General features: G+C 42.1%; 13 protein-coding genes, 4 long non-coding RNA genes, 1 other non-coding gene and 1 pseudogene across 29 annotated transcripts; 15 read left to right on the top strand and 4 right to left on the bottom strand.

Annotated features, from left to right (window-relative positions):
* Positions 1–1063: 1063 nt before the first annotated feature.
* Positions 1064–22238, top strand: LOC140271303 (deoxynucleoside triphosphate triphosphohydrolase SAMHD1-like). Its single transcript, XM_072366462.1, has 13 exons — positions 1064–1375; positions 1502–1568; positions 1739–1811; positions 2265–2425; positions 2667–2782; positions 3057–3127; positions 20060–20218; positions 20321–20421; positions 20580–20688; positions 20772–20863; positions 20991–21106; positions 21963–22081; positions 22179–22238. The coding sequence occupies exons 1-13, from the start codon at positions 1195–1197 to the stop codon at positions 22236–22238; spliced, it is 1425 nt and encodes a 474-aa protein (XP_072222563.1). The 5' UTR covers positions 1064–1194.
* On the top strand, positions 4124–11553 carry LOC140271191 (NUAK family SNF1-like kinase 1; annotated as a pseudogene).
* Positions 22239–23383: 1145 nt separating the features above from the next.
* On the top strand, positions 23384–25297 carry LOC140272267 (uncharacterized). Its single transcript, XR_011907904.1, has 2 exons — positions 23384–23533; positions 24507–25297. It is a non-coding gene; the product is annotated as an uncharacterized lncRNA (long non-coding RNA).
* A 2262-nt stretch (positions 25298–27559) lies between these two features.
* On the top strand, positions 27560–38272 carry LOC140272264 (deoxynucleoside triphosphate triphosphohydrolase SAMHD1-like). Of its 2 annotated transcripts, XM_072367659.1 has the most exons (7): positions 27560–27773; positions 27900–27966; positions 28137–28209; positions 28645–28805; positions 29053–29168; positions 29441–29511; positions 31398–31525. In XM_072367659.1, the coding sequence occupies exons 1-7, from the start codon at positions 27593–27595 to the stop codon at positions 31422–31424; spliced, it is 696 nt and encodes a 231-aa protein (XP_072223760.1). In that variant the 5' UTR covers positions 27560–27592; the 3' UTR covers positions 31425–31525. The 2 variants fall into 2 exon arrangements, with proteins under 2 accessions (XP_072223760.1, XP_072223759.1); XM_072367658.1 differs by lacking the exons at positions 27560–27773; positions 27900–27966; positions 28137–28209; positions 28645–28805; positions 29053–29168 and adding exons at positions 32716–32781; positions 34697–34816; positions 35387–35519; positions 35648–38272 and having other exon boundaries at positions 29446–29511; positions 31398–31549.
* A 5231-nt stretch (positions 38273–43503) lies between these two features.
* LOC140272265 (uncharacterized) lies at positions 43504–47612 on the top strand. 2 transcript variants are annotated; one of them, XR_011907901.1, is made up of 5 exons: positions 43507–43543; positions 43620–43650; positions 44228–44388; positions 44503–44618; positions 47560–47612. It is a non-coding gene; the product is annotated as an uncharacterized lncRNA (long non-coding RNA). The 2 variants fall into 2 exon arrangements; XR_011907902.1 differs by lacking the exon at positions 43620–43650 and having other exon boundaries at positions 43504–43543.
* Positions 47613–48329: 717 nt separating this feature from the next.
* LOC140271300 (deoxynucleoside triphosphate triphosphohydrolase SAMHD1-like) lies at positions 48330–50253 on the top strand. Its single transcript, XM_072366458.1, has 6 exons — positions 48330–48438; positions 48597–48705; positions 48789–48880; positions 49006–49121; positions 49978–50096; positions 50194–50253. Exons 2-6 carry the CDS (start codon positions 48649–48651, stop codon positions 50251–50253), a joined length of 444 nt encoding a protein of 147 aa, XP_072222559.1. The 5' UTR covers positions 48330–48438; positions 48597–48648.
* Positions 50254–51397: 1144 nt separating this feature from the next.
* Positions 51398–53311, top strand: LOC140272268 (uncharacterized). The gene is made up of 2 exons (XR_011907905.1): positions 51398–51547; positions 52521–53311. It is a non-coding gene; the product is annotated as an uncharacterized lncRNA (long non-coding RNA).
* Positions 53312–55516: 2205 nt separating this feature from the next.
* Positions 55517–64332, top strand: samhd1 (SAM domain and HD domain 1). Its single transcript, XM_072367657.1, has 16 exons — positions 55517–55789; positions 55916–55982; positions 56153–56225; positions 56687–56847; positions 57095–57210; positions 57483–57553; positions 58503–58655; positions 59088–59188; positions 59378–59486; positions 59808–59899; positions 60004–60119; positions 61134–61273; positions 61512–61607; positions 61770–61874; positions 62050–62187; positions 63707–64332. Exons 1-16 carry the CDS (start codon positions 55609–55611, stop codon positions 63851–63853), a joined length of 1866 nt encoding a protein of 621 aa, XP_072223758.1. The 5' UTR covers positions 55517–55608; the 3' UTR covers positions 63854–64332.
* Positions 64333–84717: 20385 nt separating this feature from the next.
* snai1b (snail family zinc finger 1b) lies at positions 84718–88990 on the bottom strand. Its single transcript, XM_072366875.1, has 3 exons — positions 86755–88990; positions 85903–86442; positions 84718–85576 (listed from the first exon to the last, which is right to left on the bottom strand). Exons 1-3 carry the CDS (start codon positions 86834–86836, stop codon positions 85395–85397), a joined length of 804 nt encoding a protein of 267 aa, XP_072222976.1. The 5' UTR covers positions 86837–88990; the 3' UTR covers positions 84718–85394.
* A 1356-nt stretch (positions 88991–90346) lies between these two features.
* On the bottom strand, positions 90347–96081 carry LOC140272266 (uncharacterized). The gene is made up of 4 exons (XR_011907903.1): positions 95780–96081; positions 95188–95641; positions 91921–92115; positions 90347–91662 (listed from the first exon to the last, which is right to left on the bottom strand). It is a non-coding gene; the product is annotated as an uncharacterized lncRNA (long non-coding RNA).
* trnaa-ugc (transfer RNA alanine (anticodon UGC)) lies at positions 95196–95267 on the bottom strand. Its single transcript has one exon. It is a non-coding gene; the product is annotated as a tRNA-Ala (tRNA).
* Positions 96082–101037: 4956 nt separating the features above from the next.
* Positions 101038–108475, top strand: LOC140272339 (tumor protein p53 inducible nuclear protein 2). 4 transcript variants are annotated; one of them, XM_072367743.1, is made up of 4 exons: positions 101038–101331; positions 104686–105044; positions 105760–106333; positions 106419–108475. In XM_072367743.1, the coding sequence occupies exons 2-4, from the start codon at positions 104921–104923 to the stop codon at positions 106684–106686; spliced, it is 966 nt and encodes a 321-aa protein (XP_072223844.1). In that variant the 5' UTR covers positions 101038–101331; positions 104686–104920; the 3' UTR covers positions 106687–108475. The 4 variants fall into 4 exon arrangements, with proteins under 4 accessions (XP_072223844.1, XP_072223845.1, XP_072223843.1 ...); XM_072367744.1 differs by having other exon boundaries at positions 101038–101335; positions 105763–106333; XM_072367742.1 differs by having other exon boundaries at positions 101038–101335.
* Positions 108476–111276: 2801 nt separating this feature from the next.
* Positions 111277–121259, top strand: LOC140271712 (glutathione hydrolase 7). 2 transcript variants are annotated; one of them, XM_072366998.1, is made up of 17 exons: positions 111277–111439; positions 111587–111783; positions 112131–112676; positions 112996–113222; positions 114560–114711; positions 114800–114917; positions 115004–115071; positions 115561–115634; positions 115773–115966; positions 116701–116788; positions 117148–117275; positions 117871–117959; positions 118074–118226; positions 118320–118434; positions 118539–118676; positions 118811–118910; positions 119452–121259. In XM_072366998.1, the coding sequence occupies exons 3-17, from the start codon at positions 112457–112459 to the stop codon at positions 119622–119624; spliced, it is 2037 nt and encodes a 678-aa protein (XP_072223099.1). In that variant the 5' UTR covers positions 111277–111439; positions 111587–111783; positions 112131–112456; the 3' UTR covers positions 119625–121259. The 2 variants fall into 2 exon arrangements, with proteins under 2 accessions (XP_072223099.1, XP_072223100.1); XM_072366999.1 differs by lacking the exon at positions 111587–111783.
* Positions 121260–122044: 785 nt separating this feature from the next.
* On the top strand, positions 122045–135639 carry ncoa6 (nuclear receptor coactivator 6). 3 transcript variants are annotated; one of them, XM_072366412.1, is made up of 18 exons: positions 122045–122134; positions 122470–122539; positions 122897–123243; positions 124750–124905; positions 125059–125181; positions 125331–125453; positions 125560–126405; positions 126542–126673; positions 128268–129594; positions 129701–129819; positions 129933–130384; positions 130480–130734; positions 130891–133900; positions 134085–134135; positions 134251–134281; positions 134750–134791; positions 135033–135166; positions 135255–135639. In XM_072366412.1, the coding sequence occupies exons 3-18, from the start codon at positions 122937–122939 to the stop codon at positions 135299–135301; spliced, it is 7155 nt and encodes a 2384-aa protein (XP_072222513.1). In that variant the 5' UTR covers positions 122045–122134; positions 122470–122539; positions 122897–122936; the 3' UTR covers positions 135302–135639. The 3 variants fall into 3 exon arrangements, with proteins under 3 accessions (XP_072222513.1, XP_072222512.1, XP_072222514.1); XM_072366411.1 differs by lacking the exon at positions 122470–122539 and having other exon boundaries at positions 122046–122134; XM_072366413.1 differs by lacking the exons at positions 122470–122539; positions 134750–134791 and having other exon boundaries at positions 122046–122134.
* Positions 135640–135875: 236 nt separating this feature from the next.
* Positions 135876–146426, top strand: top1b (DNA topoisomerase Ib). Its single transcript, XM_072366416.1, has 21 exons — positions 135876–136017; positions 136320–136344; positions 138064–138160; positions 138699–138813; positions 139158–139213; positions 139346–139453; positions 139534–139624; positions 139743–139828; positions 139952–140067; positions 140150–140271; positions 140367–140489; positions 140564–140751; positions 141612–141756; positions 141855–141998; positions 142170–142355; positions 142858–142926; positions 143022–143136; positions 143398–143525; positions 143635–143729; positions 143969–144118; positions 145289–146426. The coding sequence occupies exons 1-21, from the start codon at positions 135985–135987 to the stop codon at positions 145389–145391; spliced, it is 2295 nt and encodes a 764-aa protein (XP_072222517.1). The 5' UTR covers positions 135876–135984; the 3' UTR covers positions 145392–146426.
* Positions 146427–147377: 951 nt separating this feature from the next.
* Positions 147378–170714, top strand: plcg1 (phospholipase C, gamma 1). 2 transcript variants are annotated; one of them, XM_072366415.1, is made up of 33 exons: positions 147378–147669; positions 148735–149022; positions 154640–154792; positions 154911–155004; positions 155143–155190; positions 155684–155768; positions 155893–155976; positions 156330–156352; positions 156447–156516; positions 156598–156699; positions 159206–159324; positions 159876–159961; positions 160294–160414; positions 160621–160789; positions 160924–161046; positions 161269–161370; positions 161551–161738; positions 161891–162091; positions 162190–162309; positions 162482–162662; positions 162797–162874; positions 162971–163074; positions 163223–163316; positions 163505–163574; positions 164338–164495; positions 164835–164931; positions 165049–165273; positions 165366–165514; positions 165845–165959; positions 166762–166923; positions 167013–167101; positions 167638–167882; positions 167987–170714. In XM_072366415.1, the coding sequence occupies exons 2-33, from the start codon at positions 148806–148808 to the stop codon at positions 168027–168029; spliced, it is 3915 nt and encodes a 1304-aa protein (XP_072222516.1). In that variant the 5' UTR covers positions 147378–147669; positions 148735–148805; the 3' UTR covers positions 168030–170714. The 2 variants fall into 2 exon arrangements, with proteins under 2 accessions (XP_072222516.1, XP_072222515.1); XM_072366414.1 differs by having other exon boundaries at positions 163502–163574.
* A 410-nt stretch (positions 170715–171124) lies between these two features.
* On the bottom strand, positions 171125–183960 carry zhx3b (zinc fingers and homeoboxes 3b). 3 transcript variants are annotated; one of them, XM_072366460.1, is made up of 7 exons: positions 183704–183960; positions 176849–177752; positions 176631–176738; positions 174997–176535; positions 174078–174785; positions 172550–172829; positions 171125–172083 (listed from the first exon to the last, which is right to left on the bottom strand). In XM_072366460.1, exons 2-7 carry the CDS (start codon positions 177590–177592, stop codon positions 172073–172075), a joined length of 3390 nt encoding a protein of 1129 aa, XP_072222561.1. In that variant the 5' UTR covers positions 177593–177752; positions 183704–183960; the 3' UTR covers positions 171125–172072. The 3 variants fall into 3 exon arrangements, with proteins under 3 accessions (XP_072222561.1, XP_072222560.1, XP_072222562.1); XM_072366459.1 differs by lacking the exon at positions 183704–183960 and adding an exon at positions 183435–183694; XM_072366461.1 differs by lacking the exon at positions 183704–183960 and adding an exon at positions 180455–180567.
* A 3428-nt stretch (positions 183961–187388) lies between these two features.
* Positions 187389–191080, top strand: rab5if (RAB5 interacting factor). Its single transcript, XM_072367300.1, has 4 exons — positions 187389–187694; positions 188538–188641; positions 188756–188885; positions 189592–191080. Exons 1-4 carry the CDS (start codon positions 187587–187589, stop codon positions 189631–189633), a joined length of 384 nt encoding a protein of 127 aa, XP_072223401.1. The 5' UTR covers positions 187389–187586; the 3' UTR covers positions 189634–191080.
* Positions 191081–192309: 1229 nt separating this feature from the next.
* dhx35 (DEAH-box helicase 35) lies at positions 192310–199442 on the top strand. Its single transcript, XM_072367450.1, has 21 exons — positions 192310–192367; positions 192751–192878; positions 193013–193105; positions 193354–193431; positions 193570–193674; positions 193756–193817; positions 193907–193976; positions 194098–194157; positions 194624–194736; positions 194820–194916; positions 195030–195188; positions 195381–195591; positions 195665–195789; positions 196019–196073; positions 196233–196423; positions 196535–196612; positions 196832–196961; positions 197091–197172; positions 197290–197361; positions 197518–197629; positions 197838–199442. The coding sequence occupies exons 1-21, from the start codon at positions 192328–192330 to the stop codon at positions 197874–197876; spliced, it is 2100 nt and encodes a 699-aa protein (XP_072223551.1). The 5' UTR covers positions 192310–192327; the 3' UTR covers positions 197877–199442.
* The last annotated feature ends 17977 nt before the right edge of the window (positions 199443–217419 follow it).

Genomic DNA, 217419 nt, shown 5'->3' with positions numbered 1-217419 from the left:
GTCTCTCTCTGGTCACTAGTGACTAATTTAAAAAACAATTTGAAGATATTGAAAGAAATAAACATTTTTAAACTGCCGCCTTTACAGGATCTGCGATGACGGGTTATTCTATGTAATTGGGGGCGCTGTCAGAGCTTCAGTTTCTGCTGCATTCGAAGACAGCAGCGAAATTGGACTTTCTGATTACTAACCAGCATATATCAAGGAAACCAATCAGGTCGCAACGTCGATATATCTTGATATCCGGAAAATATCTTCATTTACTTTTGCACTTTATGTAAGCTTCACAAAAGGTAGACTACACAGTAAAGGCTAAATCTTTGTTTTTTAAATAATACTACATTGCCTTTAGCGTAAACTTTCATCTGTCATCCTCTGCGAACAGCGAACGACATCAACGTGTTGTTGTGTTGTTGACAGTAAATCAGTGAGATAAATCTGGAGAAAGACGTTTTTTTACAATCGTTGCATCGACAATGCAGATTTAATCTGAGAATGTTTTGAAAGTCTCATTTCCCAACTACAGCGAATGCAGCATCCATGCTCCACATTTTGCTCAACCCTCCGCGTGTCATTGAGAGATAACACGTTAAAATGTCAACAGGCAGACAAAATACCGGAAGTGTTCAATTTGAGAAAATAAATAGATGAATTCCTATATTTACATATATGTATGAGTGTTTTTGTGTGTTTGCGCGCGCGTATGTGTTTAGTAGAATAAACACGTGTTGTGTCTTCAGTTTTTGTGGAAAAAAAAGAAGAAAGAACTTAATCTGACCCCATTGACGATTATTCCCAACAGTAGAGTTATCATGAGCCATGATCTATTTTTGAGGTTTTAAAACTGTTTTCCAAATCTCGTGATATCTGATGCTATAGATCCCATAATCTAATCTAAAATTCATTAATATCTATAATATTCAGAGTGTAGTTTTCTATCAAAACCTCACCATCAACACGATATTGTGTGCTTTTATTTTGAAATACAAAACCGGAACATCTGTTTGTGTTCATGTCGGACTTGATGCGCCCGGTGCAAAGACAAAACCCGGGTGTTTTTCACCGCCTGAACACTTTCTGTGCGGGACTGTCTGATCAGCTGTTTCAGCCAACGTGGGGAACGCTGACGTTTTTTTTATAGTTTCTGGCTTTAATCCGCATATTAAACATTTACCGCCTGTTTGTCACGTCGCTATGTCGAATCGTAAGCGCCCAATACCGGACGAGTTTAGCTCCAGTGACCGCTTCAAAACGCCGGAAAAAGGGGTGTCGGTGGTCCGGCTGCCCGGTTCGGACTTCATGCAATGGGGAGTGGAAGAAACGTGCCGGTATCTGCGGAGTCAAGGTCTTGGACAATGGGAGGATGCATTTCGAGGTTTGTGTTCTGGTTTGACATCAGGGGTTGCATCTAAACCCCCCAGTTTTCAGCTCAGGGGGTTTACGTGTCTGTATGCTTGTTGTTACACTTTAGCTGACATCGGTTATCTTTTCTGTTGTGAAGCCCAGAACATCACAGGTGTTGGACTGCGATATCTCAAGGATGCAGAGCTGGAAAAGATTGGCATAAAGTAAGTGCGTCAGCGCGTCTTAAATACAGTGAAATGAGGAAGATGTGACACAGATCAGTTTCCCCAGCTGCCATAATAGTGGTTTCAAAGACCCAGTTGACTGCGCACTTTTGATATGTCTGACTTTGCCTCACAGCATCTTTTGTGTATCACCTCCTCCCCCATTTTAGGTGTCTCGGTGACCGCCTGCAGATCTTACACAGCCTGAGGAAGTTGTGGCAGATAGACACTGAGCCAAACAAGGTATGAACTTCCTCACAGCGGTTTTTTTTCAAGGCTATAGAGATAAGTATTTTTAAAAAAGAAATAAAGGGCCATAGATGAAGAGAACAGAATGGGTGTGACATGTTGAAAGACTAGTTCCCTCAAACCCATTAAAACCATGATTTTAATGGGCTGCTAGAGAAAGAAGAGGAGGTGTTACTTCCTCTTTACTGCTGCTGTTTGCTTTGCATTTAAATGCTGCTCATCTTTAAAATGGTTTCACAATATGACCCAAGGAAAAGATGTAGTTTCTATTTATATATATATATATATATATATATATATATATATATATACACATATGTGTGGGTTCTCTGCTGTTGTCCTGATGGTTTTGGCACTTCCCTCTGTTGATTGTGAGTGGTGACCTGAATCTCTTTTTGTTGTTATTTGCTTGTTGTCAAAGCCGTTTGTTGTTCTTCTTGCTGTCAGGTGTTCAACGATCCCATCCACGGACACGTAGAGTTACACCCGCTCCTCATCAAAATCATCGACACGCCTCAGTTCCAGAGACTTCGAAACCTCAAGCAGCTCGGAGGGACGTACTTTGTTTTTCCGGGAGCGTCCCACAACCGCTTTGAACACAGCATCGGGTACCCTATCAGTTAGATTCACTGTTTATTCTCCTGGGTTCATCTGTTTGCTGTCAGATACACTTAAGGCAGTAAAAGGGCTGTAAATTCAGAGCTCATGAGGACATTTCTTGATGTGAGAGGATAAAGAGACAGAGTGTGTTTTCTGTTTCTGAGCAGATCAGGCAATGTGAGGGTCCTCATCTCTGCACATTTTTATTTCTATCTTGTATGGAGTAAACGTTGTTTCTGCTGATTATAGGGTGGGCTACTTGGCCGGAGAACTTGTTCAAGCTCTGAATGAGAGGCAGCCAGAGCTCCTCATCTCTCGCAGAGACATCCTGTGTGTCCAGATCGCCGGGCTCTGTCACGACCTCGGTGAGTAATGTCTCGGAAACGCAGCTTTCCAGAGAGGCGGTCAGTGTTTTCAGTCCTTCACCCCAAGACATCAGACTGATGAGCGACGCAGTTTTACCAGTGATTTTTACACACGATGACACAGCAGCCGCTGGTTTTTTCCTTCATTAAAATTTGTGCTTTAAAGTGTTGGTTGGGGTCAGACATCAAGTCATGAAACACCAAAGTCACAAAAACGAAGCTGAGTCTCACACGTTAAGTTGTTTTTTTTTTTGTTTTTTTTTACCCTTTTCAGGACATGGACCATTTTCTCATATGTTTGATGGCAGGTTTATCCCAAAAGCACGTCCTGAAATTACCTGGAAGGTAAGACTTTCCTTTAGTTACTCAGCCACATGCAGCCTCTTCTGGTCTTCTGACTAATTTCCTGTTTGTGTCGTCGACATGTCCTGTTTTGTTGAGGTTGTGACTCTTCACAAAACTATTTGGTGACTAAGAGGACACAAAGAAACACTAGGTTTTAAAACTGGAATATACTAGCAGAGACATGAATATCATCTGAATTGCTAATGCAGGAAAGTTTGATTTGTTCGGCCGCAAATTGTGAAACTTATCACATGATCTCCAAAGAGCAGCACCTCCATTATTTCAGTGCATTTAGCTGCTGTTTTAGCAAGATATTTTCCACACAGTCTCTGTTTTTTAGAAAATAAGGGAACAAATGCAGATTGCTGGTTGAGGGATAAGGAGTAATCTCTGGAGACATTTTCTTTGAGAATTACCTGGAAAGTCTTGAGCTACATTTCAGTCGCGTGCTGTAGATACCGTGAAGCTGGAGTACCGGCTTACAGCAGCCCGAAGACTTGCTAAACCCGTAAATATGCTGGAAAGTTCTTCTTATCACAAAGCCTTTAATCACATATTCAGGCAAACTCTTGCCTGAACAGTTTTCCTTTCTTTCTGAATCTTCTTTATCAGAGTTTTTTTTAGTTGATGTTTTTTATTGGCCGTTTAAATTCCTGCCAGCCAGAGCTTCTGCACAAAGCAGTTAACGTCAATTGATTTGATAAGAAAACAGTTTAGGGGTTGAGGTGGTGATTGCACTGTTAAGGCCGATAAGGACAACTGATAAGAACTACTAAGCCAGCTCAGGCTTCTTGTAAGTTGTAACCTCAAGCCTGGAGTCTGCCAAACGTGAGAGATAAGGCACGAGACATTAGTCATGTTTAACCAGAGATGAGCTGTTTCTGTTTGAGTCAGGAGTAACTATGCTTTCATTTTAATTTATTTTCCAATAACTTTGTGCATCTTTCAGCATGAGACTACCTCGCTGGCTATGTTTGACTACCTGGTGGACGATAACGGCCTGATGATCTGGATAGAATCCACATCCAGCGAGAGATTGAGATCACCTCCTCACTCAGACACACCAACATCATACGCTTCCACGAGGGTAAGACACGCAATTTCACACAAGTTGGAAAAGTCAGCATGAATTAACCCACAGTGTCATTAACAGATGAATGTTTCAAAGAGAGTTGCGTAAAAAGATGCATGCTTAATTCATATTAAGTTATATTCCCTCAATGCACACACAACAGCATTTACTTTACAGAGGTCCGATAGTGCCCAAGAATGAGGGATAACAAATCCCATTTAAAGACCAAAACCAGCAGTGACTTAATCCAACTAAGTATTCTTTGTGCATCTAAAGTCCGATGTGGCCTCTTGCTCTGTGCTGTAAATCTGGTTATTTGTCCATGACAAATTAAAATGAACATCAATGACGCATCATTGCATGGGTGACCCTACAACGAACATGGGTTCCGTCATTTATTTTATGCCAACTCTGTTTTAACCAGCAAACTACTCATTAAAGTGATCAAGCCGCAGCAGCAAATGGTCCCCAGCAAGTGCTATTCTGATTTTATGGAAATTACAATATTTTCTGAATAAGTCAATGTTTTGGAACTGTTTTCTGTCTTTTAAGCAATAATCCTGAAAATATCTTGTTTAGGATCAGTGGTTGGCATTTGGCCATCCCAGTAGTGTAAGTCATGGATTGTGTGATAGTGTGTTTCTGTCTTGGGTAAAATAAGTAGTGATATTACCATCTAAATCAGTACAAGGCCCACATAGCCACACATTCAAAGAGTGTCAGTTACATCAATTTTGCAGGTGTGTCAAACAAAATAACTGTGTTTTATCTGATATCTGTGTAAAGATGGACTGTAAATGTGCCCTGTTGACAGTGTTCGAGAGCCGGGATAAGATTGTGATAGTGATGGAGTACGCTAGCAGAGGAGAGCTCTATGATTACATACAAGAGAGGAGACGACTGCCAGAGACAGAAGCCAGAAGCATCTTCAGACAAATCATCTCTGCCGTTCACTACTGCCACAAGGTTACCTGCACACACACTGTACTCTCTGCAAACATGCCACTGGAGTTCAGTCTAAATTAGGGCATGTAGGCACGTGCCGAACGTTCACTTGAGCATAAACAAATGCTGTGCTGCTAAATCCACTAAATCTTAATCGTTATACAGCTGAAAAACTTGACTTCAGTTTTCAGATCTTTCTGGGTTAAGAGTGCATTAAGCTTCGAGTGTTCTTGACAGTCACACACTGACATATTTAGCCTCCTTCTTCCAAATTAGTGTAAGCCTTGGCAAAGGGTCACCTTTGTTTTCTTTGTTTTTATTGTTGTTTTGTACATAAAATCAACCCCTGTGCCAGAAAGCAAGAATTATCAAGGAAATACATAAATCCTATTATTACACATTAGCTTTGAGGAGCTGTGCCTGACAGTCAGCTGATCTAGGTGTGACCCATAGGGTTTTGTTTGTTTTGATTCATCATGAATGCCACACTTTAGACTGGGATTATTACCCATCTCCTGCAGCTTTGTAGTGTGAAGGCAGGTGGATTTTGTGCTCCTACTGCCCTCGAATACGGTCCCAAAATAGACATAAATGTTCTGGCATGAATGAATTATTGAATGTGCCTCAGAGGTATGCAGGACACATGGTGAACTTTTCAAGGCTACGAGAGAAGAATGAAAATACTTTGATGTTGTCCAAATCAGGTTATAGCCAGGCCACACACAAAAAAAGAAAAAAATAAGAATTATAATATGATTTGCCACACATATTTAATTTTTCTATGTCTGTGGTGTGCAAGACGGTGTCTAAGTCATGGACCATTTCTTCCACAAAAGTGCCCTGAGGAGGATGTGATTAATAAAACAAGGAGGCTCTTTGAGACGTGCCACTCCACTTCCTGGGTGGCCACATTTATCTACTGGGGCTTTGTCTCCTCTTAAGAATTACTGCCCCCTCAGAGTCAGTGGAAAAACCTGATCCGGCAACAGACTTTTCTTCCCGTTGGATCTTAAGCTCTGTCTCTGCAGGCTCCACAGCTGTCTGCCTCTCATTGGCACACAAGTGCTTAATGCCATCAGGATCAGGATCAAATCATCGTCAGATGAAACTAACACAAAGTGTCTGAAAATGTTTTCTCGAGGTTCTCCAAACTCAGAACCTCATGGTTTGCATTTGATCTGTTGCAGAATGGTGTTGTGCATCGAGACCTCAAGCTGGAAAACATTCTTTAATTTCAATTTCTACCCGCAGTAATGATAATATTTCTCAAACTATGCACACTGAACCTGAACAAACAGTGCAAGGACAACTCAGGGGATATTTTAGCCCTGTCTGGATATTACTGTCCTTATATGGGAACTGTGCATGGTAAAAAGGGAATGCTGGGAATTCAGCAGGCCATCTTGGCACTAGTGCCATTCGGAGGGTTTTATATATATCTGTATATACATATGTCCGTCTGACAGATAAAGCAGAACACTATGTGCAGACCTCTCAGCAGCTTTTCAGTCATTGCCTACCCTAATCACCACAGGTTCTCCACAGCGTCTGCTGCAGGGAAATGCATGTGTCTGTTATTTTAGCACAATAGCTGCCTAATGGCATGTGTAAGAGGATAGGAACAGTGGGACATGTTATGTAAAATTTTGGGTCTTGGTCAAGTATTGAGTCATGCACTGTGGAGCAAAAGTATTTGCATTATGTTTGCATGACATAATTCAACCATTAATAGACCCATTTACCTTTCAGGCACACTGTTTTAGTTTTACTATATCATAGCCTACAGTGCACATGTTAAACTAGAGAAGCTCAAAGCTGCGTTGAAAAATATTGCATTTTACTTAATGTTTGTAGATGGGATATACATGCTTCAAGAAGCACAAACACGCAGCAGGATTAGGATGTATTCATACTGGACTCAGTTGCTGCCTTAGAATAAATAATAAACAGTAGCTGACTTCATCTTCTGTAAGTGAGGTCTCTGCCTTGTGTGCAATGGAAATTAAGCTGTCATAGCGATTATTTTTAACACCAGAGGCTCTGATAGTGGGCTGGTGTGCATGTTAACAATCTCTTGAGATAAAGAGGAGGCGCAGTATGTTTGTGCATGGCTCCTCGCAGCCTGAAGTGACTGATTGTTCTGTTACGTGAGCGTGAGCAGCCTCATGTTTTTGGCTCCACTTCTCTTTCCTCACTTACACTCACACTGGCAAGTGCTCAACAGACCTATTTTTGGCTTCTTTAAGAGAAATAGCTTTGAGTTGTTTTGCTTTAACCACATGACTTGAAGTCTGCAGAACATGCTCACTGAAAAGGAATCCAGATTTCATGGGGAAGAGAGTGAGTGAATTAATTCAATGAGAGACTCATTGTTACATGAACCATCATGTTATGAAGTTCAATCCTTCTGTGCTGGACACGAGTTGGACCCAGAACCCAGACTGAGGTCTGTCTACCCTAGTGTGACAGGCTGTTAAGTTATCTCAGACTTTTTTTTCACTGAACACAAGTATGTGAACTCACAGATACACATGCTGGAACTGTGTTTTTGTACAATCAGCTGTGACAGTGTCATGAACTTTTCAGCTGTTTTCTTTCAAATTTGGGTTGCAATTTGCTGCATTTTTTTCCATTTGTATGTCCATCGCTTTAATTTACTTTTTGTTTGCTCAACTGTATTGAATAGTGCTCATTTCGACTTAGCGACTCATTTGCTACAGAGCAAGCCCATGTTTTCCCAACATGTAGTTTGTGTGTATGGTAGTAGTGGGAAGGAATGCAAATAAATATAATGAAAATAAGTTATTTTGTATGCTTTTCCCCCACAGCTGGCTGACTTTGGCCTTTCGAATCATTTCCAGAGGGGCACTCTTCTGCAGACCTATTGTGGAAGTCCGCTCTATGCTGCCCCAGAGATAGTAAAGGGGCTGCCATACGAAGGGCCAGAGGTGAGTCAGCACTCAACAGTGAATTTTAGGTTGCTTTTCCCCTGTTTTTCAGTTTGAAAAAACAGCATTTTGTTTTTTACACACTGGCTAGTTTAATATGTTAATCAATGCTCACATCTAGTTTTTTCCTTGTCCAAAAAATGTACAATATGAAATATAAAAGTCCAACTGGCAATTGAATCCAAGGCCATCTTAATATAGGGATTCCTCAACACCATTGAACTCCACAACCAGTTTAAGAAAGAACTAATTTCCTTAGAACAAGCATTGTATGTAGAAAAATGCGACAGATTGTTGCCCGCTTTAAAGTAAATATCTGAGCACTTGAGATCACATTATAACTTATCTTTCTTTTTTTCTATTAATACTTGAGCAAACTGTGAAAATTATCATATAGATTTAGAATAAGTTGATGATGTAACTGCAACATATCTGGATAAAAAGGGCATTAAAAGACCCTGTAAAATTTCTACTTTTCAACAAGAAATCAACCCTAAAATCTCATTGTTTGGCACTCACAGTGATATAAAGGATGAATAGGGACCTGTGTGTGTGTGTGTGTGTGCATCCCAGGTCGACTGCTGGGCACTGGGGGTGCTGCTGTATGCGCTGGTGTACAGCAGCATGCCATTTGATGGGGCCAGTCACACCAAGCTCACAGAACAGATAACCCAAGGCCGCTATCGCAGGCCCAACCCCCCATCAGGTAAACTCTTACAATATCCAGGCCTCTATTAACGTGGTTAATAGTGTCAAACATCATTGCTTGGGCTGTTATCTACATTGTTTGCCAGTTCTGTTGCTTTAAATAACTGCTGTCCCGGTTTCCTCCAGACGCCTGCGCTCTCATTGACTGGTTGTTGACAGTGCGTGTGGAGGAAAGGGCCACAATAGAGGATGTGGCCAACCACTGGTGGGTGAACTGGGGTTATGAAGAGAGTGTGTGTGACTGCCCTTCTTCTCCTCACCAAGAATGCCCTTCCCCTCTGCTGGCTCGCTACATCGACTGGCAGAATCGTGTCGCGGCTGCTGGCAACATGTCTGTCGACCCAGGGTGCATGTCGTCTCCTCAGCTCACTTCTAACTCACTTTACTTCAGCTTTCCTCTGAGGAACAGCAGCGGAGCAGGAGGAGGAGAAGAAGGAAGGGTACGTGGAGGGATTTTGAGCCTCAGGAAGTCACGTAAAGAGAATACAATTCCCCAGACAGCACTCGGGGGTTGTGGTGTTTGTCCAACAGCTGCATCTTCCACTGCAGTTTCCTCCACTTCCAACACTGAAAGAAGGAAACCCAAAGGCATACTAAAACACCAGAGAAGTTTAGATTCTGTATTCCACAGCTCTCCTAAGGAGCACTCTTCCTCCATATTGTCTAACACCGTTCCCCAGCCTTATCGGACACAAACACTGGCTCACACACATGTCGATGCGTTTTCCACAGGCCTTGCAACTCCCTCTACATTCAGCCAGCCTTCATCCAAGATGCCTAAGAAGGGGATACTGAAGAACTTATATGTTGGGGAAACGGGTTATAACTCAACCAATGAAAGAAGAGACTCTGGATTGGGAGTTAAAGAGAGTGATGCATGTCAGTCAGACTCCAACAAGCATCACACATGTCTCCCAGCAGCACAAGATAGTCCCACCATGCACGCAGAAGCAGTAAGGAGACGGAAAGGTATCCTCAAACGTAACGGCAAGTTCTCTCGCAGTCTGGATCTTCCCGACAACCCCATTTCATCTCCCTCTTCAGCCCCTGCAATACTCCCTGAGGCTCTGCTGCAGCTCATGCAGGACAAGGGGGGCGCTGAGGGCCACCGCAGCCGCCCCTCCAGTGTGGTGAGCGAGGACAGCCTCTTCTCCTCTGATTCATTTGATCTGCTGGATCTCAGTGCTCAGCAGTCACGTCGCAGGATTTTCTCTCGCGGGATGCAGCACAGCAATTGCAACTCTGAGGAGAATTTGGATCAGCTAAGAACTGAGGCAGACGGGGTGCGCGAGGACAGCGAGGCACAGAAGAAAATGCTAGTTTGAGTGAAAGAAATGAGAGGAATAGCTGGGCTTAAGTCCTATTCCTTAGTTCACATTTCTGTGATAAAACACGGGCTGTTAATTTGTGAAGACTGAGCTCCACGGACTCTCCTGAGCATTGCACTGCAATAAACAGCATAATTTCTTCATGTGCTGCCTGCACTGACTGACAAATTAAAGTGTAGCCTGTGACGGCTTTACTGTATTCTGGACACAAGCCAATACAGAAGGTGACTCTTGACACTTAAACAGGACCCACTATCTGCCACTGTGATTGAATTTTCTGTTTAATGGACTCACTCACACAATAGATCTTCTTTGAGGATTTTCCTGTTTTCTGCTCTGGCAAGCCTTGAAAATCTGTGTCTCAGTGCTGTGATCAATGAAAGCATCATCTTGGAAATATGACTCTATGCATAGTGAGTGAGTGAAACACACGTATGTGTTTTCAACCACCTGCTTTTTTTGCAAATATAAAACAATAGGACTGTAACTAGAAAAGTTAAGAAAAAGGAAAACTCATTGTTGTCTGTGTGTTGATGACAGGAAGGTGCGATCGAAGCCTGCTTATTAAATGAAACCTGATCTACTGTGCATGAAGCATGTGAGAAAGCAATAAGAGAACCACTCTTTTAATGTTCAGTGTACACACAAAACAACTAGAAATATCACAGTTTCACCTTTTTTCCACCCTGTGGTTTGACTGATGCGGTTGTAATTACAGCATCTTGTTACACGCTTTTCTTCCTCTGAAGTTGAGAATAAACACCATTGATGGTTTACCTGGATAGTATTGTGCTGCTTGGTGGGAACGACTACTCTACTGTGGTGGAAATTCTGCCACTAAACCTTTGTAATACTTCATTTCTTATAAGCCTTATATGAACATCAATAAATGGGTTCAAGCACACTGAAATTTAGTTGCAAGTAGATACGGGGACACATTATGATAACATATCGTATTGCAGCTGTGTTTTCCTCTTATCTCTTTCAGCACCGTGTTCAAATGTTCATACATTGTGGATTCTCACAAGAGGGACTAAGTTGTTTTTTTAGCAGATTCATTGATAAGCACATCTGTGTACGACGACATTTAAAAGAGTTATAGAACTTTAATATGTTTTTATTTCAGCAAATGCTACATAGGGAGTGGAAGAGGCTGAAGTGTTACTTTATTTATTCCTCACAGTTTTGTACTGTGCGCAGTTTGCTCCTTTGCACCAACACTCACCGTGTGACGAGCAGTTCAATAGCTTTGCTTTTTACAGTGACACCACCTGTGCTGCTGTGGAAGTTTAAGGTGATGTTTGCAGTAGATGTTTCCTGTTTTAAATCCGTTGTTTTGATACTGTGAGAAAATGATTCTGTTTGTGTGTGTTCTGCTATTTCATTCTGTCCTGGGGGGCAGGGAATAAATTATGTGAATCTGAACGTTTCCAGTTGTTTCACTGGTGAGTGACCAGAGAAAGCAGCAAGAGAGGATTTCCTGTGAACCAGAATTGTATCAGATGCGTGAGCTTTTTGTTCCAAAAAGCGTGACACAAGACAGAGAACTGAGGGAACGTTTCAAATGAAAGACATCGAGCCATCTTATATTCCACATTCTGGCTCATTTTGCATAAAGACGAATTGACAAATCAACTGTGCAAAGTTTTCAAAAAAATCTATTCCTTAACATAATCCTCTTGTGTTGCAGGCCTGTCCATCATCACCGTGAGGTAAAAACCTTGTAACTCAGATGTACTAACCAAAGCCCCATACCTCATAAAATCCCCTCAAACCTGATTGGACTCAGTGGCAATCGGATCGGATTAATGGCTAAATTACAATAAAACTGAGTTATTCAGTTCATGTAGAAACGGATCGGGTTACTCGCGATCGGATTAAGACCCGGGATAACCCGATCCAAATGCCCACTGAACGTGCACATAGACGACAGTGGATCGGATCGAGCGTTCTGCGCAAGCTCGAGTTTTTTTCCTGCGATCGTCACCCGGAGGTCGAAGGAGACGATATTACTGTTGTTGTCGCCGCCGACAGAAAGAAACAAACAACGCGATGGAGAATGCGCCGTTGGGCATCACGTCTGTGCCATAACCAGCTCACCACAGATGTAGAGGGACGCAGCTTCATCTCGCTCTTCGTTCGCCATCTTTCTTGAATGCCTGAGTTTGTTGCTGTTGGTGGTGAAGACGTCAACAGGAAGTGGCTCTATTAGCGATAGTTGAAATGGGGACAGCGCCACCTATCGTACCGGGGTATGACATGCTTTGTGCCATTGATTCAATTCATTCACCGCCATATATCTAAGGATAATTACCCTCAGATAAGGAGCATAATCCAGTTAATCTCATCATGTAGACCCACTGAGTGTCTCACTTTGGGATGTACAGGTCCAAGTTTAAAAAAGAAAACTAACTTCCCCTTTAAAGAGGCCAGATGAACCAACAGTGCTTGTGAAATCATATCAATTTATCATTATTAACAGTTTACTCATATATTCCCTGCATTGACCGTTAGGTTTTCTTAACTAAAGGTTAAAAACGAACGGTTTTGACTCTAAACAAGTACTTTCCTTCAAAAGTCAGGGGTTGATAACTGAGGAGTGTCATCATGAACATAAAGTATTAAAGTAGTGTGTGGGACGCCTGTCAGCTCTATTGAGAGTTTCCCAGGGTAGCATTGGTTTAATAAGCGAGGACTTTAAAGATGTTGAAGTATTCCAAATATCTCCTGTAATGCAAACCCAGTGGAAAGAGTTAACGGTTAAGCCTTGCAGGCCAAGAGACTTTTCTTTGTGTTCCCTCACGTGTGGATAAAAGTACTGATGAGCGAACAAAGGAAGGCAGACTTAACTTGTAAAAGGGTGCTTACTGGGGCTCGGGCAGTTCAGGAACAGTGGCATTAGAGTAGTGAAATCCCTAATTGCACTCCTGCTGTGGCTACAAGTCCATGAATTAAGCGCATGCACAAGAAGTCTACAAGTGGTTAAACACAACAGAGCTTGAGTTGAAGCCATCTGTTGAAAGTCTGCGAAGGTTAAACAAAATGTGGATATATTTGCAAGAAATTGTACACATTTAAAAACACAACTAGCTTTACTTTGCAATCCTGTCATGCTGGATGCTGTGCACTGTTATGAGTTTAAAGTAAATTAGAATACAGTAATGGAAAGCAGGATGTATTTGTATGTAGATTTGTAAGTTTGTGTGTGTTGTAATTCAAGAAAAGTGTTACCTTTTCAGTATGAAAATGTCCAGGTCTAAAGATTCCACAACGTGGAGAAGAAATGACCATCGACTTTCAGCACAAGAGTGACATCAGAAGAAGAATCAAACTCACATAGTTTGGCAGAATATTGGATCAGTGACCTTATCTCAAGCAATGGTGAGAAATGGTGCCATCTTATGGCCATTTGATGTCATTGGCCAAGACCATGAACATGCACAGCATAAAAGTCGGTTTGCTGATTTTAAGATATGTAACAAACAAGATGAAGAACTTGTTCAATAAGATTGTTGAGCATGTGTTAGTTGGCACTGTTTGTGTTCATAAACGGACGAGGTGGGTCCAGTTTTTGTCCTACAAGTGTTTTAAAGAGCAGATTGTTGAATGCATGTATTAAAGGAGAACTCTGTTATTTTTAAACCTAGACCTTATTTCGGTCATGAAATACATTCATCTACTCACAGAGAACAGTTTGGTGAAAGTCAGCGTCCTTCGGAAGATATTTAGATAACTGGAGATCCATATAACGGAGTGAACGGGGCTTAGACGATGCAGCCTCTAAATAAGGCATTATCTGTCTTTATTTCACCAATACTTGAAGAATAATGAATGAATGAACGTGTACTATAGCACTGTCAGTTCATAGCTGCTGTGTAGTTGTTATTGGCGGCTATCGGGGGGCTTATAGAGGGCTTTCTACACACTCGTCTACTGGGATGACGTCATCGCCGCCCGCCGCTGCAGCACAGCTCATTAGATCGCGATATTTAGATCGCGAGTTATCTAAATATCTTCCGAAGGAGGCAGACTTTCACCAAACTGTTCTCGGTGAGTAGATGAACGTATTTCATGCCAGAAATAAGGTCTAGATTGTTATGTGTGGCCAGGTAATGGCACACCTGGAGTGTTTTGGTGTGCTGATCTCCCCGCCCTCTCCTTCCTCTTTGTAGTCCTCCACAGGCCAGTAGGCAATTGGTAATCAGGTCGAGGATAAAGAGGGAGAGGAGGAAGGCTGCGGTCTCTCACTCTGGGGGCAGCAGCCACATTGATGGTTTGCTTTCTTTTGATTTAATAGTCAACCCTTATTATTCATCTGTCTTAGATGGCAGAGTTTTTTTTTCTTATTTTAGTTTATGTTAGTTTGAGTTGGAGACTGCCGGTAGTCCTGTTAGTTTTTGTTTCAGGTTACATTTGGGGTTTTTTCAGTAAGTGGGGAAAGTGCAGGGTGCGACGGCCCACTGCGTGGCTGGCCCTGTGTTTCCCGTTTTGTTCCTTTTGTTCTCTTTTTGGTTCATAACTTTATGGGTTAACCATTAACTTTTTTTTCCCCTTTTCCTTTTCAGTGGCAACTTTTTAATAAATCTTGTCCTTTTTGCAAACCTTGTGTGGCATCCTAATATGTTACGGTCTCATTGAGCCTATGTATTATTTTAATTTTATGAGGCCGTAACAAGGTTTAAAAATACCGGAGTTCCTCTTTAACAACAAACAGAGCCACCCTGTTCACATTACCATAAATATCTTTTAATGAGCTTCCTGTAAAGCTGGTTGGACAGCCAAATGTCATCTGTACTGGAACCAAATCAGTCAGGACTTGTCACACTTGGATTTTACGTAGTTCTTCTACTATATTCCTTTTATTCCTCATAACTTTACAACTTACACTGTGTTAAATAATTACAAAGCAATTAGTTTTTATTCTACTTTTGAAACAGTTGTTTTTTAACATTTAGATGCTCTGGACTCATTGGTCCTCATGCAAGAATATTTTCAGTTCATGTCTGTTATCGTGCAATGTTGAACTCATAATGAAAAAAAGACTAGTTTTTCATCCATTTCTGTAGTATGAAGTACTTCAGATTAAGTCATTTCAGTACTCAGTTAATAGATAAGTGCTTTTTCTGCAACGGACATCAGAGACTGCAGTGGACCCTTCATTTTGGACAATGAAGTGTCTGCAGTTTAGGGTTTACTTATGAACTGACAAAGCAACTCTTAACTTCATCAAAAAATGTATCAAGGTCATCAAATGAATTAATAATGGGTAGGATTTATCAACGCCTTAAAAAAAGTGGATGTGGCTGTCAGAGAAGCAAAGCTGGAGCTTTGTTAAATGCTTTGCAGAGGCAGAAAGGAATGGAAATGTCATCAAACCATAACAACAAAGTTAGTTTCAGTCTTATACGTCTCTGAGCGCTCTGCCACTGTGATTATGAATAAATATACTTAAAATCTTATATAATCATATAAAATGATCTTCCTGGTTTGGTGTAATGTCTCCATGTATTAGGAAAGAGCTGTTATTAGTGACAGAGATCATCACTTATTACACTTTGCATTTATCAGTGTCTCACTGAGTCTGATTGTAATATCATACAGGTACAACCACCAGCTGTTTATCAGCTTGTCATCACTCTCCAAACAAATGAACAAGCTGGATTGCAGCCATTACGAAAAGACACCCAGAAACAACACACATCATGTGTGTGGATCACTTCCGTGATCCATAGCACAGGCAGAGGTGTTTGCATAAGCTGTGAATACAGGCGGACCTGAGCTTGACAAACAATAGACTCCTATTAAATAAAAGTCCTTCAACATGAAACAGGAAGTTGATGGACCGAGTAGTCTCCCTTCATTTTTGCAACATTGAAAATCAGTGGAGATCGTTAAATTAGCTCTTCAGCACTGAAAAATAAATCATCAGAATAAAGACAAATTCATTGATGCATGTTATTTGTTCTAATAGAAGTCATGATTATTTATTTTCTTTTTTTTTTTTTAAACATACTGTTAAGGTGTTTTGTTTGAACATTAATAGATCTACACTCCCTTTGTACATTACTTCAGTCGGACTATGTTAATGTCATCAAAGTAGGTGATGAGCAATAATAGAGACAAGGCTGACCAGTTCTAATAGGTGTGGCCACACTATAAAATGCTGGTGTTGTTCTGCACCAGTCTGACTTCATCACCTGCATTAGACAAGGTAATAATATTTGTCTGACAGTCCTGAATTATTAAACTAAAACATGTCAGATCAACATTTATTATTTCCATGTGAAACTTATTTACGTTTCGACAACTTCAACAGACTAAAGACAATACTGCAGCCGCTGCCAGAGAACAACAAGGATTGCAGAGTGAAGGAAACCTGTAAGTCCCTTAAATATAAAGGAGTTTAAGTATGGCAATATATATTCCATTAAAAAAAAAAAGTATATTTGAGGTTAGTCTTCTGATTTATTAGATTGCGTTTGTGATTTGAGTGAAGTAATTTTAAAAAAAGAAGAAAATCAATCATTTTGATTAATATTCTATGGAAAGCCATTACTTTTAACTTAAAATATTACTTTGAAAAAAGGAAAATTTGAAAAAAGAGAACTACTTTAGAAAACAAACTCTTCACATAACAGCTTTTAGTAATGATTATGTTTTACAGGCCCTAATGTGTCTTATTTCCTCTTTTCTTCAGAAACTGGTGCCGACCAAAAGAAGATGGCAACTGAGTGAGTGTTGTGGTTGAATTATGTTTCATTTGCCATTTGATTCATTTCTAAATTCTCTTTTCTGCTTTTTCTTTTTCTTTAGCACACCCAGAAATGACCGCAACCCAGGAAAGGTGATTTAACTTTGTATCTCTGTAGCTTTGAAAAGGGGAAATGAACTTTGTATATCTGTAGCTTTGAAAAGGGGAAAGTTAAAACAATCAACAGACAAACAGAAAGAAAGAAGCCAGGATCAGTTAATGCTACAAAATCACAAAACTGAACTGTTAATGCCTACTAATATTTATTGTACATGATTGCTTGACTACTTGAAAACAGAAATGGGATGCTAAAGGAAAAGAAAATTAACTGCAGCACTGAATAAGAAACGTAGCCCAAAGAGCCACAGGGAGCTGTGTTTACTAAACAATTACTGTCAAATGAATGAAGAAAGACCAGATTTTAGTCCTCACCCAGAGCCATTTATAGCTCTGCATTCCCTTGTACATTCATAGATTACTTCCTCATCACACATCATTACTAAAGTTTACTATCAGAGACTGGACCAGTCGCTTTCCTGGCTTCTTTCTGATAGCTTGAAGACGGGGTATGTCGGAATTCACGCAAATAATGATAAAACTGTCCAAGGGTCGAGTTGGTTTTGGTTGCTGACCAACTCCGATGAGGTGAACTTAAATTCACCAAAGATTGACAAAACGGTTGACAAACTGAACGCTGGCTCCTTTTGATGATCAAAAACATGTGAGGTGTCACAGTCTGCCCTATCAGTGTGTGTTATGTCACAGTTTGTTTAATCATGTTATGTTCTTGTCATATTTTTCCCCTGTCACGTTCAGTTCACTCAAGTCACCTGGTTAATTGTTCTCAGCTGCACCTCATGTCACTGATCACTCCCCTCACAGTATTTAGCTTCCTGGTTTACTTTCAGTCACTGCAGAATCCTCACTATATAAGTCTGGTTTCATGCCTCATAGCCTTGTTCATTGTATTCATAGCCATAGTCTTGTTATGTCATAGTTCTGTTTTATTCATAGTCTTGTAATCGACGTTAATCATAGTCTTGTCTTATTTCTTTCATAGCCTTGGTTTTGTTAACATGAAGTATTTTTGAATCCGTCTCGGCCGTGCTTTTTGTTCCTGCTGTGCTCCCTGTTTTTGTGTGGAATAAACCTTGTTTTTGTGAACGAAAGAGCTGCATCTGGGTCCTACCTTCCCAGCGATCGTGACAGAAGGATTCTGTCAGAAATGGACCCAGCAGTTCTGGCGCAGCTACAGCACCGACTCGCCGCCCTGCAGAAATGCTTTGCCGAGGGCGGCGACATGTTCGAGTGGTGGTCGCTGTCAGGCCAGGTCCTGCAGGTGTTCCGCTGGGGACGCGGTCCGGGGAACCCCGCACTCCAGGCGGTCTGGGAGGGAGTGAGAACAATCCACCATGAGGCTTTGGTGGAAGTGTTCGGCGCGGATTTGGACGAGGAGTCGTACGCTCTCCGCGAGATCCTCCTCTCCCCATTTGCCTCCCCCGCTCCGTCTCCCGACATCGCCGCTCCGGCCCAGCCCGCTGAGATGGCCGCTCCGGCTTCATCCACGCCTCTGCAATTTTCTTACAATATTCCGTCCATATCCTGTTCAAGAACCTATGCGATAACTCACTTTTCCTCGCGGTTTCCGGAGTTTGATTCGCGGAGGCGGGGCATGACGTAGCCTACGCTACACTTTCAGCCAATGGTATGCCTGAAACTGTTGTGACGTCTGCCTGGGCGTATTTTGTAAGGTGACCTGCAAGAAGAATTCGACTCCTGCATTCCGCCATCTCATAAATATTTGTTCAGAGGATTCTAAAACACCATAACTTGTAAAGATATAGCATAAACTTAGGATATAAAGACAGCAAAAACAACATAACAAGATGGTTATGGATCTCAAAATTCAGATGGACATCTGTAAAGTTATGACATATGAATAACGAACCAACAAATGTTATTTGTGTTAAACACAGAATACAATAAGAAACAGCTGGCGCATTGGTTAATAGTTGCATTATTTCATATAAATGTCACATATGCAAGTTTTCCAAAACAATATCCTCCGTATCGTTCTATGTGCGATCATGAAAAAGGTTTTAAAATGCAGCTTGTGATATCACTGAGAACATGAAAGAACGTGTACAAAGATATAAAGCATATTTAATACAGTTTCAAGATTCAGCTAAAAAGTGATTATGGGTGAGATACTTTTGAGAGGTCCATGTAGCGGCTGTCTCTCTGTCACCATTGTTTACTTTGAACCATATAGGGTCGGAAGGGTCCTGTTCTGGTTTTCCCCAATACTCTCCTGAGAGGGTCCGTTGTTTGTTCAGCTTAGTTAGTACTAAGCTATAAATGCATTTATCTAAATTTATGGCACAGGTCTGTGGAAAGAGGGGCTGAGAAAACTCCCCCAAAATGCTTTTGTGGGCAAAGATTGTTGTAAATTTCTCTTCTTTGATGTAGAAATCCCCCATCTGGTATTTCCACACTGACCATCCCCACAAAAGAATGTTGCAGTCATTTAAAATCTTATTAAATTCCACACTTGAGTTTGCTACATAAATGATGAATGACAATATTTTTATCTTCATTTATTTCAATCCCTTGCACATTTATAAATCCTCAAACAGAAATATTTCCCATTTCTCCATATTTAGGACATGGACCCTTTTCTCATCTATATGATACGATGTTTATCCCAGAAGCACTCCCAGAGGATAAATGGAAGGTAAGAGATAAAGTGCCACTCCAGCTATTATTAATCCCCTAAAAACTCATTTGTGTTCTTTCATAAAAGATGGCCTTAACATTGCTTTGCGTATGGCTCTGCACTTTCCTCCTCATTCACTGAATTTCACCAGTGAAATGTAGGAGTTTCATGCCTTATTTAGAGGCTGCATTGGCCTTGCCCCGTTCACTCCCATCATAATATATGAAGATATATAAGCGGCTCTCGATTGATCTAAATAGCGTCCAAACGACTCAGAGTGACACCAAAATGCTATCAATGAGTAAATTAACACGTATATATACAGCTAGAAATATGTCCAGGTTTAAAAAAACGGAACTTTACCTTTAAAGCAGCACTGAATGTCTGAATATCAGGATGCTGTCACAAGTTGTGACTATTCAAGTTCTCTTATAAATATACTGATGAACATGTGTATCCTGCAGCATGAGCATGCTTCTCTACGCATGTTTGATTACATGGTGGAAGCCAATGGTTTGAAGTCAGAGATGAAAACATACGGGTTCAAAGTGGAAGAAGACCTGGTCTTCATCAAGGAGCTGATTCTAGGAAAGCCTTTGAGCACTCTGGAAAATGATGCACCAGTTTCTACAAAAGATAAATCTGTAAGAGTATTCTGAAATCAATCACTTTGATTTTTGCTGCAGATGTCTAAAGTCTAATGCTCAATACTGTCATCTCCACAGTGGCCATACGAAGGTCGACAACAGGGCAAGTCCTTCCTCTATGAGATTGTGGCAAACAAGCTTAATGGGATCGATGTGGACAAATTTGACTACTTTGCCAGGTGGAGTTTGCTTAAAACTAAAACAGTTACTGATGTAGAGCGAGGAACTTCAACTGTGTGTATTACTTTCCCAGAACAAGTACAATATCACCCTTTGAAGACTTTTGAGTGAAGGTTTTATTTTTATTGATGCATTTGCTCCCTCTGTCTTTTCTCAGGGACTGTCACCACCTTGGCATCCAGAACAACTTTGACCACCTGCGGTACTTCATGTTTGTGAGGGTGTGTGAAGTGGATGGGCGGAAACACATCTGCTGCAGAGACAAGGTGTTGACCCCTGCTTTTTAAGCTAAAAAATAAGAGGTTTATCTGAGTGGGTGTTACTTAATCAAAGGCAACAATCTTCACAGGAGGTGGACAATCTGTACGACATGTTCCAAACCAGGAATCGTCTCCATAAAAGAGCCTACCAGCACAAAGTAAACATGAATATACAGATTATGTGAGTACCTAGTCTTCCCATGTTGGTACTATACGTACTATATATATATACTATATATATATATATATATATATTTATATATATATGTTCCTGAATGTTTTTTAAAAAGCTGTTGATTTCTATCCAGGATCAAGGATGCTTTCTTAAAAGCTGATCCATACATCAAGATCAGTGGATCAAAAGAGGAGATGTTCACTCTCTCAAAAGCCAAAAATGACATGGAGGCCTACACCAAGCTGACAGGTCAGTGGATGCCAAATTCAAAGACGAATTGAACCGAGAATTGATTATTTACAAGTTTTTGGTAAGTATCACAGCAGGTATAAGCAGCAGGAGATCAAGAGAGAGGCTTGACCTCTGGAACATAACGGAGCAAGCTGGACATTCAAAGGGGAATCAAATAGAGTGAGTTTAGACAGAGCCGGACAAGAGTTGAGCCATGAACTGGACAACTTGAATCAAAGCAGTACTTTTCTGATCCTTGGCCCTCTCAACCAAGTAGGTGATAAAGACCTTGTATCTGGCAGACCTTGTAAACAGATTGGTCATTGATATTCATTTGCACTGGTTTTGATACAGTTTTAATAGTGCAAACAGACCAAGGTTTCAACACTTCTGTGTCTGTGTAATGAAGAAACAGTAGTGTTGAAGTGTTTCTCTGTTTGCACTATTGAATTGCATTAGAATCATTGAGTTGAGCCCTGTTAGACTTTCAGCTTGCAAGACTTAACATGAATTTCGTGCTGAAACCCCAAAGAATTGCCCTGTTCTCGCTTGTTTCTCTCGTAAGTGAAGTTTCAGGCTAATAAGCTGTTGCTGAAACATTTGAACTTGTTTTGTCAGCTGGATGAGAATGTTAAAGTGTGTTCAAGCAGAACTACGCTTGTGCTTGGAAGCCATGTGCTTTCATGGGTTGGGCTGTGATATTTGTTCTCCAGTTGTTGTTTTTATACTTACACCTACCTGAACAAGTTACGAGTAAACTGTTCTGCAATATATTAATAGTTATTATACACTTATATTAATACCACTGAAGAAATGTTGACCTGTTCTTTTGTTTACTAACTTGTCTTTCATTGTATTTCTGTTTGCTTTGAAGATCAAGTGTTTGAAAAAATACTCCACCCAGACCTGCATCAAGATGAACTGATGCCAGCGAGCAATATTCTGAAGAGGATCATCTCTCGAGACTTGTACAAGTGTCTGGGTGAGGCCAAGGTGTGTCAAACATTCAAGATCAACTTTTTTAAATGGGGATACCAATTGCTTTTGCTACTTATTCTTTTAGTGTATGTGAAGACTTTGAAAGATTTAGAGACTGACACTCAAAGACATGACCCAGAAGTTCTTCTTCAATTCAGATCCTAAAACTTGACATACTGGACTTTTTGTGGCTTATTAAGAACGATGCACTATACTTAATTCTTTTAATTTTACAAGCCAATCCAATATCCCAATCCCACGTCCCAACATATGTTGTATTTGCACATTTGGACTGAATCACAAGCGCATACAATCAATGACCTAAAAACTGAGACACATGTTTGAGTTTCACCACACATGTAAAAGCAAATCATTAGAGTAATTATACATAATTGCCTAAGTCTAAGGCATTCAAATATAACTTAGGCATTTATGCTATTAAGCTAACAAAATGGAGCTTCACCACGAGGGAATGGCAGGAATGCCAAAATATCACATCTCAAAATTGGTTTCAAGGATTTCTTCGGTATGAAAATGAAGTGCAGAATGTAGGGTCGGGACTCAGTCCATATATTTAATTTGGTCATTACTGGGGAAAGTGGAAGTTGTTTAGTACAATCATTAAAGTTGTAAACATTTGAACTGAAGATAATGTCTTTTTTTAATGAATAAAACACAGAAGAAACAAGATCCACCAGGAGGGCAAAATGAAGAAGAAATACCAGAGGTAAGAATAAGAAGAGAGTGAAGATAATAAAACAAAAATAACAATAAAAGCAGTAAACTAACTGTTCCATCTTTTAGGAAACACTTAAAAGTTTGGCAATGGCCATTCCGGGTCAGACACAGCAAGACTTTGAAGTTTGTGTGAGTTTTCTTTCTTATTGGATGTACAACACTGATCTTAAAATCTTTAAATTCATAAAAGAAAATCCAGCAAAATGATGTGATTTAGTAAATTCTTTTCTCAACAATTCAACTTCCACGTGCTTGAATCTTGATCACTGCTTCTTTCTGCTATATTTAGCATGTGATGGGAAAGATGTTTGTTTACCAGAGGCATTATTCATTTGTAAATGTAAACACAGGTTTCTCTCCCACACTTCTCTTTTAGGTTGCCACTTTTGACTATGGGATGAAAGACAAGGATCCCATCAAAAGCGTCTATTTCTACACAAAGAGTGACCCTAAAATAGCAAAACCCATCAATGAGAACCGGGTGACAAATACAGAAAACAGTGTTTGCCGTTTGTCACTCGTGTGTTTTTCTTTGTGTAACAATCTTTGGCAAGATTACAGTTCACAGATTCATGTTGTCATCATTTTTGTCAGGTGTCAAGGCTCCTCCCAGAACGCTTTTCTGAGAAGATCATCAGGGTCTACTGGAAAAAGAGGGAAGATGACACTGAAGAGTGGAAAGAAGCTCAAACAACGTTTGAAGACTGGTGCAAAAATAATGACTTTGAGGTAATATTTGGGCTTAAGTTGTTAAATATAGTACAGAAGTTCTTTATACTCAGGCTGGAGCTTAGACGCAATTGAAATGCTTTAGTCAGTGCGGTTACATGCAAGCCATCAGATCGGATCAATGGCTAAATTACAATAATATTGAGTTATTCAGTTCATGTAGACACCTTAATCTGACAGGAAATCGAATCGGATCGGGTTACTTGCGATTGAATTAAGACCCAAGATAACTCGATCCAAATGCCCACTGAACGTGCACGGAGACGACAGTGGATCGGATCGAGCGTTCTGCGCATGCTCAAGATTTTTTCCCGCGATCGTCACGCGGAAGTCGAAGGAGACGATATTACTGTTGTTGTCGCCGCTGTAAGAAACAAAATAAACAATGAGATGGAGAATGCGCCGTTGGGCATCACGTTTGTGTCATAACCAGCTCATCACAGATGTAGAGGGACGCAGCTTCATCTTGCTCTTCCTTTGCCATCTTTCTGAATGCCTGAGTTTGTTGTTGTTGTTGGTTGTGGAGAAGACGTCAACCGGAAGTGGCTCTATTAGCGATAGTTGAAATGGTATCGTACCGGGGTATGACATGCTTTGTGCCAGTGATTCGATTCATTCACCGCCATATATCCGAGGATAATTACCTCATGTAAACCCACTGAGTGACTTAGAAGCAATATGGTAAGAAGAACAGACACAGAGCAGTTTCACATTTCATATCTGATTAAAAAAGAAAAATAAAACGAGGATCACTGATTCATCCACTTATTAACTTTCAGTCCTTGGTGGTATCTTCTAACAGAGGTTTTTTTTTTTGCAATCCAACAGTTCAAAAACACAAAATGATCAAAACGAAGCAAATGTTATCAGCTACAGTGGAGTCTTTTCCTGCTGAAAATAAAAATAATGCATACCTCTCATTGGACACATTTTGCTTCTACTCATGCATTTGTTTTTTCTGTCTTTATTTCAGCACAATGTGTAACACAAAGAAAATGGCTGAGGATTAAAAGGAAAGGAAACAATCAGCTGCTCTGTGGTGAAATCTAATGAAAAGCTTTAGCAGACTATAGTGACCAACACCATGAATGTCCAGAAAGAAATGACGTGATTGTGTAACAAATTAATTGTTTCATATTCAGAATGTGTTCTATGTACTCTGCATATGTATTTAGGGTTAACTCGGGTTATGCTTCCATGTTTCTTTCTCGAGAAGTAAATGAAACCTGCAAACTAAAAGACCGCTGACTGTGGAAGCTGTAAACCACAGTATAAGTCTGTCATTTACTGATATTATTAATCGTGTGTTTAGCTGTTATGAATATTGAGTGGATTTTTTTTTCTTATCATTATATCAATGCTAATTAAGTTAGTTAGTAAAGGAGGTTAGGTTTGTCCATCTGGTTACTGGTAGAATCATTTATTTTGGTGGTTTGGTTTAGAATATTCTGCATTTTATCACGTTGAATCAATATAAAATACATTCTTAATCATTTAGAATAGATCATTTATTGGTACTACAATTAAACTATAAATATATAAATTTTCATGTTGTCACAGTAAATAACTCAAACTTGCTTAAAGCTGGTTGTGGTAAAGACAGAGATGGTGTGTTGTGTTGATTGTGTGAACATTCATTATATTCTCGTACATAGTGGGTCTGTTAATGGGAGCCTAGCAAAGGTTAACAGGAGTGTGTTCCTGTTTAGATGGTTTGTAAACATATTATAAGGTGTCTATTTTAAATAAAGTTCTTATTCTCTCTATTTTGCATCTTTGTGGAGTTAAACTTTGCTTAAGGGTAAATTGTAATTCAGCATAAATACTGTTTTTATGAAATTATCTCAGATCATTCGCATGCCAATTTCAATATTACGCCCTTGTTGCTCTACTTTCTGTTTGATTTATTTATTTAGAATGAATTTTTTTCATTTTATCAATTCTAGGAAACAACGTAATAATTCCATCGTTCATATTAGGGAAAAGCGATAAAATAAATGTACTATCTTCTAAAGTTTAAATTCTTATCAGTCATGCAGCCCCTTCAGGTGCAGATGGTACTGCTGTCATTCATTCTGCAGCAGGACAGCTACACATAACATGCACAGAGGAGCCCTGGAGCAGATAGCCTGACCCTCACAGAGCCCTGAAGTAAACATCATATAATCAGTCTGGGGCAACATGAAAAAGCAGAAGCATAAATTAAAAACTGTGTATATTTCTCCAATATGAGCAGGGAAATACAGAAAGTGTGTGCAGGTGTAATTTGGAGAACAGCTGCATTTTTAGAGACAGAAAAACTCAAGTCATGTACAAAACATGCAGTTAACCATTTAGTACCTATGGACAGTCTTGGGATTATCATGAACATCACAAGGCAGATACATGACAACGTGGACCATCTGTTATATCTGGATTGTCAGTCTGTCAGGTGGTTCTTCCCCCATACCAGTGAGGATATACTGTGTGACTGCTATGTGATGATCCCCCATCACACAAAATCAGGTTTCATTCTACTTCAACTCACTTGTTAACTTAGCTTGTGAGTGTGCAAGCAGAACAGATAGAGCCAGAGAGTCATGGATGACCATCCACGTCCATCATCTCTGAATTTTGCTTGTAGTTTACTCCTTATCCAGACTTTTAAGTGCTTTCTTTATTTTAGTTCAACTACACAGTTTGACTTTGTTTACAGATGAATTATTCTATTTTTCCTTTTGCATTGACTCTAAATTTTCCCACACAGCTTGTTAAAAAATTCCGAAATTTTAATAAAAATAATCTCATTGCAGAACATTATCTTTCATCTTTTTTTCCTTTCTGTTTCAGCATATCATGTTATTTGCTGGTAGAGTGTCTGTGGTGGTCTCTCTCTGGTCACTAGTGACTAATTTAAAAAACAATTTGAAGATATTGAAAGAAATAAACATTTTTAAACTGCCGCCTTTACAGGATCTGCGATGACGGGTTATTCTATGTAATTGGGGGCGCTGTCAGAGCTTCAGTTTCTGCTGCATTCGAAGACAGCAGCGAAATTGGAGTTTCTGATTACTAACCAGCATATATCAAGGAAACCAATCAGGTCGCAACGTCGATATATCTTGATATCCGGAAAATATCTTCATTTACTTTTGCACTTTATGTAAGCTTCACAAAAGGTAGACTACACAGTAAAGGCTAAATATTTGTTTTTCAAATAATACTACATTGCCTTTAGCGTAAACTTTCATCTGTCATCCTCTGCGAACAGCGAACGACATCAACGTGTTGTTGTGTTGTTGACAGTAAATCAGTGAGATAAATCTGGAGAAAGACGTTTTTTTACAATCGTTGCATCGACAATGCAGATTTAATCTGAGAATGTTTTGAAAGTCTCATTTCCCAACTACAGCGAATGCAGCATTCATGCTCCACATTTTGCTCAACCCTCCGCGTGTCATTGAGAGTTACACGTTAAAATGTCAAGAGGCAGACAAAATACCGGAAGTGTTCAATTTGAGAAAATAAATAGATGAATTCCTATATTTACATATATGTGTGGGTGTTTTTGTGTGTTTGCGCGCGCGTATGTGTTTAGTAGAATAAACACGTGTTGTGTCTTCAGTTTTTGTGGAAAAAAAAGAAGAAAGAACTTAATCTGACCCCATTGACGATTATTCTCTACAGTAGAGTTATCATGAGCCATGATCTATTTTTGAGGTTTTAAAACTGTTTTCCAAATCTCGTGATATCTGATGCTATAGATCCCATAATCTAATCTAAAATTCATTAATATCTATAATATTCAGAGTGTAGTTTTCTATCAAAACCTCACCATCAACACGATATTTTGTGCTTTTATTTTGAAATACAAAACCGGAACATCTGTTTGTGTTCATGTCGGACTTGATGCGCCCGGTGCAAAGACAAAACCCGGGTGTTTTTCACCGCCTGAACACTTTCTGTGCGGGACTGTCTGATCAGCTGTTTCAGCCAACGTGGGGAACGCTGACGTTTTTTTTTATAGTTTCTGGCTTTAATCCGCTTATTAAACATTTGCCGCCTGTTTGTCACGTCGCTATGTCGAATCGTAAGCGCCCAATACCGGACGAGTTTAGCTCCAGTGACCGCTTCAAAACGCCGGAAAAAGGGGTGTCGGTGGTCCGGCTGCCCGGTTCGGACTTCATGCAATGGGGAGTGGAAGAAACGTGCCGGTATCTGCGGAGTCAAGGTCTTGGACAATGGGAGGATGCATTTCGAGGTTTGTGTTCTGGTTTGACATCAGGGGTTGCATCTAAACCCCCCAGTTTTCAGCTCAGGGGGTTTACCTGTCTGTATGCTTGTTGTTACACTTTAGCTGACATCGGTTATCTTTTCTGTTGTGAAGCCCAGAACATCACAGGTGTTGGACTGCGATATCTCAAGGATGCAGAGCTGGAAAAGATTGGCATAAAGTAAGTGCGTCAGCGCGTCTTAAATACAGTGAAATGAGGAAGATGTGACACAGATCAGTTTCCCCAGCTGCCATAATAGTGGTTTCAAAGACCCAGTTGACTGCGCACTTTTGATATGTCTGACTTTGCCTCACAGCATCTTTTGTTTATCACCTCCTCCCCCATTTTAGGTGTCTCGGTGACCGCCTGCAGATCTTACACAGCCTGAGGAAGTTGTGGCAGATAGACACTGAGCCAAACAAGGTATGAACTTCCTCACAGCGGTTTTTTTTCAAGGCTATAGAGATAAGTATTTTTAAAAAAGAAATAAAGGGCCATAGATGAAGAGAACAGAATGGGTGTGACATGTTGAAAGACTAGTTCCCTCAAACCCATTAAAACCATGATTTTAATGGGCTGCTAGAGAAAGAAGAGGAGGTGTTACTTCCTCTTTACTGCTGCTGTTTGCTTTGCATTTAAATGCTGCTCATCTTTAAAATGGTTTCACAATATGACCCAAGGAAAAGATGTAGTTTCTATTTATATATATATATATATATATACACATATGTGTGGGTTCTCTGCTGTTGTCCTGATGGTTTTGGCACTTCCCTCTGTTGATTGTGAGTGGTGACCTGAATCTCTTTTTGTTGTTATTTGCTTGTTGTCAAAGCCGTTTGTTGTTCTTCTTGCTGTCAGGTGTTCAACGATCCCATCCACGGACACGTAGAGTTACACCCGCTCCTCATCAAAATCATCGACACGCCTCAGTTCCAGAGACTTCGAAACCTCAAGCAGCTCGGAGGGACGTACTTTGTTTTTCCGGGAGCGTCCCACAACCGCTTTGAACACAGCATCGGGTACCCTATCAGTTAGATTCACTGTTTATTCTCCTGGGTTCATCTGTTTGCTGTCAGATACACTTAAGGCAGTAAAAGGGCTGTAAATTCAGAGCTCGTGAGGACATTTCTTGATGTGAGAGGATAAAGAGACAGAGTGTGTTTTCTGTTTCTGTTTCTGAGCAGATCAGGCAATGTGAGGGTCCTCATCTCTGCACATTTTTATTTCTATCTTGTATGGAGTAAACGTTGTTTCTGCTGATTATAGGGTGGGCTACTTGGCCGGAGAACTTGTTCAAGCTCTGAATGAGAGGCAGCCAGAGCTCCTCATCTCTCGCAGAGACATCCTGTGTGTCCAGATCGCCGGGCTCTGTCACGACCTCGGTGAGTAATGTCTCGGAAACGCAGCTTTCCAGAGAGGCGGTCAGTGTTTTCAGTCCTTCACCCCAAGACATCAGACTGATGAGCGACGCAGTTTTACCAGTGATTTTTACACACGATGACACAGCAGCCGCTGGTTTTTTCCTTCATTAAAATTTGTGCTTTAAAGTGTTGGTTGGGGTCAGACATCAAGTCATGAAACACCAAAGTCACAAAAACGAAGCTGAGTCTCACACGTTAAGTTGTTTTTTTTTTGTTTTTTTTACCCTTTTCAGGACATGGACCATTTTCTCATATGTTTGATGGCAGGTTTATCCCAAAAGCACGTCCTGAAATTACCTGGAAGGTAAGACTTTCCTTTAGTTACTCAGCCACATGCAGCCTCTTCTGGTCTTCTGACTAATTTCCTGTTTGTGTCGTCGACATGTCCTGTTTTGTTGAGGTTGTGACTCTTCACAAAACTATTTGGTGACTAAGAGGACACAAAGAAACACTAGGTTTTAAAACTGGAATATACTAGCAGAGACATGAATATCATCTGAATTGCTAATGCAGGAAAGTTTGATTTGTTCGGCCGCAAATTGTGAAACTTATCACATGATCTCCAAAGAGCAGCACCTCCATTATTTCAGTGCATTTAGCTGCTGTTTTAGCAAGATATTTTCCACACAGTCTCTGTTTTTTAGAAAATAAGGGAACAAATGCAGATTGCTGGTTGAGGGATAAGGAGTAATCTCTGGAGACATTTTCTTTGAGAATTACCTGGAAAGTCTTGAGCTACATTTCAGTCGCGTGCTGTAGATACCGTGAAGCTGGAGTACCGGCTTACAGCAGCCCGAAGACTTGCTAAACCCGTAAATATGCTGGAAAGTTCTTCTTATCACAAAGCCTTTAATCACATATTCAGGCAAACTCTTGCCTGAACAGTTTTCCTTTCTTTCTGAATCTTCTTTATCAGAGTTTTTTTTAGTTGATGTTTTTTATTGGCCGTTTAAATTCCTGCCAGCCAGAGCTTCTGCACAAAGCAGTTAACGTCAATTGATTTGATAAGAAAACAGTTTAGGGGTTGAAGTGGTGATTGCAGTGTTAAGGCCGATAAGGACAACTGATAAGAACTACTAAGCCAGCTCAGGCTTCTTGTAAGTTGTAACCTCAAGCCTGGAGTCTGCCAAACGTGAGAGATAAGGCACGAGACATTAGTCATGTTTAACCAGAGATGAGCTGTTTCTGTTTGAGTCAGGAGTAACTATGCTTTCATTTTAATTTATTTTCCAATAACTTTGTGCATCTTTCAGCATGAGACTGCCTCGCTGGCTATGTTTGACTACCTGGTGGACGATAACGGCCTGATGATCTGGATAGAATCCACATCCAGCGAGAGATTGAGATCACCTCCTCACTCAGACACACCAACATCATACGCTTCCACGATGGTAAGACACGCAATTTCACACAAGTTGGAAAAGTCAGCATGAATTAACCCACAGTGTCATTAACAGATGAATGTTTCAAAGAGAGTTGTGTAAAAAGATGCATGCTTAATTCATATTAAGTTATATTCCCTCAATGCACACACAACAGCATTTACTTTACAGAGGTCCGATAGTGCCCAAGAATGAGGGATAACAAATCCCATTTAAAGACCAAAACCAGCAGTGACTTAATCCAACTAAGTATTCTTTGTGCATCTAAAGTCCGATGTGGCCTCTTGCTCTGTGCTGTAAATCTGGTTATTTGTCCATGACAAATTAAAATGAACATCAATGACGCATCATTGCATGGGTGACCCTACAACGAACATGGGTTCCGTCATTTATTTTATGCCAACTCTGTTTTAACCAGCAAACTACTCATTAAAGTGATCAAGCCGCAGCAGCAAATGGTCCCCAGCAAGTGCTATTCTGATTTTATGGAAATTACAATATTTTCTAAATAAGTCAGTGTTTTGGAACTGTTTTCTGTCTTTTAAGCAATAATCCTGAAAATATCTTGTTTAGGATCAGTGGTTGGCATTTGGCCATCCCAGTAGTGTAAGTCATGGATTGTGTGATAGTGTGTTTCTGTCTTGGGTAAAATAAGTAGTGATATTACCATCTAAATCAGTACAAGGCCCACATAGCCACACATTCAAAGAGTGTCAGTTACATCAATTTTGCAGGTGTGTCAAACAAAATAACTGTGTTTTATCTGATATCTGTGTAAAGATGGACTGTAAATGTGCCCTGTTGACAGTGTTCGAGAGCCGGGATAAGATTGTGATAGTGATGGAGTACGCTAGCAGAGGAGAGCTCTATGATTACATACAAGAGAGGAGACGACTGCCAGAGACAGAAGCCAGAAGCATCTTCAGACAAATCATCTCTGCCGTTCACTACTGCCACAAGGTTACCTGCACACACACTGTACTCTCTGCAAACATGCCACTGGAGTTCAGTCTAAATTAGGGCATGTAGGCACGTGCCGAACGTTCACTTGAGCATAAACAAATGCTGTGCTGCTAAATCCACTAAATCTTAATCGTTATACAGCTGAAAAACTTGACTTCAGTTTTCAGATCTTTCTGGGTTAAGAGTGCATTAAGCTTCGAGTGTTCTTCACAGTCACACACTGACATATTTAGCCTCCTTCTTCCAAATTAGTGTAAGCCTTGGCAAAGGGTCACCTTTGTTTTCTTTGTTTTTATTGTTGTTTTGTACATAAAATCAACCCCTGTGCCAGAAAGCAAGAATTATCAAGGAAATACATAAATCCTATTATTACACATTAGCTTTGAGGAGCTGTGCCTTACAGTCAGCTGATCTAGGTGTGACCCATAGGGTTTTGTTTGTTTTGATTCTTCATGAATGCCACACATTAGACTGGGATTATTACCCATCTCCTGCAGCTTTGTAGTGTGAAGGCAGGTGGATTTTGTGCTCCTACTGCCCTCGAATACGGTCCCAAAATAGACATAAATGTTCTGGCATGAATGAATTATTGAATGTGCCTCAGAGGTATGCAGGACACATGGTGAACTTTTCAAGGCTACGAGAGAAGAATGAAAATACTTTGATGTTGTCCAAATCAGGTTATAGCCAGGCCACACACAAAAAAAGAAAAAAATAAGAATTATAATATGATTTGCCACACATATTTAATTTTTCTATGTCTGTGGTGTGCAAGACGGTGTCTAAGTCATGGACCATTTCTTCCACAAAAGTGCCCTGAGGAGGATGTGATTAATAAAACAAGGAGGCTCTTTGAGACGTGCCACTCCACTTCCTGGGTGGCCACATTTATCTACTGGGGCTTTGTCTCCTCTTAAGAATTACTGCCCCCTCAGAGTCAGTGGAAAAACCTGATCCGGCAACAGACTTTTCTTCCCGTTGGATCTTAAGCTCTGTCTCTGCAGGCTCCACAGCTGTCTGCCTCTCATTGGCACACAAGTGCTTAATGCCATCAGGATCAGGATCAAATCATCGTCAGATGAAACTAACACAAAGTGTCTGAAAATGTTTTCTCGAGGTTCTCCAAACTCAGAACCTCATGGTTTGCATTTGATCTGTTGCAGAATGGTGTTGTGCATCGAGACCTCAAGCTGGAAAACATTCTTTTAGACCAAGATTTGAATGTAAAGGTAAGACTGATGAGCCTCCATACGACACCAGCCATACTTATTTTTGCTAAATAAACCAGGGTTTCCTTTCAAAAACAAAATATTTATGTTTAATATTAATGATTTACTTATGTCCTCTGCCAGAAGCGTGCTGGCCTCCGTGCTTTTTTATTTTTATCAATAACAATTACATTCTGGAGATTTGAAAACATTTCGGGAAGCTTTTTGTTCCCATTGCTTCAGTGTTTGGTTTGCTAGAATAAAGCTCCACAGAGCAGTCCGTGGAATATTTTTACACCTCTAAGATAAACTGCAGAGTGCACATTCAGAACATACATTGGGGCAATTTCTACCCGCAGTAATGATAATATTTCTCAAACTATGCACACTGAACCTGAACAAACAGTGCAAGGACAACTCAGGGGATATTTTAGCCCTGTCTGGATATTACTGTCCTTATATGGGAACTGTGCATGGTAAAAAGGGAATGCTGGGAATTCAGCAGGCCATCTTGGCACTAGTGCCATTCGGAGGGTTTTATATATATCTGTATATACATATGTCCGTCTGACAGATAAAGCAGAACACTATGTGCAGACCTCTCAGCAGCTTTTCAGTCATTGCCTACCCTAATCACCACAGGTTCTCCACAGCGTCTGCTGCAGGGAAATGCATGTGTCTGTTATTTTAGCACAATAGCTGCCTAATGGCATGTGTAAGAGGATAGGAACAGTGGGACATGTTATGTAAAATTTTGGGTCTTGGTCAAGTATTGAGTCATGCACTGTGGAGCAAAAGTATTTGCATTATGTTTGCATGACATAATTCAACCATTAATAGACCCATTTACCTTTCAGGCACACTGTTTTAGTTTTACTATATCATAGCCTACAGTGCACATGTTAAACTAGAGAAGCTCAAAGCTGCGTTGAAAAATATTGCATTTTACTTAATGTTTGTAGATGGGATATACATGCTTCAAGAAGCACAAACACGCAGCAGGATTAGGATGTATTCATACTGGACTCAGTTGCTGCCTTAGAATAAATAATAAACAGTAGCTGACTTCATCTTCTGTAAGTGAGGTCTCTGCCTTGTGTGCAATGGAAATTAAGCTGTCATAGCGATTATTTTTAACACCAGAGGCTCTGATAGTGGGCTGGTGTGCATGTTAACAATCTCTTGAGATAAAGAGGAGGCGCAGTATGTTTGTGCATGGCTCCTCGCAGCCTGAAGTGACTGATTGTTCTGTTACGTGAGCGTGAGCAGCCTCATGTTTTTGGCTCCACTTCTCTTTCCTCACTTACACTCACACTGGCAAGTGCTCAACAGACCTATTTTTGGCTTCTTTAAGAGAAATAGCTTTGAGTTGTTTTGCTTTAACCACATGACTTGAAGTCTGCAGAACATGCTCACTGAAAAGGAATCCAGATTTCATGGGGAAGAGAGTGAGTGAATTAATTCAATGAGAGACTCATTGTTACATGAACCATCATGTTATGAAGTTCAATCCTTCTGTGCTGGACACGAGTTGGACCCAGAACCCAGGCTGAGGTCTGTCTACCCTAGTGTGACAGGCTGTTAAGTTATCTCAGACTTTTTTTTCACTGAACACAAGTATGTGAACTCACAGATACACATGCTGGAACTGTGTTTTTGTACAATCAGCTGTGACAGTGTCATGAACTTTTCAGCTGTTTTCTTTCAAATTTGGGTTGCAATTTGCTGCATTTTTTTCCATTTGTATGTCCATCGCTTTAATTTACTTTTTGTTTGCTCAACTGTATTGAATAGTGCTCATTTCGACTTAGCGACTCATTTGCTACAGAGCAAGCCCATGTTTTCCCAACATGTAGTTTGTGTGTATGGTAGTAGTGGGAAGGAATGCAAATAAATATAATGAAAATAAGTTATTTTGTATGCTTTTCCCCCACAGCTGGCTGACTTTGGCCTTTCGAATCATTTCCAGAGGGGCACTCTTCTGCAGACCTATTGTGGAAGTCCGCTCTATGCTGCCCCAGAGATAGTAAAGGGGCTGCCATACGAAGGGCCAGAGGTGAGTCAGCACTCGACAGTGAATTTTAGGTTGCTTTTCCCCTGTTTTTCAGTTTGAAAAAACAGCATTTTGTTTTTTACACACTGGCTAGTTTAATATGTTAATCAATGCTCACATCTAGTTTTTTCCTTGTCCAAAAAATGTACAATATGAAATATAAAAGTCCAACTGGCAATTGAATCCAAGGCCATCTTAATATAGGGATTCCTCAACATCCATTGAACTCCACAACCAGTTTAAGAAAGAACTAATTTCCTTAGAACAAGCATTGTATGTAGAAAAATGCGACAGATTGTTGCCCGCTTTAAAGTAAATATCTGAGCACTTGAGATCACATTATAACTTATCTTTCTTTTTTTCTATTAATACTTGAGCAAACTGTGAAAATTATCATATAGATTTAGAATGAGTTGATGATGTAACTGCAACATATCTGGATAAAAAGGGCATTAAAAGACCCTGTAAAATTTCTACTTTTCAACAAGAAATCAACCCTAAAATCTCATTGTTTGGCACTCACAGTGATATAAAGGATGAATAGGGACCTGTGTGTGTGTGTGTGCATCCCAGGTCGACTGCTGGGCACTGGGGGTGCTGCTGTATGCGCTGGTGTACAGCAGCATGCCATTTGATGGGGCCAGTCACACCAAGCTCACAGAACAGATAACCCAAGGCCGCTATCGCAGGCCCAACCCCCCCTCAGGTAAACTCTTACAATATCCAGGCCTCTATTAACGTGGTTAATAGTGTCAAACATCATTGCTTGGGCTGTTATCTACATTGTTTGCCAGTTCTGTTGCTTTAAATAACTGCTGTCCCGGTTTCCTCCAGACGCCTGCGCTCTCATTGACTGGTTGTTGACAGTGCGTGTGGAGGAAAGGGCCACAATAGAGGATGTGGCCAACCACTGGTGGGTGAACTGGGGTTATGAAGAGAGTGTGTGTGACTGCCCTTCTTCTCCTCACCAAGAATGCCCTTCCCCTCTGCTGGCTCGCTACATCGACTGGCAGAATCGTGTCGCGGCTGCTGGCAACATGTCTGTCGACCCAGGGTGCATGTCGTCTCCTCAGCTCACTTCTAACTCACTTTACTTCAGCTTTCCTCTGAGGAACAGCAGCGGAGCAGGAGGAGGAGAAGAAGGAAGGGTACGTGGAGGGATTTTGAGCCTCAGGAAGTCACGTAAAGAGAATACAATTCCCCAGACAGCACTCGGGGGTTGTGGTGTTTGTCCAACAGCTGCATCTTCCACTGCAGTTTCCTCCACTTCCAACACTGAAAGAAGGAAACCCAAAGGCATACTAAAACACCAGAGAAGTTTAGATTCTGTATTCCACAGCTCTCCTAAGGAGCACTCTTCCTCCATATTGTCTAACACCGTTCCCCAGCCTTATCGGACACAAACACTGGCTCACACACATGTCGATGCGTTTTCCACAGGCCTTGCAACTCCCTCTACATTCAGCCAGCCTTCATCCAAGATGCCTAAGAAGGGGATACTGAAGAACTTATATGTTGGGGAAACGGGTTATAACTCAACCAATGAAAGAAGAGACTCTGGATTGGGAGTTAAAGAGAGTGATGCATGTCAGTCAGACTCCAACAAGCATCACACATGTCTCCCAGCAGCACAAGATAGTCCCACCATGCACGCAGAAGCAGTAAGGAGACGGAAAGGTATCCTCAAACGTAACGGCAAGTTCTCTCGCAGTCTGGATCTTCCCGACAACCCCATTTCATCTCCCTCTTCAGCCCCTGCAATACTCCCTGAGGCTCTGCTGCAGCTCATGCAGGACAAGGGGGGCGCTGAGGGCCACCGCAGCCGCCCCTCCAGTGTGGTGAGCGAGGACAGCCTCTTCTCCTCTGATTCATTTGATCTGCTGGATCTCAGTGCTCAGCAGTCACGTCGCAGGATTTTCTCTCGCGGGATGCAGCACAGCAATTGCAACTCTGAGGAGAATTTGGATCAGCTAAGAACTGAGGCAGACGGGGTGCGCGAGGACAGCGAGGCACAGAAGAAAATGCTAGTTTGAGTGAAAGAAATGAGAGGAATAGCTGGGCTTAAGTCCTATTCCTTAGTTCACATTTCTGTGATAAAACACGGGCTGTTAATTTGTGAAGACTGAGCTCCACGGACTCTCCTGAGCATTGCACTGCAATAAACAGCATAATTTCTTCATGTGCTGCCTGCACTGACTGACAAATTAAAGTGTAGCCTGTGACGGCTTTACTGTATTCTGGACACAAGCCAATACAGAAGGTGACTCTTGACACTTAAACAGGACCCACTATCTGCCACTGTGACTGAATTCTCTGTTTAATGGACTCACTCACACAATAGATCTTCTTTGAGGATTTTCCTGTTTTCTGCTCTGGCAAGCCTTGAAAATCTGTGTCTCAGTGCTGTGATCAATGAAAGCATCATCTTGGAAATATGACTCTATGCATAGTGAGTGAGTGAAACACACGTATGTGTTTTCAACCACCTGCTTTTTTTGCAAATATAAAACAATAGAAGTGTAACTAGAAAAGTTAAGAAAAAGGAAAACTCATTGTTGTCTGTGTGTTGATGACAGGAAGGTGCGATCGAAGCCTGCTTATTAAATGAAACCTGATCTACTGTGCATGAAGCATGTGAGAAAGCAATAAGAGAACCACTCTTTTAATGTTCAGTGCACACACAAAACAACTAGAAATATCACAGTTTCACCTTTTTTCCACCCTGTGGTTTGACTGATGCGGTTGTAATTACAGCATCTTGTTACACGCTTTTCTTCCTCTGAAGTTGAGAATAAACACCATTGATGGTTTACCTGGATAGTATTGTGCTGCTTGGTGGGAACGACTACTCTACTGTGGTGGAAATTCTGCCACTAAACCTTTGTAATACTTCATTTCTTATAAGCCTTATATGAACATCAATAAATGGGTTCAAGCACACTGAAATTTAGTTGCAAGTAGATACGGGGACACATTATGATAACATATCGTATTGCAGCTGTGTTTTCCTCTTATCTCTTTCAGCACCGTGTTCAAATGTTCATACATTGTGGATTCTCACAAGAGGGACTAAGTTGTTTTTTTAGCAGATTCATTGATAAGCACATCTGTGTACGACGACATTTAAAAGAGTTATAAAACTTTAATGTTTTTATTTCAGCAAATGCTACATAGGGAGTGGAAGAGGCTGAAGTGTTATTTTATTTATTCCTCACAGTTTTGTACTGTGCGCAGTTTGCTCCTTTGCACCAACACTCACCGTGTGACGAGCAGTTCAATAGCTTTGCTTTTTACAGTGACACCACCTGTGCTGCTGTGGAAGTTTAAGGTGATGTTTGCAGTAGATGTTTCCTGTTTTAAATCCGTTGTTTTGATACTGTGAGAAAATGATTCTGTTTGTGTGTGTTCTGCTATTTCATTCTGTCCTGGGGGGCAGGGAATAAATTATGTGAATCTGAACGTTTCCAGTTGTTTCACTGGTGAGTGACCAGAGAAAGCAGCAAGAGAGGATTTCCTGTGAACCAGAATTGTATCAGATGCGTGAGATTTTTGTTCCAAAAAGCGTGACACAAGACAGAGAACTGAGGGAACGTTTCAAATGAAAGACATCGAGCCATCTGTTTGACTTATATTCCACATTCTGGCTCATTTTGCATAAAGACGAATTGACAAATCAACTGTGCAAAGTTTTCAAAAAAATCTATTCCTTAACATAATCCTCTTGTGTTGCAGGCCTGTCCATCATCACCGTGAGGTAAAAACCTTGTAACTCAGATGTACTAACCAAAGCCCCATACCTCATAAAATCCCCTCAAACCTGATTGGACTCAGTGGCAATCGGATCGGATTAATGGCTGAATTACAATAAAACTGAGTTATTCAGTTCATGTAGAAACGGATCGGGTTACTCGCGATCGGATTAAGACCCGGGATAACCCGATCCAAATGCCCACTGAACGTGCACATAGACGACAGTGGATCGGATCGAGCGTTCTGCGCAAGCTCGAGTTTTTTTCCTGCGATCGTCACCCGGAGGTCGAAGGAGACGATATTACTGTTGTTGTCGCCGCCGACAGAAAGAAACAAACAACGCGATGGAGAATGCGCCGTTGGGCATCACGTCTGTGCCATAACCAGCTCACCACAGATGTAGAGGGACGCAGCTTCATCTCGCTCTTCGTTCGCCATCTTTCTTGAATGCCTGAGTTTGTTGCTGTTGGTGGTGAAGACGTCAACAGGAAGTGGCTCTATTAGCGATAGTTGAAATGGGGACAGCGCCACCTATCGTACCGGGGTATGACATGCTTTGTGCCATTGATTCGATTCATTCACCGCCATATATCTAAGGATAATTACCCTCAGATAAGGAGCATAATCCAGTTAATCTCATCATGTAGACCCACTGAGTGTCTCACTTTGGGCCAGATGAACCAACAGTGCTTGTGAAATCATATCAATTTATCATTATTAACAGTTTACTCATATATTCCCTGCATTGACCGTTAGGTTTTCTTAACTAAAGGTTAAAAACGAACGGTTTTGACTCTAAACAAGTACTTTCCTTCAAAAGTCAGGGGTTGATAACTGAGGAGTGTCATCATGAACATAAAGTATTAAAGTAGTGTGTGGGACGCCTGTCAGCTCTATTGAGAGTTTCCCAGGGTAGCATTGGTTTAATAAGCGAGGACTTTAAAGATGTTGAAGTATTCCAAATATCTCCTGTAATGCAAACCCAGTGGAAAGAGTTAACGGTTAAGCCTTGCAGACCAAGAGACTTTTCTTTGTGTTCCCTCACGTGTGGATAAAAGTACTGATGAGCGAACAAAGGAAGGCAGACTTAACTTGTAAAAGGGTGCTTACTGGGGCTCGGGCAGTTCGGGAACAGTGGCATTAGAGTAGTGAAATCCCTAATTGCACTCCTGCTGTGGCTACAAGTCCATGAATTAAGCGCATGCACAAGAAGTCTACAAGTGGTTAAACACAACAGAGCTTGAGTTGAAGCCATCTGTTGAAAGTCTGCGAAGGTTAAACAAAATGTGGATATATTTGCAAGAAATTGTACACATTTAAAAACACAACTAGCTTTACTTTGCAATCCTGTCATGCTGGATGCTGTGCACTGTTATGAGTTTAAAGTAAATTAGAATACAGTAATGGAAAGCAGGATGTATTTGTATGTAGATTTGTAAGTTTGTGTGTGTTGTAATTCAAGAAAAGTGTTACCTTTTCAGTATGAAAATGTCCAGGTCTAAAGATTCCACAACGTGGAGAAGAAATGACCATCGACTTTCAGCACAAGAGTGACATCAGAAGAAGAATCAAACTCACATAGTTTGGCAGAATATTGGATCAGTGACCTTATCTCAAGCAATGGTGAGAAATGGTGCCATCTTATGGCCATTTGATGTCATTGGCCAAGACCATGAACATGCACAGCATAAAAGTCGGTTTGCTGATTTTAAGATTTGTAACAAACAAGATGAAGAACTTGTTCAATAAGATTGTTGAGCATGTGTTAGTTGGCACTGTTTGTGTTCATAAACGGACGAGGTGGGTCCAGTTTTTGTCCTACAAGTGTTTTAAAGAGCAGATTGTTGAATGCATGTATTAAAGGAGAACTCTGTTATTTTTAAACCTAGACCTTATTTCGGTCATGAAATACATTCATCTACTCACAGAGAACAGTTTGGTGAAAGTCAGCGTCCTTCGGAAGATATTTAGATAACTGGAGATCCATATAACGGAGTGAACGGGGCTTAGACGATGCAGCCTCTAAATAAGGCATTATCTGTCTTTATTTCACCAATACTTGAAGAATAATGAATGAATGAACGTGTACTATAGCACTGTCAGTTCATAGCTGCTGTGTAGTTGTTATTGGCGGCTATCGGGGGGCTTATAGAGGGCTTTCTACACACTCGTCTACTGGGATGACGTCATCGCCGCCCGCCGCTGCAGCACAGCTCATTAGATCGCGATATTTAGATCGCGAGTTATCTAAATATCTTCCGAAGGAGGCCGACTTTCACCAAACTGTTCTCGGTGAGTAGATGAACGTATTTCATGCCAGAAATAAGGTCTAGATTGTTATGTGTGGCCAGGTAATGGCACACCTGGAGTGTTTTGGTGTGCTGATCTCCCCGCCCTCTCCTTCCTCTTTGTAGTCCTCCACAGGCCAGTAGGCAATTGGTAATCAGGTCGAGGATAAAGAGGGAGAGGAGGAAGGCTGCGGTCTCTCACTCTGGGGGCAGCAGCCACATTGATGGTTTGCTTTCTTTTGATTTAATAGTCAACCCTTATTATTCATCTGTCTTAGATGGCAGAGTTTTTTTTTCTTATTTTAGTTTATGTTAGTTTGAGTTGGAGACTGCCGGTAGTCCTGTTAGTTTTTGTTTCAGGTTACATTTGGTTTTTTTTCAGTAAGTGGGGAAAGTGCAGGGTGCGACGGCCCACTGCGTGGCTGGCCCTGTGTTTCCCGTTTTGTTCCTTTTGTTCTCTTTTTGGTTCATAACTTTATGGGTTAACCATTAACTTTTTTTTCCCCTTTTCCTTTTCAGTGGCAACTTTTTAATAAATCTTGTCCTTTTTGCAAACCTTGTGTGGCGTCCTAATATGTTACGGTCTCATTGAGCCTATGTATTATTTTAATTTTATGAGGCCGTAACAAGGTTTAAAAATACCGGAGTTCCTCTTTAACAACAAACAGAGCCACCCTGTTCACATTACCATAAATATCTTTTAATGAGCTTCCTGTAAAGCTGGTTGGACAGCCAAATGTCATCTGTACTGGAACCAAATCAGTCAGGACTTGTCACACTTGGATTTTACGTAGTTCTTCTACTATATTCCTTTTATTCCTCATAACTTTACAACTTACACTGTGTTAAATAATTACAAAGCAATTAGTTTTTATTCTACTTTTGAAACAGTTGTTTTTTAACATTTAGATGCTCTGGACTCATTGGTCCTCATGCAAGAATATTTTCAGTTCATGTCTGTTATCGTGCAATGTTGAACTCATAATGAAAAAAAGACTAGTTTTTCATCCATTTCTGTAGTATGAAGTACTTCAGATTAAGTCATTTCAGTACTCAGTTAATAGATAAGTGCTTTTTCTGCAACGGACATCAGAGACTGCAGTGGACCCTTCATTTTGGACAATGAAGTGTCTGCAGTTTAGGGTTTACTTATGAACTGACAAAGCAACTCTTAACTTCATCAAAAAATGTATCAAGGTCATCAAATGAATTAATAATGGGTAGGATTTATCAACGCCTTAAAAAAAGTGGATGTGGCTGTCAGAGAAGCAAAGCTGGAGCTTTGTTAAATGCTTTGCAGAGGCAGAAAGGAATGGAAATGTCATCAAACCATAACAACAAAGTTAGTTTCAGTCTTATACGTCTCTGAGCGCTCTGCCACTGTGATTATGAATAAATATACTTAAAATCTTATATAATCATATAAAATGATCTTCCTGGTTTGGTGTAATGTCTCCATGTATTAGGAAATAGCTGTTGTTAGTGATAGAGATCATCACTTATTACACTTTGCATTTATCAGTGTCTCACTGAGTCTGATTGTAATATCATACAGGTACAACCACCAGCTGTTTATCAGCTTGTCATCACTCTCCAAACAAATGAACAAGCTGGATTGCAGCCATTACGAAAAGACACCCAGAAACAACACACATATCATGTGTGTGGATCACTTCCGTGATCCATAGCACAGGCAGAGGTGTTTGCATAAGCTGTGAATACAGGCGGACCTGAGCTTGACAAACAATAGACTCCTATTAAATAAAAGTCCTTCAACATGAAACAGGAAGTTGATGGACCGAGTAGTCTCCCTTCATTTTTGCAACATTGAAAATCAGTGGAGATCGTTAAATTAGCTCTTCAGCACTGAAAAATAAATCATCAGAATAAAGACAAATTCATTGATGCATGTTATTTGTTCTAATAGAAGTCATGATTATTTATTTTCTTTTTTTTTTTTTAAACATACTGTGAAGGTGTTTTGTTTGAACATTAATAGATCTACACTCCCTTTGTACATTACTTCAGTCGGACTATGTTAATGTCATCAAAGTAGGTGATGAGCAATAATAGAGACAAGGCTGACCAGTTCTAATAGGTGTGGCCACACTATAAAATGCTGGTGTTGTTCTGCACCAGTCTGACTTCATCACCTGCATTAGACAAGGTAATAATATTTGTCTGACAGTCCTGAATTATTAAACTAAAACATGTCAGATCAACATTTATTATTTCCATGTGAAACTTATTTACGTTTCGACAACTTCAACAGACTAAAGACAATACTGCAGCCGCTGCCAGAGAACAACAAGGATTGCAGAGTGAAGGAAACCTGTAAGTCCCTTAAATATAAAGGAGTTTAAGTATGGCAATATATATTCCATTAAAAAAAAAAGTATATTTGAGGTTAGTCTTCTGATTTATTAGATTGCGTTTGTGATTTGAGTGAAGTAATTTTAAAAAAAGAAGAAAATCAATCATTTTGATTAATATTCTATGGAAAGCCATTACTTTTAACTTAAAATATTACTTTGAAAAAAGGAAAATTTGAAAAAAGAGAACTACTTTAGAAAACAAACTCTTCACATAACAGCTTTTAGTAATGATTATGTTTTACAGGCCCTAATGTGTCTTATTTCCTCTTTTCTTCAGAAACTGGTGCCGACCAAAAGAAGATGGCAACTGAGTGAGTGTTGTGGTTGAATTATGTTTCATTTGCCATTTGATTCATTTCTAAATTCTCTTTTCTGCTTTTTTTTTTTCTTTAGCACACCCAGAAATGACCGCAACCCAGGAAAGGTGATTTAACTTTGTATCTCTGTAGCTTTGAAAAGGGGAAATGAACTTTGTATCTCTGTAGCTTTGAAAAGGGGAAATGAACTTTGTATCTCTGTAGCTTTGAAAAGGGGAAAGTTAAAACAATCAACAGACAAACAGAAAGAAAGAAGCCAGGATCAGTTAATGCTACAAAATCACAAAACTGAACTGTTAATGCCTACTAATATTTATTGTACATGATTGCTTGACTACTTGAAAACAGAAATGGGATGCTAAAGGAAAAGAAAATTAACTGCAGCACTGAATAAGAAACGTAGCCCAAAGAGCCACAGGGAGCTGTGTTTACTAAACAATTACTGTCAAATGAATGAAGAAAGACCAGATTTTAGTCCTCACCCAGAGCCATTTATAGCTCTGCATTCCCTTGTACATTCATAGATTACTTCCTCATCACACATCATTACTAAAGTTTACTATCAGTCTGTTCAGCTGAGTTTGTTTCATGTTTCAAAATTATTCAAAATAATTTTTCTGTGTGTACTCTACTGTACTGTACTGTACATGTACTGTGTCTTGTTGTTTTACCTTCTGCTGCCAGGTGTTTAATGACTCCATCCATGGCCACATTGAGTTACATCCACTTCTGGTCAAAATTATCGACACACCTCAGTTCCAAAGACTGCGAAACCTCAAGCAGCTTGGGGGGTGCTATCACGTTTACCCTGGAGCATCCCACAACCGCTTTGAACACTCAGTTGGGTGCGTTCTTATGCCATCATAATAAAAACGTAAAGATAAATATAAAAGCACCAAATGAAATCAGTAAAACTAAAGTAAACAGTGTGCGCATGTGTGTTGTATCTCATAATACAGGGTGGGGTACTTAGCAGGAGAACTCGTAAAATCTCTGAGATCAAGGCAGCCAGAACTTGAAATCGATGATCGTGACTTCCTCTGTGTGCAGATTGCAGGTCTTTGCCACGACCTGGGTGAGTGTAACACATCATTTCCACTGCAGTGATTCAGCTTGCAAGAGAATTTACAAAGTACCCTGCTTTTCTCCCTTTTCAGTGTCAAGTAAATGTAACCAAATTATATATCGCCGGCACACAAGGCACCAACAATATATATTTATAGCGGACACACGTAGCGTGATGTGATAAGATATAAAGATTTATCCGAAAGTTCTCACTATCTGAATAAGCCTTATTTAACCTCGTTTTAGGGCACCACCTTCAGTTGAAGGAAAAAGACAGAATCTTACGATTCTGGTATGTTAAATTAATAATCAATGATTAATTAATAACTAATAAATTCCAGTCTCATACAGTCGCTACTCGTGAATTCTCGTTTTGTTGGACTCACACGTACGTAAAGAACACATACACAAAAGCCGGTTGATTTTATATATGTATGAACCATTTATTAAAATGACATGACCAAAGACATTAACCTTAAGACAACAGGAGAAATGCCTTGAATATGGATGATTATATAAGAAACACTTAGTGAATTGAAAAGAACTAAGGGGAGGGGATGGATGGATACCGGAATAATTCAAATAGTCTAGGTTTGTTACTATTTGAATTCAAAGACTAACAGCTTGGGTTAATTTATCATTTTAACAGCAAATTCTCTCGACACCCACCGCATACCGTCTGAATGTAAGAACAGGGCAAATCTTACGGTTAGGTCAGCTCCGAACCACAGGTAATCGCCAGCGGGTCCCACTGGGTCTCTCTCGGTTCCGCGTCTCGCGGCCTTCGTTGTGGTTGACTTTCAGAGACTGGACCGGTCGCTTTCCTGGCTTCTTTCTGATAGCTTGAAGACGGGGTATGTCGGAATTCACGCAAATAATGATAAAACTGTCCAAGGGTCGAGATGGTTTTGGTTGCTGACCAACTCCGATGAGGTGAACTTAAATTCACCAAAGATTGACAAAACGGTTGACAAACTGAACGCTGGCTCCTTTTGATGATCAAAAACATGTGAGGTGTCACAGTCTGCCCTATCAGTGTGTGTTATGTCACAGTTTGTTTAATCATGTTATGTTCTTGTCATATTTTTCCCCTGTCACGTTCAGTTCACTCAAGTCACCTGGTTAATTGTTCTCAGCTGCACCTCATGTCACTGATCACTCCCCTCACAGTATTTAGCTTCCTGGTTTACTTTCAGTCACTGCAGAATCCTCACTATATAAGTCTGGTTTCATGCCTCATAGCCTTGTTCATTGTATTCATAGCCATAGTCTTGTTATGTCATAGTTCTGTTTTATTCATAGTCTTGTAATCGACGTTAATCATAGTCTTGTCTTATTTCTTTCATAGCCTTGGTTTTGTTAACATGAAGTATTTTTGAATCCGTCTCGGCCGTGCTTTTTGTTCCTGCTGTGCTCCCTGTTTTTGTGTGGAATAAACCTTGTTTTTGTGAACGAAAGAGCTGCATCTGGGTCCTACCTTCCCAGCGATCGTGACAGAAGGATTCTGTCAGAAATGGACCCAGCAGTTCTGGCGCAGCTACAGCACCGACTCGCCGCCCTGCAGAAATGCTTTGCCGAGGGCGGCGACATGTTCGAGTGGTGGTCGCTGTCAGGCCAGGTCCTGCAGGTGTTCCGCTGGGGACGCGGTCCGGGGAACCCCGCACTCCAGGCGGTCTGGGAGGGAGTGAGAACAATCCACCATGAGGCTTTGGTGGAAGTGTTCGGCGCGGATTTGGACGAGGAGTCGTACGCTCTCCGCGAGATTCTCCTCTCCCCATTTGCCTCCCCCGCTCCGTCTCCCGACATCGCCGCTCCGGCCCAGCCCGCTGAGATGGCCGCTCCGGCTTCATCCACGCCTCTGCAATTTTCTTACAATATTCCGTCCATATCCTGTTCAAGAACCTATGCGATAACTCACTTTTCCTCGCGGTTTCCGGAGTTTGATTCGCGGAGGCGGGGCATGACGTAGCCTACGCTACACTTTCAGCCAATGGTATGCCTGAAACTGTTGTGACGTCTGCCTGGGCGTATTTTGTAAGGCGACCTGCAAGAAGAATTCGACTCCTGCATTCCGCCATCTCATAAATATTTGTTCAGAGGATTCTAAAACACCATAACTTGTAAAGATATAGCATAAACTTAGGATATAAAGACAGCAAAAACAACATAACAAGATGGTTATGGATCTCAAAATTCAGATGGACATCTGTAAAGTTATGACATATGAATAACGAACCAACCAATGTTATTTGTGTTAAACACAGAATACAATAAGAAACAGCTGGCACATTGGTTAATAGTTGCATTATTTCATATAAATGTCACATATGCAAGTTTTCCAAAACAATATCCTCCGTATCGTTCTATGTGCGATCATGAAAAAGGTATTAAAATGCAGCTTGTGATATCACTGAGAACATGAAAGAACGTGTACAAAGATATAAAGCATATTTAATACAGTTTCAAGATTCAGCTAAAAAGTGATTATGGGTGAGATACTTTTGAGAGGTCCATGTAGCGGCTGTCTCTCTGTCACCATTGTTTACTTTGAACCATATAGGGTCGGAAGGGTCCTGTTCTGGTTTTCCCCAATACTCTCCTGAGAGGGTCCGTTGTTTGTTCAGCTTAGTTAGTACTAAGCTATAAATGCATTTATCTAAATTTATGGCACAGGTCTGTGGAAAGAGGGGCTGAGAAAACTCCCCCAAAATGCTTTTGTGGGCAAAGATTGTTGTAAATTTCTCTTCTTTGATGTAGAAATCCCCCATCTGGTATTTCCACACTGACCATCCCCACAAAAGAATGTTGCAGTCATTTAAAATCTTATTAAATTCCACACTTGAGTTTGCTACATAAATGATGAATGACAATATTTTTATCTTCATTTATTTCAATCCCTTGCACATTTATAAATCCTCAAACAGAAATATTTCCCATTTCTCCATATTTAGGACATGGACCCTTTTCTCATCTATATGATACGATGTTTATCCCAGAAGCACTCCCAGAGGATAAATGGAAGGTAAGAGATAAAGTGCCACTCCAGCTATTATTAATCCCCTAAAAACTCATTTGTGTTCTTTCATAAAAGATGGCCTTAACATTGCTTTGCGTATGGCTCTGCACTTTCCTCCTCATTCACTGAATTTCACCAGTGAAATGTAGGAGTTTCATGCCTTATTTAGAGGCTGCATTGGCCTTGCCCCGTTCACTCCCATCATAATATATGAAGATATATAAGCGGCTCTCGATTGATCTAAATAGCGTCCAAACGACTCAGAGTGACACCAAAATGCTATCAATGAGTAAATTAACACGTATATATACAGCTAGAAATATGTCCAGGTTTAAAAAAACGGAACTTTACCTTTAAAGCAGCACTGAATGTCTGAATATCAGGATGCTGTCACAAGTTGTGACTATTCAAGTTCTCTTATAAATATACTGATGAACATGTGTATCCTGCAGCATGAGCATGCTTCTCTACGCATGTTTGATTACATGGTGGAAGCCAATGGTTTGGAGTCAGAGATGAAAACATACGGGTTCAAAGTGGAAGAAGACCTGGTCTTCATCAAGGAGCTGATTCTAGGAAAGCCTTTGAGCACTCTGGAAAATGATGCACCAGTTTCTACAAAAGATAAATCTGTAAGAGTATTCTGAAATCAATCACTTTGATTTTTGCTGCAGATGTCTAAAGTCTAATGCTCAATACTGTCATCTCCACAGTGGCCATACGAAGGTCGACAACAGGGCAAGTCCTTCCTCTATGAGATTGTGGCAAACAAGCTTAATGGGATCGATGTGGACAAATTTGACTACTTTGCCAGGTGGAGTTTGCTTAAAACTAAAACAGTTACTGATGTAGAGCGAGGAACTTCAACTGTGTGTATTACTTTCCCAGAACAAGTACAATATCACCCTTTGAAGACTTTTGAGTGAAGGTTTTATTTTTATTGATGCATTTGCTCCCTCTGTCTTTTCTCAGGGACTGTCACCACCTTGGCATCCAGAACAACTTTGACCACCTGCGGTACTTCATGTTTGTGAGGGTGTGTGAAGTGGATGGGCGGAAACACATCTGCTGCAGAGACAAGGTGTTGACCCCTGCTTTTTAAGCTAAAAAATAAGAGGTTTATCTGAGTGGGTGTTACTTAATCAAAGGCAACAATCTTCACAGGAGGTGGACAATCTGTACGACATGTTCCAAACCAGGAATCGTCTCCATAAAAGAGCCTACCAGCACAAAGTAAACATGAATATACAGATTATGTGAGTACCTAGTCTTCCCATGTTGGTACTATACGTACTATATATATATACTATATATATATATATATATATTTGTATATATATGTTCCTGAATGTTTTTTAAAAAGCTGTTGATTTCTATCCAGGATCAAGGATGCTTTCTTAAAAGCTGATCCATACATCAAGATCAGTGGATCAAACGGGGAGATGTTCACTCTCTCAAAAGCCAAAAATGACATGGAGGCCTACACCAAGCTGACAGGTCAGTGGATGCCAAATTCAAAGACGAATTGAACCGAGAATTGATTATTTACAAGTTTTTGGTAAGTATCACAGCAGGTATAAGCAGCAGGAGATCAAGAGAGAGGCTTGACCTCTGGAACATAACGGAGCAAGCTGGACATTCAAAGGGGAATCAAATAGAGTGAGTTTAGACAGAGCCGGACAAGAGTTGAGCCATGAACTGGACAACTTGAATCAAAGCAGTACTTTTCTGATCCTTGGCCCTCTCAACCAAGTAGGTGATAAAGACCTTGTATCTGGCAGACCTTGTAAACAGATTGGTCATTGATATTCATTTGCACTGGTTTTGATACAGTTTTAATAGTGCAAACAGACCAAGGTTTCAACACTTCTGTGTCTGTGTAATGAAGAAACAGTAGTGTTGAAGTGTTTCTCTGTTTGCACTATTGAATTGCATTAGAATCATTGAGTTGAGCCCTGTTAGACTTTCAGCTTGCAAGACTTAACATGAATTTCGTGCTGAAACCCCAAAGAATTGCCCTGTTCTCGCTTGTTTCTCTCGTAAGTGAAGTTTCAGGCTAATAAGCTGTTGCTGAAACATTTAAACTTGTTTTGTCAGCTGGATGAGAAAGTGAAAGTGTGTTCAAGCAGAACTACGCTTGTGCTTGGAAGCCATGTGCTTTCATGGGTTGGGCTGTGATATTTGTTCTCCAGTTGTTGTTTTTATACTTACACCTACCTGAACAAGTTACGAGTAAACTGTTCTGCAATATATTAATAGTTATTATACACTTATATTAATACCACTGAAGAAATGTTGACCTGTTCTTTTGTTTACTAACTTGTCTTTCATTGTATTTCTGTTTGCTTTGAAGATCAAGTGTTTGAAAAAATACTCCACCCAGACCTGCATCAAGATGAACTGATGCCAGCGAGCAATATTCTGAAGAGGATCATCTCTCGAGACTTGTACAAGTGTCTGGGTGAGGCCAAGGTGTGTCAAACATTCAAGATCAACTTTTTTAAATGGGGATACCAATTGCTTTTGCTACTTATTCTTTTAGTGTATATGAAGACTTTGAAAGATTTAGAGACTGACACTCAAAGACATGACCCAGAAGTTCTTCTTCAATTCAGATCCTAAAACTTGACATACTGGACTTTTTGTGGCTTATTAAGAACGATGCACTATACTTAATTCTTTTAATTTTACAAGCCAATCCAATATCCCAATCCCACGTCCCAACATATGTTGTATTTGCACATTTGGACTGAATCACAAGCGCATACAATCAATGACCTAAAAACTGAGACACATGTTTGAGTTTCACCACACATGTAAAAGCAAATCATTAGAGTAATTATACATAATTGCCTAAGTCTAAGGCATTCAAATATAACTTAGGCATTTATGCTATTAAGCTAAAAAATGGAGCTTCACCACGAGGGAATGGCAGGAATGCCAAAATATCACATCTCAAAATTGGTTTCAAGGATTTCTTCGGTATGAAAATGAAGTGCAGAATGTAGGGTCGGGACTCAGTCCATATATTTAATTTGGTCATTACTGGGGAAAGTGGAAGTTGTTTAGTACAATCATTAAAGTTGTAAACATTTGAACTGAAGATAATGTCTTTTTTTAATGAATAAAACACAGAAGAAACAAGATCCACCAGGAGGGCAAAATGAAGAAGAAATACCAGAGGTAAGAATAAGAAGAGAGTGAAGATAATAAAACAAAAATAACAATAAAAGCAGTAAACTAACTGTTCCATCTTTTAGGAAACACTTAAAAGTTTGGCAATGGCCATTCCGGGTCAGACACAGCAAGACTTTGAAGTTTGTGTGAGTTTTCTTTCTTATTGGATGTACAACACTGATCTTAAAATCTTTAAATTCATAAAAGAAAATCCAGCAAAATGATGTGATTTAGTAAATTCTTTTCTCAACAATTCAACTTCCACGTGCTTGAATCTTGATCACTGCTTCTTTCTGCTATATTTAGCATGTGATGGGAAAGATGTTTGTTTACCAGAGGCATTATTCATTTGTAAATGTAAACACAGGTTTCTCTCCCACACTTCTCTTTTAGGTTGCCACTTTTGACTATGGGATGAAAGACAAGGATCCCATCAAAAGCGTCTATTTCTACACAAAGAGTGACCCTAAAATAGCAAAACCCATCAATGAGAACCAGGTGACAAATACAGAAAACAGTGTTTGCCGTTTGTCACTCGTGTGTTTTTCTTTGTGTAACAATCTTTGGCAAGATTACAGTTCACAGATTCATGTTGTCATCATTTTTGTCAGGTGTCAAGGCTCCTCCCAGAACGCTTTTCTGAGAAGATCATCAGGGTCTACTGGAAAAAGAGGGAAGATGACACTGAAGAGTGGAAAGAAGCTCAAACAACGTTTGAAGACTGGTGCAAAAATAATGACTTTGAGGTAATATTTGGGCTTAAGTTGTTAAATATAGTACAGAAGTTCTTTATACTCAGGCTGGAGCTTAGACGCAATTGAAATGCTTTAGTCAGTGCGGTTACATGCAAGCCATCAGATCGGATCAATGGCTAAATTACAATAATATTGAGTTATTCAGTTCATGTAGACACCTTAATCTGACAGGAAATCGAATCGGATCGGGTTACTTGCGATTGAATTAAGACCCAAGATAACTCGATCCAAATGCCCACTGAACGTGCACGGAGACGACAGTGGATCGGATCGAGCGTTCTGCGCATGCTCAAGATTTTTTCCCGCGATCGTCACGCGGAAGTCGAAGGAGACGATATTACTGTTGTTGTCGCCGCTGTAAGAAACAAAATAAACAATGAGATGGAGAATGCGCCGTTGTGCATCACGTTTGTGTCATAACCAGCTCATCACAGATGTAGAGGGACGCAGCTTCATCTTGCTCTTCCTTTGCCATCTTTCTGAATGCCTGAGTTTGTTGTTGTTGTTGGTTGTGGAGAAGACGTCAACCGGAAGTGGCTCTATTAGCGATAGTTGAAATGGTATCGTACCGGGGTATGACATGCTTTGTGCCAGTGATTCGATTCATTCACCGCCATATATCCGAGGATAATTACCTCATGTAAACCCACTGAGTGACTTAGAAGCAATATGGTAAGAAGAACAGACACAGAGCAGTTTCACATTTCATATCTGATTAAAAAATAAAAATAAAACGAGGATCACTGATTCATCCACTTATTAACTTTCAGTCCTTGGTGGTATCTTCTAACAGAGGTTTTTTTTTTTGCAATCCAACAGTTCAAAAACACAAAATGATCAAAACGAAGCAAATGTTATCAGCTACAGTGGAGTCTTTTCCTGCTGAAAATAAAAATAATGCATACCTCTCATTGGACACATTTTGCTTCTACTCATGCATTTGTTTTTTCTGTCTTTATTTCAGCACAATGTGTAACACAAAGAAAATGGCTGAGGATTAAAAGGAAAGGAAACAATCAGCTGCTCTGTGGTGAAATCTAATGAAAAGCTTTAGCAGACTATAGTGACCAACACCATGAATGTCCAGAAAGAAATGACGTGATTGTGTAACAAATTAATTGTTTCATATTCAGAATGTGTTCTATGTACTCTGCATATGTATTTAGGGTTAACTCGGGTTATGCTTCCATGTTTCTTTCTCGAGAAGTAAATGAAACCTGCAAACTAAAAGACCGCTGACTGTGGAAGCTGTAAACCACAGTATAAGTCTGTCATTTACTGATATTATTAATCGTGTGTTTAGCTGTTATGAATATTGAGTGGATTTTTTTTTCTTATCATTATTTCAATGCTAATTAAGTTAGTTAGTAAAGGGGGTTAGGTTTGTCCATCTGGTTACTGGTAGAATCATTTATTTTGGTGGTTTGGTTTAGAATATTCTGCATTTTATCACGTTGAATCAATATAAAATACATTCTTAATCATTTAGAATAGATCATTTATTGGTACTACAATTAAACTATAAATATATAAATTTTCATGTTGTCACAGTAAATAACTCAAACTTGCTTAAAGCTGGTTGTGGTAAAGACAGAGATGGTGTGTTGTGTTGATTGTGTGAACATTCATTATATTCTCGTACATAGTGGGTCTGTTAATGGGAGCCTAGCAAAGGTTAACAGGAGTGTGTTCCTGTTTAGATGGTTTGTAAACATATTATAAGGTGTCTATTTTAAATAAAGTTCTTATTCTCTCTATTTTGCATCTTTGTGGAGTTAAACTTTGCTTAAGGGTAAATTGTAATTCAGCATAAATACTGTTTTTATGAAATTATCTCAGATCATTCGCATGCCAATTTCAATATTACGCCCTTGTTGCTCTACTTTCTGTTTGATTTATTTATTTAGAATGAATTTTTTTCATTTTATCAATTCTAGGAAACAACGTAATAATTCCATCGTTCATATTAGGGAAAAGCGATAAAATAAATGTACTATCTTCTAAAGTTTCAATTCTTATCAGTCATGCAGCCCCTTCAGGTGCAGATGGTACTGCTGTCATTCATTCTGCAGCAGGACAGCTACACATAACATGCACAGAGGAGCCCTGGAGCAGATAGCCTGACCCTCACAGAGCCCTGAAGTAAACATCATATAATCAGTCTGGGGCAACATGAAAAAGCAGAAGCATGAATTAAAAACTGTGTATATTTCTCCAATATGAGCAGGGAAATACAGAAAGTGTGTGCAGGTGTAATTTGGAGAACAGCTGCATTTTTAGAGACAGAAAAACTCAAGTCATGTACAAAACATGCAGTTTACCATTTAGTACCTATGGACAGTCTTGGGATTATCATGAACATCACAAGGCAGATACATGACAACGTGGGCCATCTGTTATATCTGGATTGTCAGTCTGTCAGGTGGTTCTTCCCCCATACCAGTGAGGATATACTGTGTGACTGCTATGTGATGATCCCCCATCACACAAAATCAGGTTTCATTCTACTTCAACTCACTTGTTAACTTAGCTTGTGAGTGTGCAAGCAGAACAGATAGAGCCAGAGAGTCATGGATGACCATCCACGTCCATCATCTCTGAATTTTGCTTGTAGTTTACTCCTTATCCAGACTTTTAAGTGCTTTCTTTATTTTAGTTCAACTACACAGTTTGACTTTGTTTACAGATGAATTATTCTATTTTTCCTTTTGCATTGACTCTAAATTTTCCCACACAGCTTGTTAAAAAATTCCGAAATTTTAATAAAAATAATCTCATTGCAGAACATTATCTTTCATCTTTTTTTCCTTTCTGTTTCAGCATATCATGTTATTTGCTGGTAGAGTGTCTGTGGTGGTCTCTCTCTGGTCACTAGTGACTAATTTAAAAAACAATTTGAAGATATTGAAAGAAATAAACATTTTTAAACTGCCGCCTTTACAGGATCTGCGATGACGGGTTATTCTATGTAATTGGGGGCGCTGTCAGAGCTTCAGTTTCTGCTGCATTCGAAGACAGCAGCGAAATTGGAGTTTCTGATTACTAACCAGCATATATCAAGGAAACCAATCAGGTCGCAACGTCGATATATCTTGATATCCGGAAAATATCTTCATTTACTTTTGCACTTTATGTAAGCTTCACAAAAGGTAGACTACACAGTAAAGGCTAAATCTTTGTTTTTTAAATAATACTACATTGCCTTTAGCGTAAACTTTCACCTGTCATCCTCTGCGAACAGCGAACGACATCAACGTGTTGTTGTGTTGTTGACAGTAAATCAGTGAGATAAATCTGGAGAAAGACGTTTTTTTTACAATCGTTGCATCGACAATGCAGATTTAATCTGAGAATGCTTTGAAAGTCTCATTTCCCAACTACAGCGAATGCAGCATTCATGCTCCACATTTTGCTCAACCCTCCGCGTGTCATTGAGAGATAACACGTTAAAATGTCAACAGGCAGACAAAATACCGGAAGTGTTCAATTTGAGAAAATAAATAGATGAATTCCTATATTTACATATATGTGTGAGTGTTTTTGTGTGTTTGCGCGCGCGTATGTGTTTAGTAGAATAAACACGTGTTGTGTCTTCAGTTTTTGTGGAAAAAAAAGAAGAAAGAACTTAATCTGACCCCACTGACGATTATTCTCTACAGTAGAGTTATCATGAGCCATGATCTATTTTTGAGGTTTTAAAACTGTTTTCCAAATCTCGTGATATCTGATGCTATAGATCCCATAATCTAATCTAAAATTCATTAATATCTATAATATTCAGAGTGTAGTTTTCTATCAAAACCTCACCATCAACACGATATTGTGTGCTTTTATTTTGAAATACAAAACCGGAACATCTGTTTGTGTTCATGTCGGACTTGATGCGCCCGGTGCAAAGACAAAACCCGGGTGTTTTTCACCGCCTGAACACTTTCTGTGCGGGACTGTCTGATCAGCTGTTTCAGCCAACGTGGGGAACGCTGACGTTTTTTTTTATAGTTTCTGGCTTTAATCCGCATAGTAAACATTTACCGCCTGTTTGTCACGTCGCTATGTCGAATCGTAAGCGCCCAATACCGGACGAGTTTAGCTCCAGTGACCGCTTCAAAACGCCGGAAAAAGGGGTGTCGGTGGTCCGGCTGCCCGGTTCGGACTTCATGCAATGGGGAGTGGAAGAAACGTGCCGGTATCTGCGGAGTCAAGGTCTTGGACAATGGGAGGATGCATTTCGAGGTTTGTGTTCTGGTTTGACATCAGGGGTTGCATCTAAACCCCCCAGTTTTCAGCTCAGGGGGTTTACGTGTCTGTATGCTTGTTGTTACACTTTAGCTGACATCGGTTATCTTTTCTGTTGTGAAGCCCAGAACATCACAGGTGTTGGACTGCGATATCTCAAGGATGCAGAGCTGGAAAAGATTGGCATAAAGTAAGTGCGTCAGCGCGTCTTAAATACAGTGAAATGAGGAAGATGTGACACAGATCAGTTTCCCCAGCTGCCATAATAGTGGTTTCAAAGACCCAGTTGACTGCGCACTTTTGATATGTCTGACTTTGCCTCACAGCATCTTTTGTTTATCACCTCCTCCCCCATTTTAGGTGTCTCGGTGACCGCCTGCAGATCTTACACAGCCTGAGGAAGTTGTGGCAGATAGACACTGAGCCAAACAAGGTATGAACTTCCTCACAGCGGTTTTTTTTTTCAAGGCTATAGAGATAAGTATTTTTAAAAAAGAAATAAAGGGCCATAGATGAAGAGAACAGAATGGGTGTGACATGTTGAAAGACTAGTTCCCTCAAACCCATTAAAACCATGATTTTAATGGGCTGCTAGAGAAAGAAGAGGAGGTGTTACTTCCTCTTTACTGCTGCTGTTTGCTTTGCATTTAAATGCTGCTCATCTTTAAAATGGTTTCACAATATGACCCAAGGAAAAGATGTAGTTTCTATTTATATATATATATATATATATATATATATATATATATATATATATACACATATGTGTGGGTTCTCTGCTGTTGTCCTGATGGTTTTGGCACTTCCCTCTGTTGATTGTGAGTGGTGACCTGAATCTCTTTTTGTTGTTATTTGCTTGTTGTCAAAGCCGTTTGTTGTTCTTCTTGCTGTCAGGTGTTCAACGATCCCATCCACGGACACGTAGAGTTACACCCGCTCCTCATCAAAATCATCGACACGCCTCAGTTCCAGAGACTTCGAAACCTCAAGCAGCTCGGAGGGACGTACTTTGTTTTTCCGGGAGCGTCCCACAACCGCTTTGAACACAGCATCGGGTACCCTATCAGTTAGATTCACTGTTTATTCTCCTGGGTTCATCTGTTTGCTGTCAGATACACTTAAGGCAGTAAAAGGGCTGTAAATTCAGAGCTCATGAGGACATTTCTTGATGTGAGAGGATAAAGAGACAGAGTGTGTTTTCTGTTTCTGTTTCTGAGCAGATCAGGCAATGTGAGGGTCCTCATCTCTGCACATTTTTATTTCTATCTTGTATGGAGTAAACGTTGTTTCTGCTGATTATAGGGTGGGCTACTTGGCCGGAGAACTTGTTCAAGCTCTGAATGAGAGGCAGCCAGAGCTCCTCATCTCTCGCAGAGACATCCTGTGTGTCCAGATCGCCGGGCTCTGTCACGACCTCGGTGAGTAATGTCTCGGAAACGCAGCTTTCCAGAGAGGCGGTCAGTGTTTTCAGTCCTTCACCCCAAGACATCAGACTGATGAGCGACGCAGTTTTACCAGTGATTTTTACACACGATGACACAGCAGCCGCTGGTTTTTTCCTTCATTAAAATTTGTGCTTTAAAGTGTTGGTTGGGGTCAGACATCAAGTCATGAAACACCAAAGTCACAAAAACGAAGCTGAGTCTCACACGTTAAGTTGTTTTTTTTTTGTTTTTTTTACCCTTTTCAGGACATGGACCATTTTCTCATATGTTTGATGGCAGGTTTATCCCAAAAGCACGTCCTGAAATTACCTGGAAGGTAAGACTTTCCTTTAGTTACTCAGCCACATGCAGCCTCTTCTGGTCTTCTGACTAATTTCCTGTTTGTGTCGTCGACATGTCCTGTTTTGTTGAGGTTGTGACTCTTCACAAAACTATTTGGTGACTAAGAGGACACAAAGAAACACTAGGTTTTAAAACTGGAATATACTAGCAGAGACATGAATATCATCTGAATTGCTAATGCAGGAAAGTTTGATTTGTTCGGCCGCAAATTGTGAAACTTATCACATGATCTCCAAAGAGCAGCACCTCCATTATTTCAGTGCATTTAGCTGCTGTTTTAGCAAGATATTTTCCACACAGTCTCTGTTTTTTAGAAAATAAGGGAACAAATGCAGATTGCTGGTTGAGGGATAAGGAGTAATCTCTGGAGACATTTTCTTTGAGAATTACCTGGAAAGTCTTGAGCTACATTTCAGTCGCGTGCTGTAGATACCGTGAAGCTGGAGTACCGGCTTACAGCAGCCCGAAGACTTGCTAAACCCGTAAATATGCTGGAAAGTTCTTCTTATCACAAAGCCTTTAATCACATATTCAGGCAAACTCTTGCCTGAACAGTTTTCCTTTCTTTCTGAATCTTCTTTATCAGAGTTTTTTTTAGTTGATGTTTTTTATTGGCCGTTTAAATTCCTGCCAGCCAGAGCTTCTGCACAAAGCAGTTAACGTCAATTGATTTGATAAGAAAACAGTTTAGGGGTTGAAGTGGTGATTGCAGTGTTAAGGCCAATAAGGACAACTGATAAGAACTACTAAGCCAGCTCAGGCTTCTTGTAAGTTGTAACCTCAAGCCTGGAGTCTGCCAAACATGAGAGATAAGGCACGAGACATTAGTCATGTTTAACCAGAGATGAGCTGTTTCTGTTTGAGTCAGGAGTAACTATGCTTTCATTTTAATTTATTTTCCAATAACTTTGTGCATCTTTCAGCATGAGACTGCCTCGCTGGCTATGTTTGACTACCTGGTGGACGATAACGGCCTGAAGTCCGTGATGGAGGAACACGGCATGGTGCTCCCTGAGGACCTGGACTTTATTAAAGAGCAAATCGCTGGACCACTCAACACGGATGCAGCTCAGAAGGTCAGAGGGTAACCATCATTTATGCCTGCGTGGAAGGCATAAATGATCCACCTTTTATAAACCGGTTTAAACAACGCCACACGCACGCAATGTATCGGAAGATTATGCTGCCTTAATTATACCTTATAAATGCTGTCGCTGTGAAATGGAAAAAGCCCTGACGTTAGGATTAGTGGGAGTTATCAGCATTTTATAGTGACACACCCGTCTTAAAAAGAAAGCAGCAGTAATAAATTACTTTAGTCTTTATTGTATGTCAGTGTTCAGGACTTCTTACATTTGAATCATATAAGTGCTATGCATGCGGAACAGGTTCATAAAAGCTCTGTCAATATTTAACTTTACTTTTAATTTACTTTTGGAGCAGCTTGAAACTGAAAGCAAACTCTTTGCATGTTCAGCTGATTCTGCTGTTGCTGTTTGTCTCCATAGTGGCCGTACAAAGGTCGTCCTGAAGACAAGTCCTTCCTCTATGAAATTGTGGCCAACAAAAAGAACGGCATCGACGTGGATAAGTGGGACTACTTTGCCAGGTGGGGCGCTGTTTGCGCTTGTTTGTTTCATTCTCAAGGCGTTGGGGTGTTGTTTTTGTAGTTTGGCAACAACTGAGCTGATGATGTCACACACAGCGTCAGCGGGTAGCACAGGTGAACTCGCAGTAGTTTCCCATTTCCTGATGAAATCCGTCACCACACTTTTTTCTACCTCCTGCGCTCTCTTAGGGACTGCTACCACTTGGGCATTCAAAACAACTTTGACTATCGACGCTTCCTGAAATTTGCCAGGGTCTGTGAGGTGGATGGACAGAAGCACATCTGCACCAGAGACAAGGTGCAGACTTTTTTTTTTTTTTTGCCTTTTCCTCTCCTCTCGCCAGGATATTTCCTTAGCTAGGTTATTGTTTTTGAATTGGCTCTATATGAACGAATTGGATTATTTTGAAATTAATTAATTGGATTTCATTGGATTATAATTACAATGAATTGAATTTCAATTAGTTTGAATTGGACTTTATTATTTAAGTGCCTTTAGATGACATTTGTTGTAATTTGGCGCTATATAAATAAAGCTGAATTGAATTGAATAGATCTTAAGCAGCAATCCCTTTAAGTGAAAACTTGCCACTGATACTCAGGTTTTTCCTTTAAACAGGAGGTTGGTAATCTGTATGACATGTTCCACACGAGGAACTGTCTGCACAGAAGAGCCTACCAGCACAAAGTGGGCAGCATCATAGAGACGATGTGAGTAGCTCATCATCACGCTGCTGCAGCACGCCAGCTGTGGCTTCTTGTGCTGTACACAGATAGATGTTTCCAGGAATGACATACTGCACATCTTTCTCCAGGATCACGGAGGCCTTTTTGAAAGCAGATCCGCACATCCAGATCGAAGGCTCTGAGGGGAAAATGTTCACCCTCTCCACAGCCATAGATGACATGGTGGCCTACACCAAGCTGACGGGTCAGTAAACCTCTCATTACGGTCTTGTTGCCGTCATCAGATCAGCGCATATGTACAGTTTTCCCTGCTGTACAATATGGACATTTTAATGAGAAGGGTTTCCCCCAAATCCAAAATGCTCAATATCACAGCCGGTGTTTTCTCTCCACATTACAACTAAAACGATGCAGGTCTTTTTGTTTTTCTTTAGTTAAAAGCAGCACATTTGTAAACTTCTTTCTCAAGCAAAATTACAGCAAAGTCAATTCAGGATTTGGTGTTTTTAAGTAGGGATTAATCTGAAAGATATTATTTTAATCATGTTCTTCATTTTTTATTCAAATTGACCCTTATTTGAATAATCTTACATCCATTTGTATAATCCTGGGATTAGTCTTTCAATGTTTTCATTTACCTGTGGATGTTGGATCAATGCCTTCAACAAAAGTTAATACGTAAAATGGCATCCCTTATGCACCTTTTTTTAAAAAAAAATTTTTATGGTAAGTCATTTTCTCCTCTTCATAAGGCTGGATGTGCAGTTGTACTCTGTCAAACCTAAACTTTATACAAACAATAATAATTTAATGCCCAAACTCCTTCAGCCCCTGTTTGGAATAATGGAAACAAATGGGGAAACTCTGTAAATGGGACTTGTTTCTTGGACTGATAAACACCCCAATTTAGTCATTTTTCACTCTGGAGCTGCATGTTTCTGGTCTAATCCGCGTTTATTCTCTGTAGTTTCTCAGTGTTGAACTTTTCTCTTACCGCTAACACCAACCTGTTTCCAAATGGTGGAAAGTGCCTTAAGATGACTTATTTCTGATTTTCTGGATTGAAAGTTTAAAAGTTTGTTTTTGTTTGTTTTGTTTTTCTGACCATTGTTATTTGCTGGATTATCACTTGTCAATGTGTATGAACTGTGCTACGTGAATATATTATATGTTTATCTAAAGTCATATTTTCATTATACCTGAAACTGAATCATGTCCTTGTTTTGGTCTACTGACCTCCTCTCTGTTTCCCCTGTAGATCATGTGTTTGAACAGATACTCCACTCCTCCTCTCCGGGTCTTGCTGAGGCAAGGCAAATACTGCGTAACATCGTCTGTCGACGGCTCTACAAGTGTCTGGGGCAAACTCAGCCAGACAAAGCCATGACTGTCACACAGGTACCCTGTGAATGATCGTATGAGCGCGTTTAAAGAGGAGGGTTAAATGTGCTCCGGATGTTTCTGAGTGACTTGTGTGGTGGTCATTATTAACTAATAATGTTCTCCTTTAATCAAACAACTGCTGTTAGCTGTAACAGATCTGGTGATTGTTGTGGAATACCACTTGCTTTGGTGAGATTTATGAGCTGTAAAAGTGTATTAGTATAAGTGAAAGTGACTTTTCGTTCTCGAATAGGAGACTATTCAGAGCTGGGAGGCAGATCTGGCTCAATCCATCCCTCAAAGTGGCACTCAGGATGTCAACCTGCAACCAGAGGACTTTATCGTCAGTGTAAGTTTTTGATTCCTCTTCATCTTATTCAAATCTGCCAAAAGCTACAAATAGATGAAGTTGACTTTCACTGCGACGTTGGCTTTGATATTTATCTCTAAATTAGTGAGGCCTTGTGGCTTACTGCACTTGCAGATCTTAAATCATCTCCATCTCTTTTAGGTCATTTTTATGGACTATGGGATGAAGGAAAAGAACCCCATCAACAATGTTCGCTTCTTCTGCAAGGATGACCTAACTAAAGCCATCCAGATCCGCAAAAACCAGGTCAGAATAGAAGCACCGACTACAGAAATCATGTCTCTTTATAGTCTTGAGCTAACTACATCCACACATGTTAATTTCCTCCCGTTCTTCGAAATGCACAGACTTGGCTTGTCACTGCCTCTGTCGTTACTTTAAGGCTCAAAATAAGCATTGTGCTTTTGTCGTTTTGTGTCAGGTGTCTAAACTTCTTCCAGAGCAATTCGCTGAGCAGTTGATCAGGGTTTACTGCAAGAAGACGGACGATAAGAGTCTGGAGGCTGCCAAGAAGCACTTTGTTCAGTGGTGCATGAACAAAAACTTCTCGAAGCCTCAGGTATTGTTTATGAAATTAGATAACATGAATATGAAATTCTGATATTGTAGTACTTTTTTTAAGTTGTTAATTGCCATAATTGTTCATCATAAGCAATTATGTTCATGATTATTGCTGCTGATAGAAATGAGCCTACTGTTGATACTCACCATAATCCCAAAATGTCATCCAATGCAGCTCTTAAACATAAGATATCTTTCCTCCAAATTCTTGATATTAAACGGTCTTGTCACAAATCAAATAATAGATAATAATGATAATATTATAATAATAATAGATTTCTTCTTTCTGAATACTTTTGCTTTGAATGCTTTTAGTCCCTCTACTCTCATTTTAACTCTTGTAGTGCTTGCCAAGGAGGAGAAGCAGCCATAGCTAATTCACACATTCCAAGAAGTCATTTTGTTTCACTAAGGATGACAAGAAAAAGTCAAATCCAATGTCTCATTCTCGGTCTTTCCAGCCTACATTAAAAGACCCAAAAATCACTGCTGTTTGTTGTATTCTAACGACAAAAAAAAAAACTTTATCCCAGCTGCTTATCTGACAATACAGTGACCAGTTTTAGGAGCCTATTACCGTCTTTACCCACATGTGAATACTGTGGAGGACAGCTCCCCAGATGTTGCACCCTCACAATTGGACAGTGTGGTGGACTGTTGCTCCATCTAAGAAGAATGTCTTGACTCAAAGCAGATGTTCACCGTAGTATAATGCCCAATTGCGTATTGTAATGGAATCGGTGAGAAAAGTGAAGACAAAAAGACGTTGAAGCCGAAGAATGTTACTTAGCCTGGAACAAAAAGACGTTGAAGCCGAAGAATGTTACTTAGCCTGGAAGGATAGCTTTGCAACATGAAACTAGGACTAAAACTCGTTGAACTTTGTGTTCCCTGAACTCTCGTCAGCTGTGTGTCTCATAGAGATAAAACTAATCTTTTGCTTCCTACAATTTTTACAACTACATTATCAGATGATATGAAAACCCTCATCCTGACTCTCCCTTTGACTATTTTACACCTATTAATGGTTGGTTATCTTCAGGATTCTGGACTGGAACCAATTCTGTTCTCTCTATACGTTCTTCTTTTTGACAATATCGTCAGGAAGCATGACGTATATATTTTCAATTATTATGCTGATATCCTCCAGTTCTATCAACGAAACCTGAGGAAACCAAGCAGTTGCTGAAGTTACAGGCTTGTCTAAGACATTGAGGCCTGAATGACTAGTGATTTAATTGTGTTTGGACCAAAGAACCTCAGAGATTCACGATATAAACATTCGGTTAAACTTGCGGGATTCAAACTCTGAAAATGTAACTTTTTGATAGAGCTTTTACTCAAGCTGTCAATCTGCCTTTTTGTTATTATGGCTGTTTATATTGCTGTTCTGCTGCTTTTGCTGAGTTGGTATCAGCAGTGACTGCAGTGTAACAACCTCTGTGAGTAATATTAGGTTTGCCTTTGTGCACGCTCTGCATTTCTTGCCTCACCCGTTGTGTTTTGTTCACATGCAGGACGGAGACATAATTGCACCTGAGCTGACCCCTCTGAAAGCCAGCTGGTGCAACAATGATGGCGAAGATAGTGACGATGGCGGCTCCCAAAAAACAAACCGTGCTCTAGTGAATGGACACAAGAAGGCCAAAACTAAGCTGTTTTAGTAAGGAGGAGAAGGAGAGAACAGCTCATATCGCACATGTAGAGATAAAAAAAGATGAGTGTGAGGTCAGAAGTTTATTTTTGTACGAGGTGATTGTGTTGATGAGCACCGTAAACTGTTTTTATACCCTCCCAATTCAAAGACTGCTAACATTTGAACAATTTATCATATTTTAAGTTTTTATTTTTGATTATTTGGAAGATTTGGTTTCAGATCCCTTTTGTATCTCATTTTCTTTGGTCTTTTGGTTGAATGTGTTTTGCTGTGCTTTATTTATTGCCCCATACCTCAGCAAATCATTTGCTGACTTCACCTATACAACATTTTAAATGGTATTTTGGATATCTTTTAGAAATGTTGTCCTATTACCAAAAAAAAAACAGTGTATCCTCATCAAAATTTTTGCTCAATGTGTACTGAAAAAAATCTGAAAGCGTGTAATGATGTGAGTGGAAACCTATTAAAAGGTTTGGGAAGATCTTGTCTAAGCGAACCCTTTGACATCATCTATGTTAAACACCAGAAGGCACCTTGCACTCATTTAAATAAAGACTGTGGATGCACAGAATATGTAAGGTAAGTTTAAAGTATTACACACATTTCCACAGCACAGAAAAGCAGGTTTTGGTCTGGCCAGAAGTAAAATGAGGCTTTAAAGTGCTTACCTTTTTTCGTTTTATGTACAACAAAGACTCAGTTTAATCTTTTTTCTTTTTCTTTTAAAGATTTATTTTCTTAAGAATTCACGACTTAAGGCAGCCGGAATGGGATGTTAAGTTTGAATGGAAGGTCAATTTTTTGGTTGCAGAAAGCTTAGTGTTTTCAGTTCATTGCCGCACTCCACATGTGATGTACTCAAATACCCTGGAAAAGAATTTGTTAATCCTCTTGATATACTTTCTACTCGATTTGACCTCAACAAAATATGTGGTGTCTTCTGTCTTAGAAGGGCTGATTTTGTTTGTGTCCTTTGTGGCAGGGGATTTCTTACAGTGTCCATCCGCTTTGGCCTTTCCTAAGCCAGCTTCTTTCTTTGGTTCTTTCCTTTGCCGGGTGGTTGTAGTATTCAAGTTTCTAGATGTCGTTGCATATTTATTACTGACAGACCCAGCCTTTCTTTTACCTTTAAGTGGTTGTTTCAAGTTTGTACTGGATGCTATGTCCAGACTTTCTGTGAATGTTGCATAACGCTCAACTGACGCCTTCTCTAGCTGGGACTCCCTCATGTTTGTGTGTGCTATGCTTGCATAGGGGCCCTTGCTATGAACCTGTTTCATTGTTATAAAGTGATGACCAAGTGCTTCGCTTGGCGTGATCCTTTTCCTTGGATTTATGTGCAGCATCCGCTTGAGAAGGCTAATAAAAGCTCGAGTGTCTTTGTCCTCGGTGGGATTATCAAGTCCGGAGTGCAGATTTGGCAGCTCATCCAGAGTCTTTATCGTATCACAAATGCCCCGATAATGCTGTACTTTTGTCCCTGTTGCTTTGGCATATTCCGTCGATGTATTCAGCCTCCAAACACGACCCAAAGAGTTCTGGGTCAGAGTAAAAAAGTCTTCTACGTCCAATGCTTCACTCAGAAGATGCTTGTCAGGTGGCCCTTGCAACTGTACAATAGCTCTGATGACACCGTATGCAGTGTGTTTAGGATACAAGTTTTGGCCAATGAACAAGAAGACCAAAATGCAGCCAAGAGACCACAAGTCAATACTTTCGTCCAGTGGGAGGCCGAGGATGACTTCTGGGGCCCTGTAACCAAGAGCCTGAATGATAGTTCCCCTCAACAGTGTTGATGTCTTCATTGCCAAACCAAAATCAATCAGCTTCACATTAAACGGTTGTAACTGATGGTTGATTAGCATTATATTGTCTGGCTTTATATCTCCGTGAACCACTTTGATGCTTTTCAATGCATTTAAGGCCACCAGCATCTGCTGAGCAATAACTCTGATCTCAGACACATGCAGCGGCATGAAATCCCTTTCGCACATTAGGTCAAATATGCTTTTGTCCAGCTTTTCAAAAGCTAAGCAAATGTGACCCCTGTATTTGAAATGTTCATTAAACCTAATCAAGTTGTTCTTGTCAGGATCAAGCTGTCGTAGTTTTTTCAAGATTTTGTGTTCTCTTTTTCCCATTTTGTAACGATCTTTTCTCACTATTTTGACTGCTACCACCTCTTGTGTGTCCAGCTTTGTACACTTGGCCACTTTCCCAAAAACACCCTGACCCAGGAAATCGTCGATGAGATATCCACCGCTTTGAGTGGGCATAACTATATTTTTCTCAACGTTGTATAATGCTTTCTCTTTAAGAAGGCGTTTTCTGGTCGCCATTTCTTCTCAATGTTGTATGTCTACAAAAAAATGGATTTATATTCTCCAACAAGTTCGAAACAGGCCACACGTACCATTCTGGAGTCTAACTGACGCGCTCCAACCAGTGACGTCAACCTTTTACGCACGTGTTCTCCCTTTGATCTCAATAGACCTAGAAAAAAAGTCGAATTCTCGTTTTCCCCAATTTGTAACGGTCTTTTCTCACAATTTTGACTGCCACCACCTCTTATGTGTCCAGTTTTGTACACTTGGCCACTTTCCCAAAAACACCCTGACTCAGGAAATCGTCGATGAGATATCCACCGCTTTGAGTGGGCATAACTATGTTTTTCTCAACGTTGTATAATGCTCTCTCTTTAAGAGGGAGTTTTCTGATCACCATTTCTGCTCAATGTTGTATGTCTACAACAAAAAAAAAATGGATAAATCTTCTCCAACAAGTTCGAAACAGGCCAAACGTACCATTTTGGAGTCTAACTGACGCGCTCCAACCAAAGACGTCAACCTTTTACGCACGTGTTCTCCCTTTGATCTCAAGTGACAAAGAAAAAAAGTTGAATTCGAAACTAAAAGAAGGAAGTGGAGTGGGGGATGTGGGGTGACAATTCCGTTTTACCTGAATATAAGTAGAACCCAGATCTCTCTTTAAGTTTAAGCCCTCAGTCTCGTTACCGGTCATCCTGCGGGGTTAATTTGGATTGTGTCCGACATGAGTGATCGCTTCTCTCAATGGTCGTCAGTGAATCACTTTGAAAATGGAGGGCGGGGATGAGCAGGTGTGTCTTCATATATTCGGTTTTTCATTAATAACTAATACATGAACCAATGAGGCCGACAAGAAATTGCATTAGTTGGATTTCAGATGGATAAAAGGCACAGAGCAGGAAACTGTTCAATATTATATCTGGTCTTAGAATAACAGAAGCCAAAAGCTGGAGCTATTCTTGCTGGAATTTGTGAATTTATGATAAGGAATTAGAAGGAATTACACAAAAGGGGGAAATAACCGGATCCGAGATCTTCCATAAACGCTGGCTGACAGGATCCAGAGGTTTAGATGTTACTGGCAAAATGTCACATTGCAGCTTTTGTGTCTTATCTGTTCTGTTATTCTCTTATAAATTAAGTTCCTCGGTTATTGTAAAGATGATCGCACATGTTGCATGTAATTTATCTGATATTGGGATCAACGGATCTCAGCAGAACCACGGACAGCGCAATTTGTTTGTCGTAGGTGTGGCGCTGTCCATAGTACTGAAAGCTGAAATTCAATAACCTATCAGAACGCTGCTTTTAAGACTTCTCACTTATCTGTTTGTTCTGTTAAGTATTCTGTGGAGGTACATATTGTATGTATCTTTTCTTGTGCACAAGCCATTCAACCTGTGTTCATTTCTGACTGTACCGTGTTAGGATACAGGTGGGTTATCGTCTAATCTATTTGGTCATGAACTTCTTTTCTTCTGTCTTGCCCTTTTCCACCTAAAAGAGGTCTTCATTATCCTTGTTTTCTTCCCCTGTCCCCAGGTGTCGCTCCCCTCACTTGTTACATGTTCTTCAATCAGCATGCCTGCATACACTTACTTGATCATCCCCAGTGGTATTCAAACTTCTAGCTTTCTACCAATCTTTTGTTTAGTTTCCTCTGAGCCAACCAGGTTCGTATTGAAATGGAGAGGAATGATATTTTACCATGTTGCAGCAAAGCTGAAGAAGACACTTCACTCTTTAACCAGCATAACCAGCTCCAGGGCAGTACCCAGCACAAAACCTTGTGTCTTCTTTATTATTTAGTTCAGTTTCTTTGAGCCTCTGACTCGGACATTCAAGATAAACTAATTGTCCCCATCCCATGCAACAAATTGGACGACCAGTTCACAGTACTCAGCCTCTTGTCCATCACAACACACCCCCACAACTGCAACCTTTTTTGGATTAATGAGCTCTTGATGTGATTTCAACGTTACACCTAGTCCTTACCGTCATCCAGGCATAAACATCTGTCCTTAGCTAAATTGAGACCACATTTACCCCCTAAGCAGTTTACTCATTATTTCTTCATGTATAAAGACTGTAAAACATGTTTCGATCACAAACATACATTTTTTTTTATATATCTTTAAATGAATCGATTTGCATTTTGAGCATCTAAAAGCTTTTTTTCAGTCGCCAAAATTAGATAAGCAGGCAGTGGTAACTAAGCGGCCTGTGGAAGTAAATGAGAGGACGACATCTTGGTCATGCTCCTGTAACTAAGATGCCGAAGCAAACCGGAACAGTGTTTCTTTGTCCACGTTTCTGTTTGGAATGTAACTACTGTTTGCTTTGCTGTTTCTGCAGTCTGTGGCTGCCAACATGAACTAGAAATCAAACGCGACTAGGTCGTTTTTTGCAAAAGACATTAATTTTGAGGAGCATTCCCTGGTTATAAACAAAAAAAAACAAAGAGGATGTAACTTCATTCTCTCAGTTAGTGTTGTGTGTATCTTGGGCGTATGAAAGAAGCTAAACTCATGTCTTCATTAACAAAGGTTGAGTTGATTGATATGCTCACAATTCTGTAAGTAGGCGATTTTCCTTCTTTATCTTTTATATTTGGAACTGATATTCTTCAAATTATGTATGTATATATTTCACTTTTGTTCCACATCTCGCCTGAGGTGTCCTTTAATGTAATGTGCTGAATTTGAATGAACTGGAATTTTACAGCAGTACACTCACTTTTACTCAAGTAAAATATCAGCAAAGAAAGATGCTGCAAGCGGATGGTGGTTCCAGGTTTTACATGTTCATGGTGACTCCTCCTGACAGAAACTACAAATTTCAAATAATAATCATTGTAAAGCCTAAGAGATCATTTTGGAGTATAATAGGGACACAAAAGAGCACAGATATGTCATTTTTGTTTGTTTATTTCACCAGGAAGACCAACTGAGATGTATTTTGTGCCACAGACTGCAGTATTAGCGAGCCAACAGTAGGTGGCGACAGAGCAGCGCACAATCTGCTGATAAAAAGAAAAGAAACTAAACTAACGCCGTAGCTATTCAGTTTACTCCGGCATGCAAATAACCAAACACCTAGACAACTTTGTAGGTTGTCAGTTAAGAAATGCTTATGCCCACCCTCTCCAGGCTCATGCTCAGCCGATGAAGTGTCTAATTCAGTGGGCCAGTGGCTTGGAAATGCTAGTCGTTAGCTTTTGTAAGCTAATGCACAGCCGAGACAGTAGACGATCCAAAATTTAGCTGCGTTAGATTGATCTAGGTATCATCTGGTAATATTTTTTTATTTTTTTATTTTTTTTATATACATAGAATAGATGCATAGGTTTCCCTCCACCTATCTGCCTGCACCAGCCGCTTAGTTACCAGTGCTTTCTTGTCAGTGGTTGGATCAGGTCCTGCCTTTGGAAGGGATATAAATTCTTGGCATCTGCCAAGTGTTCAATAGTCTTATATTTGGTCCTTTTACTGACCCATAAAAAAAGGAGATTAAGTTTATTGCTCACTTGCTATCTAAAATAAATTAAACTTCTTTTTACAACTGATAGTTAAACATTAACAAAAAATGACCCAATGTTTTACATAACTGATGAATACATGGAAGTCTCTGTCATGAGTTGTACTTAAACGCATACTTAAGTTATACTCGGTTTTATTTTGTATAACTTATCCAAATGTAGCTTTCAGCCTGGATCACTCAGCCATTTTGTTGCAGGGTATGAATTTCTAACACTTAATTTTCAGTTCAGATTTAGTTCAAACTGATTGATTTCAAATCTATGACAAAGTGTGTCACTTTGTGTAGTAAAGTAAAGTGGTGGTCACAAAGGCTTAAATGACAAAAACACTTGATATTCAACTGAGATGTACACAGTGTGTATGTAGAGTCTGCAGTATGTACTGTACATACCCCACATAAACCTCACAAGTTCAGAGGCCCACTGATACATGTTTTACATTCACAGCTCCAACATTGTCAATCAAAAGAAGGCAACATTACATATTCTGTAGAGCGAAGGAATGCTGGTCGGTCAGTGAGTATCCAGAATCACTGTCTCATAGTCTACAAAGTTTGAGTGGCTCCCATCAGGCTGCCGGCTTCGCTGAACTCAGAGGAGGAAAGCCACCTTTGTGCACCAAGCCGTGCTGCTGCTAAACTCTAAACACCCATAATGCACTCTTCACTTCCACTTTACCCATGACTGAAAGAAATTCAGACCTGTTATGTGTCTCCACATGGCTAAACTTTACCACACCTTATCTTGCCGTTTTGCACCCATTATGGTCCCCAGCACTGTAGTATTTAAGTATTTTAGAAGTTAGTTATTATTGTGTTTCTCAGTTCTAGTATTTTAGCTTTTTAACATTAGCCCACAGACATTTGTGCAATGACCGTACTTTGTGTGACTATTTTCTTGTCCTTTTTCACAGTTGTTTTAGTGTTTACATTGTTGCCTTGTTTGCTGCTCGATGTGACTTTAATTGCCCCTCGAGGACAAATAAAATTTTTTTAATTGAATTGAATATGACAAGATTGTAATAATGTGAACAATGAAACTTCTAAATTGTGACCCCGTAATGGCTTCCGTGTTGCACCAGAGGGCATCACAGACTCAAGTGTCAAAGCTGTGTCTTCTTGCTGAGTCTCGGTAAAACTTTAGGGAGGATTAAGTCATATTTCTTGTTTGTTTGTGTGTGATTTTCAGACTATCATTAGCAAAGCTTTAAATGAATACCACATATTATTAAAATCAATCAGAAAAACTGATTTTACTGAGTCACGCATTTCAGTCCCTGGGATTACACTGAAATATCACGTCAAAGGATGTTTGGAGAAATGCACCAATCTGACACATAATGGGCACACACATTTGCACACTCTTCCACATCCTGTGGCACTGCGGCAGGCAAGACATATCCATCACACACTTGCATTGTGCACCGGCAGAACCAAGGCCAACTGCCTGCAAGTATTTTTATAATCTTCATCCTCCCTGACCTGTTGCGCCCCTCCTGGCGCCAGTGGTCTCAGTCAGCCTCCAACACACACATACACTTGCATACACACATGCTCCTGTACACTCAGCAGTGCCTCCGTGGATAATTGAGACCAGCTGTTGCAAGGTGCCTCTTCCTTTGACCCTGCAACCCACCCACCCCCTTCACCCTGCTGCTGGTGGTGGTGCACTTGCCTCTCTGGCAGAAAGCTAATCCAAAGCCCCCCTCCCTTCCCTTTCGATGTCCTGATTCACACCCTCCCCATTCCCACATGCCTCTTAGATTGTTTGCAATCAGTTGTGCTGATTGATAAATCGGTGTGTTGTTTCAGTCTTGTCTTGTTGATATCTTTAAAGGACTGAAATGAACCCATCTCAGCGATGAAGTCATGGGAATTTTAGCTTCTCACTTTGCTTCAGCTACTCCATCACAGGCCTAAAACATGGTTCAAAACTGAAAACCCAAAACAGAGCAAAAAGACTTGTGATGATGCATATAACCACCACCTTGTTGGCGTTCTAGACAGGGTTGTTGTATTTATATGTGGCATTTATCCCTCAGGTCACACAGAACTGCAACTATAGAAATCTATTTGACAGAATAGTTTCTGTCAAACATTTTTGTCTGGTCTGATGGATTTCCAACTGTTCTTTTATGTGTAATAACTCGAGGATTTATTGAACAAAAGGAATCTGAAGAAACATCTTCTTATTCTGGAAGTTTACACACGGGCCAATATGTTCCAGCAATCCTAGGTTAAAGTATTAACCAGAGAACTGAGAAATGAACGGGTAGACAGATCAGCGGTGAAGTCATGAAGCTGTTTAAAGTGTATCCCCCACATCTTTCTCTCCGCTTTTGGATTAGGGTACATTTGGGAGGTGAGACGTAAGCAGGCCAGTGGTGACTGTGAGCTCCTGCACTGTAGCTGGAATGCACTGAGTTTTGGAGAGGAATGGAGGAGGTGCAGGGGGGGGCAGGCATGTCAAACTCTCTTTTCCAGCTGGTCCTAAGAGGTCAAATTGTGTGTGGATGTGTGCATGTCATGGCCTCTCATTAGGGGGTGAGACGCTGCGGCTCCAGACCCCCATGGTAGGATTGCTGGGGGAGTCTGCAGTGATCCGGCCACTTTGATGCCCCTGACCCCCACACCCCCCACCAGGAGGTTAATGAGCCTCCAGTGAGCTCTGACTTCATGCTGGTATTATGTGTGTGCGCAGTTAGATTTGTGGTGGGAGAACTCTCCACGGCTCTGATAGGCCTACTGTTGTCCCTTGTGGTGGCGGGATCAGATGACTGTGATGTATATGTTTGGGTGTGCAGAACTATGTTTGAATATCTTTGAAACTCTTAAACCTGCACCTGCTCCTCATGTGGAATTTGTCCATCCGTGTCGTAAAGAATCAATCTAAAAAGTTCTAGCATTATCTATTTAGTGTTGGCATTCAGTTGTTTTGATTTGGGACTTATTTCAAATGGAATGAAAAACTTATAATGCGCACTATGGATAACAAATAGTATTAATCTCTTACGTACATAGAAAGCATGGAAGATAAACTACACACTAAAGGACAAATTCATTCTTTAATCATTTGTTTCAACACAGAAATGTGGGATTCCTTTCATAGCTACAGGGTTGTTATTTTTCTAACATCTCTAACCTAGTTAGTCAAACACTTTCAGAGCTGCTGGTTTACCTTGAAGCTGAAATAACTTTTTCTTTAGTTTCTTCTCATTATGCACTTGCTCCAGCAGGGGAAGTTGAAGGAAATGGCCGTCAGTCGAGTCTGATTCACTGCCTTGGCCATCAGTAGTTACCGACAATAATTACTAATCCTGTGTGACTATTTTCCCATTTCGGTGCCTGTGTACCCCCTGAAAACTGACCCCAGCACTCTTTCACATAGCTGAGCAGGCACTAAGACATGAATGCGTTGTTTAGGGCGGGGCAGAGCAAGTTCCAGCCTGCAAAAGGAAGGCTGAAACAGGTGCTCAAGCTTTCTTTATTTCTTTTCATCCTTCTGTCTCTTACCGTTTTTTCTTCTCTCCACACCTGTTGAAGTGTGAGGACTCATGCTGGCTCACCCGAGCAGCTCAGCCAACACTGAGCTCTGCCAAAACAGTGGGGGGCTGATTTGAAGTGTGGATAATTGCATTACTTGTAGGTTTTATCTGCTTTGCTCCCACCCTCCTCTGCTTCCCTGTCAGTCCCCACTTTTGATATCAGGTGTTACCTCTGGGTTGATTAGTTGTGTGTCTTTTATCAGGCCAGACTAAACAGGGGGGGGCGACAGGGCTGAGTTTGTTGGAGTGGAAAACATTTCCTTTATGTAAGTTATAAGGTTACTCGTGGATAAAAACTAAATGGAACGCAACTTGTTACATTACATCTGTGTCATCTGCCCAGAGTTGCAGGTCTCTTACAATAGAAACTAAGAAGGCCTCAAATCTCCAGTGATTTGATTCTCGTCTGCCTGACAACTCCAGAGGGGTCTGATGGTCTCTTCCCCCTGGTGGTGCACCTCGCTGGGCCAACATTAAGCCCCAAGTCCCCTGTCTGTTCCCACAACAGGGGATCAAGATTTACCCAGCTGTTTGGGATCTGTGTTTGTGTGTGTGGAGAAAGAAAATTCACTTTAGATTTATGGCTCTACGGATGAGCATCAGGGTCTACTGAAAGACAAAACAGTGGGCAATAACCTCAGAGATGTGTGGAAGCCTTTATGACTCCTTGATCCAACTAAAATGTATAAGCTTGTCACAAAACATAAGTTTCTTAAGCATTATATCTAATTTGCTCAGTTCTACGTTAAAAGAGATTATACGGAATAATGCATCAGAAAGATATGACGGCACGGGACAGTTATGTTACCACTCTGCACACGAACCTCTTGTTGTTTAATACCATACAAGAAGCTGAATACAATCCAGATTAGCTCATGTAATTCCAGCCACAGGGACTCTCTGCTGCAAACATTAATTATTGGCAGACAGTGTCATTTAATATCAGCCACCATTCAATTGCAAGTCCCCCCTGTCTTATGAAGACAGATATTTTGTGTTGTAATGGCATGTAGCCATGGTTCTTTTTTCCCTAAAGACCTGTCTACGCTCACAATTGCGCCTTTTAGTGTACTGTTGTTGGAAAGAAACAGCCATGATTTGTAGTGCCAAAGTCAGTGAGTGAAATATTGGGTAAGATAACTGCCAAGGAGTTGAGTTATACTGTAGGGCACTGCTTTATTTATTGTTACACTTGTCCTCTCTTTTTAAGTTTATAAATCAGTGTGGGCTACACTGTTGCACGGTGACAGTTTTGTAATTTAACTAACATAAAACTGCATCAATCACCCAAAGAAAAATGTTTCTTTCTTGAAACACAGTTCAGGTATTTCAGCACCGAATCAGAATCAAAGATTGAGTCATTTCCTTAAAAGCACAACATATGAACCTCAAAATTATCCAGACATCAATACAATTAAAAGAAATCAGTGGAAAAATCTCCTTACAAGCAAAATCTTTGCTTTGCAGGGACACTGTTCTGTGTCTTGTACAGTAAATTAGTATTTGGGGTTCTTTCATTCTTAGCTTTGGTTTATGACAGATTTGTTTAATCTGTTCAAATCTGTAAAAATATTTGCTGATATATCATTAAGATATGACAGTATGACAGCTATATTACCACTGTGCACACAAATTTCCCATTTATACCATACAAGAATCTGATATTTTTGCTAATACAGTGATAGTTTCCAAAACATTTTTGGCTAAAGTCAATATATGCACCTTTTATTTCCCACAGAAGTCTTTAAATTGTATTCATATCTTGACCAACATGATGCAATTTAGTGACATTTTTAAACAAAAACCGAATGCTTCATCTGCTTTACAGGCTGTGTTGATGTTATTTCTGTATGGCAACTAATGTCAGGGAGACCGAAAACGTTACTTTCTTTCCTATAAATTTCAGTTGTATCATGACACTAAAATGCATAAATTGAAATATAAAGTTGTAAAATACACAGACCTGTGGGTAACATGATTCTGTTTACTATGGAGACGATGAATTTAATCTCTGCAGATTCTTTGCTGAGCAAAGCTGGTGGTGAATCTCAGATGTGGCATTATTCTGGTTAAACTGACTTGGGCACATCTGGAAAGGCTTTCTGGGAAACTTCTGGTTTCAAATGCTGTATTTTTGGTGTGTTTGGGTGGCACCGGGGGTGGGTGAGGGGGGGCTCTGTCATGTGGGAATCCTCTCAGCATTCTCCATGGGGGTGATGTTTTCTTTTGGTTTCAAAAACACAAGATCTTGGGTAATGATTTCAGTGTGTTGGTGAGTGTTTGTTTTACTTGTGCTAAACAAATTCAGCACAAATGCATCGGACTGACCTAATAGCTTCTATTAATGTGCAGCGACAGCAAGTGATGTGCGTTAGTTTGTAAGTTCCCTGTAAATGTGATTTACGTGTGCTGGTGTGTGCTTTGGCACATGTGTGTGCATGCATGCCACCCTGTTCTCCTCTCATCTGTTCAGGCCCTCTAGCTGGTAATCTGAGCATAGAGATTAGAAAGAAAAACAGCAGAGAAGAATGTCTTTGGTTTAGCCAGCGAGGAATTTACAATGGCCTTCAGGCTGCTTTGACCTCTCCCTCCCTTTCTCTCTTTGACTCTCTCTGGCACTTGCACAAACACACACACTAATGCTAAAAGGAAAATACATCTTCAATAACTGGGGGTCCTCCTCAAAGGTCTAATAATAATTTCATCACTTTAAATGATTTCTTTCACCAACTTTGAGGTCTCGAGAGATGATCACTGAGCAAAAATCGTAAGCTAAGATATATTACCTCATGTATTTGGCAGGACTTCTGGCATTTTGGAACTGTCTTTTGCAAATAAAGAGTTTTGTATCGAATAGTTGTTCTGCTTGGAGTACTTGAGAACAAAACAGCATGGATTCTTCACATCAGTGAAATGGCCTTATAACAATATTTACACTCAACTCTGTATTCATACCATTGTGTGGATGATGTAAATGTTAATATAGTCATGAACATAGAAATCTCTGTTCTCTATCACCGCCCCATATAAACACAGCATGTATGTAAAGCAATACCATCATTAATTGGAAAACAGATCAAATAAATATGCCAGAATGCTTAAAGAATGTATACAATAATAAATCAATAAAATAGCTTGCACCTTTACTTAATGTGGATAGTTGGCAGCTAGTTTCCATATGTTTTAAACTCTTTTTGACTTCTTATAACTACCTGAGAGAAAATGTTGGGGTTTTTTTTAGATTTACTCTTATTAAGCAAAAAGGATCTTGCTAACTCTTCTGTCATTTATATTGCATTTAAGTTAGTGAACTCCCAATCTTAGCATTACAATAAAGTGAAATCCTTATTATTGATATGAGGGACTTGCAAAGCATTTAAGCAAAATATTTTCCCCATGTGTTGGCCATAGAGATTGGACAATGTGTTTTGATACATTCCCATCTGTTGTTTGCAGAAACATATATGATCTGGAGCAGATCTTCGACAGCTTGCAGCGATGTCAATGACTGGGCAGAGATGACACTACATCGAGCTGAACCCTTCGATGGAGTTCTAGTTTCAGGGGGACAGCTGCGTCGATACTCAAGACAAACTGGCCACCCCCTCCCCACACACACTCGGTCACAGCCCAGCAACCTGCCCTCCTCCCAGACAAACTTCAGCCTGCATGTGTGTGTGAGTGTAGAAAGAGGAGAGGTGGACAGGTCTTTTCACAGACGAAGGGGACAGGTGTTAAGGACAGGAGGTGCCGTGTGGCCTGGGGGTGTGGTCAGGTGGTGACACACCTGTCCCAGCTTCCAGAGAGGGTCTTGTTACACACACTCACACACACTTGCATGTCAACCGGACCATGTGTTCTAACATGCAACACTAGACCATCTAACTCTCCATGCTCTGTGAATCTGGAGGTCAAAACAAACCAAAAATGATGCTCTTTGTGCCAAAGAAAACACAGCAAGTTCAGCTTTGTCGCTGTAAGGTGATCACAATGTGAGAAGTGAGAGGGCACATGCTCTGAGGAGCAGACATACAGCAAATGGTTTTATGTTGGGATTTAGATAACAAGAAAAAGTGTGTATGACCAAGCAAGAAGTAAATTAATGTTTGTTCTTCAGAGACCAAACGCTTAAACGTGTTGTTTTATGTTTTACTGATAAAACAGCGAGTAGTCCCATGGTAAGTCAAGTTTCTGTACTTCTTCCAGGAGCTTTAATCAACCAGCGATGGACATCATGGACATCACTGCCAGTATGAAAAATTCATGAGTTTTATCAGGTTATCAAGTTATCAGCCTACATATTTACCAAATGCAGAGGTGTGATATATATACAAAAATATGGATTTTGGGGGAAAGTGTGTTACAGAGACCTCTCAGCAACAGCTTGTGAAAAAAATTAAGACAATAAACTTTTTGTCTCCGTTAAATCTGACTTCTCGTTCAAAAAACTGCATACTTTTGACAAAAAACAAACACAAAATGTCATCACAAAAACCTGGTAAGCACAGCAGTGGAGAAGTGATGACTGGGCCTGTTCTGCAGCCACAGGATGTGGGAATCTTGCAGTCATTGAGTCGACCATGAGCTCCTCTGCATACCACAGTAGTCTCGAGTCAGATGTGAGGCCATCTGTCAAACAATAAAGCTTGATCTAACCTCAGTCACGTAGTAGGACAGTCTGTCAGGATGTCTGAAAAAGAAAAAAAATCAAGATGTTGCAGTAACTAAGTCAAAGTCAAGACCTCAACCCGATTCAGATGTTGTGGTGTGACCTTGAGAGAGTTTCATAAAACATAAATCAATAGAAGACTGATAACATCTTGCAGAAAATGATCACTTCAAGTTATTGCTTAAGGTGGTTATACAAGATACTGAGTGTGGTTGTATGGATTTTTGTAAGGGGAGATTTATCCAGTACAGCAGTCGTGTAACTTAACCTGCAACATTTCATCCTTTTGTTTTGTTGTTGGGTTTCTGCTGCTCTGTTTGATCATGCAAACACTTTAAATATCTTTGTCCCCCTCTTCACCAATTTGGAAAGTTGTGGCAACAGCGGTAGAGATACTGTTTACTTGTTCAATGAATTCTACTGAAGTTATATCACCAGTCGCTAATGTAGCCGAAAGCATAGATGAAGAGCAAGCTATCAAGTTCTAATCACTCATCTCCACATCTCTACATTTTTTATTTGATCCTTAGCTTGTAGTCTCCAACTTTAAACTGCCTTAGGTGACATATTTTAGGGCAAATCATCAGATTTCATTCAGCTCTATATAAAGCCAGAAAAAGGATTTTATATCTTATTTCTGTAATACATATAGTGTAGATGTAAGGCAACACCTGCGAACAGATGTCCATGTGTGAAGTTTTGCTTCAAGGTAAATGACAGCCTCGAATTTTATTGAATTTTTTTCTGAATTTTTAAATGCTCATTGAATTTATTTGATATTAAAAAATCTGCGGGGACAGCATGAACTGATGTCCCTTGAGAGGAGTGTAGAGGACATCAGTGTATGTGGCACAAGCAGTGATTCTCTGGATATGCACGAGATAATCACCTGGCCCCAGGGTGTGGATTTCAGGCAGGTGCATTTGCTTGCCCTGCAGCTCCTGAAGAGACAGAATAGGACAGGACAAGATGGTGGGAGGAAGGGGACGAGGGGGTGAGAGGCAATCTGTGCTCTCGTGACACAAACTCTAGATCCCCACTCTGGCTGCTCTACCCCCTACCCTGCAACCCCTCCCTCGCTCCTTACCATATCTTGAGTGGAATGCTTCCAGACAATAGGACTGTCCTGGTCCTTCGTCTGGTGCTCCCCCTGGGCCCACACAGGTCCTGACAGGAGGACAAAAGTGCACCTTGCACCTCTCAGCACTACCAGCAGAACCCTGGGGGCAAATACCTGAATACCTGTGGTGAAAAAAAAAAGAGTGAGGGGGTAGAAAGAATGGTACAGCTTGAGGTGAGAGAGAGGAAGGATGACTGATAGGAGTGAAACAGTCAGTACAGGAGACTCTTTGCTCTAAGATGCTGCCAAGTGTAACATAGATTCATGTAGAGGTCCAAGCAAAACACAGCCTCTCCTCTCCCCTCTTACTCGGATTATTCAGTCTTTCATATCTAATCTGAGAACCACTTTCAAGGCAACAACCCCCTCAGAATTTGCTCTCCATGTATCCTTAAGTCTCTGTTCATACTCTCTTACTCTCTCATGTCATGACTTGCTAGCCTCTGCCCAGCTTACCCTGTGTGTGGTTTGTATGCATTCAGCACTGACACTCCCTCACTACAACTCACTATTGTACCACATTTAGTCCTGGTGGGCTCACAGCTAAAACGGTGCCCCTGACAGGTCTTTATAACAAAGACATGTACACAAGAGCACGATCTGTGTGATCAGCATTTAGACTATGGACTACATATCAAAGTTATGCAGGTCCCCTTTCAAGCAATCTCTGCTCATCATTTACCTCCCTCCCATTGGGTGAAGTAAGGTGTGATAAACTGTTAAACCACAGTTGAAGGTCTGCAAGGTTGAAGTCATCCCACCGAAACAATGACTCTGGGAAGTAAAGCAGCTGTTAATAAAAGATATTGGTGCTTCAGTATTTGCTCATACTTTGTTCGTGCCTACATTTCTGAGTAAAGATTGGTAATGACAATGAACAGGGGGGAAACTATCCTCTATTTATGCACAGACTTTTAGCCTCCCACTTAAAGCAACATGAAAAGTTACACATGATAATTAGGAATAAAATTAGGGATAAATAGAACTCTTGTTTATGCTGAGACATTGTGCAATAACTTCCTTTTCATTTGCAATGTACAATGGATTAAGTGTAACTGTATCAGAAGGTGGGACACTGTAGCAACAGGCTCTGAGATGTGTGATGATCAACACAGAGGTCACTCTGACACGAGGCACCTGTGTATCTTTTGTGTACACGGCTGTGTCCAAAACAGTTCACATTAAACTGAACAGAACAAAACACAATGCAGAAGTTTGAAAATCACACCCTAGTCTTATTCAATATGAGACTCAAGCAACTCAACAGTTCTTTCAACAGAGGCTCCCTTTGTCATATAAATTTATCAAATGATTTCTGTTGTTAGCAGCTGCATACAGGTCAGTTTAGCAGCTAGACAACAGAGCATGCTGCACCAAAATGTTCAGAAGAGGGTTTGGTATCCATTTTCAGAAATAAGCTTGGCGCTTCCTGATAGAGAAGTCATCTGCATGGCAAGGTATGTTGCTACAGAACCTGTCGACTGTATGTCATTCACTCTTTATGATTATTTCATCATTGTGTTTTTCCATTTCATGTGCACTTATGAACTGTTGTTGGGTCCTGAACTGTGCTCGCAACAAGCTGGACTGTCTCTTGCCTTTTAGTCTGGAGCATCCATGATTTCCAAAAGAATTTCAAGTTTTGATTCATCAAACCAGATAACCATTTGGTCTTGAGTTCAGGTCCATGTCTGACTCTGGTTTGTAGTTTTTGGTAAAACTGACACTTTGAGGTGGCAGTGATGAGCTGTGCTCACTGAAAATTATATCCAGCAGTGTCCACGCCTGCATTTCTACCACACAGTCACATCTTTACTGCAGTTCCCCCTTTCATTCTTCAGACTTTCAAATATAGTGACGATTACAAAATCCCCAAATTTTTGTGAGTTCATAATGGGAAGTGAAATTCTTAAGAAACTGTTCAACTACTTACCAACACAGTTTTTAGAAGCTCTGTCTTCAATTCTCAACCTTTGTGGGATGCTGTTTTTCTCTTGCCCTCTGCATGCTTACAGTAGGTAAGGGCTCAATGGTTTATCAGTGGAAACATGCATGTTCACAGCTCTACTTGACACAAGGTTGGAAGCCTCTGCTGCAGACAAAGTATCTGATTTGTTTACCCTCCTGTTCCTTTATGGCTCATCCTCTGCCCTCTGACCCTGTGAGACAGAGGCTATGTGTTCAAGAGGAAAGCAGCAGCCACATAACACACTGACAATGACACACACACACACACTATTGGAGGGGACAGCAGGAGTGCGGAGGTGGGCAGGAAATGGCGTGTACCCCCTCCTGGAGGCCATATCCTGTTCTTGAGTAAAACTTTGTTTATTTGTGCAGAGATCTGAGCTCTTTGTGTGCGTGTGTCACTTGGTAATGAACATTCCCGACAGTTCTGATGATAAAGAAGAATTTTTTAAGGGAGCAGTGACCGGTGTTGTAAGTTGCTGATTTAATAGAAGGTATCTCCTTTTTTGACTCAGTGCCTTGATAAGAAATGTGCGCCTTGTGCTTTGCACATCGATTGTCTGTTAGAGAAGCATCTAGAGGGAACATATCTCACTGCCCTCTCAGCACATGTCATTGATCACGTCTGCATTGCAACATGTGGCATTCCTCAGTAAATTCAACTCCCTACTGATTTGATTAATGGTCTGGAAACAGAAACTCTCATTCTTCTGCAGACATCCACCAACACATCCACCCACCTCCTCCTCCAATGTCCAGTCTCTTCTCTCCTGTTGCGTTCCTCCTCCCATTATCCCCAGTTAACCCTCTCCCGCAAACCTCATGCCATTGGTTTCCAAATACATGCTTCTTAATTTTCCATTGGAAGGCTGGGGTAAGTTTGAGGTTTTTTTTTAGAGAGTCCACTGAGACAGCTACAGTGGAGGATGTTGGCACTGAGACTTTGGGCAATTGTGTAAGAGCTCTGCAGCCTCCAAGAGAGTTTGAAACTTTAACCCAGTGACTTAACCTTCATGGCTGGAAACTAAAACTCCAGTGAATCAGCTCTGCAAGTCCTGACAGTTCTGATTTCAAGAACATACCCTCTCTTCCTCATTATGGACTGCTGTGAACACTTGCAGAGAGACATGAACCCTTAACAGAGACACACAAACACACTCTTACAGCAGTGTGCACACAGATGACCGTCGCTGCACTCAGATGCTTTGTATCAGTGCTTGTTTGGATGGACTGTGTTTGTACAATACTGACAGGCTGCTTCCTGTGTTTTAAACACTACCACAACTAAATGCACGTGAAGCAGAGCAGCAGAGGGAGAGAACTGTAGGTTCAGCTTTCAAAACTGTTTGTCCTAAAAGTTAGTGTTATTGTTGCAGCTTCCCATCGCTCAAATTCAGAGACTGCAGTTTACGCAGCGCTGCAGTCTGTTCTGCCACACACAAGAAAAGCACCACTTATGACTCCACACGGGATGATTGTTTAGAGACAACCATAGATTTTCTATTTTCAGGATGACACTATGGTGACAGAATAAACCTTATCCGGCTGCAAATTGTCAAACATCAGCTTTTCTGTGCACAAAACTAAAGTGTCCTCTTCATTAGAAAAAATAAAATAAATTCACTGGAAAAAAGGAGCTATTTATTTGGCATTGTTTTCGTTTAATGGAACAAACACATGAAGGCTCATTTATGCTCAATGTGGACAGAGCCTTTTGTCTGTCCTATGCCTTCTTTTGTACGTTTTTAGAGACCTTGCGGATACATACCCAAACGTAGCAAACTGAGCAGTACCCAGGAAATCTTGAGGGCAGAGTTGCCCAGTATAGCTCACATGTGACCAGCGAGAGGCACAAACAAGGAGAAGACAAAAACAGAAATCAGGGAACTCCGTGCACATGCTGTGATGTATTTTATGTCTCTCTCTGTGACGGTGCATCATGATCTCCTCCACTGTCACCATGTTTCCTATTGTCTGAAACTGATGTCGGAACTAAGAAGTAAACTCTGAACGCTGAACTGCCATTTTGATGGATGTATTGCCACAGGAGTATTTGGGTAGTGATGCTTGACAACGTTTGAAACGGACGTACCTATTTACGCATGTAAAGGGCGCAAAAATGAGACTTTAGACTTTTGAGAGTAGCATGTTAGAATTTAAGAAGGGTCTTTGTCTTTGTAATTAGTTCAGCAAAACGTTATTTCCTGTGACAGGAAAATCTAATAATTACTTTGATTTAACAGCAAACTGCCAGGACAACAGCCAGAGCAGCCCTCCCTCCGCTAGACAGTGGTATTGTATGTCTGTCACTAATAGCTCAGGAATGTCAAATTAGTCAGGGGCTGCATGCATGACGCAGTGAGACGCTGTGAACATTAAAATACTTTGAGGGGACCAATATGATACCAACACTTGATGAAAAAGAAAGGTGACAGTCCCAGTGATCTCATTGCCTCACAGCTATAGACTGATAGACTGCCTCCCACACACTGCAAACCAGAAAAATGTCCCCTTAGCAAGATGTCAGAGTTATATTTCAAAACTGCCGAAGCACATAAGAAATTACACTGCTTACTGGCATTATTTGCAGAGGTAGAGTTTAGATATCCCAAGGGAAATAATAATGGATATTGTCCATTTCTGCAGCATTACATGGCTCTGTGTGCCAACCAAAATGTCCCAGATGGCTGATCAATGAGCTGTTCAAGCTTCTGACTCATTGCCTGTGTAGGTGTTAAGATGACTTGCACATCTCACTCAACAAGAGCCATGAGAAGTGGACAGACAAATGAAAAAATCCCCTCATGATCAAAGTCAGCTTCTTTATTGAGTAGGTGTGTGTTTGTATGTGAGTAGCCTTTGGGGTGCTGTTTACATTAGGCAAGCTAAGTCATGCAATCTGATCTCAAGCTTTTTGAGTGCCTCTTTAACCCCCATCCAACACACACACACCCGTGCACCTCTCTGCACTGAGAACTATTGGAGGAAACCCTATGTTACCTCACTAAGACATGCTGGCGTCAGTATGTGTTTGGGTCAGGGGGGCAATGGGGACTGGAGACACATTGTTGCCATATGTGTACCCTGGATGTTCAGCCTCAGCTGGACATGGACACAGACTTCTCTCAAAAGTTCCAACAAGGAGAGCAGATTTGTACCATTGCTTAACAGGTGGCTGCACAGGCTGAGTGGGTGTATTCTGTTACAGTTGTTGGTCTACAGCCTCATTTCCTGCTTCCATTTGTGGACACTTCTACAGCAGGCAGTGGGTCAGTGGGATTCCCACACTCAACCAGATTTCATACTGGCTTTCCAGAGGAAAAATCTCCTTGATTTAAACCTTCTTGCTCAGCATCTTTATCCAGTTTCTGCTTATCTGCCTTTATCCCCCCACCTGCACTCACCTTGTGCTCCCCCTCCCTCATTGGCATGTATTCTCCACGTATCCCAACTGCCTGGCAGGTGTGTGCAGGTGTTCCCCTTATCACTCAACATCATACAAACCTATCCCTGCTCCACGAACACACACCAACCTATACAACAGTGCACAGCTCTATCTTCCCATTCACAAACTGTCATGCCTGTCCTAATGAACTTTGTGCATTAGTACAATGCCTGTTGAAATACTACTTAACATTGAGTACATGAAAACGGGTTTAGTTTTTTTAAAACAATGATTTTATTTACAAATGCCAGAAAAATATGCATAATCTGGAAAGCATGTTCAACAAAATATTGCATAAAAAGATCATCAAATAAAAACATTCCCAAAAAACATATCACAATGTAATTCAGACCATAAAAAGAACCATATCAGTAAAGGCAACTTGTGTTTTTTGGTCAAGTACAAGGGGTCGTTTGATTTCCCAGAACATGCATGAGTGTCTGTGCCGTGAGGAAGGACAACCAGAGCGGGGGTGGGTGTCACCTGTCGAAGCTAACATGTCTCTCAGCGCCCTGCCTCCACGGTGCACCATGCACAGACAGCTGTCTCAACACCCACGCATCATGTATGTATAGTATAGTGAGGAATGACATCCTCGCATACACATAAAACACACCCAAGCAGCTGCAAAATGGCCGGAGTCCCGGACCGGCCGGCACCAATGGTGTTTTCTGGGAAGTAACTGCGTGTCCAGCTGCCTTAAAACACACATAGACAATAAAGAAGCAGCAAAATCGAGCTTCTAATACCAGTGTAACCTCAAATCTGATCAACTGGATCAAGTTAAGGCACTTGAGAAGTCCCTTCGCAAAAGCAAAGCTGCTCTCTACGGCTTTAGTGTGAATCGCCCAAAGTCCTGTGTGTGTTGGCTCTTATCAGAGGCAACAGAACCATCAAGCAGCGTAAGATGGAACCCAGTCCAGGGAATGTCAGTCTATGAGGCAGGACAGCACCCAGAGGCACCGTGTTTGTGCAACAGGGACATGCGACTGAAGGTCCGCGAGCAGGAGCCACACTGGTACTTCTTCACCTCTGAGTGGGTTTGCAGGTGGGCACGCAGGTTGGAGCGATCAGCAAAGGCCCGGTTACAGTGTTGACAAGCAAAGGGGCGTTCACCTTTGTCAAGAGAGAGAGAGAGAGAGAACTGTCAGCACCAGCAAAACACTTAACATATTAGGAGGCCAAAAGGTTTGTACTCTGGTCTTTGTTTTTTAAATGATCTACAGATAAGCAACAATAGAGCAGCAACACCCGAACTTGCAGGCTGCCCTTTTTCATGCAGATCAACTGTGAGGCTGAGATTAAACTGAGTCCTGCTCATCAATAACATTTGCTTACACATCATTGAATATCAATGGGAACAAGGTGCAACCAGGTGTTACACTGACAAGCCAACATTGAAATAATCAATAGTCTGACATAACAATAACGCTGAGAATTACCTGTGTGTGTGCGAATGTGTCCTCTGAGCAGCCACGGCCTGGAGAAGGCCTTGCCACAGGTGGGACACACGCAGGGCAGAGTGTGCGAGCGAATGTGCATCTTCAAGGCTCCCAGGCTGGTGTACTCCTTGGGGCAGTGTTTGCAGTGGAAGGCTGGGCGTGCAGAGACCTCAGTGGGCAGGGAGGGCGCATGTTGCGGTGGAACACAGGGGGAGAGCTGGTGGTGGGAGAGGGCTGAGAGGCTGGAGTAGCTGTTACTGCAGTGCAGACAGTGGTATATGTGCTGGATTACATCTGGGCTGGGGGGATCTGAGGTGCGCCCTCCATCCTCCTCTTCCTCTCCGCTGCTGCTTGAGGGAGAGCTGCTGAGGTCCAGAGGGCCCAGCGGGGAAAGAGGCAGAGACACTGGGGTGATCGGGGAGAGCGGTGCAGGCAGGGTGTCGGTATTGGTGAAGAACGAGCTGGTGGGATGGCAGGTCAGTGCAGACCTGTTGTTCCGTGTTGGAAGTTCAGCTCGTGGAAAGCTTTCAGGGACAAAAGCTGGCAACACAAAGTAGATTTAGTCAGGTGGGTTATCAGTTAAATGAGCAGATAATCTAATAAAGAACTAAACTTGTTTTCATTCTCGGTTTCATATTACAGCTTGCATTCATCACAGACGTGACCATCAAGCTTTCTCATCAACACATTTTCCAGATGACTAAACACACTTTTTCATTAAACCCTGGAAGCTACATGAAAGGTAAGTGTTTAACACTTCTGTGGCTTGACTCTTCTCTGTGATTAACTTTGCAAATCAAATACGATCAGATATCTATTGAAATTCTTTAAGAAATAAGAATAAAAACATACCAGTTTGGCTCTCAAGTTGACTCTCCCTGTAATGAGGCTTCTTGTTGGAAAAATACTTCTTGACAAGAAATGATCGCGGCATTTTGAGCTCTAGTTTTTTTTTTTTTTTTTTACTGTTTCGACTGATATTAACAAGAGTAATTTCCACAACCGGGTGGCGCTCTGATCCAAGTGATCCTCAAACAAGTGCAGGCTCCGGTCGACAAGAAATTTTAAAAGCGCAATCCCACAGCCTGCGATGTTGAACGCATCTTGTGAAAGTTGCCTCCTCATATAGAGGGGAGAAGTAGCGGAGTGGGTGGGCAAATCTCCGCCCAAAGTCACACCCCGTGCGCCAAGGCGTCACCATCCTCTCTCACCGCAGGTGCCCAACGTGCCAAAATCCTCTTTAAAGCGCTGATCTAATTGTGCATTTCACGGCCTTAATGGCTCGCCCCTCGCTACAGGAAAACGCTTATTGTCTTGAAATCTACTCGGAATTCGGCGTTTAACGCTTTAGAACCAAAGTCTGCACTTATGGTGAATCTATGTGACAAACACACAAAACAGATCAAGTGAAATCTTGCAGTGTGATGAGAAAACGGGCCAAAATAAGTTTTGTTTTGTTACCGCTCAACAAAAGTGTGTCGTAGCCGGAAATATTTCTTCATATATCTAAATAATCATGTTGAAAAAGGACAATGTAGCTCAAAAGAGTTCTCGCTACTTCTTTGTATATTCCACGTTTTAAGAAAAGCTGTGTAACATCCTCAGATTTACTTTTGTCATGTTACGATCTCACGTTGTGCACTCTGTAGCTGTTTAAGAACAAGTCTCCCTATTCACAGATGTCTAAATGACATTTTATGATGCCTCTGAAGTCTTTTGAGCCTGCAGCTCCAGGCTTTAACGCCGACTGGTGTGAAGGAGAACTTTTGAGAAAGAAACAAACGGCTTGTTCTCTCTGCCCCATTCAGTACAAAATGCCCAATTCATCCCAACTCGTCGCATCTCTCCTTCGCTCTCTGCGGGGAATAAGTCAGTTTGAATAAAAGTAGCACTGTTCCTTTAGCCTGCTCTCAGCATGAAATGAGGTCAAATTAAGCGAGTCGACGGGAACAATATGATGATAAAAAAGCCTTCAGGTGGCATGAAATGCAGCTACTCCGAGAGGAAATGAGCGTGACACAGTCCTCCCCTTTCTTTAGCTTAACTGTTCAAGTATTTATCTCCCTAACCTATTACAACTAAATCATTCGCTAATTTGCTACATATTGGAGCTACATATCTGTGGTGGACAGCGGTGTAAACACAAAGTTGGACCATGCACTTCCCTTGGTGCACAGACCCTGTGATTCTGAACATCAGGTGTCAGCCATCAGACAGGAATGTCTCAGTCTCCACAGACGGCCTGCTTAGCATTGCAAAGAAAGTCATATGCTCAACAGCATGAGTGCTGCTGGGTGATGGGGCTGTATGCACCTGTCTAAAGGCGCCATTGTCGTGGCATGCCCAAAAGTTCACACATCGTTAGAGTGCTTGTTGACGCTGACGCCACGTAGACTGAGGGTCACGAGGGCAGGACAGCAGTAAAAACAAAAAGTAAATAGTAAAGACACACGTGAAAGTAATCTGGTACTGTTGCTGTTGATTATTCTTAGATAAAACCTTCTTAATGTGGCAACAAGAAGCATACAATGTATGATAAATGTGCATGAGTTCCCTTTCCAGCCCTTATTTTCACACACAAACTGCAGAACAAAATGACAGTATGAAACATCCACCTGACCTCTCTTTCTCAACACAGTAAGTGAAAACAGCTGATTACACACTGCTGAATTTGCTCTTTCACAGGATAGTGGTTTGTCTGTAGGGCAGACTGCAGACAAAGAGTGTTAGAACAGGTTAGAGTGACCTAGTGACACACTGAGGACACCAAGACATTAATAATTTTCCTGCTTGAAACAGATGTTCGCTGCTCTGTGGCCCCAGGGATAAACCAGCCAGTGTTCTCACGGAGGCTTGCACAGCCCGATGAAACTTCCTCAAAGTTCCCCAAAATACAGCCACATCGGATAGTGACTGTGTAGCAGAGATGGTGGACATAAAGGTATCTTAGCAACAAAAAAAATCCCAATATATGACATATTTTTATAGAAAAGGTCACATAAACTTAAATTGTCAGTCTTACCCTTAAACCTTGTGTTGGGTTTGGGTCAAAAATAATTTGGTCGCCTTTGTATAAAAGAGAGTAAAACCAGTAAATGACCTTTTTTAACTCACAGTGAGTATATACCAAAAAAAGAGAAGGAAAAGAAATAAACACAAAGACACACAGGACGGTAATGCTGGGTTCTGTCTTGTCTTTTCCTGAGGACACTGCCAATAATTTGTGTGAATCTCGTGTGAAAAAAGCTCAGAATAATATCTGTGATGTAAAATTCATCCCATGTTACACAGGATGCATAGATAGTATTAAGAAAAAATATATACAAGCTCTTTTAATTTGTAATCTGTTGCTGTTTAAATGGGAGGCTTCCAGTGTGGGCTTGTGATCTCATGTTGGGATCTCTCTAAATGTCCAGTTTATGGTCGGTTACTTTTTATTCTAGTTTTTTTTTGTTATAATGAAATTCTTATAGAGGAATTTATTGTTATAAAGTCTGGTTCTACTGACAGGATGCTCTCTTTATGAAGTTTAGGCCAGGTTCAGCCTCACCTGTTCATGTGGTGTTGGGTGGTTTGTGTGAGGGTGCGGTAGCTCTGTAGCTCCTCTGGAGGAGCTGGATCTCTGACCGGATGCAAGTATAAAAAGCAAAAAGACATAGAAAGTAGTATAAATTAACAGAAAGCAACACTTTTCAGTGCAGGCATGTGTGTTTCCTGCCTGTGGACCGTAGTTCATCTGAATGATCTATGAATTATGTCATGTTCTCTAAGTAGTGAGTAAAAGAGCGCTCCCAGGTGCCAGATGGTGGTGAGACAGGCCTGGTACCTCGTGTATGCGCAGGTTCCTGGCACAAACAGTAGCAGAGGAATAAAGGAGAAAGGCAGAGAGATGGAGAGAAAACAAAGGTGAAGCAGAGCTTTGTCTGAAGAGGAACATTTTGAATGATTCACCTCCATCCTCACAGCTTCTGTAGAAATGTGCTTGATGCAAACTCTGCAAAAAAAAACATGCAATACTTGAGTAATTTGGTTGTTTCTTTCTGCAGATCAGTGAATCATGTAAAGGTTTGATGTGAGGAACCAAGAGAAAGTCAGCTGCTGCTGAACTCACAGTCCCAGTTACCTGCTCCCAGGTCCACCTAGAGTGTCCGTTTATAGGTGTATTTTAGACTTAATATTTTAGCTAAATACCTCATAAAGCTCAAAGGATGTGTTAAATTCCTGACTTTTTGTCTTTAACTCTGAAAATTTTGAATTAGTTTGGCTAAAGTTTACTTTAAGAGAATTAGCTGTAATTGAAGGATTTTAACTTTGCTTTTTGCTTAAAAAAACATCCCCCCAAAAAAGTCCCCCCAGGATTTGAAGAGGCTGAATTGAGGCAGCTTATCTCTCTTTTTTTTTAATTCTGAGAAATGTAAGGGAAACATCTCTAACCTGGCTTAGATATTTAGTTATTTTCCTTTTCTTTTAAGACAATAAAAGATTCAAGCTGAAGCTAAATCTGCTTTATTTGTAGATGACTAAGTTTAAGTGGGGGGGTCATTCCACGCTGCTGCAAAATGTTTTTGAAACTCCAACTCAGAATCAAAACAACAAGTACAGCTTTGAAAAATGTCAATTCTTGGCAGAATACTGAATGATACCAATAAGGAAAAAAGGTCATTTCAGTAGCCGTGACGGTAAAGTTAACCCCATGAACCTCACAGTACAGTAAATGGACCACATTTGTGCATTTGTTGTCGCTACAGTCACAGAGACATTCACAAAGTGCTAAGCATTTATCTGATTTACACACACACACAATGATTTTGCATGGTACAGATTGATCTCAGTACAACTACATGTTTCTATTGCAGACGCTGCATCAGTTTCAAACCATTCTTGAAAGCATTCTTTAGCTATGACAATTTGCAGAAAGAAGCTATTAAGTTGCTGCAGATGGCAGTAGCCCCAGTTCTCTATTTACTGTAGAAATCAGTGCAGTTGAAACCCAGGAACAAGAAATGTGATCATCAGGATAACAGAAAACAAGATGAAAAATGAAAAGGGAATGTTGACAATCGTACTCGATAAGCACAGCTGCATGTGAAATAAGCTTTTAAACGCGTTTTAAAGCTTCATAATGCCTTTAAAGCATTTTGTAGCTCCGAAGAAAGCTGCACAAAACCAGAGATGTTGCCTCAGATGATACCAGTTGAGAAGGAATTGGCTGGACTGTGAGTCTGACAGTGTAAAACGTACAGGAGTGGGTTTTTGCAGACTTCTGTTGCCTGATTTTCTTTTTGGTTTAGAACAAGTGACTCTAACACGATTTTAGTACCTAACTAACATGGGTTAAGCACTTATCTCAGGAACAATGTTCAACTATAGAGCTGGCATTCATTCTTTAACATGATTTGGAGTCAACATTTCAGAATCTGAATGCATCTCATATCATGCGTGAACTAATGATTTTTGACTCGTTCTTCTCTTGTTTGGATAGAATCAGCAGCCTCCGACCCACCTATTGTGATGGTCCATGTGTTTTTGTTCAAATGCAGCTAAAAGCCATGTTTTACATTTTAAAAAGCCCTTGATAGCCTTTGATCAATCAGGTGCATTGTTACCATTCACTCCAGTGACAAGACGGGTAACGGCCACTTGGGCACATTTACATTTGTTGTTTAGGCAGGTTGTTCTCCTGACTGACTGAGGCAAGTTGTCTTTGTATTTGTGACGATCCAAAGGATGGCAAATCTCCCAACATGCTTGTAGTTTGATCTGAAAGAGAGAAGAGAAGTCTGCTTTTTGTGGCCTCTGTCAGGCCTGTTGTCAATATATTCTGGGCTCGAAAAGGTTCAATAGACTCTCAGTGTTTTATTGTGTCCATGTAGATTATTCACAAAGTTAGCACTTCTCCAAATATTTTATTTGTTTTATCATATACTGTCTTGTTATTAATATATCTTCAACTTAACTGCAAAGCCAATTCAAGAAAACAGTTGTTTCAAACATTTTCACCGTCACATGTTTGTTTACCTGTTTCTACATGCAGCCTGAGGTGTGTGTGAGTGTTGCCCTGCAGTTCAGATGTCCACTTGTTCACCAGGAGGACGATAAGATTATCCCAGAGGAATGCAGAGATGGCCGTATAGAAACTCACTCCTCCAAATGCTCTGTAGTTTGAGCACTTTCTCTGCTCCAGCTCCACATTTTGGTGAGTTCAAGCACGATCTGATAAGAGTCAGCCAACAAGTCAAATGGATTATTTGTCAGTATCATACTCAGTGCAATGCATTACACATCTGAGTTTGATCCAGTGCTAAACAAACGTTACAGAGGACATGAACAGCTGTGTGCAGTTTTGAAAAGACTTACTTCAAGCAACTCAGTAGATCAGAGAGGACAACGAGTTAAAGTCACAGATCACAGAGTCACAGATGACAGAGATATAAGAAAACAGGGACACACTCAGACAAATACAGCCAAAACGCTGCTGAGAGCTGACAAGGCAGGCGAGTATGTGTAACACATGCAGGTCTGGATTTAAATTAGTTTACAGAGTAGATCTACAGAAATAATCCCTGTTTCGTCTGCATCTAATGGATATGAACATCAACGCTCACTTACTGGAGGACTCATGTCATTAATCTCCTCTGTGCCTTTACTCAAAAAAGACAAAGGCAAGAAACCGAAGCTGCCAAAATACAAATTTGACCCCCTTTTTTTTATTTGGCGCCTGTCATGTGTGTCAATGTGTGCGCCACATTTCTAAAGCCAATCCTATAATTTTCATAATTATACAAACATAATCTTTTATTCACATATTAACAGTTAAAACAGCAGTGGATTTTACCTCCCAATTTAATTTCTTTGTGCTCTCAGCATATCCAGTTTCTGACGATATGAACCTGTGTTTTTTACAAACTTATCAACAGGTGATAATTAATAGCGCACGTGATTATGTTTGCCCTCAGTGCTCAGTGCTCAACGATGGCCTAAACAAACTTTTGAAGAGACAACTGAGTGAGTGATGGGCAAACACTCTCATACCTCACACAGATGGAAACATTTTCCATTTCTGTGTGAGGTGGTGAAATTCACTGTTGGCTCACGACCCAGCATGGAAATCTGCACCTTTCAGACTTTCTTACCCTCTAAACCTCACCAGTAAATTCTTAACTCAGAGATGCACAGACACACAATCCAGCTATGGACAGTCTTTGATGTAATGCACGGCGCCAATAAAAGTCAACAAATGGTCAGCTTTTTGTTGTTTGGAGAAGAATGTTTGGTATAAAAGTACTGTTGATACTTTAAGCAGTTTATTGAACTAAACACAACTTCTTTAAAATGTTTGTCTTTTTAAATTTCAGTTGCTTTCTGGAAAAAAAAACTGATAAAGGCTCTTAACCCTAACCCTCATCTTTTATATGTTGTGGAGCTTTGTCAATTGCAACGATATCAAATTAAATGTTATTGTTTCATCTTTATGTTTAAAAAGCCGGATTATAAACTGTTTTTTTTTAAAGCTTAACATTTGGTATTAATATAGACTAAATATAGGCTGTATAAATATCAACAACATCCGTTATTTCATTGACTTTGTGTTATCAAATTCAGTGATTTTCCTTAAAAATCTAAAATTCAACCAGTCCAGTATACGGTACATCATGCTGTCTTCGATAAAAGCAATTTAGATCTAAAATGGAACAAACTGTGAGATGGCGCCACCCACTGTTCACACTGTGAACTGATCTGCAACAACTCAGATTAACCACAAGGGGGTGACCAAAGACCAATAATGTTTATTAGTTTTGCAGGTCAAGTGGTAAAATTACAGGTCAGATATTCACAAATACACAACAAACAACATAAATATTAGCAGATATCTATCTTGACAAACTACATGTGAGTTAGCTGTATCAAACTCCCCTTCATGATACACATTTGCATCAAGACAACACATCATGAAAGCTCAATGTTAGAAGCTTTATAAAAAAAGTAATAAAAAAAAGTGTGACCTCAAAGGTTTCTCAGCAGAGTGAGACAGTAAAACAATTTTGCATCTTCACTGGATTCTAGCTCTTTTCTGGCTGTCAACATTATATGCAACTAAAGTAACGTTACTGGTATGCAGAATGAAGCCCTTTGACACAGGCAGAAATGTCAATCTCGTGGCACAGAGGCTGTGGGCCCTGGCTCCCGTAAATTCATCAGACTAATTCCAGCAAAGCAATGATAAACTCAGAAATACAGTTTGATTTCATATAAATGTAAATAAATCAAATGAAATGTCATTTCTAACTGGGACATCTCAGTAGAACAGAGCTACCACTGCACATTTTATTTAGGACTCATGTTTTCCTTCCATGACAATTAAAGTGGCCCAAAGAAACATCCATCCATCCATTTTTCACACCTGCCTCATCTTTTTGGCTGGAGACATGTTTTTTGGACTCTGAGAGGAAGCCAGACAGCTTGGAGAAAACTTGTGTTTTCATGTTTCTGATTTACTGGCGTTGTCAACATGTGGATATATAAAAACCAATTTGTTAAACTCCTATGTTATATTGCGTAAACTCAAATTCTGTTCCCCAGTCCCATAGTTTCTACTGCTCATTGTTTATGTATAGATCCCATAGCCTACTTTATAAGCCCATAGATGATTTCGCTTTCTCTTCTTTTTCTTTCTCCTTTAAAAATGAGACGCACAAACGTAAAACGTAATATCACGACTAAACTGTAGACCTCATCTAAACAGCTGATTCGCTTTAACACCTAATATGAATTGGCTTCACTTTGCGCTGGTTTTACACTCATGCTGATGTTGCCACTTAAAGTAAGTTTGTGTTGAACACTAAAGAAAATTCCATAAAAACAAACAAACAAAAAAAAGCAACAGCAAAATAAGTAAACAAGATTCCTGTCTAGATTATCTGACGAATGCGGAAGTGATATTGTTATGAGAGCCGAAAAAACCGTCACAGAGCTCAAAGAACGAGGCTCTGGTAGTGAGATTTAAGGACCTTTAGACAAATTAAATGGGGTCTTCCTCGGCCCATGCAACACCTTTCCATCAGTTACATAAAATTCGCGTCGGTCCCTCTTGTGTAACCTTTCTGACAAAGATTTAAAAGGACCTAGATTTACACTGAAGTGGCAGCTATCAGTTTGTTTTAGCGTCACCTCTGAACGGGAGAATGATTATTGTTTTTATTTTTAACAGACACCAAGACATGAAAAAGACCGTTTTTCCGGCCTATGAAATGCATGCGCTTTAGAATAAAAAAGAAAATGTCTTACAAAAGTTGTGGAGATGCCGGGGATTGAACCCGGGGCCTCATACATGCAAAGCATGCGCTCTACCACTGAGCTACATCCCCTTCTGTGAGCTGCTAGGAAATGCCTGAATAGTATCCAATATCTCTCTGAATAGATCTGTGGTTGAGGTGGTTATTTTTGTACAGGCGTTCCTTGTTATGTCATTTCAGAACACAACTTTAACTTGTTTCAGCCTTCTGTCCCAGCTTCATTTGCAGCACTGTATTTGCGAGTGCGTTGGACATTTTAACGGATTGAAAATCTCCTTGTTCTGGTGTCAGTGTGAATGCATGGAAAGGAAACTGTTGGATATTTGGCTCAGTTTGATATTTTTCAATCACATTCTTCCTCGGTGCTATTCTTAGCCTGCAGGTCATGTTTTGCTTTCAGTCAGTGGACACATCTGTCCGAGGAAGGGGCTCCTCCTCCTCCCACGCTAAGTGAAAAACAAATGACAAATTGATGAGGATAAAAGACAAGAGAACTTAAACTTAAAATTCTAGTTAGGCGCACGAAACTTATTCATCTAGACAGCAAGTTAGCCTAATCCTTTGGGGAATTTAAAATAGCTCACCTCGTTAAGTTCTCCAGGGAGCGCGAGTGAGGATCTCTCGTGTTCCTTTGGAGAGCACAGCCTGTCCCACCTCGTGCGTTGTTTATCAGTGCGTGCACCCATGCCAAGGACACTGCCTCCAGACCCCGTTTGCTCTGGCCTTGTAGGGACAGACCCATGAGATGCAGACATGGAATGAGGATCTTAGGAGATCCGAAGAAAGGAAGGCAAAGTTTCTCCTCTGCTAAACACATAGGCTTGCATAAGGCAGAAAAACACAGCAGACGTTTCCTCTGTTGTTGTGTGAAACCAGACGGGTGACAGACAGCCATCATGCTATGCTGTCTGTGCTGAGTAATAAATACCAGACAAAGATTATGTGATGGGGTGGTGGTGGGGAAAGTTATCTGGAGACTGTAGACTGCCTCATGCACAGACAAGCTACATGCAATATGAGATGCAGAAATTAATTCTTTATCTCAGGCCACATATGTCTAGATGTTAAAGTGGACTGTATAGAAGTGACTCTGACTTTGGTTTGGAGTTTGAAGTATTTTTCTGCGTGAGATTAAAATTTACTGTAAAGTTGTCAATTACATTCCTGTCTTTGTTTTCTCCCCTCTAACCCTCACAGTATACAGCCCACTGACTTGAACTGCAACCCACCAAACATGAAAGGGATATTAAAATTTGTATTTAACTTGCTTGTATTTAAAAGAACTACTACAAGTACATGTTTTCCAAAAAACAGTTTCTACAAAGCCCACCAGCTGCATGTCATATATTTTTGCTGGTAGTTACGGTTGTGGTAACATAAGAGGTACCTCGTATCTTTAAGGGCTGCTGTCTTATCATCAGCCAGCAGCCAGCAAAGCAGGAGCAGAGACCTGAGAGGCGATGCAGCAACAGAAAAGGAGGTGTAGCCATCTAATATTGAAGGTTTACTATTCAAAGGCCAGCCAAAGTATTTTTGAGAAAATGTTTTGAGTATTTTTGTGTTACAACTTGTAATGTACATGGATTTTTAAATGATTTTTAAAAAATGGCTGTGTGTGTATTTGTGTCCCCCGCCCCACAAAGTCAGTAGTTTTTTCTGCGGTTACAGTCTGTAACCGCATTTGAAATGCTTCTTTAAGCTCAGCACATCTAACCACTCTCCCATAAAGCCCAGCTCTGAGGAGTGCACAGCTTATAATTGTCTTATGAACAGATGCACTAGTCTCCTCTGTGGTCCTCTCCAGCTCCTTCTGGGTTACCATCGGTCTGTTTGTTGCCATGTCCTGAACTGTGGTTGACAGCCGGATTTAATTGTGCTCCTTGGCATTTCCAAAGTTTCAGATATTTCTTATAACTAAATCGTGATTTGTTATTCTCCACAACTTTGTGCCTGACCTGCTTGGAGAGCTCCCTGGTCTTCATGATGTCGCCTGGTGTTGTTTGAGATCAGGTGCATATGTACAGAGCTCATGTAACACTTAGTGTGCACACAGGTGGACTTCATGTAGCTAATTTAGTGACTTTGACTACATCTTTGATTTTGAATTTCTTTTTTTTTTTTACATCTCCATCCTTAAATAATGTAAATATATTGATTTGAACTAATTCTGAGAATTATCTTTACAGAATTCAAAGTTAATTTGTTATATTCCAACCAAATAATACCTGCATTTCTTTTCTTTTCAATTCAGTTTAGTTTCAATTAGATTTATTTATGTGGTGCCGCATCACAATAAAAGTCAACTCAAGGCACTTTATAGAAAAAGAATGCTAGTTAACGTAAATTCAATCACAAACCAATTTAAATAAAGTAATCATAATCAAATTTAACCCTATATAAGAAAATGCCAATCCATACAACATGTAAAAACAAGCATACTAAGTTGACACACTAAAAAAACAACAACAGACTGTTGTAAAATTTCATTTTGATTTAATCCCCTGTCCTGAGCGTGCATGAGGGGAAGAGGAAAAACTCTCAATTTGACAGGAAGAGACCTCCAACAGAATCAGACTCAGGAAGGGTGGCCATCTGCCTCAGTCAGTTAGGAGGTTAGAGGACAGGACAACGACACAATCAAACAGAAAAACACAAGATCAGGGACATCTGCTATGGGATAGAAAAGGGACACAAAAGTAACTGACAGCAATAGCAACACATGCGTGCATGGAGAGTAGAGAGAGCTGAGTGGGGAGAGGGTGCTCTGCAGATCATGAGCAGTCCAGGTCTTTAGCAACATAACTAAAGAGATGGCTCACTATCAACCAAGCCAGGCCTAAATATAAATCTAATCAAAAAAGATCATCTTAAGCCTAATCTTACAGACAGAGGGTGTCTGCTTCCTGTACTGACAGCTGGCTCCACAAGAGAGGAGACTGACAACTGATGGCTCTGCCTTCCATTCTACTTTTAGAAACTCTAGGAAACACAAGTTAAACCTGAAGCCTGAGAGCAAAGGGCTGCACTGGGAAAATATTGACCTATCAGAACTTTAAAGATGCAACGGAGCTTGGTCATCATGAGCGTTATATATGAGGGGACGAATTTTAACTTCTATCCTGAATTTTACAGAGACCCAATGAGGAGAGGCCCAATTTGGAGAAATATGATCTCTCACTGCAGCATTTCGGATCAGTAGAAGGCTTTTCAGAAAATGATCAACACAACCAGTTGATGACAACACTGGTGACAAATGTTTGTACCAGTTCTTCAGCATCACTCTGAGACAGGATGTTTCTGATCTTCTGAGAAGGTGGACGTAGAAACTTGTTTTTGAGGTAATTTAAAGGACAGATCCTGGATCCTGGAGGACAGATCCAGAGTAATTACATGGCTAGACGGTTTCTTCCTGAGGCTCTCATGTTTTCCTGTCTTGGATTCCTAACAACATCAGCATTCCTGTCAAACACGAGAAAGCAACGAGACATTCCAGAGCTGTTTTGTACCACTCAAGAAGTTACCCTGTGTGACAAGTCAGACCTCTGAGTCATCAACCTGCCCATCACTCCAGCTTTTGTCCTTGCACACAAACAAAATAACTGTATTTACAACAGCAAGTTTGACTGGCTTTGGTTCCACTCTGGGATGTGTCAGCCACAGCAAGGACAGGTTGAACACAGCTGCATGTCACATCCACGATCGTGAACACAGGCAGGAAGAGAAGAGGGAGAGACTGTTGTGACCTTTCACCCAGTTTTCCAAGCATCTTGGGGAAACTGTGGGAATCCTGTGAAGCCAGGCAGCTTCAGTGTTGTCTCCCGCATGGATTAAAGAAAAAGAGAAAAGAGGAACCTCTGCCCTTCCTGAGTCTTTGTTCAGGTTTGTCAGCCCCAACTGTTTTTAATACATGTGGTTGTGCTCATAGTCATTGCAAGATAATTACGACAGCTATTTTGAAATTTAACTGAGGAATATCATCAAGCACTTACTGGCACGATAGCCCGCATACGAGGACATGACATGACAAGTACCACCAGGCCTGCAACGTCCCCTGATTAGCTTGGTAGCACAAACACTAACAGAAGCTCAGATGCACATACTGTTCTTGCTAAATGTTTGTGTTCAGCGTGTCACTGGGGTTTGGATGTCATCATCACTTCACGGTGAATGTGTGTACTTGTGTATTGAGTTGCCTAGCACCTGGTAACTGTATAGGCCGAAACCTTATCATCCTGAGTTGAACTCTTGCTATCAACTCTCATCAGTGTGGCAATAATATGTCAAAGTCTGTCTGCGCAAAACAAGCTTACGAGTAAAACTGACACATAGAGCACTTGTCTGAAGGCTTTTAAGTTTCTATTCATGTAACATTTCAGATTGACCATCAAAGTCTGTTGAACAAATCAGCTGCCCTTTAGTGCGAAGTACACCTTCCAGATGGTTTAAGAGTCAAATTTGACAGGCATGGTGCTTCAAACATTCAGTATAGATGAAACAATGAAACAATAAATACAAAACTCTCTTAATCTCAGTTGTATAATTCAAATAAAGAGTGATAGCATCATGACAGCTCCTGTTAAACTTGAGTTTCACTTGACACAGAGGACATAAGAGGGAATATACCTTGTACAGTATGAAGTAAAGTACTGCAGACCGCCTGTCTGAGTGACTTTACTAAAGGTTTTGCTTTGCAATGATCCCTGGCAGCATACAGGTACACACATATGTGGACATAAACACTTCATGTGCACAAGCAAGCTGTGGAAACTTTTGTAGATTACTATGCATACAGCTGTGCGGGTTTCACACGACAAAAAAGGGTCAAATTGGAAAATGATCCTTCCCCTGAAGAGACCCTCGCTCGTGCAGAAAGCCGTGCACAGCTCAGTGACCAGTCACAAGTTTGCATAATCTGCAACAATAAAAGGCAGTGCAGACCTAGAGCTTGACTGCAGGGATCAGAGGTGACCACCAGGCGTTTTTTAAACCTCCAGGAAGCTCATTGGTTACACAAATGGTGCATTCAGATAAAGCAGATATGATTGGCTAATATCATTTGAGAAGCATATTCAGGTCCTTCCCATCAGGCGGAATAAAAAGGGTGATAGTGAGGGGGGAGGGGAATGGGAATGGGATCTATTTACATATAATATTTAAAGTTACATCATCAGCATCTTTTAGCAATGAGATTTAATCTGTTCAGAAATGTGTCTGAAATTTGCTTTAGTAAATTCAGGCGGTTGTGGTGAGAGAGGAATATGCAAAGTCACCTGTCAGCATTGATCGCCTAATTTAAAAGCCAACAAGAGCACCTGGCAATTTAGTATATTTTCATATATATATATATATATATTTATATATATATTACAATATGTAATAGAGAGAAAGATAGTCAATATTATTCAAATATGTATTACATATATTCTGACTGTGGTCCGAACTTTCCTCAGGATGTGAATAAAAGGTCTGTTGACACAGTTTCTGCTCCTTTTCAATTCAGTTAATTTGATCAAGCGTCAAGGTAGCTGTTTAATCAGTTTTCTGTCAACAGTTCTTAATCTTTTTGCTGTATGTGAAGCTTTGTGAGCAGACTCTAGGTCGGTTTTCTCACCCGTAGCCGTGTTTTTTAAAGACCGGCTGTTGGAAGTTGAAGCTGATCAGGGATCAGTCCCCGTTTCCAGTATCCTGCCGGTGCAGATTGACAGCTCATCTTGCCCTGCCCCCACACTGTTGCCGAGAGGACCAGCCTGTGAAGGGTGTAATATTCCGATTGGTCGGTTTGGTTGGGGTGGGCGGGGAAAGGGGCGGAGTTGAGAATGTTGTGATCTCACAATCAGCTGTTTTGTACGCTCTATATTCTGATCCGAGGATCAGCTGGAGGCAGCAATAAACAGGAAAATCTGCAGCGGAGAAAAAAAAGAAGAGGAGAGGAGGAAAAAAAAGCTGCAGATGTTATGATCTGAAAACATCAGTGTAACATTTTTACACGAAGCCCTTCTTCTAAGAAGAAAGCCTTTTATTTTTGTACAATGGTGTTTTAACTACCTCACATAAAGGCTATCTAAAGCTATGCTTTAAGAGTTGTCGTTTCTACTGTGTGTGAGATCTCGTTTACAACTTCAATATTACTTCAAAGGCAGGTAAGCTGTTTTCGGATTCTTCCACAGATCTATTTGTCGTTGTGTCTTCTCTCACACTATGTGCTCCACAGAGGTATCAGGCTGCATCTTTGTCAGCAAACCTACCGCATTCCTGATTCCTGTTTTCTCACAGAAAATATCCATCAGCCAATCTGCCACCATGAAACCAAAGACCGTTACGGAATTACATTTCTTTGTCTATCAGTGAACCATTACATGTTTCAGGCTGTTGACTGCTGTGTATTGTACACACTGATGATGTTCTATTATTAGGACATGAATACTTTTGAAAGCCGTCCAAATAAAACGGGCTCATATAGGTCGATTCGACGTCCTGTATTCCTTAAACGGCACTGTCCTGCATACGCAAGCGGTCGTTGTTTTGCAAATTGCACCAAATGCCGATGTGGAGTCGAAGGCGGATGTTGGCGTCTTGTGCGCCTGCTGAACCCATCGGGGAACGGGGTTTTTTTTGTGTGCAAATAATACATGTTATTCAGTGTAACGCCCGGTGAAATGTATTACCCGAAGCTTATCCAGTCGATATGTTTCGTGTTGTGCCGCTGAGCCACTACTGTCATTGCTCTGACCCTTCAGCTGTAGAGCTTATACGGATAATTCATGTTTAACCTGGATAACCTACAAAGAAAGTCGTGTCTTCTCTCGGTTCTCGACTGTGCGAAGTCGAGTCTGTTGTTTTATTTACCCACAAAAAGGGAGGATATCTATGTATTTGAAATGTAAACATCAGTGCCGTTGGCAGCAATTGTTTCATAAGGGTAGTACACTCGACAAACGTCGACAACAGCAGCCATTCACACTCGGACTCTTTGGGCCATAGTGTACGAAAATGGAGACAGGAAATGAAAATCCTGTGTAGGTTCTAAAGACGCCGTCACAAGCTCTTGTATGTTGCAATACGGATTGATGTATAGACCTCTTTTTATCTACCCCCCCTCCTCCCTCCCTCCCCAGTTCAGTCACAAAATAGGCTCGAGCTGTCAGCGTCCGAGGGGATGACGTCACAGGCGTCTTGTTTTTATTTCGCGGATCCCCGCCCATCCCGCTCGTTTATCTCCTCCTACTTCTCAAACAGGTCACTGGCAGAAGAAAGAGCTCTCTCTCGAAACATTTCACAGGCCTACATTTCATAACACATGTTTAAACTCTAGCTATATATAAACACACTCGCACGCATGTATATATGTATATGTATTATACAACAAGTTATGGTAATCAGCAGAGAGCAGATGTGAGATGATGCGGAGGGCAAAGTTAACAGGAATTGACCAAAGCAACCTATTTCAAAATAAAACAGGAAGCAAAGCAAATTACAACCGAACGCAAAATAGGGAACAGAAAAGCAATGGAGCATCAGAACACAATAATAATAACTATAAAGCACATAACTAATCATGATAGTAATAATAATAATGATAATGATGATTGTCTATTAATAATGCTATAACAGTTTATACTTGCTAGAAAGGAAGAAAACAAACTAAGCCTGGACAAAAAGCTAAAAACAAAACTAATGGCATCTCTGTACACCCACAATTATCGGGTGCCACAGTATGAAGTCATCTGAAAGTTACAGCCTACAAGGATAAACAGGGGTGGGGGATGTGCAAAGAACTGCAAGATTAGCATCATATTGACTTAACTCACTGTATTTATCTTTCTGCTCTCTCTAATGAAACTTGCTTAATGTCAAGCACTATTTATTACTCTTAATGGGTGAAATTGAATTTCATATGATAAATGCTCTGTGACAATCCATGTAAAGACAATGTGTCTTATCTCATGCCAGTATCAGAGGTTCTATTTGCACCAGCCAGATAGCTCTGAATTGGCTTTTACAATCACCAAACTGATAAAAACGGTTTTATCAGGGAAGTTCTGCTTTTTGTCCCCACCGAGTGTTTGCAGGGGTGTTTAGTGGAAGTCTAATTGAGCTTAAATTTAAGTACACAAAATGTTTGAACATGTAGAGGCTTGTCTAGTTTGCTATGACTGTTGAAATATCTGTTCAATGTTACATCATTAGGTTTTTAGTCAAAGTCAGGCCCTTTCCCTGCAGCAACTGTCATAATGTCTCTGGCTTACTTTACATTCAAGCATGTGCACAGTCACTATGCTTAATGAGTCTGCCTCTTTGTATTAAGTCCTGTCACCTCCTCCACCTCTTCCTCTTCTCTGGCCTTTCCATCTGTCCCTGTACTGTCCTGAATGGTGAACTGGATCTAATGGGGGGAAGGGAGAGTTGTCATTGTGCACCAGCTCCTGGCTTGATGATTAATTTCTTTCTTCATAAGTCACTTTTCCTTCTTACTATGACATGCTCCGGCTCAGTGTTTCATGTGTAGGTCACCATGATGTGATTGCCAACATATACCAATCAGATGAAAGCTCACGATTGAATTTGTTGTGATTTAGTAGACTCATTAATGCACTGACATTAAGATTTAAAGCTGTTAAAATCAATCTTACACTAAGCCATTGACTTGTAGTGACAGACTTATGTGTAATTATCATCTACACAAGTTTAGCAGCTTTGAAGCTGTTGGTCTTTTCTAAATTAACTCTTGTCAACGCAGTGTAGAAGCTATGAACTGATTTTACACCTAAAAACTGAAAATCACATTAAATCACCAGGACGGCAAACATCACATACATTGAGACTGAGAGCATAAAAACACGAGGATCATGACCTGTCTTATTCCCAGGATGTGGAATTCCAAACCCACTTGGTCAATATGGAGATAAATTTAATGCAAGCTCATCTTTTGTCTGTCTTGGGCTGGTGTGTGAGTGTGTTCCACATCTTTTGCTTTACTTACAGCTGTTTATACGCATGTCATCAAAGCCTGCCAAAATGCAACAGATCTACTCGGGAGACAAACAGCAAACAGAAAGCCCATCGCACCAAAGTTGTGTTCCTTATTACAGACTCTTATCTACATCATATGAATATCTTTTTGTAGAGATTAACAGCTTATTCAAGTTCATCATGAGACTCAGAAGGGATGATTTACAAATGATCCTGCTGTGCCGAAGCTGAAGCAAATTACGAGCTTCTGTTTTCAGTACCACATTTCAACTTGTCATCTTTTCATATCACACAGGTTTGAGTTCAGTCCAATAGCTCTACACTGACATAATGTGTCTTGAGAAACTCTTGCCACACACAGCACACACTTTCTTTATCCAGTGAACTTTGACTAAGCTGTTGGAAATTAACTTAATAAGCGATTTTTTTAATGTAGTTTTGAAAGAAACATATATTGACGGCGAAGCACCTTGTCCTGTCATCACGATTTATCTCTTTCTTTTTATCTCCCTCTCTGCAGGCCTTTGTTCCAAACCAAGTGAAACCTTATATTGCACTACAGAAGCCTGTTAAGTCCTATTTGTCAAACTCAACATCAAGCAAGGAGCTTCAAGTGGAAACTAAAAATCAGGCAAGAGAGCAGCATAGAATAGCAACTGATACATTTTTTAAAAAATCAAATAGGCAGCTATAGCTTTTTCTTTGTGGACGACTAAAAGCACCACAGCCATCAACACCCGACAACAAAAACAACAATGTTTCAGCGTATTAGCAACCTGTTGTTTGGAGAGGTAGAAGAAGTGGCAGCTGAGCTGAAGGGACCCAATCCATGTGTGACGGAGGCCGACGAAGAGGGATGGATGCTCGTCAACCTCCCCGGTGAGTTTGAGAGTTTAGGGTTGAATTGGATGGATTGGTGTGTAATTCTAACTTTGTGCAATGGCAGGAAGCAGCCCAGTTGTAAATTGCTGAGTAAGAATTAGCCGCATTCTGTCTTGCATGTGTGTAAATTTGACTAACATATGAGGGAAGGAGGTACTGATGGGAATGATGGAGTGGGGTGAAGAGTCAGTCCGGGTGTGGCACAACTGCTCATCCACACATGCCAAAAGTGCTCTGCGTCAAACGGTGGAAGCACAAAAATATCTGCAAACATCCTTTTCCTTCCACTTTGTTTATGATGTGATCATGACAAAGACAGTTATCAAGTACGAAAATTTGCTTTGGTGCCTGTTTTGGAGCCAATCAAATGACAGAACATAAAAAATTCTCTTTGCAGAATCACAACAAACATTATGTCACTGACATAATCACAACCTCAGAGGGTCAACACAACTAATGATGTGACTCATGTTTTGTTTCCTTACCCCCTCTCCTTTCCCTCCTCCAATTTTTTAAAACCCCTAACATTCCCCACACCGGTATGTGTGTGCGTGCGTATGTGATCCCTTGAAAATGACCCTCTCCCTCCTGCATGGCTTTTTGAAAAATCTGCCACATTTGCAAAACAATGTTTGCAACACCCCCCTCCGATCTGAAATATCTGTCTTTATTGGTCTTCCCATCCCTGATTTCATCCCTACCATGCGCTCAGAAGAGTCTGGCTGCATGATGCGGGTGGAGGATGAGACGGGGTCTCCACTTATTGCACAATCATTACCAGACAGTAACTTATCAGATCACCAAAATACACACTCAAGGACAGAATGTCAAGGCCCCATTCCCTACCCGCCTCACAAGCGTCGTAGGACATATAAAAATCGGGCACGGGGTGCAGTAGCACCATCAGACCCCCTGTCTTGCCCAAGCACGAGCCCATCGCAACTGGGTGCCACCACACCCGTAAGCCTGCCGAGACGGGCCAGACTGTCCACGCCCTCCTCCACGCCGTCAATGTCCCCAGGCTCTGGAAGTGAGAGTGGGCGCAGTGGGGGTACCAGTGGGGCAGGCTCAGAGAGAGGTTGCATGGATGAGAGCTGGTTTGTCACCCCTCCCCCCTGTTTCACTGCAGAGGGAGCCACAGCAGAGGCCAGCCCGATGGAAGACCTGCTCATAGAGCACCCCAGCATGTCTGTTTACGTCTCCCCAAACAACCTGTCCATGGTCTCTAACAGCAATCTGTCCATGGTTGGAGAGGAAAGTATGGTCAGCCTGGCAAGCAGTGTGAGGTGAGAAATATTCATGCATGCTGCACTTAACCTTCACCTGCTTAAGCAAGATAAAAAGTTCTACCATTTTTCTCTCCTTTCGCAGCAGAGTGGCTGAACAGGCTGCTCCCCCCACCACCCACAGCACTATGCCCACCAGGGCGAGCCGTGGAGCAGCTGCCCAGGCCGGACCTCTGGCTAAGGTCACCCAAGTGGCCAGGGTCCAGCGTTGCAAAGCTCGCATGGAGCGGCGCCATCTGAGCCGCAACCACATCCAACGCCAAAACCGCACGAGGGATCAGGTCCCTCGCCATGCAGCGCATGCCAGAAACACCTTCCTTCACCAGCCCAGCAAGCGTAACGTCTGCCACTAAACTCTCCAGAAAATCAGGGGGCTTTGTTTACTCTGAGGGCATTAGTTTTCGTAGTAAATCAAGACACACATAATTTAATATGTTCACCAACATCATAATTGCTTTAATTTCTGCATAATATATCACATTTCACTCAGATACCAGTAGATCAGCAGGAGTCCCCCTTGTAGTTTTAACCCATCCTGCTGTCATGAACCAGTCACTCTTCGTAGATCAGTGTAGAACTTTATTATAGCCTCCTTTTTCTCCATTGCTTTATCCAAAAAAAAAACAAACTACAAAAAAAAGGCTTCATAATATTTCTCCAGGTGATACGTGGTAGTAGTAATACCTGAAAAACCACAAAAAAATAGATTATGATAATGTTCTTTCTATCTTCCTCAAGTTATGTTATTTTCAAATTCATTCAACCACTGAAGCTCATGTGTTAGTTTTGGAGAGTGGAGAGTTTTCTGGTGGAAACCTTGCAAAACAGAAACAAGTTAAGCCTTAGCATTATTTTTCAGCAAAAAAACAGCTCTTCGAGTCTCCAAAGCTTTACAGTCATGGTGATTTTGTTTAAATCTTTTTTGCTCAGAAGAGGTGGGAGACTATACCGTGAGTGGCAAGAGTGAGAGGAAAATCACACATTTGTTTCTGTCCAACTTGGTCTGACAACATTTAAAGTGAAAGGAAATGTGAAGCAATCGCTTTCACCAGAGGAAACAAAGTGTTGTGAGTTTTCTCTCCTCTGTCTGTGTGAGGGAGAAGAGCAAGTAGGAGATGGTGAGAGAATGTGCAAAACAGACTAAAGAGTAAAACTAATTATATGATTAATTAGGACAGGGCGGTATTAAAAGGAGCATGATTAGCAAGGAATGTTCATAGGAAAGCAGAATGTAGCCTCCAGAGCAGCCCTTGTCTGAGTGGGTCCCTGTAACATCTGTTGGATGCAGTGTGAGCATGCAGGGCTTCCCTTTGGGCTACAGGGTATGGCAGGTTATGGGAAGTGCAAAGCGGTATTGATGGCAACTCTTTATTTTGTTTTGGTACACTGTTTTCTGCTTGTTTTGTCTTGGAAATGTAGCTTTATTTTCTTTTTGCAAAGTTCCACCTAAAGAGGAAAATTAGGCTTCCTCCGATCAGATAAAGAGATTTGACTTTTAAAAGTCAACACGTGTGAATCTTAAACAACGCAATGATTGTTGATTGTGCGGTCTGTAACATGCCCAGCACACATCAGTCTCGTCCAGTCACAGTGGGCGCAGTGATCTGACATTGTTCATGTGGTCAACAAAAGAAGTATGAACTATTTACATAGTCCACCTTTATCGAAAACCTTTATAGGATCAAACTGTTAGGAGAAAGGGGAGGAGATATCTCCGTTATGCCTCACAGCAAGCATCCTCCCCTCCTAAATGAACACATTTTGCAACGATCATCCTGCTCATGGACGTGTGAACCATTGCTAACATCTTCTCCATGACCGTCTGTCTCTTTGTTGTTCCAGCTCTAACAGAGTCCACTTTAAAGATCTAGCTTACTGATATGTATTCGACAACAATAGTAAACAATGGTGCTGAAGTGTATAACTAATGTTTGTAAATTATTGGAGACATGGATGTAAGTTTGCACTGTCATATATTTTGTGAGTCAAAGTTTTTAGCGGTGTGCTGTGTGCTTGGTTTTGGTTTTTCTTCAGTGATATTTTCTTTTCATTTTGACCCCGACTGTGTGTGAGAAGGCGTACTGACATGTTAAATGCTAGAAATTCTCTGTTTGAGAGAAGAAAAGACAAAAAAAAAACAAAGCATCAATGTTGATTATTTTTATTTTCTCCTGTAAATATTACAACAAAAAAAAAAAATTATGATGCTCCGTTAGATGTCAAAGCCTCTCAGGACTTGAGTCCACAGCGTTGTGTCCAGTTGGACTGATGAGAATCCACTCTTTGCCTCACCTCTGTGCTCATTTTCACACCAGGAGGGCATTTCACTGGCCAAAAGTGGTGTCTTTACCCCAATGTCCATCTCATGATACTGAGATACACCATAAGAACAGCACTAGACTCAAAGTTGATGTGCCATAGGCAAACATTGCCCTCCAGAGGGTCCACTTAGCACAGCGCCTGCTGCATGAATGCCAGTGACGTCACAGTATAATGAAATGATTTCAATACATAATCACTGGTGTGTTCAAAAGACGGAATGTCTCTGGATTAATTTCTGATTGATTGTTGTTCTTTGGATTGATTGCATCACCAGAATGACTGAGATTAATTTCCCTTGAATTATATTTGATCAGTTTTTATTTTCTGACAGCAATCTCATGAATAAATATGTTTTATTGAAAAGATATGTTAATTTATTATAGAATTATGAATAGATCTTTTTTTTCGTTTGATTACTTTGATTTATCCTGTTGTATCCTCAAGCGCAGGTGTGTATCTGAGGTGAGGCATCTAGCGTGCACACATACACACACACACACACACACACACATAAAAAACGAAGATTAAGCTTATCTATCAAAGAGAGTTTATCTATCAAAGAGACTGTGCCTCGGAGGTAGAATTTAGCTTGTCTGTTGGAAAAAGAGGGAGTACAAACAGGGTAACAACGAGAGATTAAAGGGGGATGTGCACGCATTTAAAATCACCACAGATACCTCTGCTGCTGAAAATCTGTTCTGGTCTCATGTTTGTTTGTTTTTGTTTTTTCCCCACCTTCTCATGCAAACAAAATATAAATATGAAATGTGTTAAGTATGTTTTGTTTGATTAGTGAAATATGTTATTTAACAGTAATTCATCCAAAATTGAGTAAATGGACCGGCCACCCAATGTGTCAAGCCTGTATGATGTGAGGGATGTGGACAAGGACAAAATGAGGCAAGAGACAGAGTTTTCATCTCCGAAAAGGAATTCAATGTATGATTGAAATACAATAGAAATGCTTGTATTTTCCCATGTAGTTAGCAGAAGAATTATTCAACAAGCAGTTTCAAACAAAAGGCATTGAATGTCTGGGAAGTTTCTTATGTTTTATGTTGTGCACTGAAATGATGGCAGCTTATAAAGACTTGGGGTTTCTCTCATGGTACATCTCAATTAGTACAACTCCCCCGCCCATAAAAAGTGAAATATATAGACATAAAATTTGGTGTATCTGATATCTATGGTGATTGTGCCTTTCACTATTTCTGCATGGTTTTTGTGACACATTGATTTTCCATCCGCGAGATGGACAGTTGTCCAGTGACAGGCAAGACCTATGCAAAAATCAACGGATGGGTTTTCCAGCATCCATTCAGAGAAAACACAGGTACCCACCCAGAAATATGAATAAATACATAACAGATAAGTAAATTATGAAACAAAAAAGAATAAACTGAACAATAACAACAACAATAAACACTCAGGTTAACGCCTGAATCTTGTGTCATTATTTTCATGCAGGGACAGCACAGAGCAAAGCTGTACTGTCACGCATTCAAAACTGTATTTAAGTCAAAGGAAGGAGAATGCTCAGCAAAGGATCGGCAAAGACCCAAAGTCCAGCAGAATAAAACCAATCAGTGTTATGTATGTATATACACGTCATATTTTATTGATCATAAACAGGTAAGATGTCAGCAGCATTTTGATTACTCACCAAATCTCAGTGAATTTAATCAGAATCCATGCGGTGAATCTTTTTAACAGTTCATCGTCATATGGGCCTGAAGCTTTCAAAAGTCTGGGACTGTGGCTCTTTAGATAAAGCTTGGGAACAGATGGCCCCTTTCCCCACTTAGTTTAGTTGCCTAGCTTTACTCATCCTCTGGATGCACGTGAGCTCGTGATTCTGTTATTTGATACCAAATTCTTGAGGCAAATATTTCTGACTGACACAAATCCTGACCACACAAATGACTTAAAGAAGGTCTTTCCTGGGGTATTTGTTTCTCCACAGGAAAGAGTGCAACACAGTAGAATTCCATAAAAGTGTCATAGCTATGAACCCTCTCTTTATCCAAGTGACAGTGAGGCTGGTCTACATGATAAACAGCTTCCTTCACTGAGCCCAGGAGGCCCCCTCTCACACTGAAAGATATAGGCTAGATTACACTTGGTTTGGTTAGAAAATAAGTGCAATGGAAAGTATTAAAGTACTGTAAGAAACTACAGCACTTAAATGCATTGAGTTCCATTCTGCCACTGGCGACAATAGCAGCTGTAGGCAGAAGTATACACACAGGTGTGGTAATGATGACTAAACACTGTATGTGGTCTAAATCTTGGCAGGTTGATCTTATGCTCAGTAGGACTGCATTTGACTTAGTGTACACAGGAAGCTGAATGCATCTGTGCATTGAGTTTGACCAGTTTGCAGCAGAAAACATTACTTGTTTCCTCATAACCTCTGTCTTGTTTTGTTTTTCTTTTGTGGAAAGAAACTGGCAAAAAATAACTGGTCATTCAGAGACTGTTTTGGCATTGTCACTTGAGACTCTTAAGTGGTAGAGCAACAAGGCAGCCCGGCTTTATAGGAGGGACTAAGGATTTTAAGCTGAGCAGGTTTTCATGCACCTGATATGACCTGTTTGTCCACTCCACCCAGTTTCCACCCAGTTCACCAATACTTTACGCGGGGGTTTGGGGTGCATGAGTACGAGAGGAGTATCCCCGTAAGCCATTGGGGTAATACAGAGGGAGGGCAATAACCATAAGATTTGTACTCTTCAGCGGTGGAGATTTCAATGCGCCTTAAAGGCCCCAACGCCTTCCATTGAAGTAAGTTTCATGTTGGTCCTGTAGCCGTACATTTAAGCCTCTGAGAACATGCGTTGCGCAGGATTATTCATGTCTTAATAGAATATAGAAATAACTGAGAGCTGCTTTTTGGTCACACTCAAAGCCGTATTCAAAACTATGTGTTAGCATTCCAGCTATGTCCCTGACAAGTCCTGCCGGTTGTCCGCTGCTGCAATATGAAGCCAGCTTCGCTGAGCTGCGCCGTCGGGAGTGATTCAGTCTCTGAGAGCTCCGTCCCCTCACCTCACCTGCTCCGTTTAAAAAAACAAAGTAACATCGCCAAGGATTGTCTTCTTTTTCATTAAAGCATCGTTACGACCGAGGTAAGTAACATTATCAAAGCTTTAAGTGCTTAGAAGCTCAAATTAACAGGGATGCGTTAGCTTGTCGCGGCGAAGTGAATAACCAGGACGCGAAATTAGCAGGTCGCTCGGAGGCTGGATAGGTGTCTGTGTCTGGGGTTTTAACCCGTAATAATGCTGTGGTTTATAGTGTTATTATTAACACAGTTTGTTGCTCGAAGACCGGGCAGTCACCGCGTCGCATGCCAATATATTAAGCTCTGTTATCTTTTGCAGGAAGGAGCCATTGGCTTTATTTCAAGGAAGTTCCTAGTGTAAAACTAGTTAATAAGCATTGATTTGTTGTTTTTTTTTTGTTGTTTTTTCAGGTGGCAGAAAGTGCACCATCATCGGAACCGCACACCCATGTCATAAGGGTGCCGATGTCACACACGAGCACTGCAAATCCCTGCTGGAGGACCGGGATATTATGGGACATTAGAGATCTTATCTAGTGAATGAGGCAATTCTTGAAATTTCAGCGAAATTTGTAGTTCATGAAGGGACAGTGCAGTCTTTTCTTTTCAGTTTGACACGAGCGAGAGTGCAGCTCACCTCAGCTCAGACACAGAGGACTGAGGCTATGGAAATCTCGGCCTAACTCCCCCACATCACCAAGATTTAGATAACAGCGTCTGTAGGATCAACATTAGTTATGCACAATCCTGCTGCAGAAATCGTGGCAGGGTACCCGAGTGGAAGTGTGGTGGACAAAGATGCCAACCCGGAGACAACGTTGGGGAGTGCCTACTCTCCGGTGGACTACATGAGCATCACCAGCTTCCCAAGGCTGCCAGAGGATGATGTGATGTCTGGGGAAAACACCCTGAGATCTCGCAAGGATGATGACAACGTCCTGAGTGAACAAGACACGGGTCAGTTAGCCATGTCAGAGGTCACGATCTTACCTCAAACTCTGTTCTGGAGAGTATGTTTACATGACAGCCTGCAAGGAAATCAGCAAGAATTATTTTCAGTGAGGTTGATTTTGTCGTTATAATGAATTCCCAGATCATTCCCAAAAGACTGAATTGTTTTTTATTTGACTGCATGCACACAGAAATGTTTTTTCTTGCAGGAACAGGTACATGTTAAGTATGTTGGATTGGCTTTCTCTTTTAGAGGAATAGAGCTGTTGCTGCTCTGCCGTCCTCGCTTTAATGTAAGTCTTGTTCTGTACGCCACACACCTCAGACCCAGATCTGTTTCTGAAGTCGGCTCGCCTGCAGCGTCTCCCCTCCTCGGCTTCAGACTTGGCCAGCCATGATATTGCCTCACTTCGGGAGACCACCATGGACCCCTTTAATGAGGGCTGTGCCTGCCAGCGAGATGGACTGACAGTGATCATCACAGCCTGCCTTACCTTTGCTACAGGGGTCACTGTGGCTCTCATCATGCAGATTTACTTTGGAGATCCACAGGTAAGGATTTATGTGTGTATTCTCTGCTGCTGTGCTGTTGCAACCATGTTGCAATAGTTTAGCTTTTCTCTAATGTGTGATTATGAGATTATGGGTGGTTCCACATGCTTTTTTCCTCCCACGTGAGACATGCCTTTTAGGTCTACTAAATGTGGCTCTCCCATCTCGAATAGCAGGGGCGTTATGCGAGGCTGCTCTTTGTTGACTTTAGCTCCGGTTTCAACACTAAACTCCCAGACAGACTGACAGCAAAGCTACTGGACATTGGACTCCCAGCCACCATCTGCTGCTGGATCAGAGACTTCCTGTTCGGCCGCTTACAGAGACTCAGAATTGGTCCCCATCTCCCCACAGCCCTCAGCCTCAACATCGGCTCTCCACAAGGCTGTGTACTGAGTCCTCTGCTCTACACTCTGTACACTCATGACTGCATCAGCACCCACCCAGACATCGTCATCATCGTGTGGAGAGGGTTTCCAGCTTCAAGTTCCTGGGCGTGCACATGGACGCAGACCCCCAATGAGCTCCAACACCTCGGCAGTCATGAAGAGGGCCCAACAGCGGCTCCACTTTCTGAGGTTCTGAGGAGGATCGACTTGAAGAGGGAGCTGCTGACCATCTTCTACCGCTGCTCCATTGAGAGTGTGCTGACGTACTGCATCTCTGTGTGGTTCTCCAGCTGCCCCATGGCACACAAAAAGGCACTACAGAGGGTTATTAAGCCGCCCAGAAGATCATTGTCCATCCTCTCCCCTCCCTCAAAGACGTCTACAGCACCCGCTGTCTCAGGAGGGCATGCAGCATTCTGAGAGACAGTACAAACCCAGGACAACAGGTGTTTCAGGGTGACACGTTTTTTACAACAGGGCCATAGCCCTGTTAAACGCAAATATGTGACACTATCATGTGTTGCTTCAGCCACGGGCCGGGTGCTTAAAACATGGATGTGCTTAAAACACGGGCCGGGTGCTTAAAACATGGACAAATAGACTGAGACACGTTTTTTACAACAGGGCCATAGCCCTGTTAAACGCAAATATGTGACACTATCATGTGTTGCTTCAGCCACGGGTCAGGTGCAATAAACATATGTGCAATACTTTTCTAATTTCTCACATTGTATATGTGCAGTGCTCACATTTATAAAATGCCACATGTCTCTGTTTACAGCCCTGTCTGTCCTCCCTTCATTTCTATTTAGCGTTTCTTTTTTTGATAAGTGCATGCATTATTTAGTTATTTTATTATTTATCTGACATGTTTGCACCGGGGGGAGGACTGTGCCCCAATTTCGTTGTGCTTATGCTTTGTTCTCTTGTTCTTTTTTTTTTTGCAAGGTCTATAACCAAGGAGCAGTGGTAACGGACGTGGCTCAGTGTACATCTCTTGGGTTTGACGTGCTGGGGAAGCAGGGGTCCAGTGTTGACGCAGCCATCACAGCTGCCCTCTGTTTGGGAATTGTCCATCCTCACACCTCTGGCATAGGAGGGTGAGTTGTAGGCACAAAATGAATCAACCTGCTCATCAGGTTTAAATATGAGAATAAGAAGCCAGCTTTGTGCTCTGTTGATGTTTAGAGGGGGTGTTATGTTGGTGCATGACATCCGTAAGAATGAGACGAGAGTCATTGACTTCAGAGAGACTGCTCCATTTGCCATCCACGAGGACATGCTGCTTACAAACCTTGATCTTAATGTAAGTTTTCTGCTTTTCTCTCACCTGTGAGAAATTGCTTTGTGCTGCGGTTAAAATGTGCAAATTGTCCATTTTTTCCTGTTTAGGTTGGCGTTCTAGTGGGGGTCCCTGGCATGCTCAGTGGGATGCATCAGGCACACCAGCTATATGGCAGGTGCTGGAACAATCCTTCACTATTACTCTCTATTCAGTGTTTTTAACATGCTATTGATAGATGCAACCTTTACGCTGGCTTCTAGATCTTCTACAATCCTTTCTTCTTTTGACGTTTTTAAGTTCACTTTGTCATACTCCCATGTTCCAAATTCCCTCAAGAAATTAGACAATATATTGGTTTATTCCTTATTTTCTCATGGTTTTATCGCAAGAATTCCAAAAAAATAATATTTTGAGCCTCAGCGTTTAGATCTAAAGAAGCAAGCTGGTGTTTTTTGTCGTCAGATTGTTAAGCTATAATTACACTAATGCCCTGTTATTATCCTGTTCCAGATGCCTCAGCTGTTAAAAGACATATTAACAGCCCTATAAATAACTTGACTGATGAATGTGTAGAAAGGAAGTGTAAATTATTTTGGATTACCAATTTAGTTATGAGAGTGTCTGTTTAAATGTGATGGACTTATACGATCTTTGATTTCACCAGGATGCCGTGGAAGGATGTTGTTACCATGGCAGCAAATGTGGCCAGAAATGGATTCAATGTTACTCATGACTTAGGTAAGTAGAGAGTGCTATGAAAGCTAACAGCAGCTTTATCACCCAGTCTCCATGCTGCTCCCAAACAACAGAAGTTGAAGGCATATTCATTTTAGCCATCGGCTCATCAGGTCACCTGCTTCTCCTTTCTCTCCACAGCTGAAGCTCTGTCTAAAGTTAAGAACCAAAACATGTCGGAAGCATTCCAGGATTTGTTTCTCCCCAACGGCCAGGCCCCCCTTTCTGGATTGTTCTCCCGACGGGTTGATTTAGCAGCGGTTTTGGATGCTGTCGCAGTCAAAGGGATATCAGAATTCTACAGTGGGCATCTGGCGCAGGAAATGGCAGCTGCAGTAAGGAAGAATGTTTTTGCTCTGATAATAAGTAATCAAGAATTCTGCAGAGACGTCTCCACTGTGAGCTCCTCTCACCCCTCAAAAAACAAGTCTGGTTATACTTTCACTTCAGCTTTCCATGCTTTGCTGAGGTATTAACAGGCCAGTGTCATATTGTGACTTAGTAATCATCTAATATCACCTCTGAAATCTACATAAAGGCTAAAATGACTAAAACAGTTATCTCGTTAAGAGAGAGATTTCATTCATGAATTGGACTACAGTGGGAAAATTAATTTTGTAAACGTGCAACACATGTAGGCACATACGACCTAGGAGTGAGTGACAGGCGGTACAGTGCGACGCTCGGCTCTGATCAGCAACGCTGCTGTCGATCAGCTGATTTAATGATGCTGGCTCGCTGTCTGGAAGTTTACACCGATATGGTGCTGATCCACGTCTCTGTTTGGGTTATTTTTACTGTGCCCAAACATCATGACTGCTGTGTGAAAATAGCTTCTCTTAGCACACGACGAACAGTGTGTTGAGTTCATGCAAATGTGGAATAAACTTGGTTCCCCCCTCAAAAGCTGCACTTTGCAAGTTGGGAGGACTCATGGGTTTGTCACATGTGAAATCCTGATAGTTTTCCTGATAATTTGGACACGTGAGCTCCAAGACTGTTTGTTTCACAGATTAAATACCCTCTAGGATACAGCATTATCATTTTAAGGCATCTGTGTCTTTAATAGGTGCGAGCCAGAGGTGGCGTGCTCACTGAGGATGACTTTGGAAACTACAGTACAGTCCTCCAAAAGCCAGCAGAGATCACCTATCAGGGTAAGGTCAGCATGAGTTCTTCACCTGGAACTCTTATCCCTGTCTTCCTCTTCCATTTTGCACCTAACAAAATTGCTAAAGATCTGCCCATGAATTTGACAAGATTAATGATGGAAATATACATGAGATGGATATTACACACATCTAGTTTGTGGTATTCAAATGTTCTTATTCCTTGTTTTATTTATCCACCTCTGGTGGGTTTTTTGTTTGAATCATAGATATTCTGTAGATTGTTTTATATTGCATTAAGTATTGTAACGTTACTTTACAATATGCTAAGTTTATAGCACCCATTTCTGCTTTTGCTGAGGTGGTAATTAAGACCCCCATTTTATGACCTGTTCTTTTTTCCTAAGGACATCACGTGATGGCGGCCCCAGCCCCACATGCAGGTGTTGCCTTGATCAGTGCACTCAATATTCTTGAAGGCTACAACATTACCAGCCAGGTGCCCAGGAACAGCACATACCACTGGATTGCAGAGGTAATACCTTAATCAGAGAGGAATTCTGACAGGAGAGCAAAGCTACCAGAATGGGGGCCCGCATTTTCCACATCTCAAACAACTCAAACCTCAAACATTTCTTAGTGGTTTGAGCTAACACTACATACATACATACATACACACATTTATTTTGTTTTTTTTATACCACCGAATCTAGTTAGATGGCTCACTGCTGGGCATTGCTTTTGCAAAGTTTTGAAAGACTGCAGACGTTGCGCTTTCCGAGGCTTTCAATCAGTTCTTACTGTCTAGTCTTATTATTCGTATTTTGAGATTAGACCAGCAGAATTGTCAGCTGATCAGCTGCAGGGTACTTTGTTCTGTGACTGCGCATGTGATGCGGAGCAACGTGGATATTCTTTGGATGAGATCTGATCTTGATCTGATACAAAATCATTGAGTCGCTTTAATTCCTGCTTCTCTCCTCCCTGTTCTGGGTGGCATTTAGCTTAGCTCCTCTGTCAGAATTTCTCCCTGCTTCTCCAAACTAAGAGCGTTCAGACAAGTAAGACACTGACTCATAAATACTTTACACAACCCAACTCACAAGATTAATTTTTCATTCATCACCCAGGCTGTGAAGATATCTCTGGCCCTGGCTAGCGGGCTGGGAGACCCCATGTATGACACTTCTGTCTCAGAGACTGTTGCCAAGATGTTGAGGTAGGGATCGCTCCTCAAAGAACCAACATCATTAAAGTCTTAAAGTATGAATGTAGCCCATTTCAGTAAGACAACGTCATCGAACCCTGCCTTTTTGCTATTTCCATCTCGTAGTAAATCACAGGCTTCCCTACTCCGTCAAATGATCAACGACTCTCAGGCGTTCCCCGTCAGCCATTACACTACATCGTTCACCCTGGAGGATGGTGCAGCAGCTGCCCAGGTCATGGTCATGGGCCCAGATGACCACATCGTGTCAGTCATGAGGTATCTCATATTTTGAATGGATGGCTAGTTGTTTAGACACATTGTCTTTATTGTTATAATTAGAAATCTAAAGTGATTTTATTTTGCTTTTAGCTCCCTGAACAGACCATTTGGCAGTGGGATAGTGACTCCTTCAGGAATCCTTTTGAATAGCCAGATTCTGGACTTCTCTTGGCCTAATAAATCACTGAGCTCATCACCAAACCCAGTAATCGCTACCTTCATCTTTTTTTTTTAATCAACTTTTAGATGATCGATCGATTTGTTGCAGCTTCCCTTGATTATCACTGTTCTTGTTCTCTTTTGCTTTAGCATAACAGCCTCCAGCCCGGCAAAAGACCCATGTCTTTCCTGATGCCCACAGCAGTGAGGCCAGCTGTGGGCTTATGTGGCACTTATGTAGCCGTTGGATCTTCCAATGGAGAGAGAGCTCTCAGTGGCATCACACAGGTTATTTGGTTTCTTACAAACAGCAGTGATCATTTTGGTCTTGTATAGCACTTCCAGTATAGCACTTTCAGTTTTCCTCCCATAAGTTAAGCTGTTGGATCATTAAAATATTGATTTTTTCTAATCCTGCACAGGTGCTGATGAATGTTTTGTCTTCACGTAAAAATATGAGCGACAGTTTAGCATACGGGAGGCTCCACCCTCAACTGCAGCCCAACACCCTCCTGGTTGACTGTGAGTTCTTCCTACTGGTTCCTCTATTGTGATCCAGACATTACAAAGGCACCTTTCATGTGTCCACAGACAAATGTTTCTCCTCTTTGACTTCAACCACTACACCCAGTTCCCCTTTCCTGCCATAAACATACAGCGTGGACCGTTCAGAATCCATTAGTGCCCTTGCCTCCATGCTTACACTTTCATCAGCTCGCTTTTTGCAAACAGTATGCAAATAATCGATGAGTAGCCAAGTAGACAAAACACGGGTATCAGGTGTATGGTTACCATGGCACAGTAAAATGTCATGACCTCTATTTGACTTCCTGTGTGGGAGAGTAATCTGCTAACACACTTCTTGTACATTGGTAAGCTGAGCTAAGACAGTGCAGAGATTGGTGTTTATGTAGAGGTGAAGTGTTAAATCAGTCACCACTCAACCTGTTAGTTTTACACTTCAAATTCCACACCCTCGTAAACACACATTTCAAACACACTGATGTTTGATCACCTAATCACCCTCTCTTTTCCTCTGTCTCCTCTTCCTTCTCCTCTGCAGCCGAGTTTTTGGAGGATGATGTGGAGCTGCTGCAGGCCAAAGGCCACAGAGTGGAGAGGCTGGATGTTCTTTCACTGGTGGAGGGCACACGGAGAACCAATGACCTCATCATTGGGGTGAAGGACCCCCGTAGTGCCGACGCCTCGGCCATTACTATGTCCAACATGCCTTAGTGCCGCCCTCCTTCCAAAACTGACATGATATTGCGGGACCAGGAATAAACATGGTGTTAGTTAGGAAAGTAAGGAAGGTACTGATCAACTAACACACCAAACTAATACACTGCAAATTACTGTTTGGAAGGAAAAAAGTTGACGAGAAGACGTGCAACTTCCTCTGAGCTGATCTGGTAGAAATCTGATGAAAATCATCTTAAGATGATTGATTTGCTAACACTAAACATTTAATATTAGAGAGGAGCACTTTACGTACCACGTACGCAGAACCCTCCATTATACCTTTGTGAGCCATCGCTGTGTACAAAGTGCTTATGTTTGACTTTTACCCCCCCGAGTGGCTTCCAAGTCTGCTGCTTGTAATCACGTAGAGCAGGGCACAGAGATGTAAGGCATGTTCATAAAGTAATGCGATGCATTCCAGTTTGTTTTAAGAGAGAACTTAACTTTCAAAGTGAATACAGGAAAACTGAAGGAAGAGATGCTGTTAAAGCTGTTATCTCAATATTGTCAGTAGCAGCTCGTCACGACAGCTTGTGAGTGGGATGTTAAAGCATGTTGCACGATGAGTTTATAGTCAGGAATTCCATGGCGAGTTAGTGGAAGAATACATTGATTCTTCACAAGAATGGGCAGTCATGAACAAAAAATAACAGCGATGCTAGAGCAGGAATTCATTTACAACATATGCATGGTGTTTGGTGCAGTTGAGCCACCCTGATGCTTTTCAACTCTTCCACTGCATTTAAACATTACTCCACACAATAGGTAAGCTCTTGTGTAATGATGTACACCAGTGATTAGGACTTGCATCATCACACGCGAACACGGCTGTCCTCGACTGAACACATTCACTCCCCTTGCTTTTTCGTGTGGTGTGTAACCGTGATTAGATGTTGTTCGGTAAAGCTGCTGAAGCTTAAACTGTTGCAGTCAGTGACTTATTGGGACCATGTGAGGACGGGCACTTCACTGGCACAAAACATTATAAATAGGAATGTGATAAGACCTCTAAGTTTAGTTTCTTTCAGCAAGATGGTTTTACTGACTTTAACTGGTTTTAAATATCAGTAATTATTCAGCAATTGTATTTAGATATATTTTTAGAATTATAAGTTGTTGCATGATTTTGTCATCAGCTTGTGAATGAAGTTTTTTTTTTTTTAGTGCAGGTTATACCTGCTGGAGTATAATGGAATAATTGGATTATTTGTAAATGGACTGAATGTAATGTTTATTTTTATATAAGCATTTGTTTGTCTGCACGCACGACTTCTTTTATGCTATAACAGGGCATTCAATCTGCACATTTTACAACAATATGCTATGTTAATTCTTGTGTACTTTTACTATCATTATTGTATCATTTAACTATGCTGTATATTTGGGATAAAAAACAAACAAAATGCGTTTGTAAAACTTTGCACTGACACGAAAAATGCCAGTCTGAACTGACCAAATAGGTTCTTAATCCTATCATCTGTCGTGAGGTACCGGTGCAATATGACTGTTGATGCTTGTGTTCTGTACTGTAGAGTAACACGCCTTAAGGCTGACATCTGATTTTCATCCAAATCAGCTCTGTTCAAATCCAAGAAATAAAATGTTTGCACACATCACAGCAATGAATAATCTGTTTTTTTGTTGACTGCACTTATAAAATCGAGCATTTTTCCGCTTTTGTGGAAATATTCATATTCATGCACAAGTTTATCTCACTACACATTGTTTATTAGGCATTTATATCAGTGGTGCATACTTATTAAGATGTAATTAGCATATTTGAATATTTTCATGGTTATATTACAATTTATTTCTTTTTTAGAAATTGATACATTGAAGTACAGTGTATGTGTAGAATATTTTCAGAACTCGCCAACCAAGCTATGCAGTTTCGCTAACATCTATATTCACAAGTTCATCACATATCACACAAATCTTCGCTTTGTATTCATCAGTCACAGAGACTTTAAGCATATGTCAAATTTCAACAGTGTTAAACTTTGACTCCAATGTGACTACAAATAAAAGCAAGAATTTTGAATTCTCTGTTAAGATTTCTGTTTTGAAACTTCATGAAAACCAGCAGGTGTTATCCTTATTAGCACGCGGGGATATAAAAAAATCAGAAAAAAATCTGATTGCATATTTTTCGGTTGATTCACTAGAGATTGTGATTATATATATATATATTCGAAAAAAAAAAAAAACGCCTTTATCTCGCCTTAGATGTAAATTTGCAGAGAATATATTTAACATTTAAAATAAATAAATGATAAAATACTCTTTTCTGCGTGTAACTTCCATTTAACGGCTCTATAATAAATGTCTGTGGCATCACTCGCAGGGTCGTTGAAGCTCCTTCCTGAATCTGTGTTTTATTTTGCAAAACAGTACCGGAAGTTATAGCTTTGCTCTGCTAAGTTTCTCATGAGATTCATGTTTTGTTAGCCAGTCTAGCAAGCCGATGTCGACTAGGTGAACTCACTATCAGATGATTGTATGTGGTAAGGCGTTTGCTTTTCTCGTGCTCTCTTTAAAACTTACACAATGTGGGAATGTAACGTAAACATATTTCTGAGCTAAGACACCGGACTTGGGTGCATTCGTGATTAATTACCTGCTGTGCTAATCAGCTAAGCTAGCTAACACTTGCTAACGGGAGCTTTCTTAGAAGCCAGCAGGAACCGCTTTGACGTTAATTTCATGCTCTTTCTGTGCGTTTCCACGAGCGAGTAAATTTCAGATCCGAGCGTTGCTTGCATTGGCATTAATATGCACACTGATAGAGGAATTTAGGTACGATTGTTCGCTTTTAATGTTCGCTTTTATTTGCGTTAAGGCCCGTGCTGCCACTGGGCCGATCATTTTAACCAAGCTGACCATCGTTTGGGGAAGTGACTTTATGCTGTGTAAGTCTAACTGAGATCGATAGATATCATACGACACTTGGAATAATCTGACAACCCATAGAGCCCTTTGTAGTCCACTGATAGGTGAAACATCACAGGTTAGTGATGCCACGTACAGGTGGGGTAACAGTGTGTTTCAGTTTTATAATGTCACTTGTCTCTGTAGTTTTACCGAAAGCAAGGATGGCATTGTGTCTTTGACTCTCCTCACTTGCATTTTATTTACAACAAGCACATGAATTACCCAACATCTGGTCTACATTAGTCTGTAATGACATTCCACTTTGTAATTTTCTCTGCTGTGACACCTTTAACATATGATAGTGTGATCTGTGTCTATGTAAAATGTGATTGCAGCATAAAACGGTTCGGACACCACTCCTAGCTCCAGGGCAGGATGGCACACCAACATACCCCACCTGAGATGTCCCAGAAGACAGAGTACCTGGAGCCAGATGATGAATCAGACAGGGATTCCGGTGTTGATGAGGACGCAGGAGAGGATGCTGACGGTTGTCATAAAAACAATGCAGCAGAATCAGATAAAATCGTGGAGGAAGATGACTTTGAAGAAGACAACAATCCTCCTGGGGAGGGACAAGACTTTACGGTCTTTGTTGCCTTCCAGGGAAATATGGAAGATGACGACTTCATTCAGAAACTTGACACAGTTCTCAGTGGCATACCTAACGCGCTTGATATGGGTTAGTTTATTTTGTTCTTTTTTTAACATAAAAGAATACACACACACACATTCAGAAAAACTTTGTAGTATTATCATTCTGTGTTGGTGTAGAAGAGTATGCCCTTGGATAGTTTCCTGTTTTTTGCAACATAGAACTTTTGAAAAAGTCTTTGTTATTGCGCTGACTTCAACCGTATGACACAGTAATTTGGAAGTGGTTAGTGTGCCACCTTGTTAAGCGCGCTGAGGCTGCAGAGCAGAACAAAGACTCCTCACACCTGCTGCGGTCCAAGACATTGAAGCTGGATTCTCTTGACGGAATGAGCCACTCACTGTAGAGACAGCTGAAAATATGGCCAAATTATTCACAAAACACTGGCAAGTACAAATATTTGCCATATTAGGATTTAGGGCTGGGTATCAATCAAAATTTTTCGATACTGGTACCAATACCGATACCTTCACTTCAATACCGGTTCCTGGGCGATACTTTTTTCGATACCAATTTTATAATATCAGTTCTAACAAAAAGGAAATTACTTTAGACATAACTGTACAAATCTTCAGTTTTATGTTTCAGCTCAGTATTTTTCCAATCCAAGCAGTTTTCTTTCCAGTGCAAAACGGGAGACAGGTTGGTGTCTAATACTATCCTACATACTGAGGATACTTTTCACTGAGTGGTTTTTCTTCAGAAACACCAACATGTCTGCTTTCTGTACGCATTAAGTTGCAGCAACATGAACGTTGCTGCCGGATTTCGCTGAACGTTAATTTACCTGTTAAAATGCCACACACTGCGCCGTCCCTGGTACTCTTAGATGAAGCCGAGTCCAGTGGTGGAGATTTAGAATTATGCTACTCGGACTCTGTGGCGTCCACAGGCTGACTTGAATGCTGAGAGGAAGATGGTTGAGGTCCGACCTTCTTGCAGTCAAACACGGAGCAACGTTCTGCTCTTAAATTGATTTTGTGCAGGTCAAATAATTCATTAAATTAGTCGTGTTGCTGGCCTGAGCAGCGATGACTTTTTGGCATATGTTGCATCTTGGCATCAATCTTGGTGAAATGGAGCCATGCTTTAGACTTCGGAGGCATTTTTTTAACCGGTTTGACGACACACACACAGCTACAGTTCCCAACGTGAACCCCGTCTGTGGGCGTAACCACATTTTCATGCATGTGGGAAAGTGTAACGTTAATACAGCCAACCGAGGGTAGCATGATCCGTTCTTGATCAGGTGATTAATCTCTGGGTACCGCAACTTGGCACCGAAAGACGAGGCATGTTTTGATACTCGGTACTACTGAAGTAGTTCGATCGGTGCCTTAAAAGAACTGAAGTTCGGTACCCAGCCCTAGTAGGATTACATGTTAGGATTCTCAGAGAACCACTGTGCAGTCCTTTTTGTTGTAGTAATACTTGTGTCCGTCTTTCTCTTGTCCTCCTGCAATTGATTAGATGAAGGGAAAAATATATTGTAATTGCAACACCAATATTACATAAAATGTCATTTTATTTTAGGATCTGACAGGCTGCAGCCACAGTGTGTGGAGCCATGGAACAGTGTGCGCGTTACCTTCAACATTCCTCGGGACGCTGCTGAGCGACTCAGACTGTTGGCCCAGAACAACCAGCAGCAGCTCAGAGACCTGGGGATTCTCTCTGTACAGATAGAAGGTAACGGCATGGTCTTCAAATTCAATCCACTGGTCTTCAAAACAGAATTTAATCAGTCCATCTTTGTTGGTAGCACTTCAGAAATAAAGGAGGCTGAAAAGCCAACCTGTACTTACAATGAGGGATGTTACTATTTATGCTCTTTGTGCTCAGGGGAGGGAGCCATCAATGTCGCCGTGGGACCAAATCGAGGACAAGAAGTCAGAGTGAATGGACCAATTGGTGCACCGGGTCAGATGAGAATGGATGGTGGCTTTCCAGGTCAATCTGGTCCAGGTAGTGGTTTACTGAATTTAACACAAAAATCAACAATAGACATTCTTTTGGTAACAGAGAGTTGTAGAGGAAGACAAGAAAATGTACTTTTTACTCTCACCATACTTTTAACATTCACTACTGTTCTAATATGCATTTATTTCCACAAGGAGGGGTAAGGATGGCTAACCCGTCAATGGTTCCCCCTGGACCTGGCATGGTAGGTCAGAATATGTTGCCAGGCAATAGTGGACAGATCCATCCTCGTGTCCAGAGACCACCGTCACAAACAGGTTTAGGTTTTTCCTTTTTTTGGAAAAATAAAAGTATATCAAAACTTTGAATATAATACAGATTGGATTGAACAGTAATATAATTCTGTAACTTCCTTAATCATAGATGTGATGGATCCAATGATGCCAGGTATGTCCGTTCAGCAGCAGCAGCAGCAACAACAACAGCAGCAACAACTTCAGCACCAACAGGCTGGTTCCCACAGCTCAGGGCCCATGCCTCCTCAAGCTGCCCATCATATGCAGGCTCTGCAGGCTGGGAGACCACTAAACCAGGCTGCACTGCAGCAACTTCAGCAACAGCATCACCAACAGCAGGCCCAGCAGCAAGCTCAGCTCTCCCAACTTGGACCTCGGCCTCCATTCAACCCTTCTAACCAGATGGCTGTGCCTCCTGGCTGGAATCAGTTGTCATCTGGTGTCTTACAACCACAAACAGCCCAAGGAGGCCCTGCCTGGAGAAAACCCCCACTCCAAGCTCAGATGGTTCAGCGCCCACCCTCTCTAGCTCCAGTTCCGACTCCCAATCATCCACCACCACCATATCCATTTGGCAGCCAGCAGGCTGGTCAGGTATTCAATGCCATGGGACAAGGACAATTACAGCAGCAACAGCAGGCAGGCATGGGTCAGTTTGCTGCTCCTCAGCCTAAAGGACAGCAGACTGGCCCTGGTGGTGTCACAGGACCACCCAGACCCCCTCCACCCCTCCCATCAACTTCTGGACCACAGGGCAACCTCACTGCCAAGTCCCCTGGATCATCTTCATCTCCTTTTCAGCAGGGTTCACCGGGAACACCTCCCATGATGGCTCAGAGACCTACAACCCCACAAGGTTTCCCCCAAGGCGTTGGTTCACCAGGAAGGGCAGCCCTCGGCCAACAGGGTAACATGCAACAAGGATTCATGGGAATGCCCCAGCATGGACAGCCCGGGGCCCAAGTTCACCCAGGCAAGTAACTGTTGTTGACTGTTTCTTGTTCGATTGAAATGCCCATCATACACAAAAGAATGGCTTTTTAAAGAAAGGCGTTTCTTTTTTCCATTGTATGACGTTCAAAATTAAAATCAGTAACCACTGATTGCAGGCATGGCAAAGCGTCCCATGGGCTTTCCAACCCCAAATTTTGTTCAAGGTCAGGTGAGTGCCAGCACCTCAGGGACCCCTGGCGGAGGAGCAACTCAGCAGTTACAGAGCAGCCAAGCAATGAGTCACACAGGTAAAATGTCATACCGCAGATGTGTGGGGGTATATCTATGGGGAAACGCTGGCACTCCTGTATTTTGGTGTGAATTTATTTATTGGAATGCAAAGTTTTGCTGTGAGAGTGACTTCACCATGACCAGCATCTGCTAAATCTGAGCATTATGATCCATGATATCATGTGCAGCAATTTAAAAGTGCTTATATTTGTGACCAGCAGGATCGGGTGTTTATGTTGGATAATGTTAAGGAAACATGATTACAGAGGTCGACCTTTTTATGAGTTGCTTTTTCATTCGGATCACCCCCCCCCTTAATGCACCCCATTTAGTATTATTTGACTGGCTGCTGTGAGAATAACAAAAGGAGATCTCGGGGTTATAATCAGACTTAACCATTTATTTCAGATACAGACTTGATTGCATTAATTTATTTGTGTAATTCAAGGATGAATATTTCTCAGGTGTTCAGCAGTTGGGGTGAGACGTTTGAATTTGATTATCATTCTTATTTATCCTAAATTCAAGAGAGGAATAGGTGAGGAGAAGAAAAGGGATCCATCTGTGCCACTGCTAGCCATATTCCGCATGTTCCAGTCCCCCAAAAATGGTCTGATAGCTTTAAAAAGTCTAGCATGTCATTTTTGCTGTCTCAATTTTTAAAAGCACAAACTTAAACCACTGTTTGTTTGTTTTGTTTAAGTTCAGGAAAGCCATTCTTTCTAAGTCCAGCCCTGTACTTTTGCTCCACTCATGTGTTGACTGTTGTTTTCCTGCAACAACTTTCCTCCCATTGATTGTAGAGTGGGACTTCTCTTTCAGCAGCGGGGGGGGGGGGCAATTTGGCCCTATCAGTTGTAAACGGAAGCACAACTTTGCCACACATGATTACCATATATTGCATCCCTGCAACTGTTCTTGTTCATGCATATTTTCTTGGTGTATTGCACTTGCGGTGCAATCTTGGAACACTGTCAGCGGAGCACGTATATGGTTGAGTATTTCCATATATTTAATGACAATTTAATACCAATGACGGTCCTAAATTCACAGATTGAAACAGGCAAGCTGTCGTATGTAACAAGAAACCAATCCTGCCAAATTGTGAGGTGGAACTTGTCAGAGCTGATCATTTGGAACAAGGTGTATCTCACATAAGCAACACTGCATTAGGTGTTTGGTAACATAGCCAAGAAGTTTTTAAATTGAGTTGAGGGTGAGTTGCTGCAACCAGCCTGAGGCCAGCCTAATTTGCCTGTAGAGAGACATGCATATTATATGAGGTGTTGAAACAAATTGGATACATTTTAAGGCATGAAAGTATTGCTTTCAAGAAAAAATTCTATAAAGATGCTGTTTTGATAGGCATTTGGGAGTTTTAGGGGTTTAGAGCAATGTCTGGCAGCAGAATTAGGAACAAAAAAATGTGAAAATTGTATATTTCTTTCCAACCTCTGTAGAATTTGTGCTTCTTACTTTTAAATTTGATTTGCTGTTTTCATTTGTTGACAGTCTGATTTAACTTTCTGTTTTTGGAGGGCATAACAGCTCATTGCCCGTAGTGAGAGATTTGAACTATTTTCTAATCTTTCCCTTTCTATTTTATATCAGGAGTGCCGCCATCAGGCTCCACACCAAACTCAATGCAGGGACCACCGCATGCACAGCCCAATGTTATGGGTGTACAAAGTAGCATGGCAGGTCCACCCCCTGGTACAACAGCTGGACCTAGTATGGGCCAGCAGCAGCCTGGCCTCCAGACCCAGATGATGGGCCTCCAGCATCAGGCCCAGCCTGTGTCTTCCTCCCCCAGCCAGATGGTTCAAGGCCAGGGTGGAGGTCAGACCGTCCTTTCAAGGCCCATCAGTCAAGGGCAGAGAGGAGGGATGACCCCACCTAAGCAGATGATGCCACAGCAAGGCCAGGGGGTGATGCATGGGCAGGGTCAGATGGTTGGAGGCCAAGGGCATCAGGCCATGCTCCTGCAGCAGCAGCAACAACAAAGCTCAATGATGGAACAAATGGTTGCCAACCAGATGCAAGGAAACAAGCAGACATTTGGAGGCAAAATTCCAGCTGGGGTTATGCCTGGCCAGATGATGCGTGGCCCTTCACCAAACGTTCCAGGTAACATGGCTCAGTTCCAGGGCCAGGTTGGCCCACAGCAGATGACCCCACAGCAGATGACTCCACAGCAGCAGCAGCAAATGGTTCAACTTCAGCAACAGCAGTTACAGCAGCAACAGCAGTTACAACAGCAGCAACAGCACCAGTTGCAACAACAACAGCTACAACAACAGCAGCAGCAGCAGCAACAGCAGCAACACCAACAGATGAACCAGCAGCAGCCTCAGCAGGTTCCAGTCGCTGGTAATCCCAATCAAGCTATGGGCATGCATGGGCAGCAGATGAGACTCCCTGCTGGCCATCATCTTATCCAACAACAGTTACAACAGCAGCATTTGCAGAAACAACAGCAACAAGCCATGTTACAACAGCAGCAACAACAGGCAGCTCAGCAACACTCGCATGCTATAGGAGATCCAAATAGTGGGACAGGAGACATGGGAGTCCAACAAATGGTCCCTGATATGCAGGCACAGCAACAGCAAGGCATGATGGGAGGCCCTCAGCACATGCAGATTGGAAATGGACACTTTGCAGGTCATGGCATGAACTTCAACTCCCAGTTTCCAGGTCAGATGCCAATTGGAGGACCCTGTGGACAACCAGGTGGCTTTACTGTTAGCAAAGATGTTACATTGACTAGCCCACTGCTAGTGAATCTACTGCAGAGTGATATCTCAGCCAGTCAGTTTGGACCAGGAGGAAAACAGGGTGCAGGTGGGGGAAATCCAGCCAAACCCAAAAAAAAGAAACCGGCGCGAAAGAAGAAGCCCAAAGAGGGTGATGGACAACAGCAAGCTGAAGGACTTGGGTAAGATTTTGTTTTGTTTTTTAAGTCTAGTTTTAGCTCAAGTAAACACATCCGTATTATACTCATCATTTGTCTGATTATCAACATTTTTATTCTCTCTTCTTAGTGGTCTTGATGTGGCTGCTGGCATGGAGGATTCCGAACTTTCAAATCTTGGTGGGGAACAAAGTTTGAGCATAGACAATTCAGGCCAGAAACTCCCTGACTTTGCTAACAGGCCTGCAGGTAAATAACTGACTCATGTTATCACAGTTGTTTATTTCTTTTTATTCAGAAAGTATTCAGTTGTACTTATTTGAGTACTTTTTTTTCACCCTCTTCTTTATACTTTAATCAAGGCTTTCCTGGCCAGTCTGGAGAACAGAGAGTACTGCAGCAGGTACCCATGCAATTTATGCAGCAGCAACCGCAGCAGCAACAACAACAACAGCAACAACAGCAGCAGCAGCAGCAACAACAACAACAACAGCAACAACAACAGCAACAACAAATGCAGCACATGCAACAGCAGCAGATGCAACAACAACAAATACAGCATCAGCAGCAAATGCAACATCAAATGCAACAGCAGCAAATGCAACAACAACAACAACAACAGCAGCAGCAATTACAACAACAGCAAATGCAGCAGCAACAGCAGCAGATGATGCAGATGCAGGGTCTTCAGAATGCTCCAGGACAACAAGGGATGACGGGACAACCGACATCAGGTCAAGGCCAGCCTCAGATGCATCCTCATCAGCTGCAGCAGCAACAGCAGCAGTCTCAGCAGCCACACTTGCAACAGCAGGTACCATTATTATGTGTATTAATGACTTTGTTTGGTATCAATACACAACACTTTTTCTATTCATACTTGCCATTGACCCCCATTTTATATTTTAGCAACAACAACAACAACAGCAGCAGCAGCAGATGATGATGATGCTACAGATGCAGCAGGAGCAGACAAAGAATCGCATGCCCATTCCCCCAGGAGGTCAACTCCCTCCACGGGGTGTGGGCAATCCAACCGAGGTGCAAAGACATCCTGTTACACAGCAAGGCAACATGCCTGTGATGATCAGCCTTCAAGGACATGGAGGTGTACCGCCGTCACCTGACAAATCCAGAGGGATACCCTTGATGGTAAACCCACAGGTGAGTGCTAAATATTGAGACATGCATATAAAATTGTGCAACATGCGATAGCAATGTTAACATTCACATCTCAGGCTAAAAACTAAGCTTTTGCAGCCTTAAGTTTATTGTCATGGGAGTAAACTGCACACCATTTATATTTCTTCCCTTTTTTAGCTTGCAGGAGCTGCTCGAAGAATGTCCCATCCTGATGTCGTGCAGGGTCCACAAGCAACTGGAACTGAGGAGGGCCCTGCAGGTGCCCACTCAAAGCAAGACAGGCCTAGTGGCTCAGAAACTGGGGTGCAGCCTGGAAATGGAACCCAGCAGATTGTTACCAGCCAAGGCTCCAATACTCACATGATGATGAAACAAGGCCCTGGTCAAGCACAAATGCCCCAGCACACTGGAGCCAGCCCCCAGCAACAGTTACCCACTCAGCCTCAGCAAGGTGGCCACATGCCTGGCCTTCATTTCCCCAATGTCCCAACAACTTCACAGAGCTCGAGGCCTAAAACTCCCAACAGAGCCAGCCCCAGGCCATACCACCATCCTCTCACTCCAACTAATCGTCCACCTAGTACTGAGCCCTCTGAGATTAACCTTTCACCTGAGAGGCTAAATGCTTCAATTGCAGGGCTGTTTCCTCCCAAAATTAACATTCCTTTGCCTCCAAGACAGCCGAACCTTAACAGGGGGTTTGATCAACAAGGTCTGAACCCAACAACTCTAAAAGCCATTGGGCAGGCCCCCCCCAGCTTAACTCTAACAGGAAACAACAACAACGGGAATACAGGTGGAAATAACACTAACAGTCAGCAGTCTTTCTCTTCTGGTGCTGGTGTAGGTGCTTCGGGGGCTAAACAGGACAAACAATCTGGAGGGCAGAGTAAAAGGGCAAGTCCTAGCAATAGTCGTAGATCAAGTCCAGCCTCTAGTCGCAAGTCAGCCACTCCAAGTCCAGGTAGGCAAAAGGGGGCAAAAATGACTGTCACCTGCCCTCCCCACCAGCAGCAGTTGTCAAACCCTCAAGGTCAAACAATGATGCTAAGTCCTTCCTCAGTACCTCCAAGTCCAACTCCAGTATCTATGCCTTCACAAGTGAGTGGAGGAATGGAGGCACACAAGACACAAAGCTCCCTTCATGGGATTCATGGTAACCCTGCTGATGGAGTCAGGGAAAATTCGGGAATGATTACCACAGAGCAGCGGCAAGTACCCCAACCTCAACCCCAGGGGCAGACTTTATCAGCCCCCAGAATAGCAAGTCCTCGTCTGCCTGCGCCTCAGCAGCCTAAACCTGACTTGGAAATACATACTGGCACAGTTGACAGGCAACCAACACATTCAGCAACTGTACAGGACTCAGAGGTCTCACCAGCTCTCAGAGCAGCTCCAACCTCCCTCAATCAGTTACTGGATAACACAGGTGCCTCAAACACACCGCTCCGGCCCACACAGACTAACGCTGCAGCCATGGTAAAAGACAGTCCCAAGCCTGCTTTGGATCCAGACAGGCCACATCACAGTAATTCCCAGATTACAGATAAATCAGCGTCTGTTGTTGCTGTTGCTACTGTAAGTGAAATGGAGCCTAAACCCAAACCTGCTGCACCAATCCCTGCTAGTAGTTCTAACCTGAAGCCTACATCAGTTCCCAGTTCACAGCCTCCAACTAATGTAAACTCTAGTCCTGCCGTTAGTCTGAACCAAAACCCCAACTCTAGTCTTGTCAATCCTATTCCAAATGTAAATTCATCAACCACCGTTTGCAGCTCAGTCAGTGCTAACACTAATGCCGCCCCAAGTGTAAGCGTCAATACGGTCTCTTCTAGTCATAACAGCTCTGCCTCAACTATTAGTACCAGTTCTATCTCCAGCTCTGCTGTAAACCCAACCAGTTCAGCTCTTAAGACAAACCCTAGTCCTAAACCTGTGACAAGTGTGCACTCAGTCATACAGATCCCTGCATCTTCAAGCACCATTTCCCCAAACCAGATCACAGTGTTCGTCACCTCTAACCCCATCACTTCTGCCCCCACTCCACAGGCACCTACATCTATGGTCTCCACCATGGTGGCTGTCCCTAACCAAAACATTAGACCTCAGGACATCCGACAGCAGAGTCCTGGCTCTCGATCTCCGTTTATAACCACATTTATCAACCCAATTTTCCAAGTTCCAGGCTCATCTGTGACTCCCAAAACAACAGTGGTATCACAGTCAGTCATGGTGGGGTCTATCCAAATGTCCACGGCAAACATTCAACTTTCTCCTGCCCCAAGCTCCACACAGTCCTCAGTGGGTAATATGGCCAGCACCCAGCCCACAAGAAGCGCTGTTGGACAGATCCAGATAGCCACTAGTCTGCCCTCATCAACCCCAGTTGGTACTCTCTTGGCTCCTCAGCAAGTTAACCCTGGGACCATCAAAACAGAAAGTCCAGGTGAGACAAATTCCTCTCAGAAACCCACTGTTCCGGTCTGTCAGCCATCTCCCCATCCAAGCCCTTCAGCACCATCTGCTTTTCAGCAAACTCCGACTGCTCCACCTCCCTGCTCTAGTCCAAGTGCTGTTAACACCATTCGAAAGAGTCCAATGTCTCCATCCCCCACTGCCCAAGTGAAAAGTAAGCCTGCACCAGCTGCTGTATGTGTTTCTGGTACAGATGACTCCCAGCAAAACACTGTAGAAAGGCCTCCACAGGTACATGCAGGGGCTGTCCCACCTCAGGTCTTTGCTCCTCCTGCTAGTACAGCCATTCAGACGGAGGCACAAGCTCCTCATACTACTGTTGTTGGTTCAAACATTACTCTGCCTGTAGTTTCTCCTCCAGTCCCTGCTCGAAGCCATGTTACTGTTCCTACTCAGTTTGTTGGTCAGGCTCCAGTGCTTGCTTCAATCTCAAGTCCAGCACAGGCTGTCAATCCTCAAGCTACTGTTGTGACTGTAGTTGGTGCTACCACTGGGGTCTCTTCCGCTACCTTGCTCTCTACAGTCACTCCTGTACAAAGTCCTGTTCCGTCTGTTGTTCCAATTAAACCTGGACCTGTTGAGGCTTCTCATACCACATCTTCTCCAGTTGCTAATCCCAGTGGACTTCCACATGGCCAATGTGAGGCTCCAGTTGCAGAGCCTTCAGTACCATCAGTGACAGCACCTGTTGAATCCATACCGACCACCCAAGGTAAGTTTTCTGTCAGGTGCAAGAATTATTGTGCAAGGCCTTCTCTCAACGCCCTGCGTACATTCACAAAGCCCCTTCATATGTGGTTTTAGCTGCGCAGGCAGAGCTGCACGGAATAATGTTTGACGCATGCAGATGTTTGACTCTATTCTTAATTTTATTATTTTGTCATCTCCTCTCCCAGCACCTCCTCAGCCGGAAGCTTCTCAGGAACCTGTTGCCATTGAGAAGACAAGTAAGTGTAGCTTTCCCTCCTTAGGTTGTAAAAGCCTATTTTAGGTTAAAAGGAACACTTTGATGAGAATTCATACATGAGCAACTTTGAGCTAATTTCTGTGTGTTCTTTTTAGGTGAAGAGGTCTCGACAGGTTCTGAGCAAGGGTAAGATTTCTTCAAATGTTAATTTTCTATCAAATATTGAATTTCTTTATTTGAAATTTCTTGTGCTGTTCTGTTGAGCTGCTTGTTTTGGGGGGATAATGTTTGAAGATGTTATCTACAGTTAATCTTTGAAAAGCTGACCCAGTCTTACTGGGTCATTTCTTCTTTTGAAGAAGAAATGCTTAGAGATTTGTTGCTCCACTGAAACTCAGGGAGTTCATTTGGTTGGCCATGGGGGTACATGGTGAGTGAAGGCTTCAGCAGTTGGTATGTATGATTAGCATGCAGTTATGTAAGTATTCCAATGGATGTCGAAAGCAAAGACAAAAAAACCAAAACTGTAACCTCTCCACTCTCTTTTATGGCCATATCTCTTTTCCTGGGGTTTGTCATAATATGGTGGGGGATGAAGCTATGTTTGTTCAGCACACTTTTTAGTTTACCGCTGTTTTTCCACTTCTATCACAGATGGGCAAAGAAAAGAAAGACGCCCATCAACTTAGTCCCAAGGTATGTATTTTAACATGTTTGTGTAGCAACGGCACAAGCAATGATCATGTCGACATAGTGGATGCTGTCGGGATGAAGACGGACAGTATCTGTGGTAGACGAGGAAAAACAGCAGAGTCCTGATTGGTATTATATCTTTCTCTGAGTAGAGCAGAGTTAATCAACGCCTGTGCTTGTTTAGTAATGCGTCTGTGTCTTGTCCTTCCTTGTCGTTTGTTGTTTTTCTGTCTGGTTCTCCCAGAGCTGCTGTGGAGAAGCCCAAGGGGCCAAGCAGGCGCAGCTCCCGAGCTGAGAAAGAGGTGGAGGAGGAGCCGGCAGCGGACAGCGGCATCAGGAAGAGATCGGCCAGACCTGGGACCAGTACTGCTGTAAAAGGTAATATGATATTAAAAGACATGCGTTACTCATCACTAGACACATGTAACAGGTGTATTACTGCCTTTTTCCTCCTTTTCTTTTCCAGAAACTGGAGCGAGCCCCACCCAAGCCAAACGAAGGAAATCTAAATAGTCACAACTGCAGTGGTGGTTGCCTGTGAACTGTACTGTAAAGGTTTTTGTTTCCCGTTGTGAATCAGTTGATAGAAGTTTCTCTCACCCAGATTCTGAATTTTCACTGGAGGAAGAGACCATGTACAGGTTGTTTTTAAAAAAAACAATGATGCTATTGTTTTGTCCATGCTATAATGTGAGATTGTAGTTAGAATGTGTGCATACAGTTTGTGTGAATGTGCTTTTTACATTAAATGCTGGATTAATCATGTGAAGACTGACAATGAAGCTTGCCATGACTGTATAATTATGTTGTAAAATGGAAATAAATTTTCTACTGCTTTTGTTCTGTGAAAAGTGTCAGCCTAAAGATCTAATTTTACAACATCAACTGTAGCTATTGGTATATGTTTAGCTTTAAACATGGTCTGCACCTACTGTAAGGACATCTGTACATGTTAACGCTGACATATCTGAGGCAAAAATGTTACCCGACTAATTTAATAAATTATATCTTGATGCTGGTTCATATGAGGACCTCGCAGAGCGTTACATTGGTGAGCATGCGCAGTCGGTAAACGTTGGCACTCCATTCCAGGCTGTCAGTGAGGGTTCCCTGAACCTCGCATCCTTTGGCAGTTGCATCTTAAACAGCCGTCTACTGTGATAACTGCCTGATTCACACACAAAAACAACCGGACCATGAGTGGAGATCATGGACGTGGAGAGTCTCAGGTAGCTCTTGGTCAATAGTCGTTGTTTATTCAATAATGTGCATCAATTCCTTCGCAACAACTGAAAGCCCTAGTAATAACCGTTTAGATATGAAATAACAGTAAAGAACCGCCAGTTAGCATTGGAAGTTAGGCTTTTCTTGTAGTTTTAGGGACAATTATTTAAGTACGTTGTTTTCCCGAAAAACAAACAAAAAAACGTATTTACAGGGTACAGTTGTCTGTCAATTGAAACTTGAACAGCCAAGCTACCGGCATCCTTGAAACTGAAATGTTAAAAGCATTTTTTCTCCCAATTTTCAGGTCAACTGCGGATCTAAAGGAAGCGGTAGGTCCTTTGACGAGGATTTTTCTATTCATATTTTCCTATTTTAGTCGTAATCATGTCTACCTGTCTACTGTTAGTTTTTAAAGGACAGAAATGGCGTCCCAGAGACTAAGTCCCTTCTCCACTCTCTTGCGGCTATTGTTCAAAAAGATGGTCTGAAACGTTCACTTGCCACCCTCGCTTTATTAAGGTAATTGGGTATTCTGAAAGAGTTTGGCTTCGACTTTAATGTTCATGCTTCATTTTGGCAATGTTTGCCTGCAGTTAATAAGAATTTTTGAGCCGAAAGTGGCCGAATTGGGGCTGAGGACTTAGTCTCTGCGCCATTTTCTTTTTCTGTGTGTAGCATCCAGGGCGCCGCTCACTGAGCCAACTGTCCGCCGTGATATGGAGGCTTGAGCTGGGTCTTTATCGCCTCTTCGTGCCCGTATCTCACCACCGCCAGCGCTCTGCCCACATCTCCTTTAAATAGACCTTTATACGCAATGCAAGCGTAGAATGCACATGAGTTTAACAACTTTACATCATGCATAAGAAAGTTGCACACATTATTGAGCGCAAATGCCTTGTGTTGTCATTTTTTATCCAATTAAAGCCTCTGCAAGAGCGTCCGTTAAACTTGGAAAGTTGTCAGCACTTTTCTTTTTCATGAGCGCTCGTGTTGCTACCTAATTTGAGGGAAAGCCGAGCCTTGCGTGGGAATTGATTTGCTTTATACTGGGATATATATATATATATCTTTATCATAGTCAGATTGCAGACAATAACGTTATAATATTCGCATGACAACATGGAGCCTTAGGTTTCTCTGAGGAAACATTTTAGGGTATAAAACCAGTAGAATCCCTTATTTACAATTAAAACCCAAAGCAAAGTAAAGCTGCTTTAATATTTCAAGGAACATTTCGAGGCCAAGATCAAATAAATTTGCTTGCAAATGGCACTGGTGTGGTGTTTTTCTTAATGGCTGTACTTTGACTCCCTGGTGGCCTTCCACTGAACACCTGTAACTAAGCTACATGATACCTTTTATGTTCAGTGTAAAATTCATGCACATCAGTAGATTTGCTCCAGTTGTTCCTTGTGGCTCTAAAGTAGATAGACTTCCGCTCTAGCAAACAATTTAGCGGGGAATCTGGCATGTTTTACCTCACTACAGCCATTTGGCTGTTTTAGGAGTCATTTTCCTCACAGAGTAATTTTACACAGATAGATTAGATTGCCGAAAGATTAAGCTATATCCACCTTCACAAGCTACCGGAATGAAATGCTGCCTTTTGATTAATCCGTGGTAAGGACCCAGTTATGACTCGGGTATTTATGTTTACACGGCGCAGCTTTTAGTTTGGGATGTTTTTAATCTGTGGTATTTTTTTCTGCCCGAATTGGTATTGCGTTTTGTTATGTCACCTGTGTGTAGCTCTGTTAAGTTACTTGTTTTAAATACTCTGTTGCATTTTGCTCTCACGGAGATCTGTCTTCCAGTAGTCCTCCTTACAAAGTATCCCTTTGTAGCCCTGGTTTTACACCATTTCACCCAACTCAAATGTGCAGTCTCATTAAAGCTCTTACAGAACGTGACCTTAAAATGTCATCCAAATCTAACCGAGAGAGACAGCTATAGAAGATCTATACTCTCAAATGGTCCACCTGCCTTGTGATATGACTTGATTTGTTTCTCATGTTCACATACAAACGTATCTCTCCATTGTATTGCAGACTCTCACAAACATAAAGACAAGCACAAAGACAAGGAACACAGACACAAAGATCACAGGAAAGACAAGGAGCGAGAGAAATTCAAGCACAGCAACAGGTATGAATATAAGACATGGGTGCTGATGTAGGACAGTTACAGCCTCATGATCAGTTTTCATTGTCAACATGGAACATTTATGTGTTCCTCAGTGGCTTTTGCTGTTTTACATGACTGTCGAATGAGGATGAAGATAAAACTCACACATTTGCTTACAGTTACTCCCGGTTTGAAACATAGAGAAGAGGCCAGAGTTTCAACAAACACGGCACAGAGGATGAAGCTGATTTGATTGAAACGTACAGAAACCTGCCATGTTACCGTAAACATTTCATCTGTGGAGCTTTTGTAATTTCAGCCCTTATGGAACACTTTCTATTTTCCCTTTTCTCTGGTAGAAATTTGTTGTGATACACAGTATAATTGCAGAGCCGTAACTTTGGCCATTCTCATTCGGGATGCTGCTATTGCATGTTAAAGATGATAGAAAAAAGGTCAGTTGCTGGTGCTCGGTTCTTTGTCGATGACATCCTTTGTGCCCGCACTGCGTCTGACATCTTGCACTTGATCTCTGACCTCTGTGGCTTCTGTGCTCCAGCGAATATAAGGAGCACTCTGAGAAGAAACACAAAGACAAGGAGAAGCTGAAGCACAGCAACGGCAGCTCAGACAAGCACAAAGAAAAACTCAAAGAGAAGAGGAGAGAGGACAAGGTTTGTAATCAGTCACTCACGAGTGGTTTTCAAAACACATTCTGTTTTGTTTTGTCATCTCCACTCAATTAGTATTTTGTTCCATTAACATCGAGACCTTTTATTCTCATTCTTATGAAATAACTTTTGTTGTCCAGACATAGTGCTCGTGTTTATTGAGACCTTTTAAGAGGTTGAAGAGATTTACCTCATTAGCAAACACTATATAAAACCTACTAATTGCCCACGTTCCCTCCAGCTTTCTATTAACTCTCTCCATGATTTAGGGTTGAGATAGTCTAAAGATGTCAAAGCAGCTGATGTACATTTTAATGATCGGCTGTGTTTCTGTCCATTTTTCACAGATTCAGTCACCCAGTTCAGATAAGCCAAGAAAAGAGAGGGAAAATGGATATGCAAGGTAAACGCCGTCACTTTTTTGCAGCTAATGCAAAAATAAAGGCGAAAGCAGCATAGCTGATACCACAGATTCGGCTGCTGCTTGGTTATCATTAATGGACTGTTGCTTGCCATGTCTCAATGTGTGACTCAGAGAGACGAGTCCCGCTGCCGTTAAGAGCGAGCCTGAAGAAGACAACGGCTTCTACCCGTCCCCCCAACACAGCAAGCCTTCCAAACGGGAGTATGATGATGATGAAGAGTAGGTGTCACTCTCATCGAAATTCCAGTAGTTGTAGAAAAGGTTTGGTTCTCTATCATTTCTAAAAAAATTGTTCACAGATTTGAATACAAGCCCAAGAAAGTCAAGCTCGAACACGACAAAAAGGCCAAAAAGAGGAAACACGAGTATGGAGAAGACGAAGATGATGAGGTACATTAGGTGTCTGTGCATTTCTGTTGGAAATGCATTGTTGAGTTTTCCGGACGTGTGTTTTTGGACGTGACTTCGTACCACATTGGTTTATTATGTTGTCTTTGTTGTGTTTGAGGATGTGAAGCACAAAAAGAAGACGAAAGGCAGGAAAGCAACAGAGGGAAAGAAAGCCAAAAAAGAGGAAGAGGAGAAGTGGAAATGGTAAGATCATTTTGGACAGTCTGAGAACAGTTAGCTGGTACAGTATACATACAACACCCACAGAGAAGCAGGCATGGTGCTGTTCATTTCTCTGATGAGCTGTGTTTTCTTTGTGCTTATCAGGTGGGAGGAGGAACGATACACCGATGGCTCCAAATGGCGCTTTCTTGAACATAAGGGTCCGGTGTTTGCTCCTCCGTATGAACCCTTGCCTAGCAAAATAAAGTTTTACTATGATGGTGAGCCTCGGTGAAAATGAAAATGTAATTCGTAATCGATGATGTTTTGATGGAGACTTTAGTGTTTTATGCTTTATTTTAGGAAAGCCAATGAAACTAGGAGCTCCTGCTGAGGAGGTCGGCACATTTTTTGCCAAGATGTTAGATCATGAGTACACCACCAAGGACATCTTTAGAAAGAATTTCTTTAAGGACTGGAGGAAAGTGAGTAGAATAGAAAAGTATTATAGCACTCATGAGCCAACAGAGAGTTTCAAGTTCTCAGGATTTAAACCAGGATGTCTTCTCTTGTATCTTAGGAAATGACAACAGAAGAGAAGTCGGTCATCACTGACCTAAATAAGTGTAACTTCAGTGAAATGAGTGAGTACTTCAAGGCTCAATCAGAGGCTCGCAAACAGATGTCAAAGCAGGAGAAACAGGTAGCTTTTCATTCACACTCTCCCAACCCTCAGAACTGTTGAATGTCTAAACCTTATTTTCATCCACTTTTCAGAAAATCAAGGAGGAAAATGAGCGAGTCCTCCAGGAGTATGGCTTCTGTATCATGGACAACCACAAGGAAAGGATCGGAAACTTCCGCATCGAGCCGCCGGGCCTTTTCCGAGGGCGAGGCGACCATCCAAAGATGGGAATGCTGAAACGCCGCATCAGACCCCAAGATATTATTATTAACTGTAGCAAGTGAGTAATACCAAACCAGACACCCAAGAAACCCCCAAATCTGTCAATAGGCTTATGTGATCTACTGCGTCTAGTTCTGAGGTGTACCACCAGGTGGCCCTGGCAAACCACTGGAGGTACAGAAATGACGGGATAGAGACGGATGAATGAATTACAGGGATAAGATGAGAGAAAGTGTGTGGGGAGGCTCTCATCTTGTCAGAGTACACTTCACATTTGTTGTCTTGTTCTTTCCTCCCTGCACTGTGTTAAACGTCTTCTCTCTTTATCTGCCCTTCCATCTCCCAACTATTCTGTTGTGAACGCAGGAGTTATTTATGGACTCTGGAAATAATGTTCCTTTTATCTCTTTCATTCCATGCCTGAGGAGTGCATGTGAGAGATAGTGAGGGGTAAATTGCAGTCACTTACCATCAAGAAGAGACTGAGGGAAAACAATTTCTGTGGCATGTACAGTTTGGCAGATATATCACTTCGATGCACACGCACACACACACACACACACACACTGCTGGCACTGTGTCAAAGGTAGCACTTCCTGTCAGAGTATACTGTATCTGCACAAACAATTACACAACCCAGGGAGGACGTGTTGATCTCCACATACTGGCCTTAATCTCCACACTATTGTCTCATAGTTGCAGTGATTACAGCATGAAGTAAACCCTGGACTGATCCGTAAGGGAACATTTTCAAGAAATGATCTTGTGACAAGAATAGTTTTTGTACGTGTGGGTAAAAATGTGGCTACAGTGGGGTTAGAGAACACTGTTAAAGCTCCTCCACGTTTCAAACACATGACAAAACTTATCGACACTCTTTGCACCTGTTTTTAGTTAACTCGGCTCGTTTCTTTAAAGGGATTCCAAGCACCCTAAACCTCCTCCAGGCACAAAATGGAAGGAGGTTCGCCATGACAATAAGGTGACCTGGTTGGCATCGTGGACAGAGAACATCCAGGGCTCCATCAAGTACATCATGTTGAACCCCAGCTCTAGAATCAAGGTACCTGTCCTCTCACACCCTCCTATTTTACCATTGTTCCTTTGAAGGGAAATAATAAAGGATTTTTTTTAAAAATCTGCCTGTGTGTGTTTGTGCAGGGGGAAAAGGACTGGCAGAAATATGAGACAGCTCGACGTTTGAAGATGTGTGTGGATCGCATTCGGACTCAGTACAGAGACGACTGGAAGTCAAAAGAGATGAGGATCAGACAGAGAGCTGTGGCGCTATATTTTATAGACAAGGTGAATAAAATAAGAGTGAAAATCATTAAAAAGTCATAAGACTGAACTGAAGTGAACTGCTGAAATTTACAGCTATTACTATTTAAAAAAAGTTCATTGAATGAATCCGGAGGAAGTGGTTCCCTTTTATAATCTTGATAATAACTATGATGTGTGGTGGTTCCCTTTCAGTTGGCTCTGAGGGCGGGTAACGAGAAAGAGGAAGGTGAGACAGCGGACACTGTTGGCTGCTGCTCGCTGCGGGTGGAGCACATCAATCTGCATCCCAAGATGGACGACCAGGAGTATGTGGTGGAGTTTGACTTCTTGGGAAAAGACTCCATCCGCTACTACAACAAGATCCCAGTGGAGAAAAGGGTAAGAAGGAGAATGAGGGGAAAAAGTAGGAGAGGAACATGCGAATAAACGGAGAGAAAGGCGCTGATATTGTGGCCGATATTTGGTACAGCAAAATTGAGAATTTCTGCTCTGATGACGGTGCTGTTGGTATGTTTTTGACATATTTGGAATTTTGGGTCAGTGACAAGAAGCCGTTACATTGTGGAAGATGTTTGTGTTTTCCGTCAGTTCTGCTGCAGAGGGTCCTCTGTTTCCTGCTATTACACGCACACGGAAAGTGCTGTTTTCAATTACAGATCCCTGAGTGTGCCGGGACTCTCTGCTTGATGACATTTCCTTCTACTTTGCCACTTAAATATTGGAGCAGTTATATAAATGGCAAACCAATAAACCACCTGTACCTGCAGTCGTGAAAATAAATAAATGACACCCCCTTCTGGCAGAAATGTGATGGTGCACCTATGAAGACTGCTGAAACCTGCACAGTTAAATTAAACTGTCTCTGTTTATTCCTGATCAGGTCTTTAAAAATCTCCGGTTGTTTCTGGAAAACAAGAAACCTCAAGACGAGCTCTTCGACAGACTGAATGTAAGAAATGCAGTCCCAGCATTTTCTATTGCTCCTTTTTTCAAAATGTTTGCCCATCTTTACCCTTCCTTCCCTCCTTTTTATGTTTCCTTTAGACTTCTATTCTCAATAAGCACTTACAGGAACTAATGGATGGACTAACAGCCAAGGTTTTTCGCACCTACAATGCCTCAATCACCCTGCAGCAGCAGCTTAAAGTACTTACCTGCCGTGAGTAACAGCAGCTTCATTCGAAACAATGAATCATATACAATAAGCGATGCCTGTAAGAAGTTTTAAAGCACGATTATCCTGTTCTCATGACTGTGTATGATTCTGGTTTTATGATTAATCTCCTCAAGCATACACTGTAGATACAGATGTAGATGCTGGCTGCTGTGTTGTGAAGTTCTCATACTGTCTTCTGACATAAGACATCATTTAAATCTCAGTCTTTTAAAAACTTCTTCTCTTGGGTTGTTGGGTCAACAGCTGATGACAGCGTCCCAGCCAAGATCCTGTCATATAACCGAGCCAACAGGGCAGTGGCTATTCTCTGTAACCACCAGAGAGCTCCACCCAAGACTTTTGAAAAGTCCATGCAGAATCTTCAGACCAAGGTAAGCCAGTAGCCTTCCTTTCCTCTCCTCACCTTTCGATAGTTCAGATATTCTGTCATTTTCATCCAGATTATTTTCTTCGCTCAGCATGTGTTTGTTGTGATTGCAGATTGACGACAAACAAAACCAACTATCTGCAGCCAGGAAGCAGCTGAAGGCTGCCAAGGCTGATCACAAGACTTCTCGTGATGAAAAGAGCAAAAAGTAAGAACGCCTGAAACGCTGCTGTCCAGCAGGAGAGTGTTTGATTTATCACTTTCATGGCTATCTATCTCAGGGCTTGTTGGGGTGGAAGGCAACAAACTTTTACTCCTACAGTCGTGTCAACGACTGGATGGCATCTGTTTTTCTGTAAAATTCATCCCTGCCTCTGTGGACCTTTTTCACTCTGTCTGTATCTTTATACATCCTTCTCTCTGATTTTGTCTCCCTTTCACCCTCAGGGCTGTAGAGATGAAGCGCAAAGCCGTGCAGAGGATAGAAGAGCAGCTGATGAAACTCCAGGTCCAAGCCACGGACAGAGAGGAGAACAAGCAGATTGCTCTGGGCACTTCCAAGCTCAACTACCTGGATCCGCGCATCTCAGTTGCTTGGTATTTAAATTTGTGTTTATTAAGTGCTTACTATTATTTGATGGCCGTTCCAAATGTGGTTTAAAAAGCTGTAACAGTAAGTGAGTTACTTGTCCACTTACTTGTTCCACGGCCCGGCTGTCTCCTCGTGGCTGGGTGTGCAGAGGGCATATCCACCTCAGTGACAGAAAGGCAGGAAGTGATCTTGCATGGTAGGAAAAGGAGCAGCAGCAGCAAAAAAGCTAGCGGCTGCAGAAAGAAAACAAGAGGAAGAAAAGCGTGTGAGCACAAGGAACAATGGGGTTTGTTTCTGTAAGCTATGGAGCGTCCCCAAACAGCACTCCTTCCTCCATGTGGGAAGTCAATGAGGAGCTGTCTGTGGCTGAATACACTTCCATGCCTCAGAGAAGGGGACGGCCCTCCCTATCCAGCCCCCCCACAGATATTTATGAGACGCTCATCCTCAAACAAAATGAAATCAGGAATTTCTCCGGTTGTTTGGTGTGAAGGATGGGGTTCCGTTAAGTTGGGTGGTGCATGGGAACCCGGGCTTCAGTGTAGCGAGGAAGACACAGACGAGGAGAATATCTTAAGTATAAGAAATGCTTGATTATGACTTATGAAAATGTTTTGTAGCCTTACATAAGTGGCTGTGTTAGTCCACAGCTTAACTTATAGCACAAATGCCTGGAAAATCCAAAGCACTGTTGTTTCAGAGCTCTCGCCTTGTGTTAGAAGTCAGCCGATGAAAATATCAAAAGCAGCAGGATCAGAGCTTCACTGTTACCATGCGTTAACAGAACGAGCAGTTTCACATTTTCTTTTAGGAGGTGGGGTGCCATCTAATCTATCAATGGAAATTCCCTTTTAGTAAATTCAGGCGGCATAAAGGTGACGTTGATTTAAACTGTCGGCGGTGTTTGGTTCTTTGCAAGTTGGAAATATCACGAATATCTGACAGCGATGTTATCTTTTCTTCGACTGCAAATCCATCACTAAGTGACCCAAAAAACCACCAACAAAGTGAATTCAGCTGTTCAGAAAGCTGCATGGGCGGTTCCCCACATGAGGGTTACAGGCTACAAACTAACATCGCCATGGCAACGTGTGAGCGCTCACGAGCCACAGTGATGTCCTGTTTGGCTCAGCCCCGTTTTTGCCCTGAACCGATCCGTCTTTCCCCCTGTCCAGGTGCAAGAAGTGGAGCATTCCTATCGAGAAGATCTACAACAAAACCCAGAGAGAGAAGTTCGCCTGGGCGATTGACATGGCTGAAGAGGATTATGAGTTTTAACCGCTCTTGGCGTGTTGCCTCTTCTCTCCCCGGGCCTTTCATAGTGAGGGTGGTTTGTGGTTGATGTCACATGACTCCACTGTGTGGTGATTGCAGCCCGGTGACAGCGGAAGCTGAGACTTTGCCCAAGCTGTGATCACAGGTGAATAATTGTGCTGTAAATATTTACTGGTCCGTGTCCAGGGAAAAAAAGTCTGGAATTATTTCACCGAGTTGCCAAAAGGCGTTCCCTGTTTAAAAAAACAACCTTTCTAATAGTGTATATGTAGCTGCAGCTATCCCACCGTAATCCAACCGCCATGAACACACTAGTATTATGTTAAACCAGATGAAATGTTCGGAGATTTGTAAGCCATCAGATTTATTGATATAGACTAATCTATATTCTCATAGATTAAGGAATTAAGGAGGATTTTTTTTGTGTGGGAGAAGCAACACGAGAGATGATGCTGTGATGGATTTCAGTGTGACTGACCGGTGCAATGCCTGACAGAGGGAAGCTTAGCACTGCGCTGAACACATATTAACACGCAGAATCCACGCAGTTTGAGCTTGCTGTTTATTTCAGGGATGTACACATGTTTGTCATGTTCAGTGACTGTAATTCAGTTCTTTAAAATGTGTGCTGTACTCATTGTCAACGTGAAGCTCTTCGTTGCTTTTAATTGTGTCTGTTTCCTCAGTTTTACAATGAACAGGGCGTAACGTCGATCTTGGTTACTTGAAATAGCCCGAAGCATACGTTCAGTGTGCCAGAGCTAAAAGGGACTGTTCCCTCTGACTGAGGGGAGTGGATTTTGCCAAAAGAAAAAAAAAAGAAAAAGAGAAATCACATGGTGTATCTTCGTAGTGTGTTGTTTTTGTATTGCTATAATGAAGCAGAAACCGTCTTTTAAAAGTTTCCTAATGTGAATGGATAATCTAACTTTTGTCATTAAGATTTCCTGCTTTTCGACCGTGTGTCACATTGGTATCATGACTTGGAAGCTTGGTTGTTTTGAGCTTTGTAGTCTTCAGAATAAAACATCAGCTTTGTCCTTTTTTTTGTCTTTCCTTTGTCATCTTGTCTCTTCCTGTTTGTAAAATGGGAGCACACACACACACACACACACACACAGAGAAACACAGTGTTGTCAGAGGGTTAATCAGCTACAATCAGGATTCAGGGTCCAACAATCACCATTATCAGTATTAGTCTCAACTTTCACATACATTTACCTGTAAAACTGTCGTTTTTGTGGGAGAGTCCAATGAAGTTACCTGTTGTGCTTGAGGTAAGTTAAGGTTTATTAAAAAGGTCTCCATCTTTAAGAGGCCAACAGAAGGATGAGTTGTGTAAAGCTGGAGGGTGATCATCAAGGAGATGTTGAAAGTACGACGAATTACTCCAAAATAAATGCAAACTCTTTGAGTTGTGCAGATGTGAGCTATGAGGCTAACGCTGCAGCTGTTCTGAGTGCAGTGTAGCTGAAGCTCTTAGTCACCAGGCAGCCGAACAGAATCCCACTGCTGACATATATAAAGTACGATTCTCATTAAAACATATGTTGGGTCATTGTGGAGCACTTTTGAACATTTTATCGGGTGCTTCTCACCTACCAAAGACGTTAACTGTGTGTTGCTGTCATCAGGCCACAAATGACCAGGTGCTTGGAAATACTGCTGAGCGGGACAACGGGCCAGAAACACCAGGGGCCCCAGGAGTCACGAGCCTTATGGTCCTATACTTGTGAATGTTGAAGGATAATACCCAAGAGAAGAACTCCAGACCACCCAAAGGAGACATAACTAACGTAACTTAGAACTTTATGTTGGTATAATGCATCAAATGTGAAAATGTGATCATTTGGTGAGAGTTGCCAATATGTAGTGAAGCCGTGTTGGAAACTTGGGCGCATTCAAGATATTTTACTATGAAAACCCGAAGCGGAAGCTTGGTTTTTGACTCCGGCTCGGATGCTGCTGCTGGTGGCAGGCTGTGGGCTGGGGGTGGGGGGGAAGGGCCTACGCTGGTTCAGTCTGAGAGCAGACAAACTTGCGTAGTCTTGCCACGGCTCTCACTGTCTGCTTGCCTGTCTCTATGGACAGCTGGAGGGTAGAAGAGGAAACTGCTGGGATTATTTGCGTCGGGACCGCAGCGCCTTACGAGGGCCTGGAGATGATTTAATCACGGAAAACCAGGGTGCGAGAGGAAGAGGAGCGGGAGAAAGACGACGGGAGCACGAGAGGAGAAAGGAGCAGCCGTTAGTAGATGTGCGGTCGGGCCGAGATTTCAGCGGTAGGCAGTTGAACGCGGCAGCGCCTGCGACGTGTTGTTTTCCAGTTCATTTTTCCTTCGCACAGAAAGGCGAACAGGGAAGGGGCCGGTAGCTTCTGCTACCTGTCCTTTTTCTTGGATAAATCCAGTATCCGTATCCGTCTTTCGGCCCAGTCTCGTGCTAGCTCGCACCGGCCCCGTTGCAACGCTGTGAAAATAGCCAGACGTTTCTTGTTACAGTGGTATCCCACTCTGCCACCATTCGCCACCAGTTGTATTCCTGGGGAAAAAAAGAAAAAGAAAAATGTTTTCAGAGGAAACTTTGTGCTCCAGCAGCAGGTTACAGGCCTGTTGGCCGTTTTTAGGATCAGTGTAAATCAGATTAAACCTCCCCGCTGCTGGATTAAAGGTAAACTGATGTTGGAGAGAAAGTTAGGCGCTGAGATCATCTTAATTAAAACGATCCCTTCTTGCCACACGCGTTTAGGCTGCAGCTGTCACTTATTTACACCACTGTTAATGATACAATGCACTTTTCCTGATGGGAACCTATACGAAAAAAATGCTTATCCTATATGTACGTGCACACTTATAACCGTGCGCTTTCAGCAACTTGTTTCTTCTTAAATGTGATTGTGCACTTTGCATGTTTGTCGTCGGATCCGATTCTGCATAGTTTGATAAAGTATTATGTACATGCTGTCGTTTTGCTACGTAGTGTTTCTATAGGACATATTAGGATGCCATACCAACATGGCCCAGTATTGTCTGTCCTGCACAAACTCGCATGATGAGAGTAAAAACAGACAAAATACGTGTTAAAGTTCAATGTTTGGACACAAAACGTACAAATTCCATCCTTTAGAATAATACGAACACTTGTTATCTTCATGGGTGTCATTCAGAGGAGATGAGTGAGCATTTTTAAAATATTCCACATGAGTTGGTAGGCTGAATGTTAGCCAAAGAGTTTGGTTTGAATTGAACTTGATAAATGTCTACGTGTCAGGCTTTTAGAAAGCATTTATACCCATTTATGTTCTTTACCCCCCCACCACCACCACCTCCCCTCTCCTCCTGCTGTAGGTAACTCTTTCTAGGCCTGGACTGAGCAGATTGTTCTGAGAGGAAACGGATAACAAACGGGGGAAGTGAACATGGCTGGGACCTCTGGCTTCTTTTCCAACGGACCTGTTCCGTGGATGGATAATGACACAGAGATGAACAACCTGTACCGAGACCTGGAGGTGGGCACAGTACTGACTCTGTTTTATTCTAAGAAATCCCAGCGGCCAGAGAGAAGGACTTTTCAAGTAAAGCTGGAGACCAGGACTATTATCTGGACTCGGAGCACGGATAAAATAGAAGGAGAGAGTGAGTAGCTTGCAAACAAACAAACCAACACACTCAAATGATTTGTTTCAAAACTGGTTTTAAATGTAAAAGCGTAATGTATGTGCCAGAACTGGTTAGTTACTTCTGAGTTGCGTGACTTGCTCATGAGAGACTGCCAAACCCTTAGACCAGCTTTTTTTTTAGATTTCCCTGAAATGTGCGTTCCTCGAAAGATGAAGAGAATGTCACATTTTTATACTGCAAAACTGTGAATAATGAGGACAATGAGTTGGTGCTTTCGTAAGATTTTTACCTGCACAAAAAGACAGAAGCACTGATAATGTAGAAATGAAGGCAAAACAGATCGGAGCCATGATTATCCCTTTCAACAGGTAAAGCTGTCTGATGACAGGAAATATTTAGTGCTTGAATGCGATGAAGCCACTTAAGAACAGAACAAAACAACAAAGCTCTACAATGATATTACTGTGAAGCGTACCCCCCCCCCCCCCCTCTTGTCTCAGTACTGCATCTTGCCAGTTGCTTGCCCGTGTAGTTGGGTTGTTGTAAACCTCGCTTTAGATTCACCATGTTCCAAAAAACGCCATCTGAACTGCAGAAATGCTACACTTCCTCTTTTTTTTTCTTCTTCTGTGCTTACACTTGTCTTGCCTGAAAAGGTTGTAAACTGACACTTATAGACGGCACTCGGCTTTGTAAGCACACAATGATGAGGCGCTAATCCGACCATGTTTTGGTGCGTATGAGTTACGAAAGGGGACCAGTGATGTCTTAGCAAGGACGTCTTTTTTTGCAGCAAAATGGCAGTGACTCACGTTCAAATGATTGCTGATCAAGACGGGACTTTTTGACTTGGGACAGGCACAGGTGAATTAATGAGGGCTCCGGTCCTCTTGGAGGCACTTCTGCTTCTGTGCTCCTTCTACAACTTAACAAGGATCCATGCTCATGTATTTGCTTTAACGTTTACTGGAGGTCACGTCCTCATTGCAATATTCAACAATGATATTGTGCGTCACAGTCTTACCTGATATCCCTAGGAGTGGTGGTTCAGAACTGTGCTTTTGACGGCATTAAAAGCGGCACGAGGCAGGATTCTCACCGCTCCAGTTCATTTTCACGACCTCTTTTCTTGGCTCCTTGAGCTCCGGCTTTGGACATTACCGAGGCCGGATCATCACCTTGAACACATGCATTTCAGGGTTGCCATCCACCAGCCTAATGCCCGGGGAAACATCTTCCACATGGACAGAGTGGCTCTGTGGCACTAGCCGTAACACGTTGTCTCCTTTTCTTCCTCTGCTGCTCTGAGCAGCTCTGAGCAGCTCCTGTCTCACACTCAGCCCGTTGTCCACTTTTTTGTATTTTTCTTTAGAAATACACAGTGGCTTGGTCTGGGCTCTGGATCTGGGACTTTAGGGTGACGCCACACTTTTAAAGGCGTCTCCACAGATGCGCAGGTTGCCCCACAGCATGTGCACCAATGCGCCCCACACAATCCCAGATGCTACCGTTGAAACTTTGTGCTGCGAACAAACAGGGTGGACCTTCCTCCTCCGGCTCCTGCTCCATGGAGGCTGCATTTAAGATGCCCAAAGATGATTTCATCTTTTGATTTGTCGGTTAGTTTTCTGCTTCGCCGCCATCCATCTTAAACGTTCTTGGTCTCTGAGAATGGGAAACATTTCTGGATCTTGTTTCCCTTTTCAGGGTGTATCCGGAGCAGCGTTCAACGGTTTTTCAGTAGGTTTCTAAAGCCTGTGCAGGGATTTTTCACTACATAGTTGCAACTGTTTAATATGTTCAAGGCCCTGATTATTATGGCTGTTCATTGTTGGGTTTCCAATTTAGTCACTTGCATACAGATCTCTCTTGTATTCCTCTGTGATACTTCATTATTATATTGTTTTCCCTACTTTTACAGAGTAGAAACCTCTTTTTCGGTCATATTTCTTATCTTTCTGCTATTTCCTAATAGGTTTTGAATTATTTCCAAATATTTGCCTTTGCTTTTATTTGCCATTTGTCCCTACTTTTTAAAACTGGCATGGGAGCATTATAAAGCAGGTGTCGCTATCAAAAGAACAACTACTGTTGTTTTAACTGCAAATGAATTGCATGCTGGGTACAATTAGATTCACTGTCAGTAAAGGAGAAGGGAGAACGTCCTCTGGCCCTCTTTTGTTCCGTTGATGGGAGTTTACTGTAACTTACAGTGTGTCTGGCTGAGGACACACAGGTCTTCAGTGAGTTGTTAAGTCGTCTGTCTCTTGCATAGCAGGATGCCTTGTGCACAGCTGCACTGTGTTCCGGATGCAAGAAAAAGAGCACGCACCAGAAAAAAAGAAAGAAAGAACGACAGGCTTAGTGTGTTGTATGTGTTTTTCTTTTTAACACAGTATCATCCTGTTGCAAGTGAAGGATTTCATATACCATGAGGTCATAGCTGCCATTTGATACTCCTGGAGAGGTGAAATTGGCTTTATTAATGGATAGAATATCGGGTTGTTTTTATGTCACCATTCTGAATCGGTCCGGCCCGGCATCGAGAGAATGATGCCCAGAGAAAGGGACCACGTTGTCCCTTCAACAAGGTGTATTTTTGTTGTTTACCCCATCTTCCCAACCAGAAAACTCAGTTTGTTTGTATCTTGAACATGATGTTAGTGCAGTAATGCATATGTCTGGCTTGGCAAATCAGGAATAATTGTCAGTAACGGACTGGTTCGATGCATAGACACGGCGTGTCATAAACTCAAAGGGTCGGATAACTGACGTGCACAATCTTAAGTCTTCCTGTGATGAAGTAGTTGTCAATTTTAGACTGTCTGTCTAAAGAAAGTGTGGTGAAACATCCTGCTGAGTGTCCTCATTAATCTCCGGAGATCAGACAAATCAGCTGTAGAACTTTAAGCATTGATTTGACTTTACTTTGACCTGATTGAGAAACCTTCTATCTCAGCTCTTAGGGTTGATCTGGTCATCAGGTCCCTGAGGCTCTGCTCAGAGTCATTGAAGTAGTAGGGACTTTGCTATTTCTGTTAAACACAAATGACTGAAATATGACGGCATGTATCGTAGACACTCGACTGATAGTTCTTGTCTGCACTGGTGGGTGTAACCTTATTATCTGTGGTTGCAGTAAGCCAGTGTGGGCAATGCTGCACATGAAGGCTCAGAACTGCTGCACATGATTCACAAAAGGCTCACATCATGGTAGCAAAGTACTTTGATGTCCCTCTGCTCAGTTTGATCTAAAAAAACAATGGCACTATCCAACAATAGCAGTTGCGCAGTTATTAAACTTTACCGTCCTTTACCGTAGTTTTACCGTCCTTTATAAATACATATCAAACAAATATTGTGTGTAGACTGTCAAGTGGCTAAAATGCACACAAAAAAGCATGTCCTTGGGCAATAATGAAGACATTTTGAGTGCTACGGGACTCCTAACCTTTCCCCTTTACTGTAAGTGATGATGACACGCTGTGACTGCAGGGCAGACCTGTTAATGCCACAGCGTGGAAGTACGCATACAAGTTCTAGACCTCCTAATGTTCGGTTTAGATCAGAGAACAGTGGATCCATCGGCCAATCACCAGAAAAATAAGCAGCTGCTCTGTGATTTTTCAAGCAGAAAGATAGATGTTCCATAATAGTTTTGATCTTTTTATTCAATATGATTGTAACCTCAATAATGCCTTATGAAATGAAACATTGATCCCGCCTCAGATGTTGCACTATGGCCTGACAGTTTGTATACTAATTGAGTCAGAAATGGACGTGTTAATGTATATATATCAAGTGAGATGTGCTCAGGTTTTAGAGGTTTATGAGCTGTGTGTTGTTGTGGTAAATGTGAATTGGCAGTTTTGTTAATGTTTCAAACAAGATACTGAGACTCCGCGCCCTCCGAGTCATGATGTGGGCGAGTCCATTTCGACCTGCGCCCAAGATCTTCCATTAATGTTATCAGTTGTGGCCTGGAAATGCCTGGAGAAATAACTGGGTTTGAACGATGAGGCGATCCTCAGGGTCGTGGTCGGGATTATTCGCACACGTCTGTGGAAACTCATCGTTCAGACCCGCTTGTTCCACAGCTCCCACAAAAGACACGCACATGCATTCTCACCTCGGGCTTCTGACATCTCCTCGAGGTGACGCTCTCTTTCATTTATATATTTGTTCTTTTCACGCACCCCACTGTCAGTGCTGCAGATTTGTGAGAAATGTAGAAGCAAATCTAAGGCAACATGGTCAAGAAACTGCTTTTAGGTTGCTCCCTCAAAGGTTTGAACACTGCAATGTGAGCTACTCCTGTTTTACATTAAAGCAGCACGGTAGCTTTATAGTGTTGTGTTGATCATAAACACAGCTTTTTATTTATTCTGTAGTCCGTCCAGAGTGGCTATCATGATCGTTAAGTTTAGCTGATGATTACCTGCAAAGCTCTGATTCTTTATCACCTTCAGTTATTCATTAATTTATTATTTTTTTAAATGAAACTGTCACAATTGAAATGTCTGTCACAATCACTGCTCATCTGCGCTGTTAAACTTTTTGAAATATTAGTTTAAGTTGGGGGAAAAATAACGTCTCGTTTCTCAAAGAGTGGCATCACAAACGCCTTTGCTTTTGAACCTCTGGTATTTTGTTCACAGTAGTGCTGCCAAGTTATGGTGCTTGAAATGTTGCATGAAAGGAAGCAGGAGGAAGTGAGGGAGTGTGTTGCAGGATATCTTCTCTCATCTCTTTTGGTAAGGTCGCATCTCTGGCTATCTCTTTATTTCCTGCATCTGTCAGAGACGGCCTCCAAATATTTTGACTCAAACGACTAAAGATGCCGTCTAACAGATCAGCCTGTCAAAGCTGCTGAGCTCTCAGCGGATATCTGCTGGCCATGGTTGCTGCTAAAGTAAACTGCGATATGATGTATGATTAGCGAGTTCACTTTGGTAAGAATGTGTCTGAAGACATCGTTTTTCATGCTTGAGAAAAGCACATGCACATACTCACCTATACGCAAGTACAGATGTGGTGTGTAGGCGACAAAAGCACAGGATGTGTGGTTCGGGGGCAGGAAGAGAAGCAGGAGCTGAAAGAAATGTCTGTGTGTGTGTTTGGCAGGAGAGCTCCTGCTTTAAGTCTTCAACTGCTGCTAATCTAACTCTGCTAGAAACCCGTTGAGCCACTTTACAGCCTAAACACTCGTAAAAAGTCAGACTGCCCGTGAATGGCGTCAGGACAAACCTTTTCCAGCTGTCATTGCTAAAGACGTCTTTCTGATATATTCAAACCATTACACATGCTCATCCCCCAACGTGTACATTCACCTTTGAGCTGTGAGATTATTGTTAGCATTGCTAACACACTTCATGTATGAGATTAGAAATCACTTCCCGAGAGGCTTGGAGCTAATTCTTCTTGTTTTTTTTTTTTCTTACGATGAAACCACATTACACAAAGTCTACAAATTAGATGTTGAAGACACGTTTTTACACATAAAAGCACAACACATTAGTTCTTTTTTGCACGTTGTTACCAGAGGATTATTGACATTACATCGCCCATCTGTTCTTTTGTTTCTCTGTAAGAAGGGTTGCACTCACTGCTGTATGTTTGTCCGTCTCTGCAGTTGACATTCGTGAGATCAAAGAGATCCGTCCTGGTCAGAAGTCCCGGGACTTTGAGCGCTATGTGGAGGATTCTGCAGCTCGGCTCGATCAGGCTCACTGCTTTGTTATTCTGTATGGCAGCGAGTTTCGCCTTAAATCCCTCAGCCTGGCAGGTAGACCCTTCAGCATTTCATTACTGTTACAAGCCTCCATCAGTCTTGGGTTTCACTCTCGTGTCTGAGTAAATACATCTTGTAACACTATCAAACCAACGTGTTACTGTTTCCTCAGCAACATCTGATGAGGAGATGACCATGTGGGTGAAGGGGTTAAACTGGCTTGTGGCTGACACGCTGAAGTCCCCAACCCCGCTTCAAATAGAGAGGTAACATTTATGCAAATACACATCATAACCAGAGCTCAAAGTGCTGACAAATGGTTTTTAACAGACACCATTTTTCTTGAATAGATTTTTACATTTGTTTGTTTTAACACATTGAACCTATTGGTCCTCGTCTTTTAGGTGGCTACGCAAGCAGTTCTATGCAGTCGATCGCAACAGAGAAGACAGGTAAGCCACATCGGTTACATCGGTTTTGTTTACTGCTGACATCGCCTCCAAACGAAACAGTTGTGAAGCACACCATCCAGGTCTACCTTCGGGAGCCAGTAGATTTAGTCCAGCTGGCTCGTCGGTGTTTGTGAGGGTGCTAAGGTGAGGTGCAGTGGAGGAACTGACCTCTTAGCTACACACCAGCCACTCTTCCTGCGGCAGGAAACAGACTGCAGAGAATGGAGGAGATTTGCAGAGATGTTTGTCTGTCACATCCCTGTCTTTGTTCTGTTGTGAGGGTATTGTCATCTCTGGCTAAATCCCAGGCTGTGCAGTAGAAGTGAAGCTATAACGCCTCAACAGAGCATGTTTGTTTGCAAGGTTTCAGGTTGCCTTGTTGACCATAGAAATTACAGTCGGCCTGATTCAAGACTATCTACTCTTGCAGGTCTATTGTGTGCGCGCACCATGTTGAATTTTTCTTTTCTACTTAACGTTTGTATGTGTTTAGGATATCCTGTAAGGATCTGAAGAACATGCTGAGCCAAGTCAACTACAGGGTGCCCAACATGAGGTTCCTCCGAGAGAAGCTTCCGGTAACCTCCTTCCACTTAACCCCTTCCACCTCACCATGAAGCTTTTAGAAACTGAATATTGGTGATTTATTATTCATGTCTTGTACCCCCCCTCCTCCCCGATGTTTCTTTACTTGTTTTCTAGGACTCGGAGCTGAGGAATGGAGATGTGCCCTTCAGCCAGTTTGCCCAGCTGTATCGAAGCCTTATGTTTGATGCTCAGAAAAACGTAAGTGCAGTCATTTTACTTTTCCACAGATAGTCCCAGCACTTTCATCCCACACTACCCTATCTGATGCCCTGCCAAGGCCCACTTCATCCCCCATCTGTGTGTTCTCAAATGGCTGCAAGATCAATATGGACCAGTTAAAACCCACCAAACCCCTCTAGTGGAGGCCATTAGGACACACATACACAGATGAGCAGGCAGGCTGGGGTCAGATTAAATGGATGACCTCAGTGCCCTCCCTCCTCCTACCTTCAGGAAGTCTGTTACCATTTACATGACCAGCACTGCACACAGTAAATGTTCAGCACTGCCATTGATTAACTGAAATTCTCTGTTTTTGGCCGCTTTTCCAGATGGAGATCCCATTTCTACAAAGGTAGGTCAAAACAACATGCTCAGATATACACAGGGACTCTTTCTTTTGTGTTGCATGTTTAGCTACTAAAGCGAACCAGCGCTGTCTTTACCAGGTTCACTGATAGAGCAGAACAGAGGATCTCCCTGGAGGATTTTAAGAGCTTCCTCCTTGACTCTCAAAGGGTAATTCTTCAGTCACTGAGCATATTGCTGATTCTTCTAATTCTTATTGTCTAACCCATCTGCATTTGTTGGTTGATTAAGGAACTGTGGGCCACGGATAACAACAAAGTTCAGGAGTTTATCTTCAGCTACCTGAAAGATCCGCTGAGAGAAGTGGAGCAGCCTTATTTCCATCAAGATGAGGTACGTTTTCCACCACTCCTACTTTATTTTAACCCATTTTCTTTATTACTTTGATCTTTTTCTCAGGTTTTGCTCGCTAATGGAAAAACTCTAAATCTATTTTTGCAAGTAATATTTTCCGATGCCCCCCGTGCTGTCGATGTAGGTGGGAGGTGCTCAGACATTGACATCAATACCCACAGACTTGACCGAATATGCCTTTTTCCACACAATTAGAAAAGGTTACGTACCGTGACTCTGTTTGACAGTTGTGCAGAAAGCGAGGGATGCTTTGTGGTCACCCAAAGGTTGTTTTTGACAAAAAAAAGAAGAGGAAGCTGGTGCGGCACAGCCTGCAGGTGATGGTGCTGTTCTGTGCACATGAATGTGTCAGATAGCAGGTTAAGAGACCCTGGCCATGCTGAGAGCAGTATTTCAGCAAAACTAGAACAATATCGGAGCACAATGTGCATGTTTGTTGGCACATTTGTACTTTTACAAACTTCTTGAGGTCGGAAGGTGAAGTACGTAAAAGTAACGTAGCGCAGTGCTTTTGTAATGCACGCCGTGAGTCGCAGCGCTCAGCGTCATGACATCCAGTCTGCAGCACTGGTGCAATTAGAAAAATGTTCTTCCATTTTTATTATTTTTTCCTAAACCAAATGGTTTACCATTTATGATGTAGAATATGTGTCTGCTCTTTAAATCTTTAAATTAACCTTCAGCAGAGGTTTCACACAATTTTTCACATGTAGTTGGATGAAACTGGATTATAAGAAACAAATCCGAATTATTAGGCCTGTATTAGATATCAGTTCGGATATAACTGTGTTGTAGAGCTCTATTAACATGCAGATAAGCCTGTTGTAACTTGCGTTGTGGCGAGGGCGATCGCAGAGACAGACAGGCTTGTCTTAGCTCTGCAGGAGGAAAGTGGAGCACAGAAAAACCCTCACAGGAACAGGGAGAACATGCAGACTCCTCACAGAAAAGCCTCAGCTGAAAACTGTTGCCTGTGAGGCAACAATGTTAACCGCTGCTGAGCACTGTGCAGCAAGCATGTGTGCATGAAGGATTAAGTGTGCGTATCGCGCTACATAGTTTATTTTCAGGCGGAGCGAAGCAGTAAAATGAAGGATTTCAAATTTTATTGGCACATTTTTTCATTTTTGAAGCCTTCCAAAAGTTGACCTCAACTAAGATTGTGTGGAACTCCAGATGAACCTTCTTCCATACTTTTACACCCATGGAAGGTTTAGGAGCAACACAGTCATGTTTAACATGAATTTATGGCTGATAACAATTTACAGAATTTAGTTTTTTTGCTGTGAAGGTTAAAGCCACGATTAAGTAGTGCTTAGAGAGCAGATTTACATCCTTTAGTGATGATCCCTTCCCTCAGCGTAAACAGCCCATTATTATTGCTTTAAAATGCCCGTTGATTAACAAGCATTTATCATGAATAAAGGCGAGAAGTAATAAGTGGAATGAAATATGAAAATATTCCATTGCTTTCTGATTTTAATTCTTATGTCGTCGTGCTCGCTCACACGTATCGACACACACATGCAAATGTAATATTTAGCTCTTCCTGGTGTTTCTCATGATGGAACATGGAGTCTCTATGCAAGCCGCACTGGTTCTACTAGTTACAGAATTGATTCACAATGTCTAGAATTATTGAAAAATGTGACTAAATGGTCATCGTCTAAAGTTCTGTTTTGAGTTCCTCAGCGAGAACAGTTTGGGTTAAAACTAGGTCTGTCATAGTTAAAAAATTTGACGCGTTAATTGTTTTGATCGCGGTTAATCGCGGCCCAGTTTGTCCTCTACAAGACGAGTGTGGGACCTCCAGGAGGCGGGAAGGCACCTTCAAGTTGGTCGCCAACCGCAGAGATGAAGAAGAAGAATGAGGGCAATACTTCTTCCATTCAAACCGTGGTCATGGAGACTTGGATATACCCCCGCTTCAGGTTTAAGACCACATTGTTGTGGAATTTTATGTGCTGTGTATGTCGAGTGGGTCTACAGTGCACTTTTTTATTTGAATGAAGAAATAAAAGAAAAAATACATTAAAAATACAACATCTTTGTGTTTATTATCTCCATATTTTTAATATAGAGATTAATCGTGAGTTAACTATGGAAAACATGCGATTAATCACGATTAAAAAAAGTGAATAGCTTGACAGCCGGAGTTAAAACACAAACAATGCAGTGCTTGTGGTCTGAGGGGCCACATATTTCTGCTGGTTTAATTTGCAGAACTGAAATGGTGTCATTGTGTGAAATCTCTGATTGAATGACAACAGCAGAAAACTTAATGTGTGAAACAACACCTCTTTTTCCATTTCTTATCTTCATTTGCTTGTTTAAAAAAGAAGAAGGCAACATTTTTACAGCAACATGGGCGTGTGGTGTAAAGAAACTGGTTGCCATGATTCAAGAGGACAGGCTCTGCATGACATTACTGGAAAAGGCAAAGCACACGCTCTCATGTTTACGTCATCTTCTCTGTCCTGTGTAGTTCCTCTCTTACCTGTTCTCCAAAGAGAACACCATCTGGGATTCTTCGCTGGACCAAGTATGTCCTGAGAATATGAACAACCCCCTGTCCCACTACTGGATTTCCTCTTCACACAACACGTAAGGACAGCGGGATGGAGGGCATGCACACATTCTGCTCTGCCAATTGTAATTATGCCCTGGGAAAGCTAAAGCCTGGCATCCTATTGAAATCTTTACCCAAACAAGGCATTTCAACTGACTTCATACATCAGATAAAAGTGCAATAATTAACAATCGAGTTCCAGAATGAGGTCTAGGCTCGTAGTTTGCAGGAAAATGTATTTTTCCTCCTATTGAAAAGTGTGTGAAAGGCAGTTGAAATGATAACCTTTTGTACTAGATGTGAAACAATACTCACTGGAGCAGGGCATGAAAACTTCCCATGTTACTGTGGTCACGACTGAATTGACAGACTGAATGAGTAGGAAGTATTTATTCCCGTCAACAAAAGAGAAAGAGCCCGTGTCACATTGTATCAGAATGTTTGCAATACCAGCCAAGACACTGTGTACCTGTGTGTGTGTGTGTGTGTGTGGGTGCGGTGCAGTCCCTGACATGCGAGTCCTTTGGAGAAACTGTCATGACGTGCACATCTTGTTTACTTTAAGGCTTTATGCTTTTTTTTTTAGCTACCTGACGGGAGACCAGGTTTCCAGCGAATCGTCCTTGGAGGCGTATGCTCGTTGTCTGCGGATGGGCTGCCGCTGTATCGAATGTGGGTAAACATGCACAGACACACACGCTATAGTTTTACACACACACACTGAATAACTCCCACTTGACTTTCGACCTCATAATTAGCCTTTGTCTGTGACAGCTCGACTTCACCCTTTACACACAAACGTGCGCTCGTACAGTTGGTGTGTACGGGCGCGCGTTGTCAAGCAGGTTCCTAAAATTAGAATTGACTCATGGATGACTGGATTTACAGTAAACACTAGTAAAAAGACTGGGTTAAGCAAACCTGTCGAACTTCATAGCACTTGAGCTCTACTGTTACTCATTCCTGTGGAAGATAACAGGATGTTGCGTGCGTTTGTCTTTCAGTGGACTGCTGGGATGGTCCAAACGGAATGCCAGTCATCTACCACGGACACACCCTCACAACAAAAATAAAGTTTAGTGACGTCTTGCCCACCATAAAGGAGCACGCCTTTGTCACGTCAGAGTGAGTCTTCATGAGTTCAGTTTTCTTTTTATAGGTGTTAGTGGTGATAAGATGGTGAAAAGGCTAAAAAATGACAAGTTAGGATGACACATGAAAAACTATGTGGACAAGCCACTGTGACATTCATTATTGTGTCAGAAGATGAGATAAGAAAATCGACCTGAGACACACTTTTCTTGGAGTATTAATAATAATTTTTCGTTCAGCTATCCCGTCATCCTGTCCATCGAGGACCACTGTAGTATTGTCCAGCAGAGGAATATGGCCACCTACTTTAAAAAGGTGTTTGGGGATATGCTGCTGACCAAGGCCGTGGATATCTCAGCAGATGGCCTTCCCTCGCCCAACCAGCTCAAGAGGAAGATTCTTATCAAGGTCTGGGGCTGTGTGCAGACATAACAAATCATTTAAATACTTTCAGAATGAAGATTACCTGGTTATCTATGTCGTGCTTCTGACTTCATTTCCACTGGTGTTCCTCTGTGGGTCCTCCCCATGATCTACTACAGCATAAAAAGCTTGCAGAGGGCAGTGCCTATGAGGAGGTCTCCACCTCCACACCATACTCTGAGAATGATATCAGCAACTCTATCAAAAATGGCATCCTGTACTTGGAAGATCCCATCAACCATGTAAGCACGCTCACTTTATATGAAATAATACTAGGTTCCTTATCAAAGAATGTTCAAACTCAAACTAGTGACCAAGGAATCGTAGGCCACACGATGAGGTGATAATAAAGACGCATATTTATCTGTACTGTTTAGTACAGTTTTTTTTCATTACATCACTGATTCTCCTAATGTTTTATTCTATTGTTTAAACAAACTCATCCTCCCTTCTTCTCCCTGCAGGAGTGGTACCCTCATTTCTTTGTCCTGACCAGCAGTAAGATCTACTACTCCGAAGAGACCTCCAATAACCAGGGTAACGATGAGGAGGAGGAGCACAGGGAGGTCAGTAGCTGCACGTGGCATTTTGCCTAATTGATATGTATTAGAGAAGTCGAGCAGGTTTTTGGCAGGTTCTGCATGATGATCTGTGGATGAAGGGAGGACATGGCTGTCCAAATGTGGACTGTTGAGACGCTGTAGCTGTAAGTCAGCTAAATTCTCCCTTTCTCTGCAATTTCCCAGGTGTCCAATGGAATGGACCAGCATGTGACTGAGAAATGGTTCCATGGCAAGCTTGGTGCTGGACGGGATGGACGGCAGATCGCAGAGAGGCTGCTGTCCGAGTACTGCCTTGAGACTGGAGCTCCTGATGGTTCCTTCCTGGTCCGGGAGAGTGAAACATTTGTTGGAGACTACACGCTGTCTTTCTGGTAGGCTTTGCAGTTCGTCTCTTTGCAGATAATTAATGGGAATAACGCACAGATACTTTGAGAGTAGTGTTTTAAAGGTTAACACGGGGTAAAGTCGGACACAATTGCTTCTAAAACTGTCCCCTCCTCCGTCTCTTCCATTTTTGCTACAGGCGTTCTGGCCGGGTGCAGCACTGTCGTATCCACTCTCGGCAGGAGGCAGGCAGCCCCAAGTTCTACCTGACCGACAACCTGGTGTTTGACACGCTCTTTGCTCTGATCAATCACTACCAGCAGGTGGCACTGCGCTGCAATGAGTTTGAAATGAAATTGACTGAGCCGGTGCCTCAGACTAATGCCCACGAGAGCAAAGAGTGAGTCTGCAGGCATTCCTGCAGTTTTTGGAGAGAATTTAGATGGAAAAAAGTTCCCTCGTAGTAATCTTCTGTTTTTGCTTTGTTGTTTATCATAGGTGGTACCATGCCAGCCTGTCCAGGAGCGATGCAGAGAACAAGCTGATGAGGGTTCCTCGTGACGGGGCTTTCCTGGTCAGGAAAAGGACAGAACCCAACTCGTTTGCCATTTCTTTCAGGTAACTCATTGCTGCTGTCTCAGTGCATGACACTTGTTTAGCTCAAGTCATTTACATGTGCCCCCTGTTTTGATTCACCAGGATATGTGTAAAGTAGGATAAATCTTGGAGGCTTGAATTGAATACCACAAGTAAGGTTCTTAACATGGCTCTCTCTGTGATTTCTTCACAGGGCTGAGGGTAAGATCAAGCACTGCCGAGTGCAGCAGGAGGGTCAGACTGTGGTGCTGGGCACCTCTGAGTTCGACAGCCTTGTAGATCTCATCAGTTACTATGAAAAGCACCCTCTGTATCGCAAAATGAAACTACGCTATCCCATCAATGACGACACACTGGAGAAGATTGGCACTGCTGTGAGTATCACACTGTGCAGCTGATATAATGTTTAATAGATATTAGTAAGCAAAAAATGTGATTTTTGATAAGTCAGTCAAAAATCCACTGCAGCCTGACGAAAGGAGCTACTAAAATAATGTGTATCCAACAGGAGCCAGACTACGGGTCTCTGTATGAGGGCAGAAATCCTGGTTTTTACGTGGAGGCTAATCAAATGCCAACTTTCAAGGTGAGCGTGCAGCACTAAGAGGTTGGCGTGCAGTTGAACTCCTCACCTCTGACACTTAATAAATCAGCCGTGAATGCGTGCCTCTTGTCTTTTCAGTGTACGGTGAGAGCAATGTATGACTACAAAGCCCAGAGAGATGACGAGCTCTCCTTCACCAAGAATGCCATTATCTCCAATGTAGACAAACAGGAAGGAGGATGGTGAGTGACGGGAACAGGAACAAGCTTGTAATGATCCATACAAAGTGATGATATTTGTTTTGTAAGAGAAAGCCAGTGCATGTGACAAGAGTGAGCCTTTTTTTTAACCATATTAGTGTGAAATGCATCTGCTGCCTGCTTCTCACAGGTGGAAAGGTGACTGTGGAGGGAAGAAGCAGATGTGGTTTCCTGCAAACCACGTGGAGGAGATCAGTCCATCAGCCGCAGAGCCTGACAGAACTGTGAGGATCAAACCAACAGCAGCAAATTAATTTTTTTCAAATGAAACAAACACACCTGCCGCCTCCACAGGGAGGTCGGGCCTCGTCAGCCATTGTGTTGATTATCCGCTCTCACGGAATGTAACATGGACTAGAACTTCCACAACGGTGACAACATCTTAATTGATGATTTTTTTCTGTTAAAGCAGGAGATGACAGAAAACAGCCCTCTGGGAGATCTGCTGAGAGGAAGCGTGGACTTGTCTTCCTGTCATATTGGTGAGTTGCCCCTTCACTTCCTGTTTGACTTTGCTGCAGGGCTGCAGAGCAAACCGTGTCAGGCTGTCAAATTCATGCACATCATCTCCTAATTGTCTTTTTGTCCATCATCTTTTTAATTCATTGTTCATTATTTCTCTCTCATTTCTTACATGTCAGTATCTGATATTTTATTGACGTTCTCCAGTTCAGTCAGTACACATTAGGATTTGCATATCCAGTCATACATTGTTGCAGTCCTTTATAAGCAGAGATGGTGCCCCAGTCTTTGTTTGTGCCTTTGGATGGCTCTGTGGCGCCATCTAGTGGCAAATAATTTCTTCCAAATCACTTCAGTCCAAGGTTTCCTTCACATGACCACTAATGGATTAACTCAGGCTGATGCAATTGTTTCCTCCTGGAGAAAGTGCAGACGCTGAACTTTTGAGGCCGAGCTTCTACTTTTCTTACGTGTACAACAGCTGACTTACTGCTGAAGTCAAAATTCAAATTATCTGAACCTTATGCTTTGTTTTTCTCAGACATTTTGAAACCATCTTCATTCAAATTCTAGTTGTCCAAGAGGCTTAGAGACAGATTGTGTATCCAGTGATACAGGTGTTTACAGATGTTGGTTTGTTTGTTTCCTATTTTGTTCCTTCACTTTTATTCATTCGTGAATTAAATATTCGTTCGTTCATTTCACTTTTGTTGCTCATTTAAACAAAAGCATCTTACTGCTGAAGTTGAAGTAGGGGGCTCTTCTTCTCTCTTTTATTTTCAGTTGGGCGTCCCGAGGGGAAAGGCAGCAGACCTCACGTCTTCTCCCTGGTGCCGAATATGCGCATGGGCCCCGTGCTGGATGTGGCTACCAACAGCCAAGAGGAACTCAAAGAATGGTTGATCAAGATCCGTGAAGTCACCATGACCTCAGAGGCCAAAGTAAATATACAAACATCTTATGTCTAACAGGAAATGCGCTCATATGTTCAGGGGAAGTCGAGCCTTGTGCATTCCTTGCAATAGTATGTATTCAGGAAACAGTGACTGGAGACAGCGACAGAGCAGTGAGCACATATGACGTTGCTCTGCTCGTCCTTAGTCACAAACTATAAGCTGTCAGGTATCGTTCTGGTATTGTGATTGTATAGTCGGCCCAACAGAGCAGTGGTTGTTGGGGAGAGAGAAACAGCTTGGGGCCCGGGTCTGGCTTCAGTTTGTGAAGTGATGTGTGTTGCTGTTGGAGGTGCCGTGTTTATGTTTGTGTGTCTCTGTGGCCAGCTTGAGGAGGGGAAGATGATGGAGAGGAGGAAGAAGATTGCACTGGAATTATCCGACCTGGTCATCTACTGTAGGCCTGTGCCATTTGACGAAGAAAGTAAGGACTGTGCTCAGTTACATAAACAATTTATTTCCATTGACGTGACACAAATGAGAATGCGTTCAAGCCCCATGCACGAGGGTTGGCTTTATTCTTTGCTTTCACATTGTACAGAGATAGGCACGGACCGGGCATGCTTCCGGGACATGTCGTCCTTCCCCGAGACCAAAGCAGAAAAGTATGTGAACAAGATCAAGGGTAAGAAGTTTCTGCAGTACAACCGGCTACAACTGTCCAGGATCTACCCCAGAAGCCAGCGACTAGACTCCTCCAACTATGACCCACTGCCCATGTGGCTCTGCGGGTCCCAGCTGGTCGCGCTTAACTTCCAGACAGCAGGTATGCGACTTATTTTCAGAGCACACAAAACTTGTGTGTATTCTTTATATCCTTTTAGCCTCCTCATCTGTTCTTTCCACTTCCACATGCAGACAAGCCCATGCAGATGAACCAGGCCCTGTTCATGCTAAACGGAAGGAGCGGCTATGTCCTTCAGCCTTCCATCATGAGGGATGACAACTTTGATCCCTTTGACAGAAATACGCTACGAGGCGTTGAACAAGTCACTCTTGAGATAGAGGTACAGTAGAGAGAGGACTGGATGGTGTGCATGCAGATGCACGTAATGAGTGAAGTTGTCTCGTTATTAAACACACCAGGTCAATACTTTTAAAAAAAAAATGTAAATACACGACTGTCTTTAGCCATTTGTGATGGGACTTTCTGCTCTGTTTGTATTCAGCATTTAAGATTTGAGAAATTATTTTCACGACACAACTGAGAAGTATGCGTAAAAAGGAAAAAAAGTGTCAAATCTGCCGCTACATGTGGGCTTAAGGTGACAGTTTAGGTGTGAGTGGGTTTCTTTGATTGAATGCATGAAGTGTGAAGTTCTTCCTCTCTTCTGAAGGTCTTGGGCGCCAGGCACCTTCCTAAGCACGGACGAGGCATCGTTTCCCCTCTCATTGAGATTGAGGTGTGCGGCGCTGAGTATGACAGTGCCAAGCAAAAAACGGACTCGGCAGGTGAGCGCTGCTTCAGTTCGAACTCGTAAAGGGAAAATTGTGCCAAAACTACAGAAATAAGTTGCTGTTTACTGGATACATTTATCCGCTTGTAATTTCCTTTCTGGGCCTAAAAAACAGGAAGGAACAACTGAGCCGTGTCTGGGAATGCAAAGGAAAAACATGTCGTTGCAGCTCGTCAGATTTCAGTGGGAAAGAAAGAGGAAGCTTTGAAACCTTGAGCTGTTGCTCCTCACTTGGGTTCAAATTAAAAGGCTCCCTGGTGCTGGGAGTTTTGAAGGATAAAAGAAAATCAGATAAATAGGCAGGACCAAGACCGTTAAGAGCTTTGTAAACCAATAATGAAGCCTTAAAATCAATTCTGAAGTGGACAGTTGTCATTAATCAGTGTGCGAGTACCCCAAACACACACTTTTTAATTCTATTTTCTACAATTAGTACTTAGAATTTAGTGCATTCTGCTGTGGGCTTTGGCAGCGTTGTGTTGTGTCTCTTTTGTTTCTGCTTCGGAGCTCATTTAGTACAACATCAATATCATGTAAAGCAGCTGTGTTTTTGTTTTTTTCATCTTCACTTTTTACTTTGGAATTGGTTTGATGTGTGCAAACTTTATAAGTGATATACGCGTCAGTTGATTTGCTGCTGATTCGGATGTGAATCCAGCTCCTGTTTTACAACGATAAGCTTATATTCTTATCTCCTTCGGTTTCTGATGGAAGGAGATATGAGCCAAGGCAAATTAAGGTTTTATATCAGTATAATTATGCTGAAGTTTCACCTTTCTTGTTTTTGTCCTCACTAGCTGACAACGGTCTGAACCCTACATGGTCGAGGAAGTCGTACAAGTTCACCGTGTGCAACTCTGCCTTCGCCTTCCTGCGTTTTGTGGTTTACGAGATTGACATGTTCAGCGACCAAAACTTCTTGGCACAAGCCACATTCCCCATTCAGGGCCTCAAGACAGGTATGTGTTCAGATGTATTCTCTGTGATACAAAGCTCGTTACTGCTTATTAGTGCTCTAATTAAATCGCTCTGCTTCTGTCTTTTGCAGGTTACCGGTCTGTACCTCTAAAGAACAGCTCCAACGAGGATCTGGAGTTGGCGTCTTTGTTAGTCCACATGGATATTGTCAGAGGCAGGGTGAGCTACCGTTCTGAACTGACTTTCTAAAGTGGCTCAGCGATCACTGTACAATCAACAAGCTCTGAGACACACAGCAGCCTATTAGCATCGACACCTATGTCCGGACATGTGGTCGGCAAGTCATGTGGTAACTGAAGCACATGCACACCACATCTTTTCAGCAGTCACTTGTAGTTACTCCCCTACATCTGCTGTTCTGAAAATCCACCAACTGATACAGTTTTCTGTTAGATTTATGGACAAAATCAAGTGTTACTAAAGTGTAGGAACAGCCGTGCTGATTCCCTATGCTGAGTTAATCAAATATCTCTTTACAGCACATAAAATGGTATCTTATCTAAAGTCATTCTCTCACATGAAGTCCAGACAGTATTTTCAGCTGGAGTTGTGTGTTCACACATCTGGTAAACAGCAGGGAATTATCAGCCATTAATGTGTTGCTACATCAAAGGAGTCGGCACGGCTGGAAAACTAGAGAAGGGCTCCAGTGCACGTGTGAAAAATACATGAAAGCTCTCCTCTGGTTCTTTCAGGATGAGAACGGGGAGGTTCTGAGCCCGTTCGTCGCAGTCGGGGCCACATCATTGCCGGCATCCGCTCAATTTTCTCGGGAACGTTTTGGGGAACTGAGCTCCGTATCATCTTCCTCCAGCATGTCTCCTCTGCCCCAGTCGCCGGCTCAGGCCTTGGCCTACAGAGGGAGGGAAGGCTCCTTTGAATCCCGCTACCAGTCCCCTTTAGAAGACTTCAGGGTGTCCCACTCACTTACTTACAGAAAGTAAGTGAGTGGCGTGTTGTTTTCAGGGGTTGCACAAGCCCATGCAGTGAGTTTCGGGGGCGTAGAAGATTCCAGACATCCTTCTGTCTTTGTCTTCACTTCAGGATATTGCAGAGGACCAGAGTGAGCGGAGAGAACCATGTCTAAGTCCAAGCCAATCGGGACTCATTTCTGTCGCAGCCCCCCACCCCCAATCCTTCCCCCTCCTAGTTCTGATGATGTCACTGACTGCTGTGACCACTGTTTCCATGGAAACACTCACCACCACTTTGGCCTACATTTCAGGCAGCTCTCCCTCCCTCCCTCCATTCTTCAAACCCCCACCTTCCCTTTCTCCCCCCTCCCCGCCCGCCTGATGAGAAGGAGAGACTCGGACACTGGAGGGGCGGGAGTCGCTGAGAGGAAGCACGTGGCTGCGGACAGGAAGACGAACTGACATTCACAACAGAACAAAAAGCAAAGGCTGACAAAGTTCCAGTCCTGGACCGTGCGTATTGTGGGGCAGATTGTAATCTTTTGTGTTCTCGATTTGCACAACGGCTGCTTAGTTTGGAGGCGAAGAGGAGGAAAAGAGAAAAGAGAGAGCTAGAAGAGGCATCAGTTTGAAACTGTTTCCAGATAAGTTTCTTTGCTCGTCTCTTTTTGACGTGTATGAATCTATATATTTATTCCTGCTGTGCTGTGGGCCGGAGAACAGCAGCAGCTGACCTGCTCTCAAAGAGCTCCTGTCTCCATCTTGTTAATTATTGTAATTATTTAAACCTTTAAACATTCATAATGTGACTTTTTTTTTAATGTTTGTGTAAACTCGAGGGCTCTCTACTGCTATTTTTAACGGACTCTGTGTGCCTCTAGTTTAACTCGTACCTTAAATCTAGAGCGATGTTGCATTGTTTTCTCTTTTTTTTTTCTTTCTGTTGAGCATCAGGAAGAAGTCATAGCCTGTTTGTGTCGGGAGCAGTGAGAGACCAAGCCACATCTGCTTATTTACACACTTTTTTTTTTTTTAACTTGCATTCCAAAAAAACCTAAAACTGCACATCATTCCATTGTTCTGCAGTCACAAGCCAGTCTGACACAAAACCATCCGTCAGTCCAGCCCCTCAGTGATCATCCGACACCTCCCTGTGTGACGATGCAGGACCAGGGATAAACGTTCAGCCGAGAAAAGGTTGTCGTCCGACTGCGATTCGTACCGCGTTCCTCGTCACCATCAGTTTTAGATGCATCGCCTGCCGACATGTTCGTGGTCACGCCGCTGTCTTGTTCCGTGAAGCGATGGTTCACACACGGGCTCAGGAGTCTTAGTGGTTTGAGGAGCATGAATACTGCTCACTTCAGATTCAGGACACAGTTCAGTTTAGTCACTACGCCATAAATAGTGTAGTTATGGAAGAAAAAGATTGTAATACAGTTACTATTAACTATGCAGCCCAGCGTTTGGAGGATTGTCGATGCATTGTTTTTTAAATTGGGTTTCTACATATAGCCATTCCCATTGTGAGCGCGGATGACGGGCGACGGTAAAAATAAACACGACTGTTTTAATTCCAGCAGGTGTGCCGTGTTGACGTGACTTTAAGGGTCCCAAGCAGAGGTGTTTACTCTGAGTACTTTGGAAAGATATTCAGTGTTGCTGACCAGCAGTGAGGGATGGAATAACTGATGTCAGACATCACGCCATCTGGTACAGTTTGCTGTACCACACGGTCATAAGGGACCTTTTTTTTGTTTGTTTGTTTGTGCTGCAGTCACGTTTTCAGGAGTTTTTGCCTCAGCAGCAAGCTGCTTTCCAGACACCTGATGGGATTTTAAGCGATCTTGCCATCGAATGGAGTCAAATTACCACTCCCCACGAACTTATCCGATGTTAATTGTGCAGACAATGCAAAGTTTGCATAAGAGGATGCAACGTCACAATTCATCATGGACTTCAGACACTTTTTATTTTTTTTTTTATATATTAGTTTGTTACAATGTAATTGAGACTTTATGTCGGTACAGTGCAGAGAGATTCAAGTCCCTGCGTTTGTTGTGTGACTCGGGAGGACCAGTCCAAGTCTAGAACTTCGTGTCTGCGGTTGATGGATGATAAACGTGTGCACTGAGCGCAGACGGAGCTTCTACGTGAGCCATGGTTTTATCTTAAGAGGTATGAATCTGAAACAGTGTTTCCCTGCTTGTACGTGACGACTGTATGATGTATGCTCAGTATTCTCTCTGTGTCTGACCACGGGGACTCAGTAAAGCCATAAGGTGCGATTTTAAAGTACGAGCAGGAGAAAGTGCGATTACTTGAGGTCGCTTCAGCATTTTGTTGCATTATCACCTCAACATTTTCGTGTTGCATGTAGTCCATCTCCAGCGGTTGATGAGTGGTCTTTGCAGAGCGCTCACCCTCCAGTGCAGCATTGCTGGTCTATCTACGGATCTCCATGTGCCTCAGTCTGCGAACACGTCACATTAAAGCCACATCTTCCACCTGCACTGCTGTGGTGTACCCACACAGGTGTCATCACTTACTGTGACTGCCTCTCAGCACTGTGTGAGCACGTGATTTTCTACTGATCACTTTCTTGTACCTGTCCAAAAAAGGGAGAAGGAATGCTCCCAGCGATGTGTAATGAGGTCTAATCAACCAGAATAACTAAGAAGACCTGTGTGGGTGCACAGAGCTTTAACCGTAATGTCTTTGTTTTTAACAGCCTCATTTACATCTGCCTTCCTGTAATGTGCCTAAACAACAGAGAGAAGTATACATTTTAATTTTGCCTTTCATATGAAACATATTCAAGCCTGAAAAGTAAATAAAATACTCACTGCTTTATACAACTTTGTCTTCTGTATCGTAAATGATTTGTTCATGTCTGTGAGGTACATGTGTGTATGCTAGTAGTTTTTTCTCTCTCTCTGCTTCAGATGCTGCAGCACAGGAAATGAATGCTTTAGTTTCAGTATGAGATGTGTGAACAGCTCACTGAAGAGTTGTCTCTAAAGAATAAAAGGCTGGATATTAAGTGTAGCCTTCTGTTTGGCTCGTAAAGAAGTTCTGCCTCATTAAGATTTGTAAATTTATGTAGCAGTTTCTTCATTTTTACGCTTTCAGTGAAGGGTCAAATGTTACTCGTCAATCTTTGAGGGGCAGATTTGGCTGAAATCCCACCGTTTTCCCCGAGGCGGCTGCACGCCACGACACTCTACGACTGGCCACCTGAGTTGGGCCAAAGACTCAGCCACAAATCTATTACATTCTGTTTATTCTGCAAATACATTTGTAAAAATTGTACATCAAGCTGAAGTATGGAACTCTAGTTTAAGTTCACAGTTCTTTTACAGTCAAACTTATTCAATAAGAAAGTTCCATTAGAAAAAAGAAAATACGTACAGGTCGGTGACAAAGAAGCACTTGATGCTACAACATACCACATTCCATACAGTCTACCGCATGGTGACACTTTTTCTGCTTTACACACCACAGGGTGCTTGCTTGCCTTCTTTGGGTGAAATAATTCCAGATGTCTTCACATACTGAACGGTTTCATGTCCGACTTAAGCCGGCTGGAAATGACAAGTGAGAACAAAGATGTGCTGTGAACAGCCGAGCTTGCGCATCTAAAGTAAGCTGCAAATATGAAAAGCAAGAGCATGAAGACAAAACAACAGAAATGACGGTCATCTAAGGCCTCGGCAAGCACCCCGGAGCAAAGACTTGTGCATTTTTACGTATCTCAAAACGAATAATGAGAAAGGTCCAAGCCCAACCCCCACCCTGATCAGGCCTCAATCTCCAACACGCTAATACTTTGTTTTTCCTCCCCTCAATCACAGCATGGCAGCACAACGCCGTGTGCCTCAACCACCACATCCTACCCCGCACCTCGGTCTGCGAGGTGTCGAATGTTGGAGAGGTTGCTGGGTGTAGCCGAGGCCTAACAGCAGGAGGAGGGAACGGAGTGGGTGTGGGGAGCTAGTGGCTTTAGCGTCCTGCTCATGTGGCGGGGGAGGTCATGCCTACCTCTAGGGGTGGGAGTGAGAAAGAAAGGAGGAGGGAGGGAGAGACGCATGGGGATGAATTCAAGATCCATTTCCATCCAGTGATCCTGTTACAAAACGCATCTGCCAGCTTTTAGTCGGACTCCCAGAACAAAGACCACCTGCATTGTGAACTCCATCCGCACACAAAGACCTCTTCAATCCGTTCCTGTCAAGACAGAAAAGAAATTAGAAAAGTCCATCACTCTCTTCACATTTCTAGATGTATATCATTAACATACAGTGTGCTGGTGTCAGATATACATTTAAGTCTGAAGTAAATATCTGTCACAGCATGTCTCGTTACTCAGAACAACATGATTGTGGCTTCCACCTCAACACGTTCATATCACCTAATGGACAACTACAGAAACAATGGTGGTGCTTCAGCTCGGTTATTCATTTTAACACCCAACCTTCCTGCCAAAAGGCAGGCCTCTTACTTGTAATTTGAATATTTTGAATTTTTGGACCATTAGCCTCTCAAACGGATTGTTACAATTATTCTATGCTTACACTCAACAGCGGAGAATTCATTTAGTTGGAGACCCTTTCGTTCACAGGTTACTTTCCCCACATAGTCGATCTTAATCAGTAGGATTCATGAAAAGTACCACTGCACACATAAAGATCACCTTTAGTAGTATCTACAGTGCTGTCAGTGTTGGCCTCCTCTGCCTCTGTTGCAACACCACACACTGACTGCTCCATTTTCTCCTCCGTCCCGCCTCCTGGCTGTGGCTCCAGAGGGGAGGATCCAGTTGTCGGTAGCTCTGCTGCCACTCCTGGTATAACTGGTCCTGTTCCTGTCGTATGAGCAGCTGCTGGTTTGCTGCCGGGCTGAGACGCCCTGGTAGAAAACCAATGGCGCACCAGGTCCGTCGTCACACCGCTCGTCTCAGCCAGCTCCTGCAGCTGCGAGGCAAGCATAAATTGATAGAAAAGCTTTTGTCAGTTTCAGATGCACCTGAAAGTCAGAACGTGGGAGGACACGTTACATTTTGGTGGCAATGTGGACCACCTGCTTTAAAACATTTACACAACATATACTCCAGCTCTAAATCCCCATGCAATATCCTTCAGACCGGTTTAATAAAATATTCTGCAATATCGCTACCAAGAAAAATAAAAAAATGGATTTATATCATTCAGTTATATTAGTTTTATATACTTAAAGACACAATGAATAAATACACAGTTTACAACTTTGTCAAGGATTATAAAACAGCCTGACCTCCATGTGAGAAGAACAAGCAGGCAAATGATTTACCTGCACAGCACGAGCCATTAAGCAGCTGCACAGTGAGGCAGGATATTACTGACAGTGCGTGCCTACGTCACTGTATTATCATCCATTTCCAATGCCAAGCTGTACATTTCAAGGTTCATACGGTAGGCTTTCTGTATCAATATTTTCTACTTTGCATTTCTTCTTTTCAACAGGAAGGCACTTACAATGTGACTCAGAGAGAGAAGAGGACGCTTGTTTGATGCAAAAATGGAGGAAAAAAACAACAATTTTCTTTGCTTCTGAAGCAAACTGATGCTAAACTAACTTAAGCAATAATAACTGCAGTACATTTCGAGCTTTGGACTTCTCCAGCTTCAGCAAATGTGAATCACCATAAGACGTTTTCGCTCAGAGGAAAGTGGAGTTCAGAATGTAAGAGTAGCGTCTTCGAATGTCATTCGCAATGAACAAACAGGCCCTTTGAGTCTCAAGCTGTGACAGTTACTAAAAGGGCAGAATGGACGCCTGAGTTCTGAAAATTAAATTCCATCAAAGACAAATAGTTTCACAACAACCACAGAGCTTCCTGCTGCCTTTTTGACACACAATCCCCTCTGTGATCATTGATGAAAGTCTTTTGAAAAATAATGATTAGGAGGTACGATTGAACGTCAGACATAATCTTATAAAAGCAAAACAAAAGATCGAGCAAATAGGAAATTAGAAACTAAAGAAAAGTTTCAGTCATTTGCTTATGAGCCCCCAAAATAGCTTCTGCTTTGAGAAACGTATCTCTAACAGCGTAAAAAAAGCAACTTAAGAGTTTTAACAGAAACTCTGCATCTTTTCTCTCCTACTGAGACTTTCAGTCATTTGGAGTCAACAAACAAATGAGGAAAAAAGCGTCAAACACTATTTGTTGTCATCAATACCTGCGTCTCTTCCAGCCTGCCATGGAGGTCGAGGTGGGCCTGGAGGATCTCTGTGTTCTCCTGCTTCAGGTCCTCCTCCAGAGCCATGTTCTGGTACTCCTCCAGCCATTTCAGCTGGCCGTTCTTCTGCACGTAACGACAGTCGCCAAACCAGCGCACCACCTCAGGTCTGGGAAGCCCAGAGCCGGAGATCAGCTCGTCATACTGAGAGGCGCTGGGCCACTGGGTCCGAGCGTAGACTTGTTTGAGCAGGTGCAGCTGCTCTGCTGTCTTCTTGCCTCGGACGGTTGTGGGTTTGGGAGAATGGGATGTTTTTGGGGTTGGGGTGGAGGCCTGGGCTGGTTTGGAGGAGGAGGCAGGTGTGCTGCTGGATTGAGGCGATACATTATCCAACCCTTCGCCCTCTGGTTTGCCGCTGGCCTCCGTCACCTTCAGCATCTTCAGATTTATCTTAATAGGGTTGACTTTTGGTTCTCCGGAACCATCATCCCTCTGTCTCTGTTCCCCATCAACCTCCATCTCCTCCTCGTCATCTTTCAACACCTGCTCTGCCTCCTCTTTCTTTTTCTCGACTGCAACTCTCTTCCTCCTCTCAGCAAACCACCCATGAATCTCCCGTCTGGTCATCTTGGTCTCAGATCGCAGTCTGTCCACTTCCTCTCCTGATGGGTCAGTGTTCTGGGCAAAGCTGGTCTCAAGGGCCTTAACCTAAGTGTGTGGAAGAACAAAGTTAATAACTGACAGCAACTGACGGAGAAGTTCAATCAAAAAAATAATCTAAGAAATAACGACAAGTGATTTTTCTTTTTGTGTAAATCAAAGATTCTCCACTAAATGACTAAGTGAAAGTCCTTTAACAGCTTTATCTCATGGTTTCATCTCATTCATGGCTTAACACACAGTAAGGTTTGAGTCTCACCTGGTGGGGTTCTCGCTCCTTGTACCGGATGGCTGTGAAATCCGGTGAGGGTGGTCTGGGGAATCGGCGAGAGGGTGTGGTGGGAGAGGTGGGAGTCTGCGTTGCAGATGGGCTCAGGGGGGCATTAGGGGAGCTGTGCTGCGCTGTTTTTGCAACAGAGTTGCTGCGACTTTCTGACAGATCCACGGGGGAGGAACTGCCAGTGACAGCGCTGCTCACAGCTGTACTTGAACTGCTCCCTGCAGGGCTGGGCTTATTCGGCCCTCCTGTGCCGGAACGCGTGCCTTTCTGGTTGCGGAAGTGGTAGCGCCGGTCGCTGAACCACTTGCGGACCTCTCGCACCGTGAGACCGGTCAGAGCAATGAGGCGGTCCACCTCCTCCTGGTCGGGAAACTGGCTCACCTGAAAACTGTCCTTCAGGGCGCTGAGCTGCTCCTGAGACTTCTTGCCCTTGTAAAAACTGGGGTCCAGGAATGCGTTGACGGGTGTCCGAGAGCCCAGCGTGCCGCCAGGAGGAGCTGCAGGAGAGGGAGAGGACGATTTGGAGGCAGGGGATGAAGCCTCCTCCATTTTGATGGTTGGAGAGTCTCTGGCACAGAGATCGACATCTTCTGTGCTTGTGCTAGTTGTGTTGCTGGTACCGTTGGTATCCTTACTCTTCTGACCATCACTGCTTGTTTTGCTCTCGCTGTTAACAGCTTTGCCTTTCGTGGTTACCTTGCTGCCACTCTGCTCAACGTTGGTGTCGGTAGCTTTGCCGACATCAGTGCTGTTAGCACTCACATGGCTGCGGTCACTGGAGTCTGCATTAGCACTGCTGTGTTTCCCACTGATGCTGCTCACCTTAGCATTACTATGATTACTGCTTCCAAGACTAAGGTTGATGGCACCAGCTTGGCTACTGCTAGAACTACTGGTATCCCCTCCACCACTTTTACAATTATTACTCCTGCTAATGATGTTGCTCCCTGCACTGCTGCTGCCCACTGTGCCCACCACCATGCTGATGCCTTTGTCTGCCACCAGGGCTGCAGCAGGCCGGGCCTGCATCATGGGCCGAGCCGCTGCCTGGGGCTTAGGTGTGACAGCCAGGGCCACAGGAGCACTGCTAACCTGGATACCATTTGCCACCACAGGCTGTGTGACGATTACCCCTCCCTGGCTGACAAGAGATCCCTGAAGAAACTGAGGGATCCCCGTGGCCCCCAGTGAGGCAGGCAGGACTGTGATTGTGTGCTGAGCAGGGCTTTGGTGACTCTGGGTCCGGTTCTGTGTGGTGACGGGTGCTGTCTGAATAATGGTGTTAAACATCTTCCTCCTGGCCTCCTCTATCTCCTCAGGAGACCAGCTAATGCCTTGTTTCAGTCTCTGAGCTGTGAACCAAATCTTGATCTGCTCCTCTGGAAACTTGGTGACCACAGTCAGGTAGCAGAGCTCAGCCTTTGTGGGGTAAGGGAACTTACTGAATGAGGTCTTCAGGAAGGAGGACTCGTCCATGGAGGCACTGTAGGTGGGGATGCTGCTCAAAGGAATCATTACCTGACAAAAAGTGGGAAAATCATTGCAGGAGATTACAAACTGTATATCAAATCATACCCTCCAGAACAATACTAGAACACAAAAACACCAAGTACCTTTGGGAGATTTTTTGAGGATGAAGGTGAGGAAACTGAGGAAACGCGTGAGGAGGCTGTGATTGGTGCAGAGTGGTGAAGGCTTCTGTTTTGAGCTACAGAAACCACCTGAAGGGATTTCAAAAACATGTAATGAAGGTGCGTTCAAGTGATTAAAAAAGATGACATTAAGACACGAAAACAGACTTAAGACAGCTGCACTAAAAGATAACATGTACCTGTGTGATGGGCGTCTTTAACATTGGTAATGCTACAGAGCCGTTCACTATCTGGATCGCTGAGGGCAGTGTGACCTTACTCGTTCCATTGTGGACAATTGTAGGGACATGTGTGACTGTCACTGAAGCAGTCTCTTTTCTTTCAGTCTCTCTTGGTGCAGAGGTAGAATGTGGCTCTGAAGACAGCTCCTCAGAGACCGGGTGAGACACCACAATCCGTTTAGGCTCCGATTTGCCCTTTAGCATCTTCATAATCGGGGTTTTGGTGATGGAAATCTCGCTATCCTTGCCCGTCTCTCCCCGGCTCACTAGATTCTGCTCTACAACGACCCTCCTGTCCCTTTTTCTCAGCTGCAGAGTGGTGTTCAATGTGCTTGGGTGAACCCTGGCATTGTGAAGGGCCAGCCCCTCAAACTTGGGTGCCGAAACGCCACAGCTCATGCAAACGAAGCTGGGGTCTGCACGGAAGTCTGGATGCCCGGTGTATACATGATCCAAGAACAAGTTAAGGTCGTGGGTTTCGAAATTACAAGGCTTACATGTATAAGTGCCAGCACCGTCCATATCAGCATCTCCCGCCTCTGGTTTGGAAGACTCACCAGAGTCCAGAAGGCTATGTCTGTGACCTCCAGAAATCCTGGACTGACGGAGGAGAACAGGAGAGTCCTGCTCAACCTCCTCTGCAGGGCGTATAATCTTACTCGGGATCATACAAGGCGTAGAGGACTTCCTCTTGCTGGCCATTGTGTGATCTCAGGGTAGGGAAGGCTGGTCAAATGGCTGAGAGCACGGCGTGAGAGAAAAGATAGGGTTCTCGTTTACTATAGACCAGGCATGGAGAAAGGAGGATGGCCGAGCTTGTCCATAAGTCCAAGTGGTTCTCTCTGCAGTTTATAAGAAAATCCTGGGAATGAGAAAGAAGAACATGTTTGAGTACAATCAAACCATCAATCAACAATCCAATGTGATACACCTGTAAGTAATTGAACAGGTTTGGGATTTTTAAGACACAAAGCAGAAGATGTGTGAACTGCATACAGAGCAAATGAGGCAGAGAAAGCCAGTTTCATCCCAGCCAGAAGAAAAAAAACGGGTGCGTCCAGGTGAAGAACGGCTAAAACATCAACTTCGCAGGTAATATGTGGAATTGCCCTTTAAAAAAATCCAGATTTGTTAACGAATATTTAATTTCAGCAGAGAAATCAAGTCTCCTTCACCTCCCTGCCTCAGGAAACTCAAGGCTCTCTCTTTTATGAGAGCTTTCAAACAAGCTCAGTCTTCTTCTTCACTACAGGCTTTTTGGGAGAGCTCCTGTCCTACCCCCTTCTTCTTTCCCCTCCCCCACACGACTCCGTCTCACTTCCCCATTTCAGACACACCCCCACAGAGACAGAACACTGTATTTTTTAATCCACAGCCTCTGTAGCTACACTATACACCTTTAGAAAGGCTGCAACAGAAATATCCACTTGTGAATGTGCTGCTTCAGATAGAGTGTACTTGACAAATGGGCAAGTGGGTGGTTCAATGGATGTTCCTTAGAAAGATGTGTTCTCGCCAACAGAGGCACAGACAGCACAGATACAAACACACCTGCATAAGAATGCTTCAAATGCTTACTACACCTCCAGACTCATTGTCTTCGACAAAATGGCGAAGCTTCCTGTGGAGGGCTTCGCTCCTCCCTCCTTTCCCCAAACTCAGAGGCAGTGATGCAGTATGGAAGGACGGCTCGAGGGCAATTACTCCACCAGTCACTCTGTCCTGACATGACACCTCACGCACAGAGGAGCAGAAGCTCAGAGGTTCAACATCTGAAAGACTTCAACAGCAAAATCCAAAAATCTCAAAGTCCAGCCCACCCCAAGGCAGATTATTTACTTACAAATAAAACACGAAATCCTTCCCTTCTGGTGGGCACCCCAAACCTGACCTGCTCATACTCCTGTTTAGCATAAATCAAATATTTCCAAGAACTGGTATCAAAGTGAAACAACCTCTGTGGGTACCAGACCGTTGCTGCCCCATCAAACCTCCGTCAAGGTGTTCAGCAAAGCCACAGCGTTTTCACTTGATAAATCTACTCTTCTCTAATCAAAGAGAACTATGGGCAAATGTTGTGTTTCTCTTGTACCTACAAACGGACACGAAATCCTTGGTTTGCCACACAAAGGTCATGGTACATTAGCTCGGAGTCCAGTTAACCCCCACAGGACCGGGGAGTGACAGAAGGTAAAAAGACTTCATTATGCTGCAGTCAGAGGCCAAATTCAACCCTGGTCCCAGATAAAAAAAACTAAATAAATGTCATTCTTTATATCTTGATAACAATAACGAGAAACCCAATTAAATCAGTGATGGAAAAATAATTGGATCCTCCTCTTTTTCTTTTTTTTTCCAGAGTAAGACGAGCGCATCTCTCTCTTTGGATCCGAGTGTGAAGGGTTAACAAGCAATTGAGGATTGCTGCTGTGAGGGAACGTGATGCCCCTCTTCCACACTCTCACCCCCCCTACGGAGAGTAACTGCCCTTGGCTTGGGCCACTGTGCGCCCCTCCTACTCCCCTGCCATTCAGTTCTGCATCAGGGGGCACCGTGCTGCCAAGGCAGTTTGGTCACATGACCAACACAAAGGCTTATGGGTGGGCAGTCGCAGCCATCCATCACGTGGTTCTGCTGGGTGTGGGTGGCAGGCAGGAGGAGAGGGAGAGCGAATGGGAGATGATGGTGGGGGATGGGCAGGCTGCTCAGGGTGAGGAGGGGTGTTAACTCTCGTGGAGGAAGCACTGAGGTGTTTCTGTGAGGAATTTTCCTCCCAGATACCCCCCCTGCAACCAACCTACCCCCGCGCTTCTGAGCCCCCTTCTTGCTTAAAACTGCAATCACACAGTGCTTCCCTCCCTCCTCGCTGCACTGCAAAGTCTGGAATGTTCTGCCAATGGACGTAACCTGAAGTTCAGCCTCAGTGTCTGCCTGCACATACACACACGGTCCAGAGGCGAAACTGCAGCTAAAAAGGTCACATAGTATTAGAGAAGAAGAACATCCTAATGAAACGCACACACACCGCAAGAGTTTCAGTGACTTCTAACCTGTGAAAAATCAGAAACCACAACGGCGTGAACAAAGCAGCTGAAAGGAGCCACAGCTAATCAAATGGAACCAGCAGGGACCCAGAGGCCTCACACCGGTGATGCCTCCAACAGCACAACTCCAGCCATCATCAGCAGGAGGAAATGAGCAGCTCACGTCTCAGCAATGCCAGGCTCAGACAAGTTCTGTTGACTCACTTGCATGAGCGCATCGGCTGAAAACTTCAATGTGAAACATTGTGCATGCGCTGACTGACCATGCAGCGATGCTGGGGTTAGTGTCTGTTAAGTGTCAGCATTTGCATGTGTGGGTTTCCTGTGAGATTGAAAGTAGAGAAAAGGGGTTGGGTGGGCGGACTTGTGTGCTCGCGCTTGTGTGTGTATGTGGCGTGCGGGGGTGGGCGCTTGCCTCCCAATGTGTGAAGCTTGTTTACTAAGGTAGAAGCTGCCATTTTTACTGTGTGCGTGAATGTCAGATGTCTCCCAGTGACACACAAAAGACCATGTTTTTGACCTCTTGATTCGAAACCCATGTTGTCTTTGCCTAATCAGCGGCTCAGTACAGCATGACCTCCTTTCATCCTCTGGCCCTACTTGCCTCGACCAAAGTACAGACCAATAATAGCTCAGACACACTCGAGCAAGATGGCAGCTTGTCACTTAGCTGAGTGTACAGGTGTAATATTGTTAGCTGTGAGTGAAACAAACCGTACCAACTCTCATAGTAGGACAGAATCTAGGTGTACAACACAGCCAGGCCTTCTCTCGTTTACTCAATTTTTTGCTTCCCCACTCCTCCCCCCCCCAGCTTCTGAACGTCTCTGCACTCTCCTTCCCCTCCCTTCCTCCCACTGTTCCCTCTTCTCCTCCCTCTCCGAACAAGTTTGGCCCAGGGAGACAGGTCGGCAGCGCCACTGGTGTGTTACTGTCCCCATGGCAACCACCTCTTAACCCCCCCCCCCATCCCATTTCTCTTCCACCAGCTCACTTCTCCAAAGCATACGCGTGTGAGTAAACACACACACACACACATCTCTTATGCCATCCAGTCCTTGGCCCGAACGGGGCTTGTTTGTTCCACACGCCCCTGTGAGTGGTATTTGGAGAGTCCCAGCCCTGCTCCTATTTCAGTGCCTCCCGCACGCGGTGTTCATGTCTCTCTGCTAGGTGTGGTCATCGTCTCCAAGGCGTGCTATTGGGCAGAGCTGATGGCGTCTCTTCCTGTTAAGTCTCTGTCCAGACATCTGCCATGCTGCCTTGTTCCTTGCACACTCTGTGGCCCTTGTGTTTGGCCTGCAGCAGCTTAAGTCTCACAGGGTTTCTGTATTCACTGTCGGAAACACAGGTACAAATTCGTAAACAGGCCCAAAAACCTGGCAGCCGCCACCTCTTTCAGGAAGGGCCTGAAAAACAGCTTCTAAAAGCCAATTATCGAGTATCACACCCTCGCAACAAACATCATTTTCCATATCACAGTGCCTGCGCACACGTCCTCCGACGTGTTTTCTTGTGTCTCTTAACAAAAAACGGCTTGTCCGTTACTACCTCCCACCTTAAACAGGCACAGCGCTGGCTAATCTCCTCCTGTCAATCACTTCCAAGGATTCACTCAGTTATATCCCAGCTGACAAACACAGCTCGCCACTACATACACTGTAGATGATGTGTGCATCTCAACTTGGGTCCACAGCCGTCTCAGTTCTTACACAATACTGGCAACAATACAGAAACCTCAATTACAGTGTTTCTACAGTGTCATTCCCACCAATCCCCAACTCTCCATCTGGGCTTCTCAGGTCAGGGAGCGGAAGGCTGCGTGGGCTGCATTGCTGTGGCCACTGCCGGTGCATGCGTTAAAACTGGGCTGCTGAGAGGGGAGGGAGAGAAAGATGGCGGAGCACCATGCTCTGTGTTGTCCAATCTAAAATGGCTGACATCACAAGCTGCTCACCATCCAAGCAGAACAAGAGGCTGCTACTGCTGCTGACCCAGACCTGCCCGCTCAGGACGTGCGAGTGGCTCCTTTTCCTCCAGAGCCCTGAAAAGGCTCTCGAGCAGTCTGTTTTTATTTGGTCAGACTTGGTGGAGCTCTACATGTAAATCGTCATTACACGGGTCGGCAAAGGCAGGAGGAGCAGGCCACTGATGAAAGTTAGGAAAGTTAGCCTGACAAAAGCAGATTTTTTTATTTTCAAAGAGAAGCTGGCAATGCAAAACTAAAGTGATTTTTAAGGTAAGAATTAGGCCAAAAGAGAGATGTGATAGTCAATACAAAGAAACAACATGAGTCAACTGCAAACCTGAGGGAAAGGAAACAGGGAGGCGCCGACGGAAGGAGGGGTGTACAAGTCAGTAAGATGAACAGCTATGAGCTCAAGTCATCGCCATGGCAACACAATGAAATACAGCATGAGGAGGCACAGTCATAGTAATAATCCTAAAAGTTTTAACACATTCTCGTCTGTGACTAACAATTAAATCATCTGACTTTCTTCAGAATCACTGTTCCACGTGTGGTCATCAGTAGATACAGGGAAACTAAAGTTAACCATCTACTAAACTGTAGGTGACAAACGGAGAGGTGGATTAGGCTGTGTGTCTATACCTGAGACTCACTTGGACGTCAGACACAAATTAGCTGCCTGGGAAAGCTTTGCTCTAATCCCTGGAGTGACGAACACTCATGACAACACTGACATGATAAATGACCATGGGAACAGTTTGGAGACTCATGAGTAACTGTTAGGAAACACGCAACAAGACTAACTGAGCTGCTCTCATGGTTGATGCAAAGTGTCAGAAATCAGAAGCAGCAAATCAGAGCACGTGATCAGAAACATCAGAACAGCTCTTGATGAAAAAATATAAAGAAAGAAAGCTAAAGCACAGTAAAATACTTACATATTTTAAAAGGCAACAGATGGAAAACAGCATTAGTGCCAAGTGCAGGATTTCTAACTTCTTCATTCATAGCACACTCATAGAAATTGTGGGGGGGTGGGGGTGGGGGGTTTCTGCCGCTTACTTTACGGATCTGGCTTTAATGTCAACAGACAACATGTGATTGCAACTTATCCGAAACTGGGGTTGCAATAATTGCGAGCAAAAAGCTGGATTTTGTCAAATAGCACAGAAAAGAAGCGGCTGCACAGTTAACGCTGGGTCCCTGAGCGCAGCGGTGCCAGACATATCCGAAAATGATGCATCTTCCGCTCAAGTTATGCGCAGTGAGCCCCAACTCAATGGGCTCGTCTGTGCTATAGGTTTAGAACAGTGTAACCAATTCACCGTGGAGGTAAAAGCCAAGCCCCCCCCAGCCCCCAAAAACCCTACACTCTCTCCCCCCGTTGGCTGTCGCCATTTTAAGCAGGCGACATGCAGCTGGCCAGCGCTGCTGAGCCAAAGCCCGCAAAGGTGAGGCTTCATAACTGCTCGCACAAGTTTGGGAAAGGTGCGACGTGAGCATAAATGTGTATGAGGAAAATCACACTCACCTCGCTTTGTCGCAGCTCAGTGTTTGCGGCGCAGGGATTAAAAAGTTTACACTGACAAGGGCTCAGAGGAGGCTGCAACAGACGGGAGGTTTGGGCTTCACTGATGACAACTTATAGGTGTACGACCCCTCTGTTCATCGGCTGGTGATAAACGTCACACCGGAGCCAGAGCGGTCCCAGCAACGACCCCCCTCTTTTTGCGCTTGTTTATTTCGAGTGGCTCTCTGTTATAGCAGGCTGTGGAGGGGAGGAAAATACGACGGACGTACCGAGGGAAGAGACGCACACGTGACGCAGACGTCACTGACGGTTGAGTTGGCGTGAAAGCTCGAGCTCCGCCGTGGAGAGAGAGCAAAAGTGAGCGAGACATGTCGTTCTCATTTTGACCCGACAGCTCAGACTGGGTCGTCTTTGTCAGCGTTTCGGTGGAGTTAGAAAACGTTGGCAGTCCAGGTGAAATGTGATGTTCCAGCTGCTCACACCTGTCCCCCTCCCAGGTAACCTCTCTTAAAGAGATAGTGCCTGAAACTGATCCCAAGCTAACAAAACACGACAGAAAGCACATGTGCAGCAAAAATATGGTTCATCTGCTGCTTGTAATTTCAAAGTTCACTGAGGACAAAGTTCTGTTTCTATGAAAGTATGAATTCGAGGTTGGATTCGAGTTAATTTCAGGCCTCTTTACTTCTGCTCTGCTCATATCTCAAAGGGAAATGCTCTACTTTTTGCGTCAAGACATTTATTCATCAGCGTTATTTGATTTAGACAATGTGATGTTTTCTTTTCAGACAAACTGCCCACAGTTTCTGCTACTGGCTGCAGATGAAAAGATGAATGGTTTATCCGTTAGTTATGTGACAGACTGCTAGTTATTGGCTGGGAGCACTTGTGATGGCGTTTCTCATTGTTCCCTCATTTTTGCTGTGACTTGTGAAACTGATTTATCATTACTAAATGAAATAATCGGCTGATTTTAGATTAGCTTTTAAACCAGCCCCATCTCATCCAAGCACAACAGTAATACTGTGCTTTTGTAGGATTGCATGATGAATTCTAATCTAATATCTACAGAAATCTTTGACTCTCCTGAACCTCCCAAAGAGGTTCACTCGGGTAGAGATCTGGTTTCTGTGAAGGCCACAGCTTAGGAGTTGCACCATTTTTAGAGGATTGGACAACCCCTTTTGCGTGGGAAAAACCCAATCACACAGAATAAGTTTGAGTAAAGCTGCAGCGGACTTCCTCTGTCAGAGGACAAGTGAAACCAAACTGCTGATAAAAGTGTCTCCCACTGCACATCTTATTCTAGATTCAACTGGACATACTCTGCGTTATCATACTGAGCCTGTTATTGAGCATGAGTGTTGAGCAGCATGCATTCACTGACCCCTCCATTCACATATTCAGCTTTAACCTTCGATCATGATTTAATTTGTCATGTATCTCCTTGTAAAACTTGATCAAACCAGATCAAACTTGATAGGAATTGTTCAGAGCTTGGGTTTAGCAACAAAGGAAAGGGGATGCATGTGTTGTTTTATTTTGTTCTCAAACCGGGCAATGGAACTTACCAGACTCAAACCATTATACATGCTTCTGGGAAACGACAGAAGAGTTAACATCTCATGTCTGCCATCAGTGAAGGACCCCAAAAACCACCAAAGTCGGTGGCTCTCCACAAGTGCACCGCTGTGAAACGCTGCACAGCAACAAGCAGCTCGAGCACATATGATCACTTCCCACCGCTTCTCATATGATTTCCTCTTCTTTTTTTTACAGTAACATGATAGCAGACATGGCTTTCCGCATGGTGCCAGGGTCACTCAAAAACACATCATATGAGACTGTTCTGAGCTAATTATTGATTTTCCATTTGGCTGCGTTGATTACGCATGTGTGCAATCATCCCCAAATTAAAGATGACACATCCCCACGTCTTTCTGAATGAGTCAGTGGGTCAACTTAAATACTTAAAATAAACCCAAATGTTTAGAGCATTTGAAGCAAATATCTATTAACTAACTTTACACAATATTAGACTGAATAGTCCAGGTGAGTACTTACAGAGATAGATAGATAGATAAATAGATAGATAGATAGATAGATAGATATATTATTTCTTATGAGGTTTGTTCTTTGATTATGGAAACTAATGTATTTTCTACCTTATTTAATTTGATGTTAGCCTGATTTCCACTTGCCTTGTTGATGTGAAACCAAGCTTCTTCTAAACCAACAGGTTTCCCTCTCACCATAAAATTTGAAATCTGAGCTGTCCAATGATTTTGTCTCTCACTATGAGCTTTTGTTTTAGGATTAGGCTGCGTTAGAGCCAACCATTAGACATTCTGATTGATTGTTTGCCACTTTATGAGTGACTGTGAGTGGCAGGCACTGACAGGTGATTTGGAGCATTAGGTGTGATTTTTGTTTGATTCCCTCTGCTGGACAGTAGAGAGAACAACAGCAATCAAGATAATCATTCAAATAAAGTAAATCAATGCTGCATTTAAATTGTCAATCAAAAATCCACATAAATTCCAACAATCCTGATCATTTGAATATGATATTCCCCTAAACTTCTGACATGGTGACCCTTCAGTAAAAAGCATGGGACAGACTGGTTGGATATTGGAGTAAAGTGAGAAAGAAAATACATTGGACAGTACCCCTCAAACCCTGTCCTCTCCCATTAGACAGCTTCACATCGCCATGACAAGAAGTCATGCCAAAAATGATGCTGATTCAAAATGAGCCACTTGGTAACTGATGAAATGAGGGAAAATGTTATAATGTTGATTTAAACAAGACAATGTTCTGGTCATGGACGACGGATGAGGAGATAATGGACCACTAGACACAGATGTGTAGAATATTCCCACTTATCTTATCGGAGCAACACGCCCAGACTGAGAGAGGCACCACCACAAAGCATGCAGTTTGTTACTGAAACTGTGTCTCTGCAGAGGCTTCAAGTTAGTTTGTGGAAGCTTGATGTCTCATTTTGGTCATTTATGTCTCTGTATGGTTATATTGTATTTTTTTAAATCTTATTATGTTTTACAAGTTGTTTTTTTGCATCTCTGTGCTCCTTTTTATCATATTTAGGCCTGTTTTGGTCATTTTGTTCCATGTGGTCATAATTGTGCATCTTGGTTATTTTATGTCTGAAATTGTTCACTTTGTTTTATGTCATTATGCATGTCGTTGTGGACTTATATGAGTATATGAGAGGTGAATATCTCATATTGAGCATTTGAATCATTTTGGACCTTTTTTTCCCCATTTTTGCACAATTTACAGCCATTTGGTGTATCATTGAGCTCCTTTTATGTTTATATTGCAACACTTTTTGTATTTATGAAGCAGGATATTACACATTTTAGCATTGAACTCTGTCCCTTGTGGGACTTGAAAATGTCAGTAGATGCAAGCAGTTCACCATCATGTCACAATTTATTCATTATGCGTCTCTTTTTGAGATTCCTCTCCCCCTGGTTGGCCACATATTGATCTATCTGTGGTACCATTTTTATACATATAGGATATTTATTGTTTGTATTCAGTTTGTTAAAGCAATCTAAATAGTTCTAGACCACTGTATGTGAAAGAAAGACATTTTATAGACCAGCTAGACATATTCTCACATTGATCAACATGTTAGGTGGCCATTAGCCTTAGTCCTATTCTAATGTGATGGTTGTGAAAACGCTTTGGGCCTGAGATGTTTTCAGTGATATGACTAAATAAAGGTTGTATTGTCATAACAAATAGAACCACCGCACGTATTGTCAGTATGTTTTAATACATACTGTACTTCATCGTTTTGGTTATTATATGCAGTTATAAGACTTGACCAGCATGGGGCGCTGTGGTCGAATTCAGTTTCTTGCCGGAGGTGCGCAGAAACGTCGCACTCTCTGATTGGCCGGTGAAGACTGGGGTCAAACGGTATTGCGCATGCCCAAACTCCCTTTTACGGTTAGCGACTGAAATCTGTCAGCTCAGCGAAGCGTAGACTCCCCTAATACCCTCAAATATTTCTCAGCACAGTCTTCCTCTGGTCGGCGAGTGATATTTATTGCCATTTGAAGTTGCCAACAAATTGGGTTTCAAACTTTTTTAACGTGTGTTGCTGAAAGAAAGAGCAGAATGGCAAGCAGCTCGAAGCGGAAAGAAGAAAGTCATCTGCTGAATGGGGGAGTTAAACAGTCCACATGGAGCAAAGCCTTCTGCAGTAATGCTGTTTGGGAAGAGAAGGTCAGTCATTTGCTTGTGCTTTTAGTATATCATCTTGTTACTGCGCTTTCTGTTTGTTGCTCCAAAATTCTGAAAAATGTACTTTTTTATATTGTTTGGAATGGCAGCTGAAGCTAGCTGCCATGCTAAGGATTAATCCGATCTGATTGGGTTTGCTGACTGTCTAATCGAGAGAAATACCACTTTTCTGTCCCCGCGGTTTGGACTTGGTGCCAAACAGCGAGGATTTGTTTAAAACATTGGTCTTGATTAACCAATTGAATCCTAGAAATCAACTGATTTTGTTAAGCCAGCAGTCTAAAACCCAAATATTGTCAGGTCTTAGTTTTGTCATTGCCTGATATCGACTCATCACTTTGTGTCTCTTACCAACTTGAACTCAAACACTTGTCATTAATTTGCTACACTTAATGAGATCCGAGTCACCAAAGATGAACGTAATCCGCAGCGGTCACTGTCACAGGAGATGCTTTTTCAAAGGTGAGGAACAGCCAGTGTGTTGGGTTTATCTGCTGAAGGAGGCTGCTGTGAGTTGGATGTGTGCATGGTTGGTTGTTGCTGTGTTAGCCCTGTGATGGACTGGTTACCTGTGGTCTATCACCTGGGATACGCTTCAGCATCGATTGGCTGGAAATAAAATTGGAATAGGACCAAATGTGAACATGCCTCTCCATCACACATACATCTAAAAATGCACTTTCTATGTGAGAGACGTCACAATATTACAGAGAGGACGGATCTCATAATGTCCAACGATAAAAGCTAGAAGTGTGGCTGTGTTCAACTGTCAATGTTCACATCAACACAGTTCTAACAAACAGGTTTCTGTGTTTTCTTTCACAGGATGAGTTTTTAGATGTGATTTACTGGATCCGACAAATTATTGCAGTTATCCTCGGTGTGATATGGGGTGTTGCACCGCTGAAAGGATTTCTTGGAATAGCCATGTAGGTATCCTGTACAACCTGTCTTAATCCAGACATCTTTCCCTCAGCCTTATTACATTCGACTACATTAGAGAAAGACAGAAAAGTTAACATCTTCTTTGTTTTCCCCATTAGATTCTGCATCATCAACGCTGGTGTCCTGTATGTATACTTCAGCAGCTTTCAGCAGGTTGATGAAGAGGAGTATGGAGGCACGTGGGAGCTCACCAAAGAAGGCTTCATGACATCTTTTGCCCTGTTTCTGGTGGGAATGCTAGTATTTCAAGAAATGTATCAAGTTTCTGCAAAGTATTGCATCAGATACAGCTGTACCCGATGGAGATGATGAACAAACTGCACTAGCAATTTATGCTTACTTCAATTTGAAATGAAACAAGATCTCTGGTGTATATGTTTTACTTCTAATAAGGATTTTAATGGTTTCAATTAAATTACCTCAAATCAATTACCTGTTTTACCCATATGAAGGTTCGACAGAGCGCTTTACAATTAGCTTCTCTGATGTTCTAATCCCATATGTGCAGCGCTTTATTCTCCACAATAACACTGACAACTGGATGCTCTGTCAGTTGGAAGACAACCACTTTAGATCCCTGGATGATCCAGCTGTCTTTATTCTTGATATTAGTCTTCATGTTCAATAAGAGAGTAGAAATAAAGTTAATGAGCGTAGGCACATGACATGGAGCTAATGGTCTGGCCAGCATTTGCAGAGATTGTGTAGAAGCATCAGCTCAAAGGTGAAGCTTGTTCATTGTTTTGGTTGGGATTCATTATTCTGTACGGCTTTTCTTTTTTCATTGCTCTACAGTTGATCAGTTTTTTGTTGTTGTCTTAACACAGATTGAACACTATTGCTGCAAACTCATCTTGGAACAGTCTAGAATGTCTTTGTGGAGCATATGCATTGATTATTCGAGTGTAATTAGTCTTTTTGTTCTCCTTTCCAGGTGGTGTGGGTAATCTTTTACACAGCTCTACATTTTGACTGAATGGAATCCACAGGACGCTAGATACGAACATTTCCGTTGAAGCATATTGACAAGACGCAAGAACTTTATGGTTTGGGGGTGTTTGTGCTCCCTGCATACAGTATGACTTCTCATTGTGCAGTGCATCATGGGAATCGTAGTTTGCAAAACAAGATCCAGCAAGAACACGATGAGGAACATGCTCAAATACTGTACATCTCTCTAATTTGTTTGAGGCTTCCGTTTTTTTTTTAAAGGCATCTCCCATCATATTTCCGAAATGTTGTCCTTTCTCGTACAATGTTCGTCATTTCTGACAAGAAACACTAAACATGCACAAAGCTCAGACTGGTTGCAGTTCTACTGGCTTTTGGCACAGCACGTTGATGTCAAACAGAACTTAGTCAGCTTACTTTCATCCGTTTTCGAAGAGTGACACAAACGCAGACTTTACACTATAAAGATAGGATGAAGTGTGAAGATTCCCATCCCAGTTAATTGCACATGAGCGTGTCAGTTACCGATAAAGGGAAATGAGACAAAGTGTTGTTATCTAGTCCTTAGGATTCAGTCAGTCCACGAGTGTGACATGTCACCCTGTAACTTGAGGATGAAATGCTCTGTGTTGAATGTACAGAGTAATTCTGTAGTTTCACTCCTAAAGGACACATTTGAACAGTTAAGGGTGCCGTCTACTGTGCGAGTCTGCCGTTTCTGGTTTGTGTCCTTTTTCTTCGAGACATAATAAAAAAATATGACTTTTGTAGGTTTTTTTTTTTTTTTTGGCTCTGTAGATATAAACTGTTATTTTGTGTGATTCGTAAAAGGTCTCATGCCTAACACATGAAGATTGTAGCTAACCACAGCTGACATCTAACTCCTAACATCAGAACAAATGCTGGTTTTAAGAAACACACATCAGTCATTATGATGCCAATATTATTGATATGCTGTCACTTCAGCCAAAAATGAATAATTATCCAAGTAAAGAGGGAGGAGGCACGCATGTTGTGTGAAGATGCAAATGTTCGGACGGAAGCTAAACCTGAGTCTCTGTGCACTGCCATAATTTGCTTGTAGTACATCTACTGACTTTTATTAATGGCCTTAGTTAGTGAGGTAACCATTGACTTAAATTATTTCTCTCACAATTAGCTTCCAGATCAAAGTCTTGCCTGTTATTTTGGAATTAATTTAAACTCGTCTGTAAATTCTGTACAATGTCCTGTTCGTCAAAATCCACTTCGTATTTCGCCGATTTCTTTGTATTTATGTTATGTCTTGTTCGATGTAACATAATTCTCAGTATTTTATAGTGAAGAACTTTTAAAAACAGTTCTTGCAAAGTTATTGTAATGATACTGTTATATTCGATATGCAGCTGGTGTTTGAAAGGATTGTATTTTCTGATCAAATCTTTTGGGAATCATTAAACATTTGGGCTTCATTTAGCCTCCATTTTCAAAAAGAGCTTCTACTTTTTATTGAACTCCCGACAAATCGTAGATTTTGTTAAGTTGTTTGCTAGGGTCAAATTTAAGTCGTGAACCGTCTTTGCAACTAAACCCACTAACATGCTCCTGGCTGCTTTAAAGTGCTGCTTACCTAAGAGCAGAAAAATGTTTGACTATGCATGATTTCAGTGCTTCAGCTAAGCACCCGAGTACTGAGGAAAATAGACAATATAGTCACATTATGTGCTTTATGTGCTTTAGCATTGCTAAAGCACATAAAGGATGAGAAAGGAAAAGACCTGAGCATCTGAACACGTCTTTAATAAATATAAATAGATAACAGAAAAAAACAAGAGAAATAAGGATAATTAGAACTGCTGGGTATTTGAGAGACAAGAACTTCATTAAATCTTTAAGTTCTCATACTGAAAATTGATCAGAACAGGGAGATGTACTGTTGGTGACTTGGAAGAGACTGGGCTGGCTGACTTATTCCCTCATGAGTAGTTGAAGCGAGGCTGAATAAAACATAATCACCAGCGTGCTCTCCAAGTTTTGAATGAACCGGGATGATTTAAATTTTCCTGTTGAACCAAGATGAAAAGAAAACCAAAACAACTACAGCCAACTGAGTAAATTCATCAAAGAGTTGTGAAACAAGTGAAATCTTTCACATTGCAACTTGGTTCCTTAATAAAGTGACAGGAGGAGAAACTCATTTTGTTTGTGATTATGCCTGATATCAAATATCAAAATCTGTTCAAACTAGAATCCCACTGGCAAGAAGGACGTCACGGGTGATATGATGCACTACTGTGTGGGGAGAATTGAAATGTTGTTGCTGTTAATTTGGACTAACTATGTCAAATGATAGATTTAAACGGAACGATATTTTCCCCCAGAAATGCCGTGTGGGGAACTTAAAGAGCTTGGAAAGTAAAGAGAGTTCCTGAAAACCTTTAGTTGTGTGATACAAACTAAAAGGTGGTCAGCAGTCTGAACTTTTTCTCAGATCGTGGATCTAACATCTACTTCCTTCCATAATTTCAGTGTCTTGGCTTTCTAAGTGTGAGACTCGGTTGTATATAACTAATAACTCGGGTTATTACTAAAATCGAACTTGCACTTGCAGCTGTTTTCAAACGCACTGATATGGCTTTGCCATACACTGACATCATTCAGAAATCTCTGAAGAAAGCCCCGCGTGTGACGTCATCCACGGGGGCGGGGGGAAAATAAAATATGTGACGTAGAGGCCAAGATGGCGGCTCCCCACTCCACGATGAAATTTTGGAAGCCGGGTAAGTGCTAAAAAATTAACTAATGAGGCGTGTGGTGTAACTTTTTCGGGCATTTACGGGCATGAATGTGCAGCTGCTGGCGTGCGGCCGGGTTCCGTTTGGCTGCGGCGGTGCTCACTGCAGCCGCGCGGTGGCTGCGTCCGGAACGGATTCAGCTCGGGATAGCTGTGCCGAATCAAAGTGTTTACCTGCCAAGACAAAACTCACGCGCCGGTAGGAAGAAAGCAACAATCCGCGTGACGGAATTGGTGCTGTGGAAAGGCTCTCTTGCTCAGGTCCATGGGCGTTGCACCAAACCGTGGCTGTCATCGTCTTAAGTCCTCAGCCCGCTTACACTTGAATAAAACATCTTATCCTCCTCTTCACCATCTGTTCTGCTTCAGGCTCTGAGGCTCCGGGGATTTCAGAGGAACGGGCGCTCAACTCGGAGACCACCGGCTCCCCCATCATCTTCAACCCCCACACGGCCCTCTCCATAGAGAAACAGCGGCAGAAACTTCCAGTTTTTAAGGTTTTAATCACTCTGCTTCTGCACATGCCACATACAGTCTCCAAGTAAAGCTGATGATTGCAGAGCAGGGAATGTTTTCTTGGGGTTTTGTGCTCAGTTGGTACTTTTTTAAACTTTTTTTCTTTCCAATGCAGCACAGAAACAACATCTTATACCTGGTTGAAAGCTTCCAGACTGTAATCATAGTTGGAGAGACTGGATGTGGGAAAACGACACAGATACCTCAGGTTTGTCTATTTTAGTTAATTTAACGTCAATAAAAGAATGGAAACTTGTGTGTGAAAAGGCCCACCGATGCCGCAGTATCCTAATACCCTGCGTATAAATGAACTCCTCCCAGAGGGGTTTGAAACGACCTTGTCTTGATGTTTTTTTAGCAGGGTTTGGACCACATCAGCTAAAGCTTAAATTATTCAAATCTGTTATTCATGCTTTGTTCTCTTCTACTTTCCCCTTTTCATCTGACTTCCTTCAGTACCTGCTGGAGGCCGGCTGGGCAGCAGAGGGGAAACTGATTGGAGTTACGCAGCCTCGCCGCGTGGCTGCTATCTCTGTAAGAGCTCCTCTGATGTCCTATTATTTCCCAGCTCCCTCTTTTCCAATGTCATCTTGCTGCAGGGAAAGTTGGTTCACACTGAAGGACAATAGCCTGCTTTAAATTCTATATTTTCCCCCTCTCTCCTGCTGATAGGTATCTAACCGTGTTGCAGAGGAGCGAGGGGCCCTGCTGGGACATGAGGTGGGTTACACCATCCGATTTGACGACTGCTCTGATCCCCACGCCACAAGGATCAAGGTAGCTGGTGCCGGATTTGTTCGTGACGGGCTTCCATGTGCTTGGTTTTAATCAGTGTTTGATCGTGCCCTTGTGCTTCAGTTTCTAACAGATGGCATGCTGGTGCGTGAGATGATGGCCGATCCTCTTCTGAAGAGATACAGGTATACACGGATGATGTGTCGAATGTCTTCTCTTCAACATGATGGTTGTTTTTTTGTTTTTTTGAAAAGTGAGCTTGTTCTTTTTTCAGCGTGTTGATGCTGGATGAAGCCCACGAGAGAACCCTGTACACAGACATAGCCATTGGTCTGCTTAAAAAGGTAACGCCAACTGATGCTGTCACTGGGACAAGTTCAACTTTACCTGCTTTAGCATCAATGAGTAAAAACACTCTTGCACAGTTGGGCCCTCTTGCAACTTCTGTCTCCATCTCTGCAACAGATTCAGAAGAAACGGCGAGACCTGAGGGTGATCGTGGCCTCTGCAACCCTTGATGCCAAGGTGACTGCATCATTAAGATGAACAGATATGCTTAAGTCGTGAGAAGAGATCAACGCCGACAGACACGGGAACGTAGATGTCAGATGGGATCGCATTGTACTGACATCTGCAATACTCTGATGATAGATAGACACAATCAGGCCACGACTGTGCTGTGTGTTAAGTAATCGGCTGAAATGCCGTATCAGACATCTACACTGCTTTCTGCTAGAAAAGCCTTTTATCTACACATGCAGTTGATTTCAGTTTTGCATCTTTTTAGGAAGTCGGAGGCGTTCTCAAATGTCAGATTGAGGACATCTTGAGTGTGCTTTGGCTTTGTTGTGACTAAATCTGGGAATATTTACATTATTAACTCGTTTGCACAGTATATGTAATGAGGAAATATTAGCTTAAAATAAAAAAAAGCTTACAGAACTTCTTTTAGTATTGTTTCTGGTAACTGTAATTCTGCGTTTTTTCTAAGAAATTCCACGACTTCTTCAACCTGAACGAGTCTGGGGATCCAAACAAGGATACATGTGGGATTCTGACTGTGGAGGGCCGCACCTTCCCTGTGGATGTTTTCTACACTGTCAGGTAGTCCGCACACAGAATCTAGATGTGGTGATTTGTAACTTGCGTATGCATTAACCACCAAAGTGTCTCTGGTCTGCTGTCAGTCCTGTTCCAGATTATGTGAAGGCCACAGTGGAGACGGTGCTGAAGATCCACGAGACGGAGGATGATGGGGACGTCCTGGCCTTTCTCACAGGCCAGGTCAGTGGCCATGTTGTTTATACGCTTATGCCCGATTTGACAGAAAGTTTTAAGAATGGCTCACATGGTCTTCACTGTTCTAATTCCTCGTGTAACGTTTTTTCCCACATTAGGAGGAAGTGGAGAAGGTGGTGTCTCTCCTGCAGGATCAAGCCAGGTCTTTGTCGCGCTACGGCATGAAGAAACACCTGAGAATTTTGCCCATGTATTCCGGTCTACCTTATGCAGAGCAGATGAAGGTCTTTGAGCGGACTCCCCCTACTGTTCGCAAAGTAATTTTGCTTTTATTTGTGTATTTATACCGATGTGTTTTTATTCGATTTCCAGTTATCGCAGTCTGTATGTTTGTCACCTGTGGAAAATGATCCCTCTAGCTGCTGCAGAGACTTACCTGAGAGTAAAAAAAAAAGTGGTAGAAAAGCCAGACTTTTCATGCTTTTGATTTTTTTTTGTGTTATTTCCAGGTTGTGGTGGCCACTAACATAGCTGAAACCTCCATCACCATAAATGGAGTTGTATTCGTCATCGACTGCGCGTTTGTAAAGCTGCGGGCCTACAATCCCCGCACTGCCATTGAGTCGCTTGTGGTCACTCCCATCTCCAAGGCTTCAGCCAGCCAGAGGGCTGGGAGAGCCGGACGAAACCGACCTGGGAAGTGCTTTAGACTGTACACAGGTGTGTTTGTGTGAGTTATTCTCCTCCCTTTCCTTATTTCCATGCTTCTAATTGTTTGCGTTCCTTTTACCAGAGGAGGACTTTGAAAAACTGCCTGCCTCTACTGTGCCAGAGATGCAGCGCTCCAATTTGGCCCCCGTCATCCTGCAGCTCAAAGCATTGGGCATCGACAACGTGCTGCGGTTCAGCTTCCTTTCTGTGAGTCACTCACTCTGCATCCACATGCTGGTTGAGAGGTGACCATCCACTGAAAAGGGCCCCTGGCCTTTGAAAAAACACAGATTAACACCTTCAAATGAGCATGAGACCTGAGTTAGTGCTCTTAAAGATGTGATGACTTCCCCAGTTTCTCAGATTTTAAGTCAATTTCTTCTTTAAGAGTGGATATTGTAGTTACATAGCATTTCTCTTTGTTGTCATTTAACAGCCTCCTCCAGCTCAGACTATGGTTCAGGCTTTGGAACTTCTTTACGCTCTGGGAGGTAAGAGACAAGGCAGTCGGCAGGGTGATGAAGGGGAAAAAGGAAACTGTGCTTTAGCTACAAGACTAATGGCCAGAATTCTGTGTGAAAAAGCATCGACAAGACAAGCTGTCGGTGCACAGAATGCCGCATCTTTACCGTATGTGTGTCTCTTGGCAGGTCTGGACCATTACGGCCGTCTGACTGATCCCATGGGGGTGCGGATGGCTGAGTTTCCTCTCAGCCCCATGTTTGCTAAGATGCTCCTCGAGTCGGGAAACTTTGGCTGCTCCAAAGAGATTGTTACCATAGCAGCAATGATGCAGATTCAGAATATATTTGTTGTGCCCCCCAATCAGAAGAAAGCTGCCGTAAGTGAAAACGGGCTTTGAGAAGGAGCTTGCTGGGTTTTTTTTGTGTCAGAAACACTTTGTCAGCATAACGATTATCCCTTTTTATTTTTCTGCTGTCTCACCACGCAGGCCCGCGAGCACAGGAAGTTTGCAGTTGCTGAGGGAGACCACCTCACCATGCTGAATGTGTACGAAGCATTCATTAAGGTATGTTTTATTAGCTATGTAAAGCACTTTGTGTTGCATCTTTTTTGTATGAAAAGTACTTTAGAAATAAAGATTGATTGATTGATTCATTAAGGTAGGGTGTGCGCACGCCAGCGGCTCAGTCAGACACAGACCACTGAGGGCTGTTTTGAACTTACATGGACTTGGAGTAAGTTGACTCTAATCGAAGCTGTGTGACCCTTCTTGTATTTTGTGCAGCACCAGAAGAGCTCTCAGTGGTGTCAGGAACATTTTCTTAATTACAAGGGTCTGCTGCGGGCCGTGACGGTGCGAGAGCAACTCCGGCGTCTCATGAACAAGTTCAAAGTGCCACGGACTTCCAGTGAGGGTACGTCTTTTATGTCGAGTGACACGTGGGCTCAAATCGACGGCCCAGACAGAGACGGCGACAGCACAGATGCTTGTGACTTGATAGTTTGTGAAGTTTGGTTTACTCTTATTCATTTATTTTGCACAGGTGATCCAGATGTGATTCTAAAGTGCATTGTGTCTGGATTCTTTGCCAATGCTGCCCGCATTCACCATTCTGGCTCTTACCGGTGAGAGCATATTTGGCTGTTTATCATTGGCTCATTAGATGTTGCACATCTGGCAAAGGAATTACCTCTGTTTTCAGACAAATTATTTCACACTCGGTTATTCCTTTGCTTTGCCAGGACTTTACGAGACGATCTTGAGCTACACATCCACCCCAACTCTGTGCTGTTTGGAGAGAAACCTCCGAAGTGGTAAGTACACAATCTCACTGTATGTTGTAAATGCCATCTTCGACATAGCTGGTTTGAATTACGTACACGTCGTCTGACAAAAACATGCAAACGTGATGGGGTTCTGTAACATGCTTCCTAGAAACTTGCACCGTGTTGCATTGCATTTGTTTGCAGGGTTGTCTTCAATGAAGTGGTGCAGACATCAAAATACTACATGCGCGATGTGACTGCTGTTGAGTCGTCCTGGCTGGTTGAGTTGGCCCCTCACTTTTACAAGCAAGCTAAGGTAGGCCAAAGAAACTGACTGCACGCTCCGACTCGTTCCATTTCTTAATTATTCCAAGGTCAATTTTCTGAGATTGTTTCTGTGATTAGTTCTCAAAACTCTTAGCTTCTGTCGCCACTCGTTACTTGGTTCCTCTAACCGTCTGCCGTCAGGATCTCGTGTGGCTAAATGCTGCTAAATGTTTTCTCTCTTTCTTATAACCCTGTAGCACGGTTCACTGGCCAGCAAGAGATCCAGGGTCCTCTGAATCCACCATCATTACACAACAATAAGAAAAGAAGACAAATCTGCCACTGTGCCCCTATCTGTATCATTGTATAGAAAGATATGATATATATTTATTGTCCATGTCAACCTGCACAACTCCCTCTACACTGTGCGGCCATGCTACAACAGGACTAAGTGGTATATTTTTAGTGTTGATGTTAACACTTGTAACTTGCTTTTTGGCTGTGATGTAGTTTATATTTGATATATGGTGATGAATGTGAGATAAGGCCAGGCCGGGCCTGACTGGTGTTCATTCAAGCATGGCCATGTAGTCTATTCATTTCTATGTATATATACTGTAGTCAGAGCCGGCTCAGGTCCAAGGAACAGCCACAGGCCCGTCCCCACCTGGTTTCTGTATTTTTTAAAAGCTGTATGGTTTCCTGGTGCAGTTAATAACAAACTACAATGAACTGTGAGGATGTTTCCCTTTGAGGGACTCGTTTTTTTCATTTGATTTGCTCACCCCATACCTGGGTGCCTCTTTTTGTATTTTGATCTCATTTATTTTTGATGTGTTAAAGTTTCTGTACAGTTATACAGAATGTATTTACTTTCATTTACTAACATTTACTTTAGTTCTTTTTCCTTTTGCATCCAACCCCAGATCTTCCATTGTGGATATGGTAAAGGAACCGCATTGCTTGTAAATCCTTGTTTCACATTCTCGATTCCCATTTTGTTACAGTACCGTTCGGATAAAGTAGCCTTTTCACCACTCTGTGCCAGTTATTTTTATCAGCCTGTTTCACATTTCATTCTCGGATGGAATGTATAAATACACCCAAATATTGTAAATGAAAAGCTGTGAAACTAAGAATGAAGTGCAATTTGTTCTTATGACTTCTGAGGCATTTAGCCTTGACGTTCAAAGCCTCAAAAAACCTGCTTTTTATTTTTTTATTTCAGCAATCACCATAACTACCATAACTGCCTCTCTTCTCTTGGGTTCTCAGTTTTAGCTTTTAGTACTTTTTATTCCATCATCCTTACCTACCAGGTGACCTGTTCCCTGATACTGATTTGCATTTGGTGTCGTGTTCGTCCACTTTTTGTATTTCTACCATTTTGTTTCATTCAGACCCCGAAAGCCTCGGTGCGCAGTTTTTTCTCCAGTTGGCTGCTGTACTCTGTCCTCAGCTAGTATGTACTATGAAACCGTTATGGTCACTACTGTCCCCAGTCTTTTTTTGGTTTTCTTCTTTTGGTAGATCTTGTTATTCAGGTTAGAACAGTATATTCAGTAAATCTATAGATGCACCACCGAACAGTATCGTAAAGTAGAGGGGTAGCACTCAAATTAAATAGGTTCACACTTTAAGTACCTTTGCATGCTAAATGGTACTCTGATGTAGACCTCCTCACTTAAAATCACCACTTAGACGTAATGCAAATGAAAATATCTTCCTCATACGTGCAGACACGGAGTATATATGCAGCTAAAGCAGTGATCTGTAGACCTGTGTAACTGCTTACCTCTGAGATTAAAACTGTCACCTGTTGTTTCATCCTGACATAATTAAATAAAGCCTTACTGTCACACGCTGAGCGTTGGCTTTTGCTTCCTCTGCACACTGCTGGTGTGCTTTTCATGCAATGTGTATGTTCGCCAGGTGGTGTCACTGTTGTATTATGTAACGCAGTTGAGGTTCCTCCAGTTATGTGGTCAACTGTGAATGTGAGGGCATCTATCAGTGTCGACATGTATCTGTTCTCGTTGTGAAATGTGTGTATCACGTTAAAGCTTTTTGCTGTTGATGCACATGAAAAACAGACATTGAGACTGTGGCTGCAGTAACAATCCATGGCTAGAATGACTGGACCACTCTTTGAGGATGTTCATTCAGTTGTTTTTATTGAGGGGAAAAAATGTTTAACATTCTCTGTTAGTAAAACGTATATAAAAGAAAAAAATTATAAAAATGGATGTAATGTTTTTGCATCATGGATGAAAATGTATGGAATCATGGACCTCATTAGTCAGGTTGAAACGTTCTTGATTGACAGATCAGCTTTGCAGGATCAGGCCCTGACAAGGACCTTTTTTTAATCTCTTTAAATGTCCTCCCTGACTGAAGTGTTTGCTTGCCGTGTCGTGAAGTTAATGCCTCTTTCCTGAAGGAAGGATGCAAGACTTTTGGCTCCACGACATGATGCATTTCCATCCAGAAAAATAAAATCATCATCACCAAATGTACTTTAATTTGTTGGAATGAGTATCTTGGATGTCAACGTCGACCTTTGCATTTACTCTTGTATCTGTTTCTGCCCACTTGTGTTCCCTCTCTTTTGTTGTGCATTTTCTACTTCTAAGGCACATTACTTTTAGTTTTCCCACTCTGACACTTTCTGTTATCTTCTTTGGTCCACCTCCACGTTTCCCTTACAAAAGCTTCTGATTTAGTTTGTATTAGCTCCAAATTCTGAACACAGCTGACTGGGCACAACCTACATCTTTTGCCAGATTCTGAGTTGAATTACCTTCTTGAAGGAATTCTTTCCATTGTTACCACTGACAGCTCTCCTGTTGGGGTCATGTTTCCTGCCAATCAGCCAGGTGCAACAGCTCATTAAGCTCTGCAAACAGTCTCTTTTAAGTGATGACTAATTTGCATATTTAGACCTGTGGAGATCGTTGTTTTAGAAATGCTAATTACAAGGTGATTTCACAAGGGTTTCCCCTACTTGACAACAAAGCCAGAATGTTCAACTATTGAAGTAAATTATTTTGTGTCATATCTGTTATCTAATTTTTTTTTATTGCAAAATAAAACAGCTGAATGAGCACAGATCCATGTAAGAAAATATTCTGTCTTTAAGATCAAAGATTTTACATATAATGGGGTCTTCATCAGGTCTTGAAATGAGTTAAAGACAATTTAAGATGAACTATAAACTACAGACAGACATATTCCACTAGGAGGCAAAATGCATGCAAAGACTATCCATCCATCTTCTATACCCGCTTAATTCGTCGGTCGGGTCGCGGGGGGGCTGGAGCCTATCCCAGCTGTCATCGGGCAAGAGGCGGGGTGCAACCTGGACAGGTTGCCATTCCATCACAGGGTCACACGGAGACAAACAACCACACACACATGCTCACGCCCACTCCTAAGGAAGATTTAGAGTCACCAATTAACCTAACATGCATGTTTTTGGACGGTGGGAGGAAGCCGGAGGACCCGGAGAGAACCCACGCATACACGGGGAGAACATGCAAACTCCACACAGAAAGGCCCCAGCTGGGAGTTGAATTTGAAACCCTCTTGCTGTGAGGTGATGGTGTTAACCACCACACCCCCGTGCAGCCCCTGCATGCAAACACAAGTGTGTGTGAAAAAAACATAAGCACCCCATGATTAACTAGCTTGTGAAACCACCTTTAATAGCAATAACTTAGAAGATGCTTTCATTTTCTCACATTATAGAGGAGATCTTTTAGCTCACCCTTCTATCCAATGTTGCTTCAGTTCATGCAAAACTCTGCAACAACTTTCTTTTTCAGCCGTTCTTTAGTAAATTTGCTGGTATGCTTGTGATTATTGTCCTGCTTCATGACCTCATATCACACAGATGGCTTAACAATTGACTCCAGAAAACTTTGGTATAAAGAGGAGTTTATGATAGACTCAATGACTGCAAGGTGTCCAGGTCCTGTTGCAGTAAAACAAGCCCAAATCATCAAACCTCCACCACAACGTTTGACAGTCTGTCTGAGGTGTTTGTGCTGATGCGCTTTATTTGGTTCTGTTCATTATGGCCAAACATCCCCACTTTGGTCTCATACATCCAAGGATATTGTTCCAGAAGTCTTGAGGTTTGTTTAGATGCTTTTTGTAAACTAAGGCTCAGCAAGGCCTGTTAAGTCTAAGATGTAGCGCACGATGGACCCCAGATTGTTACCAAATGCCCTTATAACTGTTCTCAGATTGATGAGCAGTAATTTGTGGAAGCAGTAAGGGTGAACTTAAGTTTTTAATGCCCTGCTTCTTTCCCATGACAGTTTGTTAAAGGTATTTAATGTGTTTAATTAAACTAAAAACCCAAACAACAAGAATTCAAACAAAAAATAACATACAACAAGCCACTATGGAGTGTCAATCCTTAATGTCCAGGCTTTGCATGAGTTGTTCAGCCTGCAAAACTAAAGCACAATTGTGACAGGGTCCTGAGCAGGTTCTACTTTGATCGCAAAGGTTTGTTCCCCCTGCCAATGCCCTATTTAAAGTCTGGGTGTTTTAGTTATCTGAGGCCCGGTATGATTTTAGCATTAAAATACTGAAGGACAGGGGCCCAAAACACTTGCAACGACTGCTTTCAGTCGCAGGGAATGTTTATGTAACTTTGTACAGTACTTCAAATGTGGCAAGACTTCACTGCCAGTGCAATTCAAACTTTAGTTGTCCTGGTGGGTCATTTGACTGTGTCATGTTGTTCTAATCGGATGTTTGACTGTGGTTATGAACCTAATTTCTGACAAAATAAATACAAAGTTGCATAAATGGCACCATAGATAAACAAATATGCTCATAAATGACGCAAAACGTATTTCTACAACAATAAATGTATGAAATATGAAAGTAATTCATATTTTTAATTGAGTTTTCAACCATGTTCATTTCATTTCGTGCTGATACCCTTGTTTACTCACTCATTGATTTTTTAAAAATTCTGTGGGAAATTTCATTCATTATTTTTTGCAAACTGAAGCGAAATTGAATGCAGAATTGTATAAATAACATGCAAATAAAAGCACTTCAAATGTCAAAAGAAGGCATCCCAGTCAAACAACACATTAGAACGACATAAACAAGCCTGGATGACAGAGAAGTGGGGTTAGGGTTACTTGAACTGAAACAGACAGTTGTTTAGTCAGGTTAGCAATCTTCAAAGTAAGTGCAGTTCCAGCAAACTGTACAAAGTTCCATAAACATGGAAAAATGTGCATGTTTTTGGCACAAATGCAACATCGTAGATTTGGAGCATACTTTGACTTATGAAATAGGCTTTTTACCCATTATTAGTCAGTCGTTAGTGAGTCAGTGGTTATTGCAGTTGGAGAAGCAGGTGAAATTAAATTAAATCAAAAAGGGCGATTAGAGGCAGTGACAACTAGCTGCGACGAGAGTCAGCTGTTGCATTTATTTCCTTTAATTGCAGTGAATATTACTGAGGGGAGCCAGTTCTCTCCATGGTTTGATATAGAAAACAAATTCAGGTAGAGATGAGATTTAGTTTATTAGGTGGACTGCAGAGGAAGCGGTTGTCCAATTGGAAGGTTGGTCGTTTGATTTCCGGCTTCGATGGACGATGTTTTGAGGTGTCATTGGGCAAGACACTGAACCCCACATTACCTCTGATGTGTGGAGGTGTGTGGGCTGCCTGTCGCACTGTATCGTCTGTAAGTGCTGTATGTGAGTGTTTGTGGATCCGGCTTAGTGTGTAAAGGCTGTTTAAGATAAGAAAAGAGCAATTCTTTCTTTAACTGGCATGTTATAGTGTACATGTAGCGGTGAAAAGAATTAAAAAAGGAAGACAAGGCATGGCCACAAAGCATATATTTGAAAATGCTGACAAATATGGTCAGCTTCACAGTGTACACCTGTTTCTTTGCAGAATCTGCTCACAGTCTACAAACAGAAATCTATTGCTTTTGATGTTAAAGAGAGTGATGTTAGAAGAAAAATGCCGTTACTTTACTGGACTTCTTCTATGCTTTCTGTCTGAAGCGTTGCGAAGCATAATTTCTTTTAAATGTCACCTCACTTATTCCGTTCCTCTTCCCTCCAGGTACATGAAACAAACAAAAAAAGCCTTTTATGGTTTCAAGATCGACAGAATGTTAAACTGCAGGAGCACTTTAGATTTATTGTTCATTAAACAAAATTCAAAAGAGGTAATGCATTTGTAACTTTGTTTCTTTATTCACAGTGTCGCTAAAAGATTCAACTCACATATTATAAGCTTAGTTTCCCTTTCTTTCAGGAGATCCTCTGAAATATGGTGAGCGAAGCTATCTTTCATGTGTTTCAGCGCTATCTAATGGAAAGGTTGAATTTTGACGACTACATGGAGGACAAAAACAAGTAAGAGAAGAAAGGCCACATCACTAAATGTGTTTTTCAGTTCCGCTTAGTTGCCCATTGGTGTTGTATAACCACATAAATGTGAGGTGACAGCCGGAGGTATCAGTGATTAATTGACTGCATGTGACTCGGACGAGGCAGCAGCTTGAACAGGTTGTGCGTATGTGCTTGAGTGTTCCTCACCATGTTTCAGTGCTGTCAAAAAATCATTGACATGTTCCATCCAATTCGAAGAATGTTTAACTGCTTTAAAGGGTTTGATGGGAAAGCAAGTCATGTGTGAATTGTAATTACCCCCTGTTCAAAGTTTATACATGTTTTGAAAGGAAACAAAAGTGGTTAATATTTCTCCACTCAATGAAGAATCAGTAATACGTGCTTTTACCAGTTTTTTCTTTTCTTTTTTTCGTGGAAGAGATGCGGTGTAATTCGACTAAAAAGTTAATGCGCAAAAAAAAAGATGAAGTCTGTGAATTTTTTGGCTATTTTTTGGGATCAAACAAAATGGATTAAGAGCTTTTAGCCTACATATTTTATCCATAAACATTGTCACAGATGAATATTGACCATTTCATGATACATAGAATTTAAAGAAAGGATTGAATCCATTGTTTTATAGTGATAGAGTACCTGCTCCTTTCCATGACAATAGTGGAAGGCAGAGAATTTGCATTCAAATGTAAAATCCTGAATAATAATGATCTTTTTGATAAACACCCATTTTATATGACTATATTTGTATCTAAATAACATTATGTTCTGAATATGACATGTAGATCTCTCAGGATAGTTTTTATAGGATAAAATGGACTTCATCTCCAAGCATCTGTTTGCATGAAAGACAAAAAAATTGAGGATTTCAAGCACAGGAGGAATTTTTACATTTGGGAGGGTGGATGCAATCAGTAGCATGGGACTTGTAGAGGCCTCCTCGGGTGACAAATTGAAAGTGTCTCGGTCTAGTTTATAGCCCTGATCAGGTCAAACGAAAAATATTGGAGGTCTGGGTGAAGAGACAGGCCCGCCTGGTGCAGATAAATGGACTGATCATTTCTTATTGAGAAACAATTCCTAAAAGGTAGTTTACTGTGTGACTGGAGAAGCGGCGAGCGGAGAACAGAACACGCACCCACTGCTCCCTCCCTGACCCTTCCTCCACTGCCGGAATTAAATGGATAGAGAGAACGCGTGTTTCTGATGGCACTCCTCCGCCAGAGAGACACTCCATTTGTTATGAAGTAGGGGTTCTGATGAAGTGTAGGGAGCTCCTTTTTCTTTTTTCCCCCTTTTTTCATCCTTCCTTTTTCAGGCACTACAAGGCCGGCCTTCAGTCTGCTTCACATGAAATGGATGGAAGGAGCCGATTGAATTTTACACTCCCCTGGTCATGATTAATGTGTTTGGTGAGGACTATCTTGACAGTGAAACTCCACTACCACTAGCTGGTGCTCAAGCTCCTCTGTGGCTGCAGCCTGATAACTTTAAACAGGGGTACTGCAGGTGATGGCTGTAAAAAGCGGGGCAATTTTGTTCGAGAAAATGGTCTTCACTTAGCCCCAACCTCTCCTACTCCTCTCCCCTTGTGTTAATAGAAAATCTCTTGCCCACTCACTTGTTATTACTTCACGGCCAGTTTCCCACTATGCTCTGTACCCAGTGTTACTTGGCAGGTCACGCTGTAAATGTCAATTTATCACTTAACCCACAGTTAAAGAGTGGATGAACGGAGGGAGGCTAATAAAAGTTGCAAGGTCATGCAAGTGGATTCTTTAACAGATTACATTGGTTTACTTATTCAAACTACATGCATGGAGGTGACGGGATGCACATATTCTGTTGTTAATTTTCCCCTACACCAGGTAAATAGCAAAACTGTGAACTGAGCAGTATACACGTTGTATTACTTGTTTTTGTCATGCACACGGGGTACTTTAAAGGGATCGTGACAAATACAACAATAAGTTTGGTGTGGATGCTACCTGGGGGTACATTTTGGTTTATGAAACCGAATATAAACAGCAGAGCAAAGTGGAATAAATTCACGCTGATGCTGAGGGGTTCACAAAACTCACCCTTCTGCTCATGTGGAAAGACTTCTGCTTCCTAGTTCATGTGGATCTCCCACTGTATTTTCCCAGGGACCAGCCCACCCTCACCTTCCAGTCTGTGTACCACTTCACCAGCAGTGGTCAGCTCTATTCTCAGGTGCAGACGTCGTATCCCTGCAGCCCTGGCAATGAGATGGCCAAGAGGGCAAAGGCGTACTTGAAGAGCTTCATCCCTCAATGACCACAGCTCAGCACAGTCACAGCACACAGTTACAATGCTCGCACAGTTTAGTTGAGATATGGTTACAGCTCGACTTGGCCATTTAATTCGACCACTGCACTTGTGCCAGTATACATGAGTTTTGTCATTAACCCAAGAATGTGTGATGCTGAGGCTGGGGTTGTCACGTTACTAGAATTTCAAAGGAAAATATTCGAGTTGCATGAGTAACACACTTATTGTGTTGTTTTTGAGAGTCAGATAGTCAGATGGGCTCCGTTTCTGACAGTTTGGGACTGTGTCAGCAAGCTAGTTATCCCTACAAGTGTTGGACCACAGCGATAGCAAGGCAGTTTAATGATACAATGCATTTCAATCCAACCACGAACTAAGTCTTTCAATTAATTGTTTTCCAGTTATAATCCAAACTAATCAAATCATTAATATCCAAATTGGTTCAAATCCAATACATAAAAAGCTGCCAAGGTAAGGAAACCAATGAAACCAATAAAATCTCATTTTCTGTTCAACTCCACGTCCTGAGCATCCATGAGGCGACAGTGGAGAAGAAAACTCCCCTTTAACAGGAGGAAATCTCCACCAGAATCAGAGTCAGGGAAGGGCAGCCATCTGCCTCGACTGATTGGCCAGGAACGGGGTCAAAAAGCACCATTACACCAGGTCAGAGACACCTGCTGGGAAAGAAAAAAGAAGAACACAAGTTGAGTCAACACATCTTGATCATGATATAAAATCTGATTATGCTGTTGATGTGTATGTGTAAGGACATGCTTTGTAGCTAAATGTATTTACAGTATGTGTATTTACATAACACATCATTAAACAAACGACATAATTAATTATTTTTTCCTGTCTTGCTCACATTTTCATCAGCTGCACCCCGTCTAAAGACTGCTTTCTTTTGTATTTGTAAAATTCTGATGATCTGTTTGTGAGACTTTGCACATATTGTCAACAGGTAATTTTTCTGTAGATATAAACAGTGAGTAAATGTGTAAAGTTCATGTACCACACTTTAGATAAACACAAGAGGTTCCCAATGATAAGATGATTGTTTAGTCCTGTGAACATGAAGCCGGTATCAAAACCGCGAAACGTCCACCAAGATATCTTCAAAGTATCTGGTGATAAGGGACCCATATTTAATGGCATTAATGGCCGTAAGGCTGCAGGGAGTGACTGGATTTACAGAAGTGCTTTAGATGTGAGATCAATAAGGAGGTAACTGAGTGGATGAACCAGACTAAGCAGGAATAGGAGCAGGTTTAATTTTGCATTGATAATGTGCTGTCTGAGATAAGAGAGGGAGATTGAAACTGTGCAGCCAGATTGCACATCAGTCCTCCTTTTTCATGATTTGTCTTCTCTAATTTATGACACAGTTTATTTAATTCCATCTCAAATCATCATAATCTTGTTTCTTCATCTGTGCTGTTCATCTGTTTCCATATGAATTTCACTATCTAGTGTACACTTACCAGATGTGTTTATATGGTTATAGCCCAATAGAATCCTTTTAAGTGAATTGTATGTTGCCTTGCTGGAACTCCCAGAGCCTTCTGCATCCACAATTCGAACTCTGCTTCGATCATCAGGACTTCAGTGGATGATGGATGGAGCTGTCTCTCTCCAGGTTGTCATAACGTCTGTTGCATGGTGCTCACTGTGTCCAGCTTGGTCGATGCTGTCGTGCACACAGATAGATCTTCAGCGCTGTTTGTGCATGGGCAGATTGGTGAGTAATAATGGAAAATGAGAAACATGGACCTACCCTTTAGCACAAATCTCCCATTGTCTGAAAGTATTGCTCTTTTTCTCAATCCACGTGAAGAGGTAAAATAGTCGGTGTTTCTTTCTTTTTTTTTTTTGCAATGTAAGAGAGATGACCCTGGCTCCATGTCGGGGATGGGGGTGAGGTCAAGGTATAGAGGAAGGAGACAGAAGATAACTGAAGATAAAAACAAAGGGAGAGTGACGAAGGAAGGGATGGCTGAATGAGGGAGAAATCAATAGGAAATCAGTGTTTGGGGAGGGCTTGTCGTTTATCAGGTGACACGGTTAAACAGCGTTAAAGCACTAAAAGTGAAAAATAAGGGCCATCCCCATGCTAGTATTGATCACAGCGGAATGGGGCGGCAGAAGGCCGAAGCCACTAATAAAATAAGACGTATCTGAGTGGGAATCAGCCAGGGATCGATGGGTACGGTGATCAAGGCCAAAAACATCTTCACTGGGATCTAACTTTGTTCTGCTTTCCTGTATACCCGTTACACACCTCAGTTTGAACAAAGGTTGATGTGATGGAAGTGGTGGGGTCATTTAGAGGCACTTCAGGCTGAATTGACCTGTTTTGTTTGAGATTTGTGGGCAAGATTGAAAAAAAAAACCTTAAAAAAGCTCTGGGGAAGAATTAGGAAGAGAAAATTTATTTTGACCTTACATGATTTAGTTTCTATAAAACGCTATTTCCTTTTTAATTTTTTTATTAATCTTTAATGAAAATGTTATGTGTCTGGCGAAGTGTTGAAAGTGGTCTTCAGGTCTTCACTGCAGTGTAGAGAGTGTACTTGTAGGTCTGTACTGGATGTGGCCGCTCTCCTGAGTTCCACATAGTGTGAAGTGAACTGCAAGAGAGGGTGGTTCTGTTGAGATACTTTCCTTTGAGATTAAATTGCAACAGAAAGCATAAAACTGGACTTTGCTGTACAGCTCAAGACTGTCAATCAGCCAGCAAAGGAACACAAATTACAGGTACCACATGGTATTTCTTAAGTATCTGTATAGATGAGTGTGCAGTAAATCATTCAGAAAACAAAACATGTATGACACCAAGAATTAAACCTAAGCCTGAGAAGGAAGAAAGTTCCAGTGCTTAGAGGGAGAAGAAAGGAAAAGAAGAAAATCTTATTGATTGGCCTACACTCACTACAGACCAGTTGCCCTGACATCCCACATCAAGAAAGTCCTGGAGAGACTTTTAATGGTTCACCTTATTAAGCAAGTGAACACCTTTCAGGATGCACTGCAGTTTACTTATTGTTAATGTTGAAGATGCCACCATCTACGTGCTTCAATGACCCCACTCTCATCTGGACAAAGAAGGGACCACGGTGATGATTATGTTGCAATTGAGCCCATACTGTTATGTAAGTCTGTACAACTCGGATTTGCAGAATAACTTAGAGTCCTGTCATCTCCAGAAATATTCAGGTGACTGCAGTGGCTTGGTGTAGCAGTGAGAGATTAGCACATCATTTGTGGTATGCTGTGGGAACAGTCAACTTGAACAAGAACAAAACCAAAGACATGTTTGTAAATCTTAGGAGGACTAGGAAAAAGTCAAAGACTATTTTCATCCTGGGGGTAGACGTTGAGCTGGTAGAGGGCTCCAGACATCTGTGTGTTCACCTGGACAATAGACTGAAAATGCAACACTGAGGTTGCTTACAAGGAGTTAAAGAGCAGACTGCACCTTCGTCTTTGGTGGAGAGTGCAATCTGCTTGGCAGCAATCTGTTGGGGCAGCAGCATCAGAGCTGGTGACTCAAGGAAACTGAACAAACTTACAATGAAGACTCGCTCTGTGTTAGGGACTTGCTCTGAATCCCCTGGAATTGACCAGTAACCATGTAAATGCCAAAGAAGCTGCTAAACATAATGGACAAGCTGCACACCCTCTCCATGATGAGTTGAAACACGGAAATGTGTTTGGTCAGAAGTTTCCTCAGCTTCACTGCAGCAAGGAACTCTACAAGTCATTCCTGCACACAGCAATAACTCTGCATAATGACTTTACTTTTTTTTATTGTGACTAATTCCTAAAAACTGTTATTGATTCTTTAGGCTGCAAAAGCAATTTCCCATTTTTGGATAAACAAAGTATTGTTCAGTTGAATTCAGGCAGGATGTAAAATGTTTCATCATAGGAAAAGGATGTCAGAGCAACTTTGTATTGATTGACTATGACCCTTCCCTCTAAGGTGTCAAATGCACCCAAACTGGGCCAGTGAATGCTGCCCCACTACATAACATAATCACTTGATTTTCTCATAGTAATTGCTTAAAATCTTTCCTTCAATTGGATATGCACAAGGAAGTATTTCTTTCTCTACAATCAGTTCATTTGAAAAGGCTTAAAAAGTAACCCACATTAGTACACCTGGCTATTAAAAGGTGTTTCTGTTTGTTAAAAAAGATCAAAATGCAGCCTTGATTTGAATGAAATACAAAGCAAGAACATGAAGATTTAGATGCTTCACAAACTTTTAGATTTGCCTCATCAGTTGTTATTGGTGCTCCATTGCCAGTAGCAATAATAATAATTTTACATCTGTCATTCTCTTCTCTTTTTCTTCGTCTACTCTCCTTTAAAAGCTGGTCTGTTGTGTCTTCATGCCAGAGGTTTTTATCTCAAAATGGGCCATAACAAAGAGAAAAGGCAAGAAAATAAGTTGTTGTGGCAGTTTAACATCTGGCAGTGAGCATGTAATGAGTGTAGCTAAGCTTAGAAACAGAAGGTTTTAGTCTTGTACTTGTAGTTTCTTGCTTCTGTTTTAAGATCTAAGTAATGGTTTAAATATACAGGGTATCTATGTACAGACTACAATGTTCTGCTTCCAAGTTCTTCTCTTCTCATTTATTGCACACCAGATGGTGCAACGAGGATCATGTGGAACAGATATGATGGCGGAGGTGCTTGTAGAGAAGCTGAGGCCAGTGGTCCAAGGGGACACTCATTCCACTGATGTGGAAATTTCCTCCATTGTTTTTGTGTGGATTTAGTTTTACACGAACAGATGTCAGTGGACCTAAATGTTCCCAAATGTGAATGAAGACGTTGGATGTTCTTTGTCTTTGAACTCCCTTTAGACCTTGCCTGCTCTCTGTACTAGTATATCTCTCAACGTCTTGTACATAACACTTCAAAAAACATTCAGATGTGCAGTAACCACTGGCCAGCTGTTGTAGTTTTTGGAATGTTCTGTTCAGTGCTAAACATTCAATCTTTCAGCATGCTGATGTGCAGGCAGTTGTGCTACTCACAGCCATTGAAAGAGATTTCCTGTGTTGAATGCACACAATGACTGGTTAGTTCAGAGGCAGTGACATTAGACATCAAAAGGTATGACAAACCTTTTCCTCAGGACACTGAGCGTACTTAGGTATGAAAGACATAACTAAGAACTGATGATAAGAAATAGTGTCGTAAGGGACTGTGTTTTCTCCTGCATCTCCACATTTTTCGATGCCTCATACAGCAGAATGTTTTACAAGTGCTACAAGTGCGAGGCGACTGAGGAGAGAGCAGTTTGACAAATAGCAGCAGATCATGCAGAAAATGTGCAATGCTAAACATCAGTTACTGCACATGGGTGAAATGGTGTGTTTGTGCAGTGTTTGCTGTCCAAGGGATTCTGGAGGGGATGTTTAGAAAAAAAAAAAGCGTTACTCTCACAGCTGGGGACTTGCAATTGAATACATGGCTTCATTTTCACAGTTTAAAAAAAATTATGTCGAGGAGGGCAGAAAATCTTGCTGGGGTTTTGAGTTTCCTTTGATGTGTCCTGATGACGATTATGAAATTCAATAAAGACTAATTAGGAAATTAGGCAGCAGATCAATAAAGTTTGCTCCAGTGGAGCATACTGTTTGTGTGTGCTGGTGTGAGTCTGTGTGTTTGTGAGCGTGTGTGTGTTTGAGGCGGTCAGTTTCTTGCCGAGCCCCTTATGCCCAGGGAGTGTGTTGTAACTCTGACCCGGCCAAAGCAATTGTTATTGATACTCCTCTGTGGATTCAGTCTGCTCTGCCCTCATATGGCTGTAATTTATATTTTGTTGACTGCCGGTTTCTTCGTCCGTGTGTAATCTGATTCTGTGAGTTCTCATTTTTACTAATTTCATCCTTCTAATGTTACAACTAATGTACCCTGAAACCTCTTTATTGCACTTTATTGCTCTAGCTTTGCGTTACTTACTTAATTTATTTATTTAGAGCTGGTTTGATCGCCACAAAAACAAGTGACGTAGTGTTGTTACATTCACAGGAATTTGATGGAGAGTTGTGAGGTTTCTGTTATGCTTCAACCTGAAAGATGGGTGGTTGTATGTAGACTTTGTATGGAAAAGCATGCCATGTTCAATTCTACACTTTCATCACTTCGTCAAAAGTGACCGAAAAGTCTCATATTCATGGATTTTAAATACTTTATGATAGCCTTCAAAAATTACAGTAGGGTTGAGATAGGTTGTAGTTCAGGGGTCAATGGATAACATGTTTAGGATGATAACGAGTTGCCATACCAGGCCAGGCCAAGTGCGGGGTGTTTTGGGCAGCACCAAGGCCTCCCCTCTTGTCTCTCTGACACCCAGTCCTCTTCTTGGCCCTACATGCCGCCCACCTTTCAGTATGAAAACAGGACCTTATTTAGCGGCCGGACTCGTCTGTGTCCACGGCTAGCGATTTGTCCTTGTCTAATTACGGCTGCTGGCTGCTGCCCGCGTGCACATGACTAATGGAGCGGCCGGGAATGGGGAGGGGCGAGGTTAGAAGCAGGGAGGGGGCAGTGGGGGAAGAGGAAGCAGTGGACGAGCAGACTGGCCGCTGGTGATTTGTGGACCAGGCACTCTGTCATTGCCCTGGACCCATTTGTCTTCAAGAGCAGTCGGGAAGAAGAGGGGTGGAGATGGAGAGCATAGTGGTGGTGGGGGCTCTAGGGCAGAAAATGGTTTACAATGACTCCCATTTTCCACCACTTTCATCCTTGGCCGTAGAAGCCTGCATGGTTTGCCAGAGACAGGATGGAATGGGCGGCTGACGTGATGTAGGATATGACAAAAACCTTGACAGCTCACTGCTGCTATTTCTTTTTAGAGGTTTGGCTTGATGGCCACCCTCCCTCTCCCTTTAGAGCAGGCCTTATCTGTTTTGTCTCTGTCATGTGGCTAGACTCTGTGGATTCAATTCTGTGCTGTCTGAACTCAAACTCTGAGAACAATTTTAATAATACCAATTTTATCATCTGCAGCGTGGACTTTGGAAGTAGTTTTTTTTCTGTTTTATGCCATTATTCAGTGCTCAGTATACTTAACCAGTGATGACAGTTATCATAAATAGTAAATAACAGTAAAGCCCATCTTTGCAAGTCCTTGATTACCTTTATTTGTAAGTGCTTGAGTTTCAATGAGCCCTCCATTTGCTACTGGTAGGCCCTCATTCTGTACTTTCTTCCATTTATCTGCAGGTTGCTGAAGACACCTGTGTTCCACCTGAGGTCTTTATTGGGTCCAAGCTTATGTTTCTTCTGCCGCTCAAACGAAAAAAAGCAGCAGCAGGGCAAGGACTACTAACTCTGTATTGATTTTACACAGTTTTCTACCTGCCCCCCTTTTGCTCTTTCTCAAGGTCTTTTTAAGTAAATAAACACCAAATTTGTCATGTTTGGCCACGAAAAGGAGGGAATAGATGGAGGGGATAGGGTGGTGGGAAGAGTCCAGGCTGAGGCCTCGTGCTGGGTTAGCCATGATTCATTTTGCCATCTCATGGATGGAGGGATTTGAGTAGGATTGTTGAAGGGGGCCTGTGGAGCCTCTCTGTGACCTCCCTTGCTCCTGTTCCTCCCCTAACAGTCCTGGGCAGCCCTGGTCCTAAATCACAGGCTGTCAGTGTGTTGGCAGAACAATGGTGCAGGGTTTTCTGTTCCATCTCAGGCTCCAGCCGACTGGACATGGTTTCCTCTATCGTTAGCATGAGCTCGTACCCTCTCTGGTCCTTCCTGGCCTCTGAGCCCCACAGGGCCTGACGGAGACAAGGGATTAGGCTTTGCCTGACCATCTGAGTAACTGTGGACAGTTTGTATGGGGGTAGTGAAGGCGAGATCTTGGATTGTACATATTAAATCTAATATTTTTGCTTGCTTTAAATGAAAATGAGTTAAATATGTTTAGGAGATTTGATTAAAATACTTGAATGTTGGTTGGACTTCAGACTCGGGGATACTGGTATAGTATCTGACTTATGTTTTTTAGAAGGAGGGTATGTTTTTTTAAACTGTGAGAGTATTGGCTAGATTAATGGCCATCAGAATAGTTTTTAGTAGCACCTGTGAATGATGGTACTGAGTTGTTGTCTCAGTCACCAGTCTCAGTTGTTTTCTCTGACTTTCTGATTCGCCCTCGTTGTTTTACTGTTTAAAGTCAAGACTCTTCGGTCAATCTATCAAACTTCTAACTGAGAGATGATCAATATGTCAGCAGCACGGCACTCTCTTAGCTCTTATGATGATGTTCGTGGTCCTGTGCCTGCCTTGGCTGCTGTAACTGCCGCTACAGCGCGCTGAACAGGGGATCGAACTCTGCCTGTCAGGGGGCCTGACGGAAAGCATGAATCATTGTTACCGGAGCTGCTGTTTGTTCCCTGGTGCTAGGCTGGAGCACAAACTCTGATGCACTGTTATCAGTCTGGACCACACATCCACTCACACGCACCTGTATATTTTTTAACCTGTTAAGTGCTGATGCAACATTTAGAGAAATCCTCTTTAAGGGAGGCCTCGGTTCTTACGGGGTTAACAAAAAACGCACTGGATTGAAAAGGCTGTTTTAACCTTATGGAAAACATACTAATTTGTGCCCCTACTGCCACACACACATACCTAAATGTACACACTTTATCACTCAATTAAGTGTCAGTTAGTGTTTGACCCATTAGCTCCTGGAACTTGATCCAGCCTGCTCACCACCTCTGGACTTGTTATCCCGGTGTGAGCTCAGTTCAGCTGTCCTGGAAGGGTTCCGGTTACCCCTCTAATCTCATTGGAACGCTTTAGCCACGGCTAGCGGATGCCTGTATGTCCGACAAACTGCCGTTACCCTAATAGCACCCTGCTCTGTGTTTATGGTTTCAGCGTGTGTATTCATACACATGCACAAAAACAGTATAGATCTGTTACTGAATAGTGAACACAGGGCTGGGGAGCATGATGTTGAAAAATTACTTGTGTGTGCACGCTACAGCAGTGTGTTTGTATGTGGAAATAATATCCTAGTTTACAGGATGCAATTCCCCTTAATATACCCATCCTAATGTAATTTGGCGTCTATGGAGTGTCTGTGAGCTGGGTTAGGCTGGTGTGTGTTTCTGCTGACTGTTCCCGTTTCGTGTTTATATGGATGAGTGGCTCTCTGGGAGAGCATTATGCATCCTTTTCAGCATTTAAAGATTGTGTGCATGGTGGAGGCAGAAGCATTAGACAAACAAGGAAATATGTCTTTGATTAAAATATCTTTTATCTCTTTATTGATTAAAAGGCTTAGTTTGGTAATAGAATGTCTCTGCCCCTCCTCTCTGGGCTTTTTTTTCATGTTTCTTTCTTGTGTGTGCTGTGTTTGTAGTCCCCTCTTCATTGCTATGGATAAAAAAGGGTTGTTTTACTAGAATAATCTAAACAAACATGGTCCAGGCATTAAAATGCATGTAAAACAGAAATAGTTTAGGTTTATCACAGTAAAGAACAATGTGTTTAAAACTACCCCCCTTTAAATTAACTTTAATGAATTTATGAATCATAAGAAAATGAGCAGTGTTTTATGCTTCTAGAAGTTGCAGACTTATAGATCCCAGATCAGCTCAAATGAAATACACTTTAGGGCAAACAAAACTGCTCAGTTTTGAAATAACAAATGCACATTGCAGTTATTAAATTAAAAAAATTTTAGCAACTTCGGTCAGGAATATGCTTGCTTCTTAATTGCACATTCACATAAGCAACTTGCTCCATCGTTGGTGTAATTGTTCAAACTTGCCAGTGTAATATCCATAATAACCTGAAGACTGCACACGGAGGTCCACTAGATGGCCTAGACGAGAGAGGCACACCATCGGCACCGTCCTCGCTCTGGTTCTCCAACAGTTTTCTAAAGATAAAGATAATGCAGGCATTCTTTACAAGCTTGTCTTAAAAACTTCAAGCTATTATTTTTTTTTATCACTGCCAAACCTATGACTCTACATTGTCAAATTTGTCCCTACGCTGCTCCTACCACTCGTCTACATGTTGCTGCTTGTGAACGTGTAGCATTAATTTCTCAGAATTTCACTAACAATGCTCCAAATCAACAGGATATGGGAGGCAGCCATGATAAATGTGTATCCATAATTAAAATCAAGTATATATGTGGCCTTAAGTTCTCATTGGAGGTTTGTACTGATGAGGAACTGAGATATCTGATATCACCCTCTCACTCTCTCTCTATATTTATATATATATATGTACTGCATATATACATATAGAGTGGAAGTTTACAACTTCTTCTCACTATCCATAGTTCTCAGTCTTTTAGCATATTTTGAACATCTATATCCATGTACATAAAGTATTTCATGCATCCATTCACATTTCTGAATTTTTATCACTCAGACTTTAAACTGTACCAGGACGGTGTCACCTGGCCAATTGGAAGATTAATTTACCATTTGTTGTTAAATTGAACTTCATAAACATTTATATTATGCTACAGAGGATTTTAATAGAGTTTTACGTAGAGGTTACAGTAATACATTTGCTTTTTTTTTTAAATCAGCAACAATAGACAGAGCCACAGTGTTTTGCTGTGTTATAACTTTAAGTATTAGTCTTTAATTAATCAGTGTACAGAAAAATAATGTGTTTTACCTGTGAGACTTAATTTATAGCTAGCTAATCATCATTCATCTCCAAACCAGTCTGGCTTAGTGTAAAAAGATATCACATCCCGTTGAAAAACAGTTTTTGTCAGGCAGTGAAAGTAATGTGGCAGTTTTTGGTGCTGTGGTGAAGTGTGACACATAGGAGTTTAAAAATTTTGGGATCTGTCTTTCATATTCAATACATAAGACATGGGCTGATATAAGAACACTAATGCATTAATATGTTACTAATGGACTGAGTTGTAGGAATTTTACCTTGTAAGCAGAAATAATTTGCCCACAAAACACTATGAACCTTGACTTCCTTTGAGGGCCACATGTGACAGTGGGCTGACAGACACATTTACACCAACAAGGTGAACATCTTGCCTACAATATCCTCTAGCAGCTTCTAGACATCAAGGTCAAGCTTTGTCTATCCCTCATTAGTCAGCTCAGGAGACAATCTGGGTGAGAGGGCAGA

Source organism: Leuresthes tenuis, unplaced genomic scaffold, assembly GCF_036924035.1.
Source record: "Leuresthes tenuis unplaced genomic scaffold, fLeuTen1.0.hap1 SCAF_16, whole genome shotgun sequence".
In the NCBI taxonomy this organism is placed as follows: Eukaryota; Metazoa; Chordata; class Actinopteri; order Atheriniformes; family Atherinopsidae; genus Leuresthes; species Leuresthes tenuis.
This window is presented reverse-complemented; position numbering and strand designations above follow the sequence as displayed.

Excerpts from the sequence above, each read along its gene's own strand:
- LOC140271303 (XM_072366462.1), top strand. The coding sequence starts at position 1,195 with ATGTCGAATCGTAAGCGCCCAATACCGGACGAGTTTAGCTCCAGTGAC. Across the intron at positions 1,569-1,738 it reads CTGGAAAAGATTGGCATAAA|GTGTCTCGGTGACCGCCTGC; the intron begins GTAAGTGCGTCA and ends CCCCCATTTTAG. Across the intron at positions 20,689-20,771 it reads ACATCTGCTGCAGAGACAAG|GAGGTGGACAATCTGTACGA; the intron begins GTGTTGACCCCT and ends CAATCTTCACAG.
- LOC140272264 (XM_072367658.1), top strand. The coding sequence starts at position 31,430 with ATGGAGTACGCTAGCAGAGGAGAGCTCTATGATTACATACAAGAGAGG. Across the intron at positions 34,817-35,386 it reads TGCCATACGAAGGGCCAGAG|GTCGACTGCTGGGCACTGGG; the intron begins GTGAGTCAGCAC and ends TGTGCATCCCAG. Across the intron at positions 35,520-35,647 it reads CAGGCCCAACCCCCCCTCAG|ACGCCTGCGCTCTCATTGAC; the intron begins GTAAACTCTTAC and ends GGTTTCCTCCAG.
- LOC140271300 (XM_072366458.1), top strand. The coding sequence starts at position 48,649 with ATGTTTGTGAGGGTGTGTGAAGTGGATGGGCGGAAACACATCTGCTGC. Across the intron at positions 48,706-48,788 it reads ACATCTGCTGCAGAGACAAG|GAGGTGGACAATCTGTACGA; the intron begins GTGTTGACCCCT and ends CAATCTTCACAG. Across the intron at positions 50,097-50,193 it reads AGTGTCTGGGTGAGGCCAAG|AGACTGACACTCAAAGACAT; the intron begins GTGTGTCAAACA and ends TGAAAGATTTAG.
- samhd1 (XM_072367657.1), top strand. The coding sequence starts at position 55,609 with ATGTCGAATCGTAAGCGCCCAATACCGGACGAGTTTAGCTCCAGTGAC. Across the intron at positions 55,983-56,152 it reads CTGGAAAAGATTGGCATAAA|GTGTCTCGGTGACCGCCTGC; the intron begins GTAAGTGCGTCA and ends CCCCCATTTTAG. Across the intron at positions 59,900-60,003 it reads GGCAGCATCATAGAGACGAT|GATCACGGAGGCCTTTTTGA; the intron begins GTGAGTAGCTCA and ends ATCTTTCTCCAG.
- snai1b (XM_072366875.1), bottom strand. The coding sequence starts at position 86,836 with ATGCCGCGATCATTTCTTGTCAAGAAGTATTTTTCCAACAAGAAGCCT. Across the intron at positions 86,443-86,754 it reads TCAACTTGAGAGCCAAACTG|CTTTTGTCCCTGAAAGCTTT; the intron begins GTATGTTTTTAT and ends TTGTGTTGCCAG. Across the intron at positions 85,577-85,902 it reads ACACATTCGCACACACACAG|GTGAACGCCCCTTTGCTTGT; the intron begins GTAATTCTCAGC and ends CTCTTGACAAAG.
- LOC140272339 (XM_072367743.1), top strand. The coding sequence starts at position 104,921 with ATGTTTCAGCGTATTAGCAACCTGTTGTTTGGAGAGGTAGAAGAAGTG. Across the intron at positions 105,045-105,759 it reads GATGCTCGTCAACCTCCCCG|AAGAGTCTGGCTGCATGATG; the intron begins GTGAGTTTGAGA and ends CCATGCGCTCAG. Across the intron at positions 106,334-106,418 it reads AGCCTGGCAAGCAGTGTGAG|CAGAGTGGCTGAACAGGCTG; the intron begins GTGAGAAATATT and ends CTCCTTTCGCAG.
- LOC140271712 (XM_072366999.1), top strand. The coding sequence starts at position 112,457 with ATGCACAATCCTGCTGCAGAAATCGTGGCAGGGTACCCGAGTGGAAGT. Across the intron at positions 116,789-117,147 it reads AGCAGAGATCACCTATCAGG|GACATCACGTGATGGCGGCC; the intron begins GTAAGGTCAGCA and ends TTTTTTCCTAAG. Across the intron at positions 118,911-119,451 it reads CAACACCCTCCTGGTTGACT|CCGAGTTTTTGGAGGATGAT; the intron begins GTGAGTTCTTCC and ends TCTCCTCTGCAG.
- ncoa6 (XM_072366412.1), top strand. The coding sequence starts at position 122,937 with ATGGCACACCAACATACCCCACCTGAGATGTCCCAGAAGACAGAGTAC. Across the intron at positions 125,454-125,559 it reads GAGACCACCGTCACAAACAG|ATGTGATGGATCCAATGATG; the intron begins GTTTAGGTTTTT and ends CCTTAATCATAG. Across the intron at positions 130,735-130,890 it reads CCTTGATGGTAAACCCACAG|CTTGCAGGAGCTGCTCGAAG; the intron begins GTGAGTGCTAAA and ends TCCCTTTTTTAG.
- top1b (XM_072366416.1), top strand. The coding sequence starts at position 135,985 with ATGAGTGGAGATCATGGACGTGGAGAGTCTCAG. Across the intron at positions 140,752-141,611 it reads ATTATTATTAACTGTAGCAA|GGATTCCAAGCACCCTAAAC; the intron begins GTGAGTAATACC and ends GTTTCTTTAAAG. Across the intron at positions 143,137-143,397 it reads GCTTAAAGTACTTACCTGCC|CTGATGACAGCGTCCCAGCC; the intron begins GTGAGTAACAGC and ends TTGGGTCAACAG.
- plcg1 (XM_072366414.1), top strand. The coding sequence starts at position 148,806 with ATGGCTGGGACCTCTGGCTTCTTTTCCAACGGACCTGTTCCGTGGATG. Across the intron at positions 154,793-154,910 it reads TAAATCCCTCAGCCTGGCAG|CAACATCTGATGAGGAGATG; the intron begins GTAGACCCTTCA and ends CTGTTTCCTCAG. Across the intron at positions 156,517-156,597 it reads TCCTCCTTGACTCTCAAAGG|GAACTGTGGGCCACGGATAA; the intron begins GTAATTCTTCAG and ends TGGTTGATTAAG.
- zhx3b (XM_072366460.1), bottom strand. The coding sequence starts at position 177,592 with ATGGCCAGCAAGAGGAAGTCCTCTACGCCTTGTATGATCCCGAGTAAG. Across the intron at positions 176,739-176,848 it reads TAAAGACGCCCATCACACAG|GTGGTTTCTGTAGCTCAAAA; the intron begins GTACATGTTATC and ends AAATCCCTTCAG. Across the intron at positions 176,536-176,630 it reads CCTCAAAAAATCTCCCAAAG|GTAATGATTCCTTTGAGCAG; the intron begins GTACTTGGTGTT and ends ACTTTTTGTCAG.
- rab5if (XM_072367300.1), top strand. The coding sequence starts at position 187,587 with ATGGCAAGCAGCTCGAAGCGGAAAGAAGAAAGTCATCTGCTGAATGGG. Across the intron at positions 188,642-188,755 it reads GGATTTCTTGGAATAGCCAT|ATTCTGCATCATCAACGCTG; the intron begins GTAGGTATCCTG and ends TTTCCCCATTAG. Across the intron at positions 188,886-189,591 it reads CATCTTTTGCCCTGTTTCTG|GTGGTGTGGGTAATCTTTTA; the intron begins GTGGGAATGCTA and ends TCTCCTTTCCAG.
- dhx35 (XM_072367450.1), top strand. The coding sequence starts at position 192,328 with ATGGCGGCTCCCCACTCCACGATGAAATTTTGGAAGCCGG. Across the intron at positions 195,790-196,018 it reads TGCGGTTCAGCTTCCTTTCT|CCTCCTCCAGCTCAGACTAT; the intron begins GTGAGTCACTCA and ends GTCATTTAACAG. Across the intron at positions 197,173-197,289 it reads CACCATTCTGGCTCTTACCG|GACTTTACGAGACGATCTTG; the intron begins GTGAGAGCATAT and ends TTGCTTTGCCAG.